This window comes from Anabrus simplex, chromosome 1, assembly GCF_040414725.1.
Source record: "Anabrus simplex isolate iqAnaSimp1 chromosome 1, ASM4041472v1, whole genome shotgun sequence".
NCBI lineage: Eukaryota > Metazoa > Arthropoda > Insecta > Orthoptera > Tettigoniidae > Anabrus > Anabrus simplex.
Genome location: NC_090265.1, coordinates 888,720,944 through 889,009,301, shown reverse-complemented (window position 1 = coordinate 889,009,301; position 288,358 = coordinate 888,720,944). Strand labels below are relative to the sequence as shown.

The window sequence follows — 288,358 nt, the reverse complement described above, 5'->3', positions numbered from 1 at the left end:
TTATTTTTCCAATGTATATGTGTTTGTGTATTTGCTATTATGAATATTTTTCTTTTTTTCTCTGCTTATTTGTTTTATCTTCTCTAACTTTAATATTTTATATGTTTGTATGTTATATTGAAAATGTGTTTAAATTATTCTTAATTTAGTCATGGCAATCTTGGTTTTTATTGTTATATATTATTTAGTACATATAGGTACCATTTATATATTGAATGTATTTTGTACCATCCATTGTAATTGGGGATACACCCTGTTATAAATAAATAAATAAATAAATAAATAAATAAATAAATAAATAAATAAATAAATAAATAAATAAATAAATAAATAAATAAATAAATAAATAAATAAATAAACAAATAAATAAATAAATAAATAAATAAATAAATAAATAAATAAATAAATAAATAAATAAATAAATAAATAAATAAATAAATAAATAAATAAATAAATAAATAAATAAATAAATAAATAAATAAATAAATAAATAAATAAATAAAGCATCCGCAACCCAGACCGAGCCCACCACCACTAACACAACACCAAACCCACCACCCCAGCCACAACTTCCACGAGAACCTCCAGGTCAAAAGTCCAACACAGCCGAAGACATATTGAAGTCACTAGGCATATACATACCTCTGACCACCCTATTCCGCACCATTCTAACCTTCTTAAAAAGGGTGGCAGAGGAGGAGAATCTCAAGTGGCTGCGGATAATAGTAAACCTTTCGAGTCATTCATCTCTATTCCCTGAAATGGCTGCACAAAATGCACACCACATAAATACACACAACACACACCGGCTGCGAGTTCTCGTTTGGAATTGCGAAGGAATACGCAACAAGGACATAGAACTCGAAGGCTTCCTCGTAAAGCACGAAATACATGTAGCACTAATCACTGAGACATTTCTCGCCCCAGGCTCGAAACTAACAGTTAAAGGCTACATAGTATACAAGTACGACAGACCCTCACCCAGAGGCGGCGTGACACTCCTGGTAAGAAGGGACCTAAAACACATGGAGCTCGAAATTCCAGAATTAGTGGCAATGGAAGCATGGGGAATACGCCTACTAGTATGTGGGACGTTAATCAACGTCATTGCAACATACTCCCCCCTAAGGACCATCAATCCAGGCGACATTTAGGCATTCCTAGGACTAGCCAGAAACACGATAATTGACGGAGACGTCAACTCGAAACACGAAAGCTGGGGTTGTATTAAGCCTAACAAAGAAGACACCAAGCTATACAAACACATGCTAGCCCGCGAATACGTAATAGGAGCACCCAAGGAAATCCACCTTCCTAGCTCCGAGAGGGCAGATGCTGATATGCTAGACATTGCCCTACTAAATCACATCCCTCTGGAATACAGTATGAACGTGATCAATGACCTAGCATCAAGACATCAACCAATTCTTCTAACGCTGGATGCTGACCCTGAGGGATACGAGCTAAATCCCAAGCGAAGGCTAAACTATAAAGCAGCCAAATGGGACAAGTTCGTTAGGAAACTTGATTCGCTATTACAGGGAATAGAAAATACTACCCCTGAAAGCCCCGCCGAGATTGAGGAGACAACATCAACCCTCATCAAAGCGATACAAACAGCGACGGAAGTGAGCGTACCCATCCACTCATATTTTTTTTAAATTTCGTGTGGCTATATCTAGCCGGGTGCAGCCCTTGTAAGACAGACCCTCCGATGAGGGTGAGCGGCATCTGCCATGTGTAGGGTAACTGCGTGTTATTGTGGTGGAGGATAGTGTTATGTGTGGTGTGTGAGTTGCAGGGATGTTGGGAACAGCACAAACACCCAGCCCCCGAGCCATTGGAATTAACCAATGAAGGTAAATATCCCTGACCCAGTCGGGAATCGACCCGGGACCCTCTGAACCGAAGGCCAGTACGCTGACCATTCAGCCAACGGACACCCACACATATAAGGAGCACACATTCGAAATTCCAAGTAACATTAAGGATCTCATACGAAGAAGGAACCGTCATAGGCATAGCTGGGCCCGATACCACTACGACATAGACAGGGAAATGAAAAATCAATTGAACACCGAAATTCAAAATGCCCTAAAAGAACACCGGTCCAAAGGATGGAACAACAAGCTGCGAAAATTCGACACGAACTCCAGACCAGTCTGGCAACTCGCAAGACACTTCACACGCGAGCCACACGTTATTCCAACCATCAATGGACCAAATGGACCAGTATTCGACACACAGGAGAAGGCCGAAGTCATAGCCGATGAACTAGGGGCGACATTCACACCGAATGACGACCCTTCAGACCCCAATTTCACGCGGCAAACCGAAGCAAAGGCAGAGGGTTTAACAAGCGAAGGGATACAGACACGATATTCTTAGACATACAAAAAGCTTTCGACAAAGTATGGCACGAAGGCTTGCTGGCAAAACTGATAGACTACGAGTTCCATCCTGGATATGTAAGACTAATTAAGTCTTGCCTAAAAGACAGGAAATTTCAAGTAGACGTACACAACATTCCATCAAGTACGTGAAACATTAGAGTAGGCGTAACCCAGGGCTCACTAATAGGACCGATCCTATTTGTCCTGTATATCAACGATATGCCGACAGTGGAGCTCATAACCACGTACCCATATGCAGACGACACAGCAATTTCCGTCCAGCATCCCCAGCTCCTGAGCACAAGAAAAAGGCTCCAGGTAGCGCTGCGCACATTGGAACCATGGCTCACTAAATGGCGCATTAAAGTCAACGTAGAGAAGTGCCAAGCAGCGATGTTCAGACGCAAAAACAGGCGCATACTCCAACCCGCCAATATCAAACCACTGACATAATTCAACAAACAAATAAAATGGCACGAAAGAGCTAAATATCTAGGGGCAATCCTGGACAAAAAGCTAACGATGCTACAACACGTAAGAGACTTAAGGCGAAAAGTCCATATACGGCTTGTCAAACTGTACCCCATACTAAACATTAAATCCAGCATAAACACAAAGGTAGCAGTCAACACGTATAAAGTCTTGATAAGTCCATTCATCATGTATGCTGCCCCAGCATGGGGATACACGGCCAAAACTAACATTAACAGTCTCGAGTGCATACAAAACAAATGCCTGCGAGCAGCGGCGAAACTCCCTTACGGAACGGCAACAAGGGATCTACGCACTATAACAAACACTCGCTCTATAAGACACCACATTAGAAAGCAAACGCTTCGAATGTACACCAAGGCGTGGGGCAACAGGATCAATCCCTTAATCAGGAGTACTGGAAGGTACGACCCAGACCAATACAAAAAGTACGCCAAGCCAAAACAAATACTATTCAGCCACAGGAATAGAAGATAAGAGGCTCCCGCAACTCCTTCTACGGCTTCAACCTCACTAAAATATTCAAACGCACACCACACAAACTTCACTTACAAAAAAACTGTATTTAAATTGTATATAAACTGTATAAAATATGTTTTCCATTCCCTTTTATTTCTATATATATGTTTCAGTTACGCGAGGGGAAAACAGGAGACCTGCACCTCAAGAAGCGCACACGGACAACAATCACATATGGCTGCAGCTACAAGAGAGCGGAACCCCGAGCCCGCACTCAAACTTAGTGTACAGTAATCATTATAATATCAAGCAGGTATGTATGTTCTTGTATGTTTATATTTATCCTTATATTAGAAGTGACATGAGTGAATACCACCGCAATACCGGGACACACCTAAGGGATGAGAGAAGAAGAAGAAGACGTTGAAGAAAACGTTAGCCTCCTACACAGCAGGCTCGGCTTATCCCTTCTCCGTAAATGGAGGCTTGGCACCAGGGAACTCTGGCGGCTTGACAGTGGGACTTTTCCTGTAGTCCCAAAGCTCAGATGCCATTGGACCCGCGCATGGAATCCCGCAGTGGCAAGAAGGCTGATCCCCTATAACAAACAAACATGGCAGGAAAATGGACATGACGTGTGCATGATACATACTCCTCACTAACACAACCTGGAACATGTCCAGCCCACAACTTTGCATGTGCTATCTACAAAATGTCAGGTTTAACATGTAGGCACCTTTCAATTTCCGCCTATGTGGTTTTGTCCTGGCTCTTATCACCCGATTACACCGCTATTTGATACCCATTACCATATCTGACCTGGTAACATGCTAAGCATGGGGTCAGGCAAATACTCATGTAGTATCACACTCTCACTCCTCCCTGCTATCTTTCTCTTCTTAAAACTAATAGCATGTCGGAGACAATGTCGAATAGGACGATTGCCACGCGGGGAAGCGGGCTTCGCCCCCTCCGAAAAGGAAAAAAAGCAATGGATACCAGTCGCTGCTGGGATTTCCGATGTGTCCGACTCGCCACGCTACGTCGTAATTCCGTTCGTCGGAACATAGTACTGTTCAAAATCTATCTCAAACTCTGCGAGTGAAATGAACTTAGGTTCTACATGTAAATCGGACTTAGAATTTGTGTGCAAGTAGGAACTATGATATTTGTCAAGTCAGTCTGGAGCGACTTCTCTTGAATATCAAGAGTACAATAGAAGAAACAACACTTTTGACCAGACCTCAGATTCCACAGGTGTTTTTGCAAAAAAACTTAAAAATTTCTTAAAACGAGACTGTCTGAAAACGAGGAGGTCGTGTCATTCTATGTTGACACAGTCAGTTATTGGCACATTGACGATGCTGGTTCACTGCATGAAGACGAGTCACCTACTCGTCAACGTGTATAACGTAGCCACTACCAACTGTTAACATTACCATTGGGGATTCCAAGTCTCGTTTTAGTGGATTCAGGTGCGCAAGTTTCTTTGATCTCTGATAAAATAATAACGATAATCAAGGACAAACATAATATCCTTATGTTACCAGTGGTACAAATCAAGATTAACTGTATCATTCCTGACAAGGATATTAAATGCAAACAACAAGCTTTCCTTGAATTTGCTAAAAGCGAAGAGCTGTTTGAACACATTTTTCTGATAATATCGCAAATTAAGTTCAACCTCATCTTAAGTTTTCTGTTGAATTACAAGGCAACAATAGACTACTCTCCCAACATTATTAATGTATATAGGGTTGGATCTGCAGAATTGCAGCTGGTAGATGTTGAAGATAATAGACTCCAAGGGATTAATATGTCCAGTACAAAAGTCGATGGTGTGATTGGGGATGCCGCCCCAGTCGACCAGGTACTGAACGAAGCGGGTGGTCCCGAGGAAGGAGAGGGACCCATTTTTGAGGTTTTAGGTGACAAAGGGCCTGATTCCTTACCTATATCGCCAGTGAAATTGAAGCCCTAGAGCGCAATCTGGACATAGCTGCGGCAGAAGGTGAGATTTATCGCTCCTATCTAGATGTATTAGATGAGAAGCCAGGGGAAATTAAATGTTTCAAACACCACTTCAAGGTCAGTGATACATCGCGATAAAAGCGCAAACCATACTCGGTGCCCGAGAAGTACCAGGATGAGACCAGCGTACTTATTCATCAGAAGGTTGCTGACGGAATTATTTCTAAATGTGTCACACCGTACATGAATCCAATTCATTATAGTAAGGAAGCCCAATGGTAGCCTACGATTGCGCATTGATGCTCGTGCCTTTAATAACCGTCTGGTATTAGAATATGACCACCCTCCTCCGCGTAGAGATGTCATTAAGCGATTATACGGCAAGAAATTTTTACAGGCATAGACATACTGCAGACCTCAGAGGAAGAAGGAACCGAAACGGCAACTTCAGACAACCCTTGCAAGTGGGAGATAAATTGTTGATACGTAAACCTGCGATATCCCGTCCGGAGTTTACGCATCTGCGCTAAATTCTGTCCTCTGTATTTTGGCTCTTACAGGATTGCTGAATCATTAGATAACGGAGCATATAAGGACAACGAGTTAGATGGCATATCTGAAGGCATTTACATTGCCTCTAATCTTAAATAATACTTCGAGAAACATAATTAAAAAGAAGAAAATCCTCATAAGTATTTTCTTTTTCCCTGAGAGGGAGGGATATGTACCAGGAACGCGCGGTACATGCTGTATTTTTAAGATGAATGGTATTTAATCGTCACGCGCGTCATTTACTGCAAGCTTGGTGTGTCTACGTTTAGCAAAGCGAGCCAGCATGAAGCACAAACAGCTGCGTGTGGCGTAGGTGCAGGAGCGAGATAGGCTACCCGCCCGCTCAGCCATTTGCCACGCGAAATGGATTAGCGTTCCAGAATAAAGGTCACGCTTTCCAGAAACTTCGGTTCGGAAATTTTCAAGAACTTCTGTGTTAATGGTCGTATCAACTGAAAAGATACGTCATTTTGTAGGGAATTATGTGAACGTCTACTATATCAAGTTTCAAGTAAATTCACCGAGGGATTTTCGCGTTATTCCACTTCTTAAGAATGACGACATCTGATGACGTATGGGCTCCAATCGTATATAAGACAAGCCAGCTAAGCAGTAGATACCAAGGACGAGCTGACAGTCGTAGTGAAAGGACGTACGTGCCTCTCGCTGCGCTTCCTCTCTCCTTGCCAAGCGCTCTGTACTTTTCAAGTATCAGCCAGGCATTTGTACTTATTAGTACATCTTCGAAGGAGCATTGTCTGAGCTGTAGCACTTTTCAGTGCTCGCTCTTTCTTCTGTTTCAGGATTTCTTACAGGAGGACCAGGATGGAAAAGCCGACCCTACCAGTGAGACTGGTCGACTACGACTACGAGGGAGCCGTCGAGAAGCTACTAGACGCGATCGACACGGTGGATGCCCCCAGCTATGAACGCCCGGGGCTGGTGGTGTACAACCGGCTGGGGGAGAACCACCACCAGGGGACGCTCCACGTATTCGACAACCTCAATGCGACTGCGGGGTACATCGGAGAGCCACTCCTGCCGATCATCGGCATTATGGTTGCTACCTGGGCGACCATCATTCGCCCTAACGACGCAGACAGCTTCAGGGTCTTCGAGGAACGCGCGTCCCAGCAGTTCCAGGTTTCCCGGCTACCAGGACTCAGGGAGCACCTGGACGTCTCGGGCTACCAGGAGACAGCCACGCAGATGGAGCCAAGGACCGAGGACGACGGCGGCGCAACCCCAGTTGGAAAGCGGTACTTTACGAAGTACACGCAAACCAACAAGGCCGCCAACCAGGATCGTCGACCACCTACCAAGGCGAAGTAGTCGCAGACGCAGGCCTACCAGGAGAGGCCTCTAACCCGGGCGCAAACCAGAACGGCGCCCGTGATGGTGGATGGCAGCACGGCAGTGGACAAGGACGCCCCTTGGCGTGCTGAGGCTGCCGTCCAGGCCCTGCCAGTCAACATGTCGTTCGAGATGCAGACCTCGATGTGCGCCCCACAGGACAGGGAACGCAGTCAAGTGTTAACACTGACCGACGCTGCACCGTCAGCCAGGAGGAAGAAGCAGATGGCAACGCAGCGGAACCACCAGCCTCCCCGGGGTCACCAGGTCGGGACGAGAGCCACCAGGACGAGGCCTCCTCCCCAGCCGAAAAGCAGCCCCAGGGAAGCAGAAGGCGACGCTCGCTCATCAGGAGAGGACCACCCAGCCGCAACCCAAGACTGCTCCCAGGACAGCAGCCGACCGAGGAACCATCCAGGAGAGGACCTCAGCGGGTAGCGGCAGTCAGGTGAGAGTAAAACGTCCCCCTTAGCAGCTCTTGTAGTGTCTCCGCTGTCTGAGGTGGGGCCACCGTCAGGTCAGCTGTGGGCTCGAGGTGAGGTGCAACCGCTGTGGTGGTGATCACCACTACACGGCCTGCGCAGCACTTAGGGAGGCGCCGGTGTGCGCCAACTGCTCGGGGCCTCCCATCGCAGTTGCCCTGTCTACCGGGCCATGGCGCGGGCAGAGAGGAAGGAGGCCCGGCGCCATGACCCACCCCCTTCCAGAGGGCCCCCGCCTCGGCGGGCTTGGCCTCATTCTCCGGGATCGGAGACTGGGTACGAGGTACCCCAAGGAGGTGGAGCCGTGCGGCAGGCCCTAGGGGTACTCGACGCATGGCTCCGCAGCCGGCAAGGACCGCGCTAGTCACAGCAGTGCCCAGACGGACTGATCCCCAGGCAATGGAATGGCGAGGAATGGGCTTATGTTTTGTGCATGTTACCTGTTCCTAACTAATACAACCTCTGGTCTTTTTCTAGCCCACACCCTTGCATGTGCTATCACAGGATGTCAGGTTTTACATGTAGGCTCTTTCTTCTTTCTGCCTATGTGGTTTTTCCCTGACCCTTCAATACCATATTTCAACACCATATACCTAACACAATCTCGCCTGGTAACGTGTCTGACATGGAAACAGGCAGATACTCCTTGTATCACTTCCCACTCTACCCAGCTATCTCTTTTCTTCTTAGAAATTAATAGCATGTCGGAGGCCATGTAGATTGAGTCGATGGTCAAGGAGGAGGAGCGGGTTACGGGGGCCCCCCGTAAAAAAAGCAGTAGATACCAGTCGCTGCTGGGAGTTCTGATGTGTCAGACGCACCACGCTACGTCGTAATTCTGTTCGTCGGAACATATTACTGTTCAAAATCTATCTCAAACTCTGCGAATGAAATGAACTTAAGTTCCACAAGTAAATCGCACTTAGAATTTGTGTACAAGTAGGAACTTTGGTATTTGTCAAGTCTTTAAAATTTTTCAACGAATTGTGGAACTTAGATTATTCACCAGCAAGTGTTATAAGCCGGCCCCGTGGTGTACGGGTAGCGTGCCTGCCTCTCGCCCAGAGTTCCCGGGTTCGATTTCCGGCCAGGTCAGGAATTTTCTCTCGACCTGAGGGCGTGTCCGAGGTCCACTCCGCCTACGTTATTAGAATTGAGGAGCTATCTGACGGTGATATGGCGGCCCCGGTCTCGAAAGCCCAGAATAACGGCCGAGTCGTTCTGACCACACGACCCCTCGAAATCTGCAGGCCTTTGGGCTGTGCAGCGGTCGCTGGGCAGGCCAAGGCCCTTTTAAGGGCGTTAAGTGCCGTGGGGTTCGGTTTTAAGTGTTATAAATGTGCTAATTATATCAAAGTGACACACCGCAACATTATGCCATTAAATGTGGAGTTTTTCTTGGAATTTCTCTACTTTGCTACTCAGTTCAATTTATTTCATTTGCTACGCAAAGGTGATCTTGAAAGTGCTTAAACTGCTTCGCTACATTAATACAAGTGTTTGCCTATTGCGCAATTCAATACTCGAGTGCTCCGATACAGGTGATTGAAACTGCAGTAATACGTACAAGTTAGGAAATCGTTTCGAAGGGTTACAGGAAGGTACATTCAGGGAACAGTAATCAGTTCTAAGTGGATTGAATTTATAACTGTACATAATAATTTCCAAACTTTATTATTTTATAAAAATTATTAACAATTTATCAGTTCGTCGATAAAGGATAAACTCTTGAGCAGCTATTTTTTGCGTCAAGTGCAACATCAGTTACTGTGGAAAGCAACCACGAACAGTGTACAATGCGTGAACGAGGTTTAGTTTCATTATTTCTAGAAGCCAATACCCATCAACTGTGATTTATTTTTTATTTCTTTATTCGATGCTACTCACATCTTCAACTTCTTAAATGATATTTAAATTCTGCTATCTACAAGTGACAAGTAAAGTTCTGTTTACTTCAAACTTCGTTTTACGTCAATATTTATGTCAATCGTTGGTGCCGAATAAATGTGTCGGGGGACTGTGTAAATATGGACACTAGTCTGAGTATATCACGAGTGATTACCGCGCGGCAAGATCGTCGGAGAGCTTCGAGATCGTATAGAGCTTCAGGTATGAGATCCGAGTTCGAGCCCATGCTGGACGGACCTGGGTGTTCCAGCTCCATTCCATGATGACGAAAGTACCATGCAGAACGGATTCGATTCCATGGTGACCAGGAGACCTGGGAGCACGAGGTTACCCGGTAGGCGATACTGAAGACGACGAATATCTACACCAAGGTGATATGCAATTCAACCTGCATTTAATCTGAACAAACTAATTTCATTAAAGAAATCTTAATTTTCTTGTAGATATGACGTATCATCCTGTACTAAGCCCTAGCTTTCACCTAGGATTGCCCTGGGAAATGTCTAGTGCGCTTTTAAAATCAACAATGGAGTCGGGCTATATTTTACTGGTACAGTATCAGGTGAATGTAGCACGGGTGAAGTTTGAGGTAACGGAGATTTCTATCAGTGGAATTCTCTGCAGCAGGATACTGACTGGAAGGTATTGGGGATTTCAATACTACGGAGTGAGTATGTGGGAAACTGGTGTGAGATATCTAGATCCTAATGAGTGGGTAGGAGATAGAGATCTGTGCTCAGATGGCTTTCACTTAAACTGCAGTAATACGTATTTAGGTAATCGTTTAGAAGGGTTATAGGAAGGTACATTCAGGGAAACAGTGTGGGCTAGGGAGCAGTGATAAGGGTACAGGGGTCTGGAAATCAAGTAGGAATGACATGAAAAAGATGGTATTCAACTGTAGTAGTATTGTAAAGAAAGGAATATAATTAAGTAATTTAATAGATTTACCAGATTGTAATAGGAGTTGAATCATATCTGAGAAATATACGGCAATGGATGCAGAAATTTTCTCATGGAACTGGAGTGTGTATCGTAAGATAGGATAAGAATTGTAAGAGGGATTATTCATTTTGGTGAAGGAAGAATTTTTAAGCAGCGTAAAAGTTAAAAATGAGAAACATGAAATTCTAGAAGTAAGGCTCATCTTTAAAGTTAATATGCAACTTGATGTCTTTGAAGTGTACAAACCGGGAAAGATTAGTGCAGACGCTGATTCAGAATAAATGACTCAGGTCAAAACAGTGCAAAGGAACGATGGGATCAAATAAATCCTACGTGTTGGTAATAAAAAGAAATAATATAGTGAGAAGCCAACACGGGCACACAAAAACAAGCCTAGAATCGGCATAAAAAGATAAAATGGAAATCAACACTGTAACGATTAGGGTGTCAATTCGAACGTTATCATTCTTTACCCGATACCTCCATTTCGAACTCGTAGTTGGGCAGCCTAATCAGATGAAATGGGGTCGCTAAGCGGATACCTCAGGGTGTTCAGATGCCAAGTAAGACAGAAATCTTACTTCAAGGTACGCTTAACGTGAGTATGAAGAGATTAACAACTCACGGGTGACGCCTATAGAAACTCATGACATAATAGTAATAACCGTCAACCAATTTTTTAAATCAGAGTATTTAACTACGTGAGAACTGGTCATGACTAAATGGAGTACTTAATTAATCAACAATTCACTTAGCTAAGCAACTAACTAACCAACTAGGCTATAATGAAAGAATTCATGACACATAAAATTGTAGAAAAATAAACAAGATATTTATTGACTAAATATTGGACTATTAAATTGGAATTTTATCCAAAGCATTAATTGGCATTGCGTATTAACAAGTGTGGATTGTGAGTCAGCGCTGGCTCGTAGAAAGAGAAATAATATCTGGTATTAAACTATGTAGATCAGTTCCATCATGAAATCAAAATTGAGTATGTACATACTTACAATCGATCACTGGACATCTAAGGTCCATTCTGAAGTTAAGTCATAGATACAACACCAACCTAATTAAGTTGTTACGAGAGCTCATTTGCTTTAAGACTAATTAAACAAGTCTGAATAAAACACACGGTTAAGCTGAAGTGTATATAAAGTCCACTAATAAGCTCAAACTTGAAATTAAACCAAATCATAACTTTAAATTGCAGGACTGAACTGTATATCACAGTTATATTTAATCGCCAATCATATTAGAATTGAGCGTTGAAAATATTAAATAGTAAATTGTAGCTGATACTCAGTAAATGACGAGTCACTAATAAGTAAATCCATATAAGTAAACTCGAATAAGTAAATCCAGATGCGTAAATTTGAATGCATAAATCCATATGAATAAATCCGAACTCATGCTTTATTACTACTTTCACGTTGTGCATGGATAACCACTTACGGACTAAGGCATTTGTTCCTAGTGCCTGTTAAATTTGGCTCCTACTCTAACATTTCCCTAGATGTTGTTCGTTGAGAAAATGCAAGTTCAAACAGAGTATATGTTAATCTATTCAGCTATCTAACTAACTTCAACATAACCTTTGGCTGTCATACACATGTCTTTTAGGTCAATGTCCCTTTCCTTCGTTATATTCCATAACATTCCACTTCAATGCAAGCTATTTTATTCATACGCGCAGGTACAATGCAAATGCTATGTCGTTGCATTCAGAAACATAATATCATATTTATCGGTGTCGTGAATGAATTTGGTCAAAACACAGCTATAAAACGTATCGTAGTATTCCGATATTCATTACAGCACATCTAAAGTTGACATGCGATCCCGTCACAAGCATAATTCTACAATAGTAAATTCTATTCATACCTTGGCTTAGGTCAATCCTGCGGTGTGGGCAATCTCACGTATACGAATCTAAAGAATGTAGCGTGGCATATCTTAAACTGCAGGCACTCAATGGCCCCTACGTAGTGCGTATAAAACTCTTCATATCACTATATAACTCATACTTTTCCTCAAGTTAGCACAATTGTCACCTTATTTCAACATTCATATAATATCTTAACATCGTAGCCTCAATATTAACTCGTCGCGTTCCCATATACATGACCATGTCAAAGCTACCACACTATGTTTCTTAAAACAACATTTTAAAGTTGCTATATCTCATAATCTATGATTTAGTTCAATGCCCTTATTGCGAAACAAAATAATGCGTGATTCCATATGTTTATTTTACACCGCGCACAATCAAACGTGACGTCGACTTGTAGCATTACCAATACGAAATCTCTGTAATCTGCCAGTATGTCATTACTATCAGCTGTTTTCAAAATTCTTTTTCAAACCTCTCGCTACATACGTGTATTTTGACCGACATACGATGACGTATATATCCAACACATTAGAATATTAGGCTATATTGCTAGATCATGTAATTACGGACTTCAGTATCTCTCACTTCATTGGTAACATTCACTTGCATTTCTTATATATCGGTTTATATTTAACCCATCGGCACATGCCTAAGGCACATGTGTAGGCAAACCAAAAATTATGCGATTAAGTATTGTAAATGACTTAGCTCGCTCATGGTTGGTCCTGGTCCAGCTGTTCTGCTCCCAAATGGATGTAGTTGGGTCTGCGGTCAGGTCATGGGTTGGTCATCTGGTACATCATCTGCTTCCTCATCACGGGATTGCTGTCTGGTTTCCCGTTGCCTTCCTCATTATGGGTTGGTCGAATGGCTTCCCGTCGCCTTCCTCATCATGGGTTGGTCGAATGGTTTCCCGTCGCCTTCCTCATCATGGCTCGGTCGTATAGCAAGATGTACTGGTCTCCAGCTTGTTCCATCATGTATATTTAGCACATCATCCTCATGGTATTCTTGTCAGCGACTAAAATAAGGATTATAGTGCAGTGAACAGCCATTATATAATTCTTTTTTTAAGTTTGTAATCCTTAAATTTATTATTTCCTTTGTCGCTCTCCGACGTATATCTTCGATCTCGTTGGTGTTGATTTCAGTGAATCTATCTCAGTCGGCCGCTTCTTGTAGATCTTGGGAAACTTATATTTATTCTGATTCAATAAATCGAGATGTATCTCTTCTTGTATGAGATCCTTTTTTTTAGATGCTGGCTTGGTCTCCCTTTGCAGAGTATAGATCAACTGCGCTCTGTATCCACCCACGCGTATCTCGTGGTACTTAGCTGATTCCTATTTTTTAATATCTCTAATCAACTGTGCTTATTTTTCGGTGAGTTAACTTGTTTTCTTTTCGTTTCCGACGCTTTTTCCTTTAGTATAGCTTCTGATCCTTTCTTCTTCCTTAAAAATTATACCGCGGTCGGTAGTTCCGTCTTCACTCTTCGTTGAGAAAAATTAAGATGGAGTTTTCTTAACAATCCCTAGTTTTCTACTTTTTTCGTAAAACAATACAGTAGACAGTCCACTGTCCGTTTCACTCTCAATACTCGACCGTTCCATGGCGTGTATGGCCTACTATGTCACCGCAACTGGTGTCTATTCTTTGCTTCCTAAAGATCAAATGGGCCATACCTTCACTCGGCGCCATTATGAAAACTGTCGCGGAGGTGTGACCGGGCACAATACCCTAAATGGATTATCGATATGACACATGTACGCCAACACACCTGCACACTCACCCACATCGCCATACATTTCGGTACTGACATGCAAACATAAGACAGGGTATACAAATTCAATCGTAATATAATATCATAAATATCGTGACCCCAAGGTCATACAAAGGTTACTCAGATGGGCACAGGAACGTATGTAGAGAGGGTGCACGAGGAATAAGGCAGCAAGACCGTGTAATCTAACGCACCAAAGTATTCCCGTCACGACCGCGATTCGTACAAGGCAAGAGTGTTCTCGCGATGACACGAAAGGCTATGCCAATCTGATGGTTCATGGCAAGGGACAAAGCTGACACAATTATACTGTGTATGCAGGACCATCCCATAATCAAAAAGGCATATCAATCAAGTACCAAGATCACATGCATACAGCCCGTTCATACAACGGAGTAAACATTGCATATCGAAAATAAGAAAAGGTCAAATGTAAATATAAGATAACTTACTAATACAAGAGCTTTTCAAGGAGTCAACTAATACCCGGAACTATCAAGGATTCAAACAGAAAAATGAAAGGCGGTTGCAGAAACACTTAAAACGTTTAAAAACATTCTGATAAATCAGAAACACTGATCCAATGTGCAAGGAAGCCATTTTTCTTACTGTCCCCAAAAATAACAACAACCAATACATAATTAATGAACGTAAGTTTTCGTGGCTCATTGTATTAACATAAAGAAATAAATGAACTGGATTAAAGCCACTATATATATATATTTATTAATGATAAAGCCAAGCTTTCAGCCAAATTGCATTGGCCTCCATCAGGGCATGTGAAGTTTTGTCTCCGACAGTGAGCAAAGAATTTATCTGAAGGAACATTGAAGTCATGCCCGTACTATCCACGGCCTACCCCCACTAACTGGACTCAAGGATCGTGGCGCTGTGCTGTGGTGGTTGGGAGGGAAGTTTCTGATGCACCGCCCTCTGTCGACAGTTTGAGTGCGTCCCGCTGTGCCATGGTGGTGTTATGCATGTATTTCTGCAGTACAGGTCTTTATGTTACAACCAATACAGTCAAAGAGATAAAAGATTCCCAGGTGGCAGGAAGTTTGACTTTCGGCGACCAATACCGAGATGTCTGCCATCTCTTGTACACACATGGTACTATTAAACTCATACTGAGTGAAGTGGCAAGACGCCATTGCAGTAATACCATAAGACTATAGCTTTTTTGGGAATAAATTGAATTAACATGTCTACACGATAATGGCCAATGCAAATGGCTCATGATCTCACTGACCCGGTTTAAAATGCGTCCTAATTTGATGATCAGTCAAGGCGACGCATTTAATGGAGGTTTGAAACTTACATCTAAAGCGCACGCTTTAGCTTAACATTAAGAATCTAATACATAACTACTAACTTAGATTTATGTACATGATTATAAACAAGGGATATGGTGATTGAGAAATGATTTACAGTCTACTTCAAAAGGGGTCCATACACTCTCAAGTAACATCGTGCTGATTGAATCAGTCTCTTTCACATTTTGTTTAGTACAGTTGGAATAAATTAGTAATTCCATATTCCATCTCGGTCGACAAATGTCCGTGAAGGGAAATTAAAATATGCTTTATTGCATTCGACTCTTCTCTTTTTTGTTTTACCGAAGTCCTTCTTTTATATCTCTATCCTTTTTTTCCTGAAAAAGGAAATTTCAATATACTGTTATTCCTTCAACAATCAAATTAAAACATTACAACACGAAATCATAATATAGATCAGGTACGAGGAATACACGCATCGCCAATGATACGACTTTACTAGAGGTACGTGTGCTTTTGATACCTTCTTATCCTTCACATCTTCTAGTTGAGTCGTCACAGGTCCAAGAAATTGTATAATTCTTTTTAGGGCTTGACATAGCTTGGCAGTGATTTGGTCAGCTGCCGAACTGACTGGGAATATTCTTAGCAAAACCAGATCTCCAACCTGGTTGGAAACATGTTTTCTCCCACGATTAAATCTCTCGGTCACACGGTTTCGGGCTGTGACCAGATGTTCAACGGCTTCGTTCCATTTCGCCTTCACGTCGATGTACCTTAGGGCTCGCAAAGTTATCCGATGTCGCACATCAGTTGGAGCGGATCAGGGATGCTCCTGCCTAGAAACAAGTCAGCTGGCGTGTGACGATGGGATTCATGTACTGCATAATTGAAAGCTACAACAAAGAAAGCCAGATTATTAACCCAATTGCGCTGATCAGCGCTGTGAAAGGCACTCAGGCAAGATTTCAAATTTCGGTGGAATCTTTCCACTTGTGATGCTTTCAGTTAATGTGGGCTTATGAACACGTGCTTCACACCCCAACCGAAACACAGGTGACGGAATTTATCACAGTTAAAGGTTGGGGAATTATCGGACATCAACACTTTGGGCGGCCCATAAACTCCAAATATGTGCCAGGACAAATTATAGGTAGTAGTGTTCGAATTCATCTTACGAACTGGGAACAACCAAACAAATTTCGAAAAGGCATCTATTACAGATAATATTCCTACACTGTTTCCTCTAGATTTCGTGAGAGGTCAAAAATCGACGAATACTTTCTCGCCAGTATATGAAGCAAAATCAGCCGAATGGAGGCCAAACTTTGACCGGGCTTACACCGTTGGCGAATGTCGCAGCCCTCAACGTATAGAAAACACCCTTTTTAAGGTTGGGCCATAAGAAATCGCGAGATACACGATGTAGGATTTTATATTGACCCAAATGAGCGCCTAGATTGGAGTCGTGAAAATAATGCAACATCATGGGCCTCAATTTCTCAGGAACGAAGATCTTGCCCCTCCCCTTTTTAGGATTGCGTCGAACCAACAACCCGCGTTTGATCGCAAACGAGGTATCACGAATGGACCATTCAGCGAACCCTTTCATTAAGCCAGAGCACTCCTCGTCTTCCTGCTGATGTGTGGAGATGTCAGTGAAAGACCAAGGATAGTTTTGAAGAATGTTTACACTACCAAGGCGAACACAATTTTCCTGAGATTCGGCGTCGGACGTTCATATTCCTTCGAACATCCACGACAAGCAATCAGCTACAACGTTATCATTGCCGCGAACGTGCACGATCGTGAATTTATAGGCCGATAGGCGGAGGATCCACCTAGCCGTCCTCCCCAGTCGTTTTACATTGCCGCTCATCCATGACAAAACTTGATTGTCTGTGTGGATGAAGAAATGGCGATGTTCCAAATATGAGTGGTATTTTTTCACGCCCAAAACTACGACTAGACATTCTTTCTCATATATCGAATACCGCAATTCGGCTCCGCGTAAGAGTTTGCAGATATAGGCAATGGGCTCTAGTTTTCCGTCGTCGAGATGTCGATTTAGGTCAGCCGAAACAGCGATCTCGCTGGAGTCACATTGTAGCACGAAATCACGGGGGAAATCCAGACTGTGCAGTACAGGGGCTTCGCATAGGGCCTGTTTTAATATTTCGAAAGCACGGCTTTGGTCTTCGCCCCAGACGAAACGGCAATTTTTCCTTTTAATACTATTTAGGGGGCCGAAATTTGAGAGAAATTTTCGATGAAACGGCTGTAATAGCCGACCATACACAAGAACCTTCTCACACCACGGACATTTTTTGGCTGAGGGAAATCAAGAATTAATTTGACCCCGTCGGGATTCACAGCGATACCCGAGTCAGATATCACACGCCCTAGGATATTCAAACGCTTGTAGCAAAGAGACACCTTCTCGGGGTTTATAGTAAACTCGTGTTTGCGCAAACGGCCAAGTACCTCACGAAGGTGACTGAAGTGCTCGTCAAACCTGGCAGAGAATATAAGAAGGTCACCAAGAAAATTAAACACGTAAGAAAATTTGAGGTCACCAACAATATAGTCTAGAATGCGCCCGAGCGCTTGTCCGCGAATGGAAATACCCATAGGCACGGTATTGAATTCGAACAGACCAAAGGGGTTGCAAAACCAGTGTAGGGACGACTATTGGGATGTAAAGGAATTTGATAGTAGGCTGAATTGAAATCGAAAACAGTGAAAAATTTGGCACCATGGTAATGGTGAAAATCACTTTCGATGGTGGGCAGAGGGAAACTGTCGAATATAATATTTTTATTTACCGTCCTATAATCAACCATAAATCTAAATTTATCATCTTTCTTGGGCACAAGGAACGCCGGACTACTGAAAGGAGACTTGGAGGGACTAATTACCTTTTTCTTCAACATATCATCGACGCACGATCTCATAGCGGCCAGTTTAGTGGGCGAGCAGCTGAAGGCGGGGACCTGACAGGAGTATCATTTTTCAATTCTATTGAGTAGGAGTAGGTTATCACATCACGAAATTCTTCCAGCAAACTGTTCAACAATAAATTCTGATGGTCAGCCAGATCGCAAGAGGCCTGGGGAAGTTGGGATTGAGACATGGAGCAAACTGTAGCACTTTGGAAGGGCATTTCAAAGGGGTAATTTGTGCCAGATTTAAAGCGAAAAGCGAATCTCCGTGAGATGAAATCAATGGATAGACCGGTAGCTAGCATAAAATCGCTTCGTATGATGACAGGGACAGATAAGTCTGGAACAACATGGAATACCCAGTTCCACGATAGGTCACGAATTTCAATGTGACATTCCATGCTACCTACATGGGATACTGGACGACCATCAGCACACATAAATCGCCCTGAGCTCTCACAACCATGGAGATATTTTAATTTCATGACATACAAAGGATTGGCTAACGAAAGGTCTACAAGAACCAGTGTCCAATAGCGCATACAATTTGCGCGATCCAAAGAGAACCTTGGCCCAGTGTGTTGACGAGGGAAGACCCCAAATCTTTTTAATCACAGCCCTATTCGGCGCCAACGATGGGCCATCACGCCGGCGCGAATTCAGTTTCCCCGCCGAGGGTTGCACCTCGGGCACACATTTCTGGTAACGCCATTTAAACCAAAATTGTAGTATTTTAAAGAGGATTCAGACCTACAATACTAAAAAAATGCCCATATTTCCCACAATTCCAGCATTTCTTTCTCGCGGTGTCCATGGCGATGCCCGAGTTAAAGATTGGACAAGTTTGACACCGTGTCGAGAAGGGGATACCGAGGTGCTTTTGCGGTCAGAGTTGCCAGAGGAACGAGCCGATGAAGGGGTTTCACGAAAGGAGACACATTTTGATAACGTATGCCAGGCGACGTCAGGAAAGGAACAACTGAACGGAGTTGGAGGAGGTCGGTACAATTTTTTCTGACACATGGTCGACTCGAACTAGTGACCTAAATCAATAATTTCGTCACCGCTGTCACCCTGGGATCTTTTGATGTACAACATGTAATCAGGGGCCTGATTTCGCTAAAATTGATCGAAGACTTCCGATTCAGTCGATTCACACAGTCGATTGAATAGGGTTAGGATGCCAGTGGCATAGTTATCTATGCATTCACCAATCCCTTGTGTTCTGTTGAATATTTCTTGTTTTAAGCAATAGTCCATGTCAGACAACCCAAGCCTCTGTTTAATTTGTTTGGCGAAATCGTCCCACGATCGCACATTCGCTTTAATTAACCTATATCATTTTAAGGCTGGTCCTTGTAACATTCACGTGATGAACGGGACGAAAACGTCTAGGAATGAGGAGCTACATTCATCAATGACTTGAACTCTCTCAAGAAACTCAATGACACAAGAGCTGTTCCCTTCCCAAGAAAAATATATTTGCCATTTACTGACCATATCGAAAACTGTGTTGACAATTAGAAAATGATCACTAACAGGTCTAGTAATCGGTGGAATTGATTATGCATGATTGTCAACGAGGGCTCTATCTCTACAGGCAAAGGTATTCTTATTTTCCGAGCACCTACCCCCATCACTACCTGATGCCGACAAAGCCTCGCTTTGTTCGAAAACTTGCCTTTTTTTCTTTTTCAAGGTTGGATATTTCACCAGTGAAAATTTCGCCCTCGTTGTTCTCAGTTATAATGAACATACAAACGTTCGCATGAATATAGAAATAGGTAATCACATCGACAATTGAAAATAGGCTGTGACGGCCTCATAGAACGAAACCGAAGAATAATCAGGACTAATACAGTCAACCAAGTGTAGCATCATGAATCTCCAGCTCTACCTCGTCCGATACTCTTTCGGAGGAGGTATCCCAGTCGAAACCGCGGACCTGCTACCATTTATATCGGACCCCACTCGCACGAAACTTCCCGATAAACAATAAAACAAAAATATCGGTGGAATATAATATGCGGATACAAAACCATAAACCGTGACTGGGAAAGGCCGACAAAGTAAAGCCCCGAGCTGGAAATCGGGCTCTTATCTTAGTGCTATTAACAGTCCAAATGCTGCTTGAATGAAATCTGAATGAGCAAACAACAAGGTTTATTCAGTAAAGGTGAATCAAATTAAAGGCAGGTGAATTAAATTAAAACAAGAAATAATTGAAACAAATACATCATAGTACAGTCGCTGGCATTTGGGTCGTATTCCGGCCATTCACAAACTAATATTTTATCATGTTTTCAACTCGTAATTTGAAATTATTTAACGCAATTGCACTGAGGGACAAAACCTTTCATTTCGTTTATAATGTATTCAAAGTCAATTTCTAGTAATTGCAAAAACAGAGCCACGAAGGTCACACCTTCCCGGGGATATGTTATTCCTCGAAAACATGTAATTATATCCCCCCGCGTACATCACACCTCTCCCTTTTTTCTATAACAATCTATCACCTTTGCTTTCCGCCCCCGCATCAAGGAATAAGCATAGCTAATATATGATGAGAGAGCTCCAGGAAGTTACAAAAGAAAGTAAACGAGCTCGTTAATCAAAGACCAAACATAATAAATGACTGAGGTCAAAACAGTGCAAAGAAACGATGGAATCAAATAAATTCAACGTGTTGGTAATAAAAAGAATTAATATACTGAGAAGCCAACACGGGCACAAAGCAACAAGCCTAGAATCGGCATAAAAGGATAAAATGGAAATCAATATTCTAAATGGGTTATCGATATGACACATGCACGCCAACACACCTACACACTCACCCACACCGCCATACATTTCGGTACTGACATGCAAACATAAGACAGGTACAAATTCAATCGTAATATAATATCATAAATATCGTGACCCCAAGGTCATACCAGGGTTACTCAGATGGGCACAGGAACGTACGTTGAGAGCGTGCACGAGGAATACGACAGCAAGACCGTGTAATCCAACGCACCAAAGTATTCCCATCACGACCGCGATTCGTACAAGGCAAGAGTGTTCTCGCGATGACACGAAAGGCAATGCCAATCTGATGGTTCATGGCAAGGGACAAAGCTGACACAATTATACTGTATATGCAAGACCATCTCATAATCAAAAAGGCATATCAATCAAGTACCAAGATCACATGCACATAGCCCGTTCATTCGACGGAGTAAACATTGCATATCGAAAATAAGAAAAGGTCAAATTTAAATATAAGATAACTTACTAATACAAGAGCTTTTCAAGGAGTCAACTAATACCCGGAACTATCAAGTACTCAAACAGAAAAATTAAAGGCGGTTGCAGAAACATTTAAAGCGTTTAAAAATCTTTTGATAAATCCGAAACGCTGATCCAATGTGCAAGGAAGCCATTTTACTTAATGTCCTCAAAGATAACAACAACCAATACAGTCAAGAAGATGAAAGATTCCCAGATGGCAGGAAGTTTGATCTTCGGCGACCAACACTGAGATGTCTGCCATCTCTCGTACACACATGGTACTATTTAACTCATACTGAGTGAAGTGGCAAGACGCCATTACAGTAATACAATAAGACTATAACTTTGTTTGGAATAAATTGAATTAACATGTCTACCCGATAATGGCAAATGCAAATGGCTCAAAGAAAAAAGTGGTATGGCTACCGGCGTGCTGACCGGCCCGTGTCTTGGGAAGGTGCGGTATCAGACTGACGAGAAAACTGGGGCGAAACACTGGTAATTGTTTTACGAATGAGTTTCCTGAATTCGATTTAGCTATATTTTTGGTCATGAAACATGCCATTCTTTGTGTAATTGTGTGTATTTTAATTTCTCTTTTACTAGTGTCTTTTTACAGTAATGTTATAGTATAACACTTATATTGAACTTGTGTGTTTGACCGACTGAAAAGCTTTTAAGTTACATTTTATTGAGCTGACACTGGAAAGGATGGCTTCCATGTTAACATAAGAAAAATTAAATGATTTATGAAAATCACTAATATCTGAACAGAATATGACCATTTTTACTGTGCATAAACTTTCGTATTTTTCTTCTTTAAGATATATGATCTCCAATGATGTTTCCGTATTGAACCGAGATCACAGAGGTGAGATATCTATTACGTTCCACGTAATTACTAATAACTTTTATTCAACTTGGGACCGGTTTCGACATATAGCCACAAAATGAATCACAAATATATAAGCAAAAACGTAATAATCAAAACTATTGTGGATACATATGAAATATGATCATTAAAATCTTTACCGTCCATTCACAATATGTGTTAAGATAAATCGCCATAACAGAAGAGCAACGGAATAATCAATCAATCAATCAATCAATCAATCAATCAATCAATCAATCAATCAATCAATCAATCAATCAATCAATCAATCAATCAATCAATCAATCAATCAATCAATCAATCAATCAATACTGATCTGCATTTAGGGCAGTCGCCCAGGTGGCAGATTCCCTATCTGTTGCTTTCCTAGCCTTTTCCGAAATGATTTCAAAGAAATTGGAAATTTATTGAACATCTTCCTTGGTAAGTTATTCCAATCCCTAAATCCCCTTCCTATAAATGAATATTGGCCCCAGTTTGTCCTCTTGAATTCCAACTTTATCTTCATATTGTGATCTTTCCTGCTTTTATAAACGCCATTCAAACTTATTCGTCTACTAATGTCATTCCACGCCATCTCTCCGCTGACAGCTCGGAACATACCACTTAGTCGAGCAGCTCTTCTTCTTTCTCTCAATTCTTCCCAACCCAAACATTGCAACATTTTTGTAACGCTACTCTTTTGTCGGAGATCACTCAGAACAAATCGAGCTGCTTTTCTTTGGATTTTTTCCAGTTCTTGAATCAGGTAATCCTGGTGAGGGCCCCATACACTGGAACCATACTCTAGTTGGGGTCTTACCAGAGACTTATATGCCCTCTCCTTTACATCCTTACTACAACCCCATAACACCATCATAACCATGTGCAGAGATCGGTACCCTTTATTTACAATCCCATTTATGTGATTACCCCAATGAAGATCTTTCCTTATATTAACACCTAGATACTTACAATGATTCCCAAAAGGAACTTTCACAGCATCAACGCAGTAATTAAAACTGAGAGGACTTTTCCTATTTGTGAAACTCACAACCTGACTTTTAACCCCGTTTATCAACATACCATTGCCTGCTGTCCATCTCACAACATTTTCGAGATCACGTTGCAGCTGCTCACAACCTTGTAACTTATTTATCACTCTATAGAGAATAACATCATCCGCAAAAAGCCTTACCTTCGGTTCCACTCCTTTACTCATATCATTTATATATATAAGAAAACATACAGGTCCGATAACACTGCTCTGAGGAACTGCCCTCTCAACTATTACAGGGTCAGACAAAACTTCACCTACTCTAACTCTCTGAGATCTATTTTCTAGAAATATAGCAACCCATTCAGTCACTCTTTTGTCTAATCCAATTGCACTCATTTTTGCCAGTAGTCTCCCATGATCCACCCTATCAAATGCTTTAGACAGGTCAATCGCGATACAGTCCATTTGACCTCCAGAATCCAAGATATCTGCTATATCTTGCTGGAATCCTACAAGCTGAGCTTCAGTGGAATAATCTTTCCTAAAACCGAATTGCCTTCTATCGAACCAGTTATTAATTTAAATCTGGCGCAGTGTCACATTGAAGTATGCATATAGCCTCTCACTAATCAAAGAATAAAAGAAGGTTCTTCAGTATGTAGCCTTTGTGCATCCGTTTAATACAAGGCTCCGACAGGCTTCCAAAGTAAGGAGTCTTTTAAAACATTTACACATGCTATGCGTCAACCAGAGCGTCGAGAACTTCTTTGAATCACTTGGTATGTAATTTATACCTGATAATTTTTTAACACTGATCAATATGAAATCAGTCAGTGGTAAAAGACGTTAGTCACATGAGAAGGAGATATAAAATGTTATATGTGGTAGGTCTGGAGGGAGAAGACGGTTGGGGGGAGGGGAGAAAAAGATCTTGTTAGGGGAGTAGTAGGATTAAGGTGGGTCTTGTGAACAGTGTGGTGGGGGTTTGTAACGTGATAGGGTACTGCGTATCTCGCTAAATATTGACCTTCTGTTCGGAAGATTAACATACTTAAATACTTTAATTAAAAAATCAAACAGACCTACTACTAATAGAAATCTCATCTCTGTGTTATTTAAAAGATGCATAATGTTTTGGGTTTTATGCCCTGAAGTGGCATATTGAAAGGATATTGTAATTTTAATACGCTTATAAATGCATAGCCTGGAATTTGCTACTAATGTGTATTGTGGTATGTTCAGCGAGTGCAAGGAATGTCATTGATGACAATGACTGCTCATAGATAAGGGGACTCCTTCGAATAAAAGTGAACATTTAGCTACACAGTATGAACAAGTGGGAAACATGCTTCAGCAAGGAACAGCAGGTACCGAGCAGGGAAAAATGACTTACCAACGATACTTGAAATGCAAAGCTGGATGTCATGTGTTTATGATGCAATCCTGGTATTTCATCACAAACGTTTAGGAATTAGTGTTGCCAATCTTGCCATATTTACACTAAACCAAGCGGTTTGAGGTTATTGTTTAGCTATAAGAATATGAAAATTCAGTACTGCTTGTATAGAGAGAGAATTAGCTACTTTTTGAAGAACTTCAGCCACGAAAACTTGATTTATCGATTTTTGGTAAAGGAATTTATCTATTTTGCCATGGCTCAGTTGTGACTTCCTCTTTATCGAAGTTGATAACATTGTTGGGACTCACACTGTGAGGGCTTTACATGGCAAATCAATCTTTCACAATTGTAGTGCGCAGCTTCGGTAGCGGCTGACTGGGTATTTGTTTAGCCCAGTAGTTTTAACAGTGTTCATTTTGTTATGTGTGACTTGTGGAATGTGACTAAGTGTTAAGTGTGTGTATACATGGTTGTTTAATATTCGCACAGTGCACATCATGCCGAAAACTAAATTAAGTAGTGTAGGTAGGTTTAAATGTTACCAAGACAAGTCTTCTTCTGAATTTCTTTCTATAGATTCTAAAATATTATATTATTTATTTTACAGTTATACATGTGTAGAGTAGTTTGTTTTTCCCCACAATTACAAAGTTCTGTCTGTTTTGCTAACCTGTTGAGGTTGTACCTAGATCTCCCAACACCACTCCTCAAACGATTAAGCAACCTCCAAGTTGCCCAGCTGAGCTGATGATTAGGAGGTGGAGATTCCCGAGGTACCATCCACTCCGAATGGTGCTGTATACTACTTCGCCACATGTCTTGGTGCAGTGTTGTTATTGATTTGCTTAAAGTGGCGGAGACGTTGAGGAAGCCCTTCCTTGATTTTAACCTTTTAAGAGCCGGTCGAAGACCAAATAGCGGGTGACTCCTGTAGTTCTCCAACTTTATCATCTCAAATCTTGCCACCGCTTCCCTCTCAATATCAGGGGAAGCAATTCCAGCCAGACAGTAGAATTTCTCAGTATGGGTTGCTTTCAGACATGCTGTAACTACTCTGTAGGTTTCATTCAAAGCTGCATCCACCCAGTTTGCATGAGCCGAATTGAACTAAACAGGGCTGGGGTATTCTGCCGCAGAGAAACTGAGAGCCAAAGTAGATGTCCTCAATACTGTTGGGTGTGAGTCCCACTTGGTTGAACAAAATTTACGAAGGATATTATTACGGACTGAGACCTTTTGTTCAGTATTCGTGCAGTGTGTCCTGTACGTTACCACCTGTTCCAGGATGACTCCAACGTACTTTGGTAAAAAGCAATGCTTTAATCGCCTCCCCTCCCACTCCACAATCAATTGCCTGTTAGCTTCCCGTTTCCTAAGATGGAATGCACAATCCTTGTTCTTAACAGTGTTTTGAACTAACCGGCTTTTCTTATAATTTGATTGCTCTTAGAGGGAGGAAGTCATTATCCCTTGAATAGTCTGGAAATCATCACCTTGGACAGCCAAAGTCAGATCATCGACATAAATGAAGCTCCTAGTGAGAGAGGAGTCTTGGTTGGTCATTTGTATACATGTCAAAGAGAAAAGGCAACAGAACACTACCTCGTGGAAATCCATTATTTGGTCTCCCCATCAGTGGCGTATGCTGCGATCAAGACGTGGGCTACCACTAGGCTTGGGTTCCTCCCTTTCGATGATTGGTTTAGTGAACATTAAGCCTTAAGCGATTTTAGCCACCGGAGTAGTGTGCTGTGTTGTCGATGCTGTTTTACAAGTTACTGCTCTGGCCTCTGCCACTGCCAATACTCAACAACTTATCACTGGGAATGGTAGCCTCGTGTTTAGCAAATCAAAGTCCGGCTTTATATCTAAATAGGTATAATGTTTGCCTTTGGTCCGATGGCCCCGGTTCAATTCTCGGAATCAACGTCCTCGTAATCTTAATTCCCCTCGCTTGGGAACTGGGTGTGTATGACGTTCTCGCCATTCATTTTATCCTTATTAGGTCACCATCAAGCCTTTCCAGAGGTCATACACAGTTATTATTGAAAATCCATAGCCTGTTTCCAGTCATTCGACCGGGTCGGGTATGGAATGAATGAAGTCCCCAGTTAGCGCCGAGGATAGGAAATGTGCCGGCTGCCGAAGCCTGTCACACTCCTCTGGGGTAATGATAAATGAGTGACAGATTAAATGTTAATGGAGAGTGTTGCTAGAATGAGAGATGACAGAGAAACCTGGAGTACCCAGAGAAAAACCTGTCCCGCCTCCGCTTTGTCCAGCGCAAATCTCACATGAAGTGAGTAGGATTTGAACCACGGTATCCAGCAGTGAGAGGCCCGTGCGCTGCCGCTAGAGCCACGGAGGCTCCTACAACAACGACAATAATAATAATAATAATAATAATAATAATAATAATAATAATAATAATAATAATAATGCTCCAGAGGAAAGGAACTTATGGAAAAATTCAGGCAACAGAGGAAAGAAACATCCAGGATATTTCGAAGGACTAAACGATCATTTGAAAGAGCTCAACTGGAAGAGATCCAGACTGACTTTGTCAAGAACAATTCCAGAGAATTTTATCGGACCTTCAAGAGAAAACTCAAAGGATACCAAGCGCCAAGTTTGAGCTTTAGAAACGAACAGGGTAAAATCGGACTGAACAACCAAGAAAATTGTGAGATATTAGCATGATACTTCCACACTCTCTTGAATTGTCCTTCCCCAACCTCTAAACTAGAATTTCCAGACATACCAGAGAACTCAGATGATGAAAAACCACCAACAAAAGAAGAAGTCAAGGAAGATCTTGAAAACCTAAAAAAACAGGGCAAGTGGAGAGGACTCAATAACGGCAGAAATGTTGAAATGGGCAAAACCGGAAATCTTAGATTGTCTTCACCAAATCATCAAGTAAATCTGGGAGAAGAAGAAAATCCCAGAAGAATGGAAAACATCACTTATCCATCCGCTGCATAAGAAAGGGGACAAACAGGATGTCAACAACTATAGGGGCGTGTCCCTCCTCCCGATCGCCTATAAAATTCTCTCAAAACTGCTTCTTAATAGAATAGAAGAGAATCTGGACCAACAACTAGGGGAATACCAAGCAGGGTTTAGGAAAGGCCGCTCCTGTATCGAACAAATATTCAAACTCAAGTCAATACTCTGCCACAGAATGTTGAGTGGTAAGAAAATTGTGGTGTCGTTTGCAGACTTCAAAAAAGCCTTCAATTCGGTGGACAGAGAGACTTTGGATAAGATCATTAGGGAATTTGGAGGCAAAACCAAACTGGCAAATATAATCAAAGAGACCCTAACAGGCACAACCTCCAGGGTAAAATTCTTCGGGCATCTCTCACAATCATTTGAAATCAAGACAGGCGTGAGACAAGGGGATGGACTATCCTCACTCCTATTCAACTGTGTCCTAGAAAAGATTGTGAGAATATGGAACTCAGAAATTGAACATCAAGGGATAATCCCGATCTGTCTAGGAAGAAAATCAGGTGGGATTAAAGTCAACTGCTTGGCTTTTGCTGACAACTGTGCTATACTATCAGAAAGTCCAGAGGTCGCAACCATCCAGATTAACCTCTTGGAAAGAATCGCCAGCCAAACAGGACTTAGGGTCTCAGCAGAAAAGACCAGATTCATGACGAACATCAAAGATGGACCAAAATTCCTGGACACAGAGATAGGACGGATAGAAAGGGTCAATAAGTTCAAGTACCTTGGTGAGCCAATACAGGAGAACGGACTAGAAAAAGCTGCAGTGGAAGATCGGATCTCAAAAATGGAGAGAGCATACGGCTTGACAAAGGACATCTACAATAAGAAGTGCTTATTCTGGAATTCCAAATTAAAACATTACAACACCGTGGTCAAAACAGAATGCCTGTATACCAGTGAATGCCTGTCCATGAACTACAAGCTGGAGAAGCCAGAGGTCCTGGAAAGAAAGATCCTCAGAAAAATTATGGGAGCTGTCCAAACTGAAAGCGGATGGAAACTTCGGAGTAACAAAGAAGTTTAACAGAAGGTGGAAAGAATCTCAGAGACGATGAAGAAAAAGGAGGTTGGCGTTTCTTGGACATCTATACAGAATGAACGCAAACAGACTTACCAAACAGATATTTGATTACTTCTGGAGAAAAAAGACCACTACAGCATGGATTAAGGAAACGAAGAAGGATATGGAAAGGTTAAGCATCTTGGAAGACCAGCTGTTAGAAAGGAATACGTTTAGGAACACACTGAAGAATTTGGCTGGTGTTCAAGCCGCAGGAAGAACTGGGAAGACCGGAAGAGCCTGGAAAGATGAACAACGGAAGCAGGCCAGCGAACGAATGAAGGAGTATTGGACACAGAGAAAACTCCGCACGAAGAGAAAGAAATGTTGTAGCGTGATCCTTAGTGGTCCACTCGCTTGTAAAAAATAATTACATTAACGTGTAGAATTTTACAGTCCTAACCGTCGTTCACTGGTTTATTAGCTTTTCTCGGTAGATCAGTGGTGGTGTCCGACCCATGATCACGAGTTCGATTCCAAACATCAAAAGGGAATACAGAACCTGAAAGATTGCATTTTATTTTAGAAGTTGTATGTATAAAAAGAAAAGTATATTACTCCTATAACAGCAGGCGTTGCAGTGTCTTTCTACAAGGATGTAGAAGCAGACGGGAGTGAAATACCAGCACTCTGTTATCCATATAATTGTCAGAAGTATGAGGTGGGGAAGTAGGACTATACGGGACGAGGAACGCATGATTCCTCTATCTCCCTGATTAGTAGTGGCGAAATGACGGGGCGAAGCCTTGCACACCTATCCCCTTGGTCCCCTCATCCGTCTGACTTCCAGCAGCAAACCGCGCGATGTGAGTCGAGGAGAGAGGGACGTACCGTCTGGGCTGCAATGTCGGTCTTCGAAGCCTTGCACTCATAAATACGAGCTTTCTCACTGCTTTGAAGTGTTGTCAATGGAACAATGTGCCAGATGCTTACTTTATAACGTGCTTTGATATTTTCATCGTTCTCATTTGAGGTTTGGGCTTCGCCGATAGCCTTGGTAGCCCTCAGTATACGCCACTGCTCTCAATCTACTATTCCTTCCTTGGAACTCAACAGAAAAACCTGCGGATCTGTAAGAGAGTTTCGATGACTCTGTGAAATCGTAGTCCTTTGTCATCTGGTAAATGTTGCACAACAACGTTCTGTGTTGCACCGTGTCATATGCCGCAGTGAGGTCCATGAAGGCCATGCCAGTTACTATCTACTTATTGAATCCATCCTCAATGTACTGGGTGAGATTTAGGACCTGTGATGTACAGTTGAACTGACACTAGGAACACGACGAAGACCCAGTGCGGTGGATTTGGTCAAAGCTAGCAAAAAACTGCCAGGAACTGGACCCAGGCCTCTTACAGATAACAAGCATATAAGAGACGCAAAGAAATAAAAATATAACAGTAATAAGGGCAAGAACTTAAATTTATTATGGAGAAGAAATAAAAATGTTTGCATAGGTAAAACAAGGGGGCCAAAAATCAAATAGGTAATATTAATAATATGTGGCCCATAATCAATATACACCAGTCTCATTGATTATAGCACCCTCACACACGCTTAAGTTCATAAAAGACGTGATGAAAAGTTTGGTATAAGGACTTGACATCTATATTAATTCATTGAAGGATATGAATTCAGGTGGGTACACAACATTTCTTTGTAGCACAACGGATCTAAACAGTCATAAGTTTAGGGAGTAACAGCACCTAATCATAACATTCTCCCTTTCAATTCCCCAGATAATAGATACAGCTCTCAACAATAAAAAATCACGTCCCCCGAGAATACAATATCATTAAGTAAAAGAGCTTAAAACGGGAGAAGAGGGAAGGGTGCACCGAGCTCATAAAAATAAATGCAAAGAGAAAAGGGGAAGTTACCATGGTTTCACGCCAAACAACTAAAAAATATGGAAAGGCAACCCGCAAAGAATATGCCATACTAAACTAGAAAATAGGTCAAGAAAGCCAATGACGGCAATGTGTAACGAGCAATAAATAAATTAGGCACAAAATGTATCACGAATCAAGCGTCAGAACCACACACGCTCACACAGAGACCAAGGGGTTAGGTCCCCGAAATAAACGGACGTATAAGAACGTCAACGCACAGCACATAACAAAATAAACAACCGCTCTCGAGCTCAGACAATATGAACCAGAAAGTGGTCCATTTTAAAGATACGGAGTGTCTCCAACACCAAAACACACAGAAACAGGCCAATCGCGTTGTTAGCTTGTATTCATAACAAGTCTATGGAGTGGACATGAATTATACAGAACACGCGATAAAATAATACAACATGAGCTCAAGCGGAATGTTAATGAAGCGACATGAGTAAAAGGTCTCGGCCGGCACACAGCAAACAATCTCATACATACACATGAATCCGTGTCACCTTCTGTTCTCAAAACAAACATAGTGAATCAGTAAAGGAAAATCAAAGTTAACACACAAATAAATTAGAAACACACCTAATGAGGGAAGCCTTTCTAACCCAACCATGGTGAGCACAGAACGAAGCAATAATAAAACCAAGAGAAGATTAAAGAAAAATAAATACCTCTATTACATAAACAATTAACATTCTTGAAAGGCCGAGATGTGTACAGACATCTTGAATCTGTTAAAATATCTTTTATATGCCACAAAGGCGACTTGGAAATCCAATCATTCCATCTTCTCAAGTCAAAAATCCCCACCCTAACAACCAGAAAGAATAACCCAACAAGACAGGGCAGAAAAGAAATGCTTTGACCTATGCTAACGTATGAGATGCCATCTACCAGAATAAGGAAAGCTTACATAGTGGTAACAACACATGATGGGAAAGAGTAACAGTTCATAAATACAAGAGTTCGCTAGGAACGTGAAGACTTCAGAAAAGGCAAACGTACCATAAAATGATATGGTGCGGATGACAGTTAGTATCCGGTCTGAAACCTGCTTGTTCAGGAATAAGATGTTTACCTTCAAAATCATGCGCTCAAGCAGGATCCTCTCAAATATCTTATAGAGGTGACACAACCATGATATCAACCTATAGCTCCTGGCATCTGAAGCATCTTTAGCTGGTTTCAAAATCGCAATCACTCGGGTCTTTCTCCAAACCTTTGGTATTTGTTTACTCCTTAGGCAATTACTGAAGAAAGAAACAACCCACTCCTTTGCTCTGGTACCGAAGTGTTTAATCTGCTCCATTCTCACATCATCCAAACCCGTTACCTTGCCTGTCTTGGATTTCTTGATGGCTCCTTCTATCACTAGTCTCCATATTGTAAGGCATGCTAGAAGATAGTAAATAGTGACGAACGGTATCGAGTATTGTAGCATATAAACACATCCAAGGTATAAGAAGTCAGTCACTAGGAAATGTAATACAAATTCTGTTATGAAAATCAGCTTGTGGGGGTGTTTTGGGAGTAGGCTAACACAGTTTCCTTCAGACCTCTGTCAGACCTGTCTAGCAGCAGATATACCTCTGTTTAATCTCAACAATCGAACTCTTAGGTATTTCCTTCAAAAATACACCAATGAACACATTCCAGATGAACGCACTCTACACAAAACTTATGTCAGCGGTGTTACGAGAAAGTAATATTCAATATTCATACGTCTTTAAGAAATCGAAACCTATGGATTAGTGTTGACGAAACAACGGACTCTGAAGGTCTTTTCGTAACGAATATAGTAGTTGGAAACCTTAATAAAGAACAGACTACTACCCCTTTCTTGTAAATGTAGGGCAGGTAGAGGTCACTAACAACAACACAACAGTAACTCAGTTTGTCACTGGTTCAATGACATTGTTGTGGTATGATGGTATTAGATACAACAATGTACTCCTCATGGCAACGGATGCAGATTAAATCAGGGACAACGTCAAAAGGTATATTCCATAATTTAATTCACTTAACATGTCTCGCACATGGACTCCATCACATTGATCACGCTATCCAATAAAGGACATGTTAGTGTCGTCTGTTGAGAAAATACTTGTAAAAGCTCCATCACGGATTCAGATATTCAGAATAATAGCACTCGATACTCCCTTACCATAACAACATATTTTAACGCGCTGGGGACCATGGCTTGAGGCTGCGCTCTATTATTCTGAATATTTACTAAAAATTAGATAAGTTGTAAAAGCATTAAATCCTGTTGATATTGACAGCTAGGTCATGATACGAGGTGCAACGAAATGAATAATTAAAAACTTCAAAATGTATCCACTAACTAGAATCTAAAATGATGATGAAAAAATGACCATGAATCTAAACAATCCGTGGATGCAATTCATAATGTCTGATTTTCTGAGATGATACTTGTTGCCCAAAGGGGTCCAAAATCCAAGTCACCGGTCCGTCATAACAGAACTAATCACAGGTAATGTAGACCCATTGTATGTCACACATAATGGCACCACTCACATGTACACAGACGCATGGTGTTTCTCACAAAAGTGTACTACTCACAATCAATGAAGACCCATTGGGTTCCTCACATAATGGGACTAATCACTAATGATGGGCAACGCTCTCACTCGAGACTCTCCAGAACCAAGGTCTGTCTAGGGAGGTAAGTCACGAATGCTACTCATGGAGCCGCCATATTGGGTCTTTAAGCGAGCGTAAGCTAAGTCAAGTGTATACGAATTTAGAGGATTTCGGTATCGTACATTAAAACAAAAACAAATTACCAACTATTTTTCATATAGATTTTAATTGGGCATCTACTGTTCATGTATATATAACTGTACAACACTTAAATGTCATGAATGCATTCACAGCTATTTGAATAGGAAGATAATTAACAGAGCCTGAAATAATAATTATTTTTCTTTTTTGAGAAATAAGAATCAACAGAAAAGCTCATTACTCTTTTACTTCCTTGCAACTTGGTCTTACTGTGTTTCTTATTAATATAATCTGTCAAATACGTAATCATATTAATAGAAACATAGAAATATGTACAGTACCTGTGTCATATTACGGTTACTGTACATTAAATACTGAACTTAAAGTACTACAAGACAGTTGTAAATTACCTTCAGTGTTTTCTTTATTAAGAAAGTAATTACCAATACTGCGTTTCTAAAAGGTAACCCCAGTATGTTGACAAACACTCAACGCCTCTTGAGTTGAGTGCATTAAATTATGTATGGTAACTGTTGTTGTCCATTCATGTGGTAATTTCGTTGGGTTCTAAGGCAAAAATACTCTGCGCATATGCAACAAGAGTGATGTTCTTGGCTACTCTTAACTAGTTTATTGATAACCCATGCAGCTATATAGTACACAGTGGTGGTGGTGATTATTGTTTCAAGAGGAAGTACAACTGGGTAATGCCTTTGCTGGCAGGACCTAGTGTTTACAGTGCACTATGGCACTATGTCTTCTGGTATAGGCTAGAGCAATTTTGTTACTTTCCTTGATCTGTCTGTCTTATCCTTGACTTTGACAATATGCAAGTGACTGAGGTATCGGCGATGCAATGCCAATCCTTATGCAGCCAGTCCCTGCTATGAATGGTGTGAAAATGTTGCTCATAGGGTCGGTTGGTGTATGCATTTCAGTGGGCTTGGCAGACTGATATGTAATAGCAACTCTGGCACGGTGAGGAAGGCAACGGGAAACTACCTCACTCCTCATTTCCCTAGTACGCCTCTTCAGTGATGCCTAGGCCATCTATGACAGCTGATGGCAGAGCTGTTGAGGATCCCACCAGCGGCACCGCTGACGGACTGAACATACATACATACAACTGGGTAACCATCCTCTATTAACACTAATCAGAATAAAACAAATAGAAGGGCCCAACACTTCGAAACATGAAGGTATCGACCAAAGAAAGATGAAGGCTACAAAGTGCGTGGAAATGATAAAAAACTTCCTAGGCCTCCAATGCGCTAATGCCGTCGGCGTCGGAAAACAACAAATGTTGACAGGGGAGGTCGGATGTGATAGAAAAAGTGAGAGCCTGTCACAAGTAAGTGAAAGCATGAAGACTCAGCTAAAGGCCTCGTAGTCACAACCCAGAATAGATTTCCCTCTGTGGGAGGGGGATAGAATAACATCCACGTTATCCCCTGCCTGTCATAAGAGGCGATTCAAAGGGGCCTCAGGAGCTCCTAACTTGAGAGCGTGAATCGGCGACCACGGGGCTCTTAGCTGAGTCCTAACATTCATGCATATAATAATAATAATAATAATAATAATAATAATAGTTAAGAAAATTTTAAGTCATTGTAGACACGATTCCATAAGAAATAGAAATTCAGTCACTATTGTTATGTTGAGTTATCCTAGGTTAGGCTATTTTAGGAATTACATTAGGGTATTATGTTAGGCTACGGTACGTTAAATTGCAGTAGTTGGTTAGTGCGAATTAAGTGAGTATTGTGATCTTTAAGTATTTGTCCAGCCATATAATGTACTCTAGAGAGCATTTAAGATGAAATATAGCTGTAAATAATAACTACAGTACCGTGTAAGACTGCTATTAACATTTGTTGTACGATGGCAAGCTGGACACAAATTATGGTTCTGAAGTGATAGGCCAAGGAGCTCGATAGCTTAAGTGCGGCCAGAATCCAGTAATCGGGAGATTTTTAGTCATTAAAGAACATGAGTGCAAGAACTCTATGACTAAGCATTGATATTTAACCGCATGCACGAGCTTCAATTCGGTGCAGTCTGCTTGATAACAGATAACCACAACATGAATCGGAAGGTTGTTGGCAGTGTAAAACTCTAGGTTACAAACCCAGCTAATTCCTCTAAGTCACTATTTCTTCTGTGTAACAGTATACCGATTGCTACAACTGTCACACTTATACGTTTTGTTATACTCCAAGATCCAGCCAAACATTTCCGCAGGCAAAGCACAGATTATTGTGAAATAAACTTGCATCTAAACCACTCGACACTTTGAAGCATACAGACACTGACGGAATAACACAACATCAATTATATTTTATATAAATTAATTTGCTCGAGGAACACGAATACTTTGGAAGTAGACTAACCTCAGATTTATTCTCAAAATGATGTATGCACGCTACAGTTTTTTCATGATGTATATTCCTAATCCATTTCTATCTTAATGTTCTATTCCGTTGGAAACTTAAGAATAGTTGTATGAGAGGCATTGTCATAGTTAGACTAAAACCTGGTCCACCTAGTGCACTCATGTTCTGGGTAAAATCACGATCAAATCAAGCATATTCTCACATTACTGCGTATAATTACAGATTGTATGTGTCCACTGACTCATATAAATACACTCGCACACTTATATTCTACAAAGAAACTAACATTTATCGTCAACTTCCATTAAATTACACACAGTACATACCATAATAACAAACCAAAACAAATCCAGATTTCCAACAATTACGGCTACTCGATTCGCCATCTTTGAACGATCGAGAGAAGCATTAAGGTCTGAGGATTGGAGTCGGTCTTCCACTAACCTCGCACAAGACGGAATTATCTGTAGGTTGCCATTTGTCACCCCTACAGTTTTTTACCCACTGAGCTCTCCTTTGCTTACCACTCGGGAAGCGAACACTAATTCCATCAGTTGTCTTATTTTGACAATTTAGTGCGGCACAGTATCCCATTTTCCTTCAAAATACAAGTAATAACTCACATCATCACATCGAGCACGCCCACATAACGATATTTAAGACCCAATATGGCCGTCACCGCAAAGGATTGTGGTATCGTGACTAGAGCTCCCTAGACCCCTTGCATGTCAGCAGGGTGCCTACTCATATAGTCTGCAAAGGCATTCTCTCTCCCTGCTATATGAACCACTTCGAAGTCGTACTCTTGGATTGCCAGTATCCACCGCGACAAGCGACCCGAGTTCAATTTACAGGTCCTTATGAAAGCAAGAGCATAATGATCTGTGTAGATCGTAAATTTCCTGCTTAACAAATAAACTCTAAATTTTCTAAGTGCATATACTATCGCAAGCAATTCCTTCTCACTTACAGTGTATCTTTTCTCAGCAGGGTTAAGCCCTCTACTGGCCAGAGAAACTACACCAAAATTACCTCCCTCGTCAGGTTGACATAACGCCGCCGCTATGCCTAAATCGGATGCATCGGTCATCACATAAAATCCCAGCGTTGGCTTAGGGTACCGCAATATGGCTGCCTCATGAAACCCTTTCTTCAAAGCCTCTAACGCTTCATCGTGCCTCTTCGTCCATTTCCATTGAGCATTCTGCTTTAGCAGCTCTCTAAACGGTTGTGAGATAGGAGTACTTAATCACGAATCGCCTGAAATAGTTACATACACCTAGCAATGATCTCAGCTGTTTCGCGTTCCTAGGTGTCTTAGCCGAAAAGATCTTATCAAGCGTAGTTATCTCAGGTGTCACACCTTCAGGTGTGATCTCATGCCCCAGGAAAGTGACACTATGGGTGCAAATTTTAGATTTGCTCAATTTCAAGGTGAAGCCAGATCTCAACAATTTACTAAAACAGTGAAAAAGTTTTCTAAATGTTCTAGAAGCAATTACTAAGTCATCAATGTACGTCGTCGTGAAGTCATTACTTTCTGGACCAAGTGCAATATCTAATGCTCGTATCAAGGCAGAAGACGACGTCTTAGTGCCAAATGGTACGCGACAAAACTGGTACAGCTTCCCACGATGTAAAAAGGCTGTCAATGGCCTATCTTCTTTTCTGAGAGGAACCTGCTAAAAACTTGAACTCAAGTCAACAGAGGTCAACCAAGGTCTACCCTCGAATCTCTGAATGAGCTCCTCTGTGGTCTCAGGTCTTTCATGATCAGCCGTGATGCGTTTGTTTATCTGCCTAGCATCTAAGCAAACGCGTACTGTGCCGTCTTTCTTACCCACAACAATCAACGGTTTCACATACTGACTCACTGACTTCTCAATAATCCCATCTAGTATAATTTCCTTAATTAAATCATATACAGCCTTAGAATATGCGTGGGGTATGGGATACCGATAGCTATCAAAACTCGACCTGTCAGTAACAATGAACGAATGTACACATGAATTTGTCATTCCAGGTTTCTCAGAGAACACTTCCTTACATTCTATTAATAACTCTAATCATTTTTCTTTCTGATCTTTATCTAGATCCACCTCCTCTGCAACTGCTCTAATCTCCTCCTCTTTACTCTTAAAGTTCCCCTTTCCATCAGGGATACTACCATCTTCTCTCTCCGACTCATCACAATATTCTCCAAAGTCTCGCTCTCTCGACAAGGACATTTTTTTCTCTTTCACCACCTGAATACGACACATCTCATATGCAAATTGGTTCTCTGTCACACAGTAGGCCAGCCTAACAGATTTCAGATCTTCCCCTGTCTGCAAACTTACTTCAGCATGCAGATAATCTAATTTACACTTACTCCTACTCAGAAAGTCTGAACCCAAGATAACTGAATAAATTAAATTTGGAACCACCAAGCATAACTGTTCAATCACTACATCCCCAATACTCATTTTAACAAGGACTTGGCTCCTGATTCTTTGCGAATTATTACCAACAGCAGAAATCACATATACATTAGACACAGGAATCTCCTCAAACTCAACTCCTTTACACTTCAACTCTTCGTAGAATCTATTATTAATACAGGACTTCTGGCTACCTGTATCCAAAAGCACTTTCACCTGCTCCCCTTCAATAAAGAATTCAATAATGGGATTAATGAGCATGTTACTTAAATTACCCTTGTCAGCAATGTGGTCATTAATCAGATCCTCTTGAACATCTATTTGATAGTTAATTTCCTTCATAGCACATGTTACAACAGCATCTTCATTTAGGGACAAGTCGCCTGACCTATCTCGCCCGCCCCTTAAGTGTTTAAATTTCTTCTTGGTGGCTGATCATCTTGATTTGGATTATGATTCCCATGCGATCCTTGTTCATCCCTGTCCCGATTTTCCACATATCTGCGGGACTCAGAACCTCTGCCATAACCACGGTTATTCCTCCCTGGGTCTTGACCTCTGTGGTTGCCACCTCGATTGTTTTGGTCAGGGTACCGATGGCACTCTCCTGGACCATTCTGGCGGATATTGGAATGACTGCCACTATTCCTAGCAGAACTTAAGGAATCGAACCTCTCTAACAGCTGTTCCATGTCCTTAATTGTTTCAATTCTCTGCATGCATGCTGCCAACTGAACCTCTTCAGGAAAATGTTCCAACATCCTTCTAACTATATCCTGTTCTGATGAATTTAAGTTCAGGCTCTGATTTATTAACACATGCTCCAAGAAGTACTGAGTCATGCTACCCCCTCCCCGAGTCCTATATTTGCCAAAATTCATTTTGTCTTTAGCTTTCCCTTGAATATCATTGTTCCAAAATTTGGCCTTAAAGGCTACCTCAAATTCACTCAAGCAAGTAATCGTTTCCCTGTATACATCATACCAGAGTTTGGCCTCCCCCATAAGAGCCTCAGAAATCTTAACCTCTACGGTATCCCACTGGGTGATACCATCTGACATCCCTTTCCCAAATCTTTGTTTAACTACCCTGAGAAATTTCATAGGACCTAATTGCCTATTATTGAACCGTGGCAACTCTACTTCCTTGACCACCTCAATCTGCTGTGCTACCTCGGTCATGTTTAACCCCTTCGACTTTAAATGAGTTAATTCCCACTCTAACTTTTCAGTTTTCTCTTTCGTTTCCTTAATTCTAGTGTCCACATTCATTCTCATTCCTCGAATTTCTTGTCACACTAGACTTCACGCTCTTCACTTTCTCCTCAAGATTAGATCTAAGTTCACTTTTGTCCTTCTCCATTTGAACATGTTGGTTTTGGAATTGAGTGATTTGGCCTTTACTCTCTATAACATCCTGCCTTATTTTAATCTCATCCACCTTCATAAACTTCTCTTCCACCAGTTCAAACCTCCTTTCTGTATTAACCTTAACACTCTGCAGTTCTCTGCCAATGCTATGCAATTCCTTCTGTTGACTCTCAATTTTATCACTTAATTCCTTCCCCTGATTACTAATTTTACTACTCAAATTATTCCCTTGATCACTCAATTTAGCCAACTGCTCTAATACTAACTTCATAAACTCATTATTACCCCCCATGTTACTTTGATTTTGCTCACTAATTTCCGCTTCACCCCCATTACAATTCCATGCACTTTTTCCATAGACATATTTTCACTCAGACAACTACTTTCATCAAAACTTTGTATACTTGTGTCAGAGCTTTGCTCTCCTGATCATTAACAGACATGTTTCCTTTATGCACTACACTTGTTCTCAAATTTATAACATTACTATTATTCTTACTAGTATTCATGCTCCACTGATAAACATAGCACTCGAAACTTGACAACACACCGATACACAACTCCTAACACAAGCTCACTAAAACACTGGACCAAATGTGCCTATCGAGGTCATATAGCAAGTCTGGACATCATTCTGCCTCACGTTGGCGGCGCCAATTGTGACAATTTGACGACTACCAATAAATAATGAACATATATATCAATTAACGGTGAGTGAAATAAGTATAAATACCAAGACAATGGGCGCCACCTGTAAAACAATTACAGGAAGATATAACTATGTAGAGCAATGAGTACCTCCCTCTCCCAAGGCGACGGTCATCAGGCTGACGAAGCTCCAGACTTACTTTATAACCTTACCTGTTTACCCCTGAAATTAGATGTAGGTAGCATGCCAGGTTCATCCTCACTCCACCGATAAAAGATTTACTGCAAGTTTGATACCAGGACTTTACTCCCAAAATAATAAACAAAAATATAATGAATACCACAATAATCATCACTTAAAGAGACCCCCTCCTGATTGCCGTCCACAAAGGCAACGTACAAACAACTACGACCAACATTAATCATTACTTCACGAGACCTACTTGTTTGTCGTTTACAAAGGCAAATATACACACTGCTAACAACAACCAAATCATTATTTGACGAGACCTACTCGTTTGTCATTTACAAAGGCAAATATACACACTACAAACCATCAACAAAATTATTGATACTATATATACATTTCCTAACATACCTCAAGGTAAGAGTCCCACTACACTCACTACTGTTACAGAACAAAAATCGTATTCTGGTAGAGAAAAGTACGACGACTTTCTCTACGTACGGATGCAACCTTCTTTACGAAGAGCATCCCTAACCTTATTTACACACTTCATCGACGTCTTGAGTTCTTCTCGAGTGCCGCACAGGTTGGTGTAACGCCTCAGGTTTCTGCAACTGAAAGTGGATACTCGGCCGACGATTTCCTCGACCAAGAATCAGCTCTGTGCTCAAACACACATCCACTATCGAATCTCGATTCTGTACGCATCACCACATCCACTGTACATAATCTCGTCGAAGAATTGTAGTCCAACTATTATACAGAGTTGGAGTTACAAATAAACACTTAAGTAGCGTCTTTGACCTAACAGCCACCAGAAACTCATTAGCATCAGCAACATATAGCGTGCTCACTCCGAAAACGATACCTACTCAAGAACAATACAACATTGCCTAGGACTATGCGCAAAGTAACTCCCGCGCGCCGGTCCGAGTGAGAAACACACAGAATCAGAGGCAGAAACAGCATTAGAATGACTTGCCGCACACGCGTACCTTCTTATATAGGCTTGCTGCACGTGGTTATAGCGTACTGGAAAGTTTATAGGTAGCAACGCTCTCACAGGCACTTCTTGACACGTCATTCAGTCAACCCAACCTCGCTTAAAAACAAAGCCCTCGTATTGGCTATCGTGCGTCTGTGATATCGAACGTCCACTCACGTCAAATACAGTAGAGACAATACACGACACTTACGGATTTCGCCTTGCTAAAATGGGAGACAATTCGACGGTGGCGCTCCTAGTGACTTGACCTGATCAAATCGCGCTAAATTCAAATATCAATGGAAATGTATATACGGAAATGGATAAATAAATTACGTCTAGAAAGACAGTGGTATTGAGATATTAACTTCGAAGTTGCTAAAGCAATTATGGATAAATGAAGAATTATTTAAAAGGTTATTATTCAAAGACTGAAATTAGACATATAAACAAGGTGTGAAATGGACTGCTGTGAAATGGCTTGATCTTTCATTTATGCATTACTTTTTTTAGCTTTAGCATCCCTGCCTGAAATCTTACGGTTGGATTCGTCTTTTTTCCTCATTTAAAAACAATGTATCATCACATTGAGACATTTGTCAATAAAAATATCGGCACATTCCTTACACATATGATGCATTGAATTAACATTTAATAGCTGGACAATTTTCCTCTTAACATGAAGCCTACTAACAGAAAGAAAATCTATAAAATCCCGGCTTTAATCTGAGAAGAGGGATAACAGAAAGAAAAGTTAGAAAATGTTGTCGATAGTGATGCTTTGAGGAATATTTACGTACAATTAGAGTAAAAATGTAACATACCCTTGGCTGTATAGTCGAGGATTTTTAAAGTCGCTGGCCTGGAAATGATCTGAACAGATCTTATAATTCTTATACAAGCGTAACGTCCCTTCTTTCTTGTACACTTTATCCAAATCGCTTCTGTGACATTTCAAAACCCACAGATCACACCTACAACAACACATCGGTATTGAAGGTTAACTGCTGCACTATACAATAAAATATGCGTATTATATTTTAAGCCCGTTAAAACATGGGTCGAGCAGGTCAGAAGATTATGAAGTACTATAAAAATCTCTGTCACTGGAAGAATATATATGCAAACACAATATTACTTACGTGTTCTTGTCACGAGGGAACCTGAAGAACGAGCGCGCATTTTTCTCTACTTCGTAATTACTGCAGCCAAACACAGCACATACCTTTCCCCTCATGTTGAGAGGAGATATCAAGGAATGACACACGCTACTATTTAATTATGTCAACTCACTGGAAACTCATAAATAACACCAAAAACTTCACACAAAAATACACGTGCTCTTATGACAGAATCAGTACCGTTCAGGTCTATCCGCTAGAGTGAGCTCCAATAGCTGTCCCTCGATATCTCGCTCAGTGTAGTGTATTGTCTCTACTGTATTTGCTCACGTACATCCACATTGATCCACTCCAATTCTTCAGCCTATACTACCTGCCGTACTCCGTGTTTCCAAGCCACTTGTTGCAACACATCCAACTGACTTCAACCGTCCTTCCCGATATAGTCGCAGATTTCCCGGTTGCACAATCCTTACGGCTAGGCCATATTTACAGACTCTTACCCAAACGGAAATTTATACAAAATATGATGCACATATGCAATATTCCCTAACTACACATTCTTCTTATAATATTACGTTTTTACATTCTCAATATACAAAATTACATGATTTTAACATTACAAACTATATACGAAAATTTCCTAACCTAAAAATTCGGGGATCGTACATACGTACGGTTACAAGTGTATTTGGATGTCTCAAAAGTACTACTCTGAGCCAGCTATGTTGTAATAGCATTTTATCCCAGTGAGGAATGCAACTACCCCACTCCTTGTGATGCCGTGCATGCTTCATTATGGCTCCATCATTGGTTTTCACAGTTCCCTTAACCCGGGAGTGGTTGGTGTGGGGTCTTTTGTGACTTGGTGCAATTTTTTTTTTTTTCAATTGCACTTATTTTTAAACTTAAGAGACCTTGGCTGTCCCATACCTCTCCCCACATTAGTTTTCTTTTGTCTGTGGTCAGTGGCATTGTAGTGAAGGGTATTCATTCTTAGAAAGAGGGATTACTGTCAAGCAGTGCGATAAAGTGTCTTGTTGAACCACACGCCACCAGTCCCATTCAATGGAGCAGTATCGAGTGTAGCCAGTGTTACTTGGTGTAATCATGTTAAGAATTCATTAGGTCACTCCCTTATCGCTGAAATGCGTTAAAAAGAGTACGAGGCAAAGGTGTTATCTCTTTTAGAGTCTGTGGAAGAAGAGGAAGTTCCAGTGAGGGTGAAGATGAATTAGAAGTAGACAACTGACAGTGATACGGGACAGTGCTAATGAAGAAGTAGTGAATCCATGTAGACAGCTCTAATCTTGACAATGCAACATGAAAAGCTTCTTCTGATGAACATCTGTGCCATCTTTGACTGTCCTTTAGCCATTAATTTCTCCGTCTATGAATGGGCTGTTTCCCTTTTAAGTTTCCTTCAATAATTAGCTGTGATCATTGATACTGCTCGCCCCTCATAACATGCCCAAAGTATTGTTTCCCTTTGTTTCATAATTAGTATTGGATACATACATTTACTTTTTATAAATTGTAAATATTATAAAACAAAAGCTCATCTTTGCTTTTCACCTAATTTCCTGCTCTGTTCTTGGTTTAAGCAGTTTATCTTCCTTTATACAACCAAACCATTTTCTTTTTTGTTTTTTCATCCAATGAAGGACCTCAACATTTGAAATTTTCAACATCCAAGTTATGCGTAAGTGACGGCGATAGATACATTTCTAAGGCATCTATACGTTTTTCATTGTTTGGATCCTGAGTCCACCTTCCACATCCATACAAGAGAATAGGGAATATGTAGCAGTGGATCATGCAGATTCGCAGCTGCAGACTGAGATCTGACCTTGCAAAGAATTAGTTAATAATACTGATGATTTATCTCTTTCTCAATGGTTTTGGACCATAATAAGAAAGGATGGTGTTACAAAATGGACAAAAATTCCTCCTAAAAAATTCATGTACTCAAACCCACAACACTGTCACTCATTTACTGGGAGTAAAACTCTTGGCAAGAATACTGAAGCAGCTTGGAGCATTTTGTCACGAATGATATGTTGCAAATCACTGTAAACTTTATGAACCTGGAAAATGAAATAGAGGCAATTACACTCATAAACAAATTACCACAATATGAATTGCCATAAAGAGGTTAATTATTTTCAGTAGCATAATTCTGGAACGACCCCTTCCTACCACCCAGCGATATACTGCAGGAATAGCATTATGCAGTGAGCAGAATCGAAGCCTGTCAGCTGAATTCAGCAAGATATTTAATGAAGATTATTCCTGTGCATGACAAGCTTTTACTTTTATAACATTCATATGCTGTGAAGCTAATTAGTATTGGAAATACACATTTATTTTTGATAAAATATCATGCTATTGAGTTAATGAACCTAATACCGGTACATCATTATATAACACATAAAAAATAGTAATTTTGTTATTAGAGCAAGTTCAATCACAGTGGTCAGAAAATACCCCCACGCCACCTTTCATGCTGCAGCAACAAGCGCCACCTGTCCAGGGTTAAAAATGCATAACCTTTGGTGAAGTTATTTGAGGATAGAGCCAGCCTCTGGGTAGCAGGTTTAAGACACACGCTGTAATTCCCATTCACTTTCCGCTATATTAGTTTCATAGCTCATTTTTGCTTTTCACCTGATTTCCTACCCTGTTCTTGGTTTAAGAAGTTAATGTTTCTTTATACTATCAAGCCACTGAAAGTAGAATCAGAATATATATAAAAAAAAGTATTCCACTTCTTTTTACCAGTGACAAGACTAAAATGGAAGGGGAAAAATTTGCACATCACTGTATTTTTTAAATACTTTATTTCAAACAAGTTCAAGTGTGCTAAAAACAAGTCTAATTACATATCTTTACATATTTTTATAAATAATATGTACACATATACATTCCTTCTTTAAAAAATAAATATGACTTGGAATGATGCAAACTAATTTGTTGCAAGTCTCCAGGTGCAGCCATTCATGAAGTACAGCACATAGAGACTTTGTAACTTCTATGAAAAGCCACAGCAGCAACAACATTAATACTGACATAGAATATAGGGATGAATATGATTAACAACAACAACAGTTGCACCAACTGGCAATATACTCTAATGCTTAAATTACTATCATATGCAACAATTACAGGTAGCGATAAGACACCATTGATTTTCTAATTCTTAAACAAGTTCATTAATGGACAAAAACAGGTAATCTCAATTTTAAAAAATTTTCCATGCCAAAGTTCTTAATCAACCTATCGAACTGTGGTATAGAATCATTTCATTAGAGAGTCAATGCTTAGATAACTTTCATAATTATCTGCTCAAAGTATTGCTTTGAATAAATATTTCTTCAACTACAATAACCACTTCACTATATTTAATTGAAATTCAATTAAGATGAACAATCAACTGCTATTCCTCACCTTTCAGGTACAGAAATTTTATAGAAAAATCCCAGATTGTTACTATTAAGTTGAAACAAAAAGTTTAGCCAAAATATGTCATTTAGAAAAATAGAATCATAAAAAACATTCACAGAGACTGTAACTAGGATATATAGATTAAGAAAGAAAAGAAAGAAAGAGGGGGGGGGGGGGGGTGTAGGAAAGAAAAATGGAAGGCAGAAGAAGTATTCTTGAGTGCATATTTAAGTAAAACAAATGTGAATGAAACTGAAAGCAAACCATCTGAATAATGGTATTTTCTCCCAAGAGCCAGTGAAAACGAATACAATTTAATATAAAACTCTCACAGTATTTTACTTTCTGATTTGCCATTTAAACATCTACTAGCCTAATACAACACACTTCTTAAAATACATGACATGTCTAATCTACTCCAGAGTACTGGTCTGTAACAAGCCAATTGGTTACTAGACAATCTGTAAAGAAATCCAGCCTGAGCAAATGGTAAAGAATCTGAATATAATATTAAGAAATTATCTGTATAATGCAATCAATCTCATCTGATCTTTTTTCAAAAAGAAATATGGATGTGCACTGGGTAAATTAAAAAACATTATATTATAGCAAGTAATTTTTTAGTAGAACACGTAAGTTACGAAATTGAATACTGTGTATCATCTGATACCTTCACAGTCAAGTATCTCAGGAATATCCCATTAATATAGGACCATTTCATTTATAACTGTTACATTCTTCAGTCTGCTGAAACTAATTTTGAGTAAGTAAATTTATGAACTATCTGAAAAAGAAAACATATGAAAACAATTATACCTCGATTAAGGTGTTTCACTTTTTTTAAATTTTTAAAAAATTAGTTTTGGCAGACTGAAGAACGTAACTGTTATAAATTAATAGTCGAAAATGAAAAGAGATGGCTTCAGATATCACAAAAAAGACGATTTATACAAGAATTCTTAGCAGAGAATATAATAATAATAACAATACTGTGTTTATTTCATACTACAGTTATGGTACACTCTGATTTAACCAGTAGGTATACAATGTTAAACCCTTCAGAATCATCAACGCATATTAGGGCTGCCCAGCGCCCGGTACTCAGCGTGTATCGGGCGATGGAGCTGTCGGTAAATACAAGAGAATTACAAGGCAAGTAACTGAAGTTGTTGAGGAAGTGATGGCCCGCAAACATCGCTGCCGATGTCTCCACGACGTAATCCGGGTCGCCTCCTGGAAGGCCTGGTTGAACCGGGGGCACAGCGTTGCGATGGACCAGGGGTGGTATCGGAGAACAGGCGAACCTCATGGACGCCGGGCTGCACCCAACGTGGAGAGGCGATGAAGTTGGGGGTGAGCAGACACCAGACCCAGAAGAATCTGCCTGCGAGGACGTGCTTGGAAAGGAAACTGGGCCAACCCATGACCCACTTGAGCCATGAGAAGTAACCAGCCGCCTGTTGGAACTGATAGGGCGTGAGCTGTGGCAGCGAGTGCACAAGGGAAAGGGCATGCTGCTGTGCGGCATGGTGCATCATGATCTCTTGGCTGGCGATATCGATGGTTACAATGAGACAAGTCAAGATGGGTGTTGGGTGCAGGACCGACTTGGTGTAAGCTGTTCATCATATACAGGAACAGCAGGACGCCCTCCATCAGGATGTCCACCAGCTCAGTCAACGTGATGGAAAATGCTCAGTCTTAACATTCCCAGAACATGGAAGAGGATCCCGAAATACTCCAGCCACAGCCTCCACCAGAATATGACTGGCGTGCCCTCGCGCCAACCTCATATGGAAAAGCACTTCCGATGCCTGAAACAGCCCGCGTCATCCAGTTGGCGGAGGCCCTTAAGGCTCTAGTTCCGCTATTCTCTGGGCCTTGTCTCTCTGGCCTCACATGGACCATGGCCAGAGAGAATTCTTTGTAACACGAGCCTCGTTGCTATACTGCACCCTTACGAAAGGGTGGACCCTGACGCCTGGGTTCCAATTTCAACACCCTCCCGCCCGGTGCCCGCAGTCAGTCGCGGCACGTCGAGACGTGGCAGGGGCCGCGGCGCTCGTGAAGCACAAGCCACAGTGGCCACATAGTCTCTGTGACAGCCTGATCTCTGCCAGCGCCCATATCGTCACTCACGCTCCCAGTTCGTCATCAGAATGGCCTCTCTTCATCTGCATCCTCCTCTTTGTCCTTGGACTTTCCAGATGACCCCGTATCTAGACGACTGGCTCATTCATAGCTCCGATCTCATGCACGAAATAGAACTCTACTTGACAGTGATCCTTGAATTACACCAAGTCGGCCCTGCACCGGACACCCATCTTGACTTATCTCGGAGTCACCACCGATATCGCCGGCCAAGAGATCACGATACACCATGCCACACAGCAGCATGCCCTTTCCCTTGTGCACGCGCTGCCACAGCTCACACCCTATCAGCTCCAACAGGCAGCTGGGTACTTCTCATGGCTGGGGTGGGTCATGGGTTGGGCTGGTTTCCCTTCCAAGCACATCCCCGCAGGCAAATTCTTCTGGGTCCGGTGTCTTTTCACCCTCGAATTCATCACCACTCCATACCGGATGCAGCCCGGCATCCATGAGGTTCACCTATTTTCCGATACCACCCCCTGGTCCATCGCAGTGGTGCGCCCCTGGTTCAACCAGTCCTAGGCCCAGGCCTTCCAGGAGGCAACCCGGATTAACGTCGCAGAGACTGAGGCAACGGTAGTTGTGGCCTATCACTTCCTCAACGGCTTCAGTTACTTGCCTTGTAATTCTGTTGTAGTATTTACCGACAGCTCAGTCACCTGGTACACGCACCTGTTTGTTCTTTTAAATTATCTTCAGAGACATTATTCTACAACGACCATTCAACAGTTAGTCAAAAAACATGGCTATTAACAAATGACAAGAGGCTGTAGTAACAGGCTATGGTATCTAAAAGGTTCAAAATATTTGTAATAAATTGCGGTAACCAAGCTTATTACAAAATTAGGGTAGATTTATTCATGTTAATGTAACAATCATATCGTGATTATTTTGATGAAGGTAGGTTCCAAAATCCTGGGAACAATCCATCCTTATAGGATGCCTACATGTATTTATATATAAATCACTCTTTAAAAATAAAATACAACAAAGCAACAAATAAAAACATTCTCATTTAAAAGTAATCACCAAAATATCTTCGATTACGTCTATACATGACTAAGTACACCTGCAAAAGACTGCAGTTGGTATAGCAGCTAAGTAAAGAAAACGCCTTTCCGAAAAGTCCACATAAAATCCCAACTTAAAAAAAGGAATGAACGTGAATGGACACCATTAAGATTAGGATAATCATCACAGACTGAAACTGAAACACTTTATGTATCAGTAAAAAAAATGAAACTTATCAATACTGGAAAAAGTTATATTATTTAATGCACCATGTGCATTTGTCCATATTTTAACTTGTAACTTGCAATTCACGATCTAATAAAAGGCAAGTCTTTTTCTGAGATCCATCCCCTATATATAGCATTTAAATGATGTTCTATACTTTGGGGACAAAATTAGTTATGCTATTCACAAAGAATTATGAAATAAACTTTCAATGCACATACAAGCATGAAATAATGTTGACAACTTTTAAGACTGATGATATATAAATAAGGAAATGATTAGAAATTTCAGAGGAAAGGACTAATTCTCCAACAGAGTTTTGCAGTAGAAACAACAAACATTGTATGGTATTAAGGGGTACCTTATACTACAACCACAATAATGTTGAGTCCTCCTCTATGATATGAATGAGTGATTCGAGGTTTACTGCAGTGATGTTCCGCCATCTAATGCTCCTTCTTCTTCTAGCTTGGAGAGAAATTTAACAACACGGTACTGTTCCTCGGTCTGCCGAGCCATGTCTATCAGTGCCAACAACTTCTTTATCCCAATAAACACCCTGTGAAAAGAAAAATGTTTAGTAGTTCTTATGAATAGATGTTAGGAGAAATGTTTAATTTTTCCTACTTGTTTAACGTCGCACTAACACACAGGCTTTTGGCGACTGAAGAAGAGGAAAGGGTTAGAATCGGGAAAGTAGATGCCGCGGCCTTAATTAAGGTACAGCTCCAGCACTTACCCGGTGTAAACATGGGAAACCAAAGAAAACCAACTTCAGGGCTGCCGACGGAGGGATTCAAATTCACTCTCTCCAATTCAAGCTCACAACTGCACATCCCTAACTGTACAGCCAACTCTCTCGGTGCTGAAAAGTTTAGATCAGGGCCATCCAAACAGCGCTCCCCGAGCGCTTTGGTGGAAGGTAGTTTCGGTAGTGGTGGGAGGAGCTTGGCTGGCTGAGCGAGCAGCCAATCCATCAGTCACTAGTCTAGTCCAATGCACTTTGTTGACAGAGTATAACTAAATCAGTTTCGCAGCTGTCATAAAAATGAAATGAAATGGCGTATGGCTTTTAGTGCCGGGAGTGTCTGAGGACAACTTCGGCTCGCCAGATGCAGGTCTTTTAATTTGACTCCCGTAGGCGACCTGCATGTCGGGATAAGGATGAAATGATGAGGACAACACATACACCCAGTCCCCTTGCCAGAGAAAATCAATCAATTACGGTTAAAATTCCCGACCCTGCCGGGAATTGAACCCGGGACCCCTGTGACCAAAGGTCAGCACGCTAACCATTTAGCCATGGAACCGGGTGCAGCTGTCATGACTGAACATCATAAAGCAGAATGGGAAATTTCATTTTTCTGTACAGCTTATAAAGGGCATACCAAATGTTTAGTGTGCCACCGAGATTTAGTGTGTTTATTTTAAACACAATTTGGAACGGCACTACACTGCCAACTACAGGGATGATTATGGTGATTTGACAGACGCCAGTCGCTAATCGATGTTGGAAGAACTGAAATAAAATTTGAAGCAGCACTATTCTATAAGTATTAATTTTTAAATTTTAAAATGATTGTTTACAAACGGGAATGAAGAAATGTTTGACTTATCTGAAGAACACTAAAATTGTGACTTGCTGTATTTTTTTTTTTTTTTTTTTTTTGACAGGAGATTGAGGAGAGTGAGGTTGGTGGAGCCATTTTACGAGCAATCTATAAATGTTCGCTGTGAATTTCCAAAGCTGAGGAACCGTTCAAGGAAGGGAATTTAATCAAGGAGTGCCTAATGAACACGGCGGCATGTATTTGTCCTGTGGAGCTAGATGGGAAATTTGACAAAATCTCTCTTTCTCCTCAAACTGTGGCTCGCAGAATAGACAATACGGCCGTTGACATGGAACAGCAATTAATGGACAAGGCAGCAAATTTTATATCATTTTCCATCGCCCTCGACTAATCAACCGACAATGCAGACACAGCTCAGCTCATTATTTTCATTCGAGGGGTGGATGATGATCTTCGGGTCACGAAGGATTTCCTAGACTAAGTAGCTCTCAAAGACACTACTACCGGTTTCAAAATTTTCCAAGCTGTCGAGGGTATTTTTGAGTCAATGGGATTAAAATGGTAACTCCTGCTTTACGTGGTCTACGCTCGGGGGTTCCTCAGCTATGTAAAAGTAAAAATGGCTGAGAAAGGTAGTATCCTAATGGCGGCGATCTATTGTTGATACAGCAGGAGGCAATCTGTGCAAAAGTTAACAAGCTTAAAGACGTAATGGGAACAGTTGTGCGAATGGTAAATTTTCTTCGCACCCATTGACTCACGCACCGTCAATTCAAAGAGTTCTTGGATGACATCGAAGCGGAGTATCCGGATATATTGTACCATGCAGAATTAAGATGACTGAGCAAGGCGAAGGTGTTTCATCGTGCTTTTTGCTTGCCGAACGCAATAGATACCTTTTGTGTCATGAAAGGGCGGCCCAAAGTTCTTTTGCGTGATCCTAAGTGGGTGGCAGACTTGGCATTTGTAAGTGACCTTACAGCCCATCTGAATACTTTGAACACTTTGCTTCAGGGCGAAAAGCACAATATCTGCGATTTGGTGGAAAGAATTCAAGCGTTCAAAAGAAAATTGATTTTGTGGGAAAACCAGATGCGTGCAAGGAACACAGGACATTTTCTATAGCTTGAAACAGTGAAAGAAGGTGTCGACTTTGATAAGCACTTGCAGGTAATTCACCAATTACAAGAAGAGTTTGAAAAGAGATTTTTCAGAATTATCAGAACTCCAAGCAATGTTAGATGGATTTGTTTGACCATTTTCTCTTAGAGCAGACAGTGCTCCACAATTAAGAGTTGATTGAACTGTAGTGCAATGTTCATCTTAAAGACCACTTTCTAATGTCGCGAAGTTTAGAAGAATTTTAAACAGCGGCTTTCCGCAAGAAGAATACCCTCTTTTGCATCAACGTGCATGAAAAGTTCCGTCAATGTTAGGCTCAACGTACATTTGTGAGAGTTTTTTTTTTTTTTGGTTCTTAAGCTTACCAAAAGTAACATCGTGCAACGATGAGTGATAGAAACTTTCGCAATTGTTTAAGAATAGCTGTGTCCAGAAATATTGTACCCAATTTGCAGAAGATTGTTTGTCCCAAAACTAAAGGCTCGTAAATATGACTGAGCAAAAGTCACTCAAGGTCTGTGCTATCTGTTCATATTTGTAAAATTTTGTTGAATTTTCCTCTCAGATATGTTCAAATTTCAGATTTGAATAAATCACATTATTCTTTACTTAACACTTGATTTTGTTTCCTGCATATTCCATAATTGGAGTACCTTTTGATTTATATATGCGGTATATTTGTGATGGCAAAACAGCCCTACCAGTATGATGTCAACAAACCCACAAAAGCCGTCGACCGCACGTCTGTACGTACGTGTCTAGTCAGCACGGTCCAAACATCGTCCGTCTGTCCCAGGTCTCCTCGCTGCCACAGTGTAGTGGTGGCAGGGGAAGGAGCGCTAGTCCGACTGCCCTGTGCTCCCCGAGCATGGGCGCACTCTCGGAGCGCAATGACTGGATGGCTCTGGTTTAGATACTGGGAAATTACTGAATATACTGCAACAGGAACATAATATGAAGGTTGTACTAAAACTAATGAGCAACAATTTTTCACGAACCAGGAATTGTTAACTCATCTTCCAGCAGCCCACAGACAGACAGGCAGACAGCCAGACAGAAAGGCAGACAGGCAGACAGCCTTCTGTTGAGTCCTCCAGCATCTAAGTAGTGTTGGCCTTGCATCTATTCCTTCATAAAACCAAAAAAATTATAGAAGGTGCCATGTAGGTACTGAAGGTATGGTGCAGCAGAACTTCCCATCCCATTTTCCCAATTTCCTCCTTGGTGAACTGAGCCGAGTGAAAGTGCACATTGTAGTACTAAAGGATGATCTTTCCACGGTGTTTGTTGTGTGATGTATAACATGCTTGTGGTGTGTTTAGACATAATAGCAGACATTTATGGTTTCATCAGGTTTAAGAAATTCAATCATAATACACCCCTCTAAAACCAAACCAAACCCCATGGCACTACAGCCCTTGAAGAGACCGCTGCTCAGCCCGAAGGCCTGCAGATTACGAGGTGTCGTGTGGTCAGCACGGCGATTCCTCTCGGCCATTATTCTTGGCTTCTAGACCGGGGCCGCCATCTCACCGTCAGATAGCTCCTCAATTCTAATCACGTAGGCTGAGTGGACCTCGAACCAGCCCTCAGGTCCAGGTAAAAATCCCTGACCTGGCCGGGAATCGAACCCGGGGCCTCCGGGTAAGAGGCAGGCACGCTACCCCTACACCACGGGGCCGGCACAATACACCCCTCTCCACGCCCTTAATTTCTCCAGCAGTCTGTGCTGTCTAAACTTTTCTTTTCGTCAGTGAATTCCAGTTCTGCCATTCCATGCTCAACCATTCTGTTTCCAGTTTATAACAACAGAATCAGCTTCAATCACCCTTCTTGATCTTGAAGTGCCATGTCTAAACGTCAGCCATTGTGTAGGTTAAGTCACCCTATTGATCGATAATAGGGCAAAGAGGTGTTGATGAAAGGCCGAATCACTGATGTACAGTAGGTTTTCAAGCCAAGAGATCCTCCTCCTACCCACACCGTATCTTCCACTGTAGGATGCGAGGACCATACTTCTCAGGGTGTCGCATCACATCACAGAAGTAGGCAAGTTTCCAGGTCTTGATGGTGTTGATAATCTCCTGCTCCCTTCTCACCCGTGTCAAAAGTCATAGTTTCATATCTGATCTACCCAACTGATCCCAAGTATACGACAATAGCACTACATCTTGAATGTCTAAAGTTTTTTTTTCAGAGAAGCTTGTCAGTGACCGATATTCTACTTTGTAAGGAAGGACAAAAAAGACATGGCAACTGAGACGACTTGTTCCGAGGTCCAGGTTGAGATCAACGCCTATGAAGACATTCTGCAGCTTGAAGAATATGGTTCTAACCTTTGCAATGCAGTACTTAACTTCCAGGAAGTGGTCCCAATCCTCACTGACTGAAGACTAGGTAAGTAATCTTAGCAACTCTCTGGAAGGTCTTCCTGCCACCAACTACTTGGCCACAACTGTGTATTTAATCTTGTTGACATTCAGCTTCAACCTGAACTTGGAACTTAAAAAGTTCTTAGTTCTGGCTTAAATTGTCTTGTGTTTATGGAACACAGAACACTAGAAACATATGCATTGGTTGAAAATAAACACAAATACGACATGAACACTTATGATATGAAACACATGGTTCTTTAAGAGTGTTCTTGGATTTGATAGTCTTACTTCTATATGAATAAACTGCATGAAATATATATACTGATGATTGTTATCAGATTCCCCTTTATTTGATTTTCAACAAGAACTGATGATGACTCCAATGGAGTCAAAACTGGTCTTCTTACAAATGAATATATTTTACAATGGGTTGAATGGTGGAACATCCCTCAAATTCTATCTTATCACTGTTTTTGTTGTATGTCTTCCTTCTTTGTTATTTTGCTGATTATGACATCTAAGCCAGGTTGAAACATGCCCAAGGTATTTTAAACAACTATGTAACTTTTAAACAGACCATTTAATAAATGGCAGAAATGTATTGAATAGGTGGACCTAATATAATTGAATTCTTTTGGAATTTAGAATTTAGAATTAAATGAGTATCACAATTTAAATATCTTAGTGAAGCAATTCAGGAAAATGGACTTGAAACAAAAGCCAATGAAATTAGATGCCAAAAGATGGAAACTGCATATCGACTAACCCAAAATATCTATAAGAATAAATGTATCTCCAAGCACACAAAACTAAGACAGTACAATACCATCATTAAACCAAGATGTCTTTATGGATCATAAATGCTAATTTTGATCAGGAAAGCAGATACTGAAGGCATTAAGAAAAAGGTACGCAAAATCATACAAAAAATTCTAGGCCCAAAACTCATGAACAGGCAATACCGACTTAGAGGCAGACAGGAATTTTCAATTTCAGTCACTACTGATCTGCATTTAGGGGTAGTTGCCCAAATGCCAGATTTCCTATCTGTTGTTTTCCTAGCCTTTTCTTACATGATTTCAAAGAAATTGGAAATTTATTGAACATCTTCCTTGCTAAGTTATTCCACTTATATACAAATTGCATACCATTTTTATTTTTGTTTTCCACCTATTCAATACATAATTTTTTTTGTCGCTAACAGGGACATGTTTTGCTCGTCTACCAAGCACCCTCAGCCTTTATAACTTGTTTCAATGTTAAGTCATATCATTATTAACTTTGCTTGTATCCCAGATTTATATCTAATTTGTACTTAATTGTGATCTTGGTACTAAATAACAAAATACATTAACAGAGTGACATTTATATACACAATGAAAGGATCAACAATTAAAATAACAGTTCTAAAATTGGAATAGACATAGGTTCTATTAACACTGATGTCCAGAACATGGTAATATCCCAACAATAAGATTTAGCTAAAATTCTCATAAATTTAGTTTTTTTTAAACTCAACTGTTAGTAAGCTTTTTGTATTGTATTACTTAAAATTTGGACCTTGAACCCTTAGTTGAGCAGCTTGTCTCCTTTCTCCCAAGTCTCCCCAACCCAAACATTGCAACATTTTTGTAACGCTACTCTTTTGTCGGAAATCGCCCAGAACAAATCGAGCTGCTTTTCTTTGGATTTTTTCCAGTTCTTGAATCAAGTAACCCTGATGAAGGTCTCATACACTGGAACTATACTCTATTGGGGTCTTGCCAGAGACAATCAGACAATATCCAAATATTTACACTGACATTAGAAAATGCAGGCTAAGATTCTATGGACATATTAAAAGAATGCATTCAGACAGACTTATGAAACAAATAGTAAAATTCTATGAAAACAGCAGTGAAGCCAAAACAGACACAATGAAATGGATTGGCAAAATCAAAACAGAATTTAAACAGGCAGGAATTACACCAGCAGGTGTCCAAAACAGGATAATCTTCAGATTCAAAATTCACAAATGGCAAATTGACCAAGAGGAAAGACCAAAGAAGACTGTAACAACCTGGTCTGAATACAGAAAGGAAGCCCACAAGCCCACAGTAAAAGAATGAAAGAAATATGGGCACAAAGGGAAGGCAAATTGACACTTCCGCACTTTGCATAATCCTAATGGGCTTATTTGCATACACAATAATAATAATAATAATAATAATAATAATAATAATAATAATAATAATAATAATAATAATAATAAATCATATACAAAAGCTGAAATCTACAAAAGCAGCTTTGATTGATAAGATTTATGGGGATACACTAAAGGCAAGATAGTGTTGTATCTGGAAATTACTGTTTGCATGAAGAAGCTATATCAAATGAATGAAGGGTTGTTATAGTAGCCCCTGTGTACAAAAGAAAGGTTGATAAACATAAAGCAGATAATTACAGGCCAGTCAGCTTGATATGTGTTGTAAGCTTTGGGAAAGTATTGTTTCTAATTATTTTAGACACGATTGCAAAATTACTAACTGGTTTGATAGAATGCAGTTCAGGTTTAGGAAAGGTTATTCCTGTGTGGCTCACCTTGTAGAATTCCAACAAGATAGAGCAGATATTTTAGATTCAGGAGGTCAAATGGACTGTATCGCTATTGTCCTACTCAAGGCTTTTGATAGGTTACATCGTGGGAGACTAATGATGAAAATGAGGACTAATGGGCTATGCAAATGAGTGACTGAATTGCTGGCTAAATTTCTAGAAAATAGAACTCAGAAAAGTAGAGTAGGTGAAGCATTATTTGATCCTGTAATCACTGGGCGAGATCCCACAAGAGCGTATTATTGGATCTTTACGTTTTTGTATATGAATGATTTAGTAGAGAACTGGATTTGCAGACAAGGCTTCTTGCGGATGGTGTTATACTGCATAGAGTAGTAAAAGTTACAGATTTATATGGGCTGCTGCGATATTGTGAGGCAGACAGCAGACAATGGTATGATGGGAAACTGGATGAAAAAGGCTGTAAGTTTCACCAAGAGGAAAGTCCTCTCGCTTTCAATTACAGTGTTGGAGTGGAACCATCTCATGGGGATCAGTGTAAGTACCTCTAGAAATGTTACTATAAGGACAGATCATATGATAAAGTTGGAATTCGAGAGGACAAATTTAATTATATGAAATTAATTTCATTTTATTGGTCTGTATTGATGACTGACTACTTTCAACAGGATGGGTACATCCACCTATTCAATACCGTATGTTAAACTGTTATTATGAGGATTGGGGCAAAAGTCATAGCAACTATTTTTTTCTTGTAGATATGTGAATGGATCACAAAGTATGTGTGTTGTGTGGAAGTTCTGCAGGCATAGTATGTATGCACAACAACAGATGTCTCCGTGATAGCTGGTACTAGCGCTGCGAGGGCTGTGAAATCAGTCAGTTGGTGAGTGTCGTGCGAGATGGAAGTAACCCATGTTGAGCAGCGTGCTTACATAAAAATAGCCGTTCTTCGAGGGAGAAATGCGATGGAATGTCACAGTGAATTAGTGGAAGCCCTTGGGAATAATGCCCTACCATACCGTACAATAGCACGATGGGTAGGAAAGTTTCAGCAAGGACGTGTGTCAACCAGTGATGAGCAACGTTCGGGACAACCTGTCAGTGTGTGGACAGACGTGGCACGTGCCGTCATCGCGCAGTTCCTGGATGAAGACAGACGATGGACACTACTGGAGTTAGAGGGCGCAAGTGGCATAGAGAAATGCACCGTCCACAGGATATTGTGTAATGAGCTGCAACTGCGCAAAATCGCATCGCGGCGGGTACCGCATGCACTGACGGAAGTTCAAAGGTGGGTGTGCTATGCAATATGGTCCGACCACCTTGCACAATGGCAACAGGACGGCGATCACTTCTTGTCACGAATAATCCCCATCAATGAATTTTGGGCCAGGGCATACGAACCAGAACTGAAACCTCAGTCTGCGGAGTGGCGACATGCTGGATCACCAAGGAGGCAGAAGGTCCGTCAGAATCCTTCCCCAGTCAAACTGATGGTGATCTTTGCGTATGACCTCAGGAGTGTCACTGTTTGCCACTTTGTTCCGCACGGCAGAACAGTGACCGCACAGTACTACAGAGACTTCCTGGTGCGACAGGTACAACGTGGCGTTCGGGAGAAACATCCATATCTTGTGGACAGTGCAATAATCCTGCACAACAATGCAAAACCACATAAAGCAGAGTGTGTAGGGCAGCTACTGCGACATTGGGGATGGGAAGAATTGGAGCACCCACCGTACTCTCCCGACATTTCGCCCTGTGACTTTGATCTCATTCGAAAGATAAGGAACAACTACGTGGTAGGCAGTTTGCAACACGAGAGGACATTGCTAATGCTGTGCGCCAACAGGTGACCCAATTCACACATGGTACGGCTAATGCTGAGGCAGATGGTATTCAGAGCTTCCCACATCGTTGGCAGCGTGTGGTGTCAGTAGCAGGGGACTACTTTGAGGGTCTTTAGGCCCAGGTTTGTCATGTCAACTTTATGTGTACTGTGTTGTCATTCTTTTGCACCGGGAACACCATATTGCCCTGTATACCACCGTAATAAATTAGTGTGTTACGATATTTCAGTGCTATGCATTGTCCACACATGTAGTCAACACCTTGTCCTTTCGTCTGTATATGTCAGATTTTCCAACCGGACTGGTATCTTCAAGATGATGATGCTTGATGTTTATGCTTGATGATGATGTTTATAGGGGCCTAACATCTAGGTCATTGGCCCCTAATGGTACGAAAAGAAATGCCAAATTAAAAGTTCAAAGTTATCCAATGACCAAAATGTCACGAAGAATGAATGGATGGATATGAATTTAAAACTATCAGTGGATCCGACCCAAAAACTATCATAAAAAATAGTATTACTGACCAAGGGACCACTTCTAAAGTACAATCCTGAATCGAAGATGCTTGTTGTCTAAACGGGTCCAAAATCCTGGTCAACGGCCCCTCATAATGGTACATGTCGCCAGTAAAGTAGAACCATGGTATTTGTCATGTTGGAGTACTAATCAAAAGTAGCGTAGACTCACGGTGTTCCACACGTGTCCTAATCACAGACGCCGGTATTCTCATGGTGTTCTTCGTATATTGGGTACTAATCACAGGCAACGCAGACCCACGGTGTCGCTTATATAGTGGTAAATCACAGGCAACGCCCAGACCCGCGGTGTTTCTCACAATGATACTAATCACGGGTACTGGAAACCCGCAGTGAACCACTCTCTGTTACTATCAACCACAAACCTCTGATGTATAATGAATTTTAAATTATTTGATGCGGTTCATGAAGTATTTTGTTGTTCTGTCTAAGGTATTAACGAGATTTGAAGTCTATTGAGTGAACTGGACCTTCTTCTGGTAAGTAATAACTTACCGTTCTGTGATGCGGCTCAATAAGTATGGGATTATTTTGCTCTTCTCGGTCGGTACTGAAGTCATCGATCCTCTATTTGGTTATGGGGCCTTGTAGCGGTGTCCTCTCTTTTTCATAGTTGCATTGAGCGTTGACTATTGATCTGGCTCATTAGCTACCATTTATAGTTTATTTACCTCGTTTCCTACGTATTTGGAGGGGTACCTGTTTGCTGTGAGGCAACAGTGCGAGTCTGTGGACTTCACTTATTATTAGACTGGGTTTTGGGCCAAGATCCCTTTGGGATAACCGATAGTGAATCGTGCTAGGTCTCTGCTCCCTTATTTTCCCTGTAGGTCACTTAAGGTGCATTGCATTACCTTTCACTTAATTGAACGGTCCATTGTAGATGCATATGTTTGATGATTTTGTGAAGTTGGGGGAATCATGTGATTTCAGATTTGTTTACCCTCCTGAATTTCTTTGTCATTTTCTGTCCCGTTACTTCTATGGTGTTAGTGAAGGTACTGCTATGAATTATTATTCTCCATCCTGATATTATTTTGGGCCTGTAATTGTTGATAGTTTGGTTGTTAATGATACACTTAAACGCGTACCCACCATCTGATCGAACTCAAAAGTCTCCAACTGTAGCTACCAATGTTGCCTTTGTCTTGAATATCATTACCTATAACTCTAGGATATCTTCTTTTACTAAACCTTGTTATTTGTGTGCGTCACTGATTAATTACTGCAACTGATCCTTGTCCTTATCCTTGTCAATGAGGTTATGCATAGTGTGGTATGGGAAGTTGAACTTGTGAAAGTTGAAAATTTGTGATGACTTATCTACTCACTGATTTGTGATTCTACAGGTGTGACGCTGAGACTTAATTGGATTTGGTGTATAATTTTTATTCCTTATGCTTCCATTATGTATGGTAATTTGATTTATGCCTTCCCTGGATAGTTCCTCTTATGTCATGCTTGCATTTTGGTGTGTGTTGCGATGTTCATGTTTGAATGGTTACATACCTGATGATAAAGTGATTAGTTTGGTAAATGTTACTTAATGTAAATGTTACTGCCTCTGTGGATCAGCGGTAGAGTGTCGGCCTCCGGATCCCAAGATAGCGGGTTCAAACCCGGCAGAGGTAGTCTGATTTTTGAAGGGCGGAAAAAAGTCCATTCGACACTCCATGTCGTACGATGTCGGCGTGTTAAAGATCTCTGGTGACACATTTGGTGTTTACCCGACAAAATTCATTAAATCTCAGCCATAGACGCCCAAGAGAGTTTCGGTTTACTCGGTCTGCCATCTAGTGGGGGCCTAGAGTAAAACGGAACGTCGAAATTGACGAGCAGACAGCCAGATGGCGTCAAATTGAAATGTCTGCACATGGTAGCTGAGGCCATACGATTATTATTATTTATTAATTTATTAATGTAAAATTTTGGTGCACTGACTCATTACTTGAAGATACGTATGTTTCCTTGCCTTCTCTTCTCTTTTCTTCTTTTGGGCTGTGTGCTTCCTTGTAAATTTGCTATTGCCTTTCTTTAAAATTGACGTCCTAGAATTATTTTAATGAATGAACCCTTGCTAAGTTTCAAGAAATATGTGACCTGTTTTTCCTTAGTATAGGATGTGTCAATATGAAATCTTGTGTTATATTATGGGGAAAGACCCTAATAATTCGTGTGCTATTTATTCTAAATTTACTGCTTGTGTGTTAAGAGGTCATTCTCATATGGAAATATGTATTCATGTTATAAGCAGTTTGTGTTCGTGGACTTAAATGAACATTAATGATCTGAAAATTTTGATATTGCTCCTTCATCCATCATCCTTGGAATATCTTATCGGGCCTTGATACCTGTTACTGGTGACTATATCAAGTATGGACTTTTTTTTTTTTTTTTTTTTTTGGTATTAAAATTGGTAATGAAGATTGTTTTCATCGTTCTCGCCTGCTACGCCTTACCCCACGTCGATCCTTATGAGGGGGAGGCTATAATTGATTTCAAATTATTTGATGCGGCTCATGAAGTATTTCGTTGTTCTGTCTACAGTATTAACGAGATTTGAAGTCTATTGAGTGAACTGGACCTTCTTAAGATGTATTTCCTCATTCTATGCTCGCTATTAGTGCACCTCCTGGCCACGAGTGGTGTTCTAGTTTATCTGTTCCGCTTATGCGCTGCTGCCATCTGGGTATGTGGATTTGAACTTTCTTTTCGATCGTCAACACATGTGAGGACGACAATGTATGGAAGTTCAGTTGTCATTATCTGTTGTTGAAGACAGAAGCTTCTTGCCTCACTTTCTGCTTGGTGTATATTAAATTGTATGGCAAGTAATAGAATACCTGAGGAGATGTTGCCGGGATTGGATCCCGGTTAGGATAATCGCCACCCCGGGCAATTAGGTCCAGAAATGTTTGTTTTGATTTTTTGACTTTCCGACTATTGTGAGTATTTGTATCTTCTTCTTCTTCTTCTTCTTCTTCGGGTCTGAACTGAGTGACTAATACAACAAGACGACGTACTATTGAGGAGCAATGGGAAACAGATTTGGTATAATGACTATGAGAGATGATTATTTAAATTCTAAGAAAATTATAATTAGCCAAATATGAGGAAATTCAAGTCATAATCATTACAGTGTAATCCGTTGTTTGTTATGTTGGGATTTCAAAGAAATTGTAAATGTGTAATATAGTTAGATATTCATCTTGAGGTAATTTGAATGGTCCATAAGTTAGATTTAAGCAAATTCATCAGATAAGAAACATACCAAATACATACGGCGCCAGCTCCAAACTCTGAAATCAAAAGCACCACCCATATCAAAGTATTCACAACTGTTTACAGTGCAAGACATCAATGCTGCTCTCAAAGACGTTAAACCAAATAAAGATCCAGGTTTTGATGGCATTCATCCAAAATTTCTTATTCATTTAGGGAAGAATGCAAGAAGTTGGCTGGCAAGGTTTTATACCGACCTTCTACAAAATGGACAACTCCCGGCAGAATTCAAACGAACGAAAGTGACTTCCATCTTGAAACCAGGTAAGCCTGCGAATGACCTAAGCAGTTATAGACCAATTGCCCTTCTTAGTTGCTGTTATAAGCTTTTTGAGAGGCTAATCTACAACAGAATCAGCGCAACTATTTTTCAGCATATTCCAGTTGATCAAACCGGATTTAGGCCGAATCGCAGCTGCTGCAATCAAGTGCTTTCACTGACATCCCACATTGAAGCAGGTTTCCAGAAACAACTCAAGACCTCAGCTGCATTCATTGATCTTACAGCAGCATTTGACACAGTCTGGAGGGAAGGATTAATTTACAACCTTCTCCGAATTTTACCCTGTAGGACCACCGTGCAGGTTATAAATAATTGCTCTGTGACAGAAGATTTTGAGTGTGTAAGGGAAACCGTATGGCTAGAGAAAAGAAGCTCAAAAATGGATTACCTCAAGGATCAGTAGGCTACTGTCTCCCCTACTGTTCAATTTGTATATCTCCGATCTCCCAGAAACATCATGAAAATTCTGTTATGCTGATGATATTACACTAGCCACTCAACATCGTGACCTAAGTGTGACAGAAAAAGCGCTACAAAGAGACCTGATTTAACTTGAAATGTATTTCAAGAAATGGCGACAATCCTAACCCTAACAAAATAGAAGTGTTGTGTTTTCACCTGAATAATCGCCCAGCTGGCATTAAGCTTCACATACGTTTTTATCATCGTGAACTTCGGCACAGCTGGCATCCAAAATATTTGGGCATTACACTTGATCGCACACTATCTTATAAACAACATCTTATGAATCTGTCCAGAAAGCTCAAAATACGTAATAATATCCTTCAGAAATTGTGTGGCTCAAGTTGGGGTTCATCAGCAAAGACTTTAAGATCTTCTGCTTTGGAACTGGTTTTCTCGTGTGCTGAGTACTGTGCACCAGTTTGGCTGAATAGCCCATATACAAGACTCATTGATATTCAACTGAATGCTAGCATGCAGTTAATATCTGGTACTATCCAGTCCACACCCCTTTATTGGCTCCCAGTTCTGTCAGGAATAATGCTGCCTGATTTAAGATCAAATGCTCTCATTCGAGAGTTGCAAGAAGATAGAAATAAACCCTAAACTGTCTGTTCTGGATGATATTCCTGTTTTCAAGATAACGAGGCTCAAGTCACATCATCCATCTTTGCATGATGCTGTCACATTGGCTGATGGGAATTTTCACCCTTTAGAAGAATGGAGAAGTCGCTGGAAAGCTGCCACAAACAGTTCCTTGCACATCTTTTCTAGTGAACATCTTCCTAGTGGACATCATCTACCACGTAAGATTTGGACCACTCTGAATTGGGTGAGAACAAATCATGGACGATGCAGGGATGCCCTTTATAAGTGGAAATTTATTTCATCACCAGAGTGCGACTGTGGTGCATCTCGGCAGACGATCCCCCATATTGTAAGTGAATGTACATGACGTTCCTACACAGGTAGCCTGAGTGACTTTTTGGAATCAACAGAGGAAGCTGTACAGTGGATCACCTAACTGGACATTCTGCTATAAAACATGTTTCTTGTCTGTGTATATTTGTAAATATTATATACTTGTATATATGTATCTAACTTGTTGCCATACGCCAATAATACGGTAGGAGCTCCTAAAGATTGCTATAAAATTCTATCTGGTGGTTTGTGTGCATCATTATTCAACTTATTGGAATTATGACTGTCTTGTATATCTCACAACCACCGTGCACGGGGGTAAGCTGGTAAAGTGAAAACATTTTCTAGTGACTACTTGGATTGTTCTGAGCTGCCATTTTCTTATGCATGTCACGTGATTCGTTGCTATGGTAACCTAGTATAAACTATATGGGAGCATGAACTCTGTTGAGTCTGACATTTGAGTGACGTTTCTTGTTACCATGAACATTTTACATTCGTGGAGTGTGTTGATAATCTTTCTTTTCTTCTGTGTATGGATGTTATGTTCCGATCGGTGCTCATAGAGTTTGATTTAAAGAGGCACTTGAAGTATTCATATCCAATCTTATTTGGACCTGAATTATTTTCATGTGTGTGTTTCTCAATTATCCTCGATTATCTTTTTCTGATTTTTTAAAAAGTTGACATTGTAAACTGATAGTGTTTCATAGCGTTTTGTTATTTACCTACGTTTCAAGCTAGTCGTTTAGAAATTGTTTTCTATTTAATATCTTAATCAAAGGTTCTCAAGGACAGAGACTGCTGTTAAAGTTAATTAATTACTCTAATTACTACTTATCAAAAGAAACTTGATGAAAACTTAAAAGGAAGTTATATTCATGCATGTTACTTAATCTTATTACTATGTTAGTATAGGAGTTTGTAATTTTTCCCTCTTCTTACTAACCTCAAAGGTTGAGATCTTACTTTGTTTAATTAATAATTTTTTGATGTGATTAAAGTGTTTCTCTTTGAAAGCAACGGGAAACTACCTCACTCCTCATTTCCCTAGTACTCCTCTTCAGTGTCACCTAGCCTATTTATAACAGCTGTTGGCGGAGCTGCAGAGGATCAAACCAGCCTTCGGGCTGAATACCCAACATACATACTCTTTGAAATCAGTTTTATTATTTCAGTCAAGGATAAATAAAATAAATATTTTATCGTTTCACTTGGCCTCTTGGGTCCAGCGTTCCAACCTGGAATCAGACCTGGTAAGTGTTTCTCAAGTATTATTTTGGTTGTTGGTGTTGGTTCTGATTCCTGGTCGTGTGAACTACTCTCACTGCTTCTAATCTGTTTCGTTGCGAGAGGTGTACCTAATAAAGTGGTACTACCCGCAAGTAAAGGCGACCTGTGATGTTCCTCATGAGATGGTACTAATCAAAAGTAGTTTCATGTTTCTAATATAATCATCCCTCGGTCACCCCTTTTAGTCTCCTTTCACGACAGGCAGGGAATACCGTGGGTGTATTTTTCGTTTGCATCCCCCACCCACAGGGGGTAGACAGAGAGAAAGAAGAAAAGGAAGGGATCCGTCACTTCGAAAAATGAAGTAACGGACGAAGAAAGGTAAGGCCACGAAGGGCGTGAAAATGAAAGACTCCCTAGTACTCGAATGGTCTAATAACGTCGGGGTCAGAAAAGAACAAGAGTTGACCAAGGGAGGTCGGACAGGATAGATGAAAGTGAGGAGCCTGGCACAAGTAAGTGGCAGCAATGCCAGGACTCAGCTAAGGGCCCCGTGGTCGCCAACCCACACTCCCAAGTTGAGAGCCCCTCGGGCCACTTTTAGTTGCCTCTTACGACAGGCAGGGGATACCGTGGATGTATTCTTTATCTGTGTCCCCCACCCACAGGGGGTGTAACTTCAAGAGAAAAAAGTTGCCATGACTTTTGCCCCAACCCTCGTATTATTAATTATACATGGGGCTAGTTTTGACCTTTCCTTTAGGTCATTTTCAGCTTAGATACATTATTTGCATACACACTTAATCTGTCACATATACTATGTCTAAAACTACATTACTTAACTTTGAAGATCATGTAATTTTATGTATTTGCACATAAGTCTTAAAATTCCATTCAGTTAATATGGTATCTGTATAAAACAGTACCTATGTTTTGATCCTAAAACTTTTTTCAGAATATGAAAACTAAACATTCTAATTGACAAAGTTACTACAACACTTCAAAATATTTCCTTTGGTATTATTTTGAACTTGCCAGTGTGTTGTTGCTTGTAATATTTATAAAATATAGGTACATTTGATCTTAAAACATATTTTGTGTACGTACACAGTTAAACAGGGTAGGTAAATATACTACAATGTTCTTCAATATACATTTTTTTGTGCTCAGTCTTTATGTCTTACTGTAATATTAAAGTATTTGGAATTGATTGTTACGATGAACACTTTTTTCCTTTATTTGTAATAATAGACCTGCTACTACAATTTTATGGAGACATTCTCGGATTAAGTATGTGGGTTGTTGGTCCAGTTGAAAAATCTTTGTAAATGTTCCAGTCATATAGTTAAACTGGATTGGTCGAAATACATTAGAATGTTCTACTGATGTGCAAGTCTCTTATCAATGTATTTTAATATTACTGGATTGTTGGAAAATATTTGTTCTGAAGAACACCTTTTATTTTTCATTTATGATGATCGATCTTGTAATTGTTAGTGTGAATGTCTGAGGGGACATTCTCAGTTTAAATACGTTGGCCTGTTGATCCGGTTGAAATGATCCTTCACGTATTCTGTTTAAAGGGAATGTCTAAAACAAAAGTTAAAGGAAAAATAATATCTGTGTTGAGTAGTGCCTCACACATAATGAACTTGTGTAATTCCAAGAGAAATATTTTAAAGTGTTTTAGTGAATCTGTCAATTGGAATGTTTAGTGTTCATATTGTGAAAAAAATTAAGATCAAAACATAATATTTTATACAGATAAAATAGTAACTCAACGAAATTTTAAGATGTGTAAATACGTCAAATCGAATGGACTTTAAACTTAATGAATGTAAATACACTCATGTTCATAGAAAAGAAAACACCTTGAAGGACTAGAGATAGGAAGTTCATATTCACAGGACATGTTCATTAGTATGTTCTGCAGAAACAATTAGCATTTCAGTCACCTAGGTTCAGCATGTGTCCTGTTGCCTAGTAGGCACTTGGTCCTTCATGCGCACTGATAACTTGTTCCATGCGTGATGGTATTGATGCGTATAAGGTGCGAATGGCATCCTGGGGTATAGCCATCCATGCTGCATTCACCTGGTTCCACAGTTCCTCTTTGGTAGTTGGCATTGGGTCACAACGCCATACCCATCGTTTCACCATATCCCACACATTTTCGATTGGCGACAAGTCCGGTGATCGGGCGGGCCAGGGCAACAGTCTGACATCCTGTGACACCAAGAAGGCACGTGTTTGTGCAGCAATATGTGGTCGCGCATTGTCCTGCTGAAATATGGCGTCTGGGGTGTTGTGCAGAAAGGGTATGGCTACGGGTCGGAGGATGTCATTCACGTAGGTCAAACTGGTCACGCACCAACTGTGATTTATGGTTGTACCCAATAGCACCCCACACCATAAGAACTTGAGTTTGTGCCGTATATCTTCTACAAATGCAGTCAATATAATCCTCCTCCACTTTGTCTGCAGCAAAACAAAATTCGGCCATCATTTTCAAAGAAACAGAAATTGGATTCATCCAAAAACACTATCTGCTGCCATTCCTGTCTACAGTGACGTCGTTCCATACACCATTGCAGTCTAGCATGTTTATGCACATTAGTCAAAGGTAGGCGGAGACAAACGTCACTCCTGATAGTGTACGATGTGCTACACTGTTCCACTGTTGCCTCAGAGCCGAGGAGGACGCAGATCTGTCCTGCAATTCCATTCGGATGAGGTGTTGATCATCTCGGGGGGTGGGGGGTGGTGGGTGGGGGTGGGTGGGGGGTGCGACCAGACCCATCTTGTCGTGTTCTATGGCCTTCTGTACACACCCTTTGCACTACGGACACACTTCGTCCCACACGAGCAGCAATTTACCGGAGGGATGCTTAACGTTCTCTCATGCCAATAATGCAATCTCTTTCAAACTCTCTCATTTGACGGTACGGTTCTCGCATACGTCTGTGAGGCATCCTGCACGTCTGCTCAAGTCACACTTATCCATTACCTTTGGTTTACAGTGATAACTAGAGCCACAGGCACATTTTATCAGTCGGTGGTGGTGCACCGAGATATCGATGTGGACCTTGAACATGAGGGCCAACATGGTTCAAATGCTAATAATTTCTTCAGAACATACTAATGCACATGTCCTGTGAATATGAACTTCCTATCTCTAGTCTTTCAAGGTGTTCTGGTTTTTATGAACACGAGTGTAGTTTTAGATGTACTATAATATGTGACAGATTAGAGAGTGTGAATGCATTTTATATCTTTCCCAATTGATGTATCTAGGCTGAAGATGATCTAACAGAAAGGTCGAAACTAAATAATAATAATAATAATAATAATAATAATAATAATAATAATAATAATAATAATAATAATAATAATAATAAACATATGTATTGAACTGGTGGACCTGCCCATCCTGTTGAAAGACTACAAATTGAGATGAGGATGCAAACTGGCGTTGTATTAAGGATATAAAGAAGAGGGCATTAAGTCTCTTGTAAGACCTCAGTTAGAGGATGGTTCCAGTGTAAGGGACTCGCCAGGATTACCTGATACAAGAACTGGAAAAGCTCTAAGGGAAAGTAGCATGATTTCTTCTGCAAGATTTCCGAAAATGTGCAAACTTTTGGCTGGGAAGATTTGGGAGTAAGGCTCGAATAATCATAAGCAGTATGTTCCGAGATGTCAATGGATAGATGGTTTGGTGTGATTTTAGTACACTAATAACTTGAGTGGAGCTCTTAAAAATGGGAAATATCATAATATGAAGATAAAGCCGGAATTCAAGCATATAAATTGAGGCAAACATTCACTTATAAGAAGAGGAATTAGGAATTAGAATTATAGCAGAAGTCTGTTATACCGAGAATTCACAATGGCAAAAAACTTACTTGCTATAACGGATTGTCATTATATCACATTTTTTGTGAAAGTCGGGAAAAATCCCATACACATTAAAATTGGTACGAAACGGCACAATCGGTTTTCGAAACCGACTTTCAACCTATTAGGTCGTGTTACGTATAATCAGTATGCGTTGAGATGTTAAGTACAGAACAAAAATGGCCAACCAGACACCAGTGGGATCCGAACCCACAACCTCCCGATTTCGCGTTGGTTGCTCTACCAATTGAGCTATGGTGGCCTAGGCCATCTTTGTTCTGTTGGAAAGGATATAAGCTATAGGTCTGGTACTACTACCATCACACTGTAGAGTGCGTTTAAGTTGCCCGTTGAGGGCCAAGTCAATGAATATTGAATTTTCACGACCGCATTGTAATCGAAACCGACTTTCAACCTATTAGGTCGTGTTACGTACAATCGGTACACGTTGAGAGATGTTAAGTACAGAACCAAAATGGCCACCATAGCTCAATTGGTAGAGCAACCGACGCGAAATTGGGAGGTTGTGGGTTCAGATCCCACTGGTGTCTGGTTGGCCATTTTTGTTCTGTACTTAACATCTCTTCAACGCGTACTGATTGTGCGTAACACGACCTAATAGGTTGAAAGTCGGTTTCGATTACAATGCGGTCGTGAAAATTCAATATTCATTGGCAATCAGTTTGTTCAAAACTTGCATTGTCGCGGATGATATCCTCAATACAGCTTGCTAGTTTGTTATTTTTCTAAATCTGATACGTGAAAGTGGACTGTTTTCAGACCAACTTTGCTTTACGGGAGGGAAAGCTGGGTGGACTCAGAATATCTTATTCATAAGTTAGAAGTAAAAGACATGAAAGTAGTCAGAATGATTGCTGGTACAAACATGTGGGGACAATGGCAGGAGGGTACTCAGAATGAGGAGATAAGGGCTAATTTGGGAATGAACTCGATGGATGAAGCTGTATGCATAAACTGCCTTTGATGGTGGGGTCATGCGAGGCGAATAGAGGACAGGTTACCTAGGAGAATAATGGACTCTGTTATGGAGGGTAAGAGAAGTAGAGGGAGACCAAGACGATGATGGTTAGACTCAGTTTCTAACGATTTAAAGAGGTATAGAACTAAATGAGGCCACAACACTAGTTGCAAATAGAGGATTGTGGCGATGTTTAGTAAATCCACAAAGGCTTGCAGACTAAACGCTGAAAGGCATGACAGTCTATAATGATAATGTATGTATATATGCAAGTATGTATGAAAAAAAAATTGTAGTATCACTCCAGAGGCCCCTGTGGCAGATGTTCCAGTATTCTTCTTCAAATAGCGTCATCTAACCTAACTGTATATGTATCAAGTAAACCTATTTCAAGAGCATGTAGAGAAATGATAACCTCCTTGCTATAAATTTACATTGGAACAGTCTTTGTGAAATTCAACTAGACACAAGAAAATATAAACTATCCTCTGAATCAGTGATGTACTCTGTCATATCTTGAGGTGTATCCCATTCTTACTTAATTTCAGTACCGGTACATAACATTAAAACTTGGGCGATCGTTTACTTCAGCCTTCATTTCTAACGAGTTAACAACTGTTATCAACCACGTTATATATGCATTTATTATGAAAATGTTTTATCCTCTTTCATTTTGAATGTTGTTTTAGTGAACAGCAATCAACAGGCATTATTAATCGAATCTGACATTGTCTTCGAATGGCAAGGAGACCACTCGCAAGTGTACTAGTGAAAAAACAATGCGGTACTGAAGATGACTTACGCATTTTGTGGCAAATATTCAGTTTTCTTATTCGAACAGCGTAGCCTAACCTAACTTAACCAAACTATATGTATCATGAAAACATATTCCAAGCGCCAGCAGAGAAATGATAACATTCTCGCTATAAATTTACATGAGAATAGCCTCTCCAAAATTTAACCAGATGCGAGAAAATATAAAATGACCTCTGAAATCAGTGATGCGTAATGCCAAATATTGAAGTGTATCGCATTCTTACTTAATTTCAGTGTAGAGTATTAAAATTAAGTGATTGTTTACTTAGCCTTTATTTGTAACATGTTAAAAACTGCTATCGACCATGTTATTTACATATTTCTTACGAAAACATGTTCTCTTCTTTCATTTATAATTTTCTTTACAGAACAGCAGTTGACGGGTGTTACTAATTGACTCCGACATCGCCTTTGAATGTCGACGAGAGTACTCGCACGTAGCACAGCGAGGAAATGACACGAAACGATAGCGAAGATGATCAATCGCATGCAATATAAATGCTAGTGCATAAATATCTAATGGAAAAAATAGCGCACGCTTAATAGCTTATAATAATGGATGCATCAATGATAGGACTCTCACTGTACCGAAGGATAATACACAGTTTAGTATAGTAATTTCTAAGGGACGTGCAAGAACTGTCGTTATAATGTGGTTCTCGTTATATGCAGTACTCGTTATAGAGAACTTCTACTGTATTTATCAAGGAACATTTTCAGTAAATTTCCTAGCTCTTTGTAATCATTTAAGAAAAGATTAGGTAAACAAAACAACTGATGGGGAAGCTGCCACCTGGCCAACAGCCCTAAATGTGGATCAATGATAACAGTCCTCAGTAAGTATGGCAGCATACTGTATTTTATCCTTTCTTTAAAGGATACTCCATCAAATACTTTTTTTTTTTTTGCTAGTTACTTTACGTCCCACTGACACAGATAGGTCTTACGGCGACGATGGGATAGGAAAGGCCTAGGAGTTGGAATGAAGCGGCCATGGCCTTAAGGTACAGCCCCAGCATTTGCCTGGTGTGAAAATGGGAAACCACGGAAAACCATCTTCAGGGCTGCCGCCGAATATTTCTTTAGTAAAAATAGAATAATCATGATCAAGGCACACATACCGATATCCTTGAATCTTGCGACTAATGGTAGATATCTCTTTCTTATTGAACACATCAGATTCTTCCAGGACGGCGAGTAAGTGCTCTGGTTTACTGAGGTTATGTACATGTAGAACTGCAGTAAAGGCAGACAGCATCTCCATATCTTCCAACACTTGTCTGAAAAATGGAAGGACAGACTGAGTGCAAAAAAAAAAAAAAACTATATAATTAGGAAGAACAGTACAATTGTTATTAATACATACTGGGAGTAATGTCTTGGTATTATAGTCAGTATAGTTTATAACTGTACAGATTGGGCAGATGTCCAGGGGCACATGAGGTTTGGGGGCACAAAGGGTGAAATTTTAAATTAAAGCCAGAAGTCAGTTACATAAAATCTGGTCTTTTAATGATTGGTCAATCAAATACAGGCCTGCTTATGCAGCTAATTTAACTTTCCATAGCAGATGAAACATTGAAATGCATGCATTGGCACTGCTGGTAGCTTCAAATAGCCTATGCAGTGGCCTCCACAGTATGCACTAGCCATATGTCTTAGTAGGTGTACTATTAATGAACTGACGAGCCCAAATTAGCACACTGGGGTGAAATACTGGCAACAGGAATGAGTTAGCCTGAAAATTTATAATGTCCAATAACGGACCCATTATATTGGTATTATAAATTTACTCATTCGGGACAAATAATTCAGGTTCCGTAAGGGAATTTATATCCACATTATCTGATAGTGATGTGTTGAGTTCTAAGAATTCGCACCGCCCACAACCCTCCCCACTCTTAATTTGCGGGACGCTGTTCACATGTCACTCGTCCAACATCACGCTTCATTTATTTACTGTCAGTTGGAGTGAAGTCCCTGTTACACTGTTGGCATATCCTATTGTTACAGTGGTGTTTAAATCTTTGTAGGTCTATTCTAGGAGAGTAGTACAGTCTGAGTGGCAAACAGAAAAGGGGTGTGGTTTTTCTGGAAACAAAAATTTAATGCAATAAAAAGGTTGAATAAAGGAAAGTCTATCAAAGAGGTTGCTGCTGATTTTGGATTAGGAAAGTGACTGTTGGAGATAGGAGATATAAGCAGGACATCGAAAAGTTATCGAGTCGAGCTGTGAGTGGGGCCAGTGGTTTAGCACAGAAAGCACAGAAGAAAGGTGAATATGAAGAGATGTTTTGAGTATTTTTTTTTTTTGTGGTTTTCTCATTTGCGAAGCATGGAAGTCCAGTAAGTTGTCCTATGGTGCTAGTTAAGGCAACAATTTCAAAAAAAAAAAAAAAAAAAAAAGATGGATGGATGGATGGATGGAATGACAGATGGAAAAAGATATTTGGCAATAGCTTAACATTATTGGGGAAAATTGTCAGCTAAATCATCTGAAATCGCCAACTTTCAATCAAATATGAGAGAAGTAGTTTCGTGTGACGGACAGAGATCGGCTCAAATCTTCAACCGCGATGAGACCGGGCTGAATTTCGGAATGCTACATACCCAAACTTTGGCAGCAAAATCGAAAAAATGCTCCTGTGCTCAAAAAAGTAAGAAAGGTGACCAGTTTAGCCTGTGGCAATTCTTAAGTTAAGACCCCTCTTGATTGGTATGACAAACAGACCCAAGAGCACTTTAAAAACTGTTAATGTCAATTGTCTTCCTACCATGTACAGAAATAAATGCATGCAGATGGATAGAACATATTATAGTTAGTTTTCTTTTTTCTTCAAGAAATTCATTCCTGTGGTTGAGGCATTCCTAACAAGAAAAAAAAAAAAGCTCCTTAGGAAAGTGGTCTTGTTGCTGGACAAGGCACCTTCACACACAGATGCCACCAAATTTTGTAGCGGTTATATTAAAGCCATGTACTTACCACTAATGTGACCTCACTAATACAGTCCATAGATCGAGGGGTTCTTGAGATAATGGAGCTGACTGATGATGCATTGGTGATAGGGTCATCAACCCTGAAGAAAATTATGAGGAACATGACACCATCAAGAGCACCCCAAAAACATCACATTTTGAGGGACTGAAGCTGCTATAGTCTAAATTGAACAGCAAGAAGTGACTGTGCTGCTTGATCTACTATCCTTGCAGAGCAATGGGAATGCTTTGCAATGTCCAAAAGAGGACAGGGGTTAGCCCAAAAAACTATGAAAGACTTTTTGAAAAAGTAATCTTCTCATTTAATATCGTAACCTGTTTATCTTTTAATTAAATTGTATAAAGTATTCAATGTAAATTTTAAGGAATTATGTTGCAATAAACCACCACTAAGCAGTTTCACGCATTTTTTCATCCTTAAATGTATTTTAATAGCTTTTCATTCTGACAAATACACAAGTTCAATATAAATATTACACTAACATAACAGAGAGGGGCGACCAGCGAACATCATGCTAGGAAACCATCCATTGGAAAGCGTAGAAAACTTTATATACCTCGGCAGTATAATATCTTGAGATACACTAGCCACAAAGGAGGTGGCGAATAGAGTGCAGAAGAGCTCTCACTTTTACCAGCAAATGCAAACACTCCTCTGGGATTCCAAAGTACCAACAAAATCAAAGCTGGTGATGTTCAATCAGTACTTCATACCACTCTTAACCTATGGCATCGAAACCTGCATCCTCATCTAAGAAAGACTCATCAAGGTTGCAAGCATCTGAGATGAAATTCCTTAGGTCCACAATCAAAAAAACCAGACTGGACAAGTTACGGAATGATGTGGTTAATATTTTTTTGTTTTATTTTGTACTTTGTTTCAAAATTCGTCATTGAGTAAATAATTTTGCCTTATTTTAAATTTCTTTTCCATTTAATTTGTTCAGAGAGGATGATTACCTAGTTGTACTTCCTATTAAAACAAAAATCACCACCACCACCACTGTGGCAGGAAAACGGTTGGCGGGAAGATAAAAAACCGTTGGATGGACATGATAGATGGACATTGCAGATCAGGGAAGGACACTGGACGATGTCATTAACAACAGAAAATCTCAAGATGACAGAATGGAAGACGCTCGCCAACAGTACCCGGGAAACTGGAACTGTAAAATGATGAACATATCTGTAAAAACACACCTCCAGCATACAACAAAGCAGGACTTCATTATGATAAGTTCCAAATGTTAAATTCCTAGGTGGTTAGACAGTGTATATGAAACTTAAAAGCTTTCCACACTATTTTTATTCCTTGTTTAATAATGTGTGTTTTATTTTTTTACAGGTATGTTATAGTGTAATATTTGTATTTCACTTGTGCATATCTGCCAACTTTACAAAGCCAAAAATCAGGAGAGTTTGATATGAAAAATCAGGAAAAATCTGGAGAAATCACGAGATACAATTGGTCAATTACCTCACAGGAAGTATGCGAGTCAGATGATTCGGTCCCTGATAAGCCTACCGAAAATAGTATGAACTCATGCTCCACACGTGTGAATTGGTCATGGCCTCAAAATGCCATTACTTAGCAAATGCATAGATTAACATATTGCATCAAACGCCCGCACGATTATGCAAAGCGCAATGCTATTTGTATCAAATAACTAGTCGTACCCGTGCTTCGCTAGGGAATTCTCAGAAAGACTGTCATTATAGTTTTCCCAACTAAAGTCAACATAGGTCATTACAATGACATCAGTATGAATGTCACAGTTAAAAGTAATGCTGTCATATGAAATATTGGATAAAATGAAAAGCAGCACATTTTCTCACTTTTAAAGAAAAGTACTACAGTGTCGATCTAACAGTTCAAAGTTCCAGAGCTAGAATGACCAGGCTGCAGACAGCCGCGAACACTCCTGTGTCATTATTCCATTTAAGATGATGCTTGTATACAGGGACGAAACATCTAGGTCATCGGCCCTTATTGGTACAAAATGAGATGAAATATAATGACAATTTAATAGTCCAAAATTATCCACTGACCAGAATTCAAAACGTGATGACAAAGAACGAATGATATAAATTTAAAACAATTAGTGGCTCCGACCTGCAATGCTCCACATTCCTAGAAACAAGCGTTAATCAATAGTATTACTGACTAAGAGACTGCTTCTAGAGCACAATCCTGAATCGATGATGGTTGTATGGTTATTTATATTATTAAATTTTAGGCCTTCCCCTAAACTACCATTTCATTTACCGTGAACACAATTATTTATGGCCTGGCCTGTAGTGACTTATTCTCCGACTTCATATACCGATTTTCATTAAATTATCTTCAGCCGTTTTCTCGTGATGCGCGTACGTACGTACATGAGCAATATACAGACATTGCTATTTTATTTATATTGAGATAAATTAAAATTAGTCATAATTGTCTCCAAATGGCTCCTAAAATCTCTAGAAAAGTCACTAGTCATTATCATTGAAATTCTGTCACAAAATTACTAAAAAAAGACTCCATATCTACAGACTAGTCTCTAGAATCGACTAGACTGATGTGAACAAACACAAACATAGCACAAGAGAACGAGAAATTGACTATCGATATACAGGTTTCAATGAACATTGCACATCTGTGCACATTTCTCGCATTAATAAACGTAGATATTTCGTTTGAAAGTGGCCAATGAGCGAAGGACTTCTGGCAACTGGCGTAAAAAAGCTGAAATGGCGGGATTTGAAAACAAATGTTTGAAGTTCACCAAAAAATAAGCTAAAATAATAGAATAATCAGGAGGCAGGAAAAACTGTTGAAAATTGGGAGTCTCCCACCTAAATCGGGAAAGCTGGCAGGTATGCTTGTGTATTTGACAGACTGAAAAGCTTTAAAGTTTCATTTAACTCAGTTGACACTGGAAAGTACGCCTTCCTTCTTAAACCTTTTCATCATTTACAATCTATTAGCATATTATCTCCGTATTACCCCAGTTTTTCCATATCCGAGGTAGTCTCTGTCTTAATTAGCTTGGATAATTGCAAGTCTACAGTATTTGAAGCTGTTTTTCATTAAAGCTTTGTTCTGGTATATCCATAACTGGGCCTTTCACCCCACTCCCTCCATTCTATACCATGTAGAGAGACTGAGTGAGTTATCTAACTAGTTCCAGTGTACAGTTCACCTAGAGCCACCGGCGAGTGCAGACGTACGGAGTGGAGGGTCCCTGGAGTGGGAGAAGGTAGTGTAAGTGCGGAGTGTTGGAAGTCAGCGAGGTGCTTACAGGCAATGATTGGTACAGAGCAGTACAGGGCGAGCATAGGTGGTTGGGAGGGAAGGAAGAAGAAAGGAGAAGTGAAGACAAGAAGATGTAGAATAGAACTGGATAAAATAGGATACTTTATACTTTCTGCAGCGGTGATTTTGATATTGCTTTGGATCGGGGGAGTAGAACTGAACCCAGGTCCGACTTCCAGAGGAAATATGAGCTGGGAGGACATGGAAACAATCAGAAAAATCGTAAAAGAGGTGGTAGCAGAGACATGTCCCTTCGAACAAATCAAGAACATGATCAAGGAACAAACGAGGGAGTTTGAAAAAATGAAGGGGTGGTTTCAGGAAAAGATAGAAGACACAGCTTCACAGGTGAGAAGAAATGGTGAAGAAGTTTCAGCATTAAGGGAGGAGATAGGGAGATTGGAAGAGGAGATATCGAAACTGAAAGCTGACGTAGTTGTTAACACCCGAAGTCGCAGAAATAAATGCTTATTTATATATGGAGTGCAAGAGGGTAAGAAGGAAGATAAGACGAGTATAATTTATAAAGTAGTGGACATAATTCAGGGTAAAATGAAAATAAATTTCAGTGAAGTGGACATTGATGATGTGACAAGAGTGGGAAGATTTAGAGGTAATAGGCCTATCAAAGTGCAATTATTTTCTACATTGATGGCTGATACAGTGGTGCGTAATGCAGGTAACGTGCAAGGAGAAAAAATATGGATAAGGAGGGACATAGGAGCTGAAGAGTGGAGGAATGAAAAAACTCTTAAAAAACACATGATACGAGCTAGGCAGCAAGGGTTGAATGCAGTCATCAGAGGACAGGAATTAGTGGTGACAGGCAACAGATGGAGGAGAATATGGTCGGTGAATAGACTGATGGACCTAGAACGGAGGATGAAACAAGATGAGGAGGCTAAGAGAAGTGTAGTGAATAACGGGGATGACAAACGAGTGGAAGATAGTAGGCAAGTGAAAGATAACGAGGGTAGAAGTGTAATTATAGGAAGTAGTACTGAAAAGTGCCAAGAGAGACAGAGCGAGGTGCTAAGTGGAAGTATGAACAACGGTAAGGAAAGAGCAGTGGACGGTCAATGCAGGAGAGAGGCTGAAGAACAAAGGGGTGATGGGGGAAAGGAGAGTGAGCAACAAGAAGCTGAGAGAGCTGAGTGTAGTGGTGTAGTTAGACAAGACCAGGGTATAAAAGTAAGGCCAGAGTTAACCCGTGAGTACCTCGTACAGAATATGAGTAGGAGCGCAGGGAGAGATAGAAGATATACGGACATGATGAGAGCTATGAAAAGTAATGAGGGTTTTGTTACAAGAAGTAAAAAACAATAATATAGCGAGTAAGTAAGTAATTAAGGGCGTGGAGGCTGAAATGTTGTGATGGAGAAGTGGTATATAAGTTATGATATGTTATAGGGTTGAAATGTGGTGTTGGAGAAGTGGTGGTATATTTGGAGCTGATGGTTTGGTATTATGTGTATTGTATTGGTGTCTGGTATAAATGCTGAGTGATGGCAGACGAGTGTGTGTTAGGGCTGAAATGTGGTGTTGGAAGTAGAGGTGGTATATGTTGAAATGTGGTGTTGGAATGATATGTTATAGGGTTGAAATGTGGTGTTGGAGAAGTGGTGGTATAAGATGGTGGATGGCAGAAGGTGAGTGTATTTGTAGAAGAAGTAGAGGTGGTGGTATTGAGATTGTATTGGTGTCTGGTATAAATGCTGAGTGATGGCAGACGAGTGTGTGTTAGGGCTGAAATGTGGTGTTGGAAGTAGAGGTGGTATATGTTGAAATGTGGTGTTGGAAAGGTATGGAGATGTAGTAATGTAACTTGGCTATTTGTAAATTTTGGTTTGGTAGAAGATGGAGTTTTCAGTAGGTAATTATGACGGGTAATAGGATGAGTATGAGTGTATGGTAAATTGAGTAAGCTATGATATGTTATAGGGTTGAAATGTGGTGTTGGAGAAGTGGTGGTATAAGATGGTGGATGGCAGAAGGTGAGTGTATTTGTGGAAGGAGTAGAGCTGGTATGCTGAAGTGTGGTGTTGGAAGTATTGAAGGCTTAGTATCTATGATGGGTAATAGGATGAGTATGAGTGTATGGTAAATAGAGTAAATTATGATATGTTATAGGGTTGAAATGTGGTGTTGGAGAAGTGGTGGTATAAGATGGTGGATGGCAGAAGGTGAGTGTATTTGTAGAAGAAGTAGAGGTGGTATATGAGGTAGGGTTGGTGAGGTATTGCTGAAATGTGGTGTTGGAGTATTGCTGGCCAAAATTTTTGGAGGCGTGATTGGTATTTGTTATTCATTGCCGAAATTTTTGGAGATGAGAGGTAATTTTATTATGGAGTGTTATGACGGAATGAAATGAAATGAAGCAATGTTAACGTGGATTGGTAAAAGTTGCGGTATGGTTGATTGGAACGCAATGACGGAATAAGATGGCCGGTTTGGTATGCAATCGTGTAATGTTGCTGTTGTAGCTTATTTTGGAGTAGGTCAGGGAACAATAAAGGTGTTGAAAATGCTGAAGCATGAAGGTTGCATGACGAGTGAGTACGTGTGAGTGATAACAAGCAGAAAGTTGCAACACCAGCAGTGGAATGTAAATATAGACCCGGCTAAGGAGGTCTGGTCTATAACTGTAGCGTTAGGTCTTATTGTTTTATTGTTCATCTGATTTTGTATATGGGGGAGAGGGGTGGCTTAGGTTGGACTACGTTTATTAATTTTATTAGTTATTGATGTTTTAAGTGTGAATTTAGAATTAGACAGGGGAGTAGCTGGACGTGGCATGAAGAGATGGAGGATGACTACCGTGGTGACCTAACTTTTGAGGTCACGCTTCCGGAGTATCTGACAGGCTTCATGGCACGGCCAAGGTGTACAGTAGCAGTATTTAGTATTTATTTATTTATTATTATTATGAACATGTACTCGGGGCTGAACGCCTGTTATGTTCATTAATAAATACAATACAACTAGTTCCAGTGTTAACTGATCATTTTAATGTAATGAATTAATAATGTTTGTTATTTAGGCAAACAACAGCCAAAGTAAAAAATACTAGAAATTCCCAGCATGGCCAACTCTCAATATCCAGCTAGTGAGTATGCAAGTACTACAAAATACTGTACTGGACAAATGACTACAGTAAAACCTTGATTATCCGTCCCTCCATTAACCGTTCTGCGGATTATCCATTGCCAAAAAAAAAAAGTTTTTTAAAAGAAATGTACAGTCACTCCAAAACTGAATTAGCATACTCTGGATAATAATAATAATAATAATAATAATAATAATAATAATAATAATAACAGCAACAACAACAACGTTATTGGTTTTACGTCCCACTAACCAGAGATGCAGAGGTGCCAAAATTTTGTCTTGCAGGAATTCTTTTACATGCCAGTAAATCTATCGACAAGAAGCTGACGTATCAAAGCATCTTCAAATACCACCAGACTGAGCTAGGATCGAACCTGCCAAGTTGGGGTCACAAGGCCATCACCTCATCAGTCTGAGCTATTCAGCCTGGCTGTTGATGTCAAGGTATCTTGATACAGTATTCTGTTTTGGAGCAACTATACATTGACTCTCCGACTCCTGAGTCCAAACAATTATAACGTACAGCAACTACTGTATGTACACGCACATAGACCAGCAATCGGCATTGGAGACATGACTTCATACATTTTTTTTACTACGTAATTTTATGTTGTGTAAAATTATTTAACTTTTAACTGTTACGAAAGAAGAGGGATGCTATTCAAATTTAACAGTCATAAACTTTACTGTCCTTTCCACTGTTGTCGAATAATGTACTGTAATGTGCCCTTTCCCAGCCCACGGAGCGCAGAGTACGGTATGCTGGTCATTTCTACCTCAGAATGATACCTACAACTTATTTGGTAGCATGTAACATCTCCAAGTACCGTACATAAATCTTTCATATCGTTCTCTGCCAAGGTTAAAAATTTTTACCACAGGCTACTGCATCGTAAATATTTCACAATGCACAGGAATCAGAAACCAGCTTAGCGGTCCGTCATAGTCAACCTCCGCTATTAGTAGACAGGTAGGCTACATTCTGTACTGTAGTGCAAAGTAAGGTGAGTCACCGATAAAGTTGAACATTTATATTCCATTCTAACAGCCAAGAAATGTGTTGAGATCGAAATCTGCAGTAAAAACACGTGTAGTTTTTACCATATAAAATAAATATAATCGAACGGTTAAAGAAAGGTGAACTAGTCTCAAATTTAGCATCAGAGTTTGGTGTGGGTGTGACAACAGTGCAGGACCTAATGAAGAATAAAGACAAAGTATTGCAGTTTGCGGCGAGTTCTGACAGTTCGCATGGACTCGCTAAAAGAAAAACAATGAAAGCATCATCTTTAAAATAACTGGATGCTGCGTTATTCTCGTGGTTTCAACAAAAGAAAGGTGAAGGTATACCTATTAGTGGTCCTATGATAACAAGGCAGGCACAAATTTTTAATGAAAAGATGGGGCTCTCAGGGTCCTCACCAGTGTCCAATAGTCGGCTACAGAGATTTAAGGACAGACATGGCATTCGAGAATTAAACATCGAAGGAGAAAAACTAAGTGGTGACAGCAGTGCAGCAGAAAATTTTAGATACGAGTTTAAGCGCATAATTGAGAGATACAATTTCGTTTCAAGTCAAGTGTACAATGTCAATGAAACTGGGCTTTATTGGAAGTGCTTACCCAGTAAAATAGCAGCTGCTGAAGAGAAATCACCTCCTACTCACAAATCTAGTAAAGAGCGCGTTACCATCTTCTGCTGTGAGAATGCTGCTGGCGACCATAAATTAAAATTAGCTGCTGTTGGTAAAGCAAAAAATCTGCGTTCTTTCAAAGGAACAGTGATGAAATATTTCCCAGTAGATTATGGTCATAACAAATCTACATGGATGACACGCAATATTTTCAGGACTTTGTTCCATAATAAGTTCGTTCCGCGGGTTCGAGATTTCTTGGCGTCCAAAGGCCGTCCTTTTTCTAGATAATGCACTCTCTCACCTTGTTGATACAGAGTTGAAAAAGAGGATGGAAACATTTTTGTTTCCTATTTGTCACCTAATGTAACTTCATTAAATCAACCGATGGACCAAGGCGTCATCAAAACCTTTTGGGCGCATTATAAGCGGGAATTGCTAGGCCTCTTACTTTCCGAAGAAACGTTGGTTGAGCTCTGGAAAAAACTCAATCTTAAAGAAGTGCTTTATCTTGCCCAGAAATCATGGGATCTAGTAACTGCTCAGAACATCACTCAATCGTGGAGAAAGTTGTATGTTGACGTCGAAGAGCTCGCCGGCGATTTTCACGGGTTCAATGATGAAGATGAAAATGAGGGATTGATGATCAAAAAATATCCTGAAGACTATTGAAAATAACATTCATTTTGGAGAATCAAGAATCTCTATTTGCCATTGACCATATACAATGAAATGACGAAGGTCAACTGATAATAATTTAGTACTTAATATTACTAAGGCTAAATGAACATACACCTCTTATTAAAACTGAATACTAACATTATGCATTTCTAAGAATTCAGAGGTATTATAAAATGGATTTTCTATTAACCAATCATACATTTTTCTTTTAAAATTACTTAAAGGAGTGGACCATGCAGAATGTGGGAATTTATTAAATAATCTTAAACAACTGATTTTATGTGAGTGAGCAGTTTTTGACAGCCTGTGAATTGGTATGTCAATGTCTGCCTTGCCCCGAGTATCATGAAGGTGAACGTTTTCCCTAGTACTGAATTAATTTATGTCGTTTTTAACATATGTCAAAGATATATAAATATACAAACTTATAACCATCAGTACTTTAAGCTTAATGAAGAGAGGTCGACAATGGTCAATTGCAACAGCCCTACACATTGTTTGGACAACCTTTTTCTGTATTAGAAAAATAAAAATGCTAGGGGCTTTACGTCGCACCGACACAGATAGGTCTCATGGCGACGATGGGATAGGAACGGCCTAGGAGTTGGAAGGAAGCGGCCGTGGCCTTAATTAAGGTACAGCCCCAGCATTTGCCTGGTGTGAAAATGGGAAACCACGCAAAACCATCTTCAGGGCTGCCGATAGTGGGATTCGAACCTACTATCTCCCGGATGCAAGCTCACAGCCGCGTGCCTCTACGCGCACGGCCAACTCGCCCGGTTTTTTTTCTGCATTAGAAGAATATTATATACATAAGAAGAATGCCCTCATAATAACAGTCCATAAGTAATGTGTGAGTGGAAGAGACCAAAATATGCCATTCTTAGGTAGTCACTGCTAACTAAATCCCTCAATTTCCATATCAAAGAGGCCACTTGTGATATTTTTTTTTTTTTTACAAACATGATCAATGTGTTTCCCAGTTCAATTTGGCATCAGTATGAAATCCCAAGAGTCTGACTGACTTTCAATATCTTTGGATAATCCTAGTGTGAGAAATTGAGTTTTATCCTGATTGCAGAACAGCCTACTGGATGAAAACCAATGCACTGCAGTTGCAAGAGCTTCCTATGACATCTGATTCAAACCTGAGATGCTCTGGTGTTTTGTAATTAACGTATCGTCCGCATACGATATAAGAGCATGACATTTGATATTTTGCGGTAAATCATTGACGGCCAGAATAAATACAAATGGACCGAACACAGAGCCCTGTGGCATACCAGTTGTAACTTTCTTCAAAGTGGAATACCTATTTTTAATTGAGACAAACTGATATCTCTTATTTAAGTATGACTTAATTATGTTCAGTGAGGGATACTAGACGCCATACATCTCAAGCTTTGCAAGTAAAATTTCATGATTAATACAATCAAAAGCTTTACTTAGATCACGTAACACCAAAGAGATCGCCTGCTTGTTTTCAAAAGCTGTTAATATCTGATTAACAATTTCAAGAACAGCAGTAGTAGTACATTTACCTTATCGAAACCCAAACTGACAGTCGGATAGGAGATTGTAAGTTTCAAAATAGTTGCTAAGTTGACTGTACAAAAGTAATTCAAATATTTTATAAATTATTGGAACAATTGAGACTGCACGATAGTTCTGAAGAAATTCTTTGTCCCCACTTTTAAATACTGGAATAACTTTAGAAATTTTAAGTAGATCAGGAAAAACTCCAAACTCTCAACACTTATTAAAAATAAAAGGTAGAGGTTCAGAAATCAAATGTATTATTCTTTTGATAATGTAATTAGATAACCAATAACAATCCATACTCTTAGAATTTGATAATTTTAAGCTAACTTTAATTATTTCATCAGATGTGATTTCAACCCAATGGAAAGTGTTTCAGCAGAGGGGTTAATTGTGAAGAAAGTCACTCGCAGCTGTACCTGTTGCCTTAATTATCTCCGATTTCTTTTACGAAGTTTAAGAAATAATTATTCCGTTCTTCCGGATCGAGAAATGTGTCTTGAGTTTGAGTAGGGATGTTTTCTTGTACTATAACATCCCATGCTGTCTTGCATTTGTTGGGTGCATTCTCCATATATTTTTCACAAGCTAAAGTTTTGGCATGGATAAGTTTTCTTTTATATAACTTTTTACAATTAAGATAAGCTTTATACACACCATTCTGCTTGGTTCCTCCTTGACAAGAGTTTTTATAAATTCTATACAGCAAAGGCATTCTTTCTCTATACTGAGTCAATTCATCAGTATACCAGTTCAACTTCTTGCTTTTAAGTTTATCATTACGACTATTTTTTACCAATGGTGAAGACAAATTCCACAATTCAACGAATTTATCTAAAAAGTTTCCAAATACAGTTTCAATATAATTTTCACCCATTTGAAATTCAAATACAAAGCCCCAGTTAATTTGTTTCAGATTTTCAATAAATATATTAATATAATCATCACTCTGAATTTTTACCCACATCAGAACAGGTTCGTCATTGTAAATTATGTCAGGTTAAGATATAAGGATATAAGCAAGGGGTCATGATATGCAAAACCCCCACCTACAAGTTTATACAATCTCTCGAAAAATTTACAATAAGATTATCCAAGCATGCTTTATTACGTGTAGGTAGCTTGTTTGTGCAAGTTAAATTTAGAGTTCTTAGTAAATTCAGAAAATTTCTAGAAATCTGCCCATCCAAATATGCCATCTCTATGTTAAAATCCCCACAAACAGCAACTTTGGCCTTAAACTTCAAAATTTTTTGCATTACTAATTCAAAATTCTTAAGAAATACATAAGCATCAGTATTTGGAGATCTATACAAACTAACAATTATCAAATTCTGATCAACCAGCTTCACACAACTAAATTCTCCCCTCTAATTCCACACAATATTGACTTAAATAAATTTCTACAAATTTAAAACACTCTAAGATCCCAGCTCCCCCACTTTTCTTTTTACTCCTACAAAACATATCTGCAACAGTATATCCATGGGGCACAAAATATTCTACTTGATTTTCAGAAAGCCAATGCTCCGATACACAAATCACGTCAATTTTCTCGGTTTGGCAAAAGTGTTCTTATTTTAACAACTTATATCTAATGCATTGGATATTTACTTGCAATAAAGTGAGAGATTTACCCTAGCTATCCTTCTTTTGGATGCCATTTACCTCTCGGCAACTACTTTTTTGTATCACTCATTATTGGTGGAGATTTCTGACCTGATGTTTCATGTACTGGTATTTTATGAATAGGAGAATAACATAGCTGAGTTTGGCTACTTACTAAACTATCTTTGATTTGATTTGGTGACAGATCTGATTCGGTCACAGATGCTAATTTTGGTTTACATGGCCTCTTAAAATTCATAACATTTTCTAATTGACTGAGCCAGCTTGAAGAACAGCTGGTTCTTTCTAATTGTTTTCCTGGTGGGTATTATAACCTAAGGGAGTTGCATTTTTCAAAGTACATATCTTAGGATTAATAAAATCGTGAACAATATTAGCAATCTTTTGTTTACCTGAATTGTTTTGTATACCAGCATCTCTCGAAACTGCTGTATTCAATGACCTGAGTATTCCGAAAATGTTTACAAATTTTAACAATATCTGTATTGACCTTGTCCACTTCAATGTTCACACACGAGAGTCTACTCAAATCATGCTTGTGGGGCATGTTCACTACAAAGACGTTAGTGTGAGTCAACTTCCCTAGTGTATTTTTAAGTTGTGACCTTACATTCTTGGCGTCGTCGTGAGCTACGTCGTTCATCCCACCGATGATAAGCACTGCATTGCCGCTCATGAAATTCCTAGTTGCTTATTCTACGTTTTCCAGGACATTGCTGATACAAGCTCCTGGATATGTTTATCCGGTTGCTGCTATATTGTCGTCGTTTATCACTCCTGCAATTCCCCTTCCTTGGCTATCACCAAACACAGCTACCTTTGCTGATTTAGCCCAAGCTGTGTCTTGATTCTGAAATCTAGCCCTAATTTTTAACCTCGGCACGGCAACGGCAGCGGTTCGCGATGATTTGGTTTCACACGCGGGATCACTTTCTTCCAGAATTAAATTATTTAGGGCAGAAAACCTATTTCTGATGTTTATTTTCGGAAATTCATTTGTAGATTTCTTCTTAGCTGGCCATCCATGAACTACTTGACACCACGTGCTCGAGTTTGTTACTGTTACCGGTATATCACTCGAAGAATGGTCAGTCCTGTATTCTAGCGATTGCAGTCTTTCTTTTAATTCTTGATTTTCTATTTTAAGAGCCTCATTGTCCTTTTGTAGAATGTTTATAATTTCTAATGCACTTATGTATTCCTCATCGTTTATTTTCGGTGCTTCATCGTCAACGCCGTCGCCAACTATAACATTCCGAACATACTGCTCACAAATCCAGTCAACATTTTTATTAGTTTTTACGTCTCTAGGGCAATTTCCGCACTTATAATGCCACCATCGATCACATGAGTCACACAACATTCCATTTCTCACTAATCTTCGACATTTTCCGCACTTTTCGTCGCATATTACGATTAATTTACTCGGAGGATAAAACACTACATCATCATTACCAGGCGCCATTTAAAAAAAAAAAAGTGGATGAAAGTAACATTGAGGAGTGGCTTCATACTGACAATGTATTGCCTGGGCATCACATTTTAACTGATGACAAAAGAGTAAATAAAAGCATGAATGGGAACTCGGCAGTCAGCTGCAAAGTGACGAGTGAAAGTGAGGGGGATGGGGAAGAAGAGTGCGTCACAAACAATCGCGCACTGCTTCAGACCGCACTGGAGTCGACAGAAACGTTAATGGAATTCTTGGAGCAAGAGGACGATACTTTTTTCAGACATTCTTGTAATTAGAAAGCTCAGAATGGACATAAAGAAGAAAAGTTGTAGGAGAGTGCAAAAAAATGTACCAAATTTTTTTAAAGCACCTTAAATGACACCAGGTAAATTAATTATTTATTTATGGTCTGCTGCTAATTCAGGTGAATATTTGGTATGTATTGTTGTAGCATTGACTACATTTTGGTTTTAAGGTTATATGGTATGCATCTTATGCACTTGAAAGTCCATTAAAATTAGTAGTATGGATTATCCGTTTTTTTATTAAATTTTTAATTATTAACCGTCCACCCCTTCCCGGGCATTAGAATGGATAATCGAGGTTTTACTGTATTTTACTGTACTTCACAAATCTTGCACCATAACAGTTCTCAAAACAGACATAAGCTTTCAACATGCTATGATGTAACGTGAATGAACTAAAAGTACTGAAATTGTCACCATAGCTGAATATCATCATTAGTTTGGCATTCAATATTTCCAGAGAGGTTGGCTTTTCTGGTTTCACTAAATAATTAAACCCCCTGAAAAATGACTTACCTGCGACTACTTGTGCACAAGATAAGGAGCTTTCTTCCTCTAGGTGGCTCCCTTTTGAGCAGAACAAGCAGCGCTTGCAGAGTTAAGTTAGAATAACGAGGTCCAATTGGTCCATAGTCTAACAGTCGCTCAATGTTGTCGACAAGGATGCAACTCAACTGGGAACGGTATGCATCATCAAACACCTGGAATAATGTTAACAAAGGCAATAAGCATCAATATGAGAAATGGAGATGGAGGAAACAGAAACACAGTCAAATAGGGAATGGGATACAACTGCCTCCGACTTGCTCCCAATGTTTCAATGAAAATATATATTTCTACTGCTGCAACATATACTCTGCCTTCACATTCTCAGTTTCAATAGCAGATAGAAGTACAAGAGATACTCATGGGTACTTTATAACCATATGTGACTGTGGGAAACAGAATTAAATATATTTTTATTTGCTTCTTCCTTTTCTTATTATTACAATACCTTATTCTTTTCAGATAAGGTAATTTCAGACTTGTTTGTGGCATTTCTTTAGAGTCCTACTGAAGGTACACTAGAAATTTTGGCACCAGGCGAGTTGGACGTGCGGTTAGGGGCGCGCAGCTGTGAGGTCGCATCCGGGAGATAGTTTGAATCCCACTGTCGGCAGCCCTGAAGACTGTTTTCCGTGGTTTCCCAATTTCAGACCAGGCAAATGCTGGGGCTGTACCTTAATTAAAGCTACAGCCGCTTCCTTCCCATTTCTAGGCCTTTCCTGTCCCATCGTCGCCATAAGACCTATCTGTGTTGGTGCAACGTAAAGCAAAAAAATTGGCGGATTCCTATCTATGTCAATGGCACCTGGGTGCATATGGACTAACTGTTAAAGTGATTTTTTTGTCAATGTATATATTTTAAGTATTTTTTAGAATAGTGGCACTCACTAACATATTTTTCAGCAGTGATATAGACTGGGTATAAGCTGTGTGTCCGTGAACTGGTCGCTGAACCTCTTATTCTAAGGAACACGACACCCCCGAATATTTTCGGCACAACTTCAAAGATCTCATAAACCGTTGGACATAATAGTGGCTTTAACACAGATAACCTGACATCTGAATACCAGCGATTCTTGATCAACTCTAAGAAATGTATCCGATTCCAGCCTCAATATATGTAATATTTGAAAATAACACCCATAACCCCAAAACTGTACCATATGTACATATGTTAACATTAAGTAATTTTAGAATAGTGGTATCATGTTTATTTAATGGCATTCTTCTTTAATTTTAATGTTAGAAGTGTTTATTCTGTACAGTCGCTATTAAGTAAGTTCTCTAGCAGCTGAAGATGATCTATTTACGGGTCGAAACCGGTACTGTTTTTATGTAAATAATTGACACTATGTAAAATAAAGTATTGATTAGGTGGAGACCTCATCCTTCATACTTGTACTAATTTCTTTGTGACACTGACCGATAGGTTATGAACTCTTTTGTAAATTTAGAGTTATTGTTGTGTGTTCAATTTTAAGTTTTAGTTTGAGATTATAATTATGTATTAAACTAGTTCCTTGTGGCAGCCCAGATTGTAAGGGAAGTAACTGACCCTTTCAAACAAATAATAAAAGTAATTTATAATTGTACAGTATGTATTTATAGCTTGTGCTATATATTTCTCTTTGACTATGTCATAAATAATAGTGTAATACCAAAGGAATGGAAGGAATCTATAATAATACCAATTTATAAAGGAAAGGGTGATAAAAGGAAACCAGAGAACTACAGACCAATCAGCCTAACCAGTATAGTTTGTAAAATACTGGAGAGTTTAATAGCAAAGTACATCAGAGGGATATGTGATGATAAAAATTGGTTCATGAGGAGCCAGTATGGATTTAGAAAGAAATTTTCTTGCGAGGCACAACTGGTGGGATTTCAGCAGGACATATCAGATCAGTTGGATTCAGGAGGCCAGTTAGATTGCATAGCCATAGATCTTTCCAAAGCCTTTGATAGAGTGGAACATGGAATATTATTAAAGAAATTGGAGGGAATAGGACTGGACGTAAGGGTTATACGTTGGATAAGAACATTTCTAAATTCAAGGGTTCAGAAAGTCAAAGTAGGAAATTATATATCACAGGAAGAGAAAGTTTGGAAGGGAATTGCACAGGGTAGTATAATCGGTCCGTTACTTTTCTTAATATACGCAAATGATTTAGGGAACAATATAACATCGAAAATAAGATTGTATGCAGATGACATAATTGTTTATAGGGAAATAAATAACATTGAGGATTGCTCAGAATTACAAAGGGACATTGAGAGTATCCAAGAATGGGTCGAAGAAAATAATATGAAGATTAATGGAGGCAAATCAACTGTTACGACATTTACAAACAGGAGCTTTAAAACTGAATTTGAATATACTTTGGATGAGGTAGTTATCCCTAAAGATGGCAAGTGCAAATACTTAGGTGTGAGATTTGAAAGTAATTTGCACTGGAAGGGTCATGTTGATGACATTGTTGGGAAAGCATACAGATCTTTACATGTCATAATGAGGCTACTTAAAGGATGCAACAAAGAATTAAAAGAAAAAAGTTACTTAAGTATGGTTCGTCCATTATTGGAATATGCAAACAGTGTTTGGGATCCTCACCAAGAATACCTAATAAAAGAACTAGATGGTGTGCAGAGGAAAGCAGCAAGGTTTGTAACAGGGGATTTCAGGAGAAAGAGTAGTGTATCAGAAATGTTAAAGGAACTTGGTTGGGAACCTTTAAGTAAGAGAAGGGAGAAAACTAGACTTATAGGATTATATAGAGCCTATACAGGAGAAGAAGCATGGAGAGATATCTGTGAGAGGCTTCAGTTGGAAAATAATTATATTGGTAGAACTGACCACAAGTACAAAATTAGAAGGAATTTTAGCAGAAGCGATTGGGGTAAATTTTCATTCATTGGGAAGGGCGTAAAGGAGTGGAACAGTTTACCAGGGGTAGTGTTTGATCCTTTTCCAAAATCTGTACAGATATTCAAGAAGAGAATAAACAACAACAGAGAAAATAAATGAAATGTTAGAGGGCATTCGACCAGTGCAGGATATTGTAAATAAAAAATGTGTGTGATTAAATTAATTCCATCCCCTGGTCTATGGAGTTTGGACAGCCCAAGTAGAGGACTGCCTGTAGGGGTGAAGTACAGTGGGGACTTCGAGGGCCCTGGGACCGCTACGGTAGCTGTGAAGGCCCTTCAAGAACTCTGAAAAGTGGTGGCAAAAGGGGCTCTGGTTAAGACGCAGAAGGTCGTTATGCTACTTATGTTCCAAAATGGGTAAAATATAAATATGTAAATAAATTCAATGTTAATTTTAATCTTATACCAGTTGTATATTATTATTAGAAGTAATTTCACATACTGTATATGAGTTGACTATGTTTGTAAGATATTATAAGTAGAATTTTGTAAACAATATAAATTTATTAAGGATGATGTATGTGTTTAATAGAAAAAATTATTAGCGTAAATTGTATAATATTGTATTCTAGCAAAATTTTCTTTGTCTCTTGTTAATTTAAAATTTAGTGTTTGACAATAATGTATTTTAGTGTACCATTTGCCACCGAGGTAGACACCTCATTTGCAAATAAAGAGATTTTGATTTGATTTGATATGTGAAGTACACAATTACAACTGCCATTGGACTTTTCACCAATCAGGCTAGGAACCCCAAAAACTGTGGACTCAACACAAATACCAATCATTTTGGACATTTTATTGTTCATCCCTTCTTAACCCCTATGGCAATGGAGGCTGAACTTTGACTTAAATGGCATCCAGAGGTCCACAATTCATCTCAGCAATATTGAAAGCTATGAACTATGCATTAATATTGGTCATTTTCTATTATTTTTATATTTCAACTATGCCCTGAGGGCTGCTAGTGGTGTCTTAGCCTTACACTATTTTCCTTCAGATAGTAAGTCATGTGTGTACTGAGTTTGGTTGAGAGCTGTGTTGAAAAAAAGAAACGCATACACACACACAAAGTCTCAGCCAATTTGGACACTTTCACCTCCTCTCAACCCTAATGCCAATGGGGACTAAGACTTAAATGGCATCTGGTGTGTCACTATTCATCTCAGCAACCCAGAAAAGCATGTATTTGACAATAACATTTGTCATTTATTTTATTTTTACATCACCCCTCATCACCCATGTCCCAAGGGATGACAGGGATGTATTGCCCCACAGCATTTTTTTTCAGATTGTAAGTCATGTGAATCAAGTTTGGTTGAGAGGAATACTGAAAAAAAAAAAAAAAAAACCACAATTTCTGTCATTTTGAACATTCCTTTTTAACATTTCTCAACCTCCATTTAGACTGGGGGTGAACTATGCTTTAAAAGGCATCCAGAGTGTCAGAGTTCACCTCAGCGGCTCTGAAAATACGGACTTGACTCCAATATCAGTCGTTTTAGATTAATTTTTATATAGAGGTGTATTATCCCCACAGTACTTTTTACACATAGTAAGTTACACACATTCATCCGTAATCTCTGTAGGTTTGGACAATTTTTTTTTTCACCCCTTCTCATACCTAGGCCGACTGTGGCTGAATATTGACAAATGGCATCTAGAGTGTAACTATTCATCTCAGCAACCCCGGCAACTATGGTTTCTACGTTCACATCGATCGTTTTCTATTTTTTATTTCACTCCTTTCCACTCCCACCCCTAGGGGTTTACCCCCACAGTAATTTTTCCTGATAGTAAGTCATATGTACCAAGTTGGATTGAAAACTGTGTTGGAACAAACACATTCATTCGTAATTTCAGTCATTTTGGACATTTTCTTTTTCACCCATTCTAACCCCTAACTTTGACTTACACGGCATCCAGAATGTCACATTTCATCTTAGCGACACCAAAACTATGGATTCGACACGAATATCATTTTACTCACTCACTCAGCAGGCTTCTATGGGACATGAAGATCCCGTGCCGATGTAACAAATTGCCTCCACTGAACTCTGTTTTGGGCGAGTTCTTGTCAGGTGTTCACATTCAGACATCAACATTGCTTGAAGATTTTGTTTTACCAGGATGTATGTGGTCTTCCAATGTGTCTTTTTCCTGTTAGTTCTTATTTAAAGATTCGTAAAACCATCCTATCATTTCCCATCCTTAGAAGATGACCAGCCCATTGAAGTCTTCTGGAATTGATGTTTATTATTGGTGCTTGCTGTGATAGTAAGTGTATTTCTTTATTTGATCTCTTATTCCAGGTTTGAGATATAGAATCAAAGTCGTCTTCATCAACATCATCATCATCCATTCCCTTTTCCAGATTCTCTCCAGGTAGAGTAGTGTACCAAAGCCCTCCATCTTACTCGATTGTTCCACCATTCCTCTTCTAGTACTTAATTGCTATTGACTCCTCTATTTGCAATACAGTCCACAACAGAGCTCCATCTCATTCCAGGCCGTCCCCTAGGCCTCTTTGCAGTCTCTGTATCCATGAAGGTTCTCTTTGGTACTCTCTCTCCTGGCATTCTCATCATGTGTCCAAAACATTTAAGCTTTGGTATATCAATCTCTTATTTATGGTTTATGGAGTGGGTTACTGCAGTCACGCCCTAGTTCGTGAACCATGGGCGACGGCTGAGTGGCCTAGTAAGTGGTCCTGAGAGTCTGTATACCAGTTGCTATGGAATGGGAGTGGGAATCTCTGACATATTCTGAGCCATGGCCCTCTTTGTGCTCAGGCAGCTAGGGCTATACAATTCACCGGTGGTCCATAACCTGTTAGAGGAGAGATCCTCACTTGGACTATGTGCAAGTAGGGTAGCATCCTGCTTCATGAATTTATCGAGCTCAGAACATTTTAAGCAAGCCTCGGACCTATGGGAGTAACAGAGTCCCACTCCCATTTGACAGGCGAGTGACTCCTTGGAAACAACTTGGCGAACAAAATGGAATTTAATGGGGAGCTAACAACATTAATGGGGCTTATGGAAGAAAGTAGAACTGGTTGAGTCAGCAAAGAGGATGCATCTGGATGTGCTAGGAGCAAGTGATATTCGGGTAAGGGGAGATAACAAGGAAGAGATAGGAGATTATAAAGTGTACTTGACAGGTGTTAGAAAGGGAAGGGCAGAGTCTGGGCTAGGGCTCTTTATCAGGAATACCATTGTACACAACATAGTTTCTGTTAGGCACATAAATGAGCGAATGATGTGGGTAGATTTGTCATTTGGAGGAATTAAGACTAGAATTGTCTCCTGTATTCACCATGTGACGGTGCAGATGAGGATGAAGTTGACAAGTTTTATGAAGCACTGAGTGACATCGTGGTCAGGGTCAACAGCAAGGATAGAATAGTGCTAATGGGCGATTCGATTTCAATGCGAGAGTTGGGAATAGAACTGAAGGATACGAAAGGGTGATTGGCAAATGTGGGGAAGATATGGAAGCTAATGGGAATGGGAAGTGTTTGCAGGACTTCTGTGCTAGTATGGGTTTAGCAGTTACGAATACATTCTTCAAGCATAAGGCTATTCACCGCTACACATGGGAGGCTAGGGGCACCAGATCCATAATAGACTATCCGTCTTACTAATAAACGGTGTATAGCTTTTATACAAGGTTTATACACCGTTTACGCGAAATTCGTTACTAATAAACCGTGTATACGCCTCCTGTGTATACATCTGTTATAGTTATTCACTGAATTGCTTATACAGTCCAGGACCCTTGTATAAGCGTTGTATAGCAGCGTATAGCGGAAAAAAAGAAACGAGTGAGCAGTTTATTTTCGTGGTATTTATTGTCGACAGTAATATAATCGTTGTAAAATATTCACTTATCTATTTAACATTGAACACACGTTGAAAGAATGACGATAACGTTGATGATCTTCACGATATTTTAAACATTCTCCGTCTTACTAATAAACGGTGTATAACTTTTATACAAGGTTTATACACCGTTTACGCGAAATTCGTTACTAATAAACCGTGTATAAGCCTCCTGTGTATACATCTGTTATAGTTATTCACTGAATTGCTTATACAGTCCAGGACCCTAGTATAAGCGTTGTATAACAGCGTGTAGCGGAAAAAAGAAACGAGCGAGCAGTTTATTTTCGTGGTATTTATTGTCGACAGTAATATAATCGTTGTAAAACATTCGACTTATCCATTTAACATTGAACACACGTTGAAAGAATGACGATAACGTTGATGATCTTCACGATATTTTAAACATAGAAGACATACGGTACCGTACACCATTCAGAGGTTATGGAAGCTAGACATCTTCGTAAAGTAAAACACTTTAAAGAGACGGAATGACAATGAATAACTATAAAAGAAATGATGGTTGGGCGTATTTTTGTGTAAAAATATGTTACAGCTTAATAGACCTTTGATATTGCGAGTTTATTATACACTATCTGCCCCTACAAAGATCTTTCTTAATTGAGTACCTACCGTATACAAGGGGACATATTCCTCGAGATAAAAAGTGGCATAACTTGAAAACCATACGTAATATGATTTCCATACTTTGTAGTTGAATACGTAGAAGTGTGATGTATAAATGCCTAATAGAAATCTAACCTTTCGTTTAGCTACAAAACAGGTTTTTCCTTTCTCCTGAAAAGTAAGGATTTTGGAATGTGTACCCTTTTCAACTCGCCGGTTCAATTACAATTGCTTACGTTTTCCGAACTACCCCAGTTAGGAGCTTTTGATATTTTCTTAAGCTTTTCCATTTCTTTTTTAGCGTCCATTACACAAGCAAGCTGAAGAAATGTTGATATCAATATAAGTCAATTTCCAGCTGTCTCACGGAATGACAATGAATAACTATAAAAGAAATTGTGGTTGGGCGTATGTTTGTGTATTAAGGTGTTACTGCTTAAGACTTTAAATTGCGAGTTTATTATACATTATCTGCCTCTACAAAGATCGTAGATCTTTCTCAAATTTGAGTATAAAAAGGGACATATTCCTTGACATAAAAAATGGTATAACTTGAAAACCGTACGTAATATGATTTCCATACTTCGTAGTTGAATGCGTAGAAATGTGATGTATAAATGCCTAATAGAAACTTTTGATCTAACCTTTCGTTTAGCTACAAAACAGGTTTTCCTTTCTCCTGAAAAGTAAGGATTTTGGAATGTGTACCCTTTTCAACCCGCCGATTCAATTACAATTGCGTACGTTTTCCGTACTGTCCCAGTTAGGAGCTATTGATCTTTTAAGCCATTCCATTTCTTTTTTTTTTGGCGTTCATTACACAAGCAAGCTGAAGAAATGTTGATATCAGTATAAGCGAATTTCCAGCTGTCTCACTTAGTGTTGCCACTGCCTTTTCGATATGCCGTGCTACTGTGCGACTTTCCGGAAAGTTTTGCTCGTAGATAACCAGCAGAAGCGATCATAAAGGCGGTGAACGTGCGAAATACGTCAGTGAACTGCAGGAAGAGATTCCTACTCCTTGGAACGAGTGTATACGTGCTGTGTAGTAATACAATGCGTATACCTCGTTTATTAGTAAGAAAAATGTAAAACGCTTATACAGGGTTTATTCACTGTATAACTAAACAAGAGTTAAACAACGGTATAAGGACTTTTTATTAGTAAGACCCTATATCTTAACAGACTTCGAATTCAGGAAATCTGTTAGGAATGTACGAGTTTTATGCGGATTTTTCGATGATACAGACCACTATCTGATCTGTAGTGAACTAAGTATCTCTAGGCCTAGGGTAGAGAAAGTGAAATCTGTCTGCAAAAGAATAAGGGTAGAAAATCTCCAGGACGAGGAAATTAGACAGAAGTACATGGATATGATTAGTGAGAAGTTTCGAACAGTAGACAGAAAGCAGTAAGAAAGTGAATGGGTGGCATACAGGGATGCTGTAGTAGAAACAGTAAGGGAATGCCTAGGAACGACTGTGTAAAGATGGGAAAAGGCGAACATCTTGGTTGAATGATGAAGTGAGAGTAGCTTGTAAACGTAAAAAGAAGGCTTATCAGAGATGGCTCCAAACAAGGGCCGAGGCAGACAGGGATTTGTACGTAGATGGAAGAAACAGAGCGAAACAAATAGTTGTTGAATCCAAAAAGAAGTCGAGGGAAGATTTTGGTAATAACCTGGAAAGGCTAGGTCAAGCAGCAGGGAAACCTTTCTGGACAGTAACAAAGAATCATAGAAAGGGAGGGAAAAAGGAAATGAACAGTGTTTTGAGTAATTCAGGTGAACTCATAATAGATCCCAGGGAATCACTGGAAAGGTGCAGGGAATATTTTGAACATCTTCTCAATGTAAAAGGAAATCATCCTGGTGGTGTTGCAAACAGCCAAGCTCATGGGGAGGAGGAAAATGTCATAAAGCAGCAGGAATATGTGAAATTAGACCTGAAATGGTGAAGTATAGTGGGAAGGCAGGGATGAAATGGCTTCATAAAGTAGTAAAATTAGCATGGAGTGTTGTAAGGTACCTTCAGATTTGACAAAAGCAGTAATTGCACCTATCTATAAGCAAGGGAACAGGAAGGATTGCAACAACTATCGAGGTATCTCATTTATTAGCATACCAGGCAAAGTATTCACTGGCATCTTGGAAGGGAGGGTGCGATCAGTCGTTGAGAGAAAGTTGGATGAAAACCAGTGTGGTTTGAGACCACAAAGAGGCTGTCAGGATCAGATTTTCAGTATGCGCCAGGTAATTGAAAAATGCTACGAGAGGAATAGGCAGTTGTGTTTATGTTTCGTAGATCTAGAGAAAGCTTATGACAGGGTACCGAGGAAAAAGATGTTCGCTATATTGGGGGAATATGGAGTTAAAGGTAGATTATTAAAATCAATCAAAGGCATTTATGTTGACAATTGGACTTCAGTGAGAATTGATGGTAGAATGAGTTCTTGGTTCAGGGTACTTACAAGGGTTAGACAAGGCTGTAATCTTTCACCTTTGCTGTTCGTAGTTTACATCATCTGCTGAATGGTATAAAATGGCAGGGAGGGATTCAGTTAGGTGGAAATGCAGTCTAGCCTATGATGACTATCTTAATGGCAGATTGTGCCGAAAGCCTGCAGTCTAATATCTTGGAACTTGAAAATAGGTGCAATGAGTATGGTATGAAAATTAGCCTCTCGAAGACTAAAATGATGTCAGTAGGTAAGAAATTCAACAGAACTGAATGTCAGATTGGTGATACAAAGCTAGAACAGGTCGATAATTCCAAGTATTTAGGTTGTGTGTTCTCCCAGGATGGTAATATAGTGAGATTGAATCAAGGTGTCGTAAAGCTAATGCAGTGAGCTCGCAGTTGCAATCAACAGTATTCTGTAAGAAGGAAGTCAACTCCCAGACGAAACTATCTTTGCATCGGTCTGTTTTCTGACCAACTTTGCTTTACGGGAGCGAAAGCTGGGTAGACTCAGGATATCTTATTCATAAGTTAGAAGTAACAGACATGAAAGTAGCAAGAATGATTGCTGGTACAAACAGGTGGGAACAATGGCAGGAGTGTACTCAGAATGAGGAGATAAAGGCTAGTTTAGGAATGAACTCTATGGATGAAGCTGTATGCATAAAGCGGCTTCGGTGGTGGGGTCATGTGAGGCGAATGGAGGAGGATAGGTTACCTAGGAGAATAATGGACTGTTATGGAGGGTAAGAGAAGTAGAGGTACACCAAGACGACGATGGTTAGACTCGGTTTCTAACGATTTAAAGATAAGAGGTATAGAACTAAATGAGGCCACAACACTAGTTGCAAATCATAAGTTGTGGTGACGCTTAGTAAATTCACAGAGGCTTGCAGACTGAACGCTGAAAGGCATAACAGTCTATAATGATTATGTATGTATGTATGTATGTATGTATGTATGTATGTTAACAAGAGATATCCCATAGTAATTTTGAATATTTTCATTATCTCCTTTTTTATGTAGTGGCACTATGAGAGATTTTTTCCACTCTACATGCATAACTTCTTCCTGCCAAATCCTTAGGATAAGTTGGAATATATATTTGTATAGTATTTCTCATCCAGATTGATTAGTTCAGCTGGGATCTTATCATTACCCAAAGCTTTATTATTTTTCAGATGTTAAATACTGTTTACTACCTCTTCATAAGTAAATTCCAGAATCAACTCATACTCAGAATACTTTGGTTTCACAATTGGCGATTCTGGATCAGGGCAGTTTAGCAAATTGTCAAAATATCCCTTGCAATGAGAAATATTTCTTTTGCTATTCGCTTAACGTCGCACCGACACAGATAGGTCTTATGGCGGCGATGGGATAGGAGAGGCCTAGGAATGGGAAGGAAGCGGCCGTGGCCTTCACTAAGGTACAGCTCCAGCATTTGCCTGGTGTGAAAATGGGAAACCACGGAAAACCATCTTCAGGGCTGCCGACAGTGGGGTTCGAACCCACTGTCTCCCGGATGCAAGCTCACAGCTGCGCGCCCCTAACCGCACGGCCAACTTGCCCGGTCAATGAGAAAGCAGGTTATTCCGTTCAGTTATGAAGTTCCCTTTATGATCCTTCATGAACTTTGTTCTGGGCTTGAAGCCTTTCTTTCTAGTATTAACTGTACCATACATTTTACGGATGCTATTGTTTTCATGATTATTTTGTATTGCTTCAACTTGTTACTTATAATATTCTTTTTCTTCGAATCAATTTACTGCAATGTTTCTGTTTCTCTTTGTAAGCTTGTTCTATAATAGAATCCCTATTAGACCGCAACCACTCTCTATGTAAAACCATTACTTCATTCACTGCTTCCTGACATGTTGCATCAAATCATTTTGTTTTAGTTTTACTCTTTTCAAGTAAACAACTCTCTGCTACTGATAGAATACATTGTTTAATATTATTCCATTCTGTATTGCAATATACCTCCTCATTATTCTCTGTAAGTGTACTATTATCTAACAGTTTCAATATTATGTTTTACTCTTTCCTCTGTTATTTTTAAATTTTCCATTTCATATTTTTTAATGAACTCAGAAGAAGACTTCAGTGTTGTTTTCTATTTAATTCTGATTGTTGCAATCACTAGATTGTGGTCAGTTCCAATTTCGGCACCTCTGAAGGATCGGACGTCAGAAATAGCATGTCTCTGTTTTCTATCTATAAGAAAGTGGTCGATCTGATTTGCTGTTTTGCCATCACAGAAATACCAAGTTTCTTTATCTTTTTGTAAGGAAAAATAGTACTACTGATGACCAAGTTAGCTGATACAGCAAAATTTATCAGCCGCACTGCATTTTCATTACTTTCATTATGCAGGCTTTCTGAACCGACAGTGGGTTGGAAGAAATTCTCTTTTCCCATTTTTGCATTGAAGTCACCCAATATTATCTTAACATTATGGCATGACACTATTTCATAATTCTGATAAATCTTCATAAGAGGTATCCTTAATATCATCTTTTTCATTTGTTGCTGCATGACAGTTTAGGACAAATTAAACTATTTGGATCTTAAACAGCACAGTCTTTCGTTAATAGGTTCAAAGGAGGTGACTGAAGAAAGGAAGTTACTCAACACACAAAAGGCAGTGCCAAACTCATGTGATCTGTTTTCTTTATGACTATTGAGAAAAGTATACTTTTCTATATCCTGTATATCTGTTCCCAGTAATCTTGTTTCCTGTATTGCTGCAACTTACTACAATTTTGTAATTTTCTAACGGCTGACTTAATATTCTAAAAGATCCAGATTTATACATAGTTCGTACATTCCATGTACCAGTTCTCATATCTGATTTCTAGCCAATAGTAGTCTTATTGCGAGCATCCTATATCATCCGAGGCATATATGAAATTTTTGTAACAAGCATTGTTTTTCCGCAAAAGAGTTGTTAACCCTATGTGCAACCCCCAACGTGGAGGACCAGTCTGGTTTTTAACACGTGAAACAATTCATTTCATAGGATGTATCACACCATCACAGAAATAATTTGTCTAACTAATTAATGTACTCAAAAGCCTTCAAGAAAATAATGGATACCATCCTAAAGATAAACAAGTTCTATCACTTCACTAGAACTCGCTCTCATACACAAAAACTAGTATAAGAAAAACTTTAAACCTTCAAAGAATAAGGATTACTTGTTTATAGTACCATAGCAACCATTTGTTTTAGATTATTTTTATTTTTCACCCACTCGCCTAGGGGTGTCTTGCCCTAACAATTTTTTTTTTCCAGATGGTAATTCTTATTTGTACCAATTTGGTTGAGAGCTATGCTGGAACATATACACATAGCCTACATCTATAATCTCTGTGTTTTTTTGGACATTTTCTTCTCATGCCCTATGCCAATGGGGGCTGAATTTTTATTTAAATGGCATCTAGAATGTCACTTTATCTCAGCGACCCCCAAAACTTGGGAATCAACACTATTTTTGATTATTTTTATATGCCACCCCATTCCCACCCCTGTGGGATGGTAGGGGTGGCTTACCAGTGTATGTCTCCAAATAGGAAGTCATAAGTGTACCAAGTTTGCATGAAATTGCTCCAGTTGTTTGGGAGGAGATGTGGAAAGGTATTTCATAAAACATGGCGGCATGTTCTCATCTTTCTATATACCGCATTTCTTACTGGACTATTTACGATACAGAGCAAGTCGCTGTCGCCTAGTGACAATCTGTCCATCAAAGTCAATGCAATCTTGGTGCAGTTTTATAATTGAAGTAATTACATAAAATTACTAGTCATAAAAAACTACCAATCGGACTTCATTCAAACCACTTCCTAACCCTCTCATGAGTAGGGATCTGAAAAAAAAAAAAAAAAAAAATCGCATTTGCAATAAATGCAAATTTTTGAATCTTGTACTGAATCCAACCTACAGTAATTCTAATGTAGAATAAATCATTTTTACGTATAAATAGAAGTGCGACAAAATGCGAATTGTGACCCAAAATACCAATATAAATTTACTCATTCGGAACAAATATTTCAGATTCCCTATGCGAATCAACATCTATATCATTGTGACCCAAAATCCGAAATTAGTATGAATATGCAATTTGGTGCAAATACTGCAAAAATGTGATATTTTACTGGTGAAAACATTTTTCGGCAAAATCAACAAAAATACTCTAAATATTATGCATAAATCTTTCGAGCGTTCCGATCGATGAAGAAAAGTAGCCGATTGATTGCTGCTTCTTGACTTTAATCAATATTTACAATGGGAATAACAAGGGAAATAAGATCTGTATCGATTGTTATCAAAATGTGAATCGAGTGTCACGGAAATAACGAGATAGATGCAGTGATGTTTTCCTGTTGTTCAAAATTGAAACTAGTGAAGAGTAGAAAGTCGAGCGATCATTTAGGTTATGGGTCGCACAACAAAAACTGCGCACGAAAGGGCTCAGCAATATACCACAGATTCAGCGACAGTGTTTTGCAACTACTGTAATTGCCGAGTTGGGTGGGAAAAAAAGATAGCATTGTGAAACAAGTTAAATCTGAAGCGACGCGATAACGAAAGTTCAACCCCTGCTGCTAGTACGTCTCAAAGAAAGCAATCTGTGCTTACACAGTTACATAGTTTTAAGGTTTTTAAGTTTGGGTCAGAAGGCAAGTGCCTCAACCGTCTCAGCCACTCAGCCTGGCAGAGCAGTAGTAAATATAGCAGATTAATACAGTTAAAGTGACAGAGGTCTTAATTACAACAGCAGTCAATATCAGAGCAATAGCTCACCAGTGTTCTCACATCTGTACATATTGCATTAGAGGTCACACTGGGTTTACTGGTAATGAAAAAGCAGAGTCATTAGCTAAATCCGCTGCTACATCTCTTTTGGAAATTGCATACCATCTCCAATATGTTATGTTCAAAGACATCAGGCAATATATCTTACATCACTGGAATATTTTGAGGACATGTAGTTTGAAAGGATCTTTTATGTGAAAAATATTTTTTCCAGAAGTTCAAAATTAGCCATTGTGTATAGTATTAGTGCCAAACTTTACCTTCACTCAATTTTTAACTGGTCATGGAAAATGTAAATCTTATTTGGAATGCTTTAAACTTAACGTTACTGACTGCTACTTATGCTTTTGTGGATCAATTCAGACAGTGAATCATTTGATTTGTGAGTGTCCAATGTTTGAAATCAGAAGGTATTTTTTACAATGCCACCTGCATGGTTGTAACCTGGAACTTTCTAAACCACTGTATGTTATCATGTACTCAAGAGACAATGTTATGTGCGGTTTCTCACATTCATTAACAAATATTTTTGTCAATTAAATGATCATGTACTCAAGAGACAATGTTATGTGCGGTTTCTCACATTCATTAATAAATATTTTTGTAAATTAAATTTATAAGAATTCTCTTTTAAACTATAACCCTAATATACCTTTGGTAAAACAGGGTTACTGTATTGTTTTTGGATATTAAATAAATAATTACAACCTTGCTAAAAATAAGTTATACATTTTTGCTGACCCAACAAAGAGCAACAGAACTGAGCTACCGGTAAATATGCTTTTAACATTCTTTTATTTTTCCCCCCCAGAAGTTTATGTTAAGCACTGTAAAATTAAGAAATTTTAAAAGTTTTTATTATGATACATTGCTGATAACTCAGAAAATGTAACTGAAATTGGCTCGTACCTTACGTATTTGGAGACACTTTGCAGACTCTGTGTAGCCTACCATTTCTTCAGGAGAACACACTTTAACAAATGGGAAGTCAGAGTTCTTGGCCAACTGAGCAGCAAGTGCTGTTTTTCCAGCATTGGGTGGTCCTTCCAACAGAACAGATACTAGACCAGAAGAGTCTGTTGATCTTGCCTGTTGGATGAATAACATTCCATCCTCCAGAATATTGCTCACTGGAGTACCCCAATTTATGATACCACGTGCCAGGAAATGCTCCAGAGCTTCTGCACTTGTACCAAAGGCCTGAAACATTAAATATATATAAAACTTATTAAGGATGAATCATTTTTTTTTTAACAAATGAAGAATAAAATAAATTTTACTCATGTCTACAGAGGGAAGAGGTAATAATTAACTGAGAACTTTGTAGTAACAAAAATGATTGCCAGTATTAACAAATAGGGAAGTATGGCAGGAGGGTATTCATATTAAAGAGTGAAAGCCAATTAGGATGATGATTATGCAAGAAGCTAATTGTATGAAATGGTTTCAGTAGTGGAGTTGTAATAAGTAAATGAAGTAGACAAAGCTACTGGGGAGACTACTGGACTCAGCAATGCAAGATAAAAACAGAGAAAGTTGTATGAGATGAAAGAGATTCAGTAAAGGTTTCAAGGTAAGGTGCACAGAAATAGAAGAGGTCACACTGCTAGCCACTGCTGGAGAACTTTTGAAGTATATTTGCCCATCCAAAGAGACCTGTACAGTGAACACCAGGCTTAACAGGCTAAAATGAAAATCTACATATGATGGCAATAGTTGCCTTATAGGGCAAAACAACTGTCCCATATGCTTGTATTTTCAGGGGGATATGAAAAATATGTTGAGTGTGAGGAAGATGCAGAAGGTAGATAAGTATCAGCATAAATAAATAGGCTCAGTGAAAAGTTTCCAGTAGTAAACTGAAGGAGTTATTCAGGATACTGAAAATGAATTAATAATAATAATAATAATAATAATAATAATAATAATAATAATAATAATAATAATAATAATAATAATAATAATAATAATAATGTTTGAAATGAGAAGGTATTTCTTACAATGCCACCTGAATGGTTGTAATTTGGAACTTTCTAAACCACTGTATCATGTACTCAAGAGACAATGTTATAAGCCTATGTGGTTTCTCACATTCATTAACAATTAACAGAATAACAGAATCATGAGAAAAATTTTAGACCCTGTGAAAACAACAGAAGTATGGAAATTAAGATCTAATGATGAAAGTTACAGGAACATAGAAAACATAATAGAAACCATAAGAAAAAGGAGATTGCAATTTTTTTGGACATATTTACAGAATGGATGATTCCAGATTAAATTTTTTTTTTTTTGCTAGTTGTTTTACGTCGCACCGACACAGAGAAGTCTTATGGCGACGGTGGGACGGGAAAGGGCTAGGAGTGGGAAGGAAGCGGCCGTGGCCTTAATTAAGGTACAGCCCCAGCATTTGCCTGGTGTGAAAATGGGAAACCACGGAAAACCATTTTCAGGGCTGCCGACAGTGGGGTTCGAACCTACTATCTCCCGAATACTGGATACTGGCCGCACTTAAGCGACTGCAGCTATCGAGCTCGGTAATTCCAGATTAACAAAAAATTCTCAGGTACCTTTGGGACAAAAAGGCAATAACTAGCTGGATTCAAGAAGTAGAGAAAGATTTAGAAAGAAATAATATAAGAGAAGAAACTATGGACAGAGATTTTTAGATGGAGGATAGTAAGTATGGAAGAATTCCAAGGAACACTGAACAAGAAACCTGGTGCGAAATGGTCTGAGGACAGAAAGAAACAGCACAGTGAAAGCATGAAAGAATACTGAAAGGAACGGAAGAGAAAACAACAAAGTATGAAGAACTGAACTGAAAATGGCACGTGGTCATTAGCAGGCCTCATTGGAAATAATAATAATAATAATAATAATAATAATAATAATAATAATAATAATAATAATAATAATAATAATAATAATAATCTATATATTGAAAGAGTTTACTAAAAACAACTTTGGCAAACCCGTCTGTCCATTCTACCGGACTAACTTGCTTCATTTTTATTTTATTCACTCCGGAATTACTTGCCGGTGAATCATGAGACATTGATAGATCTCCAAGTTCAGCCAACTTTGAGGAATCATAAAATCTAATCAATAAACGATCACTCCAATAATTGCAGGCGAAGGCTTACCCTAACCCGCAATACATTCTGTACTTGATAATGATGCTTGTTGTTTTAAGGGGCCTAACATCGAAGGTCATCGGCCCCATTCTGTACTTAGAACGTTGATAAGCAACTAGAGTAGAACGCAGCTGGGAAGGCGGTTTGAAGAGGGTTGCGCAGTAACATTCGCGCGCTGTGTAGTATGACGTGTTTTCCGCTGAGCCAATAGAATCATTTTAGTAAGAGGTGTCTGTTTGTGCGGGTCACGAGTGAATCTTTCGAGTTTTATTTGTAAATATCATAATCAATGAATTTAGGGAACTATTTTCGTGTGTATGATAGATCCAGGAAGAGCACAAAGATAAGTATTCCGTCGACAGGCGAGGGAAATAGTATTTAGAGTGTATTTGTATTTTGTAAGCATGCAGCAGCAGGCGTTCATAGGCGGAGGTGAGGAACGCCATGTTGCTACGCTTCAAAAGAAATCAACACTAAAACAAGCTACGGAAATAAAAATAATGCAGTGTTCAGGTCGCCAGGGAAGAACCCTAAGAGGAAGAAGCCAGTGACAAACCTGGATGATTTCAATAAAAATGTTCTGCTTACAACAATATTTGATATGTATTAAAACGGCGAATATCCTACAGCATTGAAACTGGCCCATCCATTTACCTTCCTTAATATCTCGAAAATTTTCCTTAACACTTTCTCGGGGTTTGAGGTTAAAAATTAATTTTGACTTTCAGGAAGCATTTAAGCCCACGAAAAATATAGGTCATCCCTTTGGAATTCAAGATATAACTGGATGAAAAGATGTTATGCTCTCTGCACTTCGCCTTCATTTCTCCCAACTTCCATTTATCTTCTTTAATTTCTAGAAAATTTCCCTTAACACTTTCTCTGAATTTATGCAGAATCTTTGCCAATGGAGAATTTTTAGTAGGTTATTATTTATCAATAAAAATAAAGTCTTACATGTTACATTAATTCAATTCTATACTTTATTTCATCAAAATCATTAACATACATTTACTGATACAAAAAATTCATTATAAGACTAAAAATCAACACTCCCATCTCAGATGAATACAGTTAACGTTTACGACATTCACCGCACCTCCCCCTCCCTCTCCTCACCACTTCCCCTCACTAACGAACACAACAAGGTTATTGCCTACAGAACTACTATTTTTTTACATTATAGAGCTTAATGAATCCCTCAGGAGGATACTCTGACTTGAATGTCTGGAATGTGTGTTTGGATATTCTTATCTGTATACAAAGCGTCTTTGCCAATCGAGATGTTTTTAGCAGCTAATTATTCATCACTAAGAATAAGGTCTTATATGTTATATTTAATTCAGTTCCACAACTCATTTCATTAAAATCAATAACGTACATTTGCTACACACAAAAATACATTACAAGATGAAGTAGCACACCCGCCCCTCTCCATTATAAAAAAACCAGTGCGCACAACTTCCCATCACCCCATACACTTCTCCTCCCCTCTGCACAAAACAAAATTATTACCTACAAAGTTTCCCCAAAACAACTGGTGGTAGTCCAGACAATTGCTGAAGGTAACAGACGACAGCAGTTACAGTAAGTTTTAAGTATTATAAAGGTGGGGTGTACTCAAACGCTCTTAGAACTTGCTCAAGGTTGACAATACAGATTAATTATGAAGTTTAATTCTTGTGGTAGCAGCTAAGATAAGTACTAGAAAATTTCCATATATTATTGAAGTGGCAGTAGAGGACTAATACTTTCAATATTTGTACACATTTGTTCAAAACATCACCAGTTCATAATCACTGACTAGTTTATGCAACGTAAACAATATTGTACATATATGCACATGATTTAAAGCAATTTGATAGAATCTGATGAAGTTCGTGTAGAACGAAACATGTCATTCTTTGTTTAATACTGTGTATTTCTTTTTACAGGTATGTTATAGTGTTATATATTTTAACTTGTGTGTCTGACAGATTGAAAAGTTTTAAGTTACATTAGGTAGACGATGGAAAGTATGCCTTTCTTCTGAACGAAAAGCTGAGCTAATGTTACTTCAGCCAAACAACCACAGCAAAGGCTGGCTTGGGACCAACAATTCTCGTAGCTGTAGGCTGACATGCTATTGCGCTATGTAGTCTGGGACCACAGTAATAAGTTCTCTACCAAATCCTTACCCACGCCAGTTGTTGCTGGCACGTCATGCACGCTATGTGGCCGGGAATGCTAATTTAAATTTCTTAGAGCGGGAATCATCAACGTACTAAAGAGTGACATAAATGCTCTATCCAGGTTTCTTTAGCATGTATTTAATAGGGACATGAACTGGGAATTTGGAATAATGACATAATAACCATAGAAACACTAGAGAGGGACGTTTTAACCAAATATGTTATTGGCTTTACGTCCCACTAACCACTTTTACGGTTTTTGGAGACACTGAGGGCCAGAATTTCGTCTCGCTGGAGTTCTTTTATGTGCCAGTAAATTTACCAACACGAGGCTGAGATATCTGAGCACTTTCAAATACCACCGGACTGAGCCAGGATTGAATCTGCCAAGTTATGGTCAGAAGTCGGGCATCACAACTGACTGAGCCACTTAGTCCAGTAACGTTGACGTCGTCTTAACCAGTTTTGACTGTATTTCAGGGGCTTCTCCCCACTGCATTCCAAACATGGTACTTCAAAACTCTGGAACATCTGAAATTGGGGAAAGCGATCATCGTTTTTTCAAGGGAATTAGTAGTGGTTTCCTGTTGCCTTTTGCTGCTTCAAATTGGCCGCAGTACCCCAAACTGATAAAACAAATGCCAAAGGTAGCAGCAACCCTTAACATAGAGAACAGATGCTATGCGATGAATTTCAGTGCTATTTTGTTCATTGAGGGTTCGAAGTCCCACTAAGGGAGAACAAGTGCCTCAACCGTTGACAGCCTAAGAGAGTAGAGTTATTTACTGCCACTTGACACTCTGTGTAAGCCACATATTCCCATCTTTCTACACATTAGAACCTCGATTCTTCATTTCTGGAGGGACCATGAAAAATGTACAATACGGGAAAACTGATAATCCGGGAACAAATTAAAACCATCACAATAACGAAGTATATATACTGGAATCATAATATTACAAAAACTCCTACATAAATTACATGAGTTAAAAATCTTGATTAAATTCAGTTTTACAGTGGAAACTACGTCAGTATCCTGTGAAAACTTATTTCAGGTCAGTAACTTTGATCAGCCTAGTTCGTCGAAAAATATGCTACTAAACAATGCCAAGCAACAATCAACCACAAGTAGTTTTTATAGTTCTCTAATCTAATTAAATAAAACACACCAGTCAAGGAAGTTCTGGAACGAAAAAAAGATGGACCAGTAAAACATGTTTCCCGCTGTCCAAAGTAAGCCAGAATCACAAGAAGAAAAGAAGATAATGTGCATCCAATACAAAAAGGTACAACATGCCAAAATCCCTCCTTTTTCTTTTTAATCGTCCCTTGTTATTTGGTTAATGGTATATGTTGTAAGGGTTTGTATGGTAATTCTTCTACTGCCTTGAATTGAAAGGTTATGTTGTACTCGAGAAAATAGTTTTGATCCAAGTATCCATTCTCAAAAGTTCTGAAATGCATTATATTCAATTCTACCCATCACTAATCACACAAGCCACAAGGTTAAAAAAAAAAAAAAAAAAAAACCACGTTAAAACTCAAGAAATTTAGGTTTATTTGTGATCTTGAGATCAGATGTGAAACGTGTTGAGACACTCACTGCACAAGCCAGTAGGCAACAGGTGTGAAATGATAAAAACCTTTTAAATGTTAGGCTGCGCATATAAAATGACTTGTTTTTACAAGGAACTTAATGCAGACTTAAAAAACCCATCTTTTATTCGGGCCAATTCGGTAATATCACAAGACCTCCCATGGCTTTATGTATGTAACGTGCAGCATCCGTTCAGGTCACAAAAATACGATCTTATAAAATGCCCGATGGTGCCAAAAGAGTGCATCATTGAAAACTGTAGCAACTACGAAAAGTTCACCTTAGGTACGCCAAAATGAGAAACTGCAGAGAAACTACATTTTATAAAGACTTCGTCCCAATTACTCAGAAGTAAGACATGACCAACCACAACCGTAAGAATATCTCAAGTTATGAGACATAAAAAATCTTCCAAGCATACTGCAAACTCTCATGACTTGATCTTGACTGTAAGCCCAGTAACTACTGCCCAGAAAGAAGTGTTGAAAACCTGCTTGGCGGCACAATCGTAAAAAGTCTGCCAAAAATAAACATTGTAGATTTTTTTTACAAGTATGAACATCTGAGAAACTCATTCTGTCTTTAAGTAGAGCTCCTTCCAACTGTTGCAGCCACTCTGCTTCATGACTTCTGTGGTTTTCCGAAACAATACCAGGTGAATGAGATGTGAAGATAATCCTTCAAGCAACTTCACCGCTCATCGCTTCTTCTGGTAATTCTCTAATTACCACGTTGATGGGACCTTACACAAAGATCCATAGGACGTTGCCATCCTTTAGTTCTGGTGTCCGGTATATGTAGTAAGTTTTTGTAAGTATTGTACCACATAACTTAAAATCAGGCCTATTTGACTTTTAAAGGTTGTTAGGTTATACTCAAGAATATGGTTTTGATTGCAAGTATTGATTCTCGAATGTTCACGAATGCAATATATTTTATTTTGTCTATCTTGAAAAACCCTTGATCAAGGATTTAGCATTGATGGGGCCCAAATTTCTGGACGGTTAATGCGGAAAATTGCTTCTTCAAGGAACGGATAATGCAGGATTTTTAAAACACTTTTTTTAAAAGTTGCTTTATGTCACAGAAGAAAGTTGGGAAGAAGTTACACAAAAAATGGAAGCAGATGTAGGCCTAAGTGGCAGTTATAGGATGCTGTATGGACTTATAAGAAGTAAGAGGACAGAAAGAGTTACCACAAAATAGCAAAAAAGGAAGATGGTGAACTGTTAACACACCCAGAAGGGATAAACAGAAGATGGAAGGAGTATTTTGATAAGTTATTGAATGTCAACAATACAGGGGAGATAGAAGCAATACAGTGTGAGGACTCAAGAACAGAGGATGATATAAAAATGTAGGAGGTGGAGTTAGCGGTACAAAAGATGAAGATGGGAAAAGCAACAAGGATGGATGAAATCACTGTGGAAATAATAAAGGTTGCTGGACCTGTTGATATGCAATGGTTGTGATATACAGTAGAGTCCCGCTCATCCTACCTTCACTTATCCGACATTCCGTGTTATCCGACACTGGTAGACTTAATTTGAACTTTTGGTGGAGAATAAATGCACGGACACCCGGTGTGGAGGGTGCGACCGTGGGACAAGCACTGACCTGACCGCTGGTGGTAGGACCGGTTTTTCTCTCAAGGACAGGTACAGTGAGTCTTCAGTCATTGTTCATTATAGTATTGGTTGGGTGCGGATGTTATAGTTTTCATATCCTTTGCGAGTATGGCGAGTAAATGGAAGAAAGTGATTGTTTCTATGGAAGACAAGTTGAGTGCATTAAAGAAACTGGACAAAGGGGAAACTCTTCAAAAAGTGGCTTCAGATTATGGTGCTGGACATGTTACAGTGGGAGACTGGGAAAAAAAGAGGGAAGAAATTGAAAAGTGGTGCTCTACCAGAGCAACAAGTGATGCACTGAAAATTAGAAAAACAATGAAAAAACATGAGTACGAAAAAGTACGTGAAGTGCTATTTCTTTGGTTCACTCAACACCGGGAAAAGGGCCTGCCAATATCTGGCCCCATTCTGCAAGAAAAGGCGGTGTATTTCCAGAAAGAGTTTAATGAAGGGGACCCTAATTTTACTGCCAGTGCGGGGTGGCTTGATCAGTGGAAAAAACGGTACGGCATTAGGCAGCTTAATATCTGTGGAGAAAAACTGTCATCTAAATCCGATGAGGTTGTGAAATTTAAAAAGGAATTTCAAGAAATAATTCTTGCTGAAGGATTAACCAGTGATCAGATTTTTAATTGTGATGAGACTGGGCTAAATTTCAAGATGCTGCCATCAAAAACTCTCGCAGCCCAAGCCGAGACGTCTGCACCTGGCTACAAGCATAGTAAGGAAAGAGTTACTGTTCTTGCCTGTAGTAATGTTATTGGAAACTTAAAAGTAAAATTGCTTATGACTGGTAAAGCAAGAAGCCTAAGGCTTTTAAAAACATTTCTGTTAATGCTCTTCCAGTCCATTACATGAATCAGAAGGCTGCCTGGATGTCTGCTGACATCTTTAAAGACTTTTTTTTTTTTTTTTTTTTACACAGTTTGTTCCAGATGTAGAAAAATTTCTAGCTTTGAACAATCTCCCTAGAAAAGCGCTTCTACTAGACAACGCTCCATCACACCCAAATGAAGAGCAACTTAGAAGTGGCGACATCAAAGTCATGTTCCTCCCTCCTAACGTGACGTCATTATGCCAGCCAATGGACCAAGGTGTGCTGGAAACACTGAAGAGGAAATATAGGCAGAAACTCCTTTCATCCCTGATAGAGGAAATGGACAATGGCAACGACACGATAGAAAAGTTAAATCAACATAAAAGACGTGGCACATTGGATAGCGCAGTCTTGGGAAGAAGTTGAAACGACGACATTAGCAAAGTCTTGGAACATATTGTTTAGTGAGGTTGAACATCGAGAGGTGGTACAAGAAGACATGGAAAATATTGTGCCCCTACTGAATTGCATTCCTGGCTGTGAGGATGCTACGACTGAAGATGCGAGTAAGTGGTGTGCACAAGATCAGGTGTTTGAACTAACTGACCCTGATATTACTGATTTTGTGAATGCTAATGGAAATGAGGATGATGATGAAGAAGAACGAGGCATTGCAGAACAAGAGGAGAAAACGATGACTCACAGTGAAGGATTAAGTGCATTGGAAATGGCATTAACCTACGTTGAGCAACAGCCAGAAGCAAGCGCAACGGAGGTGCTGATTTTTCGTCGATGGCGGGATCTCGCAGCAAGAAAACATGGATCAGCAGGCAAGCAGACATTGTTGACAAGTTTCTTTTCGTAAGACATTTGGAATGCTTTCGTTCAATACTGCATGCACTGTACAATTGAACAGATAATGCAATAAACAGAGTACCGTAAAACATGTCATTGTTTTAGTACTAGAATACAGCCTTCCTGTTTGTTTCGGTTCATTTTCAAAGTTGTTCTGTATTATCAGACATTTTCGGTGATCCAACACACTCCAGGTCCCGTTTAGGTCAGATAATCTAGACTCTACTGTAGATGTTGATTCCCCCGGGAATGAGTTAGCTGGAAAATTTATAATGTCCAATAACGGACCATTTATATTGGTATTATAAATTTACTCATTCGAGACAAATATTTCAGATTCCCTATGGGAATCAACATCTATATCATATGATAGCCAAGCAGGCATCAATTTTTAGTAAAGAGACAAAGTCTCTCATAGTGCATTGGCACTGCCGGTGGCTCCAAGTAGCCTACGCAGTGGCCTGCACGGTATGCACTAGCCAGCGTCTTGGTAGGTGTGCTAGGTACCAACTGATGAGCCCAACCTAGCACACGAGGGTGAAAAGCTGGCAACCGGGAATGAGTTAGCTGGAAAATTTATAATGTCCAATAATGGACCATTTATAATGGTATGCAATGGTTGTACCGACTACTAAAGTGTATGTGGTAACACAAATGTGTACCAGAAGACCAGAAGGGGACAGGAAAGTTTGTAGTAACTGTAAAGGAACCACATTTATATTGCACGTAGTTAAAATACTGGAAAGAATATTAGAAAGAATGAGAAGAACGATTGAAGAAGAGTGGAAGATCTACAGTGGACCCAATCTTTAGCATGAGACAGGTGAAGGAAAAGAACTGTGAGTATGAAATGGATCTGGTCATGATTTTCATAGATATAGAAAAGGCTTATGATAGTGTCCCCAGAGAGAAGGTTTGGGAAACCATGGTTAAAAAGAGACTCTGAAGAGAAATGTTAAAAATGGTGCAAGCAATGCACAACTGTGTTAGCCGAGTACTGACCCCAGTTGGAAAAACAGAAAGGTTTAGGAATAAGACTGGACTAAGACAGGGGAGTGTGCTGTCACCACTTTTGATTATTATGGTCATGGATGAAATTGTAAAGGAAACAAAGGAAGCCTAAGGAGATAAAGAGATGAAGATACTGCTATTTGCAGATGATTTTGTGATCTGTGGAAAGAACAGCAAAAAAATGCAACAACAACTAGATGTACTGAACGAAAAAATTGAGAAGTATGGCATGAAAATCAGTACAGAGAAAAGCAAGACTATGGTGATGTCGAGAGGGGAAAGGCAAGGAAAGGGCACTGTGTGAAAATTGGAAGTCAGAGTCTGGAAATTGTGGACAGTTTTAAATACCTAGGAAGTGAATTAATGAAAAATGCTAGGGTGGACATGGAGATCAGCAGGAGGGTACAGCAGAGTAATGCATTCTACCAAAGTGTAAGAAAACTTGTTTGGAGCAAAGAAGTACCAAGGAAAAGTAAAAAGATAATGTACAGAATGTAATATGTACACATACTTGACTTATGCAGCTGAGACTTGGACTTTGACTAGCAGGCAAGAGAGTAGAATTCAAGCCAGTGAGATAAAATTCCTAAGAGGTATGACAGGAAAGACAAGGAAAGAAAGAGTGAGAAATGATGTTAGGAAGGAAGTTGGGATAGGAAAGTTAAATGAGAGAGTTGAAAAGAATAAACTAAGGTGGTTTGGACATGTAAAGAGGATGGAGAATAATAGAATTCCAAGACAGATGCTGGAGGCAAAGTGCGAGGGCAAGAGAGCAAGAGGAAGACCTAGAACAAAGTGGACTGAATCAATGAAGAAGACTAAATTTAGACTGGGACAAGACTGCGAAAGAGGAATGGCGGAAGGAAAGAGGAAGATGGAGAAGTGCCATAAATAACCGACCCGGCAGGAACTAGATAAGGGGAAATGATGATGATGATGATGATGATGTCACACTGACACAAATAGGTCTTATGGCGACGATGGGACAGAAAAGGGTTAGGAGTGGGAAGGAAGAGGCCGTGGCCTTAATTAACGAACAGCCCCAGCATTTGCCTGGTGTGAAAATGGGGAAACCATGGAAAACCATGTTCAGGGCAGCCGACAGTGACATTCAAACCCATCTCCTGAATACTGGGTAATGGCCGCACTGAAGTGCCTGCAAATATCAAGCTCAGTGGAAACAAGATTTAATTATGATGTTTGCAGGACCATGTAATTAGAACAAATAATCTGGGAAAGAATAGTTTCTGGGAAGGGATAATCGAGGTTCCACTGTATACGACTTGTTCTACGAATACACATACCTCTCTCCTACATTACAGCCTTTGGATCTAGTTTCTGATTGAAGCAACAATGTACACCAACTACAATATCACCAATTAAATGTAAATTAGTCAGTTTAACAACTATCTCCATTAATAAAAAATGTCACCACTCACAGGTTTAATGTCATGTTCCAAAGCGTTCAGGAAGTCTGCTCTTGATACCATCAGCTTCTCCATGGCCTCAGGATCAACTTCCACTTTGCTTGCAGCCTTGATCAACCTATTCATTGCTGTAGACTGCGCAGCACGAACAAGACCTTCTAATTCGGCACCGGAGAAGTTCTTTGTAAGCGTTGCCAATTCCTGTCAAACATATTTTAGCAATTACTAGTATTTGATCAAAAGGGGTGCTTCTATTGCAACAGAACATATAAACAAAGAAAAACAAACTGTACATGATATTTACTATATTTAAGTAATAAACATTTTCATACCACATATAGCATTCATAATAGGTCAAATATCTGTTCCTAAAAATGTCTGATACACTAGCATCTGCAGTAACATGCAAGGCTTAATATCAACACAATTCCCATAAATCTGATATACTGATTCACAGAGGGCCAAAGATGAAATACGGTATTTACCCAAATATAAGACAACCTCCAAAAATGATCTTGATTTTCAGAGGTGGAGTTTCACAAGAGTTTCATTTGTGTTATGAAATGAAACACACTCAGGCATCACCTAGTATTACTGCTGTATGAAAAAAATAATACAGTACCCTGTCAGCCAAATATAAGCAATTCAGTCATACTGAAAAATACAGTAATCTTAATTTTGTTTTTTGTCATCACTTTCATCACTTGATTCTGAAAGTTCATTATTTTCTTCCAAAGAACGTCGTTACTGATCCATCCATGTTAGACAAACACTTCTTGAAATCGTGCATAATTGATTCTGGGACGAAATGGAAACAAAATTATAAACAATGACTAGCATAATTAATTAACATAATTAAAGGATAATTACACCTACACATACCTGCTGAGATGATGTTCCGTGCAGTCTTGAGGGAACATTTACCAGCAAGCAACCATTCCTCGTAGAGACGTCGAAGGGGGTCCTTAAATGGTTTACTCACAATGACAACTACCTGCAGCTGAAAGATCATTCCTTCTGGTATGAACACTAAATCTGTATTAAGTTCAGAAACAGCTGCCTTCACATTTGGTGTCAAACACCCTTTCAATGCATCCATCCACAGACCACCTCACTGATTCAGGAGTACAGCCGCCTTCTCCACACTTCAGCAGTCATCTAGCCTTCATCATTACTTCTGAATATAATGCCACTTTGGCAGATTCTGCCTATTCAATATTACGAATGGTGGAAGCTTCCTTCCAACAGCCAATACTGCCAACATAACTTATTTGAAGTTTTTTCACTGTCACTAGTTTTAACACAGATTTTGAACCTACTGTATCAAATGCAGTATTGGAAAGAATATTGAAGTACACTGGAGTGTTTCGTCTGCACTCCTGATTTGAGATAGAAACTAACTGTACTGCATATGAAGACAAATTACATGCTGCTGATATTAAAATAATTTTCGCAGCCTTTGTGCCAGTGTGGTTCTTCTACGAAGAGCTAGACCACGCCTCCGCATGAACCTCAAAGTCCATCCTACACTCTCTTTAAATTACTGCTGTGGTATCCGGTGTAACAACGATTCTTCCATGGCTTTCATTCTTATAGTTTCCCACGAAATAAGAAGACCATTCTCTCATTTCTCGTGCACATATTCCTGGATTACCATTTCTAGGCCCTTGAAATTGCCATCTTACAGTCCTGAAATGCCTTCCGCATAGAAAGGGCATATTTTAAGGTTTCCTTCCATTTTCTCCAATGTTGAACATTAGCTTCTGTAACACTAAGTTTGTGCTGCAAGGCAGTTGTTGGTTTCCACAAATTTCACCACTTTAAGTTTCAAGTTTGCATTGTAACTGCAAAGCATAAAAAAAAGAAATGCGATTCCAACATTAAAGTACCTGTCTTCTTAACATGATCACCCACATCACCTTTTTCAAAGAAATGTACATAAAAGGAGATTCAAGAAACTAGCATGTGCACACACTGCTTTCAATGCTGGTGAGAAACAGGTAGAGGCAGGCAGGCAGGCAGGCTGCACGCTCACCACACACGCTTGTGATTAAATGAGATATCGAGATGGCGATCGCCACAAGTCAAATCGAACAGAATTCTTTGTTAAGAATATTTTTTGACAGCACATCCATGCAATTTTACTGTCGATTGTAATCTTTCATTCTGCTTGTTTGGCGGCAAATGTGTATCAGCTCCAACTGTAAAGTCAGCTCAGCTGTCTCTTACATACAGTCTGGGAAGTTTGTTCCATGGTAATTACTTGCCTTGCCTTTGCTGGCGAGATGTAGTGTTTACAGTGCACTATGTCTTCCGGTACGGGCTAGAATAAATTTGTTACTTTCATTGCCCTGTCTCAGTCTCATCCTTGGCTTTGACAATATGAAAGTGACTGAGGTATGAGTGATGCTAGTAATACCATTCCTTATGCAGCCAGTCCCTGTTATGAATGGTGTGAAAATATCGCTCATAGGGTCAGTTGGTGCATGCATTTCAGTGGGCTTGGCAGACTGATATGTAATAGCAACTTCTGGCTCAGTGAGGAAAGCAACGGGAAACTACCTCATTCCTCACTTCCCTAGTATGCCTCTTCAGTGACGCCTAGGCTGTTTATGGCAGCTGTTGGCGGAGCTGTGGAGGATCAAACCAGCCTTTGGGCTGAATACCCAACATACATACACATGAATAACGGACACCAAAAAATATATTAATTCATTATTGAATCAATTTATTTAATATAATTTCCTACATAACAAGACTCTCAAATATTACAGCATCAACGACATACACATAAGCGACAAGCATATGATGAATCTAAAGGTTAGAATGTTTAAGTTTGTGGTAGATTGTATACATAATGATTGTTAACCTTGTCACAAAATCACATCACACTGGAGTCCGCGTATACTGGTATGAGAGTTTACACTTTCCGCCTCTCACACCGTTCATCGAAAGTATTGTTTTTTGTGTAGAATCCCACTCCACTATATATGAATGGCAGAGTGGAAATTTCTACAGTTTGGTTTCACTCTATTCCATTAAGTAGGAGCTAAGACTGACCTAGAAACATGTGGGGTAAAACATGCTGCGGCTGCACTCCAATACGAAAATAGATATTTTTGACTATTACACGCTATTAGCTATGTAAAAATAAAAACAACCCAGAGTGGAACAGGGAAAAAACAGTTTTAAGATAGCCACATTTAAGAGAAAAATATAGTCTTATTACTACCAAAGGATAGAAACTACCATAAGTTTGTATACTGTCTTATAAAACTGGGACTAATTTTGACCCCATATATATAGGGTCATCTTCAGCCATGCTCCAATTGGAAGACATATGCACACATATAACCAATAATAAATTAAACACTTTGGTATATCACAAGTTTAGTCTTAATTTAAACCATTGATGAAGTCCGAACAACACATCCAGACTAAAACTAATTGACACATCAAAACAGTTGTGGTTGATGCCGAACTATGTCGTCGCTCTTACAGCAGTCAAATGTTTTTTAGTTGATCTGAGAGTTGGCACAGATGAGCAACTTGATTTATAATTTATGTTTGTTCAATGCAATATGGGTAATGAATTTATGTAGCTTGAAGGGACATTTGTAATTTGCAGATAAGAAAGGCACCATGCTCAACATATTGGAGAACTGTTACATTAATTTAGAACAGTACTTTAACCCTAACCATAATATTAATGAAATAAATGAAAAATCTAATATTCTATTTGATATAATCATTCCTATATACACAAAGTATGAACGGAAAAAAGACACGGCAAGTCCACCAATCAGTTCAAACCTACCTAACCACCGCTATCATAAACTATATTCCTGCTCCCTCTTAACTATCAATCTGGTGTTGGTGTCCCTGTCAGATGCACATAACTTACGAAGAACACAGGGGCGAGTCTCATATAGCTATATATATTTATCTTGATCTCCTAGCTTCCCTTCTTTTCTCAATAACTTACTTCAAATTATTTTATTTTCAGACATTCACATCAATTAACCCATCAAAGCCCAATGTCACCTACAGGTGACACCTAATAATAACATTTCCTGCTCATGAGGCTGCTTTAACTTTTCTGCCTGTTGAAAGTATTTAAGAAAAGGTCTTATAATTTGAAATGGACCCGTTCTGAACTCTTAGCCTGCACTGATCAGTCAGCTCTCGCTCAGATAAAAGAGGAAACGGACTGGATTGAAGTGGTGAAGCAACTGCAAGTTATTGTGGCATGAAAAGCATGTGATAAAAGGTAATTTTATTTTGCATTTTATGCATGTATATTGCTTAAAGGTTCAATAATGAAAGTGATACATTCTTAAACATAATATTATAATTTAAGCATACGTTATTGCCATGAAAATGCTTGGTGTCATCTGTAGGCCTTTTGTCCAGTTTCAATTATGAATAGTATCTGATATTCACTTCATGTTTTTTCTCTCTCTTCAGTCTGACACTGGATAAGCTACTACAAATGTTGGAAGATGACAGTAATAATACACGCCAGATGATATGTTTCCTCAAAATTATGGGCAATTTACGGATGAGGGAAGTGGCGATGAAGCAACTGATTCTGTCGATGTCAATCCCCTTCCTGGTAGAATGTCGAGGTTGACGGTATAAATATATAGTGAAACTCTGTTAAGAAGTTTTTCAAGGGACTGCAAAAAAAAAAAAAAAAACTTAAGCAGGAAACTTCTTAAAAGGGGTAATGCCCCAAAACTTATTCTGTACTTTGAAATACATGTGAAACACACAGCCAACAGATTTCCTTGTTTGTGAACAATACCGAAATAGGCCGATATATAAGAGCTGCTAACAGAACGCCACAATATAAAAATTTGATTATCAAGACAATATTTTTAGAGAAAGTAAAATAATTGAACATATCGTATTATACATATATTTTACTTAATTTTACCCCGTGGCAAGGTTCTCCCTTCAAAACTATAGACATATCCGGAATAAGCTAGTAAAAAAGTGCGAATTAATCGAGAGTAAAAACGTTGCAAGGTTTGCTTATTTTAGCAGGCAGAACCATTTCCTTCCACGCATCCCTTTCCTCTGCACACACACACTCTGCTTCGCCACAAATTGTTTTGTAAACGATGCCAGCTCGATTTTTAAAGCAGTCCAGCCACCCGTTCGACGCGGTAAAAGGTACCCTTAATTTGCATGCAATTTTTTGGCTTTCTCCTTCACAATAATCCTACTGAAAGGTATGTTTAAACTTCGCTGCTGTTTAAACCATATTAGCAGAGCTTGTTCTATTTCATCATAATTTTCAGATTTAACTTCCTTGCAATTTGCTAAAGCATTCCCTGCAGAAGCAAAGATCTCTTCTTTCTTCACTATAATACTGTTCAAAGTAGACGGCTGCATCCCGAGCTCCTTTGCCAAAGCAACACGGGGAAGTGTAGACGACTCCACTTTCCTTATTATCTCCACTTTGTCTTTTATTGTTAGCCTTTTGCTTGATCTCTTTCCTCTGAGTTCCACTCATTTTCACTTAAAACATTTGTATGTTGATATTACAAATACAACTAACTTCACTGACTCCTATTCATACTAATTACGACGCTACACTATGCTTGGCATACCGTAGCTTAGGCTTACAAGACGCAAAGACAAGATGTGTACTACAGTTTGTTAGCATGTGCTTTCTATCTTCCTCACACTCCCAACACCTGCTTCAAGGATAACGGCAGCAAATGGGAAATCTGGCAACTTATTCTTAGAGATTCTTAGACCCTAGGCCTAAATCGCCCCTGCATTCCTACTGGTTGTCACGGCAACGGGCGTAGTTTATGGCTTTTTCGCAAGTACCACATGGCCAAACCAGTACTGAGTTTATTTTCCCGCTTCAATCCTCTTCATGCTATAGGTAATGAAGAAACACAGGTTCGAAGTTGCAGAAATGAGTACATGGAAAAGTATCTGGGGTATTATGTGTGAGTGATAAAGGTGCAGTAGCAACGCTAACACATCTAACCATAAACAGTTTCTTTCCCCGCGAGACTTCTATTTCATGTGTCCTCATCCTTGTGCTATGTTCTAATAATGCGATGTAATAATTACGAGTGACACGATAATACAATGTTTAGCTCGTATAAAGGTAAAATTAAAAATAACTTTCAATTTTATGCCAACACGTGGTATTGCAATGCCTCTGTTTGCCTCCCACCAACACCCAGTTTGGCTATCAACATTCGTTCAACTTCGTAAACAATCCGGATCTTTCGGCCGGCTATGGCGGCATGTGTATCAGCTGGCTGCTGGCAAGTCGGCTGTTTCCTCCATAGAGTCGGGAAGTTGTTTTTGTTTACCTCACTAATAATGGACATGGAAAATCTTATCAGTTTAGTTCAAAAACGTAATTTCCTCTACGACAAGACCCATAAGTATTATTGCAACAACGTAAGAGAGAATGCCTGGAAGGAAATAAGCAAGGAAATGAAAAATCAAACAGGTTAGAATATTCAATTTTGTGGTGGATTAATAGTAATGTTGTGGACAAATACACTTTATGGTTTTTAATTAATGTTTAGGCCACCTCAATTAACAACACCCTGTCGCGGCCCGCAAATTACTGCATTAAAGTTTTATCAAACCATCCATTGCGTGCTTTATGTTTCCTACATAGAATCCTGTTCTATTCTATTCTGCTAGATGGAACGGTGGAGTGAAAATTTCGACTGATGGGTTCGATTCGATTCCACAAGGTGAGAGTGAGCATCTGGTGTCCGTGTTGTCATAGCATGACGTCGTATGGCTTTGGCAAGCCCACACAGGTTCCGTGACACCAGAGACACGAAGCGAGCGCTGCTTTGAGCGGACGTTTTCTATCTCAAGGGGCTCTAAAATCTGAACTGTTTAACCGGGAAATATATTTAAAACAGAACACTTTAAACGGGAAAAATATACATATATCTTAATGCAACTGATCAAAGGACCAAGAATATCACACTTATTAGGCGGGAAAACTTCTTATGCGGGAACTTCTTAACCGAGTTTCACTGTATGTGATATCAGCTTATGATGGTACGCTGATACCTTCTAATGAAATGCAGCAGGCATCTGGTCTTTCTAGGACCAATAAACCAGCATCTTCCATGAAAAGATACAATACATTACATTGTGGGCAGCTACAGATAAGAATAATTCTTCTTATTATTTTATTTTCCGATTGGGTGAGGTGATGTGCATGAGGAACCTTCTGAATATGACAGAGCGCAACTGTCTGCAGTTCAGTGTTTTGAGTTACTGTTCATTCAAGAAGAATCTCATTGTGAAAATGACCACGTTATACACTCCGCACAAGAACCATATGCTAGACATAACTGTGGTCAATTGCTACGCGATTTGGGTACCTCATAGACTTTGAGCCTTACCAAAGGTCTAAATCGGCTCCGAATACGGGACAGTCCGAATATGCATTAGGGGCAGCAGTTGTCCTCACACTTGAATGTAGTCTACCAGCAAGCTGAGAACTGTAACTATATTGACCAATGTCACCTACAGGTGACACCCCTATATTTTCTTTGTGGACCACGTTTCCTGCAGATTTTTGGTTTTGCATTGTTTTTTGTAGTGTAGCTAACATAATCTGAAAGGAAATACATAGATTTATTTCCTGCACTGTGTTTGGGCTTTGACGGGTTAAACAATAGATCACTACATCTGACGAAAAGGAATACCTTTTCAAAATTACAAATGTTCCCCTTCAAGCTGCATAAAGTCATTACCCACATACATTGAACAAACATGAATTATAAAGCAAGTTGCTCATCTATGCCAACTCCCAGATTAACTCAAGAACATTTGACCGCTGTAAGAGTGATGACATAGTTCGGCAACAACCACAACTGTTTTGATGTGTCAGTTTCAAGTTTCAATGTGTTGTTCGGACTTCATCAATGGTTTAAATTAAGACTGTAAATTTGTGGCATACCCAAGTGTTTAATTATTTGTTATATGTGTGCATAAGTCTTCCAATTGTAGCATGGCTGAAGATGACCCAATGTATATGGGGTTGAAACTAGTCCCAGTTTTATAAGACAATATACAAAGTTAATAGATGGACCCTTCTCCCCTTTGATAGTGATCAGTTGTCAATACAGACCATAATGAAATTCATAACTTATGACCTCGTCTTATACTTGGGTAAATACAGCAGTTCTTCCTTTTCATGTTACACAATCAAGAGTGATCAGACTCAACCTAACAAGACATATCGCCTCAATCTGAAATATGTTCATTTGTAAGAGGGAAATCTACACAAAGTAGGAATACTCATATTCATCAAAGATGCAAAAGTAGGAGGACAGGAACACCGCTTAAGATGAACACACTAACAAGCTAATATTGGTTGAGGGAGGAGATGAATGCTAATACGGAAATGCCAAACAATAAAGACAGCTGTTGCCAGGATTGCCATCTTTACTGGCGAACTCTCTCCTTATCAATCCGAGTTCTTCCAGATCTCGATTAAAATGCCCGTAATTTCCAATTTTATTCAGAAAGCAGGAATGAATCCATTCTTAAAACATCAATCTATGTGGTGAGTGTAGGATATAGCTGATAAACAAAAGAAAATATGCAGACAAAAACTACTGAAGTATACGAGCAGTGGAAAACTAGGAACACTGGACAAGCAAACCATGCAACGGGTAACCTGAGATATTTTATATTTATACATAAAATGGAAAGAAAACAGCAAATATTAAGAATTTTTATTGAAAGCAGGCTGCTAGGAAGGAGGCTAGGAACATATACAAATGAAAAACACATAGATATTAATGTGTGTGGGTTCCAACTGCTCTTCACTTTTTTCTTCAGCTTGATTCTACAGTAAAATACCAGTATAACTAAATTTTGGGGATCTCAAAAATTTAATTTCTTACAACGAAATTTTGTTATACTGAAATAAGTACCAAGCATGTAAGTGTATGGAAAATGGCTACTGTATATACGCGGTTAATCGAATAATCCATGCAACCTAATTTTAGGAAGAATTAGAAAATAAAATTGGCTTTGATGTGTTTCACTTACAAGAAATTAATCCTACATAATGACGTACTCCTAAACTGAATAAAATATAAATTTATTTTACGAAACTCGATCACATGCTGTTGTGTAGGCAACCCACTCATCAGAATTGTCATGTGGTTTGTTTACCTTTTCCTGACATTTGTAACTGGCCAGTTTCACCCATGTGCTGTGGTAAGCAAGGTGTCTGGTATTAGCTGTACAGGAACGTATTGTGCAAAATGCCCAGCGATTAAAACAGGATGAATTTCAATTATATTTTCAAAAAATGAATAAATATAGGCAAAAATGCTAAATTTGAATTTGTTATACCGAAAGTAGGAAATTCATTAAAATGAAATACTTTAACACATTACATTGGGAAAAACAGAAGGGGCCTAAAAATAATTCTGCATTTCTGAACATTTCATTATACTGGTATTTGTTACAGCGGCATTTTGCCGTATAAGGTTTAGAACATTGTTTCAGTTCATATCTTCTAAAGAATTCTGAACAATTTGATTCTTTCCCGGGCTTCATCACCCAGTTATTAATCCGAAGGTTGGTTTGCAGTAGCAGAAGCAAAGGTAGACAGCCTCCTAAGTACTTATGTCTTGAGCAAGTTGTTTCACATCTTGATTTCATTCAGCCAACATCATTTTGAATTTGGTGGATATAAGATTATCTTCCCATACTATTTCTTCCTTCGTGCTTTCCCCTCTAAAATGGTCAGAAAGTCTAAGCGCATGTCGTACTAGGATGCATCTTCATGTTTTTCCACAGGCTCCATTTTTCTTGTATTTTCATCAGGACATATTTGTCATCTTTTCTATCCAGCTAATTTTGAGCATTTGCCTGTAGCACGATAGCTCAAAAGTTTAGAACATGGACTTTCCATATTTCCTCACCATCGAAGGGGCACATCCGTACAAATCTATGCTCCAAATGTAAATCCGAAGGAACTTTTTCCTGACCTCAACACTTAACCCATTCAAGTCACATTAAATGGCCACACTGTTGACTGTGGACTCAGATTTAATTTTTTTGCCCATTGTTTGAGCGTACCTGTCACATAAACATACATAAAATAAAAACTAATGCAGATAATTCATGCCATCTGAAGTTGAAGAAATTTAAGAAGAGAAGGAATCCAATGAGATGGGATCTAGACAAGTTGAAAGAAAAGAGTGTGAAGGATTGTTTCAAGGAACATGTTTCACAAGGACTAAATGGAAAGGCTGAAGGAAACACAGTAGAAGAAGAATGGTCAGTCATAAAAAATGAGGTCAGTAGGGCTGCTGAAGAGATGTTAGGCAGAAAGGAAAGATAAACTAAGAATCAATGGATAATTCACGAGATACTAGACATGATCGATGAACGATGAAAATACATGAATGCAAAAAATGAAGAGGGCAGAAAAGAATACAGGCAATTAAAGAATGAAGTGGATAGGAAGTGTGGGGCAGCTAAGGAGAATGGCTGAAGAAGTGCAAGGATGTTGAAAGTTGTATGGCCCCAGGGAAGATAGATGCTGCATACAGGAAAATCAAAGGAAACATTTGGAGAAAGGAAAATGAGGTGTATGAATATTGAGAGTTCAGATGGAAAACCACTTGTAGGGAAAGACAACAAGGCAGAAAGATGGCAGGAACATACTGTATCCAAAAGTTGTATCAAGGTAAGGATGTATAAGATGATATGGTTCTGGAACAAGAACAGGCTGTTGATGCTGATGAAATAGGTGACCCAATTTTGAGGTCGGAATTCAACAGAGCTTTGAGAGACCTGAATAGAAGCAAGGCACCTGGAATTGATAGGATTCCCTCTGAATTACTGGCTGCTTTAGGAGAAACCAGCATTGCGAGGTCATTCCATTTGGTGTGCAAAATGTATGAGACAGAAGTGCCATCCAATTTTTGGCAGAATGTTGTTATATCTATTCCCAAGAAATCTGGTGTTGACAAGTGCGAAAACTACCGCACCATTAGTTTAGTATCTCACGTCTGAAAAATTCTAGCATGTATTATTTGTAGAAGAATGGAAAGACAAGTTGAAACTGAGTTGGGAGAAGATCAATTTGGATTCAGAAGAAATGTAGGAACATGTGAAGCAATCCTGACTTTACGTCTGATCTTGGAAGAATAAGATATAATGGATCAACCTATTCAATACAAGTAGAAATAGAAATGTAACGTTACATTCCTAGTAAATTACTCGCGGTACCGGTTTCGACCACTGTTCTGGGTAATCATCGGCCTATCACATAAAATATTAAAACAATGCACGGGAAAACAATAGCAAATGCAGTTCATGAAGCACTGTAACACTTCAGGGATTAGCACTGTGTGTTGAAAAGTCACCAAAATCCTGAAGAAATCTAGGATCAATCATATAGATGAAGCCAGAAGCAAGTTCATGAAGAGCAGCAGAACATATGTGCTGACCGGCACTGTGCTCCTAAGTGTTCATCAAACTCAATGAAAATAGTTCAAGGATCAGACCTGCAAACTTTGCTAGGCGCAAAATCATACAATACAGTTTAATATATTTGACGATAGAAATATATATTAATGTTTATAGAATCTTGAATATCAGATTCTTGAAGATGGAGGTGAAGAACAGTTGACACAAAAAAAAATTGTGAAAAGAAAAAAGTTAAAAAGCGCAATATTAGGACAAATGAGAATAGCATTTACGCAGTGTGTGATTTCCTGAAGATAAGAGCTCAAGTAGTTCTTGAGGTGGCGTAGTAAAGTATAAATTTAAATGCTGTGAAGATATGAGTCTTGTATGATATAATACACAGTTCAATGCAGATAAGAGAGAGAGAAAAAATAAACATGTTAATAGAAGATAGTTTTTTTTTTAAAATAGAGTAGAATTAGATAGCATATGATTAAAAGAGCAGGAAATGGAAAGAAGAAAGGAAAAGATAGGACAGGAAAATAAAGGAGGAGTAGCAGTTTAAGGTGGGGCGGGACAAATTATTGGAGGTAGAAAACGTGGGTAGAAACTGTAAGCATGGAAAATCAAATTTGGGTTTGAAAATTTAGCATTTTTGAAAATAAGAATGAGGAAGTCTAATAGAATATAGGATTTTTCAGAAATATCATTTAAATTGAAATTAGGGTTGAAGTATTGGTCAAGGTGAATTAAACAGCTTTCAGTTGTGTTTAGAAGGGGGCCTTTATTAACATTTTTAAGTATTTCCATGTCCTGTTCAATTTTGATGAACTGAAAATTGCTATACATTGAACCTTAAATTGTGCATTACTCATCAAAGTCTCATTTATTCGGCTATGTTAGACGAACAAAACAAAACTTGTATCATATTTCTGTGATGACGCGTTACTGAGATAGCAGCCTACAGAGCTTGGTTTTGTACTGAAACTACAATTATCCTGGAATATTCTACTCGAAACTCTCACTCATCACACATCTTTGTTATCGCAGCAGGCAATCGTTACCAGTTCACAAGTGTCTGCAATCATTGCAAGGAGAAGTAGCTGCGGCAGCTAGAGATAGGTCGAACAAAGTGATCTGTTCAAATCTTGACTTTGAATTCGTCAAAATTATATAAGCAAAATGCAAAAGATGTACAATTTGACCTCACTTTGTCCCAAATGTCTTCATTTAAGTATGCACCTGTCACTACTTGTGACGAAGGAAAATAATTTTCCGTTTTTAAGAATAAGCTGACAGATAAATGAATGAGCATAAATCAAGACAATTTGGAGAAAGTACGGTAGTTGCATAATGTTTCAAAAGGAATTGAATTTTGATAGAGCATATTTTCCAGTTTATTGTGCATGTTTTGCCGTATGATAGAGCATGAATGCATGCATCATTTGAGATTTGATAGTGCATAGAAATCCGGGCTCTAGTAATCACAGTTCAATACGGACCAATCACCATGAAATTCATCTCTCTTAATATTTAGAGGAACTTAGAACTATTAGTGAACGGAACTAATTTTCACGATCAAATTATTATAAAGTCTTACCAGTAATATTATTCGTGTTTGAACATAAACATGGCAGTGTGAGTGAACGGGACTAATTGCACTCCTGTATTAATAGTCTAATAGCGCTACCTTCTCGTCATGTCTATTTAAAAGTGCATGTGAACGAAACTAAATTCACATGTCAAGCATTTAACTTCTACCAAAGTGAAGTAATTGCCATTTAACAGTAGAACTCTACAAATAGTTGCATTATCTTCTTCAAACATTGAAAAGCATAAGTGAACTATTTTTTGTGTGTGAACAATCTTATAGTCTGTGCCAAATGTAACTTACGTTAAGAAGAATGCGGGTTCGATTCTACTGACATTCAGCTGCATGAAAGTTAATTTATTTTCTCAAGTCAGTGACCAGCTTAAAGAAGCATTTGTTTCCGATTCCACTGACATTCGACAAAGCATCCTTGCATTTTTTTCATGGGAATGATTAAAAGTTAGTTAAAAAAATTACACCTCAGACTAATCCGTCTAATATGTCCACACGGCTTAAATATGTGTGTGTTCATGCTATCCTTCTGAGTGAGTAAGCCTGGTGACCCAAACTCAAGAATTTCTAGAATTCAAGAACATTTAGAGCTGCCCTTGGAGTGTATGTGATTCCATGGTGTTGAGAGCTTCTCCATGGTGAGGATGGGAGGAGTAGCAGAGCACCGCGGCACATCAACAGCCGTAAGACGAAGCAATGTCACACTCAATCCATCTTCCAATGTAATGAGGTGATATGGACTTGACTTTATACAATAAACAAACAGTTTTAAAAATTCAAAGCAAATCCTCTCACTCTCTGTACCCACTCGTATTTGATGTGCCGTACATGCCCTGCGTACCATCTCATGCTCATCAAGCTATAAAGTACGGGCAATTCCTGGTACAATGTAAATGTGTGTGAAACTTTCCTAAAAGCCAGCTGTAGTTTATCAGCTCAGTAAAATTATTTGTAAGTACGGAACAACCCTTAAATCAAACATCAGCACACTCGTGGTCGCCGTGACTTGGCAACCGAGCTTTTCAACGCGCGCTCCCCCAACCCCGAACACACCTGGCATGCTGGAGGAGTTCTATGATGATGATGATGATGATGATGTATGTAGTGCTACGCAGAGGCTAACACAAAATGAAGAAGAAGAGTTTTCAAACATTTCTTTTCTGATGAACTATCAGAACTAATAGCATGTACGTATGTGTGTGTGACTATGTTTCATGTTAATTTTGCCCTAGTGAAAAAACGTTCATAGTTGAGGAGGGAAAAATTACCGATATAAATTACTTAACAGATAGAAAATAAATACTCTGTAAAGGGATTAACTTCCGTGTAAACAAAGAGAGAGAATCCTAATAGCCACCCCTATTAGGTCATCTGCTGTATGGGTGTAAGCAGGGTTTGAGTTAAAATTAAAAATTAAAACTGTCAACCATCAGGCAGATTTTCTCTTTCGGACTGTATTGCTAGTTCTTTTTGCTAGTTTGTTTTACGTCGCACCGACACAGATAGGTCTTACGGCGACGATGGGACAGGAAAGGGCTAGGAGTGGGAAGGAAGCGGCCGTGGCCTTAATTAAGGTACAGCCCCAGCATTTGCCTGGTGTGAAAATGGGAAACCACGGAAAACCATTTTCAGGGCTGCCGACAGTGGGGTTCGAACCTACTATCTCCCGAATACTGGACACTGGCCGCACTTAAGCGACTGCAGCTATCGAGCTCGGTCGGATTGTATTGGACAGAGTAAAACCAATACAGGGTGTTTCAGTTCAGGGAGTACAAATGGCGTCTAACAATCGTCAATGAGTTTTTTAGCAAACGCTATGGTGTCCGGGTGTTTTCTTTTTTAAATTCTTGGGAAGTTCAACGTCCCCTTTGGAATTGTCCCTCTAGCACCCAATGACTGCAATGGGATGTTAATCCTTTCCCGTCCACATTTTCACTCCACTTATCTCCATGCTTCAATCTTTTATTTAGAAAAAGTTGAAGCAGAGCAAATTGTTTCAGAAAAAGTTAAATACGGAGGGTTGCCTCAGTTAAGATTGGACGATTTTGACATACCTTTTGTCCTAGGCGATTCCATTTCTCCAGATCAGGTTGTGCTCGATGTGATAGCCACGGGCCCTACATCTTCAATTTCCATTGTAGAAGACTTTGACCGAGTACAGGAAGATAAATATTATCCCATAACTCCTTGCACACTTTCCAAAGACCCTAAATAGTGACGGGACATCTAAAAGAAAGCCCTCTTCAGGAGACCAAAGGCAAAGAAATCCACCGGCGAGGCATCCGGATATTTGACAGGGACGTCATAAAAATGGTAAAACACGGACACCCATCTTCTTCTTTTCTCTCGTAGTACATGACTGAAGATCTGGCAGTATGATTGTTTTCCTCGACGAAGTTTGAGTGCGCCTTTTGGCCTTTTGGGGTGACAGTAAATTGCCCGGGGATTGTTGGTGTCATCCAAATAAACCGAAGTTTCATCCAGATTAATGATTGACTGCCATTTATCCCCTGCTAGGTAGTATTCATATAATTTTTTGGCATTAGTGAATCGTTCATTAAGGTGCCTTGCTTTCAAAGCATGTCCACGTACCTTATGTCGATTTACCAGGTTAGGATCTTCTTTAATTATATGATAGACAGTACCTTTAGATGTGCTTGTGTGGCTGTCAAGGTGTCCGAGTTGAATTTTTCTTCAGGACAGCATCCTTTAATTTCTTAATGATGTTCGTAGTTCTGGAGGGTCAAACTCTCTCTTCAAACTCTCTCTTACGCAGTTTTTTCGAAGTTGATGTTTCTGGCGGGAAACCATTTTGATGTAATTTTATCACATTGTAAAAGGATTCAAGCTGGAAGTTGTTTCTATCATAGTGTAAGAAATATGTTATGGGACAAAGATGTGCCAATGGAAGCAAAGGATACTATGTACAAGATGTATTACGTACCCATAACAACTTACGGAGCAGAAACTTGGACAATGACAAAGAAGGATGAGAGTCGAATACAGGCAGCCAAAATGAAATTCTTGAGGAATATGATACATAAGAGTAGAGGAGACAAAATAAGGAATGAGAAAATCCGGGAGGAAATTGGAGTGGAAAAAATGAATGATAGAATAGAGAAGAGCCGACTAAGCTGGTTTGGGCACATAAAGCGAATGAGCGACGAAAGAATGCCAAAAAAGGTGATGGAAATGCAAATCCAAGGAAGGAGAGGCCGTGGACGACCACGATTGAGATGGAAGGATACCATCCAACGCAGCATTATAGAAAGAAACCTGGACTGGGACACAGTGTTGGAGGAGGAGTGGTGGAAAGACCGAAGAAAGTGGAGAGGAGCCATATTTGCCCCTACCCGGCTACAGCTGGATAAAGGGAAATGATGATGATGATGATTTATCACATTGTCTTCAGAGGACTTACTAGTGTTAAGACATTTGATTTTACACTATTGTACAGTCCTTGATAATGAGAAATTAGCATCGGAAAGGCCAACAATATAGCCTTGCCATATATCTGCAATTTGGCAGGCCACGAGGCAACAGTGGTATGATATGACTGTACGAGGCACTTCTCTAAATCACACTGACCAGACAGAACGTCATACAGTTGTTTCCAGGAGCAGCAAGTGCGCTCAAGGTCGCATCCTGTATTAACTGTGGCAACCCTCCGTATAATGAAACTATTGATCACAATGTATTCAAATTTTCAGTAATATTATAAAACATACCATCACATCCATTTCTCTATTCACTGAATCATAAGGTTGTTGGTTCAAACCTTCACCTCCTACTGGTGATACTTGACACAGAGGTAGGCTATATTTGTCAAATTCTCATATTGTCTGAATCCCTCTAAACCAATAATTACGTGATTCTGGAAGTGAAATGATGATTATATACTGTACAGTATATCAGCTTCTAATTCCTCTGAGCAAGTGTCTCTCCATTCTGTATCTATGTTACCGGAATGTGCCTGTAAGAATGCTGCATTGACATACATGCAATTGGCTATGTCACTGAATAGTTTGTCTCGTCCTAACATATGTAAAAAATTAATCTATTTCTCGTAATAACCTTTCGAAATTATGGACAGGTTCAACATCATCCATATAATCATTCGGAGTAACGAAATGAAAGGTTTGTGTTGACTGAAATGCCGCAGCATTGCCGTCAGGTCCAATTTCTCTATATCCTTTTTCACTTATATCAGTGATCACTAAAATTATTTTCGTTGATATGTTATTCACTAATTAAACATTCACCTCCACCGCTACTCAACGATTCTGTGTTATTTTCTTCGCCTATATTCAATATCCGCTGTATTCAATCCTGCTGTGTTTACGAACGAAAAAGCTGACCCACGCTCGCGGAAGTTCAAGACTGCTGCCTAGGCAACATCAAGACAGATTATCACTCTTCTTTTATTTCCTAAGCCTTATAGATTGTACTGCATGTTCATAAATCCCATATAAACACTTCACTGCCAAAAAAAAATAAATACAAAACTATCACACAGACTGCACTTGCAGGAAAGAGTTCAATATAGTGGAACTATGGATAGGAATTTGAAGAGTAGTCTTTGTAAACCTATTTCCTCAGTTATGAACGAACTCCATAATTTTAAATACAATGAGAAATTACTCTTCTATCATACAGTAATATATCCAAATTACTCAGACAGGAACTCTGAAGCAATTTAAGCTAGGTTATCAAACATACCTTGATGTCAACATCTTGATGGAGTTTCTTGAAATCCTTCATTCGTGATGTGTGAATGTTCAAAATCTGAAACCGACCTGTCTCATTCGGCAATCCTATCTCCATTTGAACCTGTAACATAACAGAGCAGCTTAAAGTACAGGGTCATATTATTATTATTATTATTATTATTATTATTATTATTAGAATAAAACAACAATAACAATAATAATAATAATAATAATAATAATAATAATAATAATAATAATAATAACAACATAATAACAACAACAACAATAATAATAAACAGACTGAACTCTAAAAGAAAAACTGAGAAAGAGGTCTCCAGACATTATTAAAAAATACAAGATACATTACCTGCAGCAAGTTTGTATGTATTGGAAATGCTATATGAACAGGAAAGCAGATATCAAAAACAATGAGAAAAGAAAACAATGAAAAAGGTGACAATGCAGGCACAAACAGACAGAATATCAAACAATACACCAATATTCAAGGTGACAACTATCAAGTATTTCTTTGATCAGTATACCAGGTAAGGTGTTCATAGGTACCTGCACAGTATTTTAGGAAAGAGGGTGCTAGCAATTGTAGCGAGTAGACTGAATGAAAACTAATGAAGTTTCAGACCACAGAGGGGCTGTCAGGACCAGATTTTCAGTATTGCAATGTAATCATCTCATATTTGGGTTGTTCTGTATTGTCCCTGACACTGTGCGCGAGTGAGTTCAATTCAATCTGCAAGCATTGAATATCTGCCACTAGGAGTACCTTGGACATACTGTCAGTCGAGCAAGGTTACTGAACACTAGTTACCTGTTGACCTTGTTTTCATCCGCTTGTGGGCATATATAAAAAAGTCTCCACAGCTGATTGAGTCGTGAATTTAACTGTGTGTGTGTGTGTGTGGGGGGGGGGGGTTGCGTGCGCGTATTTAAGGAATAATTTCTGCACTTTTTACGTGTGAATGAATACGAAGGGGTGTCAGAAAATAATGGGAATGATGTTTTTGTGTTTCAATAATGCTGCAATGGAGTTTGCAGGTGGCAGTATTGAAAAGGCCTGACCTTGAGTGATACAGTGCCAAGCACGTCACTAGCCTCAGGCTTCTCAGTTGCAGGGGAGTAGCTGAGGAAGGAGGCAGTGTTTGCTGTACCCAACATGAATCTCAAGTTGCAGCAGCGTGCTTCAATCAATGTTAACACAATTTATGTCATGTTGCAGAAAGACTGCCGTTTAACCATTGAACAAATTGCTGGAATGATAACCATCTCCTATGGATCAGCCGAAGAGATTATATGCAATATTCTAGGGCGTAGAAAAGTTTCAGTGAAGTGGGTGCCACGTGTGATGAATGATGAACAGAAGGCTCATTGTATGGCGGCATGTCAAGAATGGAAAGAGACTTTGGTGGGAACCAGATTCTTCTGACAGTGTTATCACACGTGACTGGTTATGGTTCCATCATTATGACCCAAGGCTGAAATTCAGGCGAGTGCAGGGAAAGTCTTGCACCTTGTCTTTTTTGATAAGCAGGTTATTGTGTACGATTATGTAGTGAAAAAGCAACATACTGTTGCTGCTGGTAACTATTGTGAAGTGTTAAAGGGGCGACCGAAAAGAAAAATTGCAGGATAAAGACTAAACTTTGCTCAAATGGGATGGTTCCTGCACCAGGACAACGCAGCTGTGCATCAGGCAATCAAGACACAAGACACAGTAACCAAATTGGGCATTGAGGTGATGCCACATCCACCTTATTCACCGGACCTAGCACCATGCAACTTCTACCTATTTGCTGTCATCAAAAAGGAACTTGAGGGTCATCATTTTCAAAGTGATCAAGAAGTAAACAATGCAAATATCAGGTATACTCAACAGACTATCAAGAAAGGGCTTCGGGGAGTGTTTTGAACAGTGGAGTGAATGCTGGAACCGTTGTATTGTGTCTGAGGTCTGCAAGTGAATTTGAATAAAGGTAGCCAGTATTTTGCTGTAATAAAATCATTCCAGTTATTTTTTTACACCCACCATATTTATCTGGAAAATTCTAAATGACGTATTTGCTAGCTAATCACAGTTTCTTCCATTTCTTACATCAGCAAAGCAAAATTCACTTGTAAGTAAATCATTCATATTCTCATACACATTTTTCAAGGCATACGAGCAACGTAAGCTTCTTTTCTACAAATGTGAACTGTAGTCAACATGTCACGAGGAAATCTTAATTTCTTTATCAGTTTCAGGTGTACAATTTCACCTTGAAAGATCGAGATAGCAGATCTACATGCGTCTTCTACCAAGGACATATAAAGGTACTTGTAAATTCATCATCATCATCATCTGTAGGATGGAAGGACACCATTAAATGAGACATGATGCCTTAATCTGATGGGAACATCCTGAGGGATAGAGAAGAAAACGAACTGCATATGCTGAAGTTAAGACTTTTACCATACGTAGACAGCTATATTTATTTAGTATATCCGTAAACTGTTCTCGCATTTTTTCTTTAAAGGTAGAATTTCTAGTCTATCAGAGTACAGTATCTGTAGATACAGATACTATCTCAAAATTTCATGTAGGGTTGTGAATTGAATATTAAATGATCCGATGATTAAATGGTTCCATGTTACCACAGTCTTCTGTTAAGATGATTTCTATCAACGATCACCCATGGATGATAATAATGATAATGATAATAATAATAATAATAATAATAATAATAATAATAATAATAATAATAACAATAATAATAGAGGAATTAATCGATGTAATAGTCATAATCTTCAATGCTAAATTGTGATATTTAATGGATTTACTAAATCAATCACGATTGCTGGACGGAACAGAGATATGTCGACCATGAGGTGCCAATCTTCTACAATTTTCCTTGTTAACAGCATGGCAATTTGATACGTGAATCATAATAATTCCTCGGGAATTGAAGCAGTTCTAATGATGAGATTAATTATTACATGATGGGTGTGTTTAACCACTGACAAAGTGGAATTTGGACAGGAATGCTCCGTTGGAACAGTATGGGAGGTTAGATGAACGTATTTGCGTGTATGTTGGAATTGAGCCTGTGATACTGTGGTTACATGTTAAAGAAAGGGTATTTTAGTCACCATTTGACTGAATATGATAAATGCCATGATTTCATCAAAACTTGGATACTTCCTATGTTATGTACCTGATGTGTATCATCGTATGCTGATGGTTTGACTGGTATAATTTATGGAGAAATGCCACCCTAATATCAGTCTCTATTATTGATATTGCAATAGGGATTAAAAAATGATTAGCGTCATCAATTTAAATGCGATCCATCGTAGAACAGATAATAATCAAGACTTGAAAATAAATGTTAGGCATTATAAAATGTTGAAGTACAGGAGCCGGTAGCTAAACAATCTGTGGTTAGTTCTTATATTTGTGCATGTGATTTACAGGTCAACACTGTACAATTCATAATTAATTTTGTATGTCATTTTCTGAAATGACGTCATAAATTCGAAGTCCCCATTATCATCATATTAAATGTATATAAAAATACCGCACTCATCGCATTATGAATTTTCACTATTAAATGCTTAGTATAATCACATTTTTCCTAGCCCTGAAGAAAATGTTCTTTGTCATCCCTTACGAAAAGAACGTGATTTCCAATTCGGGTAAGAAAGAACCTTCGCCACACTTGCGTGATAATGGGAAAAGACCTTGAATTCCTGAACTTCACAGGATAAGTTGCACCTTCAGGAAGCAAGCCCCTCAGGAATGTTCTGCTTTGCTTGCTGGTTAACACTGAGATTGCTGAATAACACTGCGAGCCTGTTTGTGCTAGTATTTCACATTCAATTCAGAAATTAAAAATTTATTTTGTGTTGAGTGGTACAGTGAAGGGTAGCAAATATTTGTCATCTGATAGCCTATATCTGGATTAGGAACATAATCGTGTGAAGTCGACTAGCGTGATGCATACCTGTCTTGTGACAGCTTAGTTATGGATTCAGAAAAAGTCATGAAATTCCTTACTAACGAAGACAAAATTAAAACTATCAAAAAGTGGACAGGCACAGGACAGCATGCAGAGGTAGTGCGAATGTTGAAACGCGGCCCTTTGAGTTTCGACTCGAACATCTGAGTTGGATGAATTAAAATTTTGATCATTCAAAATGGCGGCCAAAGTCGCAGTTACACATGGTCGTGTGTGTAACCACCAATTCATTGTCAGAGTGTGACTAGAAAATAATGTTTAATAACCCACTGGTCTGAAATAAAAGGCTTCTACCCACATTTGTTTTAGAAAGACTGATCTGCAATAATACTTGATATTGTCATGGCCCCTGTGCAAATGTTTTCATATTTGATGTCTTGTTTTTCATACCTTTCAGTGCACAGTCATTTTAAAATCCCTAGTGGAAAAGGTTTTCATATTTGTTCTCATGCGTTTTTCACACCTTTCAATACTCTCCTCTCATCTTTAGAAATGGTAGATATAGTTTTCAATGTACTTGCGGATACACGATATAAAATGCCATAATGTCAGAAAAATCTGATCTAGTGTTTCCATGTCCTTGTTGGACAGTTTTTGTTTGTGTATTCAGTAATAGGTTTTCTTGCTTAATACGTTCTATTTCCTTGTCCCCTGCAGAAACGTCTTAACGAGGCTTTACTGTATACCAATTGGATGGAGTTATGCATCAATAGACTAAGCACTATTTGACGAAAATTGAGCTTTTTAGCACTATCTTGCAGAGGAAAGCTTGAACTACTTATAATAAATTCCCAAATGCATTACAAGAGGGCATTTAGTTGTCAGTTACCTGAAACCCAAAGCGACACAGAAGGAATCAGTTCAACTGTAAATTGTATCAGTAGACTATGCGATGTTCCAGTGTGCATCATAAGACCACGCGCAACATTCCTCACATTGTGTCGCGGATGTCAGCGAGGGAGCTTGCGTTTTCAATACTGCTAAGTTATTTGCATGGTTTATCACGTGATGAAGCTCAGCGATATATCAAGTACTTCCAAAAGGAAGGAGAAGGACAATGCTACTAATGCAGCTTACTAAAAAGGTTATGTCGGAGAATCATTCTCCAGAAGAACTTTCTAAGTTTAGTATCAAAATGAGATTGTTGTACGGTATCTAATATGGTAGTCTGCAATAAAAGCAATACTTCTGTATCGATATATTTATTTGAAGAATCTCCGAAGGCTTCACGGTAACCGTGTTTTAACATGTTATGCTAGGTAATACGTGCCAAATCAATTAATTCCAGATCAGAATAATGAAAACAGCGTCATTTCTGCACACATGTTATGGTTCAGGTATCAGTAATATTGATAATTATCGGTATTGGAATTGTAATGAAACTCACAAAATAATTATAATCGTATTTATATATTTTTGTAACTGTTCTAGAATCCAATTAATAGCGTAGTGCCTGTTACAGTAATACGCAAGACATTTCTGTGGTGGGACTATATGATGCGAGTACAGGTGCTGAAGGTAAGATTTGGAAGCCGCATGGGTCTGTATATACAAATTTAGAGCCACCTGAAGTAGGCAACTCTGTGCCTGCATCACCAAACTTGTTGGAGGTACATTCTGTACTTCAAAACCTTTGTGTGTAATTCAAATTTTAAAATTATGGTTATATTTATTAAATGCTAAACAAAGTGTCTGAACATAGGTTAGTGTTTTATTATCATCATCCATTTTCTTTTTTTTATTATTTAGGGTTCCTAAGGGGACCAAGTTGAAGTTGAATTTGAAGTTGTGAATACGAGGAATGAAATTCCTAATAAGAGTGCAGAAACCAGTGAAAAGAACTATGCTAACACCGAGGACTGGTGCAGCAATAAAGCACAAGATATTTCTGACAACAATGGGGCTTATACCGAAAGCAATGTTACTGACAATGCTAAAAATGGCAACCAAGGACGACCTAGTAAAGGTACACAATTGGAATTGAGGAGAAGTTCAACCTATTCAATACTAAGTATGTCGTATAAGATGTTTACAACATGTAGGTAGGAAGAGGAAATATCCAATCCAGAATCGCGATGTTCGGAAGAAAATATGCATACAGAGTAAATTCTACGTGACCCAACATGGAGAGAGAAAAGAGAAGACATTTAAAAATTTTCTTTGTAAATGCAGGTGCGGTAAAAAAATCTTTTAGATGTTCGTGAAAGCGAATTCAAGGAATTTTATAGTGTCGAACCTATGATGCTCAAATTGCCCTCATAACTAGTATAGTGACTGAAGTGCCAGTTAGGAGGAAGAGGAATAAATCTTCAGAAAGGAAGTCTTTCACCAGGGAATACAAGATTGCCAGTATTCAAATTTGAAATCTATGATTCTACAGACGTTTAGGATTTCAAGCTGTAAGGTTGATCGAGCACTATAGAAACTGAAGAGCAGTAATGGAGTTAGAGGTCCTCGTGGATGTTATGGTGGAAGCAATAAATTATCCAATGGGAGAATTCAAGGTGTTATTGAATAAGTCAACAAATATCCACAGTACAAGTCCCATTATTGTCGGAAAGAAACAGAAAGGGAGTTTCTCAGTAGCAATACGACCCTTCCGTTGATGTATGACATGTACAAGGGGGAAAATGAAAATCCAGTTTTGTTTTCAATCTACACGAAACTAACAAAATCAATTTGCAAATAAAGAAACTCAAAAAGGACACGTGTAATTTATGCAATTCTCTTGATGCTGAAATGAAAGGTGTCAAGAATGATCATGATCGAGATACCGTATAATCTTGAATACCACCCGCCACCGAACAAGACCCACACCCTTATTTTGAAAGAACACAATTAAAAAAACAAGTGAAGTCAAAATTATTTACAATCTTTACTAACACACATCAAATGATTAGAAAATACAAACAAAAGTAAACAAACATTTCCAGAACGATATCCAACGAGTTCCTTTGCGATCTCTAATGCCTTTAGCCGACACATTTCGGTTGACACACCATATCCCAATTCCCGCCTTTCTGTCACATATTTATATAGTTTTTTTTATCGATTTCTGGAAACTGTACACTCAGTCAACAAAAAGCTCTACGATCACCACTACATGTTAATAGCACATTTTTCTTCTTTCTCCAATTGCGAATACATGACTCGTCAATATCGTATTGCCTACCGGCGGTACGATTTCCAATCATTTCGGCTTCCCGAACTACTTTCAGTTTCCCACTCACAGTAAAAGATCGCCAAACACTTTGTGGAATTCATGATGATACTCTGAGAACGTGCATGAGACTAACGCCAAGTGTGGAAGTAGCGTATACTGAGAGCGGAGAGAGCATTGTTGCCAGGCCACGCCGGCAGTGATGCCCAATTTACGCGCATTCGGAAAGATAAATTTCCCAAAATTTTAAATAAGACCCGCACCCAATTTTGGAAGCAATATTTCCGAAAAAACAGTACGAGTGGTATTCGATATTAAACGGTATTCTGTCAGCTAAGAAAGCAAAACATTTAGCTGAAGCAGAAGCAGCGCAGAATTTGAAGAGAAATGTTTTACTGCGTGCCATGGAAATTGAAGAACTGAAAACACTTTTGACATGGAGAAACCATTACCTTTGCCATGAATTCCGATGAACATTGTGTTTTACAAACATCAGCTATGGTTATACAACTGCGGAGTACACAAGGGAAGTGATAATAAAAGTCACTCTCATGTTTGGCTGGAAGGTGTGGCAGGTCGTGGGGCACAAGTCAGCTCAAGCTTAACGAAATACCTACTAGAAGATGCATCCACTATTTCTGAGCTAATATTATGGTCAGATCCTTGTGGTGGTAAGAACTGTAATATTAAAATGGTTTTGAGGATAAAGGCAGTATTGGATCAACGCCCTACTCTTCAGAAGATAACAATGCGATTTTTAGTACCTGGTCACAGTTTCTTCCCAATGACAGTGATTTCATCAGCGTTTATACACTGCAGAGGACTATGTAAACGTAATGAGAAACTGCAGGCGGAAAAACCCCACTGTTGTTCACCTGATGGAAAACATGTCGTTCATCAGTTCAACAGAACTTGAAAAAATTATCATGAATTGGAAAACTGATGTCCTTGGTTGCAAGATAAGCTGGCTAAAACAAACAGAAATCCAGCTCTTGAAATCACAGCCGTGCGCTACGTACATCAAAACTAAATTTGATGGTGATTCTCAGGAAGTAAATCTAAGTCAAGACTGGGATGACCACGGAAACTACAGTTCCCGTTCATCAGGCATTAATACCTTTGTGGCCAAATGGAAAACCTATCTCTGAAGCCAAACTTGGAAACATTAAGTTGCTGATGCACCTAATACCTGCAGATGCCAAACATTTTTACCAGAAACTTCAAGGAGATTCTAACACTGTGGATGACCTAGATGGATTCAATGGAGATCCTGATTTCGAGATTGAATGAACTTAGAGTAACAATCTCATTACCTGTTCAGTATTTTGTGTGAATTTATGGGAGCAAATATTTTAAATCACATTTCCTGTTCCTATTATGTTAGACTGAAATAAATAATAAAAATTGAATACTTTCTTTCAGAATCGCTTTATTTTTCTTGGAATAAAGTAATCATAACCAAATACACCGACCTTACTTAGTTTAAGGGATTGCCATTCTGATGATGATGCTTCTTTAAAGGGGCCTAACATCTAGTTCATCGGCCCCTAATGGTATGAGAAACTGTCATTCTACTTAGCAACTAATGTGTGTGTAAAGCAGAACAAAACTTACCCATAGGCTTGAAAATTTCACATTAGTACTGTACTCTCAGAACATAATAGGCCTATTGTGAAGGAAAATCCATAAAGAAATATGCATTGCATTGTATAGATTATAATGGCTCAATTCCTACCATTTGTATTTGACTCAGATCAGTCAAAATTCCTCCAATCAGTAAGTGCAATGACTTTAGGCAATTGCTCCCCTTCTAGAGTTTCTCCATCTAAAACTTGAATAACATGCCAGAGATTTGGTGTGGCTCGTGGTGGTTCAAGCACTTAGCACGCTTTTCCAGACAGTAGGAGATTCAAGTTTTAATCATGACTGCGGCCACACATTTTTTGAAGTCTTACTCAGTAGATAATCAACAGTAAGGGGTTATTAGGTTGAAATTTGGTGAGAAAAGACAATATTATCCTACAACACCAGGAATACCATGTTTAGCAAAATTATGTTTGCTCGAATTTACACATAAACCTAAAGTTGCCACTGATGCTTTCACGGCCTGTACTTATAGACATGATACACGCTTTTGGGCGTATGCCGTGTCAAGAAAATAAGGTAAAATTCTTTACGTTTCGCAGAGCACTATGCTCTGCACCATCAGAAGAAAATATCGACTGTCATCGAGAAAGGCTTCTAACTAAAACAATGAGCTTTGAATTTAGATGTTACCCAATAGAAGTGGAAATTGTACATTCATTCATCACCAGATGGCTCCTCGGACGCGGTACAGCGCTAGCGCTCGAAGCAGAAGCTGATGGAACTATCAGAATCAGTCAGAGGGTCACATAACATAACACATATGAAGGTATGACATTGACAAGTCTGGAATGAAACATCTGGTGATGAGGAATGTACGAATTTGGAAAGCACCGAAACGAAATAACAGTGAAGGGACAGGGAAGGGAACTCCCTACGTAAATCCTTAATGACTGGCAACCAGGTATTACTTAATTGATAGCTAGTGTCCCTGTTGAAATTGTTAGAATTTCTACATATTTCCACAACTTCCCGTATAATCCTGGACCTGTACTGTCTTGTGTGGGTAAGAGCTCCAGCATCTTGGAACATGACATCATGACCCAACGATAGAGGCTGCTCAGCTATTGCTGATTTGTCTGGCTGGTTGAGACTAATATTACGTTCATGTTCTTTGATACGAGTACCAACGGACCGGCACGTTTGGCCAATGTATACATTACCTTTTTTTTTTTTTTTTTTTGGTGAGTGTCACTGTATCCTTTGTTATGTTAATCTTTGCCTTTCGGCCTCGTTCATGATTCCATGTATATATATATATATATATAGCTGAGCACACTATCGTTGGGTCATGATGTCATGTTCCAAGATGCTCGAGCTCTTACTCACACAAGACACTACAGGTCCAGGATAATACGGGAAGCTGTGGAAGGACGTAGAAATCCTAACAATTTCAACAGGGACAATGGCTATCAATTAAGTAATACCTGGTTGCCAGCCATTAAGGATTTACGTAGGTAGTTCCCTACCGTGTCCCTTCACTGTTATTTCATTTCGGTGTTTTATCAAATTCGTATGTTCCTCATCGCCAGATGTTTCATACCAGACTTGTATCAATGTCATACCTTCATATTGTACCCATCCAAATGGTATTTTATTGGACTTCGAGACAGATGGAGTACAATAGTCACTGCTAAAGCTGTTGAAGAAATTAGTTGACTATGAGATGGTACCGCACGAAGATTATGGTATTCGAGTGTGCTAATTTAATTTTCTGTTCAGACGGATCAGCCTAGTGCGATATCACATTGCAGGACATTTGCCTGTTACATAGTAAGGAGTCGACAGTCGTCAATAACTTTTAGCTCAAACATAACAAGTTACCCTCACCATCGTCAAATGATTCAACTGTCACACTGCCTTTTGACTAGAATGTCAATATACTCATATTCTTAACGTTTTAGCATTGCATCAAATCGAGATGGTCCATAGAGATCCAATTTAAACATTGTTCATCAACCTTCAACTAAAACTTCGTATTTTTTTTTTTTATCAAAGTGAACCACAACTTCACCATATGCCATTGACTTTCGACATTTATCTCATGTAAACAAATAATTACAGGTCACTTGACCATTCTTTGACATTATTTTATTCAACATTATTTTTTGAATAAATACGATTTTGATTGTCATTTTCTAATTGTAACTGCTGGTCGGTCAACATAATTTTATAGCAATCTTACCACTTGTTTATAACAGACTGTTGCTTTGTTCATTTTAATTATAATAGTAGCCTCCTAATGTCAATATTGCAAATACTTTCACCAACAGTAAACTCCTCACTCATTGAAATATCTTTAAAACCAACATTGTAAAAGTCTTTTACTATATGTTTGGTTCAAGTCCCTCCAAGGCTTTTTAAAAATTAGTTTTATTTTATTTATATGTAAATAGGTGCCTGATTTTATTTCAAGGTTAAGGCAATGGCTGATGATGCCTAATATACAAGGCGAAACACGTACCATTTTAGTTAAAAAACAAAGACAAGACTTATTGTATTGATTAGGTGGTCAAATTAATAAATTAACTTATTGTTATTATTCCAATCAGCAACTTAATCGATTAAACTGTTCAAAAAACCTAATAACACCAAGCCAAACAATCGACCACAAGTAGTTTTTAATTCTCTAATCTAATAAAATAAAGCACATTGGATACAAAAGCGCCCAACATGCCTTTTTTTTTTTTTTTTTTTAAATCTTCCATTGCAATTTGGTCATGGGTATACTGTTTGTAGTCACTTCATGGAAATCTTGTACCACGTAAATTAGGGGCTACATCGACTTTTAAAGGTTATGTTGAACTTGAGAATATTGTTTCGAATGCGAGTATAGATTCTCAAGTTCTCGAATGCATTCAATTCTGTCCGTCACTAATCATGATCAAATTGGAAACCGAAAAATATAAAAACTACCGAATTTACGGTTATTCGCGACCTTGAATTAAGCTGGAAAGCGCGCTAGCTGTACAAGTCGGTACGAGTGCGAAATGATGCCAAGTTTTTACATGTACGGTAACATGCGCAAATAAAACAACTGCGGTTTTTATAACATTTTAACACAAAAACGTGAAATTCCCAGTCTTACATTAGGACCAAAACAGTAATAGGCAATCCCAAGGCCTCCCATGGCTTTATGTATGTAAGGTGCAACATCTGTTTTGGTCTCGATAATATAATCGTATACGATAATATTGAAATACCAAATTTGCAAGTACGAACATTTGACGAAACTCTATCCGTCTTCAAGTAGAGCTGTCGAAATGTGCTCTGTCTCCTTCCAATTGTTGTGGACCCTCTCTGCTTTATGATTTTGATTCTCTAAACTATACCACCTGAATGGTATGCTAAGATGGTCCCTTATGCAAGTTCACCGCCAATCGCTTTTCTGGTACAGTACTTCCTCAAATTACCGCAATGACGGGATGTTAACACCAAGATCCGCAAATATGCCGTAGCCGTCCTTTCGTGAGATACAGTATCTTGAAAAGTGCGTGATCGAGGATTTAGCGTTGATACGGGAAATCTTTTCTTCGAGGAACGGATAATGCTAGATTTTTACAACATGATTTAATTAGGATGCTCACGGGACCACGTAATATGAACGGATAATACGGGAAAACGTAGTTTCCGGGAACGTATAATCGAGGTTCTACTGTACTGACATGATCAAGGTTGCTGGAGTGCAAGGATTGCAGTGGTTGTTTAGAATCCTAAACACCACTTGGAAAAAAGAAAAACTACCTAACGACTAGACTAAAGGAGTCATCGTTCCTCTATTTAAGAAGGGAGACAGATTGAAACCCAGCAACTACAGGGGCATAAATCTTCTATCCATGGACTCAAAATATAGGAACGAATTATAGAACAGAGATTAAGAACCATCATTAAACCACAGCTTGAAGAGGAGCAGTATGGTATTAGAAGTAAAAGGGCAACAATATATCTCGTATATACAGTAAGGATGATCATGCAGAAGAAGTGGGAAAAGGAAAAGATATCATTTTCCTAGAAGGCTCATGACAGTGCACAGACAAAAAATCTGGGAAAGAAGCAACTGGTTCAATCTTTCATATTTATCACCGTATATGGTTGAGAGTCCTGGACTATAAAAAGTAGCCTGTCTTAGAAAAATCGAGGCCTCTGACATGATGTGCTATAGAAGAATGCTACTAATATGAATAGCAAGAAGAACGAGTGACACCATTCTGAAGGAGCAAAACACTGTCCCTAACGCATGGCTACTACAAAACAGGTATTTTATTAGTCCACCTATTCAATACTGTCCACTTATAAGTGGTTACAAATACATACGATTACATACACCTTCGGGACATGTTTCGCCCTTTCTATAGGGCATCTTCAGCCTTAAATCAATCTTAAAATATTACTCTTTAATATTAAAACAAGAAGCTAGAAAATTAGCCTTGTAACCTTAAATACTTAAAATTCTGGCCTACTAAGTGTGATAAATGGACTACACTAAATAAAAATTGTGATAAAATATCATTGGAGCACTATCATCACTTAGTCATTCTAAAACCATGTGTTCCGAGACTAAAACTAGATCTTCTTCTAATATGAAATTTTGAAGTCCTTATAAAATGTCTCATTGAATTGTCTCCTATTTCTCCAAATGCAATGGTAAAAACATATGTTCTAAAAATAAACAACTTTCAATATGGAACAATCATGAAGTTTATAACATGTAATACTACAAAACATACAAGGGCAAATATTAAATTTTCAATAGCCATTTAACAAGAAGGCTTTGATAAGCATATAAACCAGTGCAAAATTGATGGACAATGGCAGAGAGGACATGCTTCAAACCAGTACAATGACCATATAAAGAGTCTGCTACTTGAAATAAAGCACACAGCAGTATACCACAAAGCACGGAGTACAGTACACAGAAATGAGTGAAGAGTCATGATGTTAGGAATCCAATTGTGACTAAGAAGACTACTACTACTGTAATTACAGAGATACCGAGATAAGATCGACTTGCATCAACTGGTCCCTTCTTACTCAGTTGTGCGACACATGCACTTTTATCATGTCTAATTCTCTTAATTTCCCATTGGTAACTTTTATGACAATAGTCATCTTAATCTGTTATATCTATTCATTTGAAATGAACAAGCAGTACCTCTAGTCTTCCAGGTCGTAGAAGAGCTTCATCTATCATATCCCGTCGGTTGGTCATCCCAATTACAAGGATGTTGTTCAGTTGCTCCACTCCATCAATCTTTGCCAAGAGCTGATTAACAACAGTGTCATGTACCCCAGTGTTGCCCGCAACCGAGCCTCGAGACTTGCAAATGGCGTCAATCTCATCAAAGATAATTATGTGTAGCCCACTGTTTGGTCCAAGCTGTACACAAAGACAAGTCAAAACAATTATAGAACAAAAAAAAAAAAAATCATGTTACAATTATTAAAAACAGGAAAATAAACCACAATTTTATAAATATATAGAATGTGAATCATGATATTCCAATCATTTTAAGCTGAAAGGTATCTTACTAGTATTATAATCAAGGCTTAAACTAATAAATATAATTTGCAATCACATTATCATTTAACTGGCAAACTAAAGAGAGGGAAGAAATTGCTATGATAAATTAATGATTGGAAATAATGGTTAAAATGGTTCTTCTTATGGTTGAATCCAAATGTTTTTATGAGAATTTATTTTTGACAAACAATAAATGACTGAACAACAAAGCATGAATGTTTAGTTGATGAACTTAAAAAAAGATGGCTATATAGAACCCCAAATTAAACATGATAAAAAATTGACTCTCACCAACAAGTTTAGGGGTGAAACATCAGAGACATTTGAAATTAAAACTGGACTACGGCAGGGAGATGGGCTCTCACCACTATTATTTAATTGTGCTCTAGAAATGGTAATGAGGGAATGGTTTAGGAAATGTCCCCCCAAAATAAAGATTGGCCGAAAAATCAAAACAAATTGCCTGGGTTTTGCTGATGATTTAGCATTACTAGCAGTGGACATAAAAGAAGCAAAAACCCAGATATCAGAACTTCAAAACATTGCAAATAAAATTGGCCTCAAAATATCATTTGAAAAAAACAGAAATTATGCCCCAAAAACCAACACAGCCAAAAGAAGTCACCATAAATGGTAATAAAATCAAAATAGTAACTCAACTTAAGTATCTTGGAGAAGTAATAACACAACCTAAATGAAAAAATCACAATCCAAATAAGAACAAATAGATTAGCTAAATCACAAAAATTAACATGGGATATCTACAAAAAGAAATGTCTATCAATAAATACAAGAATAAAACACAACAACACAGTTATAAAACCGGAAGCTACATATGCAGCAGAAACACTCCTTTACCGGAATAAACAATCAAAGACTGACGGACTTCGGAAAATTGAAAGGAGGATTGGAAGAACCTGCATCAACAAAAAATACCAGAAAGATGGACAGTGGCAGTTAATACCTAACAAAGTCGTGTACAAAGAGCTAGAACCCATGACAGATACTTTGCGTAAGAGGAGACTGGGATTCTTTGGACATATCATGAGGATGCAGGATTCGAGACTTCTGAAACAACTAGTACAACACAATCTCGTCTCAAAAAATACCACAACAGGATGTAAATGGATCAGAGAAGTAAGAGAGGATCTGAAGGAAATAGGCCTTACAACAGAAGACACCACAAATAAGATAAAACTGAATACAAAACTCAAGAATACAAACCTCCGCTTTACCCTTACACAAAACAAACCAACAACATGCACATTTTCAACTGAGGAGAGGGCACGAAGATCGGAGCATCTGAAAAAGTACTGGGAGGACCGCAAAGCCCGAACAATCCCTTCAAAGAGACCTAAACGACGGACTGACTAAAGTGATCCTATGTGGTCATAAAAGAAGAAGAACAACACACTTTAGACTCAAATTGTTTGCGACTTAAGTACACTACATGAAAATCAAGAGTACTTAAAATTGGTTCTCGAAATCATGAGTGCAATTATTAAGATATTGCACATGCCCAGAAATCATGCAACTTCATAATGCGATTTGAGAGAAAAATTTTACAAGTTTTGGAACACATCTGTTTACAGAGAGCAACAAAATTTAGAAGCTATGTGTTAAACATCAACTGATGAATAATAAAGGAGTTCTCAATTTACGGTCTTATTTTAAGCCTCTTAGTGCCACATATATTAAGCAAACAATGGAATTTGAAAGGCTGAAGATGAACCATAATTCCTCCACTTGTTGTTGTTTGAGTCATCAGTCCATAGACTGGTTTGATGCAGCTCTCCATGCCACCCTATCCTGTGCTAACCTTTTCATTTCTACGTAACTATTGCATCCTACATCTGCTCTAATCTGTTTGTCATATTCATACCTTGGTCTACCCCTACCGTTCTTGCCACCTACACTTCCTTCAAAAACCAACTGAACAAGTCCTGGGTGTCTTAAGATGTGTCCTATCATTCTATCTCTTCTTCTCGTCAAATTTAGCCAAATCGATCTCCTCTCACCAATTCGATTCAGTATCTCTTCATTCGTGATTCGATCTATCCATCTCACCTTCAGCATTCTTCTATAACACCACATTTCAAAAGCTTCTATTCTCTTTCTTTCTGAGCTAGTTATCGTCCATGTTTCACTTCCATACAATGCCACGCTCCACACAAAAGTCTTCAAAAACATCTTTCTAATTCCGATATCAATGTTTGAAGTGAGCAAATTTCTTTTCTTAAGAAAGCTCTTCCTTGCTTGTGCTAGTCTGCATTTTATGTCCTCCTTACTTCTGCCATCGTTGGTTATTTTACTACCCAAGTAACAATATTCATCTACTTCCTTTAAGACTTCGTTTCCTAATCTAATATTTCCTATATCACCTGCCTTCGTTCGACTGCACTCCATTACTTTTGTTTTGGACTTATTTATTTTCATCTTGTACTCCTTACCTAAGACTTCATCCATACCATTCAGCAACTTCGAGATCTTCTGCAGTCTCAGATAAAATAACAATATCATCGGCAAATCTCAAGGTTTTGATTTCCTCTCCTTGGACTGTGATTCCCTTTCCAAATTTCTCTTTGATTGCCTTTACTGCCTGTTCTATGTAAACATTGAAAAGGAGAGGGGACAAACTGCAGCCTTGCCTCACTCCTTTCTGGATTGCTGCTTCTTTTTCAAAGCCCTCGATTCTTATCACTGCAGACTGATTTTTATACAGGTTGTAGATAATTCTTCGTTCTCGGTATCTGATCCCTATCATCTTCAGAATCATAAATAGCCTGGTCCAATCAACATTATCGAATGCCTTTTCTAGATCTACGAATGCCATGTATGTGGGCTTGTCCTTCTTGATTCGATTCTCTAAGATCAGACGTAAAGTCAGGATTGCTTCACGTGTTCCTACATTTCTTCTGAAGCCAAATTGATCTTCCCCCAACTCAGCTTCAACTTGTTTTTCCATTCTTCTGTAAATAATACGTGTTAAAATTTTGCAGGCATGAGATACTAAACTAATAGTGTGGTAGTTTTCACACCTGTCAGCACCGGCTTTCTTGGGAATAGGTATAACCACATTCTGCCGAAAATCGGATGGGACTTCTCCTGTCTCATACATCTTGCACACTAAATGAAATAACCTTACCATGCTGGTTTCTCCTAAGGCAGTCAGTAATTCAGAGGGAATATCATCAATTCCAGGTGCCTTGTTCCTATTTAGGTCACTCACAGCTCTGTCAAACTCTGACCTCAAAATTGGGTCTCCCATTTCATCAGCATCAACAGCCTCTTCATGTTCCAGAACGAAATTATCTACATCGTTACCTTGATACAACTGTTGGATATGCTCCTGCCATCTTTCTGCTTTGTCTTCTTTCCCTAGAAGTGGCTTTCCATCTGAGCTCTTAATATTCATGCACCTAGATTTCCTTTCTCCAAAGGTTTCCTTGATTTTCCTGTATGCAGCATCTACCTTTCCCAGGACCATACAGCCTTCGACATCCTTGCACTTCTCCTTCAGCCATTCTTCCTTAGCTACCTTGCACTTTCTATCCACTTGATTCTTTAATCGCCTGTATTCTTTTCTGCCCTCTTCATTTCTAGCATTCTTGTATTTTCGTCGTTCATCAATCAGGTCTAGTATCTCCTGAGTTATCCACTGATTCTTAGTTGATCTTTTCTTCCTTCCTAACATTTCTTCAGCAGCCCTACTGACTTCATTTTTCATGACTCTCCACTCTTCCTCTACTGTGTTTCTTTCGGCCTTTTCATTTAGTCCTTGTGCAACATGTTCCTTGAAACGATCCATCACACTCTTTTCTTTCAACTTGTCTAGATCCCATCTTTTTGCATTCTTTCCTTTCTTCAATTTCTTCAACTTCAGATGGCATTTCATGACCAACAAGTTGTGGTCAGAGTCCACGTCTGCTCCTGGGAAAGTTTTGCAATCCAACACCTGGTTTCTGAATCTCTGCCTAATCATAATGAAGTCTATTTGATACCTTCCAGTGTCTCCAGGTCTTGTCCACGTATACAGCCGTCGTTTGTGGTGTTTGAACCAAGTATTGGCGAGGACTAAATTATGGTCAGTGCAGAATTCAACCAGCCGACTTCCTCTTTCGTTCCTTTGTCCCAATCCAAATTCTCCTACTGTGCTACCTTCTCTTCCTTGGCCTACCACTGCGTTCCAGTCTCCCATCACAATTAGATTCTCGTCACCTTTGACATATTGTATTAAATCTTCTATCTCCTCATATATTCTTTTAATTTCTTCATCATCCGCTGAACTAGTAGGCATATAGACCTGCACTATTGTGGTGGGCATTGGTTTGGTGTCTATCTTGGCGACAATAATTCTTTCACTATGCTGGTCGTAGTAGCTTATCCGCTGCCCTATTTTCTTATTCATTATTAAACCAACTCCTGCATTACCCCTGTTTGATTTCGTGTTGATAATTCGGTAGTCGCCTGACCAAAAATCCTGTTCTTCCTGCCAACGTACTTCACTTATACCAACTACATCTAACTTTAGCCTATCCATCTCCCTTTTCAGATTCTCTAACCTACCACAACGATTCAAACTCCTAACATTCCACGCTCCGACTCGCAGAATGTCAGTATCCATCTTCCTGATGATTGCCCCCTCTCGTGTAGTCCCCACCCGGAGATCCGAATGGGGGACTAGTTTACCTCCGGAATATTTTACCCGGGAGGAAGCCATCATCAGTACATCTTTCATACAGAGAGAGCTGCATGTCCTCGGGAGGTGGTTACGGCTGTAGTTTCCCGTTGCTTTCAGCCGTGTAGCAGTATCAACACAGCTAAGCCATGTTGAGTATTATTACAAGGCCGTATCAGTTAATCATCTAGATTGCCGCCCTTGCAACAACCGAAAGGCTGCTACCCCCCTTTCGATGAACCATTCGTTAGTCTGGTCTCTCAACAGATACCCATCCGATATGGTTGCACCTGCGGCTCGGCTATCTGCATCATTGGGACACGCAAGCCTCCCCACCGCGGCAAGGTCACATGGTTATAAGCAAGGTATTTGAAGATTACACCAAACTGTTCAGAGAGAATGGCTGTATTGATACTGATAGCAAATATTGGCAACTAAAATCCCATTTAAGGAAGAAAATATATTCTAGAAAATTAACATTAAGCAGATTAATTGCTCAAATTTGGACCTATAAAAGTTACCTTAATAAATCTAGGCATATGGTTAGAAGTAACGAACATGAAAGTAGCGAGAATGATTGCTGATACAAACAGGTGGGAACAATGGCAGGAGGTATTCAGAATGAGGAGATAAAGGTTAAGTTAGGAATGAATTCCATGGATGAAGCTGTACGCATAAACTGGCTTCGGGGGTGGGGTCATGTGAGGCGAATGGAGAAAGATAGGTTCCCAAGGAGAATAATGGACTGTTATGGAGAGTAAGAAGTAGAGGAAGACCAAGGCGACGATACTTAGACTCAGTTTCTAACGATTTAAAGATAAGAGGTATAGAACTATATGAGGCCACAGCACTAGTTGCAAATAGAGGATTGTGGTGACGTATAGTAAATTCACAGAGGCTTGCAGACTGAACGCTGGATGTTTGTATATATCTGTATAAGGGCAGTGTAGTAGGATGTCGTACGATGTGAACTCAGTCACATGTATAAAACCCAGGATTTCCCAGGATTTGATGTGTATTGATTGGGTGGATCAAAACCTAACACTGTTTCTTAGTTTTAACTGTATCAATACGGATCTACACGATGAAGTTCGTATTTGTACTACTGGATACTGCCTGCACTGACGTGGCTGCATCTATCGAGCTCGGTGCTGCTACTTCAAAGCAAGCTTGAGACACCTTGAAGTATACACCCAGTTCAAGTACTTATAAGTTTCACAATTTGCTTTAAGTTGCACCGACACAGATAGGTCTTATGGCGATGATTGGAGAGGAAAGGGCTAGGAGTAGGAAGGAAGCGACCGTGGCCTTAAGATACAGCTCCAGCATTTGCCTGGTGTGAAAAGAGAAACCACGTAAAACCATCTCAGAACTGTCGACAGTGGCATTCGAACCCGCTATCTCCTGAATGCAAGCGGACAGCTACATAACCCAAACAGCGCTTCCACTTGCTCAGTGCACTGATGACTCCAACAACAACAACAACAACAACAACAACAACAACAACCATAATGCAGTGATAATCTAAAATAACCAGCCTCTACTCCCACCAACAAAACAATAGTAATAAGCATTATAATGCACTCTGCAATTTTAGTGAGTCGGGAGGAGCACGATTCCACTCCTCGGTTTATCACTGATAAGATCCCAACCGTTGCCGTCAGCTAATGATAGAATGATCTTTTCATTCATTTTTTTGGAACCCACCACTGATTGTATACTGATTCTACATCCAAACACTGATCGTTACAACATACAAGATGACTGACTTTCTCAGTACTTAACATGTCTTTCTTATAAACTTCAGAGATGAATTCTTGTTACACAGCTCCAAGAGCAGCCATAGTTAGGCGATGCACAACAAGAGTTAAATGCTAAAATAATCTATAATGGCAGGAAAACTTGACACATGCACAAATCTCCGAGATTAATTAATGCTCCTAAAGAGAACTGCAGAGGGAGTCTTGACAAGAAAAAACAAGAGGTATACTGTGCATGTATCCAGAGTGATACATTTGCATACTAAAGCTGTTTTACTTTTCAGCACCAATATCGAACTGTTCAGCTCACCCCCTCAGAGAGTTTCAGGAATTTTCCATTTTTCTAAGCATCTTGGGGGTTGAAATATTAATAGTAAGTTAATTTATTTTGTCCACCTAATCAATACAACAAATCTTGTCTTTGTTGAATCACATTGACATGTTATTTAAAATGGTACGTGTTTTGCCTTACATATAGGCATCATCAGCCATGGGTTGAACCTTGAAATAAAATCAGGCACCTGATTTACATATAAAGAAGATAAAACTAACTTATAAAAAGCCTTGAAGAGACTTGAAAGAAAATTGACATATGGTAAAATAGTACAATGTTGGTTTTAAAGACAAAGCTATGAGTGAGAAGCTTCATTATTTACAATAGTAACATTGAAAGACTATTAATATGAGTAAAATAAATAAACCGACAGTTTGTTATAGACAAGTGATAAAATAGAGGTCCAATATAAACATTGTATATTAACCTTCAACGACAACCTCGCACTTCTTAAAGTGAACCACATCACCATATGCTATCGACTATTGACTTTTAACTTACGTAAACATATTATCACAGGTCACTTGACCATCTCTCAACTTTATTTTATTCAACATTATGTTTTAAAAATACGATTACGATCATAATTTTCATTATCTAGTTCCAATCGCTAGTCGTTCAACATTATTTTACAGCAATTTTATCACTTGTCTATAAAAAACTGTCGGTTTATTTATTTTACTCATATTAGGTAGTCTTTCAATGTTACTATTGTAAATAATTAAGCTTCTCACTCATAGCTTTGTCTTTAAAATCAACATTGTACTAGTCTTTTATCATATATAAATTTTCTTTCAAGTCTTTTCAAGGCTTTTTATAAATTAGTTTTATCTTCTTTATATGTAAATCTGGTGCCTGATTTTATTTTAAGGTTAAACCCATGGGTGATGATGCCTATATATAAGGCGAAACATGTACCATTTTAAATAACATGTCAATGTAATTCAACAAAGACAAGATTTATTGTACTGATTAGGTGGACAAATTAATAAACTTATTGTTATTATTTCAATCAATTATCATCAATACGTATCAGAAACAATATTTATCATTTGTAACATGTTGGAGGTATCAGGTTCTATAGCACCAGGTTTTAAATTTCTAGGGTGCCTGAAAAAGCTTCATTTATCCTATCCTATTTTCATTTTTATACCGTTTACAGATCACTGCCTGCCTGGAGGCCACTACTGTTAAGGCATTGAAATCTAAACGGTCTGACACTGTGGTTAGCCGGTTCAAGCCCTGCTGGTCGAAAAAAATTTCACCATCAGAATGTTGGCAGGCAGGGAAGGAAAGGTGGTGGTATACACTTTCTAATCAATAGATCATGTGAAAAAAGCCTGGATTAAATTCCAAACATCTCTGCAGTGTTCGTATTGACCAAGGGCATACGACATTGTTGATGGTGATTTGTCTGTTGGATGGGGATGTTAAGCCTTGAGCAGACCCCTGGGTTTCGACAGGAGTAAGATGTGTCAGCACCAGGTTTCACCCTCTACCTTCCTACTATCATATATATCACGCCATTCATTTAATTTCCTTAACTGCTCTAATGAGATTTATGTGAGGAAGGGCTTCCAGTCATAAAAACCCGTCACAACAGATTCATCTCACCTCATACCCGACCCCACAAAGAAACGGGACAAGGGTTAGACAAATACATCATTACACTTATTGCTCCCTCTTCCCACACTGACATGCCATTGTCTTTGTCCTATTACATGGGCTCCTTTCTTATTCCCCACTCTCCCTCCCCGACTTGACTAGTTTAATCTGTCATACTCATACCTTGGTCTACCCCTGCCATTTTTACTGCCTGCACTTCTCTCAAAAATTGTCCTGGGTGTCTTAAGATATGTCCAATCATTTTATCTCTTCTTCTGGTCAAATTCTGCCAAACCGTTCTCCTTTCACCAATTCGATTCAATATCTCTTCAATCTACCCATCTCACCTTCAGTGTTCTTCTGTAACACCACATTTCAGAAGCTTCTATTGCCTTCCTTTCTGAGCTAGTTATCATCCATGTTTCACTTCCATATAATGCCATACACCAGACGAAAGTATTAATTTTTTTTTTCTTAATCCTCTATCAATATTCGAAGTGAGAATTTATCTTCTTAAGAAAGGCCTTCCTTGCATGTGCTAGTCTTGCATTTTATATCTTCTTCTACCATCATTAGTTATTCTTCTACCCAAGTAACAATACTCATCGATTTCCTTTAAGACTTCATTTCCTTATCTAACATTGCCTGCATCACCTGACTTCATTCAACTGCATTCCATTACTTTTGTTTTGGATTTCTGCAGACTCAGATCAAATAACAATATCAGCAAATTTCACTGTTTTGATTTCCTCTCCTTGGATTGTGATTCCTTTTCTAAATTCCTCTTTGATTTCCTTTATCATCTGTTCTACATAAACATTGAAACGGTGAGGGGACAAACTGCAGCCTTTCCTCACTCCTTTCTGGATTGGTGCTTCTTTTTATAGCCTTTGATTCGTATCACTGCAGACTGATTTTTGTGCAGAATGTAGATAAATCTTCTTTCTCGATATCTGTATCTCGGTATCTTTTCTAAATCAACAAAAGCCATGTACGTAGGTTTGTCTTTCTTAATTTGATCCTGTAAGATCAGATGTCAAGTCAGGATTCCTTCATGTGTTCCTACATTTCTTCTGAAGCTAAAGTGATCTCCCAACTCAGCTTCAAGTGGTCTTTCCATTCTTCTGTAAATAACACATGCTAAAATTTTGCAAGTGAGAGATACTAAACTAACGGTGCAGTAGTTTTCAACTTGTCAGCACCTGCTTTCTTGGAAATAGGTAAAACAATGTTCTGTCTAAAATCAGATGGCACTTCTCCTGTATCATACATTTTACACATTAAATGATATATGGTCTCCAAGCTGGTTTCTCCTAAGGCAGTCCCTTGCTCGTATTTAGTTATCTTAATAGTTACCGGTAACTCAAAGCTCTGTCGAATTCTGACCTGATAATTGGGTGCCCATTCCATCAGTAATAACAGCCTCTTCTTATTCCAGAACTATACCATCTACTTCTTTCCCTTGATATAATTGTTTAGTATGTTCCTGCCATCTTTCTGCTTTGTATTCTTTCTCTACCGGGCGAGTTGGCCGTGCTCGTAGAGGCGCGCGGCTGTGAGCTTGCATCCGGGAGATAGTAGGTTCGAATCCCACTATCGGCAGCCCTGAAGATGGTTTTCCGTGGTTTCCCATTTTCACACCAGGCAAATGCTGGGGCTGTACCTTAATTAAGGCCACGGCCGCTTCCTTCCAACTCCTAGGCCTTTCCCATCCCATCGTCGCCATAAGACCTATCTGAGTCGGTGCGACGTAAAGCCCCTAGCAAAAAAAAAAAAAAAAAAAATTCTTTCTCTAGAAGTGGTTTTTCCATCTGAGCTCTTAAAATTCACACACCTACTTTACCTTTCTCAAAGTTTTCTTGATTTTCTTGTATGCAGTATATTTTTCCAGCAACCATACAACTTTCAACATCCTTGCACATCTCTTTCAGCCAATCTTTCTTAGCTGACCTGCACTTTCTGTCTACCGCCTGTATTCTGTATTCTGTTCTGCTCTCCTCATTTTTTGCATTCTTGTATTTTTGTCAGTCATTACTCAGGTTTAGTATCTCCTGAGTCATCCATTGATTCTTAGTTGATATTTCCTTTCTTCCTAACCATTCTCCAGCAGTCCTACTGACCTCATTCTTCGTAACTGTCAATTTTCCCTCTTTTGTGCTTCCTTCAGTCTTTTCATTTAGTCCTTGTGCAACATGTTCCTTGAAACAATCCCTCATACAGTTTTCTTTCAACCTGTCTAGATCTTATCTCTGTATTTCTTTCAATTTCTTCAACTTCAGATGACATTTAATGACCATCAAGTTGTGATCAGAGTCCACATCTGATCCTGGGAACGCCTTGCAATCCCGACACCTGGTTTCAGAATCTCTGCCTAATCATAATGAGGTCTATTTGATACCTTCCTGTGTCTCCAGAACTTGTCCACGTATACAACTGTCGTTTATGGTGTTTGAACGAAGTGTTTGAATAAATTATGATCACTGTAGAATTCAAGTAGTAAATTTCCTCTTTTATTCCCTTGTCCCAGTTCAAATTCTCCTACAGCATTACCTTCTCTTCCCTCGCCTACTACTGCATTCCAGTCTCACATCATTATTTAGAGTCTTATCTCCTTTAATATTGTATTCAATTTTCTATCTCTTCCTGTATTCTTTCTATTTCTTCATCATCTGCTGAACTAGGAGGCATACAGGCATTGGTGGGCATTGGCTTGGTGTCTATCTTGACAATTTGTTCAATATTCTGTAGTAGCTTATCCCCTGTCCAATTTTTTAAAATCCATTATTAAACCTACTCCTGCATAGTGCACGTTTTTTATTTTGTGCTGCCTGACCAAAAATCTTGCTCTTCCTGCCAACATAATTCACTTATACCAACTGCATCTGTTTTTAGTCTATTTCCCTCTTCAGATTCTCTAACCTACCACAATTATTCGAACTTCTAACATTACAACTCTCCGACTCTCAGAATGTCAGTATCCATCTTTGTGACGACTGCCTCTCTCATGTAGTCCCTACCAGGATATCCGAATGTCAATATTTTACTCGGGAGGAAGCCATCACCAGTACATCATTCACACAGAGAGAGATGCATGTCCTAGAGAATTAGTTACGGCTGTAGTTTGCCATTGCCTTCAGCCATATACACACAGCTAAGTCACGTTAAGTATCATCACAAGGCCATATCAATCATCCAGACTGCTGCCCTTGCAATTTCCGAAAGGCTGCTACCCCCATTTTTGATGAACCATTCATTTGTCTGGTCTCGTGACAGATACCCCTCTGATATGATCACTTCACTGAGATGGACAAGCGTCCCCACCATGGCAAGATCAAACATTTCACAGGGCACGTATTATTTATTTTTTATTTATTTATTTATTTATTTATTTATTTATTTGGAAGGCATGATTTGTGACTTAGCTGTACATGGTCAGCATTGTGGTCTTTGGCTCAGACGGCCTCTGGTTTGATTTCTTGCTGGGCCGGGGATTTTAAATGCATATGGTAAATTCCTCACCACACCTGGGAAACTGGAGTTGGATGATGATGATAGTTCCTCTGGCTCACGGACTGGATGTTGTGTTTGCCTCATTACACAACTACATTACTCGTCGTCGTCGTTGGTTGATACTGTAAGTATTCATTTATCTTCTCCAATTCTTTCATTACCTGCATGCTCTTCGTAAATATCTTTGGTGGTTTAGCAGACTAATTCTGGCATGAAACATGTGGCCACATTAATTGCACTTAACGGAAAGTGGAGGATGTGGCTGGACCTGGTGTAGTGTACACCTCTAATGTTTCTCTTTGTGTTCTTGATGTTCACATTCAAACTGGGCAACAGCAACTGAAGTGGTTATGAGCCAGTTCGATTGGACATTGATGACCTGAACCGTATTCTGTTCTTAATCCGGCTAAAAATTCGTTCACACTCCACATTACTATGCGATACAGTAAGAACACTGTTGTTAAACTTAACAATAATATGTATTTTATTTGATCCTGTACTGACTTGTCTAAATCTATTAAAGAAACTATTTAAAATACTTTATGTTGTGTCCACCTTGTCAATACACTTTTAATGATTGAAATTTATTTATTTTATAATACATGTTTCAGGAACAATATATATTCCCTTCATCACTGATGTATATTGACAATGTGGACACAACATAAACTATTTTAAATAGTTTCTTTAATAGATTTATAGTAAGAAAAGACAGCATGAATTTAGAGATCCTGTAATTTACGATGTCCATCAGCTCTATGGATTTTCAACAACTGCGCCCACTTTGAATCATTTGTAGCTTGATTACTTACAACACTAGATAAGTGTTCTATCTGAAGAGCCGCAAACTGGCACTGGAGTCCATTCACAGCGTCATCTCTTGTTTCATTTTCTCTTTTACACAAAATAACAGGAAACTTCTCCAACAGGAAACAGAAGAAAATGCCATCAAGATTAGCAACCTGTGCATACCGTATTTTTTATTTTTTTTTGCTAGTTGCTTTAAGTCGCACTGACACAGATAGGTCTTATGGCGATGATGGGACAGGAAAGGGCTAGGAGTGGGAAGGAAGCGGCTGTGGCCTTAAGGTACAGCCCCAGCATTTGGCTGGTGTGAAAATGGGAAACCACAAAAAACCATTTTCAGGGCTGCCGACAGTGGGGTTTGAACCTACTACCTCCCGAATACTGGATACTGGCTGCACTTAAGCGACTGCAGCTAACGAGCTCAGTGCATACCATATTTAATCGTGTATTAGACCTTGTAATGGATTTAGAATTACTCCTCGCCATGGTACGATGTATTTTGTATCTCATTCATGCGTTCATATGATTGTCAACGTCACCGTGAGTTCCGATATTGAGATTGTATAGCCTTTCCTCTGATTTGGTGACGGTGAGCCATCTAGCGGTCGACTTGGTACTAGTATTATGAGGTGGTATGTTGGTGCTGCTCTCTGGCCGCGAGAAGATAAGTTTGCTATGCGATGAACCATGGTTCAACAATGTAAGTGACAAGCAGTTGTTTTGATTCTTGATTCTGAATTTGAAGAAGACGCCTTGGAAGCTAAGCTCCTGGATGTGCATTAAGGAGTAAATTATCACTTCAGAACGTGAAGATGGTCATGGGATTTGATCCTGGTTGATGGATTCTCCATCTGGGCATAAGGGCCGAAGTTTTTTTTAAAAATTTCTTTTATTTAACCCCTCAGCGTCGCAGCCATTTAAATAGCTTCCTACCCTGCAGCCGGATGAGATTTCAACTATGCGCGACTGAAATACATCGATTCACTTAAAGCGTTACTACAAGTATAAGAGTAGCCCGATTTTCACGAAATTTGGAATACCTTATGACAACTATGTACATGCAGATAATTAAATAATTGTTTCACATTTCCTTAGTAATTTAGTTCCGTGTGATAGAGTTCGAAGCACTCTTTGAGACAGGGACTCAAGTCACACTTCTGGAAGCAGTACACTGACTTCTTTTCGCCGTGTTTTGAAGACAGGATACAATGTCTCTGAGGTTTGGATTTCCAACTCTTGGGTGCTAATTTCCTGATAAAATGCCTTTCCTGCAACCTTGGAACTGTATTATCTGATGCACGCCGGCCTTGCATATTTCGTTCCCCTCCCGAGTGAGCGTATTTTGTAAACAAACCTTTCACCAGCTGAACCCGATAAGGTAATTGCTCAATATTTGTCTCTGTGACCTGTGTGAGTATTATTAGAGAATTTAGCAATCAGAATTCACCGCTGAAAACTTCTCTTTGACCTGTATAATTATCTAGTCTCTTACACGAAATTTCCTAGTACTGTTTCCTCCTCATCGTCACTCTCATCATTTAACACTGCTACATCATCTATTTCATTATCACTGCTGCTTATACTGTCACTACTACTTCCGACTAAACTTTCATCTGAATTATACAATATTTCAAGCACGTTACTGTCAGTCATACCACGGCTGAGCGCGGCGCGTCACACGGACTGATGAAGCTGCAGCGAGACCGAAAACAACAGGACGAAACTGAATGAGGGGAATAACATTTATGACGAAACAAACCAACTCGATACATATTTCAGATAAAAGGTCGAGATATTGTCTTTCAAGCGAGATATGTACCATGAACAACTCGTTCTCGTATTGTATGACAGAAAGCAGCACTAACTGATGCCTACACAGAGCGCTCTTGGAGAGTTACGAAAGTATTACAAGCTGAGAAATAAAGACAAATATAATAAATAAACTGCACTCCCAATGTACAAATAGAGCAAAGAACATCACACGAAAAGACAAACTTCTCAGATCATCTTTTTTTCTTTATTTTATTCTGTGGGAAAGAATGAAGCAAACAGACTTTTAAAAAAGCAAGAGATTAGTGCTCAGACTTATTTGACAAATAATTATCCTTGCAAAAACAACGACATAACGATTTTTCAATTATTTACAACGCTGATAAACCCGAAAATGTCTTCTTGGAAACAAAACAATTTGCATATCTGTAACTCCAAAACTCTTCGCGCTATAGCCGTAAATGTGAAACCATGTATGGGTCTATACCACGTATAGAGGTCGGCGGCTACGGAAGAAAAGAGGGTCTATACCACGTATAGAGGTCGGCGCTGAGGGGTTAATAGTCTATGCCTCCGACCTCGTAAGTAGACTTCAAAGCACTTCTGTACTGGGTTAACCTAGCCAACAAAAACTACTATTTCACTGTGTTAAGAGACATGGAGACCCTTTAAGGCCTACTATATGTGAAAAATTCTGCATCCAATCTTCAGACTTTTGAGGTTTAAAAATAAAAAAAAAAATTAAAAGACTGGTCTTCATCATAACTATGTAATGTTCATCTGTTTGGGGTTTCAATTTTAAATTGTAAGGATGATGTTAGTTTTACCTTCTTGATACAGTTATTGATGTTTCAGGCACGTTATGAATAATTTATGTTGAGGAGCTCCTAACTAAGCTATTATGTACGAAGTCTCTGTATAACCTCAATGGTGATTTAGTTGCATTTTCTCTTATTTATCATAATAATCATATTAATTATTTAAATATTTTCAAGCCATTTCGAGCACAAAAAAAAAAAGTATAGATGAAAGCTTTTCTAATGAATTCCTCGGTATCTTCGAGTAGCCATTTTGATCATGGTGGTTATCATCTGTTACACTGCCGTCTAATAGAATGCAAACGGTAGGGGGGCGTTCCTCTGTTGTATTTGACATATGAGTATCAGCTAATTATTGATGACTTGACATTCATCTGATAAGGTGATTTTTTCGTGCGTGTTGATGACTTTTCTGCAGTGTTGAGTTACTCACTTAATTAAAGTTTTGGTCGCTAGTGCGATATTTGATTATTTACCCTTCTTGCGGATTTAATTGGATGTTCATTGGATTATTTCTTCCTGTTTACTGAAGTTGCGTGTTGTTGTGGGTTATGACAGTTTTCATGCACCATTTGGGTAACCGAGATAGTCCATTAGAGAAGTTTCCAGCGTTCATACTGTAATAGTTGTTTTTAAGATTTTAATTTTGAATTAATCTCCTATTTATTAATTGGTCTGAATTTGAATTGTAGTTTTGGGAGGATGGAAGTTCTTTTAAATGATTTTGCCTTATTAAAGTTTTCTTTCAAAATTTAATTGAGGGTTTATTATTTCAGCCAATTATTTAATTAAACTTAGTTTTAATTGATTCACTTGGCTTCTTGTTCCCTAGCTTCTGCAAATTGCGACAGCCCTTACCTTGGGATATCTGGTATGTATACTGGTTATTATTATTTCTTATTTGCTTGTTATCATCCCAGGTCGTGCTAACACTCTTGCCTATTTATTTTAACTGTGTCATGAGAGTGTGTTTGAAAGGTATCTCACTTGTGCCTTAGATGAGGATATTGAGGAAAGCGAAGGTAATAAGTTAGATCTTGATCACCTGCCTAACGACCAAGCTTGTAAGATTCGTGATCTTCGTGCGATGTATCCTGAAGTTTTCACTGATAATTTGGGCTTGAATAGTGTGCTTAAATACCACATTGATGTGACAGACAAGATTCCTGTTAGATCTCCGCCCTATAGGTTATCCCCACCTAAGATGGTGGAATTAAAGAAAATAATCGATAAGATGCTCCAGGATGGTGTTATTAGACCTTCTATCTCTCCATATTCGTCCCCAATGTTTCTGGTGCCCAAGGCATCTGGAGGTTACAGGCCGGTCGTTGACTATAGGGAATTAAATCGTAAGATCGTCATGCAGTCAGTGCCTTTACCTGATTTGCATACTTGCTTCTCTTGGTTCCATGGTGCTAATTATTTTTTGACCCTTGATTTGAATCAGGCATACAACCAAATACCTCTAGATGAAGAATCTATTCCCCTCACTGCTTTTGCCACGGACTGGAATCTGTACGAGTACACTGTAATTCCCTTTGCGCGGTCGACAGGAGCAGTCATGTTAACACTATTACTGGATTCTGTGTTTGAGGATGTGAAATTTAAGTTCGTAATTCATTATCTTGATGACTTGGTCATGTATTCTGCAAATTTTGAAGATCATCTCAAGCAAGTACAGGAGGTAGTTGAAAGATTGAAGAAAGCTGGTTTAACTGTCAAGCTTTCCAAAACCAACTTTGCCAAATCTCAGATCTCTTTCCTGGGACATATAGTATCGTCACAGGGTATTTCTATTGATCATGCCCATACTCAAGCTATTCATGATTACAAACCCCCTAAGGATGTAAAAGGGATTGCCAGATTCATTGGCATGACTAATTTCTTCAGAAAGTTTGTTCCTAATTATGCAGAAATTGCTGCTCCTTTGAATTCCTTACGTAGAAAAGATGTCAAATTTGTGTGGGATAACCCACAACAAAGAGCCTTTGAGGACTTGAAGAAAGCTCTAAGCAATGCTCCAATACTTGCTATTCCTGATTTCAATAAACGGTTCATAATCCAAACTGATGCCTCAGGGAAGGCTATTGCGGGAGTCATATTTCAAGAGTCCGAAATGGGTAGACCTATCGCCTATGCATCTAGATCTCTCTCTCTCTCCTCTGGAAAGGAAGTATTCTATCTATGAATTGGAGTGTTTAGCAGCACTATTTTCATTGGAGAAATTCCGTGTTTATGTGGAGCACGTTAATTTTGATTTAGAGACCGATAATGAGGCTCTTTCCTGGGTTCTGAAAAGACCCAAAAGAAAGGGAAGACTAATGAGGTGGGCGCTGAGAAACTCTGCCTTCAATTTTAATGTTCGGCACATTCGTGGAACTGAAAATGTAATTGCCGATGGGCTTAGTTGCATATTTGATGGAGAGGAGGTTGGTGAAAACTTGGAAGTGAAGTATATATCTCAAGTTAGTTTGGTAACTGTGAATACTATCTTGACTAATCTTCCCTTGTTGTATCAAGATATAGGTCTGCACCAAAACGATGATCCCCAGCTGAAAGAAATTCTAGAAAGAATTAATTCTGGTCAAATCATCAAACCCTATTCCTTAGTAAAAGGCGTACTCTGTTGTCAATCTCGTCATGATAAAAGGATAAAGATTGTTGTCCCCAAGGTTTTAATTCCTGTCATATTTCAATATTATCATGATAGTCCTGTTGGTGGACACTTGAGAAACTTCAAAACTAGGTCAAAAATAAGGGAGTTCTTCATTTGGAAAAACATGGATCGGGATATCACGACCATGGTTAAGTCTTGCAAGAATTGCGCCATCAGTAAACCTAACTTAAACAAACATGTAGGGTTATTGTCATCGACTCAAGCTTCCAGAGCTATGGAGCGATTGTTTATTGATCATGTAGGACCTTTCCCATGTTCCAGTCGAGGAAATACTCATGCATTGGTATGCATTGATGCTTTTACCAGGTTTTGCTGGATCTTCCCGACTAGGTCGACTAATTCGCAGTCCACTATTTCCTGTTTAAATTCTATTTTCGCCTCTTTTGGAACACCTAAGTTTTTAGTTTTGATAATGCTTCTGGGTTTACTAGTCACTTGTTCAGGAAGTACTTGTTTGATTTGTGCATCTCCCATGTGACCACTACTCCGTATTATCCCAACCCGTCATATTCCGAGAGAATGAATAGGAATTTAAAGTCTGCTCTCATAGCTCACCAACACTTGAATCATACCAAGTGGGACACCTGTCTTCATTGGTTGTCGTATGCCTTTAATACTGCTACCCATGAGTCTCATGGCAAAACTCCCGTGGAATTGATGTTCAGTTTTGTTCCATTTTCTCCTCTATCAAATCTCCTTCGAATTGAGGAACTGCTATCTGAAATATCTACTCCTCGTGATGTGCGGAAAGTGTGGGATGAGGCCAAAGCAAGATTGGCCGTGTCATATGCAAGGGTACGAAAAAACTATGACAAGCGCCGAAAACCCACTAAGTTACGTGTTGGAGATCAAATCTTCGTAAAATGTTATCCTGTCAGTAAGGCTATAAATAAATTTTCTTCAAAATTAGCTCCCAGATTCCAGGGCCCTTGTACGATATTGCAGTTTTTGAGCCCTGTATCTATGCTTGTCAGTGATCCTGTTGCTAAAAGAGTTCGGAGAGTACATTTATCCCAAGTGAAAGCGGCTTGATGTATTATGTGTCTTTGGGTTGAGTCCAAAAATCTTACCTGAAGTTTGGTGGTATTTAGTCTGTTAATTGTTTGATTAAACTGGGTGATGGAAGTGCTGAACTTGTTCTATCGGTATGAATGTTGGAAACCTGTGTATTGGTGTAACTATATCTTGATAGTTTTCATCTCTGGTGAGGTATGAATCTTATTGAAGAGGTGAAGTAGAAGGAAGACTGTGTTAAATGGTTTCATCCTGTTAAAATATAGTACATTCGGTGATCAATTGCTGGAAGTTTAACTAAGTATTATTATTATTGTTAATTATGGATTGGTGTGAATTTAATTGGGGACCTGTTATGGTAGAAGACTGAATTTTGAGAATTGATGTTGTTCCCGGTTTGGTAATTTGACCTTGGTAATATGATTCAGCGGTGTGCATGATGGATGTCTGTAAGAGAACCTTACCGTGATTTAACATTTTTTTTCCTGTGCTATTGGTATTGATATAGTGAGTGTCTGTAAGAAAAATTTGGTGATATTATTTACCTATTTTGCACTTGTTGGTTGTAAAGATGTGAAGTCATGGTGGAATATGTATACGTTACCTAATTTTCTGTCTGTCTGCGTTTGGTAACGTAGACCTGTAAATTTTTGGATGTCTTAGAAATCTGATGAGATTTTTCTTCTGTGTGGGTACTTACTTGCAGTGATAATCTTATTAAAAAACTCGTGCTTCTCTGAAACTGTGGCCTTTGGAAGGTATTGTTTATGGAAACTCTTGGTGGTAAGTGTTGAAAATGGGGTATACTCTGCTTTAACCGAGTGGAGTTAATTGTATGAAGTTCTATCGCCCGGAGCTGGAGAAGAGTTACTGGTTGCTCTGTGCATGAACCTTGTGTTCTTACTGTATCTTAATTCTTGGTTCCTGGGGGAATGGACCTTTCGATTTAGATGAACTTCAAGTTTTCTCTTTGGGGTAATTTGATTTTGAGTTTACATAGTGTTCCCTTCATGAGTCACTTGTTGCATTGCGCCATTTTATGTTTGGTATGTTGTTTATAAGCTAGGTTGTCTGCTGGATTTTGGTACATTATTTCTGTATTCTATGCAAGTTTGTAATGGTGTGGACTTCGTGTTTGAATTGTGGTCTAGTATTCTGCCTATACATCGCTGTTATCATTTTTCGCTAAAGTTGTTGGGTCAAAACTACAAAACACAGCATCGCCATATGATTGAAGGAGTACAACAGGCACAGCCGGCTGAGAGAAGCAGACAGATCATCAGTTGCTGAACACACACTGCTAGCAGGCCATGACATACAGTAGAGCAATACCAAAGTACTATCAACTACTGTGTCTTACCACATCCGGCTACAAAGGGAAGCCATTGAAATCTTGAAGCACACCAACAGCTTTAACCATAAGGAGGAATCTAAACAGGTCAACAAAACTTGGTTTCCAGTCCTGAAAGCTTTAAATTCTGGAGGACATGATGACCGCGGCAGACCAGAAAATGCAACGGGTGATCAGTTGCCTGACTCAGTCACGGTAGGTTGACCTGCGTCAGGCTCCTTAATGCCCCCCCCCCCACAATCACTGGCCAAAGAACAGCCAATCAGTGACCAACCCTCCAGTATGGTGGACCAATAGGTGAGCAGTGCACCGTAGCCTGCACTACATAATGACGAGGAATTACAACACCACTCAATTCCACTGGGAGCTTTGCGGACATTAGTAGGAACCCTTGATAATGCCGAACGCAGTCTTTGGTGAAACGTCAGGACCATCACATGCTTCTGGACAACGGCCTACAAGCCTCCACTGCTATATGAAAGAGGTTAATCCCACTGACCTAATATCTAAACACCTGGCTAGGAATAATCATTGTACGCACACATGTTACAACAACTTCTTTGTTTATTTTCCATGCATACATTGAAATTTCTAAAGACGTTCTATTTTTTTTTTTTTTTTCCACTCTCCTCCAAGTAACAGAAAATATCAACAAGAATCTCAATTCTAACTGGTAAAGTTGCAGCTGTTTTTTCACCAGCTAAGTTAATTAGATGGCAGATGCAACCAATGCCAAAAATATCCTGATGAGCTTCTTTCAAGACTGCTAGAACTCCATTTTTCTGTCTGATCATAACAGGAGCACTGTCTGAAGAGAATGCCAGAGAGTTCTTAATTGGCGCTTTATTTAATTCCAACTGTAGACAACAGCAAATTTCCAATGTTGAGCCCATCAAATCTCCCTCCAATGCTGCTACCGACAGAACAGTACTTGTAATACTTTCTGGATCAGCATCATAAAAAGTAACCACTATGGGATACAATTTTGAATTTGTATCATTGCTTCCATCTGACAACAAAGGAAATGGGCTATTCTGTAAACAAGTAACAAAGTCCTGTGTTCCAGTACACACCATTTCATTCAGGAGACACGTTTTTGTATGGCCACAACCATATTTTTTCACAATTTCCAACATAGGAAACATCTTTTTGAAGAAAGCTACTCCATGATCAGCTGCACTCAATGGAATGTTGTGATCCACTAAAATGGAAACATACACAAGCTCGGCCTCGATTACATCGTAAACATTATCGCCAGCTTCGCAAAAGAGAGAGAGAGAGAGAGAGAGAGAGAGAGAGAGAGAGAGAGAGAGAGAGAGAGAGAGAGAGAGAGAGCAATATTTTCTGATTTTCTCCCTTAGATTTCAAATTACCAAGGTGTTAAAAAACACTTTACATGATTAGTCGTGTTGTTTTTGCTGCATGTGCTATGTTTATATCAAGAGCACACTGTACAAAACACAAATTTGTCTCCTTTTCCAGATTTCAGTATCATCATCATCATCATCATCATCATTGACCAACTCCAGTTTTCCAGGTGTGGTGTACGAGCCCCTTCCATTTTTTTCGGTCCATGAACTATCCTTCGTTCACAATCCGCTCCCAAACCTGTCCTCCTCTACATCCTTCTTCACTAAGTCTGTCCGTTTTTCTTTAGGTCTGCCCACTGGTCTCTTAGCCCTTATTTCTCTTTCATACTCCTTTTTTGCAGACCTATTGGCACTCATTCTTTTCACATGACCAAACCACTTCAGTCTTGCCTTTTGGATCTTCTGAAGTAAGGAGTCTTCTAGTCCTAAGTCTTCTCTGACGTTTTAATTCCTGATTTTATCCCTCCTGGTTTTCTGGATCATTGTGCGTAGGAACTTCATTTCTGCTGCTTGGAGTTTTGAGTTGTCCTTTCTTGTTAATGTAGCAGTTTCCAGGCTGTATGTGAGGATAGGGGTGTAGTATGATTTATACAGTGTCATCTTGGTTTTGAGTGGTACTTGTTTATCCCATAGTAGCTGTCTTACTTCAAGGTAAAAAAGTATTGCTTTACTGATTTGACTGTTTCATTCAGCTAAGTTATGCTTGGACATTATACTACCTAAGTACTTAAATTCTGTGACACTGTGCAGCTTAGTGCCATTTAGCATGATTTCTGACTGATTATCACCCTTCTATACCTTCAACACCACCGTTTTAGCCTTGCTGATGTTTAATCCATATCTCTCAAACTGCTGACTCCACCTCTGCAGTCTCTCTTCCACATCTTTCTCTGAGTTACCCCAAATTAATACATCATCTGCAAATACAAATGCTTTTAAGTCTTGTTGCCCCTTTTTTTTAACACCTTTAATATGGTATCCATTACAATGATTAAATAATAGGGGCAACAAAGCACTACCTTGTTGTACTCCCCTTTTTGTCTCAAACCAGTTTGACAGTCCAGAACCGACTTGTGCACAGCTTCTGGTTTTCTCGTAAAGCACATTAACTTTTGAAATTAGACTGTCTCAAACTTTGAGCTTTCTCAGGCACTCGCAAATACGCTCCCTTGGTATGCTGTCATAGCCCTTTTCGATGTCAAGGAACAGTAGATATAAAGGCTTCTCTTTTTCCCAATATTTTTTTCATTACCATCCCGACAGCAAATATAACATCTGTTGTTGGACTTCCAGGCCTAAAGCCATATTGCCCCTCTTCTAAAAGTTGTTCTACAATTTCTCCTAATCTATCCTCTAATTTTTTCCAGAATTTTTAGTCCATGAGAGAGTAGAGTGATGCCACGGTAGTTGGTACATTTCTGTCTGCTGCCTTTCTTGAAAATAGGTACAATTATACCATTCTTCCAGTCTTCTGGAATAGTATTTTGCTGTAATACTACATTTAGAAGGCTGTAGCCATTGGATTGCCGGGGTTCCTCCTGCTCTCAACATGTCCACACTTAACTCATCTCTTCCTGCAGCTTTCCCTTTCTTCATACATTTAAGGCTCTTCTCTATCTTCAGCCATGTGATTAGTGGCTCCATGTTTTTGCTGGGCTCATAACTTTTTTTCAAATTCTTCTCTCTTTTGAATTACATTTGATGCCCCTCCATTCAGGAGCTTGTCAAAGAAGGTCTTGAATTCTCTCCTGATTCCATCTTCCTCTCGTACTACTGATCCATTGTCCTGCTCTACTGCCTTGATGTCTTCTAGGTTATTTTCCGATTTCAGTATACAAGGGAAAATTAAAGAATAGGTTTTCCTAAACACCTGATGATAATTTTTCTTTTTGTAGATTTACTCACGATTACTGATAAACAACATGTTCATAACATAAAATAAGCAACGAACACAATTCACATTACTCCACAACCACATAACCTCAGCTTCACAACATGGCAATAAATATGAAGCAAATTAAGCGACAAACATAATTCACAAGTTATTCCGTAACTACAACACGACCTACGCTTTGTAATTCGTGGTGAAAAAAAAAGAACTATTTGTTTATACAGGACAGTAAAGGTTATTGAACAAATTAATGTATTAAAAAACAAGCAAATGGTTATCCAAGAAATGGAATCAATATCGATGGACTAGGATTCAGGATGCATCTCATATTTCCAGTCAAAGATTGTAACAATCAGATGAATATAAATCAGAGAGATATACTGAATATTCGCTGGTCACACAGCATGTATCGGCAGCCTGTGGAAGCTAGTTCTGGCTCAAATTTTAAAAGGAAGATATTGGTATGGAAAATTGTACAATAATAGTGGTTCATCCATAAAACCGTAAAACACACTGCCTTTCTGAAAATTTTACAGAACAACCATAAAAGTTGGCAGGTATGCAGGTATCATAATAGCATTATGCCTTCACTCTTGCCTTTCCAGCCAACAACTGAGGTTTGAATCTTAGCAACTACGTGGAAGGTAGCAGCTTTGGATGTAATTATTGTAATTTTTTTTTTGTGTGAAAATGAGAAACCATAGGAAAATCATCATTGGCATTGTTGATGAGGGGGATTCAACCCCACAGTCTTCAGAATGCAAGCTTGCAACTACACAATCTGCTTGTTAAATAGTAGAAAAGTCCCACCTTTAAAATACAAATTCAAAAATGTTTATTTTTAGTATCAAAAGAACTGTTCTTTTTAGATCATCGTCAGCATGAAATCAACCACTGATATTATGAAACATAAGGTACCATTATAGGCAAAAATATACAAAGTTAAAATATTCTGAAACTACACTGATGGTGATAAACTAGCTGATGTACCTGTGCTTTGCTATGGGATTCTTAGAAAGACTGACTGTGGTTTTCCCAATTGAAGTCAACATAAGTCATTAAAAAAACGTCAGTAGGAATGTAGCGAATGAAAGCAGTTTTATCATAAAATACTCTATCAAATGAAAAACTGCACATTTTCTCACTTAACGAACAGTACTATGGTGCCGATCTAACAGTCCAAAGTTCCAGGGCTGGAATAACCAAACCACACACAGCCATGAACACTCCTCTGCCATTATTCCGTTAAATATGCACACTGCTAATTCCAATCACTGTCTCTGATTAGGGATTGAACAGCTTGAATGCTATGAATAATAATAATAATAATAATAATAATAATAATAATAATAATAATAATAATAATAATAATAATAATAATAATATTTGCTTTACGTCCCACTAACTACTATGACCATTTTTGGAGACGCCGGAATTTAGTACCACAGGAGTTCTTTTACGTGCCAGTATATCTATAGATACAAAGCTAACGAAATGCTATAATGAACCAGTGTGTTATGTACTATTAGTATCAGAAAATTTATGAACCAGAGGAATGGCATGCTAAAGAACAAAGTTATCTAACTCCCCAGCTACTTCCCGCCAGTGTTCAGGCAGACTGTTATACTTCGTCCAACCGGGCGAGTTGGCCGTGCGGTTAGGGGCACGCAGCTATGAGCTTGCATCCAGGAGGTAGTGGGTTCAAACCCCACTGTTGGCAGCCATGAATATGGTTTTCCATGGTTTCCCATTTTCACACCAGGTAAGTGCTGGGGTTGTACCTTAATTAAGGGCATGGCTGCTTTCTTCCCACTCCTAGCCCTTTCCTATCCCATCATTGCCGTAGGACCTATCCGTGTCGGTGCAACGTGATGCAAATTTTAAAACAATACCCGTACGCAGCAGCAATCCCAACTATTGGAGATGAGTGGCAACAGAAAGCAGAAAGCACATAAAAAAAAACAATGGTCAATGTAATGTTATTGTCGATCAATTTTATGAGCTTTCTATATTGTAGGCATTCACAATTAGTTTTCTTTTGACACTGTGATATTAGGGCGTCTTACAAAATTATTTATAGTGGATTGTAGTTCCTTATTCCCCAACTTTACATACCGATCTATATAATTAAAAAATTGATGAAAACTAAAATAAGTCAGTCCAGCCATTCTATCCGGTCGATTTCCTTCATTATTTTTTAAGTGAAAGGTATTCATGCACAGATTTGTCATCACTCATCAAGTACTATAAATCACTTAACTTCCGCCTTCCTCAAATTATTTGATTTTTCAATTTTTTGTCTCTCTGAAGCAATCATATCTTTAGTTCTAATTGAGTTACGGAGTTGGTTTTGGACTAAGAACACTTAGTGGATCAAGCTCTTTCATTTCACCTCTTAACTATTGAAATGGGTTGATTCTGAGGAATGTTATGAGTGCACATTCAATCTGATGTCTCATTTCTTCAACATTTTTTCTCATTGAAGCAATCATATCTTTCATTCTAATTGAGGTACGCAGGTCGTTTTGGTCTAAAAAACACTCAGTGGATCAAGCGCTTTCTTTTGAGGTAATAACTATTTAAATTGGTAGATTCAGAGAAAAGTTATGAGTACATTTGTCTCCATGACAAAGATCTTTGAAGGACTTTTTAACAGTTCGGCGCGTAGTGTTTTTCCAAGGAACGTTTAATTCAATTTCTTTGTGTGATGTATTTTCAAGTGTTTTGTAGACATATTACATTCTATTACCACATTAGATCATGTGATTTATTTCATTAACTCGAAACTTTGCAAATACATCCGTGTGGATAGTAACGAACAACACCATCCTTTGTACATTGTGGGCGGAGCCAGTGGGAAACTGCTAGTTTTCATTAAATTCTGTTTACCCATTTTCTCGTGACTCGGCGCTGATAAGGCCTTGCCAACAAAATTCCAAATTCATGAATCTCTCTTATCATAGCCAGTACAGAAAAAACGTATATGACAAATGATCGGAAATTTAATACTATATAACTTTATTTATGTAGTATTTATCTACCTACAAGACCACTAATAACATAAATATTTGAAAATTAAATTTTAGGTCTTCCCCTAAACTAACCGACTCTGCATAGTATTTAGATAGTATCACTAATAAATATTTGAGAATTACATTTTAGGCCTTCCCCTTAAATACCATTTCTCTCAGCATGAATAAGATTTATGACCTACATTGTAGCAACTTATTCTCCGATTTTACATACCGATTTTCATTAAATTCTCTTCAGGCATTTTCTCGTGATGTGCATACATACAGACAGAAATTACGGAAAATTAAAGAGTGCACTTCCTTGTTACTATGGACACGACCAATACAGAAATACCATCCTTTTAAAATTCTGAGCAATGTACAGACAAAATTCCTATTATATATACAGTGAAACTCTGTTAAGAAGTTTTTCAAGGGACTGAAAAAAAAAAAAAAAAAAAAAAAAAAAAAAAAAAAAAAAAAAAAAACCCTTCTTAAGCAGGAAACTTCTTAAAAGGGATAATGCCCAAAAACTTTTTCTGTACTTTGAAATACATGTGAAACACACAGCCAACAGATTTCCTTGTTTGTGAACAATACTGAAATAGGCCGATATATAAGAGCTGCTAACAGAAAGCCACAATATAAAAATTCAATTATCATGACAATATTTTTTAGAGATAACGTAAAATAACTGAACATACCGTATTATAAATATATTTGATAAGAGAAGGGAACATATTAAGTTATATAAAAACGTTGCAAGGTTTGCTTATTTTAGCAGGCAGAACCATTTCCTTCCACGCTTCCCTTTCCTCCGCACCTACACTCTCTGCTTTGCAACAAATTGTTTTGTAAACGATGCCGGCTCAATTTTTAAAGCGGTCCAGCCACCCGTACGACGCGGTAAAAGGTACCCTTAATTTGCATGCGGCTTTCTCCTGCACAATAGTCCCACTGAAAGGTATGTTTAAACTTCGCTGCTGTTTAAACCATATTAGCAGAGCTTGTTCTATTTCATCGTACTTTTCAGATTTAACTTCCTTAAAATTTGCTGAAGTATTCCCTGCAGAAGCAAAGATCTCTTCGCTATAATACGGTTCAAAGTAGATGGCGGCATCCCCGGCTCCTTTGCCAAAGCAACACGGGAAAGTGTAGATGACTCCACTTTCCTTATAATCTATAATTTGTCTTTTATTGTTAGTGCCTTTCACTTGATCTTTCCTCTGCGTTCCGCTCATTTTCACTTAAAATGTTTGTATGTTGATATTACAAGTATAACTAACTTCACCGACTCATACATACTAATTACAACGCTACACTATGCTTGGCAATCCGTAGCTTAGACTTACAAGACGCAAAGACAAGACGAGTACTACAGTTTGTCAGCATGTGCTTTCTATCTTCCTCACACCCCTGACACCTGCTTCAAAGATAACAGCAGCAAATGGGAAATCTAGCAACTTATTCTTAGAGATTCATAGAACCTAGGCCTAAATTGCCCCTGCATTCCTACTGGTGGTCACGGCAATTGGCATAGTTTCTGGCTGTTTCACAAGTACCGCATGGCCAAGCCAGTATTGAGTTTATTTTCCCGTTTCAATCCTCTTCATGCTATAGGTAATGAAGAAACACAGGTTCGAAGTTGCAGAAATGAGTGCATGGAAAAGTATCTGGGGTATTACGTGGGAGTGATAAAGGCGCAGTACCAACGCTAGCACATCTAAACGTAAACAGTTCCTTTCCCCGCGAGAATTTTATTTCATGTCTCCTCATCCTTGTGCTATGTTCTAATAATGCGATGTAATAATTACGAGTGACACGATAATACAATGTTTAGCTCGTATAAAGGTAAAATTAAAAATAACTTTCAATTTTATGCCAACACGTGGTATTGCAATGCCTCTGTGTGCCTCCCACCAACACCCAGTTTGGCTATCAACATTCGTTCAACTTCGTAAACAATCCGGATCTTTCGGCCGGCTATGGCGGCATGTGTATCAGCTGGCTGCTGGCAAGTCAGCAGTTTCCTGCGTAGAGTCGGGAAGTTGTTTTTGTTCACCCGACTAATAATGGACACGGAAAATCTTATCAGTTTAGTTCAAAAACGTTATTTCCTCTACGGCAAGACCCATAAGTATTATTGCAACAACAACCTAAGAGAGAATGCCTGGAAGGAAATAAGCAAGGGAATGAAAAATCAAGCAGGTTAGAATATTCAATTTTGTGGTAGATTAACAGTAATGTAGTGGACAAATACACTTTACCGTTTTTAATTAATGTTTAGGCCACCTCGATTAATTACTTCACCCTGTCGCAGCCCGCAAATTACTGCATTAGTTTTATCAAACCATCCCGTGGGTGCTTTATGTTTCCCATGTAGAATCCCGTTCAATTCTATACCGCTAGATGGAACGGTGGAGTGGAAATTTCGACTGATGGGTTCGAACGATTCCACAAGGTGAGAGCAAGAGAGTGAGCATCTGCTGTCCGTGTTGTCCTAGCGTGACGTCATATGGCCTTGGCAGGCCCGCACAGGTTCCATGACACCAGACACGTATCGCGAGCGCGCGAACGGTCTAACACAGGGTGCAACTTGCGGAGACTGGAGGGTTCTAACCATGGGCTGCTTTGATCGGACGTTTTCTATCTCGAGGGGCTCTAAAATATGAACTGTTTAACCGGGAAATATATTTACAACAGAACATTTTAAATGGGAAAAATATACATATATCTTAATGCAACTGATCAAGGGACCAAGAATATCACACTTCTTAGGCGGGAAAACTTATGCAGAAACTTCTTAACCGAGTTCCACTGTATAGTGAATGACTTAAAATACATTTGATCATGTTAAAATAGCATCTTAAAAAATTGAAGATGTTTATTCGTAGGAGCAAATGATGTAAGGTGGGATGTGAAGGAAGTTCTCCTGTTCAGAACTCCACACTTCGTTTAAAAAGATTTGTACAGGCATTTGGCGAAATAGAGTTCATATTAAATTTTATATAATGTTATGCAATAATATTGAATTAAATCTGACAAGTGTTATCGAATAGCACTAGAAGTGGGGCTTTTCTTGTGGTTGCAAAGTTAAGGCCGGACTGGTATTGTATGTGACGTGATGTGAGATAAACCTATAAGGAAAGAGGTTTAATGAGTTTTGTCAAAAGAAGAAAAAAGAATTTTGAGTGTAAATAAAAGGAGGAAAATTTGACCCCTCACGTCCTCGCCAGCCTTACACTATTTGACCTGTATCAAGCTGTTGCGAATCCGACACTGCCTGATTATTACTGCGTATACTACGAGTGTGCAGAAGAGGAAGGGGCGAAGAGGAAGCAGGGAATCTACTTGTAGGGTAGGTAGGAATGTGTCTGGTGAGAGTTGAGAAGGGGATAGGGTGGGTGAGGGGGAGTTTATTTGCTTGGAGGGAATGCTTAAATTTTGTGTATTATTAATATTGTTAAATAATCTTTTAATAATTCCACCTATAAAGATATATTTGCAGACAACTCATTCAGATTTCTGATAGGGTTGGATCTTTGATCTATATTCATGTAAATAGTTTTAAAACATTTAAAAAAACCCTTATTGGTTGTATGGAGGATGGATAGATCTTGTTCTATTGTAGAAAAACATTTTTCAACTTGTAAAGATGGGATTTTACTACTACAAAGGGGTCCACAAAAATGCAGACACTCTTTGATAGTTCAAGGTTATGGCTCAATGCCGTAAAATGATAGCCAAAGAACATCCTGAAGCAACCTCTAAGGCTCAATACCTTAGTTGTATTTTTCTCACAACTTCATTAATCACCAAATCATAAATCATCACCACTGACCGGATCACATCCAGAGTTGTAAATCGGGACCTAGTTCCACCACAGGTGATACCTCGACAATCATCTATGGAAAGTCTTCAAAGGAAAATTCCACCGTCTGAACCAAATGGTCAGAGAAGGCAGTACTCGGGTACGGTGGGCTGCCACCTTGAAGATCCAATGCAGTCTGAGGCACTGAAATACCCACATATAGACAAGACTACTGAACCTAAGTCAAAATTTAAACCAAACCATACGTCATATTTTGCAACACACAACGTAAATTTCCTTCTACAAATTGGCAAACTAAAAGTGATAACTGACATAATGGACCAGCACAAGATTCTCATTATGGGATTACAAGAAATTAGAAACATCGATCAGGACACACTGGAATCACAAGGGTACAGACTCTACAAAGGTATACCAGGAAAGAATGCGATAAAAAATATTCCCCAGTTTGGAACAGGCTTTTAGGTTAGTCTTAAAATAATAACCTCTATACAAAAGTTTAAATCTCATTACTCATTACGATAAAGACGGCTAATAAAATTTATACCATAACTAATGCACACGCTCCTACCAATGATAAGAACAACTCTTTAAAAGACCATGTAGAGATAGAAAATTATTGGGACCTAGCGATGATATCCTAAATAACATTCCTAAAAACCATGTTAAAATATTAATAGGGGATTTTAATGCCCAACTAGAAAGAGAATATAGATATCGTGATGTAATTGGTAAATGGCCTGCTCAGAAGATAACAAACAAAAATAATCTAAACTCATTGATCTTTGCAGGAATCATGGCCTAATATCATAATCTGCATATTTTAAGAGAAAACCACAAAAACTCGAAACAAGGAAACATTACATGTTACAAATTTCATATTTGGTCCGTATTGAAATGTACGTCAATTTAAGATATTACTAAAATTTATTAGGATCAACCTATTCAATACAAAAGAATTTGCAAAATTAGGACTTACATCCTATTAAATTAAAATTTGAAAGGACATGTTTCGCCCTTTAAAAGGGCATCATCAGCCTTTTTACACTCATGTCCTTTCAAATTTTAATTTAATAGGATGTAAGTCCTAATTTTGTAAATTCTTTTGTATTGAATAGGTTGATCCTAATAAATTTTAGTAATATCTTAAATTGACAAGGAAACATCCCGATTACATTAAAGGTGAATGGCAATTAGATCATGTATTTAGGGATAAATTATATCACAAAGAAATTTATAATGTCAGAGTTCTTAGAAGAATAGACACAGGCTCAGATCATTATGTAGTTGAAATTAAAATCAAATTAACTTCCCAAAGGAGATTACAACAACAGGCCTATAAATCAGAAAGGAAAATAGATCCTACATCGCTAATTAAAAATTAAAATGATCAAAAAGCAACAGAAAAAATTAAAATCACAGATAACATACGTAGGTGGTTTGAAAAGTTCTCGGAATGTACTAGAATTAAGTATCTTACCTCGGTGGAACTGCTTTTATTTTTCAACATAGTCTCCCTGTAGACTAATGCATTTGGTCCAGCGATGTTCCAATGCCTTGAACCCATCTCGAAAATGAGATTCCTCCAGGCCTGCAAAATACCTCTCCAATTCGGCTGTCAGTTCTTCCCTTGTAGAAAATCTCCGTCCACCGAGGAAAATTTTCAGCTTGGGGAATAGATGAAAGTCTGATGGTGCCAAATCAGGTGAATAAGGTGGATGTAGCAACAATTCGTACCCCAGTTCATGAAGTTTAGCCATGGCAATAACACTTGTGTGCGACGGAGCGTTGCCCTGATGGAAGATGACCTTTTTCCTTGCCAAAGCAGGCCTTGTTTCGCGTATCTTTTCCTGTAGTTGGTCTAGGAGGTTTGCATAGTATTGCCCCGTAATTGTTTGGCCAGTAGGAAGATAATCTATCAGCAGAATGCCTTTTGCATCCCAGAAAACTGAGGCCATGACCTTTCCGGCCGAACGCATTGTCTTTGCTTCCTTTGGTGATGGTGAACCAGCATGTTTCCACTGCTTTGACTGCTGTTTTGTCTCTGGGGTATAGTAGTGGACCCAAGTTTCATCTGTAGTCACAAACTGGCGCAAAAAATCTTGTTGGTTGCACTGAAAACGGGCCGGACTTTGTTCGGACATTTCCAATCTGGTGCGTTTATTGTCCAATGTCAAGAGCCGCGGCACCCATCTTGCGGATAATTTCTTCATACCCAATTCTTCGGTTAAAATATGATATAGCCGTTCAGAAGACATCCCTACAGCTTCAGCAATCTCCCGCACTTACAGTCGACGATCCTCCATGACCATTTTATGCACTTTTGCAATAAATTCTGGGGTCGTAACACTTTTTGGTCGTCCACTACGCGGATCATCCAAGCTCTCCCGATCAAATTTAAACTCGCTGGTCCACTGGCAACAGTTGAAAATGAAGGAGCAGAGTCCCCCAGTGTGTTCTGAAAGTCGGCATGAATTTCCTTTGCTTTCATACCTTACATTACAAAGTATTTAATCACTGCTTGAATCTGTTTTTTCCATTGTCACAAATCACTACGCGGGAACAACAACAAAGAGTCGTCACTACCACACTCCTGCAGCTAGAGCACTGACGCGCCACGTGTTCACTCACAAAGGATGTGTGATTATTGCGCGGGAACCTTGTTGCTCTAGCACTGACATCTAGCAGCGATTCCGAGAACTTTTCAAACCGTCCTCGTAGATAACCTAGTTAGTAACCTTCAGCAAATTGCAGGAGAATTGGCCCCAATAAAGCCTCGTAAAAAGCATCAGAGGTGGAATAACGAATGTGATGATATTATTGAAAAAAGACAAAAAGCGTGGTTATTGCACCAGTCCCAAAAATCTGAAGCATCCTTTCAAAATTTAGTTAAACAGCAGAAAAATACAACTAAAACCTTAAGGAGAATAAAAAGACAGTATCTTAAAGAAACTCTGAACTCAATTGAAGGTTTTTCATTGAATTGAGGAATTCAAAATATCACATTCAACGAATTATTACAAAAAATTTTAAAAATATTTGACTAAACAAAAAGACCCAATATTATTACAAGATGGAAATGGTGAATTAGTCCACAACAATCACGACAATGCACAAACCATGGCAAACACGTTATCTGAGGCAAAAAAAATTAACATCGAAAACTTATAAAAAGAAATGCTTATCCATTAATGCAAAAATCAAACATTACAATACGGTCATAAAGCCAGAAGACATATGCCGCAGAAACATCATCTACATGAACAATTCAAAACTGACAGATTACAGATCAAAAGACAAATTTGAAGAACTTGTATCAATAAACGCTATCCCATAAGACCTATCTGTGTCGGTGCGACGTAAAGCAGCTTGCAAAAATTAAATTAAAAAAGCTATCAAAAAGATGGGCAATGGCGAATAGTATCAAAAAATGTTGTATTTCAGAGATTAGAACCCATTACTGATACCATGCGCAAGAAGACACTAGGGGTACTTTGGCCACATCCTGAGAATGCCAGATTCGAGACGTCTGAAATAGCTAGTGCAGTACAATCTTGCCTCAAAAAATACTACAACTGGATGCAGATGGATAAAAGAAATTAGGGAGGATTTGAAAGAAATTGGCCTTACACTAGATGACACTATGGATAGGAGAAAGATGAACACAACACTTAAAAATATGACTTTCCACTTTATACTCACAAAGAAGAAAATCCTAAGAAGAACATTCTCTACACGAGAAAGGGCAAGAATGTCAACATGTATGAAGAAGTACTGGGAGGACCACAAGGCTCGGATAGTTCCTACAAAGAAATCAAGAAACCAAAGGGTTTCCTAAAGTGATTCAATGTGGTCTCAAAAGAACATATTAATGACATACCATTACAATTCTTGCACGGAGGGAAGGTTATTTTACGTGTTCAAAGTGACCCCCATTAGCAGCCAAACAACATTGATGCCGCTGAACTGCTGACTGAACTACGGCTGTCAACGTTGCCGGTGTGATAGCCGCACAGGATGCCTCGATGGTTTCTCAAAGTTTGTTCAGTGTAGCTGGTTTCTGCTGATGAACTTCAAGGTCCACCATAGGTAGAAGTCCGTGATGAGTACTCAGCAGATCCTCTTCGACCTATCCATCGTCCAGGTAGATTTTCAACCAAGTAGGCTCTGACATCTCTGTAGTAGTAAGGCAGAGTGCCATCTTGTTGTAGGTAAAATCTTTCATTTCCAAACTCCTCTCGAATGGCAGGTAAAATCTATGTTTGCAGCATATGAAGGTACACCTCACCAGTTATGGTACCTTCAAAGAAAAATGGGATAATCAAATCTCGCAATGACAGACCAGACTACACTACACATTAACACTGGGTATATTAACATGTTTGTGCACATGAACGTGAGGATTTGCACAAGCCCAGCACACAGTTGTAGCGGTTTAAGGTATGTTCAGTTTGAATTGTTGATCGGCTTACCCCGCTTTCACGTGCACCCTGATTCACAGAGTTTTGAGGTGACGCAGTAAAATGTTGCAACACAGCAGCGCTGGAAGCTGGACTTGATATTTTTGGTCGGGCAGACCTTTTCTTATGCACATCCTGAACAGTAGTACTGTCGGCTTCAATTTTACCCCAAATACGATAAACTGTTGTACGTGTTAGTGGCCGAGTTCCGTACATATTACGCCATTCTTGTACCTCCCTCATGTTTTTGTACTTCCAGTATGAAGTAACAGGTAGGGATCCTCTTGGAGGCAGCCCTCCCCAGGGAGTGCCGCCCCTGCCTATGTGAGTCCCAGAGCACGCTGACCCGGTGTGTAACACCTGGTAAAGTGTCCCAGCTCAGGGTAACGAGTGAAGACCTCAACGGTAGCAAAAGTGGAGAATATGATTCAGTATGGTGGAGCTGGCGGAGGAGACAACCCATTCCTCTGGGGGTAGTACAGATGGAACCCACTGCCTTGTGGGATGAGGAGGGATCCTCAAAGGCTAAGGAAGTAAACCCTGAAAGAAAATCCTCAATTACATTAGGCCTAGCACACCAGTAAAAGAGCTTATTTGTAGTTGCTTTCAAAACACATAAAGAGCCTCGGAACGCATTTATCAACTAAATTAAGACGCCAGCATGAGCAGACTCATGTTAGGGATGATGGTTCATGGCCTGATGATACACAGGGTCCTGCAAAAATCCCAGAGAAGACTAACATGGATTGGGACCATCAACTTACTCGGTCTCACAGGAAAATGTGAAGAACTAGTAGATTTGAGTGAAACCAAATGGAGAGGGGAAGGAATGAAGAAATTAAGAAAACAGTATACACTGTATTCGCATGGAAATGACAAAGAGATGAGGAATGGTGTTGGTTTCATCGTGAGTAAAGATCTAGAAGGAGTTGCTGACATTTAGTATGTTAGTGAGAGAATAATAAAGGTGACTGTGCATTTAAGGCAAGAAAAACTAACTTTGGTAGAGGTGTATGCACCTCAAACTGGATGTTGTTAAGAGGATAAGAACCAGTTTCTTGATGATTTGGAAAAAGTTATTAGTAAAGAGAGAGCAATCATTATAGGAGATCTGAATGCACAGATTGGGATGGATAGAACAGGATATGAGAACGTAATGGGACCTCATGGATATGGCGGACGAAATATGGAAGGTGAACATCTCCTTGACTTCTGTATGAGGAATGGGTTAGTGGTGAAAAATAGTTGGTTCAAGAAGAGACAGAGCCATAATATAACACGATACAGTTGGGATGGACTAGAGAAGACTGTAATTGATTATGTCATCTCAGATGAAAAAAGGAGCAGAATGGTAACAGATGTCAGAGTAATACCCAGCGAGAGCCTTGACAGTGACCACCATCTATTAGTAGCAGACCTGAGAAAATTCTATATGCCAAAAGTACAGAACAGGAAAATGCCAAAAATCGAAGTATGGGAACTCCAGAAAACAGACAAGAGAACTGAGTATTAGAACCAGGTAAAAACCCTGTTACCAAGAGATGAAAGGGAAAATGGAGAGGCAGAACAGACCAGATTAAGGAACACATTGGTTAAGGAAGCAACCTAAGTTCAAGTATGAAAATAAGGGAGAAGGAAACACCTTGGTGGAATGAAAGAGTGAGAGCAGCAATCAGGGAAAGAAATCTCTTGCAGGAAGAAAGGGATCAGGAGAAGAATAAACTGGATCTTACTACAGACAAGGCAAAGATCAGAAACCTCAAACAATTATACCGAGAAAAGAAACTGGACATTAAAAGAACAATGACAGAAGAAAAGACTAAGGCATGGAATACATTCCCTCAGAAACTGGAGGAAGACAGCAGAGGCAATAATAAACTACTGTATAGTGTTATCAGAGATAAAAGGAAACCAATGAATACCATAAAGGCACATGAAGATGAAAATGGAAATCTGGATAGGACAAAGTGACATGAGAAGTCCTAAAGAACCATTTTTACCACCTAATGAAGAGACTAGTTCAGGAACAAAATACAGAACCGGAAATCCAAGCCTACAATGAAGAATATCCTATCATCTGGACAAAAACTGAGACAGCCTTAAAATCTACGCCTAAAGCAAAATCTTCAGGTGCAGATGAAGTGAATGCGATCATGATAAAGGCAGCAGGCATCCAGGGTATACAATGGCTGCACAGAGTACTAAATGCCGTATGGACAGACAACAAAATACCTGCAGATTGGAGCAAGGGCGTTATAATTTCCCTGTTTAAGAAAGGCAGCAGACGAAAATCCACCAAGTATAGAGGAATAACCCTTCTGTCTCACGGGCTGAAAATTCTAGAGAAGATCATAGAAAGGAGATTGAGAACCACAGTTAGAGGAGGAGCAATATGGATTCAGAAGTAACAGATCAAAAATGGATCTAATTTTTAGCACATGCATGCTGATGCAAAAGTATTGGGAGAAAGGCAAGAACCTGGCCATTGTATTCCTGGATATAGAAAAGGCCTATGATAGTGTTATAACAGATAAGATCTGCAAGCGTCTGAGGAAAAGAAATGTGCCTGAAGTACTGGCAAGGAAAATTCAGATGATTTACAAAGACTGTACTAGCTGTGTACAAAGTGGGGAAGGTCGATCATCATGGTTTGAGACCAAGAGTAGAGTTCAGCAAGGAAGTGCACTGTCATCACAACAGTGCATCACTGTTACGGACAATATAATGAACATCAAGGAAAAGTAAGGTGAACTGAATGCAGTGTCCTTTGCTGATGATGTTATGATTTGGGGTGAAACAGAAGAGGAAGTACAGACCAGACTCAACATCTGGAAATCCCAGTTCCAGGAATATAACCTCAACATCAGCGAGGCCAAGACAGTGGTGATGGCAGTCAACAAAGAAGGGCATCCAGCAAGTGTAAAATTAGGAGACCACCAGCTAGAGTGTATGGATAGTTTTTTTCACCTTGGAAGTGTAATCAGTGATAAGCTGGTTAGAAAGGAAATTAAAAACAGAGTGCAAAAGGGATCAGAATTCTACCGACAATTAAGAACACTTTTATGGGATGACATGATTCCAAAACCAGCCAAACTGATGATGTTTAACAGCTATTTCATACCAATATTGACCTATGGGTATTGCTTTTGCAAGCTGTCCACTTCATGACCGTATCGATGAGTTAAATTAAATTACCACCTAATCGATACTTTATCTAATAAGTTGACTATGGTATTGAAGTGTGCACCCTCGCGAAAAGACATTCATCAAGACTGCATCTTAGATCCACCATCCAGAAGATCAAGATGGACAAGTTAAGAAACGAAGAGGTGAGGAAAGAAGCTGGAATAAAGACATCCCTATTAGACCGAATCGACACATCCAGACTACGGTCGTACGGGCATGCGATGAGGATGGAGCCCACAAGAACAGAAAAAATAAATTTGGAAAGACAGGTGGAGGGAAAAAGACCTGCAGGAAGACCTAAAACCAGATGGATGGACATGATCACGGTTGTTGATCTAGGTTTTTTTTTTTGCTAGGGTCTTTACGTCGCACCGACACAGATAGGTCTTATGGCGACGATGGGATAGGAAAGGCCTAGGAGTTGGAAGGAAGCGGCCGTGGCCTTAATTAAGGTACAGCCCCAGCATTTGCCTGGTGTGAAAATGGGAAACCACGGAAAACCATTTCCAGGGCTGCCGATAGTGGGATTCGAACCTACTATCTCCCGGTTGTTGATCTAGTTACCAGAGGATGGACAGTGGATGATGTTCTCCATGACAAGTTGTATATGGACAGGAAGAAGTGGAAGAGGCTCATTAACAGTACCCAGGAAACTGCAACTGAACAATGATGATGATGAATACCACTTCAATACGGCCTTGCAATGCTCAAACTAAAGATCTTCATTCATTCATTCATTCATTGCTGCACTGTCATCTGCTGGAAAACACGCACCAAGATTGTTGCGCCATTCACGCAATCACTATCTGTTGAGAAAACAAAGGACTACACTACCGTGCAAGAATTGCAACAATATGTCATTTTGTTTCAAAGATATTAACCATCAAAGAGTGTCTACACTTTTCTGGACCACTCTGTATTTAACAAGCCCATTAACAACATGGACAATATATGAAGTTTATAACCTGTAATACACAATCCACATCCTGAAGGCAACTTGCTCCGTCTTACTAATCAAAGGCTACAACAGATTGTTAATATCAACTTTGGAAGTAGACATAACATTTGACTTGGTCCCCTTTTCTATTGCTACCTCTACTAATGCTGACCTGTGTTTATTCAGTTATGTCTTCCTTCCTTTCTATATATAACTTGAGATTAAAAGCAAGTGCACGATATGTGCATTAAATGTATTGTAGCTCAATGTAGAAATATTTAAAATAGTAAGAAAATAATCAACAATTATTCAAATGAATATTCTTGGATTTAATGGGATTGCATTTAATTAAATGAACAATAAAATATACTTCCATCTTTTCTGTCATGCTGCCTAGTAATGACAGTCAATGAGATGCCAATGTTTGGAGTGTGGTTGCATCTATGCAGTCTTATAGGGGTTAGGTAGGCAGAATTGCATATTAGTGATGAAAAGCTCATGTTTAGCACAGTTAATTTCTTCCTAAAATACAGAGAGGCAGAACAAGGATAACAATCCTGCCATTATAAATGATTCTAGTTTAATTTTCCAGCACTGCAGGTAAATAACACACAGTAGAAGTCCGCTACAGTGAGTATGGCATATAATGAGAATCCCGTTATAACAACCGTTTTTACCTGTCCCTTCATAACTCCTATATTAAACTGCATTATACTTCGGTTACAGCGAGAGCCTCGTCACTGACGCATAAGTTAAAAGCGATTAAGTGTGCATGATTTTTTCCATTACCGATATTTATGCACCCTATTAAAGAAATTATTTAAAATAGTTTATGTTGGGTCCACCTTGATTTGACTTTACTGATGAAGGGAATGCATATTGTTCCTAAAACATGTATGATAGAATAAATAATTTTCAATCATTAAAAGTGTACTGACAAGGTGGACCCAACAAATAAACTATTTTAAGTAGTTTCTTTAATAGATTTAGAAAAGTCAATCCAGGATCAAATAAATACCTATTATGGTTAATTTTATGAAGTTTATCGATAATTTATGCACCCAGCGATTATAATACATGCAATCGATCATCTTCGGTATCGTTTCCTCACCTTGTCCACTAGCAAGCTGTCTCGTCAACATTCAAAGGCGATGTCTGATTCTATTAGTAATACTCATCGACTACTGTTCCGTTAAGAAAATTAGAAATGAAAGAGGAGACATATTTCCATAACAAATACGTAAATAACATTGTTGATAGCAGTGAACTCATAAGAAATAAAGGCTGAAATAAACGATCAATTAATTTTAATGCTAAATATTGTTAAGTAAGAATGGGATACACGCCAAGATATGGCAAAGTGAATCACTGATTGTAGAGGTTAGTTTATATTTTCTCACGTCTGGTTAAAATTTGGAGAGACTACTCCCATGAAAATTTATAGCAAGAATGTTATTTCTCTACCAGCACTTGGAATATGTTTTCAGGATACATATAGTATGGTTAAGTTAGGTTAGGTGACATTGTTTGAATAAGTAAACCGAAACATTTGCCACAAAATGTGATCAATCATCTTCGGTGTGGTATAGTTTTCTCGCTATGTACACTTGCGAGTTCTCACGTCGACATTCGACGGCGATATCGGATTACATAAAATCAACTTTATGGTCCGTACTTTAACAGATTCACAACTATTTTTTATTTTCTACCTTGTCGATACATTAGTTGCTTAAGGCAACTTATTGCTTGAAAGTGGTACATGTTTTGTATATTATATCAACCACGTAACACTGTTTAGATGAAAAATTCATATATTGACAAAATATCAATGCTTTGAGAGAAAGTGTCCTTAAAAAGCATTGATACTTTGTCAATATATGAATTTTTAATTTAAACAGTGTTATGTGGCTGAAGATATTAATAATATACGGCAATGTCGGAGTCGATTAGTAATACCCCTCGACTGCTCTTCTCTAAAAAAAAAAAAAATTAAAATGAAAGAGGATAACACGTTTTCGTAATAAATGCGTAAATGACGTGGCCGATAGTAGTTGTTAATTCGTTAGAAATAAAGGCTGAAGGAAACAATTGTTTAATTTTTAATGTTATATACTAAATTAAGTAAGATATGGCAGAGTGCATCACTGATTCAGAGGATAATTGATATTTTCTCGCGTCTAGTTAAATTTCGGAAAGGCTGTTCCCATGCAAATTTGTAGTGAGGGGGTTATAATTTCTCTACGTGCGCTTGAAGTATGTTTTCATGATACACATACGGTTAGGTTAGGTTATGTGACACTGTTTGAAGAAGAAAAACTGGAACGTTTGCCACAGAGGCTTCTGGAGTGATATTATAATTTTTTCAGAATGAAATTAAACACAAACTTTCATATAGTATGGGATTTCGAAAAATAACAAAACGAGTAAGCCATAGTGTGGATATCATCCACAAAAATGCAAGTTTTGAACAAACTGATTGCTGTTGAATACCAATTTTAATGTTCATGGGGTTTTCCTGTAACTTTATGAAAAATTGGATATAACAACAATCCAGTACAGCAAGTAAAATTTTCGTCGTCATGAATTCTCGCTAGAACAGACTTCTACTGCAATTCAGTTTAACACAGAAAAACCATAACAAAGTAACTACAAACATTCCCTTTTTCTTCATTATATCATACCCTTTTCTCTTCTTCTTCTGCATCAGCAAACAAGCGCCGTACATTGGCTTCAGATTCTCCTACGTACTTGTCAAGAATCTGTGGTCCGTTGACAATCTTTGGCTCCCTAGCATTAAGCATAGTACCAATCTGTCGGGCCATAAGTGTCTTGCCAGTTCCTGGAGGTCCATATAATAGGATGCCTTTAACATGCTTGCAGCCTGTAATTGAACCAAATGATTTGTAAACAATACCACCTTTATTAGCATATCTCACATAACTTCCTATGAAACAACATTTGGAAAGAAGAGTGTTTTGCCCCTGAATGTCCAAAATGCTGATTGAAATGAAAGCTATTTATTCAATCAATAACTCATACTATATTTCTCAATGGTAATTTTGAATTATTCCCGTAATAGTTCTCACACAAAAGAAAGTTTTGCAACTTTACATCACAGACTGTTTCCTTTTTCTAATACATTCTGGAATGATGCTAGGAAGCACTAGTTTCATAAATTTCATCTCTCAAAGGTAAAATTAAATGTAGAACTATAAAATTATCCTACTAAATATTAAGAAAGAAATTATCAAATAATGTTATTTGCTTTACGTGCTACTAACTACGTTTATGGTTTTCAGAAACGCTGAGGTGCTGGAGTTTAGCCCCGCAGGAGTTCTTTTATGTGTCGGTATATCTACAGACACGAGGCTGACGTATTTGAGCACCTTCAAATACCACCGGACTGAGCCAGGATCGAACCTACCAAGTTGGGGTCAGAAGGCCAGAGAAATTATCAGAGGGTAAATTCATCACCACAAAAACAGAAACTTGTAAACAAATACCAACAGCAATTAATATAACAAGCAGTTAAAGGGGTACTTCTTTAATGTGTGGGAAGTTTAACAACTAAACCATATTATCATAACATTGTGCCAAAGTCAGTTTGTATGAAATATTTTAAATGAGAAATCAATTGATGATTTCAGTATAATGGAGACGATTATAAGGAAAATGAAGATTAAATAATTTGATGAATAAACATTTTCTTAATGAATGAAATTTCTTTCTTTTGACCTTATTAAATGCTAAGAATTTTCTGGAGAGACAATTTTTGAACCTGCTGTCATAATTTGCTAGGTGCTTGTCTCTTATAGTCACTGATGCAAGATGAACTGAAAGGCGGTTAAGTGCTCAGGTAAGAAAACTAGCAGGAACAAAATATTTGTAAGACTAAAAAACAGATGGAGAGCTGTGACCTACCATAATCTAAGACTGTGTGGATAGAGTACATTTTAAAGAAAAATGTCAGTCCAAAATTTTCCAGGACTGTGCCTTCTTCAGTGGATGATTATGATGATGACGATAATAGCAGAGGTCACTGTTGGCAAGTAGATGCTGTGTGAGCTGAAGGGTGTGTGGGGGAGATGGGCAAGAGAAAAGGAAAAAAAGGAGCAGTTATTTAATGTTAAGGCCAGCTGCTTCCCTGGACCTGGCCACCATCATTGAAGGAGAAGAAGAGTGGTCACTGTTGGCAAGCTGATGCTGTGTGAGGTGAAGGGAGTTGGAGAACAGACAGACAAGAAGAAAGGAAAAAAAAAGGAGCACTTATCTTAACCTGGACCTGAGCATTAGTTGATATCCAACTTCAGAATCTCTAAGGAGTTGGGAGTAAATGTTTGAGGATTTAAACTGTGAAACATTCATCAAACATGGTTCAATGGTGCCTGGTGTGAATGGGGACAGGAAGATCCAGGTTAGGGCCTTTGCAAGTACTGCGGTGGTCGCATACATTTTTAGCTAGCGTGTTGCTAGTTACACCAATGCAGAAAGCAGGGCAGAGACTGTATTGAAGCTGGTAGATGATGTTGGAAGAAGTACAGTAAGTACTAAGGGTAGTAATAAGAAACAGATAACATTACTTACATAACTTTTTCATGAAAATAATCTTTGTAAATAATAAAATAAATACTAATTTAACATATTTTATTTTTGAAACTTCAACTAACCCATTCATTCATTTTGCCAGTCAGTGCATTTTCTGAGTTAAGCTACTGAACTATAAATTAACTTTTTATGATGTGTCAGAAGTGTGGTTTTTCAATGCATGGCCTGCATGTAGAGTAATTTATCTCATCAATTTCCATTTTCCAGCTATGGACAGGTAGAAGCAAATACCAAATCCCCCCCATTTTCTTTTATCATTCCAGCACTCAACATGCAACAGTGCTCCAATCCAGGTTCGGGTGTTCACCTTAGTCTTGGTGTTCCTCCATCTCTCTTCCCTTTATCATTTCATAGTCTCTTTTGGCATTCTTTTATCACTCAACCTTCTAGCAAGTCAAAACGAAGTACTTTGTTTTATTACTTAAATTTTCCACTTTAATTTCTATCCATATGTCCTCATTCTTCACTGTCTTTTCTAATTTTCTGCACAATACTTTTCAATTCTGTCTCCTGCATTTAGGTTTCTCTCTTATCAACTTATCATCAACCAGGTTTCTGCTCCATACATTCCTGGTACATAGTTCATTTTGATCTCAGAATTCAGTCTTGCATTCTGTATTAGTTAACTTCCCAAGTATTTGAAAGTCTGCACTAATTCCAGACCTTTGATCCCAAGTTCAATAAGACCTTTCTTTCTTTCTTTCTTCATGCCATCACCAATGTCTTTTCAACACGGGTCTTCATTCCACATTCTTTGATCTTTCCATTCACTGTATCTAGCTATTCTTGAGCCTCTTTACCATCCCTATTTAATAAGGCACAGAGTAACAAATTTTATACATTTAAGAAAAATATTTATTCTTCAAAATTATTCAATCTTAATTTTTCCCTAGGATGTGTTCTGACCTACCTTTGTGGATCATGGGAGGCTGTGCAGCGATCATGGATCAGTATGGCTCCCCAACATTTCCAATGTCTCGTGGAGTCCATGCCATGCTGCATTGCCACTCTCATCAAGGTGAAAGAGGATGCGACATGCTACATACTAGCCAGGTGTATCTAATTCAAATGCCCATGAGTGTATGTATACGAGACACATGAGATGACTAGTTAGCTCTATTCCAGGCCATTCCTGCCCCTGAAAAATTACCTGGCACTCATTTCAGCTGTAGGATCACTCAAAGCCATTCCTCTAAAGAGGAAGTCCTTGAATACATATTTTTAACTTCCTAATGAGGATTCAAATTTAAAACCACAGCCTTCATGTTGAACCAAGCATGCCTTCACCATCAATGCTAGGAAGTTCCCGAACATCACAGGGGCTAATTAATTCAAAACGAGACATGGTATAAAAACTATTTATGCACTGTTGTGGAATTTCTAATTTTTCCTTTCTTTTAAAATATAATGATTTTATGTACATCAAACTACTTTTTCTTGACTTCCCTTTTACAGTTTGCGGAGTCACCCAGAGGCCAGAATTTTGTCTCAGAGGAATTCTTTCACGTTCCGGTGAGGGCCATTTTTTCCAAATTGATTTAAAACCCGGTAAAAATTAAACCAGTTCAACTTAATTATCTAGTTGAAGTGTGCCTCCATTATCTCCATCAATTTCTGACACTTTTTTAGTTTTAATGACAGTCCACCTGTTTAATGTTGTCTCTCGAAACTCAAGGCTACACCACAAGAATATTTTTTTTTTGCTAGGGGCTTTACGTCGCACCGACACAGATAGGTCTTATGGCGACGATGGGATAGGAAAGGACAAGGAGTTGGAAGGAAGCGGCCGTGGCCTTAATTAAGGTACAGCCCCAGCATTTGCCTGGAGTGAAAATGGGAAACCACGGAAAACCATTTTCAGGGCTGCCAATAGTGGGATTCGAACCTACTATCTCCCGGATGCAAGCTCACAGCCGCGCGCCTCTACGCGCACGGCCAACTCGCCCGGTCACAAGAATATTCAAAGGCATGGTTGACTAGAATTGGCCAATCAGAGACAAGTAATCCAATGACCAAGTAGCAAAAGATCTTAGAGGTCGACTTTAATTAGGAACTAATATTTAGAGGCCCCATGAAGAAAAGAAAAAATCCAATGACCAGCATTTGTTTTAATATCAGCTGTTTGTAGGGAATTAATCCGATTGTAATTTGTGAAAAAAGATCAAATTAAATGGTTCACAGTTCACCAAGGATGACTAGAAAATGCATTATTTGATTCCAGCCTCATTTATAACATTACCTATGGCTTGTTATGTAGTACTGTATACATAACACACATTTCCCTATAGCATTATTATTCCGATTACTGGTATGGTGACAATTTATTGAATTACTAACTTAGTAGCAAGCATGGAACATTTCTTTTTTCTGATTCAATCCATACCTCGCACAGGATTGCAAGATGATAAATATGGAACTGTGATTGATTACACACTCGCCGACCAAGAAGTGTGGAAGGTTATAAGTGATTGTCAAATTAATACCTAGAGAAAATTTGCATTGAGACTGCAGGCTGTTGGTTCCAAATATTACAAAAAGGAGGCCTAAGTCCACAACAAAAGAACACCAATAATAAAAACTTTGAGACTTTCTGAACCGAGGGTGAAGGAAATGTTTCAAGAGGAAGTTCAGGAGATGTTACCAAAAGGAGATCTGAATGCTGCTAATGAGGAATGAGATAACCTAAGGAGAGAATTGATCCAAACAGCTGAGACAAAACATGGACGACAGAGCCAAATAAGAAAATCCAAAGGAACAGCATGGTGGAATGAGGATGTAAAAGCTGTCAAAGCAAGAAATGGTGCAAGATGAACTTTGTATTGTACTGTGTGAGGAAATCCAAGTATAATTAAGGACAATCTATCACTTTAGAGAGAAAAAAATACAGGTCAAGAGAACAGTTGATGTTGAGAAAATAAAATGCAAATAAGATCATGCAAACAGATTCCAAATGTAGAGGTAACTAGAAATGAAAATGAAATATTATGAAAGTTCAGTAGATATTTCAACCACTTACTGAACTGTAATACACCCAGAAGATGACCCTTCAAACCCTATAAATGATAATGTAGAAAGTTTGACCTGGCTGGAAATGGAGACAGCATTATGTATAATGAAAAATAACAAGTCTGCTGGACTGGATGTGCTCAGTGTGGACATAATTAGAGCAATTGGAGAATCTTGAATACAATGGTTGTACACAGTTTTAAATAATATTAAATCCCCAGTAACTGCAAGCAAGGAGTGATCATTCCACTATTTAAGAAAGGTGGCCAAAGGAAGTCCATTTATAGAGGTGTAAGTGCCAGATGAGATTACAAATCAAGTAAAACAACTATACTGAGAGAAAGAGCTATGTGCAAATTCAAGCAGGTCAAGTTGTTTTGAAAGCAAGAGCGGAGTCTAACAAGGAAGTTGTCTATCAACACTTCTCTTCATTATTATAAAGGATGAGGTAATAAAAATAGTGAAAATAAAGGATCAGACAACAAATGCACTTGTATTTGCTGATGATGTTATGCTATGGGATGAGACAGAAGCAGAAGTTCAAACTAAATAAGATCTTTGGCACGAAAAATTTGAATGAATGGATATTATCAGCTGAACTAAAACTGTTGCTTATGAGAAGAGTTGAGATCCTGAAGCAGTCCACTTGAGAGTGGAAAATTAAGAAGTAGATATTAAATACAACTTCAAATACTTTGGGATCTTCATTTCTTCTGACAATACCATAAACCAAGAAATAAGCAATAGAATAAAAGCTCCGTTCTTCAACTCGGTACTTTGGGACAATTCATTTCCCCAAGCTTCCAAGCTCACTCTCTATAAAACATACAATGAAACCTCGTTAGTACATTCCTCATTAACACGTTTTCCTGCTTAGCACCTGTTAAATCTGTATTAAAAAATTCCCTCAGTTAACACATCACAATTTTTCAGCTTTACCGCTTAGTACAATAATTTATTCCCCAGACCTTAAAAACTCAACGTAGCCTAAAAACACTCCTAAAAAACTCACCTTTCTTATTCAACGAACACGAATATCAAAAACTTATCAACATGAATCCCAAATTACCCACTGTCAGGTCACTGCCAAAAATACATAATACCTCTTAGCAATAAGTTAACAGCCCAACAACACTAAAGGTAAGCTTTAACTCCATTTTCCCTTAATTCTCCAACACATTTACTTTTTTCTCTTTCCCAGTTGTCATTTCAACTCCACTAATTAAGGGCTTATCCTTCCTTTCAGATTTTCACATACGTAAGACAGCTCAACATTAATTACATCGCACAACGTTTTGACTGTCATCTATTCAACTAATAAGCTGACATCCCACACTCCAGCAACCGGAACACACCGTTAAAACTTTTCAATAACTTGTCGAATGGGAAGATATTATTGACGCATCAACCGCCTTCATTCAAGCCATAGTTTCAAATGTTTCAACATAGGCTCATTTTAAATCAAATATCAACTGTTGTTCATAGGCACTCCGTTCTCATAGAGAATGCCCAACGGAGGTGAATAGCCCATGGACACTTCAGTGAACTAATTTGTTTGAGTCTAAAATATAATTATGCAACAGACATCTAAGTTGAATTACGACGTATTGCAACATTTTTCATATGAGCTTGTCACAAATCACATACAAATCTTCATATATTGATGCTAATCCCATTAGACCACATTATGAACGTAATATTAGATCAAATTTAAGTGAAATTAGCACAAATTTGGAATGCCTTTCCATATCATTTCACAAGTAAAATACGTGTAAAGTATTTGTAATTATACGTACTCTGATTCATTCCCAATATTTGCACATAAATTTTATGCCACCTTTGAATTTTGGGATCGAATAAGATTTTAGACTATCACTATTGTCATTGCTACACATGACAGCCTTGTTTAAGCTGAAATTCACCAGCATGTTCACTAGTGCAACTTATTTTTAATCAATTTGATATTTTGTTATTAATGATAAGACACTGTAATGGTTTTTTAATGTATTCATTCATGGAATATGTTTCACAATTATCAAACTGGACGTCTGGTAGAATTTTGAGGTATTGATATGACTGATGATGCCCCACATAAGGGGCGAAACATGTCTCAACTATTTTAATGATGTTTAACTAACACGTTAACATCTTGTACTGTATTGAATAGGTTGAAGTCAAAATAAATTTCTTACATTTATTATTAAGGTCTTTGCTGTCAGTGAGACTGTTGAATAACCCAGTGTGCTTGATTGTGCTTGTAGCCTATTTTGCATTCCAATCAGAAGTTAGAAATTTATTTATTCAAAATCATTCTTTCCAACTTCAGAAACTTTCCTTCGTGCACTTGTTTTCTTGTTCCATTCCTAGTTTGCTTATATGCATTTTCAATTTTTCCTCGGTTGCCCACAATAGTGTTCAGAATAGAAGGTGCTAGTTTTAATGTTCGCGCCAACTCTACGCGTTTATGATGTAGATGCGTATCTACTTCTTGAAGGATTTTAATTTTTTTTTCATTAGTGAGTGTTTTCACAACCCTTTTCTTATGCATAGCTAGGCTATAACAAGACAGATACCGTACATACAGCGCTACCGAACTTCTCATGATTATCCTATGAAATGAAACAGTGTATGACTTTTAGTGTCGGGATGTGTCCGAGGACTTCTGCTCGCCAGGTGCAGGTCTTTTGATTTGACTCCCGTAGGCGACCTGCGCGTCGTGATGAGGATGAAATGATGACGAAGATGACACATACACCCAGTCCCCATGCCAAGGGAATTAACCAATTATGGTTAAAATTTCTGAGCCTGCAGGGAATCGAACCCGAGACCCCTGTGGCCAAAGGTCAGCATGCTTACCATTATCCTATTAGTCCATTAGTAGGCTGTCACGCGACAAATAATCACTTCTTTTTACCACTCAACACAAATTGAAGGTAAAGTGGTGTAGCCTTCATACAAAAAATAATATAAACTGCTAGTTGACAGTTGGCATGTTTATTCACCGGCGAGTCTGTCCGAACCAATGCCGAGTACTGCCGAAGTTTTGTGCTCAAGATGACTGCCGAAGGTGCTTAATCGCGAGTGACAAGTATAACCTTGCGAGAAATTCATGCTCGAACAAAGTGACCAGAAAACAGTGTTTAATTACCAACTGCTCAGAAACCTAAGGCTTCAACTAACAATTCATTATACAATTGTTTTAGGAAGGAAGTGATCTGCTATAATATATAGGTACTGCAGCTACTTCTATGAGCCGAAGAGCAAAATAATGTTGTATCTGTTTTTCCAAGTTTTTCACATCTTCTAATAGTCTCTTGTTACCTTAACAGGCTCCAGTAGAGAATTATTGATATTTCTTCTCTCGACTTTTTTGTTCTCTCCTTTATCTCCTGAAACACACACACACACACACACACACACACACACACACACACACACACACACACACACACACACACACACACACACACACACACACACACACACAATGTAAAATGTACTAATATGTAAGGTGATACTATCTCCCTGTTGGAGAGTTTTTAATGGGATATTCGATAGTACGTTTTCCCGCTTAACACTATTTTTTTCATTGTCCCCTGCAGAAACGTACTAACGAGGTTTCACTGTATCTCGTACCAATTCTAACATATGGAGTGGAAGCAACAACATTGATCAGACCCGCATAAAGACACCTACAAGCCAACCAAATGAAGTTCTTTCCACCCTGTTTCCAAAAGACAAGAAAAGGAAAATGAGGAATTAAAATATCCAGTAGCTACTTGGATTGGACAACAGTCTGTTGAAAACCTTAGAATTTTTTTTTTTTTTTTTTTGCTAGGGGTTTTACGTTGCTCCGACACAGATAGGTCTTATGGAGACGATGGGATAGGAAAGGCCTAGGAGTTGGAAGGAAGCGGCCGTGGCCTTAATTAAGGTACATCCCCAGCATTTGCCTGGTGTGAAAATGGGAAACCACGGAAAACCATTTTCAGGGCTGCCGATAGTGGGATTCGAACCTACTATCTCCCGGATGCAAGCTCACAGCCGCGCGCCTCTACGCGCACGACCAACTCGCCCGGTAAAACCTTAGAATTAAGCAGATTATGAACGTATGGACATATGAAAAGGATCGTTCCAATTAAGACCCCAAGAGCATACTATGAAAGGAATGTTTTGGCAAAAAGCCCAGAGGAGACATCACGATGGTTGGGAAAAGCATATTTTCAAAAACAGCTCATCGGCTATGGAAGGACAGGATGAACTGGAAGAGGTTTGTAAACACCTGCGCCCAGCTTGCTAGAGCAGAGAATTGATGAGAGTGGTACTGGTAGTCAAAACTAACCTTTTACTAGGAAAATCAAAGATACATTAATATCATGTCAAGAAGGTTTAACATAAACAGCAGTTTAAACCTACAATATACAGTAGAAGGTTTCATTTTGAACTGTTCAAACTTGATACAAAGTTTCAACTAATGTGGGGAAAAATTAATGTTAGATTAGAGTCAGACTTAAAACTAGTTTAAAATAAACCCAAGCTTAAGTTCATTTGGAGAAAATGACACTTAATCTACCAAAAAGAGACTGACATACTTGATCATCTTCAAGTATTAATGGATTAAGCCAACTTGGGTGGTGGTGGTGGTGGTGGTGATTACTGTCATTTTAAGATGAAGAACAACTAAATAACCACCCACTCTGAACAAATTCAGTGGACAAAAAATTGAAAAAGATGTTAAATTAAAACTACTTATAAAACAGCAAATTTTGAAAATAAATTAAGACTAAAACAAAAATATGGTATTAAACTTGAAAGAAGATTGAAAACATGAAATTTAGAGGCCCTTGAATAACTCACTCTCAAACAAAGTGAATGACGAGGACAACAGTATTCCCGTCATTGGATAATATCAGTTTGAGTGTCTCCTGCAGACCAAGTTTCTGTCTTAGGCCAGAGAGATCGACACACTGTGAGAATGTGGGCCACGATAAATTCGGCACTACAAGAACATACTGGGGGTCTTCCTTCTTCAGGAGGTATGAATGCATAGATCTTCCATGACCTATCCTCATCCTACATACAATGGCCTCTCTCCATGAAGGCTGAAAAGAGGACCTCTGAACGGCAGTTCTCTTCTTAATTGCTCTCAGCTTGTTGGGAGTTTGGGTAGCTAGCCACTCTGATTCCCAGGATGGTTAGACGCAGTTGAGAACAAATATCCGTAGCAGGTACGTTCACAGGTGTAGGTAGTAAAAGTGCCACTTCTTTTGCACCTTAATCCAAAAGTTCATTTCCTTGGCTTGGGAGCCACGCGAACGTGATTCTGATGCCAGCATCACAAAACCTGGCTAGGTCTTGAATCCGCCGCACTAGTGGGTGTTGTTAAGTTCTCTGCAGTCTACTAACGTCTGCTTCCTACGAGTCTGTACATACAAGAAAGTGCTCTCTTTCGTCACCCAGTGCAAACTGCAGAGCTAAGATGGCAAAAAGCTCTGCAGTATACACGTCGCACACACTGGGAAGCGAGATCTTCATGTTAATATAATCGGAGACGAAAGAGCATCTTACATTTTCCCCGATCTTAGAACCATCCGTAAAGACAAGTCACGTGGCTGTTCTCTGGTGAACAAAGTCCTGGAAATACCTCCGATGAACAGAGGTATCTGTGTTCACCTTGGGTCCACGGAGTAGATCTAGCAGTATATCCGGCAACGGCACTAGCCACGGAGGTACTTTACTACAGGTCCACTGAAGATAACCGCCGATAACCACATCTAACTCACGACATAAGCTATCAATTCCGAATCCCAACCGGCCATGTGGCATTTGGTCTGTTTTAGTACCTCTAGTAGTATCGGGTACTAAAGATATATTGATAGCCTACATGTCGCGGCATTTCACGAATTCTGGCAGCATACATAAAAAGTATCTACTGCATTCATATTCGTAAAGGTCGAACTCCCAATTCGATGAGTAAGATGGGAATGCGGCTAGTACCAAAAGCTCCAGTGGCCAGCCTAACTCCACCACGATGAGTACTATCTAAAAGTTACAGAATAGATCTTGATGCTTAACCGTAAGCTGCACCCCGTAGTTCATTCAGGATAGAATCGAGGTCAAATAAAAATGTAACAGCACTACACAGTGAGCACCCCAGACAGTACTGCTGAGAAACTTAAGCATATTTAGTCTCTTTATGGAGGCAATCTTCAACTAACAGATGTGGAACTGCAAGTTACTCGCTTATCAAAATGGAGACCCAGGAACCTGCAGGTGTCTACTACTAGTAAAACTTTCACTGCTGAGAATTGAAAACCATGTTGAAAGGGCACATCTGTAGACTTAATAGCTTGCTATAGGTGTGTCTCAGCAAACGCCAGTCTTCTGGAGCACTACTGTAGAGCTAAATTGTCTACATACAGTGAAGGAACGACTGTGGGTCCGGCAGCAGCAACTAAGTCGCTGAAGGTGAGTGCGAACAGCTTGACACTCAGTACAGCTCCCTGTGATACTCCATTTCTTTAAACGTAGTAGTGAGAAGAAGCATTCACTACACAGACCGTAAGAGCTGGAGAGACATGTTCTCAATAAAAGTAGATAAATGACATCGAAATCCCCACTGGAGTAGTATGGAGATTATCCCATTCTGCCAGGTAGTGTCATAAGCTTTTTCCAGGTCAAAAAACATGGCGACTTGGAGTTCCCTCCAGAGAACGGCATCCTGAATGGTGCTCTCCAGTATAACAAAATGATTGCTGGCCGATGGGAGCGAAAACCACAATGGTAGAAAGGTGACCCCTCTCCTTCGAAGCCCGTAAAAATAATCTGTTCACCATCCTTTTCAAATAGCTTACAGAGGCCATTAGCAAGGCATATTGGCCTATAAATATCCAGAAGCTTTGGATCTTTACCTGGTTTGGGAATTGGTATTACAATCCCCTCATGCCACAGATGGAAAAGGAAGGAAGATAGAAAACTTAAAAGGGTCCACCTTTTCAATACAAATAAATGTTATAGTTTATTTACACTTGGAACTAGTTTCGACGCTGTTTGGCGTCATCTTCAGCCAAAATGTGGCAAATAGGCTAGCATGTAGACATTTATATTACAAGGTGTTACATTAGTGTGATTAAATGAGAGAACATGAAGACGCGAAGTACAATGTCAGTTTCAAAGTGGTCATGAAGGGTGAGTCAAAATTGTATAAACATGAGATAATCACTTAAACAATAAAACATATAAACATATAAACTGTAACAAAACCATGCGGAAGTGCGAGATGATTGGCATTGGAGATTCAAATTATTTCAGACACTCTTCCATTGAATGTTGCCTGCCGCGAGTGTAGTACAAAACATAGGTTATATTTCAATAAACACAATCTTCTCAAAAATGCACATAACATTATAAAATATTTGGGTTGAGGTGAAATTTGGCAGTTAGGGATTGAAATCACTTATTCAATAAGCGTCAATTCAAAAAACAGCTGTAAAGGGTGAGACAAGCACAAGCATGAGTTTGGACTCGATAAATGCAAAAAACACATGAAACAGATGGAAAAACACACTCACTCCATATCTGTTGAACAGGGTGAGGATATCTCTCAGATATAGGTTATTATCCTGAATATGTGATATTTCTTTTTTCTTATGAAAGAAAAATATCACACGAACACGTTTACTTCTTTGTATAACAACTTTACTGTCACTACAATACATATACTGTTCTCTTCAATCGTCCTTTTCTATTCTTGCACTTGCGATCTTTTTTATTCCCTAAAATCAATCCCTCTTTTTTTTAAAACAATCTACAAAGAATATATACATGTTTCACACCAATGACCTATTGGTGATGTCTCTAGGCGCCATATTGGAAGTCTTTGTGTATTAATACGTCCATTGCTATGTCACAAGTCTTTAAAAATCCTGTCCACTGGTACCTTATTCATCGTAAACTGAGCTTACTAATTTATAAACAGGATAAGTATATGGACGTTATACATCCAGGGACACAAAACATTAATAACACAATTTATAGATCAACGTAACTCCTATTACTGTATTTTATCTATTATATTAAATATGATTATTTAAGGTTTTGACCACAATTAGGATATCTGACCTACAAAAGGTCACTCGAATGTTTGAGTATTTGACTGTATATTTCGTCCAGCCCAGGAGCCATGTCCCTGCAAAGCACAATGCACTCCACAAAAGGCATCTTATAAGAATGCAAAGCACTAGATGCGAATGACAGGTGATAAGCCTCTGCCCCGTGCTTCATAGGCAGAAATGCAGGGCCATCATATCTCCCAGAGTTGGACATATCTACGAAATACGACGTGATGTGACCTACAATGACTGAAGGGATCAACTATATCTCCATTAATGGAGATTGTGGGGACTGAGGGAATGTCCTACCGTCATGGACGACACGTTTTCCCTAGTAGCTTCATTACTATCTCAAATCAAGAAACGGGCATTATTGCGCAACCATTTAGCAATATGGTTGGCCACTGTAGGATTCCGACGATAATGCTTGAGAGACCTTCGGCGATCAAGTATGGCTGCTGCAATTTCATCAGTTCACCATGGAACCTGATTCCGGTGAGGGATACAGGATGAGGAAGGAATTTTTTCCAGAATGCCAGTTATAATTGAAGAAACACGGTCATTAACAGATCCTAGCACCTCAATGGGCATCGATGCGCGTTTGGCAAACTCTGGCCAGTTTGTTGAAGTAACCAGCACTTCAATACTTCAGGCTGTCTTCAATTAAAGATCATTAGAAATATCAAGAAATGGTCAATCACGGTGGTCATCATGTACTTGCCACCATAACAGAGGAACTAGCGCATGGCTACACAAGGTGACATTCAGGTGGGAGAATGTGCCGTGGGCGTTACTGGAGTAGGTAAGTTCCTCTATGCTGAGCACAACAAAATCAAAATGGTTAATCAATCATTCAATAAACCTGCCCCTATCACAGGATGATGGAGAACCAGAGGTTGTTATGGGCATTCACATCTCCCAGCAAGAGGAAAGGAGGAGGTAACTGAGCGATCAAATCTTTAAGTTTATGTATGGTACGTAAAGATCATAATGCGGTGGAAAGTACACGTTGCACACCATTGTCATTACAGGCACCAGAACACGAACTGCAACTGCATCAAGCTGAGTTAGTAGCGGTACATCTTCACTGAAGATGTTGCAACGGACCAGGGTACAAACATCCCCCAGTCGCAGCACCACGAACAGCTACTCAATCCTTGGAATAGACATGAAACCCTCTCATAGCGTCGTGTCCAGATCTCAAATGAGATTCCTGTAGACAGACTATGATGGCCGCACTGACAGACAGCAATTGACGTAACTCAGCCAGGCAAAATGTATAACTATTGCAGTTCCATTGCAAGAGAGCAGTTGTTTAGATGAGTAAAGCAACAAAATTAGGACAATTGCTTGTCCTCCTTTCGTTTATTTATCTGCCACTCTTTGCCATCATTGTCGTCACCATGCACGATGATGAGGAAGACGTGGAGACTGAACACTCCATGGACGCAGAGCCATTTGATAGGAACTGTGGGGCTTCTTCCTCGGAGTACTACATTCCCCAGAAAAGGATTGGTCAGGAGGGTGCCTGGGCCTACGCTCGTGCTCACCATTTGTGTATTTTTTTGGAGAAGAGCCAGCAAATGGTTTGTCAGTTATCCTCAGGTCCTCAGGAATGCGATAACCCCCGAACCAGTAGGAGATGGTTTCTTCAACATTTTAGGCGAACATCGTAGCTTCCCCTTCTCCTCCTCATGTTTATGGGCAGTGGTAAAAGGGCTGGACTTACCAGACCTAGCTGTGGAAGTCTTTCGCCCACACTGGTGGGGGAAGACTTCCTAACCGAATGTTCCTGGGTGAGGCCCTTTCCAGGCTAAGCCGACTTGGACTCATAAGGTCAGTACTCTACTGTCTGAGCCACTCATTACAGATTTCTTTCCTTTTAACTGATGAGCAGAAGCTGTCAGAAAAACATCTAACAATAGTGTACTTCTTGTAATAACTAAAAACACTTTGAATAATATATTGTTAGTATGTTCATAATGCATTGAACACCACCTCAGTCAGCAATAACAATTCTCCTCTATCTCCTACGGAAAAAAGGACCGACTTACCTGCTGATATTAATATTTAAGTAGATGATGTCCATAAGGCATTATACAACATTAAAGTTGACACCTCACCAGGCCCAGATAATATTACAGTTCGCGTATTACGACACCTCAAAGCTACTAAATTTCTGACGTTACTCATCAACACGATGCTTCATTTCTCCTACGTACCTTCAAAACTCAAAATGGCCAGAACAATTTTAATACATAAAGGTGGAGACATAAATGATATTAAAGAATGGAGACCTATAACCATATATTCGGTGATTAGGAGAATAACTGAAAGAGTACTAGATATGAGACTGCGTTCATATGTCACACTAAGTCCTCACCAGCGTGGCTTCGTGCCATTACCTGGTACTCATGTCAACGCTTCCCTCATGAATGGTTGCCTCCAGGATGCGAAACACAACAAAAAGGATTGTTGTGTCATTTTTTTAGATGTCACAAAAGCATTTGACTCTATTGGACATGAACATATCCAACGATCTCTTCGACAATCTGAAATTCCTCCTAACTTATGTAGGTTAATTGAAGCATTTCTTACAAAGAACACTGTTCAAGTGGAAGCTGATCATAAGAAATCAAAACCCATCGAAATTAAGTGTGGCGTAGCTCAAGGGTTCCCTATCTCACCACTGCTGTTCAATTTAGCATTCAATACTGTAATACAAAATCTCACTGACCATGACATATCCCAACGTTATGGTTATCTGATGACCTACCGCCGTTATCCTCTGTTGCTTTCGCAGATGACCTAGTCATACTCAGCAAAACCGAAAATGATGCTACTACCTTGTTAAATTTGGCTGAAACCAGCTTTGCAGAAATTGGTTTACATATCCATCGTCTTAAAAGCAAATCTATAATCCTGAAGAAAGGAAAATTAACTGAAGGAAACGTCACTACAGTCGAAAGATCAATAATCCCATCGATAAAAACAAACAATGAACGAATCAAGTATTTAGGAACTGACTTCAACAATGAAATCTCTCTTGACAGACATAAACTAATAAGCACAATAACTTCTGACTTAAATAATCTGGTAAAAACAAAACTTCTAAAACCTGAGCAAAAAATCAAGATTATTAACGAGTTTGTTTGGCCGGGTTTGATCTATCCTCTACAATGTGCCCCTCTGACGCAACTACACTTTTCTTAAAGATCTGGACAAAATAAGAAGTTCTGTAAAAGAAACAATGATGCTGCCTGATGATACTCCAAATTCGATGCTGTATAGTGCCAGAAAGGTCAGAGGGATGGGAATAATTTGCGCAGAATGGGAAGCAAATATACAGCATTACAATATTTGTAATCGCTTACTCCATGTTCAGGACGTTCACCTACCATATGTAAGGAAGAACAAGATATGGCACTCCACAGACTTGATATAAAAAAGGAAAGTCTCCCCCCAAAGATTGACGGAAGGAAACTACGCGAAATTATGAGAAATCGATCCTTTCAGTCGTGGTGTCAGCTACCACATAAAGGAAAAGGAGTAGTGTTATATTCAGACTGCCCGAAAGCAAACTCCTGGATGACTCATAAATCACCTCTGTCCTCCTCTGAATACATGAATGCAGTGAAGATGACATGCAACCTCCCCGCAGTCAGGTCGGTTCCCGGTAGGTCATTCAACACAACCCGTTGCCGCCAAAATGGCTGCAATGAGACAGAGACCCTTGGACATGTGCTGGGATTCTGCCGGAGCACTGAACTAATGCGCAACCACCGCCACCACCGTGTAACATCGTCGATCGCTCAAGGCTTGAGACAGCGTGGATGGGAGGTGCACGAGGAGGTTCACTGCGTCTCTACCGATGACTCCAATCGGAGGGCGGACATCGTAGCCATCAACAGAGAGAACATGAAAGCGATGGTCTTAGATCCCACCATTCGCTTTGAAAGGGACCTGGATCAGGCTTGGGATGTGGACCTAGAAAAGCAAGCTATTTATATTCCATGCTTGCCTTACCTTTCGTCTAAGTATAAAATACCTATTGATCGGTGGATTGTCGGAGGCCTGTTATTCGGAGCAAGAGGCGCCCTCCCTAGTCAGACATCGAACTTCCTACAAAACTTGAAAGTTCCATTCTGCGAGTTAGAAAAAATAGTAATACAGATACTGAGGGACTCTCTGCAAATCATTCACTTCCATCTGTACCTGAGAACGTGATTGACATTTCTCCCCCACTAACCCCGGGAAAAAAGAAAACAGCTTCAACGATTAAATCTTCATTTCTTAATATTTTTAAACTCCATTGGAATTGAAACTGTATTCCGGATCCAACTGGTCACCCTCATTGGAGGACGGACGATTTATTTCTTTAATAAAGCTCCAGTATGCAACAGGAAGGCATATGTCTGTCAAAAGTAGGATTCCATCATAGGAGCATAATGTGAGAAATAAAATCTAACATGCAAGCAAACGAGATACACTTCACTCACACTTTCCTCTTTGTAGTATATGGTGTCCAAGAGGTCACTATACACATTCACCTTTCAATAAAGTACCCCTTATACTTGAATATTAACAATAATACGAATTATAATAACCAACTGGGCCTTTTTTCATAAAACTAACTAATAATATTAGAACTCATTAAAAGAATTATTAGTTACAGTTTCATAAAGATTTATACATGACTAATAAAATGTCCTCACTCGTTTTAGTTCAGTCAGCTGATACAATTGGAGATTAGAATCAGTTTGTTGTATATGTTCCTGGTTTGTTTTTTGTACCTGGCAGTAGGCTAGTGCTTGACTACAACTGGCTATTAATCCATATGTTTGATAGGCTCACTTGATATTTTCATTGTTCTGACTGTGATACATGGAAGGGTAAAAGAATTGAAAGTAATGTCAGAGAAGAAATTTTCTTTGCAGAACATGCTTGAATTAAAGTCAACTATTCACAACCTATTGCACACACTATAACCCTACTTGTTTTTTAACTTTTTTTACATGCTTTTAAAAATCTCTGTTGAGATAGACTAGCAAAATCTTGGTTTACTGGAGGTATAAGCCAATATTTTAAATGATAGATGGAGTCTCAGAGTAGAGCTGCACCAAGAAAAGTTATCGAACATTTTTGCAACATTTGAGCATTGCTTCAAATTTGAGATGGTCCATAGGGATCCAATTTAAAACTGTTCTTCAACTTCTATTCTACAACATATCCTCAATGTGTTCTACAACTTCACCATATGCCTCTGACTTTCGTCTTTTATCTTCAAGATTATGATTAACTTCGGATCTCTCGACCAACCATAGACTTTTATTCTCTCTTCTTTATTTTGAACATATACAATTTTTCGCCATCGTCTAATTGTAACCGCCAGACAGTCAACTTTATTTTTATAGCAATCCTACTACTTGTTGTATAACAGTCTGTTGTTTTATCCCTTGTACTTATTATAGTAGCCTCCTAATATTAATTTTGTTAATACTTCCACCATTGTAACTCATCATATTGTATATTTTTAAACCATCATTGTTATTTTTAATGTTATTTTACTTCAAATCTCTTCAAGATTTTAAAAATTAATTTCATTATTACATGTTAATTAGACGCCTATTTTCAATCTAAGATTAAGACAATGGCTGATGATGCCTTCATACAAGGCGAAACATATACCACTATTAGTTAACAAATCTATGTAAAATATCAAACACGTGGGTAAACAATGCGATAACGAAAGTAACCCTGCTGCTAGTACGTCTCAAAGGAAGCAATCTTTTGTGCTTACACAGATAGTTGTAAACGACGAAAAATTTCCAGAGATAACTTCTCGAATCGCACAGTTGAAGTATTTGCCAAAGCAAATATACCTCTGGAAAAGCTGGAAAGCAAAGAGCTACAAGCCTAGATTACTGAGTTTTCAAATGAAGAGCTGCCATGTTTGAGAACTCTACGTGAAGTATATTTATCAGGTACGTTTCGATTTCATTGATCGTGTATGGTTTAGGTATTACGACATCGAACCCATGTGCAAAATTGAAGGATACCGAATTTGAGTGTGATTTCCATTTCGAACTATCTTGCCAGTACCCAACTGATCCAGTGATTTTAAATTATTTTGTTATAATTTGAGGTCTTTCTTCCTTTCTAGAAGTTTCATCTGACCACCAGAAAAGAACAGCAGAGGCTCTAATGGGGAAGAACAACAACATACTCTGTGGTGACACTACAGATAGAATGGGCCGTTGTGTTTTTATCATCACATTCCAAGTCCCAGGCGGATTGAAAAGAGAGCTGCATGTTGTTTATGTAGACTATCTTGATGCAAGATATGCTACAAACTGCTCTCGTGCTGTTTTAGAAGCTCTGCGCAGTTACAGTGTACCATATGATGCAGTTAAAGTGTTTGTTAGTGACAGTGCCCCGAACATGACATGGTGTTATGAAACATTAAGTGTGGTCATAGGGGATCATTTAATGCATGTACAGTGCTGGGCACATAAGATCAGCTTGGTTGGCAATAGCTGGGTCGCAGTGATGACAGATTTAAATCATGTGATTGGGATGGTAAAGTCTGCATTTTTGAACACAAGAAAGCAAAAATATATTTACAATTCTTAACATTAACATATGGTGCCTCAAAGGAAGCAAAGCTTTTTCCTGCACCTGTCATAACCTGATGGAACAGCTGGTTTCAGGCTGTCTTCTATCCAAGTGCTTACTTTACTGATTTTACATTTATCAAGATGTCTAACATGAAAGACATCAACAACTGCGGTATTAAGTACCTGACTGATCTGAGAGACCGAGAAGTGAATAGGCTTCACTCCCACATGGTTTCTGTCACAGATCAAGCAGCTGGATTGGTTGACCTCCTTACAGAATTTGAAGGATCTCTGTATCCTACCTCTCATCTCCTTTACCCCAAACTGCATAACCTCGACGCCAGTTTTAGCTTCCTTTTTGAGGGGAATTTTTCTGCAGCAACTAATGATGCTTTGATTAAGCTCACTCCTCTACAGCAGGCTGCATGTAGAAACACATTTGTCAAAGCTGCTCGTTCTTCACAGTGCAAGTTAGCCACATTGAAAGCTAAACCATAAGCATTTTGTGTCAATTTCTCAAGCTTTGTATCCAAAAAACATAATTTTGAATAACACTGATAAATTAGATGAGCTTGAGAAATTGTTTGGAGTAACAGATCTCTCATGAAACGATATCTGGTCTGGTTACTGTTCTCTGAAACCTGCAATTCAAATCGAGATGAAAGAAAGTGAAAAATGTGATGTCATGCTTCCATTAACTGCAGTTCAGAGTTCAGCATATTTGCTAAATCCTGTCTTGAGTTGTTGTGGACCCCAACAAACAATGTAGATAGCGAGCGCGCGTTGTCTCATTACAACACAGTGGTTACAGACAGACTGTGCAATTTGAAAAAAAAAGCAATGCCGAAGTACTGACAATGCTTTCGTTTGAACAATGAATTTGTATTGTGTGTGAACCAAGGACAATAATTGCACTTCATAAACTTGGAATTGTTAAAATCAATAATACCATGCAATTATTTTAACTTTGTAAATAGATGCTAATTTTGGAAAAATAGATGCTAATTTTGGAAAAAAAATAGATGCTAATTTTTCAGATCCCTAGTAATCACTAGGGCCCGGATTTTTTTAAAATGCATATGCGCATATGCAATTTCATATTTTGACATATTTTGAGGGTTAGTGCATATTCTAGACGTAACAGCATATTCCGGTATATAATGTCTGAATTTAAGGATAATTACAAGAACTACTAAAATAAATCTGTTTTGTACATCCCTAGCTAGTTGCCTATTTTATGTGCATCCCTCGCTAGTTGGTATTTTCGACTGTCTGTGTAATGGCACTTTACTTTCACAACTTACAATGGCAACAGATAGCTTAGGTGTGGGTAGGCAGGCTTGGACTTTCCTGAATTCCTTTCTCTACCACAGCAGATAATAATCTCAGGGGCCTGGGCACTTGGTCAGGACAGAAGTATCTTCAGTTCACTAGTTACATTCCATTTTAATGCCCTGCATCTCATTTTTAAAAGTGTTAGTTTTTCAAAAATGCCTAAGGAAAAGAGCAGCAGAAGAGATTTACTAAATCAGTGGGTGTCGGGTAATAGGGACTATTCAACAGATGGTGTCATCGTGTACTGTCAAGTTTGCTCAAAGGAAGTGAAATGAGAAAAGAAATTTCAGCTTGAACAGCATTTAAAAACAACTGCACATATTAAATCAAAGGAGGAGAAGAACAGCACACTACAACAACTACTTCATACACAGGTAAAGCCCAAGTCCTGTAGTCTTAATACATTTTCAAATGATCTTTGTAGGGCGTTCGTATGCAGCAACATTCCATGGAATAAATTAAACAATCCAGTTCTGCGATCATTTCTCGAGAAAAATTGCGTAAATCAAAAAATACCAGAAGAATCAACTCTTAGGAAAAATTACCTACCTCCGCTATATGTATCTACCCTGGAATTGATCCGTTCTGATATCGGAAGGAACTGTGTATGGATATCGGTGGATGAGACAACGGATTCGTGTGGCCGTTACATAGCAAATTTCGTGGTTGGTAAATTACATCCAGACGAACCCGGTAAGCCACATCTTCTTGCTTGTAAAGTACTAGAGAAAACCAACCATAGCACAATAGCAAGATTTGTAAATGATTCTCTGTGACTATTGTGGCCATCTGAAATTGAGACTAATTGTTGTAAAGTGCTTGTACTGCTCACAGATGCAGCTTCGTATATGTTGAAAGCAGCAAAGGCCCTCCAAGTATTTTATCCAAAACTCATACACGTAACCTGTTTAGCGCACGGATTACACCGCATTGGAGAAGAAATACGCGCACAGTTTCCAGCTGTTAACAGTTTAATTGGATGTGGGAAGAAACTGTTTCTGAAAGCACCAGCTCGTGTCAAGCTCTACAAAGATTGTCTACCTGAAGTTCCTTTGCCACCTGAACCTGTCCTGACTAGGTGGGGGACATGGTTATCTGCAGTATCATTTTATCAGGAACATTTTAATGAAGTGAAAGAAGTGGTTACAAAACTTGAAGATGAACATATTGCGTGTGTCCGTGATGCAAAAGGTGTGTTTGAAAACGCTACTGTTTATCAAGATGTGAATTTCATTCATGCACATTTTTCTAAACTTCCAAAAGCCATTGAGAGCTTAGAATCTTCTGGTACTCCCCTCCATGAATCACTTGATCTCGTTGAAAAAGCTGCATCTTCGTTGAATTACGCTCCAGGCGAAATTGGAGAAAAGATTAAATGCAAGTTAGAAAAGGTGTTGAATTCGAACCCAGGACTGAAGAAGATTAAGTTAATTAGTCAATACTTGAGTGGAACTAGGGTATCCTTGCCAGATGTATGCTCCGAAACGTTGGTGCCCATGTATAAGTACTGTCCAATTACGTCAGTTGATGTAGAACGATCATTTTCAGCCTATAAACTCATTTTGACGGACAACAGACATAGTTTGTCTCCAGAAAACATTGAAAGACTACTAGTTACCTATTGTGATGCTTCTTTTTGCAATAAATGAGACATGTAAATAGGTAAGTGAATAAAATTGCATGTTTTTAAGAGCATATTTCCTTATTTTCCGTGCATATATTGTAACTTTTTAGTGCATATTTTCAGGTTTTTTAGTGCATATATATCCGGGCCCTAGTAATTACCCATGATCACAAATAAATGCTTCACACATTAATGTGTTGCTACATAAATTGCTGCTAACTTTTCAGTATTATTGTATTAAATGAACAAAATATTTCCACAAACACTCCAAAAACAAAATAAAAAGTAGATTCTCAAACACACACATCTACAATGTCATAATCAGATCACTCACAAACAAACACATGCTTCTGTACGTTCCAGATCAGTTGATACTTCCGCGAGACCAGGCCTACCTAATAAACACGAAAATGGAAAAAACCACACATCATACCCCGACGACATGGAGAGGCCTACTTGTGAATTACTAGAGATCCAAGCAGGGGTGTACCTACTCGTAAATTTCCCAATACCAGAATGTTGTATTATAGCAGATCACAAGAATGTGTTCCATGGCTGCTGATTACATGACAGTGTTAATGAAAAAAGGACAGATTCATTCAAGTGACAATAACAAACATTAGCTTTTCTTGGTGAATTAGATTCTCAGTGACTCACTTTGTCACTGTTTGCCTGTGCGTTCTGATACAAGTGTACTCTTGGTTGCAAGGTGTTGAGCTGTATGGTACTAGTAGACAAGTATGTGCGGTGCTGATAATTCCTGGCCACGCTGCTGACAAACGACAACTTACAGCCTTTTACATACCGTACTTACCCGAATAATCCCCACACCCTCATTTTAGGAAGGCTCATTTAAAAAAAAAAAAAAATAATGAAATGAACTAAAATTCCTTCCATCGAAAGAGTAACGTAGGCATAAACAAAAATTTTGTATCACTCCGCAAGGTCCACGTGGGTTTACGCCAATATGAACATGTATATGAACATGCTTTGCCTGAGATGATGAAAATACATTATCACTGCTATGAAATATATTTTCCATGAAAATGACTTACGTGACAGATTTTTCATTAATCAGAACTTGCAATAGGCTCGATTCCCTGTATATGGGAAGATTCGTTTGTCTCTTGCATCAGTAGAATCCTCTCCTAAATTACTTACAGTTCATCACATTCCACGTCTAGAACACTTCTCACACGTGGTCTCTTTTTACTAGACAGTAACACGACTGGTAGTGGATAATTCTTTTCGTGCAATGTAAACACTTAAAATAGACACACCAGCGAAATCTGATGTTAGTTTTCCAATACAGTAAAACCTCGTTAATTCGAAGTCTTTGTAATACAGAAATTGGTAACGTGAATGATTGTTATCCACAAAATATCACTGTAATATTTGTCACAAATAATAATTGCTTTTACTCAACTAAAGTCCCAAATCGGAGGTTGATTAAGAAATATGAAATATTTTATTTTAGAGAATAAATATTTTACTGCCTTACAACTACTATTTCTGCTAAACCGTACCGCTTCCGCAAGTGTTTTGTCTAACACTGTCATGTGTGATGTCTTTGCTCGCTGAAGTTCTTTGGTGCGGTTTTTTATTTTTCTCATTCGATGTAATTTGAAGGGCTATCACTTCATATGCCCTAACTGATTCATTAAACGATTTATTGGTCCAGGGATCATGCTATTTTCCTTTTAAAAATATATACTGTACATATGTATTGGTCCAGGAATCATGCTATTTTTCAATCAACAAAATACCCGCGCTGGACATATGGACAAAGATAATGAGAAATCACAGACATATCACTCCCATTCATCAGTGCCATCCCTAGACCTCAAGAAAGAAACAAGAAAGAAATGCAACATAACGGAGTCCCGTTTACAGCTCGTACGTACGTATACGTATTTCTCGCTAGTAACAACGGTATTCCTTAACCTCCGATTTGAGACTTTATTTGAGTAAAATCAATGATTATCTTACATCTGTGCCAAATATTACAGTGATATTTCGTGGATCACAATCATTCACATAACCACAGAAATCAGACTTCCAATTACGTGATTTCAAATTAACAGTCATCTTGTAATTTAGAAATGCCAACCCTCGCCAGTTTTCGCGGATTCTGCTTTTCTGCGTACTGCCTGCTACGTGATATTGTGGCATTCCTTAAAACTCTGAATACAAAAGAATTACGATTCCACTCTATTTTCAACTATGAAACACACTATAGACACACCGAAGCGAGTGAAAGTGCAGAAAGCTACCCCTGCACGTTCCGGAAGACGCGTTGTATCATGACGCGGAGAAAATTTGTATTTAAATTACTCTGTAAAATACAGTACTATTTTTAAAAATGTAAAGTAAGTTTAGCATTAAAAGTCTGAATTGTTTTCCGTTTAAATATGACATACGGGGACAGTTTTCTCCATCCACGGTTGCACAAATCATAACTGTACACAGCATCGAAAACTAGGTGAGCCAGGAGAGTGTTGTCAAGCTTGATGCAAATAAAACCCTCACCCCAATTTCGTGCCTCTCAATTTTTTAAAAAAATATGCAGGGATTATTCGCGTAAATACGGTACTTCAAATGAGAACTCATATCACTGGTGAATAAATTGTACACTGTCTGGCGATCACGTTGTCCAACTACAAATCATGCTGCTTTTCTTTGGACATTTTCCCAGTACTTGTGTCAAGTAATCCTGGTGAGGGTCCGATACACTGGAATACGTATACTGGTATTATTTATTTATTTATGTTTGATTTGGACTATTTTAATTATTTTGAAGTATAAATATGAATATTAAGTGCACCTTACACCTGTCAAAATTTAGTTACAAATTATTTTTCGAGTAATAAAAATATTAGTATTAACCTCTCAAGCTGGGAGCCCATGAATATCACACGCGCGGTAGTCGTATCTATTGGCGGATGCACGTGACATTCACGCTGAGCGCATCACTCGTTCCAAAACAGTCTAGCTCTGTCATCTCCTGACATTTCTCTGTACTACGCGACATATGAAACCTTGAGACTCGGTTCTCCCCACTCGCGTGTCTTCTTTGGCCTAGAACTGTAACTTTGTGATAAAATAAGTCTTAGTTTCACGTTGCCAACTGCTGTTGTTTCAAGAGAAAGCATGGCAGGTCCGAGTAAGTAGTGTAATCACACATCTGAACAAATTGTAGAATGTTTAGAGGAACCGGGTGATAGTGATATTATAGTATTTGATAGTGGTAGTGAGTTTGACAGTGATGAAAGCGATGAAGATTTTTTGCCAGAAAAAAAGCAGTGAAAATAAAGACGTAAGTGTACACAGTGACGAGTGATGTTGAAAATGAAAGTGTCTTGCCAGTGAAGTATCAATGTACACAAAAAGACTGGAAATGGGACAAAGTGGGTGATCATACACCCCACAAAGAATTCCATTTACTTGAACATGTGGAGTTGTAAACCAGGTACAGTTCGTTTCAGCATAATTTAAACCATTTTTCGATAACGAGATAGTGTACAATTACGGACGAGACAAATCGCTATGTCAATGTTTTCTGAATTCAAAGAATGATGATCTGACACTGCGGTCTGGAGTTTGTGACTGGAAAAACGTGGATATTGATGAACTGTATGTTTATTTTGGATTACTGGAAAATGGAAGGAAACACCATTCTGGTGCAAGGAATGCTGCGTTGGGCTCTGTGTAGATGGCTGTTTCACAGTTTATCACACTGAAGCCAATTTTTAGGCGAGTTAAAATTCCTTTTTTACATTTTTTGTAACAAAGTGTATTGTGGTGTGTATCTCCTCAAAATTTGGGTTCTTTATATGCAAACGTTGTTGAGATATAAATGTTTATTTGAAGTACTGTAACATAGCTGCTGCTTGGCCATTTAAATTACCGCCAGTAGGCTCTGGCGAGAGAATTTTATTCCCGGCTTGAGGGGTTAAGAGTTATTTGCTTAATGGTCGCACCCTATAACTTTTTCAAAAATTCTGATATAAAATGTGCGACGATTATGCGGTGATTTACGGTATATTTGTTCCATACCAGTACGGGCTGTTCTTGGCCTAAAATTTCTTGAATGATGAATATACATTTGCTCCTCAAAACTATTTGAATCAGAGTCAACCATTTCACATCTCTTCACAATTATATGTCAAAATATTAAAGTACCACTCACTTTGGTTTCACTAAGAAAATGAATTATGGAGTCAAAACACAATCATGGAAATAATCCCAATAATATGAGAAACTTATTAGTCATGTAGTCTACAAAACAATTTATTAATACTGTAGGTAATCAACCTCTCTGAACAAATTAAATGGAGACAAAATTTAAAATGAAATAAATTTTACCCAGCTGTTCAACTATCTCAGGAGGAAACACTCGGGATGCAAAAGCTCGTCTGAAGATGGCATTGAACTCCTTATCCAGACCACCAATACCCATTTTCTGGAAGTCCCACTCTGGATTTATAATGGACTGCCTCTGGACTTTGCTGCAACAGAAAATATTTCATGGATAGAGAACTGATCAATCGTTTGTAGAGGAAATGACTAAGCAAGGATATTTCTCCCAAAATGACCATTCATTCCTGTATGAAAACAGAATTAGGCCTAAAATAGATTCTAGAAATGTCTGTACAGGGCAGATGGTTGTGAACAACACCAAAATTTTGAATATTCCTCTACTCTTATTTTGAAAAGCCTCCCCACCCTGAACAAGAATATAATTTATAGTATATTTTTAAAGCAAATAAAAAAGAAATTAAAATGCACAGCCCTGTTCTGAGATGGGTGAATGTAACACAAACTTTACCTGCAGTTCCCAACAAACTTTTTTCCTTCATTAACAACAACAACAACAACAACAACTTCACTTATAGGTACACACAGCATGTGAACTATTATATCTAAATTTACTAAAGTTTGCACTCTCATTTATGACTGAAACTAGAACTTTAATGTTTAATGTAGCTTCCAAATTTCTAGAACATTATATGTTGTTAAGAATTGATTTTTTTTTGTACTTAAATTTTAATTAATCATTGAAGAAGTAAATATTTTGTAAAGATTGTACAGTTTAATATACTATAGCTATGAATACATTCAATCTGTGGTCATATTTGGAGGCAGAACCAGTTCTTCAGTAGGAATATGCCTATATTAAAGCGCAAAAATAGTATAATTACCAAATAATTCCGAATACCACCCGCACTTTTCTCCCGAAAATATTGGTTCTAAATTTTGGGTGCGGGTCGTATTCAAGCCGTCATTCTCGTAACTATTTACTACATTTACATGGAGTATTGAAATAGATTTGAATACGGTTACCATACTCAATATACCACATGTAAACGAACATTCCTGTCTTATTGTGTTTTAGTTGCATTCTAGAAAACAAGATCGTTTTTTTCTCAATCCAGTTACAGTGGCATGTAAAAGTGAAATGTAAGGTAATATAATACGGTAAATCAAAGAATAAGGGTAGATAAGCGGTAAATATGAAAGCCGCTGCTGCGGATGCTCGATTGTAATTTGTTTCACAAGTGTTGCTGGCATGCTAGGTGCGCGAGTAACTGATCTTGCGGGATATCGTACTTTGAGAGAGTCGAGACTGTTGGTTATGGAAGTCGACCTCGCTCACATTCGAGTTCCGTATCTGTTCCGTGAAAGTGCTGTCTCTATAGTAAGCGAAGGATTCAAAACGGCATCTGCGGTCAATTACTGTGCGTGAGAAACTTAAAGTTGTAAGCGAAGCTGAAATATACGGAAATTGTGCCGTTGGCAGAAAGTATGATATTGATGAATCGTGTATTCACGACTGGCAGAAGAAGGAAAAACTTCTAAAAAGTAACGGCGATCACAGAGCTTTCTGCGGGCGGAGTGCAGTGTTTCCGGAAATTGAAGAACAACTCCACAAATTTGTGATAGAAAAACGTGAGTTAGGATATGGTGTTTCTAGTGAAATGTATCAATTGAAATCAATAGAGATCTCAAAAGAACTCAAAACACAGGGTTTTACTGTAAGCTGCAGATGGATCAGAAACTTTTACCGGAGAAAGGGATTGTGCATTCGGAGACGTATGTCTATTTCACAACGTCTAACTGGGGCGTATGAAGAAAAATGAACGGCCTTTCAGCGTCACATTATTCATTTGAGGAAGCAAAATTCTTATTTGCTGTCGCAAATTGGGAATGCTGACCAGACACCTGTCTATTTCGAAATGCTGTTGGAAAATACAGTGAATACGAAGGGTTCTGAAAGTGTAACCATCAGAACAGGTGGTTAACAAAAACCAACGATGCATGTTAATGCTGTGCGTATTAGCAGATGGAACCAAACTCCTTCCATATGTGGTTCAGAAAAGGAAAACACTTCCGAAAGGAAACTTGCCGTCCGGTGTTACTGTTAGAACAGATGAGTCCGGCAGGATGGACAGTGCCTTAGTTGAGGACTGGGTGAAGTGCGTTTGGCAACGTTGCCTGGAAGCTTTGTTACAAAAGCGAAACATGCTTGTGTTGGACAGTTACTGAGGACATACAACCGACGCTGTAAAAGATATGATGCGGAAAGGAAAAACAGATCTTGCGATAATTCCCGGAGGACCCACTGCTATTCTACAATTGTTGGATGTGTGCATGAACCGGCCTTTCAAAACTACAAAGAAACAGTTGTACACCGAATGGATGTCTGATGGTGATCACGAGTTAACACCAACCGGACGAGTGAAGAAGCCTGAAGTGGGACTAATATGCAGCTGGATGAAGACCGCACGGGCGCGCATTCCCAACGATCTAGTGTCCAAAAGCTTTAAGAAATATGGAATTTCAAATTCAGTGGACGGTAGTGAGGACGACTATTTGTGGAAAGATGCCAGCGACAAAGGAACTTTCAGATGATGACTGAATTGTGAATGATCCGAGTATTGGACCGATTTCATTTACGATTTTTGTGATGATTTTACTAATTGTAAACTGTTTGAATTTATATTTGTGGTATATTTGAAGGAAATTAAATAGGTACCGGTACGTAAGTTATTTGAGCCCCTCCCCCCATATTTTGCTGTCTCAAATTTAGGGTGCAGGTCTTATTCGGTGGCGGGTGATATTCGGGATTATACGATAGTCATTTACATCATTCATCATGATAATTATTCAGGATAGACAAAGCATTTTTTATGCTTTAATACATTACTAAATCATATTAGCATCTTTGGCTTGTATCACCCAGACAATGCCCCATCTTTGTCTTCAATAGGTTTGGCTTCTTGACCTGCTTTGAAGAGAAAGTGGAACAAAAAAAGGACAACCAAGAGCAAAATTCTTGAATGACACTCAATGGAGAGGCCCATACTATCAATCCAGGAGAGAAACCCCTGCTACCAACCATCAGGTAGTGGAGAAGGACAAAAAAAAGTATTTCTCCTATAGGCCTATTAATGTTCAGACATACAAAGACATGTTTTGATAATGATTATCTGTAGCTCATGATAGCAGACACCATAATGCTACAACAAGATAGAGATCATGCACATTTTGCTCAATTATGTATCATGAAAGATTGTATGTATATATGTATATACCTCTGCAAAACTTCTTGCTGAACCTGACATTAAATGAATCTGTCTTAAACAATGGTGCTTACACTGATATTCATAAAACATGATATTCAACATATGATACGAGATAAAGCAGGTGGCAGTTTTACGTAGGAAAGAAAACTCACAAATGTGACATGGTCTTCCCTGTATTTACTCAGTACTATGTATATTAAGGACGTCGCAGAACAGTGTGATGAATGAAAATATATTGTGGTGTCAAGAAGACATCCGAGTGAATGAATTGAAGTAATCAAAGTTGGGTCTATAAAATAACCTCCAAGCCAAAAATATTCAACCCTTGCCCCATTTCTCTATGGGATCAGGTATGAAGCAACCTGAGTCTTCGTAGTAAGTTTTTACAACTGGATGCCCTTCCTGATGTCACGCTCATCAGAGGAGTTAATGAAATTAAATGAATGACATGAGAAAGTGAAACACGGTACCAGCACATAGCCTACAAGCCAAAGATGCTAATAATATGATTTAGAAATAAATTAAAGCAAAAAAAAAAAAAAAAATGCTTTGTCTATCCTCAACAATTATCATCATCTTACAGCATCATCTTGGTTAAGAACCATCTTTACTCAATGAATGCGAAAGAATAACAAAATTTCTTTAGTTTCTCAAGAGTTAATTATACAATACATAGACACATACTGTATAATCTCGAGTACCACCCGCACTGTTCTTTTTTCGAAAATAACGCTTCCAAAATTGGGTGTGGGTCTTATTTAAAATTTTGGGAAATTTATCTTTCTGAATGCGCGTAAATCGGGCATCACCGCCGGTGCAGCTTGGCAACAATGCTCTCTCCGCTCTCAGTATACGCTACTTCCGCGCTGTCCAACTCGTTGGCTGAATGGTCAGCGTACTGGCCTTCGGTTCTGAGGGTCCCGGGTTCGATTCCCGGCCGGGTCGGGGATTTTAACCTTAATTGGTTAATTCCAATGGCCCGGGGGCTGGGTGTTTGCGATGTCCCCAACATCCCTGCAACTCACACACCACACATAACACTATCCTTCACCACACTAACACGCAGTTACCTATACATGGCAGATGCCGCCCACCCTCATCGGAGGGTCTGCCTAACAAGGGCTGCAATCGGCTTGCAATAGCCACACGAAATTATTACTTCCGCGCTTGGTGTCAGTCTCATGCACGTTCTCGGAGTATTAACATGAATTCCACAAAGCGTTTGCAATCTTTTACTATGAGTGAGAAACTGAAAGTAGTTCGGGAAGCCGAAATTATTGGAAATCGTGCTGCCGGTAGGAAATACGATATTGACAAGTCGTGTATTCGCGATTGGAGAAAGAAGAAAAATGTGCTATTAACATGTAGTGGTGGTCATAGAGCTATTCGTGGACTGAATGTACAGTTTCCAGAAATTGAAAAAAAAAAGAAAACAAACTTTATAAATATGTGACAGAAAGGTGGGAATTGGGATATGGTGTGTCAACCAAAATGTGTCAGCTAAAGGCATTAGAGATCGCAAAGGAACTTTCGACGGAAGGGTTTAAGACAAACCGAGGATGGGTTTGTAATTTTTATAAAAGAAATGGGTTGAGCGTACAAAGGCGTACCTCAATTTTATAGAGTCTTCCTAGTGCCTACGATGAGAAGTTGTCGTTTCAGTGTCACATACGGAAGGAAAATGCATATTTGCTATCCCAAATTGGCAATCCAGATCAGACGCCAGTCTACTTTGAAATGCCAGTGGATAGGACTGTGAATGTTAAGGGTGTGAAGTGTTACCATTAGAACAGGTGGTAATGAAAAACAACGGTGTACAATAATGTTGTGTATTCTCGCTGACGGAACCAAATTGCCGCCGTACATTGTTCTCAAGCGAAATACGCTTCCTAAAAAACTACCTGCTGGTGTTATCGTCAGATCTCAGAACTCCAGCTGGATGGACAGTTCACTTGTGGAAGACTGGGTAAAGTGTGTCTGGCAACGTCGCCCTGGTGCATTATTGGGACAAAAGAGCTTGCTTGTTCGACAGTTACTGTGGCCACACAAGAGATGCTGTGAAGAAACATATCAAGGATGGGAAAACAGACCTAGCAGTCATTCTGGGCGGGATGACTATGCTACAGCCGCTGGATGTCTGCGTGAACCGTCCATTTAAAGCAGCCTTGAAACAGCTCTCTATACAAAATGGATGGTGGCCGATAATCACACAGACGCCCACTGGTCACATTCAGCGCCCAGAAGTTCAGCTGCTGTGTTCGTAGATTTTGACGGCATGGTATTGTATCCCGGGAGACCTCATAAGGAAGAGCTTCAGGAAATGTAGCATTTCTAATGCTATGGATGGCAGCGACGACGACATATTGTGGGAAGTTGATGGTGATGAAAGTTCCGAAGTTGGTACTGACGATGCTGATCATGATTGAACTCGTTGGATATCATTCAGGAAATGTTTGTTTACTTTTATTTGTATTTTCTAATCATTTGATGTGTGTTAGTAAACACTGAAGGCCTAAATAATTTCAACTTCACTTAAAAAAAAAAATTTTGTTCTTTCAAAATAAGGGAGCGGGTCTTATTCGGTGGCGGGTGGTATTCCAGATTATACGGTAAATATATTTAGAATTTAATTTAATATTTTTATTTTGCAATCACGTACACAGCTTACAGCTTAATGTTCAAACAAAGTAGGCTACTGACCTCACACTGGAATCCATGCTAATGATCATAAAAGTTATTCGATGTTAAAATCGAATATTGGACAAGAGAAAGATTTAAATGCATAAACACACCTAGAGGCAAACAAAAATTATCCCTCAAATTCTCACCCTTTAGCTGATCCAACTAAATTGAGAGAAGAATTCTCTGCCTTCTCAAACTGTATCATTGTATCACCCAGACAACGCCCCATCTTTGTCTTCATAGGTTTGGCTTCTTGACCTGCCTTGATCGCACTGAGGTCTGCCGCTGCAAGATATATCACAAAACTACTGTTAACACATCCTTAACCCTAACATATCACAGTAATATTAATATACTTGATAGCATTAATTAATATGGATGTAGGAAATACCAATATAAATGGTCGGTTATTGGACATTATAAAATTTCCAGCCAACTCATTCCTGGTTGCCAGTGTTTCGCCCCTGTGTGCTAAGCTGGACTCATCAGTTGGTACTTAGCACACCCACCAAGGGGCATGGCCAGTGCATATCATGGGGGCCACTGCGTAGGCTACTTGGAGCCACCAGCAGTGCCACTGCACTATTCCCTATGGGAATCAACATTATGTCATCTGATGGCCAAGCAGGCACCAATTTTTGGTAAGGAGACAAAGTCTCTCATAATGCATTGGCACTGCTGGTGGCTCCAAGTAGCCTACGCAGTGGCCTCCACGGTATGCACTGGCCATGTGTCTTGGTGGGTGTGCTAAGTACCAACTGATGAGCCCAGCTTAGCACATGGGGGCGAAATGCTGACAACCAGGAATGAGTTGGCTGGAAAATTTATAATGTCCAATAACAGACCATTTATAATGGTATTATAAATTTACTCATTCGGGACAAATATTTCAGGTTCCCTTTGGGAATCAACATCTATATCATGGATGTAAAACTCGCAAATTAGATTGTTTGCTAATTTTGTAACTAAAATCCTGTTTCGCTGGCATGGATAAAGTACAAAGGATAATATAATGTTTTTATTGTATGAAAGACACACTGACGTATCCACAAAGACGCACACGAGGTGCTGTCAGTTGGTACAATTATTTTATTCATATCTATTTACAAATTAAACACACACATAACCTTAATCACTGCAGTCACAAACAAACACTCACATCACAAAGCTGCCATTTTAGAAAACAACTGCCTGACACTTCAATATGGATATTACAACCTTGAAACACAGTTGAAACAACTGCCTACCGACTGCCTACATCGGCATGTCAGTTACGTGTTCACAACTGCAACTCCTGTTAAACAGTTACTCCCTAACCAATAACTCATTACCATCAAGACCATCTCCTTATATCTGAACCTGGCCAAGCTTCTAGAAAGCTACATTACAAAAAAAAAACTACCTTCTTGAAAATTCTAGAGTGCCTAATACATAGATTATAATGTACAGAATATTCTCCATCGTTCTAGTGCCTATTACCATTCTGGAAGTTACAGTGTGTTTCACAATTATGGATTAAATTATGTATAAAGGTAAGAACGAATTATATACCTGTTCTTACATGAATTGAACTGATATAAATGTCTATATACAGCGCACATTTCATGACATAACCTCACAAGCAACGCGATCGTATCATATGTACATATGATGTAATAATAATACTAGAAGTAAACCCTGTTATGCGCGGATTTGTTATACACGATTTTGGTTTTAAGTCTAGTGCTGCCACCTGTTAACAGTACATGGAAGCTCTAATGCCTTAAGGCGGGTACAGACATGCGTGCCGAACTCTGTAACGTACACTACATCACGCACCAAGGTTAAACGGAGCTAGTGCATGTTCTGATGTATTTGACGAGACGTGAATCATCAGTTTCGGTCAGTAGAGCTGTGAAGTTGCACTTGACAGGTTCCCTATTTTAAAATGCCGGGTAAAAGGAAAGAAACGTGTACCAAAGTCGTATTCGTTAGAAACAAAGTTAAAAGTGTTGAATCGCTATGAGAAAGGTGAGCGTATTGTTGATATTCAGCGTGCTTTGGGACTTACTGAATCCACGCTCGGAAGCGATGGAAATAATGGATTGGACTGAGCATCACAACCAACCCCAACCAACACATGCCTCTCTATAGAGATGCTATTGAAGCTAAATCCAAGAGCTTGTATGCAGAATTTAGTTTATTATTGTGTTTCAGTGTTAAAAATATAAGTTTATATAAAATTTGCATTAAGATGCGTTTCAGAAACATACTGGCTATTTTTTGTGTGAAAATAGTAAGAATCTCAGCTATTTTAAACTTAATATGCGGGTAAACAGAAACCTAACCCTATATTTTACATATAAAATGGCTCTCGATTTACGCGAATTCGGTATGCGCGGCAATTCCGCGGAACATATCTATCGCGTATAACGAGGTCTACCTGTACTAAATGGATGTAAACACTTCATAGTTATACATTACAAGTAATAACAATAATAACCATAATCGTAAAATAATAATCATGATAATAATTCAAGCTCGATATTTGCATTAGTTACCTATGGGTGAGAGAATATTGTTTTCAAGTTATATCTGTTTATCACACTTGCATAAACTGTCATCTACACTACTGATATTCAATACCTGAAATTGATAAGACATTTTTGGAAGGAGGAAGAATCACAAAAAATCCCCATTAGTATTCACTTGACAAAAAATTATTACAACAGTAAGAAACAAATTTTAACTTATGTGCAAATGCAGATTGGCTGCTCAGTCCATTTGCTGCATGATAACATGCAGAATTGCAGACCATACAGTACCGGTCAAAAGTTTAGGACCACACAAAGAAATCACGAAATGTCATCTAGAAACTAAAATTGTGCCACTAGACCTCTGTAATTTTCTTTTGAGCTCTCACATCTAATAGGATATACATCGCCTGATTTCATTAAGTTAGTCCATATACTGTAGATGTTATGAATTTTTTAACTCTTGGAAGGTCACACCAAAAATAAAAAATTTTGGTAAGATAATCTACTGAATACTCTGATTGGTTGCAAGTATCACCAACAAGATTTTTTTGTAGACTTAGGAATAGGTGGGGGCCGTTTTAGTATAAATATAAACATTCAGAAAATATGCGGCACTGGTTTTTTTGTGTGTTTTTTTTTTTTTGAACCAGGGCCAAAATTGTTGATTTTTCTTTGCCTTGTCATGTATGGCCCAAGGTGTCAGGACGAATTTCGGTGTCAAACTTATCTGCCCTGATAATTTGATTTGCACTCTGTGTATGACATCCAAGAACACGTTTCTGACGCCGATAGCTCCCACAGAGACCTGTGATTTTTTCGGAATTTTTATATTTATACCAAAATGACCCCCAACTATCGCTAAGTCTATAAACGAATCTTGGTGGTGATACTTGAAACCAATTAGAGGATACAGTACATAATATTTCCAAAAATGTTGACTTTCTGATGTGACCTTCCAACAGTTAAAAATATATAACTTACATGAAACTTAGCGTAAATCACTAAAATCAGGCGACGTATTTCATATTAGATGCAAGAGCTCAGGGAAAAATATATAGAGGTCTAGTAGCACAATTGTAGGTTCTAGATGGAACTTCGTGATTTTTTAATGTGGTCCTAAACTTTTGACCGGTACTGTAAGTGAACATGCATTTAAAAATCTGTTCAGTATCAAAACAAAAAGTACCTAGAAAAGTGAAGGACAAAATACTAATCCAAAAAATTTCATTCACTTTATGTGAAGAATCATTTCTAGGGCACACACACCTGAAATGCCTATTCATTTTCATATAGGCCCTTAGATTTTCTTACCGAGGGATAATTGTAATCTCATTCCAGAACTACAATGACTAGGGGAAAAAAGTGGGGGGGGGATCAATTCATTTTTCTTAAGTATTATATTTATTTACCCGAAACCCTTTTTTTAATTGATTACAAAATATATTGCGCTGACTGCATATTATTCTCATCTCCTTGTTACAATATTTATTAACTCCCAATTTATTTTTATTTTTTTTATTTTTCACTGAACAGAATTAAAGTGTCAATTCACAATCTTGCAACTGAACATTCTCTTGCTGTCATTTCCTCACACTAGCAATTTGTGTTTCCCCCCTGGTGATGATGTCAGACTCCAAGCACTGTGGTGTGCTACCTCCAAGGCGCTGCATTCTTTCCTGGGGGAAGCGCGTAGACTCATCCAATAGTGCTGGACCCACCCCATTCAGTGTGTCGAAATGTTGAGACATTTCTGCCTTAACATATTCTATAGGTGCTCAATGGGACTGAGCAAGGGGTACATGCTGGTCAGATCAGGGTTTGTATCTCAACATCAGAGAAATTCTGACACACGATGAGCGACATGGGGGCGGGCACTGTCGTGCATCCGTCTGAAGTTTTCACTGGCAAATGGAGCAAAGGGGATTTCATGTTCTGCTAATCTCTCCTCAATCTGTCAGTGTGCATTTAGTGCATCTCCATTAAAGAGGAAAAGCTCTGTTCACACCTCAAAGTCCACCGCAGATCATATTAAAAACACCTTCCAACGGCATTCTCTTGGAGATATTGCATGGTGAATATATGACGCAAGTGTAATAGACTAATATAACTTGAAAACAATATTCTCTAACCCATGGGTAAATAATGCCAACATCAAGCTCAAATTATTATTATTATTATTATTATTATTATTATTATTATTATTATTATTATTATTATTATTACGATCATCACTTATTATTTATTTACATATTTTACGCCGACATTGGAGCACTTAAATCAATACATTTGAGTTAATTTCTTCTTTTTCTTCTGCCAGAACTTTCTCATCCTCTCCGACCTGGAAGCCCTTTGTGTGTCCGATATAGTATATTGTTTCCATTCAACTGTTTTTAGTTTGAGACTTATGCTTTTGTTCTTCAAAATCGTCTTCTCTTTTCCGTCTTTGATTTGTTGCTGAGTTATACCCAATTCTTCCAAATCATCCTGAACTTCTTTGAACCAATTATTATTGATTTTGTTTTTCAAAAAGTTATCAAATAGTTGTTTCAATATCCTGGTGTCTGGTAATCTTGATATGAGACAGAAAAATCAAATTCTTCTTTTACGCATTGTAGATAATATTGATTCACATTCACGATGGACAATGTTGTTTGGCTACAATCTCCACTGTCCATCAACTTGGTGTTTTTTATTAATAATTGTTCTAAGAATTCTTCTATCAGTTTACTGTAATTTGTCTGTTGTAGATTTTATATTTAATTTGAAAGTTTCACTACCATACGTTGCCTCTGGTTTAACTATGGAATTATAGTGTTTCAGCTTAGCATTTCTTCTTCTTCTTCTTATTTTATGACCACATAGGATCACTTTAGTCAGTCCGTCGTTCAGGTCTCTTTGAAGGGATTGTTCGGGCTTTGCGGTCCTCCCAGTACTTCTTCAGACGCTCCGATCTTCGTGAGGTATGGCTATGAAGCCTTTACATCTATTTAGTATTAATACTAGTTGATGTACCCGTACTTCGCTACGGAATTCTACATTGTATACAGAGTTGTAAGTTAGGTAGAGTACACGTTGTGAGCAAGACAGTATTAAATTGCAGAGAAATCACCAAACATCCTTTCTTATATGAAGACTGCGTTAGGGAATTTTCATTGTAATTGTAGGCCTGCTTGCCTACCATCAGTCACAATCAGGTTGGAGAATTGCATTATAATGGCAGACACTCAAACTCCACCTGCCTTTTTACATCCTCCGAAAGACTGTCTTAGTGGTTTTCCCAACTAAAATGAACATGGGTCATTACAATGATGTTAGTAGGAATGGCGCGAGTAAAAGCAATGATTTCACATGAAATCCTTGATCAAATGAAAAACAACACATTTTCTCACTTTTAACTAACAGTACTACGCTGCCAATCTAACAGTCCAAAGTTCCAGAGCTGGAATGACCAGGTTGCAGACAGCCGTGATCCGTGAACACTCTTAGTCTTTTCAGAGGGGGAGGGGGGTTGAATAGTAGTGAGAGTGAGTCCCAGGGCAAAAACTATACCCTTTTACTAATCTCTTTCCTAGGAGTACCCGATGAGTCAGAAAATCTCAATTCACTACACTGGCGGCGGAAAAATCTATCCGACTTGGAGGCAATTTTTTCCTCCAAGCCAGAAGAGAAACCCCCTCTTCACTGCTAATTTTGAATAAAATGAATGTAGAATTTAATAAAAGTGAGGAGGAAGAAGCTCTTTTTAAGAAACAGCTCTTTTCAGGGTTGAATTTTGAGTTATTTAGTGAATTGTGGTACTATAATTTGGAATATGCTTAAACTGATATTCTAAACCAGGTCATACTACTACTACTACTACTACTACATGAGGTGCTGCCTTAAGAGTGCACACTGCTCATTCAAAACAGCACGTCAGAGTAGGGATCGAATAGCTGGAATACTATGAAGAACCAGTTAGTTAAGTACCAGCAGTACGGTATCAGAAAATGTATGAACCAAAGGAATGACATGCTAAAGAAGAAATTTCTCTAACGCCCAGCTATTTTCCGCCAATATTCAGTCAGGTTGTTATACTCGGTACGCAGCAGTAATCCCTTCTATCGGAGTTGAGCGGCAGCATAAGAGACAAAGAACATCACCACAAACAACGGTCAATGTAATGTTATTGTTGATCAATGTTATGCGCTTTCAATATTGTAGGCCTTCACATTTAGTTTTCTTCCGACTCTGAAATACCACTCTTATCATAGTCGGTATGGTAAAATTGAATAAAATATAAATGGTCCGAAATTGTATTCTCTATAACTTTTGTTATGTAGTACTTTTCGATAGGACCAATAACATTTGTATTTAAAAAATTAAATTTTAGGCGCCTTCCCCTAAACTACAATTTGATACAGGACAAATAAAATGATTTATAACAGACTGTAGTTTCTTATCCCCAGACTCTATATAACGAGTTTTATTAAATTCTGTTAACCCATTTTCCAGTGGCTTGGCGTTGACATGGACCTAGCAACAAAAATACAAATTCATGAATAATTGTGTTATCAAAGCCGGTACGGTAACAATGCATGACACAGATGATCGGAAATTTAATTCTACATAACTTATGTAGTATTTATCGATAGGACCACTAATAATATATATATTTGAGAATTGAATTTTAGGCCTTCCCCTAAACTACCATTTCACTCAGTGTGAGTAAAATTATTTATAGCCTAGATTGTAGTGGCTCATCCTCACTTCATATACTGATTTTAATTAAATTCTCTTCAGCCGTTTTCTCGTGATGCGTGTACATACATGCAGACAGACAGAAATTACGGAAAAGTAAAAAGTGCATTTGCTTACTACTATGGACATGACCAATACAGAAATACCATTCTTTTCAAATTCTGAGCAATGTACAGACAAAACTCTTATTTTTATATCTATACAGATTATTTACGTAGTTATGTCCGGACTTTATTTGGTACAAATCATGATCGTATTTGTGAGATTATGTCATGAAACATCTGCTGTGTGTGTATATATATATATATTAACACGAGTTTATTTCATGTAAGAACACATAATTAATAGTATATAATTTATTATTACCTGGTATATATGATGTATAATCCAATGTAACATTGTGCAACACACTGTAATACCCAGAATAACGTATCTTTGGCACTAGATGTAGCAACTTCTTTACATTATAATTAGGCTATTGGAAAATCTCAAATTTGCGAGAACATGTTATGTCATATCCTTCTAGAAGCTTGGCCAGGCAACGGATATAAGGAGGCAGTCTTGTGAGAGTGGAGTTGTTTTGATGAGACTTGTGTGGAAGTCGTATTAGCCATGTGGTTGAAGTCAAGTATTTGAATTGGTTTTGTTGGGTTCGTAGTTGACATGCATTTGCTGAAGTCTCTTATTATTCTTTCATAGTAATTTTTTGTTTCATGATGTCAGCTCATTAGTGTGTGTGCGTAGAGGATGTAAATAGAATTTGTGTAATAATTTGTAAATAAACTAGTATACGCAACTGACAGCATTTTGTGTGCGTCTTTGTGGATACATCATATTGTTCTCCATTCCTTCTCCATACTGTCTTTCTATGATCAGATGAGCAGAGACAAAACAGACTCATCTAGAACACCATTGACCATTGGTCCACAGCCCTGTTTTGGTACTGACACACAAATTCCAATCAACCTGCTCAGTGCTGGAGAGCAAGCAGGATATCGAGGAGTCTCAAAATGGCTTCCAGAAGTCTTTGCCTTACAATCTTCTCACTTACAGCAACGTTTGTTACTGCCTCCTTGAGGATTTCTGGCCTGGACAGCAGTAGTGTGGTGATCTCGCAAAACATGAAGGACCAAAAACCTGCCATCCCTGGCAGTTATAGACCCCCAACGGCCTGATCCATGTTTTCTCTGATAGGTAACGAGTTCACAGAATCATATAAGAAAATGCTGGGCACTTCCAAATGATGCACCAATCACAATAGCAGCATAATAAATGCTTTGTCTATCCTCAATTATCATCATCTTGGTTAAGAAGCATCTTTTCTCAATGAATGTGAAAGAAAAACTACAGAAATTTTGTTACTCGAGAGTTAAATTTTACGATACATTGATAAGCCATCAATAGCTTTAGCTCCGGGATCGCAAAAACATTTAAAACTTAAAAGGTTTTATTACCTGTGGGTAAAATAAAATCACATCTAGCATTAAGGATTGAAAAGATGCTCGTGGAGTGATATTTATGATATCTCATCTAACTTTTACCACTAAACTGTTTAATACAAGTCTCTTACCTCACAGAACCTCTCTAAACAGTATGGTGTATGGTGGTGCTTGTTTCCGATTCATTCTTTACTGAGTGATCAACCTTTTTGCCAGTCAGTGCTACAACATTCATTAGTCTGAAGTAATTTTTGAGATGCCAATCTTGCATACAAGATTCAAATACCAAGATTAACTTACTAATACGTACAATGTTATTTCTTCAATACCTCATATACTGCTGTACATTTTAGGAGATACCAAGGTGTTTGATTTTAAGCCCACAAAAATTCTTTAATCTATAGAAAGCCAATAACACCCTAAAACCCACCAATACCAGCTGGGATCAAACTCGTTATGCTGGAAATAGAACAGATACTAGTAGCCGACAGCATGATCGTAGTAATTTTCTTTGTATTGTACTTTGATGTTAGCATGTGCTACATATGAGGTGTATGCATAAGTTTTTACTGGCTTTTATGGTAAAGAAAAGATGAAATTGTCAAGGGAAATTCGTTTTTTTTTTTTTAATTCAAAATATTGGCCATCTGCTTCTACACACTTCGCCCATGTTTCAGGTAACTTATGAATACCATGCCAGAAAAACTGCTTGTCTTTTGCAACATTTCCCGCCATTTTCTAACTTCCTCCAAATTGCTGAATTGCTGTTCTGCGAGTGCTTGCCCCATTGATGTGAAGAGGTGACTGTCAGATGGCACCAGGTCGGGGTAGTACGGCGGGTGCGGAATGATGTCCCATCCAAGCCATTTCAAGGTGTCTTTCACTGCTGTGCGAGACGGCACATTGTCATGTAACATCACTTTGCCATGTCTTCTGGCCCATTCCAGTCGTCTTTTGATCGATGGCATGATTTAAATCAATCATTTGTTGGTGATACCGTTGTGCATTAACGGTTTCACGAGGATTCAAGAGTTCATAATACACAATACCGCTCTGGTCCCACCAGACACAAAGCATGGTCTTAAATTGTTGAAACCATGTCTCACATGTTCTATATACAGTAATTTTCTTCGTACTGTACTTTGATGCTAGTTCGTTGAGCGTGTTTACCATATGTTTCTACCAGCAAACTATGACTTCCCACAGCCTTCTCCTTTTGATTACATAAGAAAAGCAACATGTGTCGCAAAAGTTATTTTTCAGGCACAAATTTATTATTGAAAAATGCGCACATGCTGTGCAGAATACCATTACATTACATTTACATTACATATACATTACTTTTCTTTGCTATAAGCTACGATGGATTTCTGTCTATTCCTGCATTTTACAATATGGTATCTATCACAGAATTCCAAGCACAACTCACACACACACATTCATAATTTGGTTTGTGAAATAATTTGTTGCAGCACACCTTGTGGTGGAAACCATGGATCGCCAATCTCGTCGTCACGTGTCGCATATCATGATTAGCTTCCATCCAGGTCCTGTCTTGCATAGCAGATGTTGCATAGAAGTCCTCTGGTATGTTGTTTTTCTTTTCATGCATATCTTGTATAAGCTGTTTGAAGCTGGTACTAGCTTGAAGTATGAGCTCGCATCTCAGATCCTCTATTAAGAAGGTCTCCCTGGTAAGCTCATACACTAGCCTTGATCTTGCATTCTGCGGGACTCCTAAAATTCTCTTCAGGTATCTATCCTTTACTCGCTCCAATTCTTCCAGCTGTTTGTACGTGAGGTTTTCTGCCACTAATTCTAGGCCATACGTCAGAACAGGTAGTATCTTTAACCTAAACAAGTCCATAGCTGTGCTGATCGATAGTTGTGTGATGTTCCTGATTTCATTCATAGCCCTAGTGGCCGCCACTGCTCTAGATCTTATATGTAAACTGAAACTCATTCCCATTGTTTGAATTGTGATACCTAGATATTTAAAATTGTTAGCCCTCTTGAGTAGTTTGCCATTGCATTTGATGTTCTCTGCTTCAGTGAGTCTTCCTCCTTTCCTAAATACTACCAATTCCGTCTTCTCTTCGTTTATCTGGATGTCGTTTCTCTCTGCCCATTCACATAGTGTGTTTAGCGATACTTGCAGTTTATCTATGTCTGTCGCTGCGATGGCCATGTCATCAGCGTATACGTATGTGCTTGTTCCTGCCATTCCTTTGGTGACATCGTTCGTGAGAACATTAAACAGGATAGGGCTGAGTGGGTCGCCTTGGAGGACACCGTTCGTCTGCGACAGCCAGTCAGATATGCCTATTCCATCATCTATCTGTATGTAGTTTTCTGCCAGTATATTCGATATCAGGGTCGTTGTGCTCGTTCTTCCAATTAGTTCCTCCAGTTTATCTATTAATACCTTTCTGTTGCCGTTATGGCTTTTGAGTAATCAACAAAAACCACATATAGTTTTCCTTTTGGTCTTTCTATCGTCTGTTTTATTTGTTCCAACAGGTTTTCTACTGCCAGAGTCGTGGACCTTCCCTTTCTAAAACCAAACTGTTCCTCTGGTAGAAGGGGTTCTAGCTTCTCTGCCAGCCTTTTGACGAGGATTCCTGTTAGGAGTTTCAGTAATGTAGATTCCAATGCTATTCCTCTATACGCATTTGGGTTCTCTGTGTCTCCTTTGCCCTTGTACAATAGCTTGATTGTTGACTTTCTCCATTCGTCTGGTATACTTCCTAATTCTAAACATTTATTTAGAAGGGAGGTCCATATCGGTAAGTATTCTTGTGCTGTCTGCTTTAAGTGTTCACTTCTTATTTCATCTACTCCTGGTACTCTGTTATTTCTCATTTTCTGTATCGCTTTCGCAATTTCATCCGTGGTGAAGATCTCATCAGCTTGTGGAGTCACAGGTGTCTTAATCATGGGTCCTGTTTCTTTTGAGCAAATTACTATTCTTATATGATCTATCCATGTTTCCATAGGTATGTTGGGCTGTATTTTCTGCCCTTTTGACCTCAGAGCTCGGTAGGGGTCTTCTTCTGCCTCCTCTACCATTTTCTTATGTTCTTTTTCCAGGTGTTGCTTTTTCCTCTGTTTTATTAAGTCCTTGTATTTCTTTCGTTCTCGTTGGTATTCTTCGGTGGTTGCGCTTGCCATTTGTCCTCTAGTTTTATGTAGTGTTTTCAGTGTTAATTTTCTTTGTTCATAATATTCTCTGTTGAACCATGGCCTCGCCTTCCTATTTGAATCTTGTGTGGTGGCCCCACTTATTATAGTTGATTTCAGCCATGTAGCGGCCTCATCAATATTTCCTGCTCTTATTGCTCTTTCAACCTTATCTTTTTCTTTCATTTTCCCCTTAATTTTTTCCATGTCCAGGGTCTTGCCAAATGTTATATTTCGTCTTTCTTCTAATTTGCTACTTCTACCGTTTTCTATATTTAATTGTACTGGAATGTGTTTACGGATGACTGCTGCTTCTTTTTTCACTGTGGTGGCAAGGGGTTTTGATCTAAAGCCCTTTGTGATTATTAGGTCTATTGTGCTAGCTCCGTTATGCCCCTATGTATGTCCAGTCCTCCTGTCTGTTGTGTATTGTAAAGCCTTCATTTGTTAGATATTCCATTACTACTTTGCATTTTCTATCTTGCCTATTTATTGCGCAATTCAGATCTCCCGCAATGATTATCTTATCCATACTTCTACTATGATCCAAGGCCATCCCTAGTTTATCTATTATGTCTGTCGCGGTGTGATCTGGATTAAAGTAGACTGCTACTATAACTCCAATTCTTGTCCTGACAACCAGCATGTTTTCTTCTCTTAATAGTAGTTTGAAGGGGGCCAGTTATGGTTTGATGATGCATAGCACACCGCCCGCTGGTCTTCCTCTTCTCACACACTATCACATAGGCATGAAAATTGTAGAATTCTGGGATGTTCAGTTCTGTGTCCTCTTTTACCACTGTCTCTGTGAGTACTCCAATGTCATAATCAGCCATGATATTTCTCGGAAGCAGGCTCAAGACTCCCCTCACGCCTTCTACGTTCCATGTTATTATATTAGTCCCTGGTTGCCGGGCCTCTGAACTTCCAGGGTTGCCGAAAGGGCCGACATATTACATCTTCTGGCCAGAAGTTTCCATCATAGACTGTTTCTAGGTCTTGCATTGGAATGCCTATTTTGAAGGCTCTGCTTCCTATTTTGTCATTCACCAGGTTGCAGTATATTTTCCCTTTTACTCCGTTTTCCTTCAAGTATTCTATGATAGCTTCCTCCGTCATATCTTTGTCCAGTTTTCCCACGTATAACCAGGCGTATCGTTCTGCTGCCTTTATTTTACTTTCCCCTTGTCTCATTCCCATTTTTCTTCCGTTCACTTCTTTTCCTGTCTCGTTTTCCCGTTGTCTGTTTCTGCCTCTCACCGCTGTTGTCCATTTCCCTATCCTGGTGCTGTAGTTTACTCTTATCATTTACTGGTGTTCTAGGTTGCCTTGTTGCTCGTTTCCACTCTTCCTCTTCTATTATATTTATTTCGGCGTCGTTGGGTCGTTCTTGCTGGCCCCTGCGCTCTTGTCTTGTTACCTTTGTCTTTGTTATGCCACGTGTTTGAGCTGGTTCCTGTCTGTGTCACCATTATTTTCATTTCCTCCTTTATCATCATCTTTATATTATATGTCAGATTTTCAACGATGTATTTTATCTGTTGGTTCATCTTTTCTATTATTATTCTTTCTATATCTTCTTCCGTTCGTGTTTGGTGTTTTGTATCTCTAGCCAGGTCAGGTGACTGACCATTAAGTGTCACCAATTCGTTATTTCCCTTAGTCAGTCTTTGTTCATGACTACTAGTTGCCTGCTGATCTCTTTGTATCTTGGAGATGTCGTCGTTGCTGTAGCCGAGAGATGTCACTAGTGGTTTTGCTGTGAAACTATTGCTGCCAGTTGACGGAGACCATTCCATTGCCAGCTTGCTACTTGGAAGTTCATAGGTGAGGTCGGGAGATGTCACGAGTTGTCGCACTACGAAACTATCATTTGTCTCCTGACCTGCATTTGTTACATTCATAACCTCTTCGACATTTATTTCTTGAACATTATTCTTATCTTCAAAGGCATGTTTAGTTTTTGAAAGTACTCACGAATGATCTTCATAGCTGCCTGCAGCTGTTCCTTCGTTTCCTTTTTCATATATCCTCCTGCGTCCGCTATGTCTTCAACGCTTTTCAGAGCACTTTTAAACCGTTGTTCAGCTTCGTCCGCCATCTTGTGAGAAACAAAATCTCTGTTCATTAGGGCTCCCTCCCACATAATCAGCTGAAAAATCTTCTTAGGAATTCCCAAAAATTTTAAAACGATTTGCTGTATGCTTATAGTAGTCGGCTTCTATGAATTTCGGTACTTGCCAGACTGTCTCGTATTATTCTTTCTTCTACGATGTTCTCCCGATCCTGAAGGCAACTGATTTCTTTCTGTGCACTTCCCAAGTCTCTGCTTAATAGAAAGTCTTGTCGCATTTGTAGCATGAGATGGGAGTTTCTCTTCTGTGTGGTGTTAAATGTCTTGTCGCATAAAGTGAATGCTTCACCCCTGTGCGGTGATAGAATGTCTTGTTGCACTCTTGGCATGAGATGGGAGTTCCTCCTCTGTGTGTTCTGGAATGTCTAACCGCATCTGTTACATGAGATGGGAGATTCCCTTGTATGTTGTGCTAGAAAGTCTTGTCGCACTTGCAACAAGAGATGAGAATTTGTCTTCTCTGCAGCCTGCGTTGGCAGCGTTACGATCTAGCGGTTTCGCTGTTCAACACACCGGCATGTAGTTCCAACATGCAACTAACCTTTTTGAGGTTAAAATTCCGGGTATTGATCTTCTCAATTTTCCCACACTTACAGGATTTTTGGTTGTTTTTCTTCCCTCACTTTTCTTCTCTGTTGTTAACAGGCACTTCCTAAGTATGTAGGCACAAATGTCAACATGATCACCGAATGATATAATACAGACTCTAGTGTTTGGCGGACTCAACTTGTGTGCGTTAGCAGATTAATGTCAGATGAACAAACTGATGTGTCAAATTCATGCGCTGCGTACTGTTTGCTGGAGCCCATCTCTTAGTGAAAGCGGAAAAGACTTATGCATACACCTGGTATACCAGTAATTAACATTATTCCAGAAAGAAATTACTGGAAACAGACCAGGAGTTGATCTGCTGCAGGAATATGGTCTACAACATGCCAGTTCACACTTGAAGGCCACTACTACCAGTTTTAACCTATTAAGTGCTGAGTTATCAGTTGACTGTTTGGTACCTCAGTGCTGAGTTTAATTTGTATGTAAATTTGTTTGTAGAAGCCTCAATTTTTAACTTATCAGTGGGGTGATTAGCTTAAAATGTTTATAAAAGTTGGTTGATTGTAAATCTAAATGCAAATTGGAAATCCTACACTTATGTTCAATATTATTTTGAGAGAAAACAAAATTACACTTGTGTGCCCATGCTTGTATCATCTTTATACAAAGTAAAGAGCCCAAAATATTATCATTTCCTAAAATCTGTAGGCAACTAATACATGTAACTTCTTAGAAGTATGTAAGTTGATATTTTAAAATACTTTCCAATCCTGGAATGTGGTGATAGTTAAATATTTTCTACTGGTTTTTGTGATGCCGATTTGTTGAACAATCTGCACCAACTCCACTGGCACAAAAGTTTCTAAAACGTCAATGATTTTCGGGTTGTCATCAAACACTACTTGGCCCTCAGAGCCTGTCACAGTTATTTGAAACTCTGGTGAAGGAAAGTAATCCGGCCGCCACGAAAACAGTGATAAAAAAGCTTTTGTACCCACTGAGTTTTTCTTCTTTCGTTTCGATGGAGGCTCCGTTTCTCTCTCTCATACAATATTTTCGGCACTCTGTCTATCACTCTCACTTTCAAAATCGCTTAACAATTCATTAAAATGATCATCTCCATCATCACTTTCTATTTTGGTTAGTAACTGAAAGATTCTGTGAACCGAAATAACATCGCTGCAAGAGCAAATAGATTGTTGTTCCGCCATGTTCCTTTACATCACAGATGAACTCCACAGACGTATACAAAAAGCTCTGCAAGTTACTTCCCGAAGCTATAATCTCTGATCAATTAGTTCTACGTAATGCCCAACAGATGGCAGAATAAGTTAGGGATCAAATTCGCACTCGAAAGTGAACCGGGAAACTAAAAAAAATTAAAATTCTTGCGCACTGTCTGCAGATGGGCATAGCAGTGGTGGACCGGCCGTGTCAGCCCGTCTACAGGCGGGCGTAGCACTCATCGGGTTAAGGATCTAGAGCAATTTTTCTCTCGTTTTGTTCTAATTATTAGTTAGTAATAAATATCCTGCACTCATATATAATTAATTATCATTCAATATATATCACTGATATCTTTTTCTTTCATGAAATGGCTCCAGAGTTTTGTTTTTGTGCAATATGGTAACAACAACAACAACAACAACAAAAGTATTGTATGCTGAATGTTCTGTTTTACAAAAAAAAAAAAACCAAATGCTCTGTTTTAAAATCTTGCACTTTAGACCAGGGTATTGTTATTAAAAAGTAGTCTTGTTCAAAGAGCACAAAGGTTATGCTTTTTTTTATCTCGCATCCGTTGAGAGCAGCATCTACTCTAGTGTACTAGTGTCACTCTCCTCCGCGATGTTCTTTGACTGTTTTGCGAGTAGACGCAAGTAAGAAGTTATCAGTGAAAGTTCCATAGTGTATGCTGCAAGCCTTAGCTGCATTTGCCGCATGCGGATATCTTGCGTGATAATGGACAAGTTTCTGAATAAACTGAAAGAAAGAATGTTTTATATAATGATGATAAAATAAAAATAGAGGAATGAAAGAAAACAGTTGCATAGAGTTAATAAAAACTGAATTGTTTGTGCATTTCAAGTACACCAAGAAATGTAACGAAATTTTCAAAACTGTTTTGTTGAACAAGAAACTATTAAACATGGCATGCTCAAATGAAAAGTACTAGTACTTGTGAAAAATAAGTTTATACTATGTGATAGTACATATATAACACACTCGCACTGTACTTAGAAGTGAGAGATATTGTCAGTATTCGATATATTATCATCATCATCATCATTTCAGTTGTATATTTTGTCATTAATATTTATAAGCTGGGAGGTCTCCATATGTGGCATGAGTAATTTGTTTTCTACAACAGCTGGAAAAATCATTGCTATAATAGCTCAGGAAATTTGGATAAGTCATGTGTATATCCCAGTCTGACAAGATGGACTTGTTATTGTAGTTGAAAAGTTCCGATGACTCATGTGGAACACCCTAGAGTCCGCTGATGGTGTTATTGTCTTGGGGCCAGGAGGAAGTTCAGGGCGTGGTCTTGACTTGTGGATCTACTCATGATTGGATGGCCAGGATCAATCTTGATGTATCATGTAAGGGAAGAGTCAGGCTGAGGTCTATAAAGGTTGATCATATGGCGAGAGTGCTAACAAACTGTACGGGAATGAAGTAGTGCTGGTACACTTACAACTGGATATACGGTACTGGAGTGACACTGCTGCAATATACTGGACTGGACTTTAAATGTTTGTGGAACATCGTCTTATTATGTTTGTGGAATGCGACTGACCTACAACTGTGGAGTGCTTACGCACTGGGTATTGTATCACTTTGTAGCAGCCTGGTATTATATGTTGGTGAAAGCTATCTCAGACTTTTCATAATTTATGTTCAAGAACGACAAATGTATGTTGCTCAAGTGAATATATCTTTAAAACAAGTGTTAGAGTCAGTGAACACAGTATTATGCGGTACAATATCTGCGTGATATAAGTGTTGATACAGAGACAGTGAAGGGAACTTATCTACATATATATATGTTGTTCAACGGACTAACTACAACAAATGGTGGCTTAGTTCTCGCTTTTGTTTTCCCACTGTTTTCGTTGTTGTTGTTGTAAATACGGAGTCTTCCAGTAATATTTTATGTGTGTATTATGTGTATATTTTGGTGTGTTGATGAGGTGCTCATGCACAAATTTTATTAACAATATAGTTATTTTAGAATCAGTGGAGTTATTGATGAACCTAGGTGCAGTTCCTACCTATTTAGCAGTTTTCAGAAGGTTAGGTAAGGGTACCAGTACGCAGCATTATGTACACGCCCTGGGAGATAAAGATGCTCTATCTAATTTCGAGGGATCCATTCTGGTGAACTCTGGCGCCCATACCATGGACATTGATTAATTATTGTTATTAATTTTATTAATTCATTTTATTTCATTTATTTTATTAAGTTATAGAGTAAGTTTCTTTATGATCATTTATGATTACTATTATTTTATTAATATTAACAGTAAAGTTTCAACTATTATCTAATTATTACTTAGGAATAAACATTTTACACTGTTATTATTCAATAAAGCCTTGATCTCTTCTTTCATTCATTAAATGGCTCCAGTGTTTTGTTTCAGTTCTGTATGGCAAAAAAGAAAACATCGAAGATTTCCTTACTTGCCATCTGGAAATCTGCCAATGCTAGCTACTAGTATCCTGAAAATGTGTGCAACTGCAGTCATGTTATAGTTAACAAATAGTCTTAGATGTTCAAATTGTAACTGTACAAACAGAAGAGAATTATGAATAATGTAACATTAAATGCATAATTCCACAAAACTAACTGCAAGCTGCAATTTTTAACCTTATATTAGTCACACCAACTCTAAATCACACTCCGTAGTATAGGACTTCCACAGAATCTATTTGAAAATCTTCTTCACTGCTGCCATTCATTTTGGAAATTATTACCAATGTGAATTTGCACATTTCAGAAATCCGGCAGATGCAGAGGTGATGGAATTTTGTCTTGGTGGAGTTCTTTTATGTACCACTATATCCACGGCACAAGGGTGATGTATCTGAGCACCTTCAACCACCACCATACTGGGCAAGGCTCAGACCCATCAATTAGGGCCCAGAAGGTTAGGGCTCTATCGTCTGAGCTAGTCAGCCTAGCCTTTATTTCTTCACTTTGCTAACACTTCTACTAAATGAACTTATTAGCATCCAATTTTCATTATAGTAAAATACCTGTCTGATAGGCTGAGAAGGTCAGTCAATAATTATATTTAAGTTTTTGATTATAAAATAACATAAAATACAAAAATGTGGAATCACAACAAATAACTGCAGTCATATCATCAAGAACATCAACTATTCAAAACCAGTGAACACATACCTTCCAAGCTCTTGACAACAAGCCCAAGAAGCTTTTTATCGAGGAAGCTGAACGCTAACTGCTGGCCCACAGTGAAAGCCTGACCAGAAAACTGTAGAATGAATTCACGTGCCATCTGGTCAGTGTTGTACGGTTCGAGGGTAGTGCTGTACAAGAAAACATTCCACACAACTGAATTTCATATCATCAAAAACAAAACAGTACAACATCCACCAAATGCAGTTTTATTAACTATTCTGCACACTCAAGTTCTGGATACTTGAACAGTAAGACATTGCAGTCTGAGGAAAACTACCATTATGAATAAAATCATGAGTATATTCAATACATGGGAATAGTATCATTGTCATTAAATGTTTCTGAAATTTTGTTGATTGTCAAGTAAATGTTGACATCAGGTAATAGGAAGAGGGAGACAGGCAAAATGACAGAACGGAAAAAAGAAATGGTTATCTTAGATAAGACTGAGCACTTCTCTACACCTGACAGCAGCTGATGCCCAACTTAGGTATCTCTAAGAGCAAGAAAACAACACTATGTTTAGAGACTTCAACTGTGGAAAAATCATCAAATCTGGTTAGATGGAGGAGGATGTAAATGGGAACACAGAAATCCATGTTACAGGTTTTTTCAGGAATTGCAGTGGTCACATGTACAACCACTGGAAAAAAAAAGTGAAACACTACATATTTCAGATAAAATTTAATGTTAGTCTATTTAAAACCTTGTATAAATGAAATGTTATGACATTACAACAACAATAATATGACAATGTATCACATGTTAATCAGCCCATTTCGGAAAATTCAGCGCAATAATTGATAAACATTATTGATCATGACACTCACAACGCTGCATTCTATAAACATGGCAACTACTGTAATGTACGCGTAGGAGTGCTCCATCTACATCTCGCATAAGCTGCGTAACCGGTAGCATATTTAACCCGCTATTTTTAAAACTGCGGTTAGAGTTTGGATATACATATCAACAGCTACGTCCATCCGGAAGGTCAACAAATGCATTAATTCATTTGAAGCAATGATGAAGGACTTTGAAGGGGATCTTCAGTTGTTAACCAGCTCTGCCAACCCCAGGGAAGAGTCCCTAGATTTGCTCAGCAAGGATTTCCGAGACTTCAGAGGCCCATCTCCTCTGAACTTGCCGTGCTGAAAGAAGAGCTGTGCAAGTTAGCATGGCAGCAGCTCGACAATCTAGAAGAGTTCATTGATGAAGGAGAGCAATATATATATAATTTATTGAAAAGGTGGTCCCTCTTGTCAATTTATTTCTTACAACTGTACTTCAAAACTGAACAAAAATGAAATTTATAGCTTATAAAGCCATAGGATAGGGCAGCCTCAGCGCTCAGCAGCTGAAGTGGTTACCGCAGGCAATCGCCCCACAATACCCGCTACCATGAACATACCGTGTGGAAGGTGAAGCGGCTGCTGAAGGGCATGTAGGTACTCATTATCAAGTCCCTCACTAAGATCCATAAGATTATATTAAATCTGGAATGGGACATTAGAGCCATCGCACGCCTGGACCCAAGACTGACGCATTGTGATCCACCTTCCCAATGGGACGAAAAGATCCATCTCTACTGTCACGGATATGGACGGCATGAAAAATCTGCATGATAACAGTGACAACTGGTATAAACCAATACAACTAAATATTTTATTTGTTTGTTATTCATAAGTGTTTCTATAAGTGTATTGTGTGTATGTGTGTGTGTGTTAAAGGGGGTCAGTGGGTGAATTTATTAGAATGTTGAAGTAAGTTGCCTGCTATTTCTGCTATACTATTTCATTAACATCCAGTTACACAGCCTATCCAGAGCTCACTCCACTGACCCTGGCAACCCACCCCTCTCACCCAGTCGCATTTCACCACATGCATTCTCCTCAAACAGGCAATATCTCCGTCTACCAACTGTTTATAGTGCTGCCACATCAGCATTTGGCATTTGCCTGGTGTGAAAATGGGAAACCACAAAAAAAAAAAAAAAAAAGAAAAAAAAACAAACCGATGTTCAGGGTTGCCGACAGTGGGGTTTGGGCTCACTATCTCCCGAATGCAAGCTCACAGCTGTGCACTGCTAACCGCACAGCCAACTTGCTCGGTAGTAGACAAGTTTAACTCCCTTGTGATCACTCTGTATGATAAACATGCCCCTAAACAATAGATAAAAGGGCTGCCTGGCCGAGGCGGTAAAGGCGTGCTCGGTTTGCCCGGAAGGACGTGGGTTCGAATCCCCGCCAGGAGGTTATAAAATTTAAGAAACGAGATTTCCACTTCCAGAGGTGCATATGGCCCTGAGGTTCACTCAGCCTATACCAAAAATGAGTACCAGGTTAATTCCTGGGGGCAAAGGCAGCCGGGCATAGAGCTAACCACTCTACCCCATCACGTGCCGAGGTTAACAATGGTGAAGCCTTTACCTTCCACTCCTCCAAGGGCCTTCATGCCATGTATGGAGGTGAAACAATAGATAAAAGTTACTTACCCATCTTGTCCTTGGTCAAATAGTGAAATTAAAAACACGATGGCCCCCTGCAATGCACTTTTTTCTTTTTTTTTGCTAGTTGCTTTACGTCGCACCGACACAGATAGGTCTTATGGCGACGATGGGACAGGGAAGGGCTAGGAGTGGGAAGGAAGCGGCCGTGGCCTTAATTAAGGTACAGCCCCAGCATTTGCCTGGTGTGAAAATGGGAAACCACGGAAAACCATTTTCAGGGCTGCCGACAGTGGGGTTCGAAACTACTATCTCCCGAATACTGGATACTGGCCGCATTTAAGCGACTACAGCTATCGAGCTATCGAGAATTGTAGCTTTGTTGATGCTTTAAGCAAACTCGTGACCGAAGCAACTTTGAAAACTATAGCGAAATCAAATTAAACAACTCATTAGAAACCTAAAATTTACTTCCATACAAAACATGACTGCAAATATGAATACTAACAGTGCTTGGAACATGCTTCATTCCTTAGGCATAAGAAAACCTCAGCAACAACTCCATGTGGTGGACATACCACCTGATAAATTAATATTTTACTGAAGAAAGAATACCATCTAATGTTCTATCCAATAAAAAGCCAGGTGAGCGGATGATATCCCTGTAACTTTCTTACATAATATTATTGGTGCTGTTTTACCAATCATTAACCACATTTTTAACTACTGCATTACGAACTGAACCTTTCCTTCACTATGGAAACAAGCCAATGTTATCCTTGTGCCTAAGAAATCCGACCCCTTCCAACCACCTGACTACAGATTAATTTCTATTCTAGCTGCAATTTCTATGCACTTCAACAGATCCCCCTCAAGTGACTAAGGGCATACGACACGCAATGGACCAAAGACTGGTGACAATACTTGCTCTCCTCAATTTCAGTAGAGCATTTGAAACTATAAACATCCAGACTGTATTAAACAAGATGAAATCATACTACTTCGACCAATGAACTATTGATTCTTTTCACTGTATCTCAAATGTCACGCACAATGGGTTATAACCCTTGATAAAACCTCTCACTGGCTAACCAGAAAGGCAAGCACCCTGCAGGGCAGTGCTTTAGGCCCTTCACTCTTTATTCTGTACATAAATGACTTATCTTCTAATTTAAAGAATTGTAGCTACCATCTTTATGCGGATGACTTACAAATATACTGTCGTGTAAGACCTCTGATTTGCCCCAAGCCATAACAGATATCAATGCTGACCTTCGGAAACTTAATGCTTACTCCCTGAAATATTCCCTCCTCCATAACCCCTCCAAGACTCGAGCAATAATTATTGGCTCTCAAAAATTGTCGACAACACTAAAAGACAAAACTATTCCTAAAGTTATTCCTCAAAAATTGTCGACAACACCACAAGACAAAACTATTCCTCCAGTTATACTGAATGGAAGAGTTATTCCATTCAGCCAAACTGGCAGAAATCTTGGAGTGACAATGAACAAAACTGTAAATTAGTCTGATAAAATATTTTCAATATTTCATTATCTTAAACAGCAATATATTGACATGTAACGTCAAACTCCTACACTCACTAGAGCTCCAATCCTCGACTACGGTGACATTCTTGTAGATGCAACAACGGAGCAGGCTTCTAAACTTCAGTGAGCGCTTAACTGTTGCCATAGATTTATTTACAATCTGAGTTATGATACATCACCCCATACTACCAGACTATTTCATGGCTGAAACATGACAAAATACTAACGTATCACATATTAATAGATATACCGACTGCTCACAGAAGGCAGACCACTATGCATTTCTTCCCAGCTCAAGTATTTGTCCTCTTCACAGCAGAAATACCCACTCTAGTTCCTCCCTTTTTATTCCTGTTCACCGATCCTCTACGTATTCTTTTGTTACGACAGATTCCAGACTGTCAGTGTCAGAAATGCCACCTCTTTACTTAAATGAAGACTGCTTGCCGAGACTACCTGCCGAATGCAGCTAACTGTCTGCCTCTGTAGTGTAATGGTTAGGGTTATTAGGTGCCGTCATCAAGGGCTTGGATTCGATTCCCAGTACTGTCAGATATTTAAGAATGGTAGAAGGGCTGGTATGTGGTTGAAATGGTACATGCAGCTTACTTCCACTGGGGATGTGCCCAAAAACAGCCGCACCACTTCAGGATGAGGACAAGTTACTTTACTAGCCGACTAATTTGCATGGCCGAATGAATGACAGTTAGAAAACTGTAATGTATTATTGTGTAGATTATTATTTACGGGTCTATATTATTATGCACTCTTAAGCTCTGCTCCCAATGATGTATCACTATAGCGGTTAAGTGTAAGAGAGGACCAAGAACCCTAACGTCGCCACCTACAAGAATAACCACGAACAGCTGTTTTAAGGTTTCATGCTATAAATTCCTGTGCTGCATATTTTAGCGGATATTACGGCTTGTCTACAACAGTTAGTCTCACTTCTAAGTCAGGTCACAACGGCTCTTTCACCTAAAAACACAGCAAGGGTTGTGGCATTAGTGGAAGACGAGCACAGTATACGCTATGTAACAGACGTTATAGGCACATATTGTTCTGATGTGCACAGAACTATTGAAAGGTGCAGAGAGGACAATAGCTACACCAGGAGGCCCAGCTCTGGTCATAGGAGAAGCACTAATGAGCACAATGATTGCTTTTTTGTACTGCAAGTTCTCTGTGATCAACACACAATAGCTGTGGAGGCCAGAAATTGTTTGCAGCAAGTACGGGGAACAAACATCAGCAAAAATACAGTAAGGAGGAGGTTGTATGAAGCGGATTTAAAGTCCAAGAGGCCTGCCAGAGGACCACTGCTTACACATGAGCACCATGCCTTTCTGATGCAATTTGCCAACACCCATCAAAACTGGACAGTGGAGCTCAGTGCTAATTACAGATGAATCCAGATCCTCATTGAGGCCACCAGATTGAAGGGAAAGAGTATGGAGAAAGTCCAGAGAATGCTATTCACCCTGTACTTCCTCAGCAAGGACATCGTTCAATGTAAGCTCCATGATGGTCTGGGCTGGGATTACAACTGATGTGCGCACAGAGCTTATGTTCATCAAGAATGGAAGTCTGACAGCCGACCGATAAATTGAAAAGAATTTAGTGGATCACGTGGTGCCTTTTGCACCTGTCATCGGCGAGAACTTCATCCTGATGCATGACAATGCTCGCCCACATGTAGCCGTTTGTGTACGCGAGTATCTAGATGAAGTTGGAATTGAGCGCATGGTGCGGCCTGCTCGCAGTCCCAACCTAAACCCAAAAGAGCATGTCTGGTATATGCTTGGGAGATGTGCTAGGAGTCACTCTCCTGACACACTGACTCAACTTTGGGCTGCACTCCAAGCAGAATGAGAGCATTTGAGATTGCAGCCTGAGCATGCCTGATTGAATCACAGCTGTAACTGCAGCCAGCAGTGGTAATACCCATTACTGAAGCAATGGAAATTTGTTAAAAACATGTCGACAAATGGACTGCAGGCATAGATATCAAGGATAATTTAATAAAAAACCACCTATTCAATACTTTCCATGAAAATCATGGGTCAAATAAGCCCCAGTTTTAATATCACCCTTTCTCAAGACTTATGATCCATTTCATTTTATTTTGAACATTTTAAGTTAACCAGAATAGAACTGCCAAGTTAAAACATATTTAATTTAATTTAATATTTTCAATCTTGACCAACCTACGATCAACAATCAGTTCAAATCTCCACTTATTGTTGACGACACATCCTGTCAACAGACACGGTACGTCAAGAACATGATGATATAGGGGTCACATAAACCCCGATATGTAATCCTCTTTACCTAAAAGAAGATCCATTTTAGTTTTGGACATTTTTCATATTAGATAGATTAGGACCAAAAAACTTAACTGTATTAACTTATGTTACCCATCTTAAGGGTTCATTAATGTTTGTATATATTGTATATAGTGTATATATTGGTACGTTTATATTGGTTAAAAAGGTCCCAAACCTTGACCTAAAGGTTGTATACAGGCTGAAGATGCCCAAAATAATGGGTGAAACATGTACCTGACCTAAATAAGTCTACATAAAATCATGTAGATAATAACCACATTAAACGTGGAACGTATTGAAAAAAAAATGGAAAGTATTGAATAGGTGGTTTTTTATTAAATTATCCTTGATATCTATGCCTAACGTCATCTTCAATACAGAACAATAATGAGAGTTATTACTTGTAAAATGGACTGCATACGAAACTGTGTAGAGCTCCAGGTGTCGACATTTCCACATTCATGTTGGTGGACTGATGTGATTGTCACGATCAAGAATGTGTGTCAATTATTGAGCTAAAGCTTTTCAAATGGGCTATTTAATTAGAAATATATGGCCATATTGTTATGTCATAGTATTTGATTTTTACCAGGTTTCAAGTGGACTAACATCAAATTTAGTCTAAAATATGTAGTGTTTTCCTTTTTTTGCTGGTGAGTGTATGTGTGGCTAGAGTGTTGGTAGGAAAACTAATGAAGGAGCTGGACAGAGTTTGCAGATGTTGGACAGTAGTCACGATGACCTTGAATGGGGTAAGACTTGTTGGAGGGGCTGCCGGTGGAAGCTGCAGCTGGAAATATGTTGACAGCATTTGCGTTCACAGGGAAAAAAGCCACAAGGGAGTGGGAGTTGCTTTTGGTAGCAAGCAAAATTTTTTCTTGGGTTTGAAGGACACCTGAATGTGACTGTCCATATTTTTGGAAGATCTTGGGTGCAGGGTAATGTGACTGTCCATATTTTTGGTAGATCTTGGGTGCAGGGTACAGATGAGAGATGGCTGAATGCTTGCTTTAAAAATGTGAATTTGAGCAGACCAAGGTAAGGGGTTATGAAGAGTACTGGGTTTGATTGTTTGGGGAGGGCTTTGGGGACTGAGTACATGGCTTGGAAAATTTAGCTGTCTCCCCAAACGTCATAAGCACTCTCTCTCTCTTCCTACTTAACACAACCTAGTAAAACATATCCTTAAATACAAATGCAATGAGAAGAAGGCTTCCATCTAATCAATACTTGTAGTTTTAATTTTCAATTTAATAAATAAGTATTGATTAGGTGGAAGCCTTCTCATTGCATTTGTGTATAACATCAATACGGAAATGAAACTTATAGATTATGAAAACATTGGTTTGGTAGGGCAAGTCTTAGCCGCTGTGATCTTATGGGCTGTTTTGTGAAAGATTAAGTATTTTGGTTTACTCACACTTATGATCATTTTTTGAGATAAAGCCAAGTCCGATAACTTGTTTAAGTCACAATTTATATCTTCCATAATTGGTGTTCCGCTTAGTCCTTTGTAAGATAGTATCAGCAAATAATTTACATTTTTCCTTTAGTGGTAAAGATTGTATGTCATGAAGACAAATCAGAAATAAAATAGGACGTACTACCGAGCCCTGCAGTACTCCCGTTTTAGTTTGTTGCATATAACTTTTAGTACCATTAATCATCACATATTGTGTCCAGTTTGATAAATAATTCTGGAACCATTTGTGTGCTAAACCCCTAATTCCTGCTATTTTTAACTTGTTCAGAAGTATTTTGTGGTCAACTAGGCCAAATGCTTTTTTGAGATCTATGAGTAGCCCTGCTCCTAATTTATTTTCATCCAAGGTCTTTTGAACATCTATCACAGTATCAAATATGGCATTATCAGTTCCACTAATTTTCAACAGAATTTAAACCTTCCTAAACAATTTTCGTCAATATACTTAAGAAAATTTAAAACTAGTGTAATTTGATAAAATCTGATGTTCTTTCAAGAACAAAACATGTCATTCTTTGTTTAATAGTGTGTTTTCTCTAACCGTATGTTATTGTGTTAGATCACGGTTTGACAGACCCTGACGAACTTTAAAGTCACACTAAAGAATCCATTACAACCGTCATAAACTGCTAAGACTAAGGAGCAACACCTTTTTCCATTCTCTTACTTTGTCTCATCTCACCTCTCCCTTTATCTCACAATCAACAATGATCATCATTATACCTATTCTATCTTCCAATGATGAAGGCTGCAACTGAAAATCTTGGACCCATTTATTTTGTCTGTGTGTATTCTACCCACGTGCTGTTCTCCATCCACTTCTATATGTAAATGTTTTGCTATTGTTAGTTTCCTTACCTGAACAAATACAACTTTCAGAAGACAGGGGGTTCAAATCCTGTGTTTAAAAGATTTTTCTGAAAACCATTCTAATTTCTAATGGCCTTAACATACATCAGGGTCAAATTTTTCCTCACAGGAGTCCTGTCACATGAAGGGGTCCAACGATGCAGAGTTGGTATACTTAAACATCCAAATGCCAGTGACTCTGCCATGGATTACACTTACTATCAAAGTAACAGAATGTGAAAAATAAATCCTCCACTAGGGTTGGCACACTCCTATAACTCTCCAGTTTTCTCTTCAAGTAAAGTTATTCTTTACTTCTAGACAAGCTCCCACCAACTTGCAAGTTTACAAATACAAAAAATTGAAAATTCAACACTAACTTGAGTGAAACAATTTGCCTAGGTCACTAGTCGAGTCCATTACTCGATAATGCTACCAGTAATAGCAGGGCCTCAACTACAGTTTGATGGGATTTTACTTTGAAGCCATCTAGAATGCCTGTGAATCAATGTCAACATTCTGTTTCACTCTACCACATGATTTGCCAATACATCAGGAGCCAGGTCATGTGCAAGTTTTGATTAATAGGCATAAAAAATTCTTGTGAAACACACCTTTATGGTCCTTAAATAATTATGGACATCCTCCTGCACACACTGTTTAATATGAACATCACGGTTTCTGAATAAGGGAAACCATATTTAGAATCCATTTCTAATTGTGAGGGTGCCACTTGAACACATGATAACATGGAATATGGAAGTATATCTCTGTTCCTAGATATTACTTGCTTAAGTGAAGAATAGATGGTTTTGCATGTATAAGTGCTTACAAAAACAGAACAAATTTTGAGAGCCACTTTTGCAGTGATGGGTAACATTCTGGTGATAGCAGTTTCCAAAAGTCAGATCCAGGATCTGAGATGTGTTGATGGATAGATCATACTGAAGTTCACGTAAGTTCTAACTGCAAACCCAAAATGCAGAGTATTATTGAATCCAAAATATAAAGACACAATCTTTCAAAATTTTTAAAATGACTTTCCAACTCAAGTCGCTTCTTCAATAATTCCAGCACATTCCCCAAATTCTATGCCCTCTTCTGCCAAAAATTTTCCACAACAAGAGAAATGCAGCAGATTATTCTTCCCCAGCTCAGACCTAAATAATTCCAGTTTTTGAAGAAACTGTCTACAAAGCTAATGATTCCAATTATTGCCTGCTTCTTTCCCAGCAATTCCAAATTTTAGATATTAGGGTGTTGAGTAATATCAGCGACAAAACTGAAGTTTAAGATCTCATATTTTTGAGGTCATTCAACAGAATTCTAAACGTGTTATATAAGAAATTTGACAATTTCACATTGGAGTTTAAAGAATAGTAGCAGACACGTACCACGGCTAACCACCTTCCTACAGTATATAGAAGCAGGTCCCCGTAAACAGAATCTGTCTCCTTCAAGAAGGAAATACATTTTCTGTAATAGATTTTGCAAGTACAGGGAGGATGCAATTAAGGGACAAATGAGTTTTAATTTGACATTTTTGAATGACTTTCTGCCAGCTGGCCATCACTACTCTACCAGTAGCAGAGAAACAGATCCCTGTTGGGCGATCTATGGCTGAGTTTTAAATTTTACTCCTTCAGACAACAAGTCAAACACTTAAGACTTTATTTGCTTTACGTCGCACCGACACAGATAGGTCTTACGGTGACGATGGGATAGGAAAGGCCTAGGAATGGGAAAGATTCAGCCGTGGCCTTAATTAAGGTACAGCCCCAGCATTTGCCTGGTGTGAAAATTGGAAACCACGGAAAACCATCTTCAGGGCTGCCGACAGTGGGGTTCGAACCCACAATCTCCCAGATGCGAGCTCATAGCTGTGCGCCCCTAACCGCATGGTCAACTTGCCCGGTCACTTAAGACATACTAAGACTATTTTGTCAGGGATATGCACTAACAATGAGATAGATTCATATGCGCACAGATATTACAATTTATCGAAGTGTACGCCTATGATCTCCACCAAATACCTTGTTTCCTTCAGCCCTATATCTCAAACTGTTCAATTAATTGAACTTGCTTGTGTTGCCAATCTTCACTGATACCTCTCTAATGGAACGGTGTAAAGTAGGAAGAAAAACTGATATCAACAACCAACAGACTGTTATATTATATTTTATTTATATTAATATGCATTAAAAATTATTTTCAAAATTATTTAAAACAAAAGAAAGGAAAATACGGGATATTTTATTCTTCACTATTCCAAAAGTTGCTACAGTTTAATATTTAAAAACACAGAGGTAATTGAACATGCTATGCCTATAAAGCAAACACGAAGCATTTTTATAGATTTTGTGAATTGTGAAGTAACAAATTTATCTAACAGCTATTTAATTATTCAAGGTATTTTATAATATGAGAAGTAAAAATTTCCTTTAGTTAATTGAAGTTGATAGTGTATCCTTACTCAATAAATACTGTTTTTTTTTTTTTTTTTTCCAAGTTAAGTAATGTGATACCAAAGTTGCTCACTTTAATATACATAAACACATTTCCCCCCATCACAGTAACTGCATGGGTTACAATTGTTCGAATTTTGTTACGGGAACATTTACATCCACATGTGTATTATGTGATAACCTCAGCAAGCAGGTGGTCAGAACCAGTTTCGCCCGGCAAGCACAGTTCTAATCTTTTGGTCCTGCCAGAACACTCTAGAAGGGTGAAGTGAGCACGTGCCTCAGGCTTAGAAACTGTCCAGATTACAGTCGACTAAGCACGTGGTAGACCAGAATATTCTCTAAGCACAGGCTTGAACCAACGATCAATTATACACTGGCAGAAAAAAAAATATCCAAACACCATGAAATAAGGAATGTAGTATACGGAAACTTTGGCAATATATTTGTCAAGGTAACATTTTTAATTGATTAAAGGTTAACATCCACCGGAGAAAAGCCACCGCAAATATGCCACGCTGGTCCATTAATCACCAGTGTAATTGTCTGACTCTTGATTGCAGGCATGCAACCGTGCATGCATTGTGTCGTACAGATGCCAGATATCAGTTTGTGGGATGGAGTTCCATGCCTGTTGTGGATGACAGTGGAGTTGTCGCCTAATGATGTCCCATACATGCTCGATTGGGGACAGATCAGGGGATCGAGCAGGCCAAGACAACATGTCTGCACTCTGTAGAGCACGGATTATAAAAGCGGCATGGGGGAATGCATTATCCTGTTGGAAAACACCCCTGGGAATGCTGTTCATGAATGGCAGTACAACAGGTCGAATCACCAGACTGACGTACATATCTGCAATCAGCGTGCATGGGATAATCACGAGTGTGCTCCTGCTGCCATAGAAAATTGTTCCCCAGACCAGAACTCCGGATGTAGGTCCAGTGTGTTGATGCCACAGACAGGTGGAATGCAACCGCTCACTTGGCCTCCTCCTCAACAACACACGGCCAACACCGGCACCAAAACAGAACTGGCTTTCATCGGAAAACACAACGGACCTCCCCTCCATCCTCCTATGAGCTCTCACTTGACACCACTGAAATCGCAGACAGCAGTGGTTTTGAGATAAGTGGAATGCACACCGCAGGGAGTCTGGCTCGGAGCTATCTAAGTAACGGATTTCAAATAGTTCATTGCGTCACTGTAGTGTCAACTACTGCTGCAGATTCAGTCCCCTGCGCCACAGCCAAACGCTGAATATGGTGGTCCTCCCTCCCAGTGGAGTCACGGGGACGTCCAAAGCCCGGTCTTCTTGCGAGCGTACCTTCTCATGAACTCTGCTGCCAGCACACATGCACAGTGGAGACATTCCTGCCAAGTTGTTCTGCAATAGCGCAGAAGGAAAATCCACCTTCATGTAGCCCTATTATACGGCCTCGTTCAACCGCAGTGAGTTGTTGCTACTGGCCTCTTTGTCGTCGTTCATCCACTCACAGTCACTCCGTCCAATCTCACAGGTAACTAACACTCTTGCACAGTACAGGCCGTTTAAAAAAAAAAAACCTGCTGTGCCAAATCATGGGGCTGCTACTAGCACCAAGCTAATGCGATTTGCAGGAAATTTGAATCAACGTCTTCCTTCAGCTGTATAAACCCGCCTACCGACGTTTGTTAATCTAGCACAACCCCTTCTTGGTTTTTGTACGAGGGAAGATCAAATATAAACGGGAATTTACTTTTCTACATAGTTTCCTGCTTTGGAAATGCATTTGTCCCAGCATATGGGCAGCTCTTTGATGCCATGGGCAGCTCTTCGATGCCCTCATCGTAAAAAGAACAGGGTCGTGTCTCCAGCCAGTTGCGCATGAAGTCTTCCACACTCTCATCATCTTCAAATCGTTGCCCTCCTAGAGCTTCTCTAAGCAGTTCAAACAAATGGAAATCGCAGGGCGATAAGTCTGGGCTGTCAGGAGGATGATCAAATGTAGTCCAGTGCATTTCCTGTAGCTTGGAGGCAGTTAGAGCTGCTGTATAGAGCCGCTCATTGTCGAACCTGTGTGTCTCGTCTTTTGCAGCGATATGCAACTCTTGCCTTGTTCAACAGCTCGCAAGAGTAAGCAGCATTGATTGTGTGTCACTCACACAAAAAAGCAATCAGCAAAATGCCTCGCCGATCTAAAAAATCTGTTACAAGAACCTTGCCAGCTGACAGTCAAATCTTTGCTTTCACTGGTGCCGCCTCCCCTTTCCTCAGTCACTCCTTACACCGTGCGTCCTTGACAATGTTTGATCACTGAACTGTGCAGTCAACCTCTGGCAAATTTCTGACGCTGTTAACTACTTCATGAGCAAGAAATTTTATAATTATGCGTTGCGCAGTGGAGGGGTGCACCTGTTGCTCCGACATCGTGAGTGTTACTGACGAAACGACGCGAAATTTCTAACCGCATGCTCTTCCCACTCCTAACGGTCTCGTCTAAGCACAGTAAAAGCGCGGGGCCAGTCCTACCAACTGTTGATATTCAGGAACAAAAAATCCTGTTTATTTTTGATCGACCTTCGTATATTCGTTTTCTGCCAGTGTAAGTGACTTGCTGCAACCAATAGGACACGTTATACTAACACACCTCTAACTTGTGAAGTGAATATAAGGCGATGTACACAGACCTTATTCTCTTTCATTCGCAATCCTTTACTAGCAATTTATTCTTCGTATTATTGGCAGCACACATTTATTACTGGCACATTGCTTACAAACTAATAGTCGTGATTTAGCACTGGGAAACTGCAAGTATATGACATAGCACAGGTCTTGAATAGATGGTAATTCTGTCAGTTTCAGCTTATGGACGATTCTACGAACGTCAAAAGAATAAAGAACTCTACTGTGCCATCTCATCTTGTAGCAAATCAAGAGGAATATGGCAATGGAGAAGAGTTCCAGTCGCCACACCAGCTCCAACGTGCACTTTTAAATGAAAGGCTCCATCCTGACCTAAGGACGGAACTACCAGAAACATGAGGATGGAGACTCCCCGTTTGAACCTCATCAGCAGCAAATTTAAGTACCATGTGTAAACCTTATCTCTTAAATTTTACAGAATGTAATAAAATCTTTCTTTTTGTACTGCAAGATTCATTTTTCTTTTTTTTTGTTGCTATTTGCTTAACATCGCACCAACACAGATAGGTCTTATGGTGACAATGGGATAGGAGCGGCTGTGCCTTAATTAAGGTTATCCATCATTGGAAGTTACTGATAATAGAATTCTTCTACAATTAGCTTTATACTGTACTGACACAGAGATTTTATGGCAACGATGGGACAGGAAAGGGCTAGGATCAGGAAGGAAGCAACCCTGGCCTCAACCTTTAGAATGCTACTTGGTAGCATGGTACTTGTGCGTAATGTGCCAGCAACGATATATATATATAAATAGATGTGAATAAAATAATTGTGCCAACTGACAGCATCAGATGTGCGTCTTTGGGGATATGTTACCCCAACACATCTCGAAGGTTAAAGTCAAATATTCAAAATTGTAAATTATGTGGCACTTTAAATAAGGACATGCAAAATGCTACTGATCAGTCTGGAATTCTCACCATATTCTCAGCATGAATGCATGGCACTAAGAAGGTTAATTAAGGTACAGCCTGGTGTGAAAATGGGAAACTACAGAAATTCATCTTCAGAGCTGCCAACAGTGGAGTTCAAACACACTATCTCCCGAATCCAAACCGACAACTATGTGACCCAAACCACTCATCCACTCTCTTAGCAATAACAGAAGTGTCAATACTTCAAATCAATCCATCCCTTACAGCTCTTTACAACAACTTGGAACATAGGATGGTCCTGGAATTAGCCTACTCAAGACATCAACAAGATTTTGTGCTAGCACTGACACTACATTTATCTCGCCAGCTGGCAAATTCAGCCCAGTGTCTTTTTTTTTTTTTTTTTACAATTCTACTTTACGTCGTACCGACAGAGATAGGTCTTACAGCGACGATGGGACAGGAACGGGCTAGGAGCAGAAAAGCGGCCGTGGCCTTAATTAAGGTACAGCCCCAGCATTTGACTGGTGTACGGAAAACCATCTTCAGGACTGCCGACAGTGGGGTTCGAACCCACTATCTACCGAATACTGGCCGCACTTAAGCGGCTGCAGCTATCGAGCACAGTAAGATGTGTTTCAATATTACCAGATATGACATGAGTGCATATCAAGACTAGGCAGAAAACTAGCATCTAAATGTGCTGGCAAGTGATTGCCTAGCTGCTAGTGTAAGACTAAATTATGAGATTTGACATAGTTTTACTTATCAGAACAAAATGTGAATATATAAACTATTTCTTGATAAAAATTAATCATTTCTCTTTCGATTGACACGTAATTCTTCTCTGGTATTCAATCCGAAAATTGGTTTGTAGCGGCTTACCATGAACTCCGGCCTGTGGCTAATCTCTTCAAGTCCAAGTAATTATCACAACCCTTGTCATGAAAGATTTGTATTATATATCCTAGACGTGGAAATGAGTATTTTGTACATTATAATCTATGTATTAGGCATTCTAGAATTTTCACGAAGATATTTTTTTTGTAATGTACCTTTCTGGAAGCCTGGCCAGGATATACATAAGGAGACGATCTTGACGGTGAGAGAGTTATTGGTTAGTAGAGTTATGGTGTAGCAAGGTTATACTTGTCACCACATGTTGTGACATGCTTTCAAGCAGTCAACTGTTTCAACCAAAGAGAATACAAAATTGAATAAAAAACTCAAGAATACAAACCTCCGCTTTACCCTAACACGAAACAAACCAACAACACGCACATTTTCAACTGAGGAAAGGGCACGAAGATCGGAGCATCTGAAGAAGTACTGGGAGGATCACAAAGCCCGAACAATTCCTTCAAAGAGACCTAAACGATGGACTGACTAAAGCGATCCTATGCGGTCATAAAAGAAGATGGGCCTAGACGTGGTCTACCTCTACAGTTCTTTCCTTCCACACTGCCCTCCAGTATTGTATGCAGAAGACTTTCATGCCTCAAGATATGTCCAATCCAATTGTCACTTCTGTGTGTAAGCATATTCCATAAACATAGCTTCTTTCCAATCCTTTTCAGAGTTTCTTCGTTAGTGATTTTGTCCACCCATGGAATTTTCAGTATTTCCTGTAGCACAATATTTCAAAGGCTGCTATACGTTTCTTATCAGCCAAGCTAATAATCCAGGTTTCACTACCATACATCAGTACGCTCCACACATATATTCACAAGACTTTTCCTGAGGCTCATACTAATGTTTTTACATGTAAACAGCCTTCCTTTCTTGTTGAAAGCTATTTTGGCTGACTATTTCTCTTCTACTTCTTCCATCTGCTGTTATTTTGCTACCAAGATAAATGAACTCCTGTATATTTGTCAACTGCTCTCCATTTAAAGTACAACAAGGAGGTTCATACTGCCAGCTACAGAGAAGGACTCTGGTTTTCATTTTATTGATCATGTTATATTTGTTGAAGATGGATTCCATTTCTGCTAATGTATAATTCAGATCATCATTTTCTGCCAGTACTGCAATATCATCTGCAAAGCGAAGCATGGTAACTCTTTCTCCTTGAGACCTCCTGTCATTAGCAAATTATCACTTACTTCATCTATTGCTTTCTGGATGTATGCATTAAAAAGAATTTGTGAGAGCAAACAACCTTGGTGAACTTCTTGCTTAATGTAGGCTTCTGCTGCAGAATCTCCACAACGTATAACAGCCACTGGCTTTACGTCACACCGACACAGATAGGTCTTATGGCGACGATGGGACAGGAAAGGGCTAGGACTGGGAAGGAAGTGGCCGTGGCCTTAAGGTACAGCCCCAGCATTTGCCTGGTGTGAAAATGGGAAACCACGGAAAACCATCTTCAGGGCTGCCGACAGTGGGGTTCGAACGAACTATCTCCCGAATACTGGCTCGTATAACAGCTATCTCGTCTTCACACAATTTCCAAATTGTCCTCCGGTCCTTGTACTTGACACCCAGTTCTTTCAATACCATGAATAGTTTATTCCACTCAACCTTATTAAATGCCTTCTCCAGGTCTACGAAAGCAATGAATGTATCAAGATCTTTTCATAGTCGTTTATAATTATTCTTAAAGCTAGGATTGCTTCTTGAGTCCCTCTACCCTTCCTAAATCAAACTTGATCTTCTGTCAATGCCAACTCCACCTTTCCTTCAATGAGTTTCAAGATAATGTTGGTATTTTAGAGGCATGGGTTACAAGGCTCGGTGTGCAATATTGGTCATATCTATTAGCAGATGATTTCTTTGGAATGGTCACTATGACACACTTCCTAAAGTCCGATGGGATATGTCCCGTGTTATACATTTCACAAATCAGATCATATAGGGCTTTCTTCACACTATCTCCAGTGGCTTTTATCAGCTCTGCAGGTATATCGTCAACCCCAGAAGCCTTTCTGTTTTTCAGCCTTTCCACTGCTTGATTAAATAGGAGCATTTCATCTCCCTCATATTCTTTATCTACTAGCTCTTCATTTTCTAGTATTTCAGAAAGTGTATGTCTTCCTCCATATAAATTTTCAATGTATTCTTTCCATTTTGAAGCAATTTCAGAATCTTCATACACCAGTTCTCCATCATCTGTCTTCAGTCCATTGCACCTAATCCTCTTGTCCCCAAAGAACCTTTTGACTACCTTAAACACTGCCTCAAATTTATGATTCTTAACTAGTTCTTCTACTTCCATTCATTGCAATTCCAGAAATTTTTCTCTGGCTGCCTTCGCCTCTCGATTTATTTCGCTTCTCAATTTTCTGTACTGATGTTGTCCTTCAGTCAAAGAGTTCTTAAACGTTCTTCTCAATTATTTCATTAGTAATTCAGGGTTTCCTGTTCTGTGCTTTTGGCTTTCCCACAACATCTGTTGCTGCTGTTATAACACTTCCCTTCCAAGCATTCCACTTATTCTCCGTACTTCCGAAGTCTATTGCTGATATTTCTGCCAGAAGTGAATTGTCTTCTTAAAATCCATAGTAAGGTTTTGATCTCAGAGCTTCAGTATTCCATTTTTGACTGTTCTCCCTTTTCAGTTTTAGTTGACATTTGCTCAAAACCACATGGTGGTCCCTACCAATATCTGGGCCAGGGCAGCTTCTACAGTCCTTCAGCTGTGTCTAAAATCGCTGCTTTACTAAAATGCAATCGATTTGAAATAGATTCCCACCATCTGGCATTGTCCAAGTATAACGTCTTCGTGCATAGTGTTGAAATAATGTATTTGCAACCACCAGCCGACTGTAAGCGCAGAATTCCAATAAACCGTTTCCTTGATCGTTCCGTGTGCCAAGCCCAAATTGGCCCACAACCATTCCATCTTTACCCTCTCCAATAACAGCATTCCAGTCTCCGAGGATTATCAGATTCTCATCTCCTTTAACACCTTTGATTAACTGTCAGATCATCGTACACTCTTTCCACTTCATCTTCGTGGTCAGTGGTTGGCATGTAGACTTGAATGATCATGGTGTCCCTTGGTTTAGTATCCAATTTCACTAAAATCAGCCTTCCACTCTGCTGAATGTATCTTAACTCTCTGAGCCATTCGCTCATCAGCACCACTCCAACTCCTCTCACTCACGGTGTCCATAATGGTTTCCGTGTGGATTATTCTGTAATCTCCGCTCCAAAAATCTCCATTATCAGGCCACCTCACTTCCAATCTCAAGCTTTAGGTTTTCCAACTTTCCATGTTGTAGAAGTGATCGAACGTTCCATGTTGCAATGCGTCTCCTACATTGAGCACTTGTACAAGCACACCCCGCCAGAAGATCCGATTGCGGGATTAATCCAGAAAATTTTCCGAGTACAGGTTTCATGACGAGCCACTATTCCTTGGGATATCCAGAGGATCCTTAATGCAGTGGTTTCCCGTTGCCTTTTGCATTCTATGGCATTGACGATTCCTTGTTTGTTCATCCGCCTTTAGGGGTGATTTCTCACCGCAAGGACAAGAAAGTGCCCTGTACCTCCGACACATAATTAGCATCTTTCAATGACTAATAATTTGATTAATGTGATAAAATAATGTCCAAAAACCTGATATCAGGTGCTTGCCAGTTTGAGGGTTAAAAATATGTTTTAATAAATTTATTATATTTATGAAATATTATTAAAATATTTCTTGCTATTAGAGATATTGCAGCACCAACTACTAAACACAAAGTTTAGGTGCGTGTTCACCGAGGTTAATAACACAAATCAGTCTGTCATAATTAAAAAAAAAAAAGATTGTGCTTAAGAACATAAATCTGTTAACCCTTTCCAGCCCAAACTGGAATAATGGAAAACATACCTTATTTACTGAATGTATCTATAATTCGCATCCTAAACACGAATGACAAATTTCTAACATTTATCAGAATTCTCTGTGCTGAAAAATTGGTGACATCATATGGTATTACTGAAGAGCCCTCACAAGAAGTTGCTGATAGAAATATAATCCTACACAACCATTCACATAATTGTTCTATTATCTATAAAATATAACCGAGGATAAAAAGAAAAACACATGAGTAATACACATCTTATTTATTTACAAATTACTTCATACAAGGGTAATCCCAAAAATAAGGTCTCCTATTTTTATATATATACAGAACTCTGTTCATGTGGCTGTCGGTCACAATATTGTAAAGAGTGTTTCCTGCGCTCGCATATAAACATGCACACGCCGTGCTGTTGCACCTAGTATTGGCAGCCGCTGAGAATGGAGCTCCCATTGGATGTTACCGCCAAGTGCGAAGTGCGCACAGTTACTTGGTTTTTGAACGCAAAAGGTATCGAACCGATTGAAATCCATCGCCAAATGATGGGAGACTGTCAATTTCTGTCAAGACAGTTGTGAAGGTTGAGCAAATAATGCGTGAAAATCGGCGGATCACCCTGGATGATCTCTGCACTTTGGCTCTAGAGGTTTCCCGAAGCGTCATTCACAGAACTTTAAGGAAAAAGTTTAAATACCGGAAGGTGTGCGCAAGATGGGTGCCAGATGAAAGATGAGGTTCACAACTTCCTGAACAGCATGGCGGCGAGCTGGTATGACATGGGTATACAAAAACTGTCACAGCGTCTACAAAATCGAAATGGTGATTGTCTAAAAAAACCCAGCTAAATGTTCAAGCTGTAAAATGATGTAAACCATTGTAGGTCTATGTATTCATAAAAAAATAGGAGACATTTTTGGTATTACCTTCATAAAACTGCTGCAATAAGACGTGGAAAATCCTAAAAACCATTGAATAGTAGCTTAGAATATCACAACATAAATACAAATATCAGGCCTAAATGGAAAGAAAATCAATAATTGAAATGGGAACGAAAGCTTTGTATGATATGCCATGAAACAGTTCCTGGCATTAGTAGAGCAAAGATCTTTGCCTTATTTTATGCATTTGTGGTATTAGGAATTGATTGGCATCATTGCAGTACCTCAACAACTTAAAATATTCAAATATTATCTGTGCATCGGAAGAAAAAAATGCCCTATTATGATGCCATATGACATCACTGAGCTGCAAAGGGTTAATAGCATGCTGCGTTAATAGATTTTAAATTTTATTGGCAAATAAAAGAAATGTGATTATACAGTACAAAAACCAAAACACACACAAATACTAAGCACAGTACAGTTTGTTGATCAAGAACACAAAGCAAATCACTAAGCCGCAGTGAACTGACAGCTTGGCCTTGATTGATGGGTGCAACAGCCGACAGTACAGTGGTGCATCTTGCAGCATGGATATAAGACAAGAGTTGAGGGGGGAACGGTGGGAAGGGCAGTTAGACAAGGATACTGATCATATTCCAATGTAGTTTAGTTCATTCCTAGAATTTTAACAATGACGCTGAGCTGTCTTGCAACTAATGAGAAGTTCAAAATGAATTATTCAAAAGCTCTTACATAATCAATGACAAACTTTTGTAAAAAGCAGGAATTAAAACTTTGTTCATATTTTAAAATCAACATCCCAATGCTTTTTTAAAATTCTTGCACCCCTCCCACCCCTGCACCAGGTGCATTGGACCTTTGCCTAGTCTGCCCATTTAAAGCCCAGGCTCTGGGTGACTGTGCTGCTCTCGAGCAGCCAAACTTTCCCTCCTCCTCGACACCATGTGGCCTGTGTGGTCAGCACACAAGGCAGGAGTGCAGCTGGAGCGCTATCTGTCCAGATCTGGATTAGTCAAACGGTCCTTCAATAGGACAGATGTAGTATTATCAAATGCAACTTCCTCCACCTTTACTGACATTCACAGCAAATTTCTACTGTGCTTTGGAAAGTCGCCTTCCCTTCTCCAACTTAAATATCCCATGAAACACGTACTTACGTCTTTTTCTGAAGGAAATCAGCCTCCAAGGTGATGCTACACAGACATTCAGAGCTTGAAGTAGGGTCAAAATAGTATGGTTTCACATCTATTTCTTGATTGAGGGACAATGAAGCCCATTTTCGCTGAGGCAGGCTAAACCCAACTGCACCCCGAGGTATATCAGAGTGAAATTTAACACTGAATACATAATGTTGAGATGGTCCTGTGCTGACTTCAATATGCCTGAAACACACACAAAGAAAAACCATCACTTAAAACATTAACATATACTGGAAGAAAAAAAAAAAGTGTGATCATTATCATAATGAATGAATTTTTGAAGACCAAGTGGAAAAATCTCAACCTTTTATATGAAGATGATGAATATTCATGTACATCTGATAAAATGACAACAAGCCTTGAAAAATGAGGACCTAAGGACTATTAGGTTTAACCAACTGTCCTTTGTGTTTACTTCGAATAATGGCCATGTGACTTCTACACTCCGAGAAGTACCACTCACCCAACAATTTAGCATTGTATACTGCATATTTTCACATAAGACTAATGCTTTATTTTTGTTAATTTTTTTCTTGTTGCAAAAAACACACAGACAAGTCTTGTAGCAATGATGGGATGGGACAGGGCTAGAATTAGGAAAGAATAGACTACTTAAGCTTTAAGGCATACCCCCAGCATTTCCCTGGTTTGAAAATGGGAAACCACACAATCATCTTCAGGACTGCCGACAGCAAGGTTCAAACCTATCTCCTGAATGCAAGCCAACAGACACGTGGCCCAAATCAGCTACTCAAAATCACTTGGTGGGAGACTTATGGCTTTTAATGCAAAGTTTGCCTGCCTCTGTGAATGAACTAAGTACTTCCATGCTCTTATTTGAGTCTAGTAATGTAGACTGCATCTTCTAGGTTTCTTACCATAAAAATGTTTAAATACCAGGCCTAACCATCACCTCCGAGGACTCCTTGAATTGTGTTTGCGAATCTAACTGAATCTGTGGCATTCACGATGTACTCTCAATCTCTCTAACCATAAGACCCCACCACTGATGTACGAAACATTGATCTTCACCCAAAACTTTCATCCTAACCTGTCTATTAATACGATAACCCTTCATTCACTGATTCCATTGAATGATATATTAACAACCATTTTCACTATTTTTATGTCTCTTAAATTCAGCATATATTACAGCCCAATTTAATGAATATTTGCTCCACTCTGCTGATTTCAAATATGAGCAACATAAAGGTAACTATCTGTGAATCAACCTCTTTCCTCTAATTTATAGAAAACTGGAGCGACAAACTCACCCTACTACATCTTGCGCTTGATGAAGATGAGTGTTAGATGTTCATTCAACTATCAGTAGTCTTTAGGAGATGCTGGAGAGCCAGAATTTTACACCAAAGAGGGTTCATTTTAAGTTTATATTAAATACACTGTATGGATTCTTAAGGACTATTAAATGCCAACATGCTCAAGCAACTTCACAATCTTTAGCACTATTAGTGAATGCCTGACCACCAGAATTTCTCAGCTGCCTGGCCCTGCACAATTCACTTTATATCTAGTATCCGTATCCAGCATTCAACCATATTCTTGAAAATCCTTATAGTTGCAGTCACATTTTAGTTTGTGACAACAGGTAACACTTGAGCTGCCAGTGGTGAGTTTTGTTTTATGAAGCAAAACAGAACAACCAGCCCTCTTCATGGCAATTACAAGAAAAATAATTGTGACCCCACTTCTTTTACAAAAGAATATATCAGAGATACAGAAGTTGTGAAAAACCCATAAAACTAATACGGTTAAGTTTGAAAGAGAACAAAGGCTGACAAAGGGAGGTCAAATAGGAATGACAAATGAGAGGGGCCTGATATAGGTTGAAGCTATGCCGGTCCCAGCCGAGATCCTGTAGTCATCTCTCCATGTTACTAAAAGGTACATGAACCGTTGTAGAGAGAGCCTAAAAAAAGTTCTGAAAGTCAGGATTACTATGAAATACAAAATATATTCATAGTCATAGGTCTTCTTGAACTCAGGTAACTATAACAACACAATCCCGCAGGTGGTTTTAGAATCATTAAAGAGAAAACTTGTATAGCAACAGTGAGATCCTTGATCAAATCTCTAACAAGATTAGTCTCCATAATCTAAAAGTGCAATCAAGAGGAGTTTCTAGATGCCTTGCCACAATGATAACCAACATACATACATACATCACGACTAGTGACACCACGGGTATCAGGAAGGCAACCTGAGCCAGAGATAGGTACTGTGCCCTGTCTTCTTCTGGCACTCCTCTTACACAGGACAGGAACAAGCTGGTTTTCAAATGTTCCCACAAGGGTGTAAAACCCCATACCAGGCCACATTAGGACTTAAATATTCAGAAGAGTACCATACTTCAAAAACAAGGGGCTCATCTCCAGAGGTCTATTACTATAACCAATTTGCCACAGAGGGTGGCATCGAAGTGATATTACAAACACTACTTGAAATCATATACAGAAAGAGAACAAATAATAGGATAAACTCAATGACATGTCGTGTGAGAAGTGGGAGCAAAAGACAGAAGAAATAAAGACAAACAAGAAAACATTAAAGGGCAAAGATCAACTCCACATCTTCAAACAGACTGGCTCTCTTTATTAATCCCAGTTCTCTACTTCAACTGCACAATCATCAAAATATGACCAGAGCCCGGGAAAAAATAGGAAACGACTTCAATTTCTTACGAATTTGTGGAAATATATTTTACATTTCAAGATTGACCACAAAAATAGCAGCAACATTCTATACCAAGTCTTGCTTCAGTAGGGTGATGAATGGTAGCCACTGGCATTTTATGAGATGATTACTAATGGACAATCTTACTAGCATCCTCAGCTTAATGGCACAATTATCCTACGGATACATAATTAATGTTATTTGCTTTACATACCACTAACTACTTCTTAAGATTTTAGGAGATGCCGAGGTGCCGGAATTTATTCCTGCACTTCTTTTACATGCCAGTAGATCTACCAAAACGAGGCTGACATATTTGAGCCCCTTCAAATACTACCGGACTGAGCGAGGATAGAACCTGCCAAGTTGGGGTCAGAAGGCCAGCGCCTGAACGGTCTAATCCACTCAGCCAGGCTACAGATATATATAATATATTGTACTCGTTTAAGAACTGCCGAACATTAGAAAAGGTTGGCTTATTTCTCAGAGAACATCAGAACAATGAAGCCATACTGTTCCTCTTCCAACTGTCCTCTCCATCACCATTGCATTATTCTTGCAACTTGTTATAAGAGTGATTTGTCATTACTTTTTTGTACCCCTTCTTAAACAGTGGCATTATTATTCCTTTTCCTCATTCTTCTGGCACATTTTTGTATCCATATCCTTTTACCAATCTATTCAGCCACTGCAGACCTTAAGATCCAACTGCCTTTATCGCATTTGTCTCTCCCGTTTTCATTCTTCTGACTGCCAATACCACCTCTTACACTGTACTGGTAATGTCTTCCTGAAGTCCACACCATGTACTTCCAGTCTCTTTTTTTCAGCACAATTTTCCACATTTAATATCCTAAAATACTTTTCCATATCTCTTCTGGCCATGTTACTCCATCCTCCTTTTTCACCAACTCTGTATGTGGATTTGTTTTAGTTTGTTGTTATCATATGTAGTCACCATAATTTCATAAAATTTGATGATAAATATTAAGTTTATTTATAAAATAAGAGTGTGCGAGTATATTTATATGAGTCAGTGGACACTTAAACCAAACAAGACCCCATGGCACTACAGCCCCAAAGGACCATGGCCTAACAAGCGACCGCTGCTCAGCCTGAAGGCATACAGATTACGAGGTGTCATGTGGTCAGCACGACGGATCCTCTCAGCAGTTATTCTTGGCTTTCTAGACTGGGGCCTCCATCTCACCGTCACATAGCTCCTCAATTGTAATCATGCAGGCTGATTGACCTCGAACCAAGCCTCAGGTGCAGGTAAAAATCCCTGTCCTGGCCGAGAATCGAACCCGGGTCCTCCAGGTAAGAGGCAGGCACACTACCCCTACACCGCGGGGCTGGCAGTGGACACTTAGGATCTGTAATTATATGCAGAATGTGAGAATGTGTGTTTTGATCATGTTGTGAACCAGGTTTAAGTCTAACTATGGCAATGCCTCTCATACCACTATTAATTCCAAATGGTGAACCTATTCGTGTTCCTCAAAAAATATTAATGTAGATAGAATATAATTGATATTGTGATATTCCGTCAGTGTCTATGTGCTTTAAAGTGTCAAATGATTTAGATGCAAATGTATTTGACAATAATCTGTGCTTGCCTGCAGAAATGTTTGGCTGGATCTTGGAGTATAACAAAACTTATGAGTGTGACAGATGGAGCAATCTGTATACTGTTACACAGAAGAAATAGTGACTTTGAGGGCTTAGCTGGGTTTGTAACGCAGGGTTTAAAACTACCAACATCTTCCGATTCATGCTGTGGTTATCTGCTATCAAGCAGACTACATCGAACTGAAACTCGTCAATGTGGTTAAATATCAATGTTTAGAGTCAAGAGATTTTGCACTCATGTTCCTTAATGGGTAGAAACCTATTATATCTTTAGTGTCTGAATATTTCATTACTAAAGTTACCATCAATGTGTAAAGTGTTGCTATACCATATGTCAACATTATGTTAGCATTAACAGGGCCGTTCACTGGGTTAACAATCATTTCGGGTGTACTTGGGTTGAATTGTTCAGACACTTAAGGCGCTGGCCTTCTGACTCCAAGTTGGCAGGTTCGATCCTGGCTCACTCTGGTGGTATTTGAAGGTGTTCAAATAAGTCAGCCTCGTGTCGGTAGATTTACCGGAATGTAAAAGAACTACTACAGAACTAAATTCCAGCACTTCCGCGTCTCCGAAAACCTTAAAAAAGTAGTTAGTGGGACGTAAAGCCAATAACACTATTATTTCGGATGTACTTCCCTTTCATTGGGTGCTGAACATAAGAAATTGCCCACCACTTTCAAACTAAGGTAAAAAATTATGTTTCATAGTTCTCATGAGAGCAAATAAATTGAGGAATTTCGCACCTTAATTTATTCTTAAACATTCAAAATGATGTTATAATTATCATTTTAACAGTTTTATCATGCACTTTCATCTATCCAGCAAAGTGAAATTTAAGAGAAAACGTTATATGACTAAATGAAATTTCGAAATAATCAGCTTGTTCTCTTTTCTAGTAGAATATATGTGATTCTAGTATATTATGTGTAGTGCATACTTGTTGGCGAAGAGTCTTCATATGTGAAAAAGTTATTTTCCCTACTATGATGTTACATTTATCATGTTAAATTACCACCAGTTTACGTGATATTTTCATGTTAGTGAATCCCAGAAATCTGGCTACTTCGGCCACCAAGTTTTTTTTTAATACTATGGTTTAAGGATTGGAGTCTGTCTTGCTTTTAGCCCCATTAACATTTTCTTCTATATCTCGTGTGAGTCCATCCCAACATTTATTCAGCACCACCTTTTTACAAATCTTTTTACTTTCCTGATATTTTCTTTTGCTTTCTTTTTGTTTGTTCCCTTCTTGTTATGCTTTTTTTTTCTTTTTTACTGCTTCCTTCACCTTCCCATTCCATCATGGTGTCTCCTTTTCTTTCACTCCTGCAGATGTTCTTTGCAGAGCTTACAAATACCCTCTTAAACTTGGACCTCTCCTCTATTTTTCAATTCTGTGTCTGGTATGTTATGCTCAGGATCTCCTGAAAATGCTCCTGTACTTCATTTTTTAATTTCCAAACTTTTATTTTCTTCTCTCATCTCCTTTGTTCCTTTCATTTTTCCCACTTTCCTCCTTGCTACCACTACACAATGGTCTCCTTCGAAAGCTTCACCTACAAGAGCCATTATGTCCAATAACTGTCCTCAATTTTGTTTTTCAATAAAAAAAAAAATAGTCAATTACTGCTTTTGACATTCTCTCACCCCAACCTTTCTCATTATCTTCCAACCATTTTTCTATAAATCATGTATAGCCCACAAACTATTTCTTCCACAAAAATCTACCATTCCCTTGTTCCTACACCTATGTCTGAGTAATTCTATCTTCTCTAGCATTTTTAATTCCCACTTGCACTTTTAAGTCACTCATCACAAGCACTTAAACATCAGTAATTTCTCTCTCCAGATTCTCTGCGAATTCCTCAATATCCTCTTCTGTTTCCAGTCTGGGGAGAGTACACTTGTACTAAGTCCTTAATTCCATTTTGCATTCTCATCTGAACTTAGATTACTTATGCAATACACCATCTCCACATTCTTCAATGTTTCCTTTAATTATCACACCTACTCCATTTCTAGCCTCTTTCTCACTGCAACAATCTCCTTATACTTGACTTCAATCAGTCCAATCATTGTTACATCCTCTTTCTGCATAAAATCATTGACGTCTTCACTTTCACCATCATATGTATAAGCTATTAATAATATATCAATTACCTGTTGTACAACAAATTAAGAGAAGGAAATGGCAGTGGACTAGACATACACTGCAAAGATCTGATATCAACAAACAAGCTCTACAATGGAATCCACAGGGACAGAGAAGAGAAAGACATAAGAGGATGTGGAGGAGATTGGTGGAAAAGGTGAGTCTATAGATGGGTTATGGTTGGAAAGTTACACTAAAACAGCTCTGCACAGACAACCATATGGCCAAACCTAGTTTCAATCCAATGCTCTTCCCCACGAGTTTAAGGAAATAAGTCAGTTACTACAATGGTGCCAACACTCTCTAAGGCATTTTAGAACAACTGCCGATGAATCTTCAGGCCGCTCCTAACATGGAGAACAGACTTTTGTAGCCCCTCCACTGGATCGCCAGACGGTATAAATCATGGGTTTCCACATCTGCCATCTGTACTGTACCAAAGTCCAGCTACTCTGCCTTTGATGCTATTAAGGTCTTAACTCGTTACCCCGAGCTGGAACCCATACCAGAGAGTACACACAGGGTCAGTACACTAATGAAACCATATTTGAATAACATTTTTTCTCTGTAGAGAAAACCAAATATTCAAATAACGAAGTCAGTGTGATGTAGAACAAAGTTTATCAAAAACATGATGCAATATCAGAAACAGCAACTCATTAAGTTCTTTTGAAATACTTAGTCTGAAACGAAACATTCAAAGCACAAGAACACCAAAACTCAGAGTCATAACTGCTGCTCATTAAGTTTGACAAACTATTGCAGCAACCTCTCTGCAAGATGCCATGCTGCGGCAGCTGCAGTGTTTCTCACACAAAATGTTACAACTAATAGCACGGAAAATTGCACGATCCCACAATATTCCAGTTAACTTATTCTAATAATAATAATGTTATTTGTTTTACGTCCCACTAACTACTCTTTTACGGTTTTCGGAGACGTCGAGGTGCCGGAATTTAGTCCCGCAGGAGTTCTTTTACTTGCCAGTAAATCAACCGACATGAGGCTGACATATTTGAGCACCTTCAAATACCACCGGACTGAGCCAGGATCGAACCTGCCAAGTTTGGGGTCAGAAGGCCAGCGCCTTAACCGTCTGAGCCACTCAGCCCGGCATTAACTTATTCAAGGCAAGTCACAGGTGAATTACTCGCCTTATGTGGCGGAAACATCTTTGTGAAAAAAAAAAAAAACTTAACGACGGCTCCGATAAAGTTAAGTTTCACAGGCGTTTGATCAGGTTAAGGCAGAAGAACTCATCTCTCGTAGATCGGCAATGCTGACCAAACCCCTGTGTATTTTTACGTGCCAAGGAACACTACTATTTCTGAGAAGGGAGTGACAAGTGTTCTAATTAAAATACCAGCAAAGAAAAGTTATGTTGTACGGCGATGTTGGCCATTATTACCGACGGCCATAAACTACCTCTGTACGTTATATTTAAACACAAAACATTACCGAAGAACATCAAATTCCCGACTCATATCCACGAGATGAAAGTGAAACTAGTTGCACTGCTTGTGTTTCTTAGTGGGGTTTTTTAATGACATGGTACTGAACGATTATAATGTATTTTTTCTTCAATGTTTGATCCCCCTCCTATCTCATTCCCATCCTCTCCATGCCCCGCCTAACCCCTACCCCTCTAACCTATGACGATTATAATACACTTCTGCTATTTCCATTCACACTACATTGTAATTCAGAGATTTTTATTTTCAAGTAGGCCCTACTTATTATGTTTTAAATAATTATCTGATACCCCTAGTTTGTATGGCATACTATGTTACTGAGAGCATAAGCCTGACACCACAAAGTAGCTTTACCTTTAAATGAATGACCGACACATTTACACAAAGCTGATATGACAAATAATAAATCCTTCCAAATGCATGACAGCACAACATACACAAGATAACGGGTATCACATCAGTATCCAAGTACCACATGAAAATAAAAATAACAGAATTAAATGCACTGAGACAGGAAACACACTGTTGTGCAAAACTTAAGGACGCAATAGATAAAGCAACATATCAACTACTTGGTGGAAATGAATGAAAGTGCAGTAACATGTTGCCAGAAGTCTCCCACACATGCATAGAAACCTGACATGAAGTCAGCGTGATTATAGCGCCAAATGGGTCTGGCCCACAAAACGAGGCTGTTGAAGGAACGGGACAAGGCAGTGTGAGTCAATCCGCAAGCTGCACTGTGGTGGTGTTAAAACTTGCCCCAGAGACAACATTTACATGACTTCACACAAGGAAGAATCATCGGGAAACTGTCGGCAGCCCTGAAGATGGTTTTCCGTGATTTCCCATTTTCACACCAGGCAAATGCTGAGGCTGTACCTTAATTAAGGCCACGACCACTTCCAACTCCTAGGCCTTTCCTATCCCATCGTCGCCATAAGACCTATCTGTGTCGGTTCGACGTAAAGTCACTAGCAGAACTGGAAGAAAATCTAAGTGTGATGAGTGCAGCCCAGGAGTTTGGTATTGCTCACAAGAATGAGAGGATATTCAGCTAATGGACTTACCTGCCCGTTCCCCCGACTTAAATCCCATCGAGCAAATGAAGGTCATGTTGGGCAGACATATTGCAGCACGTCCATATGCACCAACGACCATCCACCAGTTGTCAACTGCACTGGTGGAGGAATGAAATGCCCTACCACAAGAACTCATTACCAATCTTGTGGCCAGCATGGGAACATGTTGCAGAGCATGCCTGTTCTTATTGGAATTCATTTTCCACCATCTAATTCATTCAGGTCTGGTCTTTGGTGTCCTAGTCTGCCTCAGCTGACTCATTCGGATGTCTAGCATGAGTAAGTGGTGTCGGGGTGCTCTGCTGTCATAGGGAATCAATTTGGCATAGACCACTAATTCACATATAACCATTGAACTACCCAGTACTGTAGTTCATCTGCAAAGCATGATCGCAACTAATGTAGGTAGCTAAGTATGTTGTGGTCTTCTAGGGGATTGCTACAGTAAACAACCTTCAAAAATGTATTTTTTCAAAATATTTGTTAATGTTTAACTGCACTTCACTAGTTCATTTTGGTGAAAGAATTATTTAAATATTTGCACTAGTTCAGGAGTTATGATTTTAAATGCTAGACGTCGCATAAGTTATTTAAAGAGCTCTGCGGCATGCGCACCGATAGCGCCACGCCCACATAGTGATTTCACTTTCATGCCCATATTCGTGTCATTGTTCTGAAAGTGGAATATCTTATACATATTTGCACTCTGGATGAGAAGTGTTTTATCTTCGATACTTGCAGCCATTTTAGTCATTTGTCCTGTAAACATAAAGGCTTATCATCTGTTCATTTCGTCATGAGTATTTGGTTTGAATTTTCTGCACTTCTTATAACAATGGGAAGGAGAAAGTTGCTTACAAGAAAAAAAAAAAAAAAATGAAAATTGCAGTGCATCAAGGAGGAAACTAACCACTTGTTCAACCTCAAGTAACTCCCAGACTAGTGAGTGATAAGTACACAGGAAATGTGATTTTTGATGTTGAATTAATGTTTCCAGAACTAGAAAAATGCCTACGCTGTGGATGTGGAGGGATTATCAGTTTTACAATGCATAAGTTTTAATGTGTCAGGGTTAGGTTGTAAAGTAGTGATTGTGTGTGAGAACCGTGAGGATACTGGCTCATTTTGCAACAGTTCAAGACTGGTAAAAGAAAAAGTGTGTAGGCTATTAATGCTACAACAGTATATGCAATGAGATGTATAGGTCAAGGACGTGCAGGTTTTAACATGTTTTGTGGCTTAGTGAATATGAGACCACCAGTGCAAAGAAGTACATGTAACATCATAAACATCATAAACAATAAAATTAACTGTGCCACAAAACTTGTGAAAAGGGAATCAATGTTGAAGGCTACTGAAGAAGTTTCTCCCAGTACCAGTAACAGTAAAGATTTGGTAGTGCTATGTGATGGTATATGGCTGACTTGGGGCCACTCATCCTTGTTTGGTGTATGTACAATTATTGGAAGGAAATCAGGGAAAATTCTTGACACAAAGATTCTTCACTCTTATTGTCAGGGTTGTAAAACATGGAAAACCAAGAACACTCCAGAATATTCAGAGTGGGTGGAGAGTCACGCATCTGAATGTTCTGTTAATCATAAAGGGACAGCAGATGGCATGGAGGTTCAAATAATGAAGATGATGTTCGAACGTTCTGAAGATAAGATATGACATACGGTACATAACATACATTAGTGATGGTGACACAAATTCAATCAAAGCTGTGTCAGATATGCAACCGTATGATCCCAGTGTATCAATCACCAAAGCTGAATATATTGGTCATGTTCAGAAACATGGGCACACGACTCAGAAATCTGAAGAAAGAATTCAAGGGGAAAAAACTTTCAGGTGGCAAATTACTGTCTGGAAAAAAACAGACTGACAGATTCTGCAATAAATACTCTGATAACCTACTATGGAAATGCCATAAGTAATTCAACATCAGAAAATGATATGAGAACTGCTATCTGGGCTATTTGGTACCATAAAAGCTCACGTGATGAAAAACCACTTCAACCCATAACAGGCTTGTTTATGTGCCAACTTCTCTAAAAATCTATTTTGGTCCCCAAAAAATCTGTTGCATTTACAGTTCCATCCTGCTGCAGGAATTTAAAATGTTAATGAATAATAACCACGTGCTTCCCACTACCTTTGGTAGAACAGTTTCTTTCACAAGTTATAAAAATATAAATTACTTGAAGCAAATATTCATTTTCTGAAGTTACATTACTGAGAACCCTACTTGTCAAGGTAATATGGATTCTATGACACATTTATAAAAATAAAAAAAACAATCATTTACTGTCAGTGATTTCTTAAATTAATACTCCGTGAATATGGTTCACAAGCCACATATGAAATACTGATCATTTCAGAAATGATTGTAACAATTAAACATGAACAAGAATTAACATCAAAAATTAAGTTCCCAGAAAGGGATCACACTTTTATTTCATTGATTGTGAATAATGCAAATACAAGGGCCATTTAAAAAATTCTGCACACAGCACATGTGCGTCTGTAACAACGGAACGATTCCCGCACGCAAAGCGTCAGCTGTGAACCAGACTTTCAGCTATCACCACGTGTTTTCAGTGTCATGGTAATTTGTGTTTTTAGCGATTTAAAATGGAGGGAGAAAATTACTTAGGTCAAATCTCATATAGCGACCAGCGGTCTTACATCAAAATTATAAGTTTGCAGGAAAAACCCCTACCGAAATTCACAATGCTCTAATTGAAGATTGTGGGGATAGTGTACTGGATTGAAGCAGCGTCATGGTGGGTTTCCCGTTTCCGCAAAGGCCAGACTAATACCAAAGACAACCCAGGGACTGGGCGACCAATAACTGCAAAACAGACTCCACTTCCGCAGTCATCACTGACAACATTTTGCAAAAATATTGATGGAAAACATGGGAAGAAATTGCAAATGAAGCAAACCTTTCTGTCTCTTCCGTGCTCAGAATCACATCCGAGGAACTATAGAAAAGAAAAGTCACTGTAAAATAGGTTCCTCATCGTCTGAAGGGAAGGAGACCAAGAGGAAGACTGAGAGATAGATGGCTAAGACGTGTAAAGAAGAGCATTGAGACAATAGGAGGGAACTAGACGATAGTGAGGGGGATGGACAGAAAACTATGGAGAAGCTTAGGTTCCAAGCAGACCCAGCCTGTGGTTGGAAACAGCTCCAGATGATTTCATTCTTTCCAGAATCTTCCTCAAAAATTAATTTGTGCTGTTTGAATGTTGAGATATTTGTTTACAAAGTGTTCATTAGTGAACAGGATTGGCCAAAAGACATACGATTTTTTAAATAGTGAAATAACGTACATATTTCTTCACAAGCAATATGAACCTGAAACACTGTTGTAGGTTGAGAGGAATGTTCATCCTAATGTGTCTGTTTTCCAACAGAAGACAATCAATCTGACAAGGTAATACATGAAGTCCTTGATTGCTGTCCGCATCTTAATGGTAGATTACCCTTTCCCCAAGCTGTGTACACTGTATATAAACAAACTATTAAAAATTTACTTTGTACAAAAATTAGCTAACTAATATAGTCATGTCATAATTGTGTACATCATAATTTTTTTATATCCTAACACTTGAAATGAAATGGCGTATGGCTTTTAGTACCGGGAGTGTCCGAGGACATGTTTGACTCGCCAGATGCAGGTCTTTCGATTTAACGCCCGTAGGCGACCTGCGCGTCGTGACGAGGATGAAATGATGAAGACAACACATACACCAGGCCCCCGTGCCAGCGAAATTGGTTAAAATTCCCGACCCTGCCAGGAATCGAACCCGGGACCCTTCTGACCAAAGGCCAGCACGCTAACCATTTAGCCATGGAGCCAGACATCGTAACACTTGTAAGTATACTCATGCTCATAAATTAAGGATAATTCTGATACATGGTGAAACAACGCTATGGCGGGCGGTTTTAAATCACCTCAGGGTTTGACCATGTGGTGCATCTGACCTGCAGTCGTCGCACGGTGGTGCTGGTAGCAGTTCAAATATGCAGAGGTGTGTTAGTGCATGTCAGAGTACGGTGCAGCGAGTAAGTGTGTAGATGTTTTCAGACGTGCTAATGGTGACTGTGTGGTGAAAATGGCTCAACGAACACATATTGATGACGTTATGAGGGGTAGAATAATAGGGCGACTGAAGGCTGGTCAAACACAGCAGGTCGTAGCACGGGCCCTCCGTGTACCACAAAGTGTGATCTCAAGGATTGTGGCAACGATTCTAGCAGACAGGAAACGTGTCCAGGTGCTACAGGATGGGACGTCCGCAGTGTACAACGCCACAAGAAGACCAATATCTCACCATCAGTGCCCGCAGACGGCCAAGGAGTACTGCAGGTAGCCTTGCTCGGGACCTTGCCGTAGCCACTGGAACACTTGTCTCCAGACACACAGTCTACAGACAACTGAACAGACATGGTTTATTTGCCCGGAGACCTGCAAGGTGCATTCCACTGACCCCTGTTCACAGGAGAGCCCGTAAAGCCTGGTGTCAAGAACACAGTACATGGTCATTGGAACAGTGGTCCAAGGTTATGTTCACGGACGAGTCCGGGTATAGTCTGAACAATGATTCTCGCCGGGTTCTCATCTGGCGTGAACCAAGAACCAGATACCAACTCCGTAATGTCCTTGAAAGGGACCTGTTTGGAGGTAGTGGTTTGATGGTGTGGGATGGGATTATAATTGGTGCACGTACACCCCTACATGTCTTTGACAGAGGAACTGTAACAGGTCAGGTGTATTGAGACGTCATTTTGCACCAGTATGTCTGCCTTCTCAGGGGTGCAGTAGGTCCCACCTTCCTCCTGACGGATGATAACGCACGGCCCCACTGAGCTGCCATCGTAGAGGAGTACCGTGAAACAGAAGATATCAGGCGAATGGAGTGGCCTGCCTGTTCTCCAGACCTAAACCCCATCGAGCATGTCTGGGATGCTCTCGGTCAACATATCGCTGCAAGTCTTCAACACCTAGGACACTTTTTGCTATTTGTTTTACGTCGCACCGACACAGATAGGTCTTATGGCGACGATGGGAGAGGAAAGGTCTAGGAGTGGGAAGGAAGCGGCCGTGGCCTTAATTAAGGTACAGCCCCAGCATATGCCTGGTGTGAAAATGGGAAACCACGGAAAACCATCTTCAGGGCTGCCGACAGTAGGGTTCGAACCTACTATCTCCCGAATACTGGATACTGGCCGCACTTAAGCCACTGCAGCTATCGAGCTCGGTCACACACCTAGGACACTTCAGGAGCTCCAACAGGTACTGGTGCAAGAATGGGAGGCTATACCCCAGAAGCTGCTCGACCACCTGATCCAGAGTATCCCAACCCATTGTGCGGCCTGTGTACGTGTGCAAGGTGATCATATCCCATACTGATGTCGGGGTACATGCATGGGAAACAGTGGCGTTTTGTAGCATGTGTTTTGGGACGGTTTTCTCAACTTATCACCAATACCGTAGACTTACAGATATGCTTCATTTGTGTTCACTATGTGCCTATGCTATTAGCGCCAGTTTTGTGTAGTGCCACGTTGTGTGGCACCACAATATGCAATTATCCTTCATTTATGAGCATGAGTGTAGTTGTAAGATGTCCCATTTGTAGTTTTTAATTTTGTACATTAAATATTGTATTTTCTAGTTAGATGGAAAAGAGGGCCTAATTACCTTAATATTCCCCCATAAAATAATCTGTTCTATTCCATTCTAAGACCTGTTCAGCATGATAATGTTCCCTGACATAACAGGTTCCATTTGCAAGCGGCGTAAGGACAATAAGGCTCCGGAAATAGACTGGGCCAGCCCAGAGCCCTGTGCTCAATCCTACTGAACAGCTCAGATGAACTAAAACAGCAACTTCACTCCAAACCCCCAACGATGCACACTGCGACTACACTTGCTACAGCACCACAGGAAGGATGATCTGCCATGCCAAAACTAGTAGATAGTCCCCACCCAGGAGTTTGAATTGTAATAAAGGCCATGCCCACCTCAATGTCCACTACTGGGGAATACATCTGAGGAACATTTAGAGGACACTTTCACGTATGTGTCTGGACACATTCTGATCAGGAAATATATATTACTCTTCACATGGTAAAATGTGTAGTTATCAGTTTATGTTCATTTTTGTGTATGTTAGATACAGAAATTCACAATCAGAAGGAAGGCATACACGAGTGGCGGTACATACTGTATCTCTCCTAGTGCACCACCATTGCATTCTCCTACAAATGAGACTTACAGGGAGACTCAAAGGTGCACTAGCCACCAGCATACTGAAAAGGTGTAGCAATTTAACTGAGGAGTCTACTGCTGCATTGGGGCAAAACACTGGTAATATGACTGAAAAGGCCTTAACAGCTTTAAAATTAACAATATTTTTATTATTTCCAATAGTTCTCCCAAATTCTACCATAAGGTGAGAGATAACACTGCTATTTGGTATGCTAGAATTCCATCTACACTTGAGTTAAAGTTTAGTCAGGTGTTAATTTTGTAGAATGCCTATTAGTTTACAACTCGAGGGACAAGCATTGCACCTTTTTCGGTCCAAGCTAAGTATGTTATAAAATTTTCATCATTATTGTTTCTAAACACTTAAAAAATGTATTTGCTGGCCAACGTTTCATAATTTTCCAAATGGAATGAATTGGCTACACAGTCTGGGGTATGCAGCTGTTAACTTGCACTTGGAAGATAATGCTTCAAACCCCTAAACATAGTTTTCAGCGGTTTCCCACTTTAACACTGAAGTCGCGGCCACCAAATAAGGCGGATCAGAGAAATTACGCTGTTGCCAAAATCACTGGTGAAGAAATGTCTAATTGAATACAATTTCAGAGTGCAAGGCAGTTTGTTCTCTCTCAAGCTCCTGATGTTACATCACACAAGGTTACAAAACAAATTATACTACAAGCTTCAAAATAGACATGATTTCAGCAGTAACTATTTCCTACACAAACCACTTTAAATTATTATTAAGGATAAAAACTCCAACAAGTAAATTGAAATCCAAAAATCACGCATGAAAATTTCAGTAAGAGGCCACATTTCTGTTTCTTGAGTCAAAGTTTTGTCTGCGGTAAAAATGTAGAAAATCGTCCGACTTTTTTTAAACCTGAAATATGTTTCTGTGAGTCTTTTAGTTTTCCTGGAAAATGGCCTGGAAAGGAATCCTACATGTCACTAGCTGAGGTCCTTCGGATCGCGTGAGCCAGCGCAGGACACGGTGAGTACTTTTGGATTACATATTAATCTGTATTAGTTTTGTTAAAATATTTGTTTATGGTTTAAATATAAATGTAAATATTTGAATACTATATAATGGAATTTTTAATATAGAAATGGAACTACTTTAAGGAATAAGTTTATATTAAATTATAATATCTTAAGAATCTGTTTCTAGCTTCAAGGCAGTCTATGATTTCTTAGTCAATGTCTTCACCCATCTCACTATCTGCAGTCGTCATTCACACTGATTATGAATGGCCCCATTCTTTTGTCCCTTACTATTTCCTTGACCCAATCATCCGTTTGAAGAATTTACAGGTGAATGAAGCACTTTTCCCAATTTGCAGCAGTCACACAGTCGATGGCTTCTGACTTGAGTTTTCCTACATCTTTAATTTGAAAGTCTTGTTCCTCTCTGCCACTTCTCTCTTGACTTGGAGTTGTATTGGCAACGGTAAGGTGGCAACCTTACTATCTTATAGCCCCATAAGAGAGCTAATTCATCAAACTTACTTCTTTTCTACTTTGAAGCGAACATTTTTTTTCCTAAAGTTCACCTCGAGTTTCTTGCTCATTATATTTCTCTTCAGCAAACACTCTTGAGTTTCTTCTAGCTTGTATTGGGTACTTTTTCAAGTAAGACTGAATGATATGGAGCATTATCCACAACTATTAAAGGACTTACTTACTTACAAATAAATAAATAAATAATGAATGAATGTTGCCTCTGGTACTGTTTATGTTTCAGGTCATACATTTTTCTCAAAAATCGAGCACTAGCTACAACGTTTTGCCTTTCTAGCAGAAATTTTCTTCCATTGTTAGCCCTCTTGTATTTAAAGCCTAAATTGTGCAGCATTCATCAGTGAACATACACTTCCACTATATCCAAACTTATCTATTAGATATCTACCCTGCACGAAATTCCACACGGTCATAAAATTCTAGCACAATTCGGCTAGCTACATCACAGTCAAAATCGCTAAGCACGCTACGTTTTTCTCCCTTACATAGTTTTTCCTTGAAGATGAAAATATTCTTTGGTTGGGTGAATATTTTGCTTCATTAACACATCTACAGACTAAACAAAGACTGACATTACACATTACTACAGTTACTTCTTGGCTTTTCTTGAAATTCACAGTCTGCAAAAAATGTGAGTCGGCCAACTTCTGCACATACTGCAATACAGTCACAATTAGTGATTTTGTTTAGCTGGCTAAATCCTTCTTCATAAGCCCGTCCAGCCGAAATGCTTTGAAGGGGTTTCTCGTTTCTTTTTCGCACTTCATCCTCTTCAGTTAATGGACCCAAAGAAACACCAGGCTGGACACAGTCATTCACTATCCATCTTTAATTGCACTCATGGTGTGAGCTCAACAGCTGCATGATGAAATGACTCGGATAAGGTGGCCTGGAGCGGACCGGCTTCAAGTAGACAGCACTGCACGATCAGCGTTGCCAATCTGTATTCAGAGGTATGAGTCTACCGACCATCTGTCGCTTCATCATTCATATATCTGTCAACAGCGCAGTTTTCCTCACCCACCTAATATGGTGGCCGTGACTTTAGGCAAATGCTGCAGCAAATTACTTAAGGCCATTGTTGCTTCCTTCCTAAACGTAAACCTGTCCTATTACCCATCGCCATAAGACCTGTCTGTGTAGCTGCGACATAAACCAAATAGAGAAAAATATATCAATGAAATGGTTGAGTTTATTTCTTGCATTTGACCATATCTCGCTTTTCCATTTGTAATTATTCCACCATTCCAAACTATTATGTATGACCTATCTACATAATTATTTCAGGAAATATTCATCATCAATGTCCCACTCCAGTCACCTGGGTGTGGTTAACAAGCCTCCTCCACTCCCTTCTATCCTTCCACTTTTCCTGCTCCATTACTTCTGCCACATCCAATCCAGCTTCTCTAATGTCCTTCCAAATCTGATCCATTCATCTTCTCGGTCTTACAACTGGTCTCTTTCCCTTCACTTTCCAATTCCCTCCTTGCTACCCATTCCTTTCTCATTCTTTTTACATGTCCGAACCATCTCGGTCTTGCTTTCTGTATCTACTGTACTAATAGTTCTATATTTAGCTCTTCTCTGATTTTAATATTTTGAATTCTATCTCTTCTTGTCTTTTTAACCGATGTTCTTAAAATTTTCATTTCTACTGCTTGGATCTTACTATCTTGTCACTTATTAGTTACCAGTGTTTCGAGCCTGTATGTTACAATTGGTATGAAGTATTGTTTATATAATGTTAATTTCGTACTCTTGGGTACTTTATCTGATAAATTTTTATAGGTTCAGTATTAATTTGTTGAAGTTTTAATTCTGAATTCCTATTGCTATGCATTTGAATGACTCTTTAATAGTTTTAAGATAGCTTGCTTTGATGCCAGTTTCTCTCTCCACTGGTGATCTGTTTGATACAGAACACCACCAGTGGTTTGAAAATGTGACAGTGCACAACAGATACCAAAGGGCAATTAGATCATGCTTTAAACTTTAAAACTTTGTTGCTGATAATATTTAGCAAGTGAAACAAGTTACTACAAGGGCCTACAGAAAATGCATCCATCTCTCTATGCTGTTTGAAAAACTTCTCAGTGAACCACTGACTGAAGTCTCGAATACCCATGACGAAGTCACGCTCTATGGACAGCGTCATAAGAACGGGGAATTTTTCTTAAGGCATGGTATTTCCAAGGAAAGTCTCTATTCATTTTTGTTCAACAGCTCCAACAGAAATATATCATATCTATACTGTCGGGAGACAATAACACGACGACTGGTACTATCTCCTGACAGCCTAAGAAAGCTTCAGAACGACAATGCCTTAGTAGCCTACTGTAATGGCACAGAAAATACCATAATACACTGTGCCGTTGGCTGCATGTTGTTACTTTGCAAAATTTATGATTGTATAGGCTGCACAAGGTGAATAAATAAAATGGGAAGCACTTTACAAATTGGAGTTTACGTTGACGTACGAGAAAATCATGGAAAAATGATGTGAAGTGACTCCTGAAGCAGCAGAGAGCAGCGACCCTTCCTTTATGCTTGCCACGGACCCCACCAACCCACCCCAAGAAGTATACTTAGAAAAATGAAAACAAAGACTATGTGAATCTGGAAAGCAAATATTTTTTGGTGTTGCTATTAGCTGGAGCAGTTTACTATTGTCTCTGTTAGACCTCACATCATGTGTGGCCACAGGGCAGCTACATTCTGTGAAAATAACAAAAACCACTCAGTTTGAGTGTGTCATAGTGTGTGCCGGATTTATCCATGATGTGAATATATTATGTACAGGAGGAGTGAAATTCACAATTTTTTTAACTAGACGAATGGTGTTGTAGCTAGCCAAGGGTCAAACTAATACAGACCAAGGGTCCCGTCACTAACTGCAGTTGGCAGTCTTGTATAGCGTGTTATGACGTTATGTCAGCTGAGCCATGATGGATTCTGGTAAAATCCATCCGACGCAGAAGGTCGTTATGCTACTTAGGTTCCAGAATGGGTAAAAAAAAAAAATTAATAATAATAATAATAATAAATTACATAAATGCAATGTAAATTTTAATCTTATACCAGCTGTATAGTATCATTTGAAGTAATTCCACATACTGTATAATATTGTATTATAGGAAAATTTTCTTCTCTTGTTAATTTAATATTTAGTGCTTGACAATAATGTATTTTAGTGTACCATTTGCCACCGAGGTACACACCTCATTTGCAAATAAAGAGAATTTGATATGATTTGAAATCTACCATACTCCAGTCTATAACACACAACTTCGCTAAGATGCATTTTTTTTTTCAATCAATCAATACTGATCTCCATTTAGGGCAGTCGCCCAGGTGGCAGATTCCCTATCTGTTGTTTTCCTAGTCATTTCTTAAATGATTTCAAAGAAATTTGAAATTTAATGAACATCTCCCGTGGTAAGTTATTCCAATCCCTAACTCTGCTTCCTATAAATGAATATTTGCACCAATTTGTCCTCTTGAATTTCAACTTTATCAGCATATTGTGATCTTTACTACTGTTAAAGATGCCATGACAGTGGTAAAGAAGTAGGGGAATGGAAATAATAATAATAATAATAATATTGCATTGAAAATTACTCACATATGTTCAGGACTCCATTTTGAATATTATTAGGTCCCAAAATTTTGCATTATTAGTTATTTTGTAGGTAATATTGGTAATAATTGCACATAAGAAGTATGAGAATGTATTCATGATAGAAACTTATTCATCTACTAATGTCATTCCATGCCATCTCTCCGCTGACAGCTCGGAACATACCACTTACAAGTGATAAATATCATTTTTGATATGCATTGATGATATTTGATTGAAATAATAACAATAAGTTAATTTATTAACTTGTCCACCCAATCAATACAATAAATCCTGTCTTCGTTGAATTAAATGAAATAAGTTTCTTAATTACATTGACATGCTAATCAAAATGGTACATTCTTCACCCCAAATATAGGCATCATCAGCCATGAATTATACCTTAAAATGCTTGTACAAGAGAGATGTATTCATTACCAATGCCAGGGACCCACCCAGCCCGCCCAAAAAGGTACATTTAAAGCTCTCTATAAACTACCTTCTGTACTGTAGTTTGCAACTTGCCTCCAAAGAAGATGCCCGTTACAGTCACGAACGAAGACTGTAAAATAATAATGTAGCAACAGAATCTGGAATTCATGAAAATAACTGGAGGTTGTACAAACCTGCAACCTGCTTAAGAAGCCATCCCTGAACACCACTAATATTTAGAAGCCAAACAATGGACAAAAAAGCTCTGCCAAACTCATCCACATGCTCTCCCCCACCCTGTACAGTGCGATTTACGTTGATGCACGTTTGCAGATATTTGCCTGTTTAAATAAGAGAAATACACAATTAAAACAGAAATAAATAAGTACAGAGAATATATTTAGGAAAAAGGTGCATACCTATAAACAAGTAATTCCTGAGGATGGAATGGTCTTTTATGAATGTTTTTTATACTTTACCGGGTGAAGTTTTTTTTTTTTTTTCAGGAAGTAATCAAACTGAAAACAAATGTAACGGGCAATTTTAATCATAAAGTTTTTATGGGTACATTCTACTTTTAACCTTTGATTTTTGTGTATATTTCTCTACACTGACTGTCCTTCAAGGACCTCTCATGGGTAAGATACCTGGATAATGCTGGCAGATTTTTATCCAAGCTGACATGAAATGATTAACAAAACAATAGGGTTTCAGAGTAAAGGATAAACATTGTATAGCTTGTTAAGTTTGTGTATGTCAGACAAGTGACTTGGAGTGGCTGTAGTACCTTCTCAAAAAGGAGAAATTGCATGGTGTATGCATGAACAGAAAAATTTAAATTAAAAAATCATGTAGGACTACAATACTTTTGATGATATTTAAGTGACTTACAACGATAAAACTTACAATGTTTTTCTGGATCTATTCTCATCCTAACCCTAAGAAGATGACTGGGGATTGAAACTCAATGTAAGCCATTCACAATTCCAGTATCATGTAATAAACTAACCAATCATGTCGGTAGCAATTCCTTCTACCCAAACCTTAAAAGGATTTTAGAAAATACCCAGCCTAAAATTTGAGCCATAATAGAAGTGTTAGCCTAAACTTCCATGTAAAGCATAAGTCAGTCTACGAAAGAATATATGCACCTGTCTGGTAAACTTTAGGGTGTGTTGACTGAACAACTGATCCTGTAATGATTGAGAGGAAGGTCCCAAAGGGCAGTATTATTGGAACTTTACATGCCCCTATATATATAAATAATAAGAGTACTGAACTGGAATCAGAGACAAGGCTATTTACGGATGACGTTATAGCCTACTGTATAGAGTAGTAAATGAGTTGCACAATTGTGAGCGAATGCAGACGGACTTAAACAATGTTGCGAGACAGACAGCAGACAATGGTATGAAAAGTCAAGTCGTAAGTTTCACCACGGGGAAAAGCCCAGTCAGTTTTAATTACTGTAATGATGGGGTGATAGTACCTCATGGGGAACACCGTAACTACCTAGGTGTTCATATAATGAATGATCTTGTATTGGGATGGTCATATTAATGAGGTTGTTAAGAAAGGTTACAGATCACTTCACATGGTTATGAGAGTATTTAGTGCCTGTAGTAAGGATGTAAAAGAGAGGGCGTATCTTTGTTCTGGGTAATCTCCAACAAAGGAGTAGCATTTGCCTAGTGTGAAAATGGGAAACCACGGAAAACCATCTTCAGGGCTGCCGATAGTGGGATTCGAACCTACTATCTCCCGGATGCAAGCTCACAGCCGCGCGCCTTTACGCGCACGGCCAACTCGCCCGGTGTCAGAATTCAAGAGAACAAATTAAGGCAAATATCCATTTAGGCCTATAAGAAGAGGAGTAATGGAATGGAATAAATTATCAAGGGAAATGTTCGATAAATGTCAAAATTCTTTGAAAATGTTTAAGTCAAAGCTAGGTAAACAAATAATACGGGATCTGCCACTTTGGCGACGGTCCTAAATGCAGATTATAGATTGACAAACGGACAATTACTGTACTAAACAACTAATTGCGGATCCATGCACGTAAAAATTAAAAATTTCCTCCCATTAAATTGGAGCTGCAACTAGTATTATTCCACAATGACACTCCACGAAATTAACGAAGAAATCCCAGCATTTTAAAAACAATTGCATTAAACTTCCTCAAAAATAACAGGCTTACTCACTTGACATCATCGGGAAAATCGGCTTTATTCACCACTGCACAGTTTGTCAGGGATAGCTCATCCGTTGGACACCTAAATGCTTTCATAGGCTGAAAACAGGGCATACATCTGTATATTAGCTGTCTTTTCGAACAATCCTTAATCAATTATAAGTAAGTCGGCATTAATCACAGTAACTGACAGCTGAAAAAAAAACTGACAATTCTCCGCTTCAGAACTGAAGAGTATAAAATGTATGAGTAACTACTCAAATTACTTACTCTCATTTTGATTAAATGTCTCATTAACAATAAAATAGTATTTCACTCACCATTGTCGACATTTCAAGTTCAACACAAATGTCAATACTAATCCCAACCGCAATGCAGGTCAACCACCAAGCACCAACGACTACAGCCAACCCCCTACTACTTCAACCACCACCAAAGAGAATGACCAAGAGAATGACCACTACCACCACCAACAAGGCCACCATTACTCTTAGAGTGAGCAAGGAAACCGATATAGCCAACACATGTTCTCGAAATGTAGCTACATGCTAAGTAAAAACAGCTAGAAAGCGCTAAACAACATGTTATATCCCAGTAGAATGCGCGCATGTCGACCACAGCATTTATATAGAAACTGTGTTATTCTTTGTAGAGGTTGCTTTATGTCAGTGTATTAGTGCTGGGGACGGAGCGGAGCGGAGCGGAGCAGTTGTTGTGACGTCATCACCCGGTAGTACCGAGTGAACTACCGAGTGAATGTCCTGACGCGGGACGTTTAAACACGTTATAGGTATGGCACTGCGAAGGTATTGCATCCCCCTATTAATACCCTTCTCTCACAACGTACCAACTGTAAATAACTGCATATATATTCACTATAATTGTTATATACGTAACTGCTAGGGAGTAGGAGGTAGTATGTGGAATAAATGTCAGTAACTCGTATAGTTAACTCATTCGAATAGTGAAACAAAGTATGGCGCATACCTACCGAAAGGGTACAAGGGGATTGGAAGTTAACAGAAAAGTAATGTATTAACAATTATTTCGTAAGTTCATGTGATACGGTACACTGTTAATGAGAAGAATAACCTGAATATAAAGATCTTATCAGAATATAATGAAAAACACTGACATAATTTCATCTACAGGATGACAAAAGTAATTACGTAAATGGACGTTGACTGGAATGTCCTTCTTTGCAAATGTGATTACAAAACATATCTGACAACATACTACTACACGTCCCAATGCCAAACAGCTATCAGTAGAATGCTTCTATAAATACAGTTATTATATGATTATATTATATTATATTATATTATATTATATTATATTATATTATATTATATTATATTATATTATATTATATTATATTATATTATATTATATTATTATATTTGATGTGCCACCACCCGTCGCGTATGTGCGGCCACAAAATTTGCATTTTGCGTGTTTCCTATTATCAGTGATGTCAAAAAACTGCCAGGCATCCAACGGTTTTCGTGGCATTTGTGGAACAACGTTCTGTAAAAATTTCTTTAAATTCCTTTAAATGTTTTAAATATATAACTACTATCTACGAATATGTTTAAATATCACACTAACACCACAAATATAATCTAACAGACTTTACGTTATCTACAAAACATAACAAGCGTAGGAAATATATACGTACATTCGAAACACACAGATTGAATACAGGTACTTTCGTACGTGTGTTGTGCGCTACACTGTGCTCAGGTCCTCCGCGAGTACTCGCAGTTGTAAGCGGAGGGGATCGGTGGAGCGCTGTACCGCTACAACCGGATTACTCATCGGTATTACTCGCTCCGTCCCCACCTCTACAGTGTATCACGACACACTTTTCAATACAGTGTTTGGGTAAGCAAGGTGTTCGTGTTTAATTATAAATGTCATTCGTGT

General features: G+C 38.9%; 1 protein-coding gene across 1 annotated transcript; it reads right to left on the bottom strand.

Moving 5' to 3' along the window:
• Window positions 1-45,650: 45,650 nt before the first annotated feature.
• On the bottom strand, window positions 45,651-286,925 carry LOC136857696 (vesicle-fusing ATPase 1). The gene is made up of 14 exons (XM_067136554.2): window positions 286,753-286,925; window positions 286,443-286,531; window positions 263,304-263,528; window positions 241,744-241,889; window positions 222,924-223,062; window positions 216,875-217,017; window positions 189,893-190,092; window positions 147,832-148,056; window positions 133,876-133,986; window positions 116,118-116,306; window positions 104,369-104,659; window positions 88,711-88,895; window positions 72,669-72,827; window positions 45,651-50,217 (listed from the first exon to the last, which is right to left on the bottom strand). Exons 1-14 carry the CDS (start codon window positions 286,762-286,764, stop codon window positions 50,082-50,084), a joined length of 2,250 nt encoding a protein of 749 aa, XP_066992655.2. The 5' UTR covers window positions 286,765-286,925; the 3' UTR covers window positions 45,651-50,081.
• Between the last annotated feature and the right edge of the window lie 1,433 nt (window positions 286,926-288,358).

Bases quoted from the DNA above. Each gene is read 5' to 3' on its own strand.
- LOC136857696 (XM_067136554.2), bottom strand. The intron at 190,093-216,874 runs GTAAAATTTATT...GTTCAATTACAG, and splicing joins TGAGATAGTTGAACAGCTGG to GCTGCAAGCATGTTAAAGGC. The intron at 50,218-72,668 runs GTATGTGTGCCT...TTCTTTTCACAG, and splicing joins CGCAAGATTCAAGGATATCG to GGTGTTTATTGGGATAAAGA.